Genomic DNA, 260,220 nt, shown 5'->3' with positions numbered 1-260,220 from the left:
CTATGAATTTTAACTGTATCTATGATTTAATTAGCTCATTCAAAGCACCTGCTATGTTAGAAGCTCTAAAAAGGCAAGACTTGTGCAACAAATTTCTTCAAAATGTTTTTATTTACTTTATTAGTTAGAATTTATTAATAGATTTAGAGTATGAGTAGAGTTATAGATGAATCCAAGCCTGCCTTGTCCACATTTTATGTTGTAAAATGTAATGTTGTTTCTGATCTGGCTCTAATCAAGAGCCCAGTATTCATGTTAGGATGATGCTGTGCCCAAACTAATACACTTCCATGCCACTTTGGTGAGCACCACTTTTCCACTGTTCTTCCATTAGCATTGAAAGTATGCATTCTGTATCAAAATGTTAACATATTAACATATTACTTTGCGGTGGCTCACTTATCAAATGGTTTGGCAGACTATCTGAAAGAACTGAGAAATGAAGATAAATACTTCACAACGGGATCTGAGGATAAGTGGATTTGCGGAGGACTATGCAGAAAAAACAAGCATCTGGTGAATTTACAGTCTTTTTGTAGCTAATTTTGGGCTTCTGAGACAAATGAGCTAATACACCTTGTAGAAAGCTCCCCTGTACTTATGCTCTTTGGGAAAATATTTGGTTTAGCCATATGTTGACTAGAGGCCACATGCAAACCCTGATAGGGAAATCAGTGTATTATAGGTATTATTTACTTTGATTTGAGAAACCATGAAACCATTAGAAATTCTCTTGGATGGATGGAATTCATATGGATGCTTCTATCTGCAATGAAGATAAATCTCTGAAATAATTCTGGCTTGATTAACGTCCTCAGCTTGTGTGACACAAGTCCAGGAGATATCAAAACATCAAATAATGGATAGGTACTTCCTAAATGAGCATTTTGTTTACTGGCCACATATAATCTAATGAAAATTTTCTGTTCATGCATCAGCAAAATACCAAATGTGGAAGAGCTTGTAGTCAGGGATTAGTAGGCTGTGCATAAGCCCTAAAGAGAAGGTTTTCTCAGTGTTCCAAGTTTGGTTTGCATGCAGATATGAAAAGAAAATTTCATCTGAGCGATAAATTTGCTGGCCACAGAGGTATTCTGAACAAAAAAAAAAATATTATGTTCTTGTAGCAGGATATGAGATCCTTTGGGAGACAAGGTGATTTGTATTCCTATCAATTGTGCAGAGAACAGTTTTTTGGTAAGAAAATTAAAGCTCATACTGATAAAGAGACAGCTCAGACTTTTCATAGCATTTACAATTTCCATTCAAAACCACAAAACTACTTTTATTGAACAAGAAGATTTTCTAAGAGGGCAGAATAGATTTGGTTTTCTTTGTTGCAGCAGAATGTAACACATGAATAGACCAGATATTTTGCCTGTTTCTAGTTTCTATATTGATAAGCTAAAAATGTTTTAAAAATTAAATTTTAACTGAAGAACTTAATAATTATTAAGAAGAAAAAGAAACATTTTCTCTTTTTATCTCGTTTAGAAGGCAAAGTTTAGAATACTTCAAAGCTTTTTGTGAATTGATCCAATCTCATTTCCCACTTTTAAAAGCCCTGATTTTAGTTTTGGATTTTTACAGTTCACTATTTCTTCAGGGTGCTCACTCTGAGAAATAATTCAGCATCACGTTACTAAGCCAGGGCAGGCCTTTTCAATTCCAGTACAAGAAGTACCAAGTCATCCTCAGAATATGGGTCCCCTAACAACATACTGTGAGATATGAATGCCAAGTGAGTTAGTTATTATACAACTACCCATCCAAACATTTTCACTTTTTGAAACTGCAAGGTAATTTTCTGGTGAAGGCCAGTAGGACTTCTCCATTACACTAGTTATTGTTACCTAAAATGTTGTAAATCATCATAGATTTCTTTACTGCAATTTGCTTACATTTGTTTGATATGTCCTTTTCTCTATTCTGTCAGTTGGTCTATCATTGAATCACACAGATTCACATAGTCAATTAGATTGGAAAAGACCTCTGATATCATTGGGTCCAATCTAATGCTGAACACTTACTTTCATGTCAGCTAGACCATGGTCCCAAGTGCCACATCCAGTTTTTCCCTAAACACCTCCAGGGACAGTGACTCCACCATCTCCCCAGGCAGCCTGTTCCAATGACTAATCACAATGACTAATCTGTGAAGAATTTTTTCCTAATGTCCAACTTAAACCTCCCCTGGTACAACTTAAGTCTGTGTCCTCTTCTCCAGTTGCTGGTTGCCTGTGAGAAGAGACCAACCCTCACCTGGCCACAGGCTCCTTTCAGACAGCTCTAGAGAGTGATGAGGTCACCCCTGAGCCTCCTTTTCTTTGGGCTACACAACCTCAGCTCCCTCAGTCACTCCTCACAGGGCTTGTGCTCCAGACTCTTCACCAGCCTTTTTGCTCTTCTCTGAACGTGCTCCAGCACCTCAGTGTCCTTCCTGAATTGAGAGCCCCGGAATTGAGCACAGGATTGGAGCTGTGGCCTCACCAGTGCCCAGTACAGGGGTACAATCCCTGTCCTGGCCCTGCTGGCCACACTACTGCCGGAACAGGCCAGGATGCCATTGGCCTTCTTGGCCACCTGGGCACATCTGGCTCATGTTCAGCCGCTGTCACCGGCACCCCCAGTTCCTTTTCTGCTGGGCCACTTTTCAGTCACTCTGTCCCCAGCCTGTGGCACTGCCTGGGGTTGTTGTTGCCAAAGAGCAGGACCCAGCTCTGGGCCTTGTTGAATGTTATGGCGCTGGTCTCGGCCCATCTCTCCAGCATTTCCAGCTCCCTCTGTAGAGCTTTTCTTCCCTCCAGCAGATCAACATTTCTGCCCAGTTTGGGGTCATTTGCAAATTTGCTAATGGTAGATTCAATATCCTCATCCAGATCATCAAGAAACATATTAAACAGGACGGGGCCCAACACAGACCCCTGTGGACACCCCTAGTGAGCAGCCACTGCTGGATGCAGCACCATTCTCCACTCTCTGGGCCCGGCCATGCAGCCAGTTCTTAACCCAGCACAGAGAGCTCCTGTCCAAGCTGTGAGCTGCCAGCTTTTACAGGAGTGTGCTGTGCCACACAGTGCCAAAGGCTTTGCTGAAATGCAGGTACACAACATCCACAGCCTTTCCTGCATCCACCAGCTGGGTCACCTGGTTGTAAAAGGAGATCAGACTGGTGAGGCTGGACCTCCCCTTCCTAAGCCCATTCTGGCTGGGTCTGATCCCTTGGTTGCCCTGTGTATTCCATGTGATCACTCTCAAGATGATCTGCTCCATAACCTTGCCAGGCAATGAGATCAGGCCAACAGGCATGTATGCGTCTATCCTGTCTATCTATCCGTCTATCACATGCCCTTGTATCTGTCCAAGATTTATGGCATATTTGCTTTATTTAACCAAGCATTTAAGGTAATTTCTAAGTAGTTCTCATATTTAATTAGATTCACAGTGCTTTATTCTCAATGCACTTGAGGGACAAGAAATAGTTAAGGCTTAAGCAGAGCAGTTACATTATTCTTATCACTTCAAGGAAGTCAAAGATGAAGCATGTGGCAAGTAGGCAACAGACTCTACAGAGCTGTCCAAAATCTTGACCTTTCAAATCAGATCACTCAATGCCTGGAGGTCACAAAAGACTTCATTAAAAAAGGGAAAAGTTGGCTGACAGCAATCAGTTGCTCCCCATGCCACCACGCATAATACGATGCATTTACAAACACTTTGTCATAGAGATGTTTTGCGTTCAGATTCCCTCTCACCAAATGCCTCGACTTCTTCCACGGAAGCAGCAATTCACCCTCTGGCAGTGGGAGTGGCTGTGCAGTGAATAGGAATGTAGGACAATCCCACGACTGCTTCAGGAGCTGCACATGGCCATTAATTCTATGATGTAAGACTATGCCGGAATTTCTTCATCTTTTCAACAACCACAGAACTTCCTTTTCTGTTGAGTTAATTTAATTTTGTTAGATGTGGGCAATGTGTCTTTTATGAACAGGGATAAGACCAAGAGTATTTCCTTGTCCTGGAGGTCATAAGATGGTATGAACAGCTGTGCTTTACGTGTTCTACAAATGTGTTCATGTATGATACCTGAAATGTGGGTGTTCTCTTAACACCTTATAAAAAATACTGAGTCCTAACTTGATATGAATTCCATTCTTTGCCAATGACATCTATGGGAAATCTTGGGTTTTACGCCTTCTGCATAATCACATTCACAAACATATATGTAAGGCTAGCAGAAATGAAAACAGTTGAAAAAGAAATTTTGCGGCTGTTGCTGGCACCAGCACTGATTTGAAAGACAGTTTGCTGACAATCTGAAGTCAACTGACATGGAGAAATAGAGAGTTCTCAAATGCCAAATGGAAGTGTCCCCAACACCCCTCACACACTTGGGAAACTCATAAGTTTTTCTCATTGACATTTTGACTGGGTCTTGAACATCCACTGGCTGTCCACTGCTAAAGGACCAGGTAGAGTTTTAGGCAGCTAATAAATGCTCCCCTATTCCTAACAAGAACCAACTAGCAATTCTTTTGTTTACTAATATTGTAAGGGCATCTTTGAAGAACTAGCTCAGAGAACTGTTAGATTGCTTAGACCTCAAAAAAAGATGTTTTTGCAGATACTTATACCTATATGAAGACACACTGAAGAGAAAAGTACATGTGGAGAATGAAAAAGAAAAAAAATAAAAACTTTGGGGTTTGATACTGTTTACAGACTAATGCATGTGGGCGATGTCTTACTGTAAACACAGATGGTTGTGAACCACACTAGGTCATGCTGAGAAGCCAAGCATATATTTGCAGGCTTTTTATTCCCCACTGAAGCAATGATTACTCAGCAAAAGGGCATATATTTGTAATCCTTAAAATAAAATCTTTTTGATTAGACAGTTTTGAGTTAAAATAAATTATAGATCCAGCTAGTTGAAGCTTAAGAATGGTGTGACAAATCATCTTTTGTTTACTGACTGCAAATAAGGCCTGCAGATTTAGGTTTTGAAATTTTCTTATAAAGATGGAATAGGAAATGCAATGTCATGTCTCAAGAATTTGCAAGATTTTACGCTTGCTTGAGCCAGTATGCAAGGTAATCCATAATGGAAAACAAGGTAGAGCGGTGTGGTGCAGCTACATAAAAGGGCAGATGGATAGGAAGGACTAGAGAGAAGATAGATAACTAGTATGAAGTTTGAGTAGCTAGTTCTACTGTGTCCAAGTACATACTGACTGGACGACATTATGCTGGCTGCCCAGGCTTTCCTGCCACTGTGCTACAACATGGGATAACAAGACTGGCCTGCATAAGCAGGTTTGATACTGTCCCAGGTATTTGCATAACCACATAAGACCGTATAATTACCTAGAATATATATACAGTACCTGCCGATAATAGGTCAGTGTACAGATAGCACAACCTCCAAAGGTCAATGGGCTTATCTCCAGATTAGTCTTGGCTTAAAACTACATATTCCTCTCACTGGGAGCTGTGGGAGGTGAGGAGACCACAGAGACTTGTGCTACTGACAGTTCTTCCCTGGTCAGTCAAACCACAGCTACAGCCTTACTAGCTAATAATAATCAAGTCTCTTAGGAAGCAGCAGAAGTACTTAAACCTACGTTTAACTTAAACCTAACTTAAAATGTGTGGTTCAAGTTCATGTTTCTGATATGGGGACGCCATAAACACCTAGGACAGCTGAGATGGCACCAATTCATTTACTTGTACTGGCTACAAAAGTGAGATCATATGAGGTTTCTGCAGCACAAAGTTGTTTTTTTCATCATGGAAAACACATGAGAATGCAGTGAAACAGTTGACCAAACAGTGGGGGTTTATTTGTTCCTTTCCCTTGCATTGCTGGGTTGGTCCATGGCACAGAGGATGATGTGGAGAGCACCATCAGTTAAGAAGTCCTGTATGACAGGAAAGCCAGCCAGCTGCTGTCCAGAGGGCACATTGCCACAGGGAATGCGGACAGCAGACATCCTGGGAACCACAGAAGCGGCAGTACAAATGCAGCCAAGGAGAAGAGTACTTTGAGGACCAAATTAGGGTCATTCTTTGAGAGCACAAACCATATGCAACCATGTTCCTGTTCATACTGCTTATCTCAGAGTGTCTAGTTATATACAGTAACTCTCAAAGAATTCAATAATTGAAATTGTCCATTTAACAGAATGCAGATTTATTAGCACAACAATAAGAGATAGTTATTAAATTTTATTAGTTGTAGAAACTCTTATTAATTGAAGCACCACAAAAGTCTCCAAATTACCATTGGTAAGAAATTGAAGCAACTTTTCAACACACTGTTTAATGTTCAAAAATTTTTGTAACATCTACAAAGCTTACCTGCATGATCAGTGAAAAGAGGGGCACAGAGAATGCTCTACTTGAATTCTTTGCCTAATAAGGCCTCCCCAGAGGCCTAACAGTGATTGAAAACTGCAGTCCTCCTTCTCATGCATTTGTCTTCTCTCCCTTTCATTGACAATAGTGCTGCTCTGATCACACAGTAAGATGAGCTCCATGTTCCAAGGAAAGAATGCAACAACAACAGCAACAAAACCCACAGGAATTAAAAACAGTTTTCAAATGGTTCAAATGCACTGCCATTTCAAGTTCCAGCTGTGCCATCTGGTCTCACAAAAGATCTGATTTCTTCCAAAATGCCAGGCAGCATTGCTTCTAGGGTAAAAATTAATTATAACAGCTTCCCTTTTTCCTTTGACCTCGTCTAAATCTCTTCTACTAGAAAGATTATTTCATTTTTCATCTGACATTCTTTATTTTAACAGGCTTTAGGCGACACTTCCTCCTCTGCCTCCTCGAGTTAATTTTTTTTTTCAACTTGAAATACTATGTGCCTTTGAAGTAAATATAAAACAGTATTAAACTTAGGCAGTCCGGATTTCAGCTACTGAATACTACTTTTTTCCCTAACAAAGAATCATTGTTAGATGTTAAAATAAAATATTTAACCTTCATATCCATGTGAAAAACTGCCATACTGTCCCTATTTTAGAATGTCTAAATCTAGAACACTTTTGCAATCGGTGACTAATCACTAATAATTATCATCACTGGCATCCAATAGATTTGTTTACAGGAATAGCTTCCAGTTTCTGATTGCAATGTACCTCCCTGAATTATGCCTGCACAATGAAAAATGTGTGTGATTATTGCCAGTCATGTCACTAACAACTGGGCTTTATTTAGTAGATTGGAAATTATTTTGCTGGCAATGGAGTGGGAAGCCTGTGTTGAAGGAGGTTACTGTGTATTTTGTTCAGAAGACATTAAGGTTTGCTTTTATACTACTCTAAAGGGGCAAATTAATTCGCTTGGCAGCACGAACAGTCTATCTGCCTCACACAGCTGATATTTTTAATAATGAAGTGGGATGTAGCTTTCATGTCATACCATAAGGAGAAGTGAGACAATCTCTCTAGTAACTTGAACCACAGCAAGATATGAAGAGGATGATTGGCATGATGGATTTAACACAGAATTCTAGAGAAAGCCAGAGATGAAACAAAACACATTGCAAGCAGGAAAAAAATCATAGAGTGCTTCAAAACTCACTTTTATGCTTGTGCTTTAACCCCAGCTGGCAACTGAGCACCACAAAGCCTCTTGCTCATTTCCCCACCAGCAGGACTGGGAGGAGAATCAGAATGGTAAAAGCTAGAAAACTCATGGGTTGAGATAAAAACAGTTTAATAGGTAAAGCAAAGCTGCACATGCAAACAAAGAAAAAAAAAAAGAATTTAATTCACCACTTTCAGCCATCCTCAGGAAAACAGGGCCCCATTGTGCATACTGGTTACCTGGGAAGATAAAAACCACCACTCCAAATACCTCCCACTTCCTGCTTCTTCCTCCCAGTTTATATAGTGAGCATGATACAATGCGTTCAGGAATATGCGCATGGCCAGCTGGGGTCAGCTGTCCCAGCTGTGTCCCCTCCCAACTTCCCAGGCATCCCCAGTCTTCTCACGGGCAGAGGAGTATGAAAAGGGGAAAAGGCCTTGGCTCTCAGTACTAACAAAAACATCTCAACACTGTTTCTGGCAGAAATCCAAAACACGGCTCCATACTAGCCACTGTGAAAAAAATTAACTGTATCCCAGCCCAAGTCAGTACATTCTTTAACCACAAGGTGTAAAAAAATCACTCAGTGAGGTTGTTATTTAACCAATTTATGAAAAAAAAAAATCAGCATGGAAAAACAGATGCAATGACACTGAAATTTACAGGAATGTAGATCCATTTGGAATCGCAACCTCATAGCTGAAATTTTTCTGCCTGGATTGTGATTGTCTGGATACTAAAATACTGAAAAGACTTATAGGGCAGTTGTTAATAATCAGGAGCAGAAGTCATAAGCTCTCAGCAGAACATGCTATGATGGGGATTTGTGTTCTCCTTGCCCCATCAACATTTCACTCTTTGCAGCAGCCACCTTCAACCAAAAAATTTTTACAAAAAATCTCACAATTTTAGGGTTACTTTTTATGCCAGAGGAAGAGCCAGTATACTGTAGAATGTTATTTGGCTATTGCTACCATTATAATCCATGTTGGCCTGACTTTTCAGAATACAAATGATTTTTCCCAAGCCCTCTAATTTTATACACTGTTTACTAGTGAGATAGAAAGCAGTTTTCTTGTGGACAGCACTGCTTCTTGGTAACTTGTCTCTATTTTGAGTTTTGGATATTATATAGGGTAGAATACTCCATCACATCTATTCAGCTACTCTAGACAAATCAGATTTTCTGGTCTAGATATAAGGATTAATATACCTGAATATACCTTAGCAGATGGATATAAGGGACAAAGACCATGAGTAGTGCAGCACAAAAAAACCAGCCTAAGAGGCTCAAAACACCTTTCTCTGTATGTCCCTTCAGGACCCAAGGCAATATATCTTTGCACAGGCAGGCTGGCTTGCCTTCATGTTGATAGCTAGGAAGCATCTCACTGACCTAACCAGAGAGCCTGACAGCTTCAGTGGAATTTACTAAACAAAACTATAACTATACACAAAAGGTGCTCTTACCTGAACTTGCTTGAAGCAGAATTCTTCCAGTCAGCTTTGTTATCTAAACAATGGTATGTTACTTTATATCTCCCTGCTCAGGATGTCTCAATGGTTGACACACAAGAAAAGAAAACACAGCATTGATCCACTTCAAAACAACTTCATCATAAGAGCATCAGGCACAAAGTAAGAAACAAAAGTGGTCCCCTGCAAAGCAAACTGAAAAATTTACACACAATTTATGCCAGATGCAGACACTTGTGACCAAAACACCGTACAGAATGTACTCTGTTCACTGATTCTTGGCAGGAGGAGAACAAATGTACATGAACAGACCCTGGCACTCATCCTGGCAAAATTTAACATTCGTTACTACTATTCTCAAGAAATGGCAACAGCCAATTTTCAACATGGAAATCATCACTTGGCATAATAGAAAGCCCTTTAAATTGCACAAAAATTGTTGCTAGGGGTAATCTATGGAGACGGTACAAAGGGTAAGATGGGGACAAGACCCTGAGGTGCCATCAAGAGCAATCATTGTCACACGTGAATAAGTCTGGAATATGGAGGAACTCTTCAGTAGGACATGACTACTGGCACTGTGGGCAGAACACTGTGTCACAGCTGTCTACTCAATAAACATGCACAATAGTCCTGTCCTCTTTTCTGTATTTGTTCTGTATACAGGACAAAATGAGGTCCTTGAGATGACTACAGCTCTTGGAGGAGAAAAACGTAATTATGAGGAAAAAAACAAAGAAGAAGTAATAGTTTGTTCCCTAATCAGATGAAGAAAATATCCTAAAGACCAAGAGAGTGTTCTATATTTAGATTTGAAAGACAGAAAAGCAGTAACTATAATATAATCTATAGACTACATCCATCTCCTTTAGTGGACACCTTAACCATAAAAGAATAACAAAATTTATGGTGTCACAATGCTTTTTGACTGGAGATATATATCTGTTAGTTCACCCTCTTCTTACTTAAAAAGGCTGAAAACATTCCAAACATTCACTTGGAGGTTTGTTTTTTTTTCAGTCAGCTTCTATTCAAAACCATTTCTTTCCTTTTCTTCCATTAATTTTTTTTATTATGCCAGAGTGGTCAGATGAATATCTGGTGACTCTAGCATAAAATAACTATAGAAATTACCCAGCTGGTGGATTGAAATACCTTTCTGAAGTCAAAGACAGAAGGATAGTATCTACTAAATTTCTAGGCTACTAAAATTTCAAGGCAAGTTAGTTGAAATTAGCTCATTTCTTTAGGTTTCATGGATAAACTATAACAGTTCAAAACAGAGTATTTTTTAGCTAGATAAAATCTTCTGTATTCCCAAGACAGTGAAATTTACACTGATATCACATGCATCTTGCTTTTCCTTGAAAGATAAACTTCTTTTTCCCAGCGAAATATTGAGAACTTCTGTAATCAGCCCTCCAAACCTGAAAAACAGAAATTAAGCCCTCCAGCAATGAATTATAGATTTGTGTGAGGAGGTTCCCTCCATAGTCTTCAAAGGAAAGTTCAGAACTGGAGGGGACAGTTACACATTGTGCAAATGAAAGATTTGCAAATGAGAGATTGTTACTGAGTCTTCAGCCAAAGGGAGAAGATGGATCGGGTAAGACATTTTTCAGAAGCTCAGCTATAGTCATGCTTGATGTCCCATAGAATCTTTGCATGCTTTGACTAGGAAATACTTCAACTAGAAGAGAAAAAGTGCCTGGAAGAAGTTTATAGTTCCTTTGGTCTTGTACAGGCCCACTGGTAGTAGACACTGGAAAAAGGCTAAGTAATTTTATTGTAGTGCAACTTTTCCCTGTAAATCTGTGCCTTTTCTGTACTATTTCACCTTCTTAGGTAAACTGGTATACAAAACAGTATTAGTAAACATTTTCTTAGTCTTTTGTTAGACATGTGACTTAGCTAGACTCACAAAAGATTCTTATGCCATAAACCCGTAGTTTGGCCTTAGAAAGTGAAGTCTTGTTGACTGTTATTGAGATTCAGATCAAATTTTCTGAAAAAAAGACCTAAACTTTTGGTGATGGAAAAATTTTGGCAGAAATTTCCTGGAAGAAAAATGTATATAATAAATGTATATGTATACATGTGTATGTATAGTGTGAACTTTGAAAAGATTCAAGGTGGATCAAGTATTTAATATATCATATATCTTACAAATTTTAAATTTAATTGTCCCTATTGGATCGCTTCATTGCTTATTCCAATAGTCTATCCAAATTCAGCTGCCAGAATAATGTGGTTCAGAAACATCTAAAAATGAAATCCCTGTTTGATTAGGTTTGGATTATATGCATATCTATCATCATCTTTCTCTGAAGCTTTTCTTCTTCAACTTTCATCTGTTTTAATGGTAGGCAAGAACAAACATTAGAGATAGATGAAAACTCTTGAGGGAAATAATTCTGACTACTCAACATTGATGAGATGAAAGCAACCTGTACTCATTTGATTCTCCATTAAGTTATGTAAGAGCAATATTCAGACACGAAAAAATCCAGAAATTACCATTCACATACGTTTCCTTCCTTTTTTGTTTTCATTTAGTTTGGGGCTTTTTAGTTGTTTCTGTTTACCTTGAGTGAGAGCAAAATGACATACTATATACTCTGGCAAAACAACATGCTACCCTTGGGAAGCGCTCTCATTTTTGAAAAGGGAATTGAATGAACCAAATGTGAACTGAACCAGAAGTGAGTTAAACATCTGTCTTCGGACAGAATTATATTTTAGTTACTCAGCTTTCAACTTGCCTGCAGTTTTTAATCTTTAAACAAAGATCCATGTAAAGCCATTATGACGGGTTACCATGCACTAATATTTTATTTAATTTATACAATAAAAAAATAAAGATATGTTTTGCCCCAACTATAGCTACATTTTAGAAATGCAACATTCTTGTTCAGGTAATAGTAAAAGATGCTATTGGCTGACTTTGAGAGTCTTTGATGCAAAGATTGTTATTTCCCTAGACTGCTCTTCATTGTCATGGGAATTTTGGAAGCTATGACAGGACAGATGTTTCCCAGCCTTCCCTTTTGTTCTCACTCCTCGTGGGAATAACTGTCCTGATGCAACCCTGTGTGAGATTATACTACAAACATTACAGCTTAGCACAGGCCAAGTTAAAAAATCCTTGCTCAGAAGTGTTTGGGGAGTGCTTTCAACTGGGTTTGATAGCTCTTTGGGTGCTGCTGTCCAGAAGTCAGCAGCGTCCCCAGAACAAAGGCCAGAAGTAGAGTGCATGACAAAGAAAAAACTGACAACTGCTGAACTTTCATCTCCCAAAATTATAGCCCTTTGCATAGTTCTCTAATTGCTGTGCTGACACAGTCAGTGCTTAAAAAACTGCGACAGTGTTCCTTGTCTGCCAAGGTACAATGAGGTACACAGAGTTCAATCTTGGTGTAACGAACAAGGTTGAAGCTAATTCTAAAATACTGAAAAAAATAATGTTTGACACCCTTTCACCAAAGGTATTTTTGGACTATCGAAAAACACTAAGTTTGTTAGTCATGATAACCCTGCTGGAGCTTAAGTGGTGATCATTGTGATTTTTCTGGATTGGAGTGGAAGCCCAGTAAATTCAGTGATGTGAGACAGGGCTGAAACTAGAATAAAATTTAGTTTATGATTAAGCCACAAAACTACCCTTTAATAAGCATTGCCATGTCATTATATTAAGGCTATGTCTGTTAGAGGAGGTACTATTCCATACTGCCATGGAATGTGATTAGATTCACAAAGATTTATACGCTTCTGGAGTTGTGTGAATCAAGAAAGGAATGAAGGGTATTTCTTGTGCTAAAAGACTAGCCTGGAACTCAGGGGTTTAGACTTTACCTTAGATTCACTGGGCCATTTAGGATTGGCTTTTCAAAGTTGCTATATATCCAGTGTTTACTGACTGTAACTGTAATTGTGATCATGGAAGCTCTGAAAATTAGTCTTTTAAACTCACAGGATAACACAGTACTACAAATTACAGGCTACCCGATTATTCTAGGAGCACATTAGTTAAAATTTTTCTTGATTCCTCTTGCAAGTACAGTACTTTTATTAGTTTGTTTTCCAGTTATCTTTTGTATTGTCTTCATTTCTCTATCTCAGTGTACTTTCAATGCTCTTTGGATCTCAGCACTTATTAAAGAGTTCAGCCTAATACCTGCAAAGTTTACAGTCCTCGAGTTGTTCATACATCCTTTATTGCTTTGTTGTGGAATTATTGAAGTCTTTCCAGCAGAGAAAAGTAAATACTTCTTGGAAACCTTGAAATGCCCATGTGCCTTATGCCTAGTATATAAAGGGCAGATTAATTCCAAGCTATAAAAATAAACAGCTCTCTTTGTTCTTAAGAGGATTTGGATTGAGTGGAGTGGCTTTATAAGTATATGATTGCTTAGTATTGAAGTTTGGAAACAAAACAGAAAACGTATTATCCATTCATGGTTAAAAATTACCAGCTTTGGTATTTTCAACTTAGCTATTCCTTGAGCTTCTTATTCAGTCTTCCTGCTTGAGGTCTGTGCACTTCACACGCTTGGATTTTTTTTAACTAACACAGATGAACTCCAAAATCAAATCCACCATGAGGAGAAGGAAGCAAGGCAGTGAGGGAAATTCATATATCTAACTGAAAAGCCCATGGGATTATTCCAAAAAGCATGAATAATTACAACACAGCAGCCTCTAGCTCCTTCCAAACCTTGCTCCCTTCCACAGTGCTGTGGTTAGCAGTGCTCACCCTTCTGCTGGGGAATTCTGTGATGTCATTTTCACATGGTCTTACAAAACAGAACCAGAAACAAACAAAACCTCCAAACAAACAAAAAACCAACCAACCAAAAAAACAACCACCCCCCCCCAAAAAAAAAACCAAAAAACCAAAACAAAACAAAACAAACAAAAAAAAACAACAAAAAAAAAAAACAAAAGAAAACAACCTAAAAGAAACCCCTGCCCACTGATTTCCACAGTGTTTGGTTTTCCAAGGAAGGTTATTTCTGGAATAGTAGGATTTAATCCTCCATCTCTTGGCTGAAATTCCTCCCATCTGTTTATGTCAACACAACACTTAGATCAGTACAGCCTGTCACTTCCACCCTACATGTGGCTACATCAGGTAAGTAATGGGGAGTTTTCAAATTTCAGGTAATGTTGCAAGTGCACAAAGGGAAAAGGTATTTTCATAAAATAAACAGAGCATAGGCAATCACAACAAACACATAACAAGATGGGCATGGCCTTGGAAACTGGAATGAAATTCCTCAGGGGATAACTCATAGGTTTCAGGGAGGATACAACAGGAAGTGAGGGCAACAGTCCTTAATCGAGAGCATCTTCCAGAGCTGAGGAGTGTCAAGAAGCACAAAGGTGATGGATGAAGAAAGCAGAGGGTGTAACTGAGGAAGGAAACAGAGACTGTCTATACTTACAGGAAAAATGACGCCTACCAAAACTTTCATAATGAGGCATAATAACTACAGTTAAGAGGCAGAGGTTAATGAGAGCTAATAAAATAATTCAGCATTGAAATGCAGTGCAAGTCTAAATATAACTGGGAGAAGTATAAGGGCTTTAGATTACATTGTTATTGCTAAGCAAAGCAAAATATGCTCTGGCTGAGGTTTCTTACATTCTTAAATCCTCCTAATATTACTTTGCTTTGTGAAACTAGCAGGCAAATCTCATAACCTTCTCTCAGCATTCTGCCCATTCCATACAGGATGCAAAAACTCAGTCTCCTTTCATGAACTGTTTCAGGTCTTATCTTCACCCCTTGCTTCAACACCATCAGAGAATACATCCCAGCATTATTTTTCTAATTAGAGAAGTAAGAGGAATAGCTGAGATAGCTGGAGGAGTTCATAGTTGTTCTCTATGGAGAAAAGAAGGCTTCAGGGAGACTTCACTATGGCCTTCCAATACCTCAAGGAGACTTATGAGAAGGATAAAGAGTTTTTATAAAGGCAAATAGTGGCAGACAAGAGGCAATGGTTTTAAAATGAAGGAAGGCAAGTTTAGATTAGATTTTAGGATGAAGTTCTTTACTGTGAGGGCTAGGCACTGGAGCAGGATGCCCAGAAAAGTTGTGGATGCTCCAACCCCAGCACTGTCCAAGACCAGGTGGGACCGGGCCTTGAGCAACCTGTTCTACTAGAAGGTATCCATGCTCACAGCAAGGAGGGCTGTGACTAGATGGTCGTTAACATCGAGTTACTACTCAAACCACTTTGAACTCAAACTATACTTTGATTCTCTGATTCCATTAATATTTTGTCTCAAAGCAAGTGCAAAGGCTGTGGTTCAATGGGTATGTACAACAGGTATATCAGGTTAGGGCAATCCAGATTTACTTCTGTCATCTTCCTTAACAGGTTGTGCTCATGTCAGCTTTGTCACACTACTTCAGGGGGAAATTCCCAGATGGTTAGCACCATTTTAAGTGTTAGTATGAGCAGCGTTAGTCAAGTATAAAGTTATGTATCTCATCAGCCATGTTCATTGTACCAATGCATTAAGTTTTCATTTGAGAGGAGAATAAGCATATTAAATGAGCTTGTAGCTGGGTGGGTGTCCTGGGGTACAATGCAAAAATGTGTATTCTATCACCATCTGTTGAAATGTGGGAGGGGTGGTGTTCCTTATCTCTGTGGGAGATATCCTCTGCTGATGTGCCATCTGATAAGATCGGGGGATGATCATCCTTATCTTTTCACAACCCATCCTTCCTCCAGAAGATATATTCCGTTAATGGGCCATTAAGTCCTATTGTGTGACTGATAAGATTACATCATCCCATTGGGAGATGCCCCAGCCAGGGGCAGGAGCCAAGCCTTTCCTACCTAGATAAAAAACTGGGTTTGGGAGGCAAAAGCAGCCCTTTCCACTGGATCCCAGAGGAAAGTCGGATCATTTCCACATCATCGCTGGATCTTCGGAGGAAAACTGCACCTTCTACAGGAGCACTGCTTCACCTGAACCACATCCGTCATCCAGGAGGACTGCAGCCACATATGGACTGCTACCAACACCCTGACTGACAGGGTGTCAGGTTGTATTCCGATTCTGTCGGTGGTTTTTCTTTTGTATTATTGCATGTATTTTATTTTTTCTCTTTTTTCCTATTAAATTGTATTACCGACTTGGAGTCTCGCACTGGTTTTGCTTTCAAGCCAACACAGTGGGGATTGGTATTTTTCCCCCGATAACAAGTGGCGGAATGAGAGGACAGTCTTAAGCTGTGCCAGATGAGGTCTAGGCTGGACATTAGAAAGAATTGGACGCTTTCTTGGTAGGACACAGAAAGGCTGACCAAGGAGGTGGTGCAGTCACTGTCTCTGAAGGTTTTTAAGGAAAGACTGAATGTGGCACTTAGATTTGGCAGTCTGGGTGACAAGGCTCGATCATAGGCTGGACTCAATGATCTCACAGGTCTTGTCCAACCTAGATTATGTGATTTTGTGTGAAAGTGTTTGTACTGCTCCAGAACAACAGATGTGGTGCTTTTCTTAATTAATTCAGAAACTATTTTTGGAGTGTTGTGCGTTTTGGTTTGGGTTTTTTTTGGTTTTTTTTTTGGTTGGGTTTTTTGTTTGTTTGTTGGTGTGTGCTTTTGGAACTGGAATTATTTTCCCCCTAGCAAACACCGCCCCGTCGCGCCCCGCAGTCGCTTCCGGGTCACGCGGCGTCGCTCAAGCCGCCCCGCCCGGCCCCGCCCGGCCCGGCCCCGCTGCCGCGCCTCCCGCCCGCCGCCCGTGACGGGCCCCGCGGACATGGCGGCGGACGCGGCGGCGGCGCCCGACTACGAGTCGGCGGAGCTGTACACGCGCGCGTTCCGCGTGGGCGCCCTGGGCCTCGGCTGGCGGCAGCAGCTGGGGCCGCCCGACCTCTCGCTGGCGGCGGAGGCGGAGGAAGCGGCGGAGGAGGCGGAGGAGGCGGACGCGGCCGTGGCGGCGGCGCTGGGCTGCGCGCCGGGCACGGCGGCCGAGCTGCGCGCCGTCTGCAGGTGGGGAAGCCCGGCTGTCTCCGGGCCTGGATTTACGGCTCCGGTGCGATGGAGATGGCAGTGGCCTCGCTCGGCGCTGGTGCGGGGGAGGTGGCTGGTACTGTCGCCTGACACCGCGGCCGCTCCTCAAGAGAGGCGGAAGGTGCTCGGGCGAAACCTCTTCAGAGCAGCCCCTTCCGGGCCTGTGGCACGCGTTTGTTTCTATTTCCCGAGTAAATACAGAATCATAGACATCAGGGGGTTGGAATGGACCTTAAGGCCATATAGCCCTATGCCATGTCCAGGGACACATTCCACTAGACCAGAAAGCATGTAGAGCTCCATCCAGCCTGGCCTTGAACATTGCCAGAATTCCACATCCACAACTTCTCTAGACAACCGGTTCCAGTGCCTCCCCACCCTCACTTCTTCCTAGTACCCAACCTAAATTTACCCCTTTTTCATTTGTACTGAATACTCCTTATCTTGTCGCACAGTTCCTTATGAAGAGGTGGTCACCAGCATCTCTGTAGGCCAAATATGCCATGAAGGCAAACAGTTTCTGGGGGGTAGTGCTCCAGTGGAAGAAACTGTGTAACATCCGTGAATCTGAACAAACAGTTTGGTGCTTAAAGTTAATTGGGTTAACATTTAGTAACGTAGTACTGGTTAAGTATTTACAGGTAGCTGAGCATCTTCATGGTTTTAGAAGACCCCAGTTGCACCATGAAACATATGTGAATAGATAAGCCAAGCATCTATTTGTATTAACAAAGACTTATAAAATCATAGAATGGCTTGGGTTGGAAGGGACTTTGAAGAGAATCTTGTTCCAATCCCCCTACCATGGACAGGGACACCTTTCATTAGGGCAGATTGTTCAAAGCCCATCCAGCCTGGCCTTGAACGCTCCAGGGATGGGCATCCACAGCTTCTCTGTGCAATCTTCTCTGGTTTTGGATTTATTGGGTTTTTTTGGTTGCTTTTTTGGAGGGCTTTTGTTTTGTTTTAATTTTTGTTTGTTTTGTTTGGTTGTTTTTATGGTTTATTTGTTGGTTCATTTTTGATGTTGTTTTACTTGTTTGGTTTTGTTTTATTATTATGTTATTGTATTTTCTTCCTGTAATACATTCCTGCAAACAGAATGCAGGAAAAAAATTGTGTCTTCACTCACTTGTATTTGACTCAGTAAGAATGCCTTGCATATGCTCAAGTTGTATGCTGATAATCATTTTAGAGATTGCTCTTGTTTTCATCAGATCTTAAACAGGTGTAAAATTGTGTCTTTATCTGGAAGGTTCCATCAGTAATTCTATCGGTAATTCTCTTAAATAACCAAGGTATCAAAGGAGTAAAATTCTAGGTATTGTTCAAATGCCTCAGGAGTCTGTGAGCAAAGAAGTTTACCTTGGTATTGGTGCTTGAGTGACTGAAGTCTTTGAATGTTGAAGATGATGAGTTTTGTTATTCTGTTTTGTCTTCTGTGTGATTTGTTGCGTGCATGTATAGGGCAGGCTAAACCTCAAATCACTGTGGGTTTTAGGTAGGTCAAGAGAGGTGAGGCTTGCAGGTACCTTATTCAACTTCAGCCCTAATTCACCTTCTAGTTTTATTAGAAGGGGTAGTTGTAAATATCTCTTGGGATGTGTTATAAAGCTGCATTAAGCTAGCATTAACGTCTTAACGTATTAGTATTTAGCGTCCTGTGGTATTAGTGTCTTAAAGGTGATGAAAGTACTACCTTTAAAATATGTGCAATATAAAGAGTGATATGAACACTCTGTATGCTTATTACAAAATATCAGGCCAAATGCTAAAATACCTTTTAATTTCTAAAAGAGAAAACTCATTGTGCTGCTAGAATATTCTGGGAAAAGTAAAATCACAGTGATTAAAGGCTTCACTGGTAGTCTGTTTCCAAGTCTGCATTTCCAGAGAGTTCGCTTCGGCCTTTTAATTTTTGATCATCTTAAAATATCTTTGTAGGGGATATAAATTCATATATCAATTTGCATTTGTCTTTTTTCAAGTAGCACTTTCAGCTGTTGTTTCTCATTACTGTCCTACACTTCACCCTGGTTTCCATTAAACAGCATGGCCAGTGTTTACCTCTCTATTGTAACTGTGTGCACAGAGTGAATTTGTCATGCATGCAGAGAATAGTCTCTGTGGGGACACAGTAGGATCCCAAGCTTATGGCAGTCAGGAGTGAGGTGTTCCTAGTGCAAACTCTGTATTGCATGCACTTCTGTGTCTTAGGTGTCAAACACTGACTTTAGCCTTAATTTCTGTAGGGATTGGTGTATACTTCCCCTTTGTAAAGCCTGGTTTCCTGAGGACCATGGAGCAAGTATTGCATATGTGTTTCTACTGGTACCAGTGGAGTTATACAGGGGAGCTTCAGCATGGCCTGTGTGTAAGGCCACCCAGCAAAGCCTTTCAAGGCTTCAGTGCATGTGATACAATGACATATGTAAGTAATTATTAGACTGATTTTTAATACTTAAAAAAGTGCTCTGCTTTTCCTTTAGAAATTGAGGGTTTCTGAATTTTCGGGAGTGAGAAGTGGCAGTACCATTGCTTGCAAGGTTCCATGAAACTTGTCAGTGGTTTAATGTCAGTATCCCTTTATACTAGCTAGCTTTGAGTCCTTACAAGGAAAGAGAGGAAGCAGTTTCAATGTCAATTATTTTACATAGTGTCTACTTCTAGCAGCTTTCCTGGGGATGTTCTTTTTTTCTCTGAAGCAAGCAATTAATGGTCATGGTGTGGATAGCACAGCCAGAGATTCCACCTAGGGCTATAGGAAGAAAGAAAAGCTCAAATATTTTTAGTAAGGTCTGACGTGTTGTTGGTGGATTCTGGCACAGAAGGGAAATGGGAAACTATCACCTTTGATGCAAGTGAAACTTCACAGTGGTAAGTAATAGACATTTACTATGTTATCCTGCACATCATATCTGCAGTATTATATTAAAGAACTGAATACAAAATAACTTCCTCAAAATGGTACATATTCAAGTGACTTGGGCTCTTTGGTGAATGGGATCATTGATCCATGTGCCAGAAGACTATGGATAAATAATTTGATTATGTTGTCAGTTTTACAGAAAGGGTCAGTTGTGATTTGATTTATCTGTCAGGGGAATATCCTTTACTTAATTATGTGGGCTGCTCATAACACAGCTCTATACTGCCTGGAGAACAGTCCCATCTAAAAGGCTAATAGTTGAACTATGTTCTCCAAAGTGCTGTTCTCCATCTTTCTGTTAATTAAATTGTTAGTTAATTGTCTCAGCTGTGTTTCAGTCTACATTTAACACCGGATTCACTTGGTTGTCTCTGCCTCCACTTCCTCAAGTGGGAATCTAAGTTAAGGTTCATTCTGTTTCTAGGAAGTTGTGGCTCATTACTGCAAAATTCCTTTTAAAATGGTGTTTCTGAAAGAATCCCATTTTCAACTTGAAAAAAATTATTTTCTGTTTGAGGTGAAAACTGTGAAACAGAAAGTTTAAAACTTTAAGTGTGTTGCTTAATGGTAAGTAACTAAACAATAGTATATTGGTATTATTGTCAATACAGAGTGACTTTATTGGCTTATCAGAACAAAGCCATCTGTCCACAATCAAAATTTTGTCTCTGAATTTTGCTTATTGTCAGCTGATAACAGTTGATTCCAGACTTCTATTTCTCGATTTTTTGTATTCCTATGCAGCTCTACTCCAAAACGTTATTCATTACTGTAGTGATGTTATTGTTGCCATGGGGAATATTATGAGATAATAATGAGAAAGAATATAATGAAATTATAAATGTTATTGAGGATAAATGGTACAGTCTGAAAGATTTTCCTGGACTTCACTGGTGGCAGTTTTGTCCCATAAAGAGATGGGTTTGTGAAAGAGTTTGGTGGGATTCAAACTGCAGGTGGACTTAGGCGCTGGAGTAAGCCCTACCTTTATATAGTCCGCAAAAGTGGAGAGACAAAAGCAGTTGAGTCTGATTCAAAGCATATTCTGTGTTTTAAATATTTTTTTCCTTCAGACTATTTTTAAGCTGGATAAAATTCTATTTGGATTAATGCAAAATGCTTCTGCGAAGGCCTGCAGAGGAAGGGATGTGCATATGATAATTCCTCTGTATCTGGTGTGCTGCAGTACATAACCTGAAATGGGAACTCATAAATGGGATCAGGTGGGGAAACCACCTCGAGGTTCCTGCCTCTCATACTTCTACACAGACTGTGGGAAATCACTGCTTGTCCAAAGAGGATAGCTCTAGATTTAGATTAGCTATCAGGAAGAAATTGTTTACTGTGTAGAGTGGTGAGGCACTGGAACAGGTTGCCTGGAGAATTTGTGGATGCTCCATCCATGAAAGTGTTCAAGACCAGGTTGGATGTGCCCATGAGCAGCCTGGTCCATTGAAAGGTGTCCCTGCCAATGCCTCTTGGGGGAGTGGAGCTAGATGATCTTTAAGGTCCTTTCCAACCCAAACTGTTCCATGATTCCATGATTTTATCTGTTATTTTTTTATTGTTCTAGCATTGATATGTTAATGTCTTCTGAAAAAGAAGAGGACCCAGATGTTATTCCTGAAGATAGCAGCCTGCTCACTCTTCGGTATGCTGTTACAGTGCTCTCATGTATTTGGGGAGGGGTGGAAAATCAGCATGGAAGTATAGCTGGCTGCTTCTTCCCTTTACAGACAATGCTTTCTGAAGCATGGCACAAAAATATCGTAAGGGTGCTGTCATTGTCTTCTGATTGAATGTTGCTTAGGAATTTTTAATCAAGATATACAGAATATGCCATCTTTCTTATTGGGAAAGGATTTCTGGACCTAGGTGCTTCTGGAGTAGTGCCTAAGTTCGGACTGTGCAGAGGCATTCTGATAATCCTGTGTGAGGTTCCTCCAAAAAAACCTGTCTCATACCTCTAGTAACTCTCAGTCACACTGTAACAGCCAGACTGTAAGTACTGATGTTGTATACAGATAAGCTCTTTATCTGAACCCACTATGCTTTGTTGAATTTTGTTTTGTTCATGCAAGTCATTGATAGTACTGGTGCATTTCAGAGGTTAACCAATATATGTAAGGTTTCTACCAGTTGTCAGACTTGGCCAGTTCAGGCCTTTGCTGTACTTTACATAGCACTAATGTAAAGAAATGTGTTTATTCTGTGATCACTGTTAAGCCTGATTGTTACTGAAAATCCTTGTGAATGTCTGGAGGATAAGTAAACTTGTCCTTGTTAAGGATTGGGTGTTCATGCAGTGGTTAAATACCTGTATTTTAGTAGATATTCTACTTACAATACTCTTTCTTCTAAAAATGATAATGAAGGTTTGATTTGGGGTTTTTCTAAAGTGTCTATGCTATGGGACTGAGAAAGAATATTTGTGGCTTGTTTTTTTCCTTGTGTTTTGCTTGAACATGAATTTAATTTTTTTGAAGCAGAAAGAATTGTTGAAAAGGCTTCCTCAAAGGTCACAAAGTGTTTTGTCCTAGGACAGCCTCTTCAGACAACATTTTGCTCTTTTTTATTGTGAGTGTAAAATTACTCACGAACAACCTGTCATTTGCACATAAGAGGGAAAAAGCCTACAAGCTGAAATCCACAAGCTGGCCTGTGCACTATCAGGTTTTATGAGTCAGAAGACGAGTATTTTAAGTTAGTCTGTCCCACTAAGACAGACAGGAGTCCTGCTCTTTGAAAGCTGCTCTGTAGTAGCTTGTGTCATTAAGAAATATGAAATTCTGCATGGAAATTGTTGAACATTTTGTGTTCTGTCCCTCAGAATTAGAAAGAAGGCCTTAGAAAGGAGAGAAGAAACAATTATTGTGGATCGAGCTTGCAGACAAGAGACTCTTGCCTATGAGATGGTAAGTTGCCTGTCATCTTATAGGCTCTCAAGACAGCCAAATAATACAACTTCTGGTTGCTTTTTTATTCACCAGTATGAAATGTACACTGTAAATGTTTGCAGATAAAAGTTTGCAGATAATAATTAAAGACATTTTGTAGAAAAATAGGATGTCTGTTCTTAACTGTCTGTTAATACTGGATGTAGATAAGAACTCCATTCCTTACCACTGTATGACTGCTTTTTTTAGGTGCTGTGAACTTACAGCTAGACATAGAGCTAGACAAAATGTGTAATGGTTTTGCTCCTGGAGTCCAGTGTTGGAAACTAAGCTTCAGTGTGTGAATGATTGTGAACTATTTTCAGTACGGCTGAAAGAAGAGAACAATAGAAGCACATTGGTGGTAAATTCCTAATTCTGAGCTTTGTAGCCCGAGTTTTTCAGCCATTCTGAACTGCCAGGAACCAAGAGTGTGGTCATCAGCCCCTCAAAAGCCTTATTTGAATTTTTAAACTATGCTTAATCGTTTTTTTAAAAAAATTATTTCTTCACAACCGTTGAAGTCCCAAATAGGAAAACCTCATTTCATAAATGTTCATAGAATCATTAAGGTTAAAAGACCTTAAGGATCATTGAGCCCAACCATTACCTTAACACTGCCAGATCCACCACTAAACCGTGTCCTTAAGCACCACATATACACATTCTTTGAACTCTTTCAGAGTTACTGAAGTGCTGGAGTCCATGGAGTCCATGGCTTGTTCAAAAATAATAAATTTCATTCTGTGTATATTTTCTAGGTTAGTGTTTCCCAAGTTAAGGGTTGCAATCCCCCTTTACATATGAAAGCATTCAAAGAACATTTCAAAGCATTAAGTGGTGAAAGTTGGTACCAGCTGGGTTCCATGAGGGCAGAATGACAGCAGCCTCTAATTCCTTTATGCAGGGCCTCTCAATAGCCAAGGAGCAGCCAACTCCTTGCAACAAAGCTGAGAAATGAATGAACTTGCTTGAAATCAGTAATTGGAACAGTTTCTCACCTTTCCACCTTGGAGGAAGTAGGCTGTTTTCAATTCAGAAGGCTATGTAATCAAAAATGAGTTAGTATTTCTCAGACTGTTACCCAAGGTTTATTATATATACCCAGGGTTTATTTTATATATATATTGTATATATGTGGTTGCCAATATAATATATATGTGCATGTGTGTGTGTATGTTTTTCCAGGAGTCACATGCAACTGGAAAGAGGCCAGACAATGCAACAGATCTAATTGAGGAGGGAGAACTACTTTTAACTCTGAACATCTTTTATCCTGTTATATTTCAGAAGGTTGGTGTGAAATTCTCTGCGTTGTATTCTGATTCTTTCCTATTCAGGTAATATCTTGCTCTCCCAAGCTGTTAAAATCACTGAGTCTCCTGAAGATGTGGTAAACTCTTCAACTCTGATTCAGTTAGTGGTTTACATAACAGAACTTTCACAATAATTCTGCAGTAGTTAATTTATTTTACAGGAAGCTCAAAACCTGAAACTAAATACAGAACTAAAGTACTTATTCTGGATTTGGCATAAGTGAGCTCAGACTTGCTGTCTTGTCTGCAGTTTCCAATGGAGAATGTTTTGATTTTCTGAATAGAACTATTAAGTGTCAGTCTTAGGAGAGACTGTGGCAAGATGCTGTTCAGAGAAGTGATGTTCCAGATGCTTCCAGTAATGACCTTAAGCTGTCAAATGAAGAGCAGTGCTAATGCTCTTATAAGTTATAATTTATCTGAAGTTTGTATGCTCTGTTCTTTGTAGCATAAAGATCACAAACCCTACCAAACAGTCCTTGTGCTGGGCAGCCAGAAGCTCACTGAGCTGAGAGACTCGATTTCCTGCGTCAGTGACCTCCAGATAGGTGGTGAGTTCAGCAGTCAGCCAGATCAAGCACCAGAGCACATCAGCAAGGTAAAACCTTCTATGTGGAACCTTCTGCATGTATAGGAATCCTGAAAACATAGAGACGGAGGCAGAGTTTTGTTTTGTTGTTTTTTCTTCAGCACTGAATTCAGCTGCATTATTTCTGCCTGTTGGTTGCACTGCAAGTAAATACTTCATAGCGGCATTACCAAGATGATCTTTTTCGTGCCGTAGCAAGAAAAACATCATGACTGCTACTGCTAGGAAATAGAAACACAAGCACTGAGTTTTGTGTAGATCTGTTCCTGTGGACTGATTTGATTCTGAGCTTTATTCTGAAACACCAGAGGTAATAGCTTAATCCTACTAATAATAATAAGCTAGACCATCCCACTCTGCTTTGTTGTTTGTAACTGGATGCTGATCAAATGTAGGGATGAAGATTATTCTTCTCTCTCAAAGTTGCTATATATTCTCTGGATATGGTCAAAGCAAGTAATCTAGTGAAAATACTGGAATTGAATCACTTTGATTGTGGTCGTTGTGACACACACAGAAAGATGAGAACAGACACGCACCTGACTCCAAGTTGGATGAACAGGAAAAGAGCCCTTTATTTACAGACATGACTATGGAAATCTAACAATGACCGTGGATTGGACAGTGACGAAGAGACCTCTGACTCCAACTGGCTCATCACAATGTCAGTCAATTCTCTCTTCCTCCAAAGAGGAATGCAAACAATCCACTGTTTAGCAGAAAGAGTATGAGAAAATATAAAAAGAATGTATCAACACTCAGAAGGCTAGAAACAGGTGCAACACTTTGATCATACATTTTATGACATATATGGTCATGTCATAGAATGGTTGAGGTTGAAAGGGACTTGTTGAGGTCATCTGGTCTACTCCCTCTGGTCAAGCAAGGCCACCTACGGCCGGTTGTCCATGACCATGTCCTGACGCTTTTTGTGGATCTCTAAGGAATGGAGTTTGCACAACATCCCTGGACAACCTATGTCAGTGTTGAGTCACCTGTGTCAGTAAAGAAGTATTTCTTGAGGTTCAGGGCAAATGTTTGTGTTTCAGTTTGTGCTAATTGACTCTGATCCTGTCACTCAGGATCACTAAAATGAGCCTGGCTCTGTCATCTTTGTACCCTCCTGAGAGTATTGGGTATGTTAACAAGATGCCCCTACCTGAGCTTTCTCTTCAGGGTTCTAACTCAGAGCTCCCTCAGTCACTCCTTTTAGGAGACATGCTACAGGCACTTCATCTTTATGGCCCTTGTAGGACTCAGTATGTCCATGTCTCTCATACTGAGCAGCCTTTAGGTTGAAGAGCTGAAGACAGGCTTTTAGGTATGGTCTCACTAGTGCTGAGGAGAGCTGAAGGATTGCCTCCCTTTACCTGCCAGTGGTATTTTATCTAATACAGCACAGGATCCCATCTCCTCCATCTGCTGTCTTTGCTGCAAGGACATTGTTGGCTCATGTTCAGTTTGGGATCTACCAGCATCCACAGGTCCTTTTTGCCTAGCTGCTCTCCAGGTGTGTGAGCCTCAGCATACAGTGGAGCATCAGCTTGTTTATCCCTAGTGGCAAGACCTTGCACTTCTTGCTCAACCTCACCAAGTTCTTGTTCGCCCATTTCTCTGGGCTGTTAAGATCCCTCTGGCTGGCAACAGGATCATCTGGTGTATCAGCCACTTATTCCAGCAGCAGAGAGGGTAACGGTAATCAGAAGTGAATCAAAGAATCTGAATGTAAAACACATTCCAACCACTCTGTCTTCATGCAGGTCATCTGAGAAGTCCTGTCTTTGGTCCTGATGTCTGCATTTTCTGTGTTTTGACAGCCTAGAGTTAATAACTCAAAGAGACCTCTGGGCACAAATGAGCATCCCCAGACTAGTCTGGTAATGGAAATTGCCTGGTTGTCCATGGTTTTCCCATTTAGAATAAAGAGGGAGGATCCTTACTGAGTCCTTTAAGAATGGCTGAGGGAGAAATGGAGGCTCAGGAGAGACATTATCATGCTCTTACAACTATCTGAAAGGAGGGTGAGGAGGGTGTAGCCAGATAGGGAGTCAGTTCACTGGGCAATGGGACAGGATGAGAGGAAATGGCCTCAAATTGCACCAAAGAAGGTTTAGATTGGATATTAGGAAACATTTCTTCACTGCAAAGGTGGTCAGACATTGGAACAGGCTACCCAGGGAAGTTGTGGAATCATCAGCCATGAAAGTGACACTTGTGTGAACGTGGTGGTGCTAGGTTAATAGTTGGACTTGATGATTTTAGAGGTCTTTTATAACCTTAATGATTTTATGATCCTATTCCAACCACTTCCTGGGGCCTCAGCATGCATAGTGGCTGCTTTGGAAGACAAATGCTTTCACCATGAATAGCCCCTTCCTCATTTCTTCCAACTCTTATTGCTCACCACAGCATCATGTGACATGGAATGTCCTTTGGGTCAGCTGTCCCAGCTACATTCCCTCTCAGCCTCTCACCCAGCCCCAGCCCACTGGTCTTGGGGAGACTTGGAGAGAGCGTTGAAGCTGTGCAAGTAGCTCAAATACTGCCCAGCAGTAGCCAAAACACTGGGGTATTATCAACTCCCCCTTGCCAAAAATACAGAGCATGCACAGGGGCTGCTGTGAGGAGACTTAACTCCATACCAAGTTAACTCTCTGTGTGTTTGATCAGAACACAAAATACTTCTTAATGAAATGACAGAGAATTACTGAAGCCTTGTCCCTTGCACACATGGATACACACATGCACAGCTACACATGAGAGCACTTTTTGGTCACATCTGTATAAACAAGTCACACAGACAATTCTGGAAGGTCCAATCACCTCACTTCTAGGGTCTCACAAGAAAATCTATCATCCTTCAAAATTCTTCCTTAATTACAGTTTGTCACATGTAGACAGTCTATTTGTAACATTCTTTTCTATCAAAAGATAATTAATAGTTTATGGCACTCATACCAGCAGTGCAAGAGTCACCAGATGCCAAATCAACTCCAGAAGCTGAGCTAAACATTAACGTGCTGTCACTATGTTCTCTGAACCATATCTTCAAATGCTACATTCATACACTTTTTCAGCATTCCCAGGGATGGTGATTTCACCACTTCCCTGAGCAGCTTATTCCAATGCCTGACCATCACTTGCTGATGGGAAATAAGGAAAAATCTTATTTTTTTTGCTTTGCTCCTGCATGCAACTTTTGCTTTTTCTCATTAAACTGCCTTTATCTGAACCCATGAGCTTGCCTGTCTCATTTTGTTTCCCCAGTCCTGTTAAGAAAGAGGAATGAGAGAGCAGCTGGATAGTTATCTGGTAGCCACCCAGAGTAAACACGCTGCATCTTGCTAATTTTTTAAAATACTATTATTTTTTAAAGTCAATGCGTTGCAATTACTGAATTAGTTCAGTAATGCCTATGTTCTTGTTCTGTGTTTTTATAGAAGTCCATAGCAGCTATGATGGGGACAGAAATAAGAGAAGAACATTAAAGTAACTTGTAATGGCTTGGGAGCAGTATCAGCAGAGTAGCTGGTAGTTGGCAATCATATGAGCCAAGTTGTCACATCAGCATCTACAATCAGAGCAGAACTTTCCTTAGACACCTGTAGAATGAGGTCTCTTAATATAATTTAGGTACCTAAAATGCTTGGATTTTTTGACATGTTCTTGTTTAAGGTGTTTATTCTCTCACAACACTAATGGAGACTTCTCTGTCTGTCTCTCAGGATCTCTACAAATCTGCCTTCTTCTACTTTGAAGGCATCTTCTATAATGATAAAAGATACCCAGAGTGCAGAGATCTGAGCAGGTATGGTATTTCTAGATGTTGGCTAAGGAAAACCTTATGGAACATAAAATTTGTTTCATTTTGCTTATGACTTGTGATGTTACAGATACTAGAATGTCTAGAGTATTAAGCTAGAATGGACTTATCCTACTTTTTTCCCATGATGATTTGGTTTTTACAGAGAAGTTTAACTTTACTTACTCTACTTATTCCTTCCATTTGCTTCCCTTTTGAAAAGAGTTTGAATCCATTTCTTTAGCCTGCAAATCCAGTATTCCTCTGTTGATATGGGATTTCTGTGTAAAGTGGCAGGTGGCATATTGTATTGGGTTTTTAAGTAGTTTCCCTACTTGGGATGGCAATCAAAAGACTTGCCCGTGAGGTGGAAGATGGGTCAGAAAGACATCAAGCTCAGCTGTGCAGTGGTTATCCTGCTCAGTCTTGAAAATGTGCTGAATGCCTTTATTGTAGAGTCAACATGGGGTCTCTGATCAGAAAAGAAATCTGATAATTTAAGGAAGTATGGTCTTGCTGTGGTGCACTGGTACACTAGTGAGATTTAGGAGACCAAAATGTTTAAAATGTCTGGTATGGAAGAGCTGACCCTGTTAGACCCTGTTGTTCTGCCAGCCTTTGTATGTGACTTCAGGGAAATTAATATTTTACTTCTTGTCTTTCTCTGTGAACAGCAGTGGTCTTCACAGAAGGGCTTGTCATAGCATACACAGAGTTGTAGAGTTAGATGCCTTGTGTATAGGAGTATGCCAAAAAGACAAAAAGAAATTTACACTAGCTGGTGCCCTTCCAGTGCTAAATTTTGGAAATGTAACTGCACTTGTCAGCTTTGTGTTTCTCCTTGACAAAAACAAAATTTTAAAAAAAACCTTTTAATACTTTAAAATGAAGTCATTGACCAAGGGGGCAAAATGACCTGCTAGTAACTTGAATTATTGGAAGACTTCCTACTTAAGAAGTATTGTGCTGCAAACAGTCTGACCTGGATGGGTGCCATCAGGAGCATACACTGACTAAAACTCCTCAGGAAGCTGCCTGGTGAGGACTGAAAGGCAGATGTTCCATAAGAGCAGTGAACTGTTCTATGGTGGTGTAATATTGCTGTGAAATCACCTTAAATTACTACAAAATGTTGTGAACTGTTCTGATTTCCATCATTTAACCATGTCTCAGTGAAGAGTTTTTCATGTCCCCAAGGCATCTTTTTCTCTGCATTCATGGATAATAGCTTTGCTATGGTGATGGCCTTTCTATTTTCAGAACAATTATAGAGTGGTCAGAATCTCATGACAGAGGCTATGAAAATCTTCAGTCTGTTAAGATGGAGGATTATGTATTTAATGATTTATCCCTCAAAATTGGCTTTCCATACCTTTACTGCCACCAAGGGAACTGTGAACACATCATTATAATCACAGATATAAGGTAAGTTACTGTTCTTTGGGAGTCTTTAGGCAAATGAAAGTAAGTCTTTTCTGGACAAACTTCAGACATTAAATGCTGAATGTTTGTTAGACTAACTTATTTGCTTTAAGATTATTCTGCTGCCTTCTGCCGAGCTTAAATTTTTCTTCCATATATATGGGAGTATCTCTGAAAGAAGGAGAATAATCTTCCTTGCTTTTTTCTTTTTAATTTGCATACAAGGACTGCTTTGTAATTAGTGTGCTGTAACTGCTGTATAACAGGAATGGCAACCACCAGTGTCGAGATCTTTCTATGTAGAGCTAATCTGTGGCAGATTTACATACTGTTTCTGGAGCACTAGGGAGCAGAATATTGTAGGCTGCAGCTGGACTCAACTGGACTATTGGTTTGAACTTGAAGCTAAGGGGCAGCAACTGAAAAGAGAATAGAGGAACAGAAATAGTGGGCTGAGTAATTGTCTGTTTGCAGGAGCCTGATTTATCAAAGTATTGATAATACATCATGCTTTCCAAAAGGAACATAATCCAGAGAAAAGCAGAGATGTTGAACATAGATGATCTGAAGATTCAGCTGACAATTGCTTTTTAGTCTGTATAGGAGATAAAGGCTTTAAAAAGACCCCAGGAAGAAGATGGTCTGAAGACTTCTGAGTTACTGCACAAACTGAATTTACTTGTGATCATAAAATTCACAGATGGTGCAACCAACCAGCAGTCTATCTCAAGATCTTAATCTGTATTAAGAAATGTTAAGCAGACATCTAATCATAGTTTACATGGGAATTTAAATCATACTTTATCTTCAATGTCCGTGCTTATGTTCAGATAAATTTCAATATGACAATATCTTTATTGTATGTGTTGTATCTGTTTATTTCCCTCAAGGCTTATCCATCATGATGACTGTCTGGATAGGAATCTGTATCCCTTACTAGTCAAGAAACATTGGCTATGTACCAGAAAATGCTTTGTGTGCAAGATGTATACAGCAAGGTATGCTACATTATTGATGCTATTGCCATCTTAATTAAGTCTTTCTAGGTGCTGCTACTAACTTAAAAAAAAATAGTAAAAATCAAAGCTCTGTATATGTTTTATAATAATAATCTTCACTCTTCAAGCAGTTGACCTCTCTAACCAGGAAAAGTCTTCCTGCAGGTAGTGTTCATTTAGAATTGATTCAGGAGTTTCAAAATAACTAAATGAGTAAGAGATTACTTATTTGGCTCATATTCTTTTGCATATTTAGAACTTGGCTATCTTATCAATTACTTTTGAAAATCCTGCTTTTGGGGGAAAATGCTGCATTTTCCTCCTTTGCAAGATGTGTTTCAAATACATTTACCAGAAGTCATACAGCACTTTTGTTTAATCTAGCATCTGCGGAGATACAGATCTGTCCAACTCTAATATAAGAAAACTTAGTGATTTTTAAAAGGCATTTAACTTTCACCACAGGAAACTCTTAACTTCTACTTGAAAACTGTGTGCTCTGCAGCTGTTCTTGAAGGAACTCTTTGTTATTTTCTGCACTTAAAAGAGCAGAATATGAATTTGGTGCTCTTTATATACTTTAGTGGTTTTAATTTACATAAGAGACAGACTTCCAATAAACAGTAGTAATTTCTCTAAAGACTAGGCTAGGCTCCCTGATTTTATAGATATAAATTATTTATTTGCAAAAACACTGGTTGCCTTTTTTTTCCCTCAGGACAGCTTATGCTCTCAGCCTCTCTTTGACACAGCAACTGTGTTTTCGTTGTCTTGCTTGTTTGGCTTCAGACTTCCCTGGAATCAGGCAAAAAGCCAATTCCCCTTGAGATGGGAGTCCGTCCTAGTGTTCCTAACAGAGTCCTGAGGATGCCTTCACAAGGGCCTATAATCTGTGAGGCATTTGGCCATAAGGAGAGGTGGAGCCAAAGGGTCAATATGGGGGAAAGATGGGGTGGGGAGGGCATTACCAGAGGTGATGTAAATGCATTAAATTAAAACCAGGATTAAGCACTAAGCTTAAGTGGGGACATGCTAAACCATAGAAAGCAGAGCTGCTTTGGCTGGCTACCAGTGTGTTCTAATCTGTGCAGATAGCATCTGTAATCACCAGAGGCCTTCAGCTGTCATGGCCTCTTGAGTGCTATCAAAAATTAATTACTCAGTGAACATGGCAGGCCCTCCTTATACCTGTTAACTTGTGTTCATGTTAACTTCAGTTCTTGCTGGAGTGTGCTGCAGTCCACACCTTGTCTTGTCTGCATCGTTTGGGTCCTGGTTTTAGAGTCTCAAATGGTTTTGATTATTCAGAAGAGCCTGGGTTAGTACATGTCTACTCCATTTCACAGTTTCTTGCACTATGGGAAAAAAAACCATTTATCTTTTATGACTTAGCCACAGGGTGGACAGAAATTTCCTGTTTTATATATTTTTTTTTATGCACTGTAACAGCTACACAGGTTTGAGGCATTTCTCAGGAAGTGCTTCTGTAGCTGCTGGGAATGGGTGTGCAGTTTAGAAATAAGCTGTATGCGTGGGATGGGAGATATGCAATATAGGTAGTACCTTGGGTATATAAAATTATTACTGATGTTTGTTGCTGCCATCCCCAGTCCTGAGTAAAATGTTGAGGTGTTTGCCAGAAGTGTGTTGCACTCACAAAAAACCACTTGTGTTTTGTAACCTGCAGGTGGGTAACCAACAGAGACAGTCTGGCACCCGAGGATCCTTGTTTCTTCTGTGATGTTTGTTTTCGGATGCTCCACTATGATGCAGAAGGCAATAAACTGGGGGAGTTTCTTGCATATCCTTATGTTGATCCTGGGATTTTCAATTGAAACTGACATGCGCCAGGATTAATTCAGTGAATGGCATTGTTGAATCTGTTGCTCTAGCTGCTAAAACCACTGGACAGCTTGAGATTTGAGCCTACTGCTGGGTTTCAGGTTAGGCATGTAATCCTTTCCTGTGAGCTAGAACGAGCCCTTTGCACTTGATGTCTATCTAGTGTGTTTTTCTGAGTAAGTATGATTTTACAGATAAGTTGGCATGGAAAAATATAATACACTTTTACAACATTACAGTTTGGATGCTACGGACTGTAAAATGTGGATTTGTGAGAATACCTGGCAAAAGAAACCATGATTTCGAGATGCTCTGTGCATCCAAGGCTCTGTAAACCCCTGAGGATGAGAACATGGTCTGTATATATCTTACCTTGAAAACTCAGGCAGTTGCCATATTTGAATAAGGGTGGATGGCACTGAATTTGAAGGGAGGAGAATGTTTGTGGGAGAGAAGCTCAGAATGCCGGTTAAACTCTTGGGTCTTTCCTACAAATGAAAGCTTGCATCTGAAGGCTTCTGCTGTCCTTGGCTTCTGACTCTGAGGACTGATTCTGTAAAGAGGAAACTACATTTCACCATTTTACTGAATTGTAGCCTGCCTTTTAAATAATTTTGTCAAGTGTTTACAGTGTATGCAATGTTCATTGTGCACGTTTTTTAGTATCATTCTGTTGTTGAAAGTAATGTTTTATTTTATTAAAATGTGATTTTATAGTTCCTAGTCTCTTGTTAAACTGAAACTCTGTCAAGGCGTACATTCTTTTTTTTTTAAAGTCTTCTGGAATTAAAAGGATATTAGCGGAGATCTTTGTTGTTTAGAGAAGTTAGCACTAGCTGCTTTTCTTTTGAAAACTTCAGCTAGTTCTGGTTGGGGGAAGACAGCCTACTCTGACAATCCACATACAGAAAAGTGACAAACTGAATCCTGTTCAGGTTCTGTGGCTGTAGATTCTGCCACTGCTGACTTGATTATCTTAGATGTCTTGAAACAAAGGTATCTGAAGCATTTGCAGGGCTCCATTGGTCACTCCCATATCTTACTGCTTTCTGGTGATGTATTAAGTCATGTTAACATAAATCCGTGATTTTTTTAGAAACAACAAAAAGAAGTGGGGGTTTTTTCCTGACTTGTAAACCAGCCAGCTGTTGGCCTGTGTATTTTAATGAACCAGCCACTTGTAAAAGCAGGTAGTGATAGTTCTCATATCCTTCAGGAATCTGCAGAAAAGGGAGTGCCCTGCCCATCTCAACTGTGACAAGTCCAACTGCTGGGGCTGGGCTGCTTTGTGGTGCTGCAGCAGCTGCTTTAAAGGTCCTCTACTATGCCACTGTGGTTGCAACTTCAGCATTTGCCTCACAAGTTGCTACTCCTTATCTTTCCCCTATCTCATCCTCCTTCAGCTGTCTCCCATAAATATACAGGCTTCCTAGTCCTCTTCAGTATTGGATTGGGGGTAATACAGAGAACAAGCTTGAGTTCTAAAGCAGCAATCAGTAGTCTTTTTGTGGGAGCATTTTTTTTTCTTTAGCTGTAGAGAGAAGGGAATGGCAAAATGTGAGTTTACTCTTTCATTAAATTAACTTGCCTCAAATATGCTGTCTCTCATTTATCTTCTTAATTAAAAGTTAAGGTCAAATATATTTCAAAATTGATGTCCCTGAAGATTAAGAAATTTTAGTGAGCCAGTCCCATACTTCTAGTAAGGTGGAGAGAAGCTAACCACAGTCTGGGTGTGGGAGTTGAGAGCATTCAATGCTTAACTACAAAACAGAGAAGAATTGTATTAGAAGCTTGCTGTTTGTATGACGTGGTCCTATTTCATGTTCAGTGATTTATCATAAATGACAAGTGGAACAACAAAGTTACACTAAGTCATATATTTTAAAGATCCCAGAAACTCTCTCAGGACAACTGGGTTTGGTCGTGATTTGATAAGTCTGTGTGAATGAGTCCTCTGAGTGAAATCCAGCATTGCATACAGTGCCCATTTGTAGCTAAATCTCTATGACACCAGCTGGATATTTGCTTTAGCAACTTATTAAATGCTGTAATTGTTTTGATGATGGAAACGTCCAAGCAGGTTCATCACATCATGACAAAAAAAAAAAGAAAAAAATGTTTTTAATAATCCCTTGTCTGTGTGTTGCTAGTTGAATCTCAAAAACATTAACCTGAATCTGTTGGCTTTTGGAGTTGGTGTTGTTTTATTAAGCACTCAGTGATTAGGCAGTATGATTGTTTACAAGTTATTTCAAACTTCCCAAATGTCTTGCAGATTCTCTCCCTAATGAAAGTTTTTGCCTTGCTGACAAGGTGATACAAAACTGTTTCTTGTATTGAGGAAGAGGGGAGGGCCCTCTGATTTTACTGTTAGTATGAAATTCCAAAGCAAAACATGATTCATATACAGTGCTATAGCACTTCCCACTGCTATCCAGGCCCTTGTAACATTACCACAAGAGTCCCATCCGTACTTGAATGATGAGCAACTCAACAGGGCTGCACAGTATTTTAAGCTGTAGTAAACTCCGTTCTTGAAATAGAGATGCTGTTGTTAAAGTTAACTCTGCTTTGAATTTTGTGCATAGCTGTGCTTTCTTTCTTAAGAAAGAACCAGCCTTATTCCTTGTGAGACTTTAAGTGACTGCCCAGTCAGTCGCAGCTCTTTCAAAAAACACAGTTCAGGATCACTCAGGCATCTTTGAAGGTGAGATGACCCTTTCTGCAGTCATGTCAGACTTCGTGAATTTAGGCTATTTCTGGTTAGTTAATGGGTGGTAAATTTAGGCAGCAAAAGCCAAGCGGCTATATGGACAGAGTGATTGCATTACAAATTCAGGATCTACATCTCTGCACCCAATCTCAATTAACTCTTTGAAGCAGTGGCACTGTGACCCATTATCACTGAAACAGTTGTGACAGATGAGTTAGCTTATCAATACTTGTGTGAAAACTAGGTGGATGTGGCAATTCAGCATCCTTGTCAAATACATAGTACCTTTTTTCCTTTTTTTTTTTTGGATAAGATTTGATAAAAAGGGATGGTCAAAATTGAGAAATGCTTTATGTGAGGATTTTCAGTAACATCTTTACAGAAATACTTTCAAGGGTAAAAGTGGAAGTTTGAGTTTCTTGAGGTTTCAATAAAGTACATCATAAGACTAGCTGGAATGTGGAACTCTGCAAAATCTAGCATATAGTAACCAACATCTATTTATAAGCTAAATGAGAATGTTGTTTATCTGTAAACAAGTTGTACAGCCATGTCAGTCATTCCCCTGAACATCAATCTGTTGTGAAGTGCTAGAGATTGCCAAAAGTCAAAGTCTGTGGAGGCCAATCATGGTCATCTGCCAAAGACAGTTTCAGACTGGAGCTGCCATGGTGATTGAACTTGCAGGTTTAACTTCACGTACTGTCTTCAAGATCTGAAAGCTATTCAAACACAGGAGCAGGCCACCTCAAAATGTCAGAAGCCAACCTGGCAAAGAAGGAGGTCGGGTTAGCTGAGTAGGGATATTTTTTTTGAGTCCAGGCAGACCAAGAAGGTGTGTGCTTGGTGAAGCAAGGACAGGGGACATGGAATAACAAAGATGGCGCTCCCCACTGTAGGGAGAACATTCATGTGGTCAAAGTTCAGCTGGTGTTGAAGTTCTCCAGCACTGTGGGCACAATAAAAACAGGTTGGGTTTTTTAATATATCAGTATCAAAAGGCAGTGCAGAAAAGACATTGGCCCTCACCTACAGGATCAGGATGGTCACTCACCAACAGGGACATAGACAAGTCAGAGATGTTAATGCTTCCTTTGCCTCTCTCTCCATGTGGGTTATGGGGCATGAGGGTCCCAGTGTCCTGAGCTGGAGGACCAGGACTGTGAGAATGGTCAACTCCTAGTGGACCCTGAACTTGTGCAGGATTTGCTGGATCCCTTTTAAGTCTTTGGGGCTTACGGGATTGATCCAAGAGTACTCAAAGGAGCTGTCTGATGTCACTGCAAAGTCTCTCAATGGTTTTTGAATGGTTTTGGGAATTTGGAGAGTTCCCAGTCAACTGAAATCTGGCTAACATTGTTCCAGTTTTCAAGAAGGCAAGAAGGATGATCCTGAAAACTACAGACCTAGCAGTCTCACTTCAGTGATTGGTAAAATTATGGAGATTATTCTCTGAGTTCTTGAAATCACCTGAAGGACAACGCAGGTTTCAGTCAGAGCCAGTAAAGCTTCATGATGGCTAAGTCCTGTTTATCAAACCTAGTTTCCTTTTATGAGAAAGCAACACACCTAGTTAATCAAGGGGAGACAGAACGTTTAATCTTTTTTGATTTCTAAAGGTTTCAATACTGTTTTTCACAGTATCCTCCTGGAAAAAACTGTCCAGTGCACAATGAAATAAATGCCTCAGGAACTGGGTGAGCAAGTCGGTCATGGGTGGGCACAGGGGCTTTCAGTGAATGGGATGACAACAGACTGGTCACTGCTGGGGTTCCACAGGGCTCTATCCTTGGCCCTGTGCCCTTCAACCTCTTTATTAACAACCTGGATGCAGGACTTGAAGGAATACTAAGTAAGTTTGCCAATTATTAAACTGGGAGGAGCTGTTGACTCCCTCAAGGGCAGGGAGTCCCTGCAGAGAGACCTTCATGAAGTGGGAAGGCTAGGCAATCACCAACCATATGAAGTTCCAACAAGAGAAAGTGCTGGATCCTGCACCAGGGATGGGACAACCCTGGATGTATGGACAGACTGGGGAATGGGATGCTGGAAAGCTGTGCCATGGAAAGGCACCTGGGGCTCCTGGTCTATGGCAAGCTGAACCTGAGCCAGCAGTGCCCTGGAGCCAGGAGGGCCAACCCTGTCCTGGGGGGCATCAGGCACAGCATCACAGCCAGGCAAGGGAGGGGATTGTCCTGCTGTGCTCTGAGCTGGGGCAGCCTCACCTGCAGTGCTGGGGGCTGGTCTGGGTGTCACAGTATGAGAAGGACATAAAGCTATCAGAGAGCATCCAAAGGAGGGTGACAAAGATGGTGAAGGGTCTTGAGAGGAAGCCGTGTGAGGAGCAGCTGAGGTCACTTGGCATGTTCAGCCTGGAGGGGGACAGAAGGGAGACCTCATCACAGTCCACAACTTACTCATGAGGGGAATAGGAGGGGGCAAGCACTGATCTTTTCTCTGTGATCAATGACAGAACCCGGGGGAATGGCCTGAAATTGTGTCAGGGGAGGTTTAGATTGGATATTCAGAAAAGGTTCTTCCCCCAGAGGGTGGCTGGGCACTGGGACAGCTCCCCAGGGAACTGGTCTCAGCAACAACTTGACAAGAGTTCAAGAAGCATTTGGACAGTGCTCTCAGGCACATGGTGACTCTTGAGGTGTCCTGTGCAAGGCCAGGAGTTGGGACTGATGATCCTTGTGGCTTCTCTTCAACTCAGCATGTTCTATGTGTATTATCAGGATTTTCAAACTAATTTCTAACCAGGCTGTCCTCTTTCAAATACCACATACAAGTTACTACAATATTGGACAAAGTCTGTGTTTCAAGAAACACTCTTCTGAGAGGTTTATACCTGTTCTATTCCCTTTCACACCCCCAGGAATTAAAACGCTTTACTGGTGTTTCTATTAAAATTCTAGTTAGAAGTCCCCAAGTTAATGCCAAAGCAGTAAAATCAAAATAGTACTAAAACCAGAGTCATGTTTTTCCTATGAATGGTTCTGTCTATACAAGGATGCCTTAATCAGTTTAAAATTCTTTAATTCCATAAATCATTCAAGACAGTGTTTTCCAGCCATTCTGCATCAACAGGTTCTGTGAGAACACCACACTTCTTTTCAGTATACTTACTATACCAAAAGCAAACTATAAAAGTCACATTGCAGTAAATTGGCACAACGCGCTTTGCAAGAACAGAACTAAACTTATTTTAAAAAAACCAAACAATGAAGTGTACTTATACATTAGACATTGTAACAGCTATAAAAATGCCGCTTTCAACTCCTACAAAACACAGTGAAAAGACATCCCCAACAAGAGTTGAAAAACTGCACAGAGGTCAGTATCATAGGAAGAGAGGAGGTTTTATACAAATAAAGCAACTGGAGAGTTAGAAGTATTTACACTTTTTCCTGCTATTAACTAGACAAACATACAGTAGTAAGTTAAAAATATACTACAACTCTAACTCCTGTAACATGTAAGCATTTTCTAACTGGGATTTTTAATCTTTTGAAATGTGTTACCTGTTAATACTGGATTTAACTATTGGCAGAAGTGTTTAAATACTTTTAAACCAAAATTAAAGGGGGTTTTATTCCACAAAATTTAACTTCAAAATACTATGCTTATAAAATTATTTAGAATTTCAGCAGTCTATAGATTTCAAATGCAAAACTTAACAATCTTCTTTAGTTTGTAATTAAAAAAAAAGACCAAACAAAACTCCAGTGGCGTCATTTGTTTTCAAAGGCAGAATCATCTGCTGGCTTTTCAAGTTCTCTCTCTTCACCACATGTCCTAGAAACAAAATGAAACAACGTTATTGACCACAAAGGCAGCAAGCAAGACTTATTCTAGGTGATTGTACAGTCTAGAGCAAACAATTCTGATCAACACTCCGCAGTACACGAAGTCTGCAGAACTGAGGCTGTTAGTGGTGCCAGCTGTATGTTACCTCAAAGCTCTCAAATCTGAAGCTAAGCTGGCAGTGAGAAGCATCATTATTGATGTACATGATGGGCTGTGAAGAGCAGTCATTCAGAGCTCCTTTTGTGTCTGTATTGTATGTCAGTTTAGGTAAAAGTACTCTAACTTAACATGCTTTACCTCCTGCTACTGAAATCCACTATGTCCTTGAACACTGAGGTAACCTCATGGAGCAGTATGTATTTTTACCATAAACAACCTGAAAAATGTTCTCTAAGTGCCAATCAGATCAGAAATTTTAAGTTAGAGAATTTTTTCCAAAATTTCTGAATTACATCTTCAGAAAGGTACAGACATGTCTTCCCTCTAGCAGAGGGAGAAATGTTCAGAACTGAATACAGTCTTGTGATTTAAGAGGTTTGTCAGCTCTTTGCTTGGAGTGAGCCACACAGGTGTTTTGGACATTATTTATTTTGTATACTTGTTTCTCACTTCTAGGAAACTAAGTATTACAAATAAAAATGTATAAAAAATACTGAATGAAAGGAAATTTGTATGCTGGGGAGTCTGGAGCTTGAATTCAGACATGTGGATGCCTTTCTCAACATCTGCTGTATTTGCAAAGGTTTAATTTAAAAATCTGGTTTGTTACTGTTAGCTAACAGTAAGTTCACAGACCCTGTGTCCGAGTAGCCATACAGTATTTTTTTTGAAAGAGGGTTTCTTTTATCAGAGTCTAAGATCATTGGAGTGCAGACTTCAAAGGCACAGCAAACACCACGCACACTTGACAGAAATGTTTATTTAATTTGTTTAAGCAGAGGGTTAGAATATAACCTCTCTGAGAACCTACACTTGTAACTCCACTATGTTCCTTTAGCATGCTGCTTGTCCAGACCAAGTGAGTGTTCAGCATAACTGAAAACTCCAAAATTGAAAACTCCAAATCCACTTCAGTACTTCTGAGGCTGCCTCATAGTAAATACCAGATAAATTTTCATCTTAAGGGTTTTTTGTTTTGTTGTATTTAAGTTTATCTTATTATAAATAACAGTCAATATTGCACTCTTTCGTATAATTTTAACTTGGCAGATAGACAAAAGAATGCCAGGCAGCTGCAGTTTCTCCTGTATGTGCATGAAGATAGTCTATAATCTAATCCAACAAATTTCCTCCCAAATTTGCCCTAAAACAGGATATGATGACAGGAGCTTGCTCCAATGCATACTGCTGAACAAAAAGAATCTCTGAGTGCAAGGTGCAGAGTGCCTGGATAAAACAAAGTGTACTTCAACAAAACAGTTTGACTCTAGGATAATTCTGGGCCTTTTCCACATTTGTTACTAAATTCTATAAAGTGTTTCTCTAAGAGATTCATTGCATTGTTGTTTCTGTTTACAAAACGAATTTTTAATTGAAACCAAGGTTTAAACACTTAATGCGAGACAAATTCAAGCATTCTTACGACTTTGTGTTTTAAATAGTAAGTGCATCCACCTCTGTAAAGCATTCAGACTTCTGGAATTTCACAGGTTTAAGTCCTAGCCAGCAGTTTACCCGCATCTGAGTGATTCTATAGCCAAACTGTAGAAATTATTTGAAGTGGCTTGTCTATTGATGACAATGTATTAACACATAAAAAAATTAATAAATCTCATTAGTTTCTGTAAGACTTGGTTCAGGCTTCCTTTGCTTCCAACTTAATAGTCTAAAACACAGGAAGAAGCTTTTACTTTGCCTTGGTCCACCACATGCTGATTCTCTCCAATAGCAGGACATCCTGTAATGTATTTTAAGTCTCCACGACAGCAGTGAGCAAAATAACGTTTAAAATATTCATTCAAAACTTTTAACAGAAGATTTGCACACTGTTGCTCTCTAAAGTTGAGAGCAAACTCTGTGAAGAAAGCAGTACCTCAACATGGTTAAGTAACTTCAACCTACTGCTGTTCTATTTTACATGATTAAGCTACAGCAGAACAGATAGATCCTCAGCTCAACAAGGTTACTAACTCACTTTTTCTTACTGCCAACTTCATGCCTATCTTTCTTTTCTTCAGCATTTTCTCCGTTGTGTTGTGACTGGTTGGTGTCCTGGGCTTCAGATCCTCCATTCAGAATCTTTGAACCTTTAAAATGAAAGAGCAGAAAAATGGTACTTGCAGGGAATAAAACTGTATTATAATAGCACCCAATAATTTCTTTACCTTAACCAAATAAAACATTATAAATATTTTCCCTTCATCTTGATATCCAGGCAACCGAAACAATTCAAAAGACACGAACTGATACAGCTTCAACTTCTGAACATTTCACGCAATGTGCCTCATCCTATGGTTTTAGCAATGGGAATTGAACAGTTTGCATTTTTCATGCACTTTCAAGTTCTTCCTGTGCTTGCTAGGGTCCAGATCATAGGCTAAATGCTTGTTTGTATTCTGAGTAGTGAGAGAATATACTTCAGTAGTAAGTTCTTTTACCACTCTAACCTGGTCAGATAATTTTTGGGGATTCTTGTTACTTTAACTGTAGAGTTAACAGTTCCATCACATCTCATTTACTCTTGATTCCAACAAATGACGTATAATCAAAATACAAGTTATATAAATATAGTGCTTTATGATAGCATGGATTTTTCAAGCAGGAGAACAGCACTAGCTAGAAGGCATATTTAATGAAGTCAGTGCAGAAATATTTAACATCTTACACAACTTCTATGACGACAACGTGTTTTGCTGTGGTATTATGAGCCAGTGAATTTTGTGTGAATTGTTAAGGAACATCACTCTGAACTGATAGTACGTTTTACTGAAGTTTTAGATTTATAAAAGAACTCCTCTATTAAACTATTGAGCTACAGTAAGAAAAAAATACAAGTTGTTATTCATCTGATTTTTCAGCTTATCTGTTTATACTTGCTCATAATCAGTTCTGAACTCAAAGGCCACAGGAGGAATTTGATAAAATTTCCCTTGTTACAAAGCAGATAATCTGATGGTTTACATGAAGTACCATCCGTTACAGCATCATTCTGTACTGAATATCATTGTGAAGTCAGGATTCAGCAATTCATTTTTTAAAAGGGCAAAGGAATGCATGTAATAATCAGATTTTCTTTTTGCAGAAAATAAAAAACTACTTCCATAAAATATCCCTCTGTTCTGATAGAACAACTTCCCCTTCTCTATGTGACTAGGCAACAATACGGTATTTCACTGTGTTTGCTGAAGTTTTGTTAACCTCAGCTGGAGTGGCCTCACTAGCCAGACCATGCCCAGGAAACCTCTCAGTGTAGCCTCCTTGTTAAAGTATCAGTTCTGCTGATCACTGGTTTGGGGAAAGATCTGTATGGAACCTCTACTTCATCATACAGTCTCTCATCAGAAACTGGTTGGATTTTAGAATCACCCTTGCTTTTTCAGCAATTACAAGTAAAGTGACATTCCTACTATAGTTAGTTGTGTTGAATCCTTGGCACCTCAGTTAAAATAGTTTGTTTAGTTACACCATCCACTTGATCTTGGTGGTGTGGCTTTTAAACGGTTTTCTAAAAAAAAAAAAAAAAATCCAGTTCTGCTCCCAGAATTCAATTTCAAAGTAAATGTAGTTTCTGTGAGGTGCTCGTGGAGATCAAGGATCTAAATAATTTGAATAAATGGGTAGAACTCCTACATTGCAACATACTTTTCCAGTGTGTCTGTCTCAGTTTGTTCGTCTATTTAAAAATGTATCTATTTTAATACTGATTTGAAGTTATTATTGAGCACACTTTTGATATTTGATATTTTAATATTTGCTTTTGATATTCTTCTGTACAGGTGCTAATGATTGATGTGGAACTGTACTGTTAAGAGCATAAATACATTCTTCTGCCATAAATGATTATTTCTTTACTGTTAGGCTGAACTACTAGTTGCAGCAGGGAAGTAACACAGAAGTGGTTGAAAGTTGCTGCTACACATGGTAGAGCTTGCATGATATAGAAAGAGGCTAAGGAAGGTAACTAAGCAGTTTCAAGTTCTCACTCAGTGGCACAAGCTTTGGTACCAAAAAGCTACTGGAGGAATTGTGTTGGTTGTGGCTGGGATAGAGTTAATTTTCTTCATGGTGGTAAGTATGTGTTAGAACATAGAAACCTGGGAGTTTCGAGCTTTCTGTGCTTTTTGACACTGACCCTCGGGAGAACACTGCTTTTGACTTGAGGCCTTGGAGAAGGTTTCCAAATTTGGGTGACGGAGTTAAAGAGTCATGGGTGTGTAGTCGGAATAGAAGTGTGTGATTTGACATGGTGAAGGGTTTTGAACTTGAAGCTCTTAGAATATAGTAATAGATATGGGACAAGATGGAGGATTTTGGGTGTTGTCTCTTTTCTGTCCTCTTCCTTCTTCATGATTTCAGGTAGTAGTTTCTGGTTGGATAGCTAGTGTTGCACTGTGGGTAACAGGAGTTTGGTTACTGGGTCAAAAGTATAAATAATAAAGGTGTTAATTCCCTATTAGACTGCTGAGCTTTAAAAGACCTTGTAACTAGCTAGATTCGCCTGCATTTTGCTTGCTTTTAGCTGGTAGCTAGCAGTGTTGCAGAACTCTCTGTACTTTAGACAAGATTTAATAATATCAAGTCTGAACGTGAGAAAATTCGTCTCCTTCATGTTTTTAATCCTGACTGAGTGAAGACAGAAGAAAATAAAGACAAGCCACTAATTAAGTGGTGCAGTTACCACCTTTCCAAATATGGGGCTGTGTTGTGGATTTGTGCTGAACACAAAGTTGCTAATACAGAGATGTTTTTCTTATTTCTGAGCAAGGCTTATACACAGCCAATACCTTTCCATGTTCCCACACGGGGGAAGAAGTGCATGAGAGGTGACACAGCCAGCACAGGTGACCCAAGCTGACCAAAGGGGACATTCCACACCATATGGCATCATGCTCAGTATGTGAAGTAGGGGGAAAGGACGGGGGAGTATATTTGAGTGATGGCGTTTGTTTTATGTGTGAGGGGGCCCTGCTGTCCTGGGGATGGCTGAACACCTGCCCACCCATGGGAAGTACTGAATTAATTCCTTGGTTTGCTTTTATCTGGACTGCTTTTGCTTTTCCCATTACACTCTCTTTATCTCAAACCGTAAGTTTTCTTCCTTTTACGGTTCTGATTCTCTCCCTGATCCTACTGGTGGAGGAGTGAGCAAGTGGCTCTGAGGGGCTTGGCTGCTGGGTGGGGTTAAAGTGAAACAAAAGCAGTAGATCATTCTACCTCACATTTAATGGTTTGGGTTTCTTAAAAATTCTATAACATTATCAAGTTAGATAATTTAGGGATGTTAACTTTGCAAGACTTAATTTTTGCAAAAGCCATTTCCTTTAGCCAATTGAGATAAAATGACCATGGTAAATTTACACTGAATTTAAAAGTTATTTGTAGCAGTATTGTCCTTGACAACTTCAGATATGAAAAGGTCTTCATAGACTGGTGAAACTTCTACATCAAGGATATTTTGAAGGTGGCTCAGAAATTAATGGAGACTAAAACTTTTATGTGACAAGAAAGTAAAACCACAGTGACTTACCTGTTTGGTCTTTTTCCTTTTCAGTTTTTTTGTTTGATCCTTTCTTCCCCTGTTCTTTGGTTTTATTAGCTTCTTCATGCTGCTTTTGCTCAGCAAGTGATTTATTTAGTACTTGGGAAAGAACAGAATCTCCTTCCCCAACAAGAAACATGGTCTTGAACTTGTTATATAGCATTGTAGATTTCTCCATGATAACTTGGCTGATTTTAAACTTCCGGATCTGAAATCAAAGTAATAAAACAGGCTCCACTTAGGTCCTTAAATCTGTGTAATTTCATTACATGCTAGCTTAAATTCTTTATTTAATCTTCAACAAAATAATAGGTTTTTGCACTTGAAGTGTCACAGAAACACAGAACTGCCAGCTGGGAGGGACTTCAAAAGATCTCCCAATGCCACCCTTCATGGAAAAGGGAGCCTCGATCCCATTATCAAGCACCCTTGATCCCATCACATTTTGAAAACCTCTAGTGATGGAACTCCACCACATCCCTGAGGAGATTGTTACAGTAAAATAACTGTTCTTACTGTTAAAAAAAAAAAGCTTTTTAGTATCAAAATAAAACCTTTTCCAGTGCAACCTGTATCCATTGCCCCACATCATCTCCATATGTTTTCTGGTGAAGACAAAACCTTGCCCCTCTTCTTGCAGCAACCCTTTAACTGCTGGAATAATGTGATGACTTTTCCAAGAAGGAAGGAACTAAACCCTTTAGTCTTTGGTTATAGGGCAGGTTCTCCAGCCCTCTGATCTTCTTCATGGCCCTCCTTTGGGCCCTCTCCAGTCTGCATCATTCTTGATCTGCAGGGATCCAGACTAGACAGAGTACTCCAAGAGTAAATAAAGCTGGTGTCAATTTAAAAAAAATATACACTTTACTTTAACCAACATTGAAAATCTCACCTTCTTGAGAGTTAAGATCATCTCTGTATGTTTCTGAGCTTGTTGCATTGTGACTTGAAGTGATGCAAGCTCATCAAGGGCCTCAATACACCTGTTCACATCCTGCATATAAACAAGAAATTAGTCTGATGACTTACATGTTAGCAATCTTTAATTAGCCACACTAATCTAATTTCTGTGCTCAGCGACACCTTCCTATAATATCCTTGACTACATACTTAATTTTAGAACAATTTATATAGTCAAACTTAGCAAAAAAAAATTTAACACTAGTTGTCTTTTAGCTTCTCCCATAAAAGGCAGATTATATTTGACTAAATTGTAACATTTAACAAGAATTTTATACTTTCAACATACATAAAGCAAGCTTTATGCTCCTTTCATGATTCTAGTATTTCTATGCTTGAAGCTGTTCACCACAGTCAGGCTTTACCATGCATAATTTTTCCCAAGTGATTAATTACCAAGAAGGCAGGAAAGCACCTTAAGTGGACTGTAGTTATACACTCGACTAGTGCATAGTTATACACAGAGAACTCATACACTCATGTCCTCATACACTTCCTGCTATGTCCTCTTTTTAAGTATGCTTTGACCTCTTTTTAAGTTTTCACAGATGCACCACCATCCTATCTGAGGGGCTCAGCCATGCTAGGCTGGAAGTGATTAAGTCTAGCACAAGGCAGTCCCCCTCCCCTCACGAACAGAACCTTGCCTCCAACACCAAGAACAACTCTGCGTTTCCCTAGCTGGAACAGTTTGCTGCTCCTCATGCTGCCATACTTCTTCACTCATGCTTATTTTCTTATCTGCGTATTTTTGCCAGACTGAAAACTCCCAGCTCTCTTGGCCTCCTCTTTTTCAATATATGCTCTCCAGCCCTTAATCCATCTTTGTGACCCTACACTGGGCACCCTAAAGTAATATCTCTATTGCTCTAGGGAGCCCAAAATACAGTCCAGTGTCTCATCAGTGCCAAGCAGAGGGCAACCACCACATTCCTTCCACGTTCTGGCAACTCTTTCACTAATGCAGCCCAGAAAGCTGTTGAGTATTTTAGCCACAGAACTGTATTGGTGGCTCATGCTAAGCTTGGGGTCCACCAATACCCCCAGGTAATCTTCTGACAAACTGCTATTCAGCCACTCAGTCTCCAGCCCATGCTGGAGGCACGTGGTTATCACTCCACAGGTGCAGTACTGGAATTGAAGTTGATGAAGTTCCTGTTGGCCCATTTCTCCAGCCTGTTCAAGTCTCTCTGGATGGCAACACTCCCATCAAACCTTTGATTTCAATTTTGTATCATTTGCAAACTTGCTATAGGTGTGGTTTGTATCATCATCCCAGTCTTTAATTACACATTTTAAAAGTATTGACTACTAGTGACTGGCCTGTAGCTGGACTCTGCCACCAATCAGATTTTTGTGCCCTGCTGTTCAGCTGGTTTTCAGTCCATCTTTCTATCTGCCTTTTTCAGTTCAGACTTCATAAGTTTGTTTTTGAAGCTGTCCTGAGAGACAGTGTCAAAAGCCTTTTTAATCTTAATAGAAACAATATCCACTCTTTCATCCACCAAGCTGATCATCTCACAAAAGGACATCATTTTAGTCAACCATAATTTCATCATCATCATCAACCCAGGCTGAAAACTCTCAGAGTTCTTACTCTACTTCATATCATTGGAAACAATTTCCAGGAGGATTTGTCCCATCATATTTCAAAGAATTGGTGTGACATTTGCTTTCTTCCAGTCCTTAGGAGCTAGCCCCTCATCACCATGACTTTTTAAAACCAAAATGGATCAGATGGACAATGACATCATCCATCTCCTCCAGCACTCTTCTGCTTATTCTGTATTGGGGCTCTGTCTAAATGTTCTCTAATTTTACCTTTGTCCTCTGAGCATCAATGTTTTCTTGTTTTAATCCTCTGCGTCTGAGGACCTAGGACTCCTGAACAGAATTGTACAAGCAAACTGAGGTCAAGATGACACTGGTTACCTTAGCCATCTCCTTTTTCACTAGAGTGCCTATCATCTTCTTATCTCAATCAGCAGCAGGCCCACATTTTCCTAGCCTTTAAGATGAATCAACCTTGAGAAGGAGGTAATCCCTAAAAGTGAGCCAGATGTCCTGTCTTCCCTCTAGCATGGTTTCTCAAGAGATTCTTCCAAGCAGATGCCTGTAGAGGTCAAAGTCTGCTCTCCTGAGTCCAGGGCTATGATCCTTTTCATCCAGCTCCCTTCTCCCTGAACTTCACTATCACAGTCACTACAGCTAACATTGCCCCGGACCTTCACATGCCTGACCTGATCTTTGCTGTCTGGAGGATCAGGTCTAACAGGGTGTCTTGCCTTATCAGCTCATTCATCATCTAAGTTAGGCAATTACCAAACTCCAGAAGCTTCCTGCATTGCTGTGTTACCCACATGTCCCTTCAGCAAGTACCAGGATGTTTTAAGCTTCCAGTTGGAATTGAAGGTGTCTCCTCATTGTCTTAAGATGACTTACTCTATTCTTATTCTTATTCTCTATTCTCCTTGATCCAGTGATCTGCAGCAGACATTCTCAGGATGTCACTCATTTTGGTTTGCCCATAAATCCTAACCCATAAGGTCCCAGTTGGTTTATCAGCGGCCCCAGTGCAAAGCTCCATACATTTCAACTCGTCTCTCACATGAAGTCATTCTTCATCTTGTCTTCCCAACACCCATCTTTCCTAAAGAGCCTGTAAACATAGCAAGGCTCACCTCACTTCTACCTGAATCTCTAACACTAATGAAACCACAGTCTTGCAACTGCAGAGAGATGTCCAGTTGCTCCTCACACTACACGTATTAGTGTACAGCCATCCCTAAGAGAAACACAGTTGTGAAGACATTCCAGAAAGGTTATGAGAGTTTTCCTCATTATACTGGGCTGCCAGCAGTTCCTCATTCAATGTGCTGATGATTGTGGTCATGTCACTTCATGTCCTGTTCTGCTAAGAAATTCTGTTGATTACAAGGTCAGTTTACATCACCCTGCTGACATGTGTTTACATCTGCTTGCCATCCTGCTCCACCATTTCCTCCTCTGCTACCATTCCTAGTCCTAGCTCTTTAACCAGGCTGGCCACCCCCGTGGTAGCACTTTTGGGTGGATCCTGCTTACCTCCTAGCACACCTATCCATTCCTTTGCGAGACATTTCCTCAATAAAGGGATCATCGCCTGGGTCCCTATACCTTTACCATTACTCTCAAGAGTCACACAGTCATGCCTGATACTTTCAAAGTGTCCCCTGACTGTATTACTGGCACCCAACCTGAAAACCTGCAGCACTAAACAAATGGTCATAAGGGCAGAAAGCCTCAAACATCTATCAGTAACATTTCAAATCCAAACCCCTAACAAGCAGCAGATTTCCACTGATAGTGAGTGGAGTCAGTGGATTGCAGCCCTAATCACTTGCATCCTACTACTGCATCCAATGTCCTGTTGTTTCCACATGGCTCAGCAAGCTGATTTGGCACCAGATGTTCTATCTGATGTAACTCTATCTGAATTTTTCTGGTAAATAATTTATTATGTAATATTTTCAAATAAAACAGATTTCATTTGCTGACATTCATCTTTCACTGCCCACAGTAACCACATTTAAGCAGCAGTTATCTTTCGTATGGAAAGAATTCCTGTCATTTTCAGAGTATTAATTAAAAACAAGAACACATGCCAAGTATTTCCTACTGGAATTTGAAATATGAATCAGTTAAAAAAAATATACTTACAAGGTTATCAATTTTCAGGGAATTCTTTATTTCTGCATGTATCCTTTGAAGCCTAGAATCCACTGAAGTTTCTGAGGATTAAAAATAATACTCATGAACATTTGTTATTCACATCAAGTTTGCTTTTGCAGAAATGATTCCACAAGTATAGACCTCATACAGAATGCAGAGCAAAACAGGAAGGCATCCTACATGCTGGTACACATAAATACAATCAGACAAAAGTACATAGGTTTTTAAAACTGAACATTATTGGCCACACACACAATTTTTTCCTTAGCAATTACAACTGAAAAGAATTTTATATTCCAAAACACAGCTGTCACCCTCTAACCGTAGGCCAGCTTAACAAGAAGTTTTAATAAACATTAAAAGTTACAAAGCTGGAAGACCTTCCATGACAGGACATCTGGATACTGATGGTTTGTTTTCAGTAAATTGGTCATGATTCAAGTTACAGTCCAAATCCATCCAAATAAAATGTTCCCAGTACACATGCTTCAGAAGTGTGAAAGATGAATGGACATGGCACTCCCTATTTCACATGCTGAATGCCTGCTTGGATTTGGTATGTACTCTGAAAAATAATGCAAGCAGTTTCCTTTAAGTCAAACCCATCTTGGATGGGTTTATATAGTTTCTATGCAAACTATACAGTTTCTATATGGGTTTGGATAGTTTCTATTTGCCCTCTTGCTCCAACATCCATGCCACTGGATCTGTACTATACTACAAATTACAGACAGTGGTTTGGATTGCCCTCAAAGATGGAAGTACTGAAAAAAGGAATTACTTATCCCTATGAAGGTCAGTCTGCAGGCATGGGTTAACAGATAAGACCACAGTACTCCGAATCTGAGCCTCCTACTGAGTGAGAAGTAAAACTAAATAGTTTCAAGAGGTCCCTCAGAGTATTGTGTTATGAGAAGATACAAGGGAAAAAATGATGAGAGTAAGTAAAGTGATTTATATCAAAGAATGAGAGCTTTTCTTCTCGTGTTCACAAACAGAAGAGAATGGGGTTTAAAAGCTCAAATGACAGTGAAGTCAGAATAGCAAAGACCTGTTCTACTGCACTGCAGAAAAAACATAGAAAGACAAAAATGCACCCTTTTACAGATGTAAAAGAAGAATCATGGATCAAACATCTCACACTCAGACCACATAGCCACTCTCAGCAGTACATTATCAACCACTCTCAGCAGAACATTATCCAGGAAGAAATGACATTCAAAATATAAAATGACCAAAAAGTACTGGTTCTTTAAACTAACCTCTCTTCTTCTCAATCTTCTTAACTTCTGCTTTCTTGCCTTCTTCTTTATTCTGCCTATCAAAAATGTTGAAATGTTTTTACAATGTTGTAAAGCCTACTTTTTTTCCCCCCGGTTTTTGGATGAGATACAGTATTTTGAGGTATTATCTCACTAAAACATTAGCATGCGAAAACCACAAAGGAGCCAAACCCTGGTTTTCAAGGACGAACAATTTAACAAAAATTAATTAGCTAGGATACGGCTGACAAATCCTCCATACTCAGAGCCATATTTTTCTAGAAGCTGCAAATTAAAGGATTTTAAAAACAAATAATTTCCAAACTGTATCTTGGTTCTTGTTGCATATTAACGTAACATATTAACTGGTAAAATGGCATCATACAGAACTAACTTATGGAGAAACAAAATATTTTAATTATCATGACAAAAGGAGTAAAATTATTTACCATTACCACAGGGAATTTGTAGAGAGATCAACTAATCATAATCAGTTCCTATATGACTATTTTCTCAAATAATTAATTGTAACAGTATACATATCTTACAACTGACCACAAATGTGTCAGTAATAATTTGAAAGCTCTTGAAGGAAGTAATAATACAGAAAAAAAAAATTATTACAAGTGCAGTAATAAACCTCCTTGATCTTTCCCCAGTTGTATCACTGAAAATAAAGCTGAGTCTCAAAAAAACCAACAAAAAAATTTGTTTCCATTTCAGTTATAGGATGAAGATAGGCAAAAATCTTTGAAACAAGCTTTTGAGCTCTTTACGCAGAGAAAATGATGAACTTCTGTTTAACAATCCCTCAGATTTGCCTGAGAGATTTAAAAGCTTACTTTTAGAATTTGCATATTTCAGCATATCATGACTAAATATCCTGTGGCTAGTTTTCTTCCTGTCATACTAATCTGCATACATAAAATATGTAGGTCTGCATGTCTTCCATGTTTCTTTCATAAAGAACAGAAAACGTGTCTGCTTCAACAGGCAGCACAATCTCAACAGTACAGATAAACTTTGCATATATACAGAATGGTGTACAAAGCACCTTAATTAAATAAATATGAATGAAGTAGCTACCAGAACATGGAAACTATGATGTTGAGCAAAATAATCAAAACACGTACCAGCCTATACTAATTTTACACTTTATCAATATTGAATTTTGTGGTATTAGTCATCAACTGTAATTAAATTTATTATGTAGTCCCTTTATCTTCCTGAAACAGAACTCTATCTACCCTCCAATGCATAAAATATGATAGCTATTTAAAAGCAGAAATTTGGTTATTATAACTAAATCAATATATGACAGATGGATTCCCAAAATCAAACTAACATGTGTTAAATAGTGATACATTAAAAGCTACTAAGATGCTAAGGCAATTTAGTATCTCTGAAACTGGAAATGCTTAAGTTTGCCACAAATAGGTAAAGCATTTTTGTTGGATCTCCAGAGGAGTGACAGGAAGGAGAGCAAAAAGTACTGAAGCATGAGAAAAGAAATACCTAAAAAACCTACATTTTTATTAATGAATGTGAAAAAGACAGATAAACTTTATTCTCCTCCTTTCCTCCAGATTTTTACCTGGTTCTCTCCCTTTCTTCTGCCCTCCCACCAATGGTGGGGATGAGAACATTAAGCTCTTGTGGTGCAGCTTTTTCACTCATTAGCAGAACAGTGAATGAGTCAGATTTCTTCCTACTGTCCTACTCTCCAAGTTCCTGGTGAGATCTTCTATCCTTATTCTTATTCTGCTCTTGGTCATTCAATTGGCTTTGCAATAGCAATTACTTTTTCCTTGTTCTGTCTGACAGCATGTGTTCCAACTGTCAGACAGAGAAGGAAATGCTTTCCTGATAACCTATGCTTTCCATACCTCACCAAAAATCTGTAACCACAGACTAATAGGACCTACCTATAAAATTTAAAAAATAGGTCCTATAAAATTTAACCTAAAAATTTTAAGAAAAATATATGGCTGTCCTGAACAGTTTTTCACATGGATATTCTTAAGTTAGTTCTAAAAAGAACACACAAGCTGTCCTCTGCCAGAGATTCTACATCACTGGAAAACTGAGATCACTTAATTTCTGTGTCCATTCTTCCTATTCTCCCACAACAGAACATTCTGGTTCAAGAAGCTTTTTACCCTCCCCTCAAACAGAAGTTAAGATAGAAAACCAAAAAGTGCAGGGAGAGAGAACAGTACAACACAGTGCAAACCACTTTGAAAGTTTTCCAGAAGTTTCACCTCCTATTAGCTTAAACATATTCCTACAACCGGCGGGCATCCCGTGTTAAAATACACTCACGATTCAGGTTCTGTCTGTTCCTCTTGCTTACGCTTTCTTTCCGTTACTTCTCTCTCATGCTGGCTTCTTACAGTGTTTCTTCTGTGAGCTGCTGGAAAGCTTCTTCCCCCTTTTTTCTTCTGCTTTCATTGGCATTTTATGATTGGAAAGAGAAAAGAAACATTATTAAATTATTGTTCTGTAAACAGATGAAACTAAGTATCTTTGAAACAACTCTACTCCATGGAGCAACCTGACAAACACCAGCTTTCCCTGAAGCTAAACACAATTCCATTAGTCCTTTCTCATTTTTTATTTCAATACTAAACACCAGAGGGCAATACTAAGCTCCAGAAAAATGAAGACATTACAAATTGTTGGCTAGAGACAGTACCTTTCAAAACTGTGATTTCAAGCCACATGTTCTTCAGATGCACACAAGGAAAACAACATCTGTCTTCCAAAGAAGATAGATTAAAAAAACCCCATAAGCCTCTTGACATTTAAATCCTTTGTTAAAAGGTATCTTAGAAAAGATGCTTTTCTTAGAAAATACTAGAAGTTCCTGAAATAATTATTTGAGAAAAATGTAGTTCTGAAACTTTTATTCTACATATCTGTACACCAGCCACACCAGACTCCTACCATCATTAAGATCTAGCATTAACTTGAAGAAAGATTGCCAGTGATACTACTTTCCTCTATAATAAATTTATCAGGAAAGTAAAATTATACCTTGTCCCCTTCTTGTTCTTCTCCTTCATCTTCAGAATCAGAAGCTGATGCAGAACCCACTTTTGCAATATTTTTCCTTTTTGGTTCAGTTTCTTTCTTTCCTTCCTTTTTATCAAATTCTTTCTTTGATTTCTCCTCTTCCTTCTGACTTTCCTCATCTTTTTTCCCTTGCTTTTTGGGCTTTTCTTCTGGTCCTTTTTTCTTTGCCTTCTCCTCCTCATTAACACTAGAACAAAAACAGTGTTTAGGCATCACATTCATTATCTACAGTGAATTAAAAGAACAACATTCTAACTCAGGAATCTGGGTTTTTTTTAACCACAGAACAGTAAAATGACTAAGTTAATTCACTTAAGGACTCTTCTAAAATAGTATTTTCTCTGAAATTAAAACCCACTACCTGTGGGGGGAAAAAATCTCCAGCAAATAAATATCAGTATGGAGGGCCTAGGTGCATAGATACTAACCTAAGAAATTAATTCTCAGTGGATTTTCCACACACAGATGGGTCTGTAGGACCCAGAGTGCATACACTGTAAACTAGGTTTATAAAGTATACTTAAGTTATTCCTATTCCAAAACCGTGTATCTGATAATTTATAGAAAACTAAACCTATGTTCAACTTTTCCTTGACTTACTAGAAGCACTAGACTTGACATAAGAACTGAAGACGGCAAAACCAAAAGGCAGGTAACTAGCAATTTCATCAAAAGTGATTTCTGAAACAAAAGTGTATGAAAAGGAAATTGCTCTTTTATTTTTGTTAGATGTTATATTTTCTCTTAATAAATATCTTTCCTCTTCACTCAGCATACCATCATATAAAGGATTTTTTACAGATTGGACAAGTTAGGAAGATGAAGATCTTCTCTCTCCTGTTTCAGAAATGTTCTTCGTTGAATTACTCTGTATCTTAAAACCATCTACACAAACATTAACTTATACCGAACACTAAAGCGGCAAAAACCTGTCAGAAGTAATAATTTTCAAGTCTTAACACAAGGAGCAACACAATTGACAATGAAGAAGCTTTATATTAAGAAAAAACTCACAAGTCACCCTCTGAAAGACATGATGGTTTCACCAACTTGGGTCTCCCTCTTGGTTTGGGGACTTTTACTTCAGAAGCTAGTAGTTATACAGAAATAACAGGTTAGTCCACAGCCACCATCTGTTCCTTGTCTATGTGTCAAGATACTTACTCAACAGATATAAACCACACTTAAATCAAAATATACAACCTAACTTTGTTGCTGTAGAGAATTAAAGGTAATTGAATACCAAACTTAATCAAGATATCTGAAAAGTTAGTGTTGGCAGTTTTTTTAGCTGACTGGTGAATTATAAACTTTGATGCTTTCTAGCCACAGGCTCTGTCTACTAATTCTTGTGCTTTTTGCAATCTATATACAGTTGTCATTTGTTTCATATGTTGTGTAACTAAAATGAGTCTCAAATCAGATAATGAGAAACCTGACATTAGAAGATGAAGAGCAGTCATTTATGCCTACATTTATACTGTTTGTTGTCCGCTAGTTTTACTCCTGTCTTAGGGTTCCCATCACTTTTCAGGCTAACAAACCACTGTAAAGAAGTTCTACCACCACACTACAGTGCTGATCAAACCTCTTCATTTCCTCAGATTCACTACATTGTTAGGAGTAAGACAGACTGCCTTCTTAGCACTTATGTACCTCAAATGCTTGTCCAGTACCACAGTGACTATGTTGTCAGGAAATCTAATATTCAGAGTTTAAACTGCTACTGGTCTTAGCACAGAGCACTTTTAAGCATCCTATCAACAACAGAAAAGGCTGCATAGTATATTTTCCAAAAAGATTTTTTATATAGAAGGCAAAAGCATCTCTTACAGATCCTTTCCTGCTCTTACTGACATTAGTTAGTAAAAATCACTAACTTTTTTTACCAAAGAATTGTAAAGATAAACCCACAAATATTAAAAATCCGTATTTAGTGCATGTAATGAAATGGCAGAAGGTGATGAATTAATACTTAATTTCCTCACTGCTTCCATGGCAGAAGTGATTAAAGTCTATTTCATTGTGGTTCTGCTGTTTTTATATTGACAGCAGATAGAAGACCACAAATTGTTTTCTTGACTAGGTGCTCATACAATGTACTGAACTGCTGCAAGAACTGTCTTTCAAAGCAGTAATTAGTGATCAAGAATATCTGCAAAAGCTTACCATTAAAGTGACAACAGATCACTGCTAATTTGAAAGGACAATATTATTACTAAATGGTTCTAACAAACCATTAAAAAAAAAAATCAGTTGTATTTTCTTTTTATTTGCCTATCAATCAATACAGACTACCTTAAACATCTGAACATGTCTCTTCAGCTCTTACTTTGTTTTTCTTGTCCTCTGAGCTCCAGAGCAACTACAGGCTCCTTGTTCCCCCAGTTCTCATCTTTGTTTTTATGGATCTTCTAACTTTTTTGAAGTATTTTACAGGGCTTTAATGAATACAAATCTTTATGCAGCAAACCCACCAGAGAGTCCAAACCAGCCACTCTTTAATTTAGAAGATTAAACATTAACACTAACAATTTAAATCCATTCATGTCCTGAACTCATCAATTTGAGATGTTTTCTCACTACGATCTATTAGCAAAATTTGCCTTTAGCATGCAAAAATACTCTGTAGTACTTGAGGGAAAGGAGATAATTCCTTGACTGATTCTACTAAAGTATTTCTGTTGTGAAAAAAATTAAATCATTCTTCTGAAGTTACCTGCTGGTCTTCCTCTTTTGGGGCTTACTTTTGGAGACACTGGCCCAGTAGTTGTTGCTGCCCCTGCTGCTACTTCTTCAGCTTCAGCTTGTTTTTCAGACTATTTTAAAGAATTAATTTCACCAGTGAAAAAACACACAGCACCAATATCTCAACTATTCTCTCAAACAAACACCTTTACACTTCTGGAAATATGTTATTATGTGATTTCTTGTACACACAAGAAATGTCTCTGAAGTAACAGTTTCACCCTCTCCAATCCCAAATGAGGAACACAGTCAAGAACTTCGTGTCCTGGATAAAGGACGACTGGAGTACAGACATAGCATGGTACTTTTCTGTGACAAACATACTAAGGTCACAAACACTTCATATACTCATCCCCCACCCCTGCTGTCATCTGTAAATTTGGAAGGTAAGGTTTCAAACACAAAATTAAGATCTGCCCTACTTAATTCTAGTTTTTAGTTGGGTCAGTGCCCTGATCCGGCCTGTTGTGTGACCGCAAGAACATTAAGGTTAGTGTATGCTGAGCAAGCAGCTGGAACTGTCTCTTTCAAAGTAACTCTGTATTCTCTCAGGTTGTAGAGACCACAGAAATCACACATTTGTGAAAAAGGGGAGTATTTCAGGTGTTAGTTAGACAAAGATGTTAAAAGAAATTTTTCAGAGCTCCAATGCAGGTTATTTTATTAGTAGTTTAGCAACAGTTTATGTCTTACTTTTTCTTATTTGCAAAGAGCTGTTTGGGAAAGACAGGACTCCATATTCCATATCAGGTTAAAAAACAGTTAAGAGTTGTAAAACACTCTGGGAAAACTTTAATTCCTGCAAATCCTTCAGACATTTGAAATGGGGGAGTGTGAAACACTTAAATTTATGCATAATCTGTCATGAAAGGAAATAACATCCAGTATTACCACATCCAAAAAATTCCAGTAACGTGAAGTAATTAAACATATTGTTACCTTTCTTTTTCTTCCTCTTCTAGCAACTTTAGGAATAGAAGCATCATTTGTTTTCACCACATCCTGTGAAGATTAAAAAATGTTCCTAAGAATCTCAATGAAACAAAGATATATATCATTTATTCTATTTTTTTTTTAACACAATAAAGCCTCTGGCACACAACTTAGACAAGATTCTTGTAATGTACATGAAGACACTGTGTGCTTTTAAAATTATTAAAATCTAAAATTATTAGACATTAGGAAGAAATTCTTTACTGTGAGAGTAGTGAGGCACTGGAACAAGTTGCCCGGAGAGGTTGTGTGCCCCATCCCTGGCAGTGTTCAAGGGGTGGCTGGATGTGGCTCCGAGCAACCTGCTCTAGGAAAAGATGTACCGGTCAATGACAAGGGGGTTGGAACTAAGTAATTTTTAAGGTCTGTTCCAAACCAAATCATTCTATGATTCTGTGATTATTTGATACTTAGGACCTTTTCCTGAGATATTAAAAAGAAATTAAGTACTAAAAAATATTCCGTTCTAAGTAAAGATGCTATGTAGTGATGTTTTAGTCTATCTAGACTATTTATCTCGTCTTTAAAAGAAGTACATTTGCAACATAGTAAGTGTAAGTGGTTGGTGATAAAATACACAGTCTTCCAACTGTTTTAATTGAACCTATAGACAAATCAGACTAGAAGTTTCCTCTCTAATGAAAACTTCAATTTCTGGGAGCTTGAGTGAGAGGTATGTGACTGAACACAGAGAAAGTTTTACATAATTAAACAGCTCCTGAAACTGCCACAGCAGTAATAACTGCAGTGTCTTAATGCTCAGTAACAGATTTACACCAATAAACATAATATGATGATATTCTCTGTTATGTAGAAAAAAAGCTCTCACATACTTCTTTACTGGTTTTGTCAGAAGGCAGATCATCTTCCTTTGAAGTATCCATCTCCTTTTCTTCTGTTTCAGCTTCTGTAGGTAAGTTATTATCCCCTTTCGGGGATAACTGCAAAGCAAGTCAACAGAGGATAAAAAATGCATTAGAAAGTACTTTAGAGTGAAAAGAGAACATGTTAATTACCATCAGGCTGCTCTTCACGTTAAGTTTAAGCACATTCATTTCTTAGGTACCCATTAAAAGTCTAATGGTACTGGACTACCAGGGAGCTGGGCCTGTCCAGCCTCAAAAAGAGATGACTGACAGGGGATCTCATCAATGTGCAGAAGTGTCTGGAGAGACAGTGCTGAGAGGATGGATCCAGGCTCTGCTCAGCAGTGCCAAGCAACAGCAGAAAAGGCAATGGGCACAAACTGATGCACTGAAGTTTCACCTCAACATGAGGAAGAACTTCTTTACTGTGCAATGACCAAGCACTGCAAAAGACTGCTAAGAGAGTTTGTAGAATCTCCCTCCTTGGAGATGTTCAAGAACAATCTGGGCACAGTCCTGCCCAAGGAACTCTGGGATGACTGCTTGAGCAGAAAGGTGAGCCAGACTAGGTTCCTTTCAGCCTGACCCATTCTTTGATTCTGTGTGAATAACCCTTCAGTCAGTTAAGGATACCTGTCGTGGCTGTGCTTCCTCACAGATTCTTGTGCACCTCCTCACTGACAGAGCACAGGTTTAGGGTAAACGCTACTTGGCAAAAACTAAAACATCAGTGTGTTATCAACATTTTTCTGATACTAAATCTAAAACACAGCACTGCATCAGCTACTAAGAAGAAAACCAAGCCTATTCTAGCTGAAACCAAATAAAAACAACAACAACAATAATAATAATGATAATAATAACGGCCAAATAAACCACAAAGTAAGTTGTTTCATCACTTGTAAGATTGCAATTTATGCACTTTTTCTTGTTTTGTTGGGTTTTTTAAAACCTTTAAAATACTAATTTTGGTTTTGGGAAAGCAGTTAAAACTTGAAAAATCAACAGTTTGTAATTATTTACTTGAAAATAATCAACACTTCCTTGCAGCTGATATATCTGCATGTCTTTAAATTATCAGTTCTCTCAATTTGAATACTATTGTCTTGTCCCACTTTCAAGCACCTTTTTTAAAATTCCATTTTTAAGTAGCTAACTTTTAAAATTTCAACACTAAACAAAGCAACTACCACACAACATATCTAATTACATGAAAATACATAACATCACTGAGTCTTTTTACAGAGTACAATTTTAAGACAGAAGAACTACTGGTTCACTAAAACCAAAGGAAACCAGAGTACAAGGACTGGTTAATGGAATGTTATAGCTGTATTAGCAAAAAAAAGAAAAAAAAAGGAATTTGCTCTGGATTTTGCCTTAAGATGATTCATTAGGCAAATCTATACAAAAGGACCGATTCATGATCTTCCATTCCATCTTTATATTTAAATGGCTCTATGTTTTCCTGTTTCTCTTACACTGTGCCAGCACTGAACAGCCTAAAAGCACTTTTGATGAGAAACATGAAGCTTAAGTCATTGGCATTCCCACTAGCATATGCTGCTTGAGGCGTAAATTCAGAATGAAGCAAACTGATTAATCAGTTTAAAAGAAGTTTCCCCCCTCACAGTAGCAAATGCTAAGAACAAATGCTTTTATAGGCAGCATGCACAGGCAAAAGCAGCACTGCTTTGCTAACACTGCCAGGAAATTACGTGTTTCAAACCACTGCTAAGGTATAACAAATCGCTCTCACATTCCACATTTGCAACTACTAAAAAAACGAACTCTAGGCAGTAAGAAGTTGGGAGAAATAATCAATCAAAAATTCTGCAGGCTCCAACACAACAAAACCATTCTCAACACCATTTATCAGTATCCTACCAGTAGACTAATTTTTTTTTCCCTCTCATCAAAGGACGTTTTTACTCCTGAATAACCAAGCTATTACAGCTACTGGACACTAATCCTATTTGTTATGTATCTGACACAATGCAAATTCTTCAGTTGCAATTGTGAATCAGTACTGAAGAAGAGCCAGCAACACTGACAGAAAAACTACATAAAATCTTGACAAATAATCAGAATGGAAACAGAGGTCAAGAATAAAGGCAAACCTACTCAAAATAGCCTGACATTTAAGGGCACTGCTTATCCTGTTGAGAAGTAATTTCCAAAAATGAGTTACAAATAAATGAGATACCATAAATGTCAATCTCACCTGCATGACAATTTTTGTCATTTCAGAATTATATTCTTAAAACCACTGAGAAGAGCTGGCAACACACAGTGTCTCTTCCATGCCGTGTGAGAAATATCCCCATATGAACAGAACATTCAAGAATAGAGAAAAGTTCAAAGCAGTGTACTACTGAATCATTAAATGTACAGTAAACTAGGAAGCTTTACCTCTTACAGTATTAACTATGTACTGCATCAGCAAATTGAAACAAAGATGTTTCAGACTGAAATTAATTTTGTTTTGAAAAGCTTCTAAGGTATGCACACATTTACAAAGCAAAGAAGATAAACTCTTTAAATTACTGCATGCTGATTCCTGGCTTAAGAGTTGAATTGATACAGCTATGAGAAACTCTATATGCAAAGTAGTTCATTCAGGGTATGGTCTAATTCAAGTTGATTCTTCTAAATCTTCTCTGGCAAACACACTTAAGCACCCTTTCACCCATGACAGACCCTAATGCTCTGTTCTGCTTTTCAGTATAAATGATCACAACTGAAAGTGAGTCATATCTGTCAATAATATGAAAAAGTCTTCAAAAACAGAAAGGAAAAAGTTAACCTAATTATTCTTGACAATAATTATAATTTCCAACTTCTCGTGCCTAGGAAGTACTGTATGAATTTTGTTTAAGTGTATTATGATACAGAAATACAGGCTGGTAAAGAAATTAGTTTTCAAAAAACATAGAGCACTGTAAAAGGAAAACAGAAGGACAAAAGCATTACTGTAAGTATACCTGAAAAGAAGCAAACACAGGCAAGTTACAACATTAAACCACTGTTAGTTTAAAACATTTAAGTAAAGACTTGGCAATATAGTTTTGACTTGAAAATATTTCTGGCAGAACAAAGCAGAAATTCAATCACTTACTTTTGGGACAGAACACTTTTTTCTCTTGGCTCCCACTTTTTCTTCACTCCCCTCAGCAGGCTCCTGACTGCTTTCTTCAACAGTTTCATTGATAGGAGTGTTAATGGCTGGATGGGGCTTCAATAAAAAAAAAACACCAAAAATGAGATTAAAATCCCCTCCTCACCTGAGGTATATTCTCCCATATATATTACTGAAGAAAGCATCATGTCAAGGAACCCCTTACTAGAAGGATAAGAATATTAAATACATCTTAATTCATTTGTTTCCACTGTTTTCAATTTAATTTGCAACTTCTTTATTAACCTTTCAAACTCTAACGCTGTAACAACTCATTTTCACATTACCATACTGCAATGTAAGTATTTTCTTATGTATAATATAATATCTTAACATATCTGAAAGATAAGAAATAATACAAAAACGTTCTTGGTCAAATATAACCTTCTGATGCTACTATAAAGAACTGCATTTTTAAATATGCTATAAATCCTAAGTAATTCAACTACTTGGTCCTGAAAATGTAAGAAGGAAAAGGATTACGGTAAGATAATGAATGAATTAAAAGTTAAAACCATAGTAACAAAGGAGACAAAGCCTAAATTACTCTTTTTTCTTCCATTACATTGTGCATGGCTTTCTCCCTCTTATGTACTAGCTACTTCAAATTAAGCTGGCAGAACTCCCCTCTTTTTTCCCCCACTGAGGAAGTGGGTTTGGGTTTAAGCCCAACCTACAATCTCCTTTCTGCCCTCCAACTCCCTTACTAGAAGTTACAAGCAACATCTGCAAAGTATCAATACTGCTCTTAGAACATTCCAGGTCTGGCAATGAATGGAAAATATGGCTCTCAGAAGGCCTTGCTGAAATAAAAAAATGCAATGGAGAACTGCTAGCAAACAACCCATTTTGCCACTGCTTGGGTCCTTCAGAGGGAATAGAAGCATTTACAAAGCAGGAGCAGACTGCAGCTTCTCAAACCTAAACTGCCAGCTGTACGAACTGTGACACCCAGATGCCATAATGCTCTGCAGCTGAAGATGTGGTGCAACAATGGGCTGTGACCATCCATGGCAGTGCCACTGCCAAGGACAGGGGTGTATCCCAGGAATGTAATGAACCTCGATACACGTGCCATTGTTATGGCCCCCACACTGCAGTGAAACTGCCAAGTCAGTGCCACTCAGCCAAGACAGAAATGAGTGGGTGGCAAGTCCCAGCAGAGCTCTGCCCACCAACAGAAGAAAGAAGGATCTTCACAGGATGCCACAGATTCCTGGTGGCAACTACCTTTCTCATTTTTTGTAATTCTTGGCTTTGCCCTACTTTTCTGTTTTCTTCCTTGCTCATCTCTTTGACATTGGAATAAAACTGAATTACCATTTTGATCACCATTACTTGACCTCTTGTCACTTAATCTTGCTGCTGGTATATTTGAATTTCCGCACCTCCATGTTAGGGTGGTGGACAGCTTAGGGAACACTCCCATACTGAGACGTATGTCCAGTAAAAGGACAAAAAAGAGGAAAAATATTTCAGGTGAATGACCCTATATTAAGAGCTCACAAGTCTGCCCCTTTAATATCATCTTGTATCCACATTAAAAGCTCAATTTTGCCTAAATCTTCATGTGATCGCATGATCACTCACTTCCCTCTGACTGTACCTGTTGCATGCCCAAACACAATATTTCCTACTCATCCTGAATTTTAAAGCTCTGACTCCTGAACTGTCTTCCCTGCTAGCTGTGTTTTTTAAGTGTGCAACTTATCTCCAAGAATCTTTAAAATCAAGGAGTTGTATGTAGTTAAAACATAGCAATCAAGGAATATCTTAAGACACGTTCATGTCCAAGACTGCAGCTAAAGAAATGTATCCATTCACCTGTGAACTAAACAGTGATTAGCAGGCCATAATACATTATTCCACTTTAAAATATTGTTGGGAGAACAGCTTATTTACTCATCAGTATCTACATTAGCTTTCCTCTCGGTTTTCATAAGCAACTACTTGCCTTCTCTTTTAAGATCCCTCACTGTCCATGCTCATCCCTCATGCTCACGGGCAAGTGCCAGTGACATGGGTGTAACCAAGTCCATCACTGCCCTTGCCCTGGCAAGGGGTGAACTGACCCACTTCAATAACCCACCTTACCTGAGAACAGATGGTGCCTTTACCCAAGTAGCAATGGGAGAAGGGGGAGAGGGGACAGGATAGTCATGCTAAGAACAAGATGCCTGCATAGGACACAAGGGGCTCTGAGACAAAAGAGATGGCCAAGGCAAGGAGGGACACTGAAAGAGGAGACACATAAGCCATTGCCCAAGTCAAGCTCCAGCCCAGAGGAGCTGCCTCATGCTGAGTACATTCAGTGAAGCTAGCTCACGTCATTGCAGTCTGAGTTGTGAATGGCAGGAGCTAGAGGCAAGAGATCTTGAAATTTGCATACAGAAGGCACGATAGCCCAGGTGAGTGGACACTCAGACACATCGGGAGCCAAGGACTCAACTGGAAGACCCCACAGTTGCCAAGCTTAGATTGTAAGGGTATATTGTAAGGGTCCAGGGCTTCCTTTGTCCAGGGTCCCTCCCAGGAAGCACCCAGCTCAAGCTGTTATTATGTGGTTGCATCATGATTAAATTACTTTATGGACCCAGTTGTCTGACACTACTAAACGAAACTCAGGGTCCAGCCATAAAGGAAACCTTGTCTCTGACTACGTGAGTGTAGTGTGTGCAGGGAGCCAGCAGGGCACCCAATGGGATCACTGGAGCAATCTGCTGCAAAGAGTGTCAGTCCCAGCTCAAGCTGTGGCGAGTGTGACTGTCACAGCAGCTCCTGGATGGTCAGACATGGAAGCTTTCTTAACACCAAGTACTGGCAGAGGGGAGACAGAAGGTACATGTCTGGATAGGGCTGCAGGCCATGGAGGAGCCCACATTGCACCACCCGAATAAGAAACAAGGAACAGCAAAAATAAAGCAACCACTTTACAAGTGACTGTCTCCTATACTACCAGTCTTACCCAGGGGACACACCGAAATGTGCAGAGAGGACACCTGGGACCAACAAAGCCAGAACAGAGGTGACTGAAGAGAAGCATGTTTCTCCAATTCTTTCTTTCATCCTTGTTTCTTTTCAACAGAACTATTAACAAAAATCATATCTTAACTGACTAAACTGCACCAAATTGAATGTTTTGTTGCCTATACTGTACCCCTTTTTAGCAAAGGTGGTGGAGCCTCAGAAATTGATTTCAAGCACTCTGCCACTCTTAAAACAAATACCAGCTTCCCCATAAACTCTCCAGTGGACCCAGATTCAGCTGAGATAGAGGTAATTCTCTTCTTCATAGCTGGTACAGTGCTGTGTTTTGGATTTAGTATGAGAATTATGTTCAAAACTCACAGATTTTTTTAGTTGTTGCTAAGTCGTGTTTATTCTAAATGAAGGAAAACACTAATTAGTAAAAACTAAAATAGTGTTATCAACAAGATTCTCTATACCAAATGCAAAACATAGCACTGCACCAGCTAGTAAGAAGGAAACTAACTCTATCCCAAGGGAAATCAGGACATTACACACTTAAACATCCATTCCTCCCCTGACTAAAATAGCCATAAGTCCTACTCCTCAAAAACACCATAGCTGTTATATACAGCCTTTTAGCAGATGTACTCTGTTAGCACCAACAAGGACCACCCACAAGTAAACACAAAAGCTGGCTAAAGGGCTTGATTTTCTCCAAGTAAAACTTGCTCTTAATAATGCCTAGCACAGAGAAGACTATCAAAAGGAAAGCTTTCTACAGTTAAATGACAAATTCAGAAGCAAATTTGCATGAATTTACTGCTTAACCTCATTCTTTCTGTAATTCAAACTGATCCAACCTTCCTGGCCAAGCAGGAAACCTACGCTGGCTGGACCATATTCATATGACTTCTAGGTACCTCCAAGAATGCAGACTCCACAACCTCATTGAGCAATCTGTAGCAGTGCTCAGTGACCCTCACAGGAAAAAAAAGAAAAAAAAGCTTCCTTACATTCATAGGGAACCTCCTGTGTTTCAGTTTGTGCTCTTTGCCTCTGGTCCTGCCACTGGAAACCCCCAAAAAGGGTCTGACCCAGTCTCTTTATACCCTTGCTTCACATACTTGTATAAATTGAGGAGATTCCATGTCAGTTCACCAGGACTGAGCAGTCCCAGTTGTCTGAGCCTCTCCTCACAGCAGAAGTGCTCCAGTCCGTTACATTCATGGCCTTCCATGGGTCTCTCTGTCAAATATATTCATGTTCCTCAATTTGTATTGAGTAGCCCACAACTGGATGCAGGACTCCAGTTAAAACATCCCTACTAAGAAAAGCTTCTTCTTCAGTAATTTTATGGCCCACTTAGAGGAACACAACTTAAATATGACCTGTGGGAAAAGAAACTTTCTTTTCAGTAGAGAAATAAGGAAAAAACTGCCAAGAACAACCCAATGGCTCTAGACAGAACCTGACCAAGAAAGTGTGAAAAGTGCTGCCGCTGAAGCTGAAGAATTTGAATGAAATTAAAAACATAAAGGAATTATCTTGTAGAGAAGTTGTTACACTAACAAAACAGGCTGCACCTATCTCTTGGCAACATGTTTTGTGTATTTTCACAATTAGAGATGTATCTAGGAATGTCTCAGATGCTACTGAAAGCACTGCTTAACAGAAGAGACCGATTTCTGCAGTGAAAAAATATATTAGACAAACTTTCTACTATTGATTATTTATATCCAGATTTTAACCTAGTTAGAATGGTATAGCTCACAACTACCTCAGGCATCCACAGAGCATCTCTTTTCAATTGCCACAATGAGGACAGTGAAAAGTTGTATCAATTTATATCTTACAGTAGCAGAAAGAATCTGTCTCTTATTACTACAGTCCTTCCCACTGGGATGCGGGGATTAATATCTCTCCACATTTCAAAGAAGAAAGTGTACATCTGTAATACATGACATTCTAACAATACTTCAGAAACTCCTTAAATCTTTATCCATATTCTCCTTCAAACTAGAAACACAGTAGCACAGGACATCTTATGAAGCAGGAATTAATTGGTGCTGAAATGGCAACCTGGCATTTTGTGCAAAATCAGGAAATAAAAACAGGAGACACCAATTTTTTTTATTATTTTTGCAACATTGCCTAGAAGGCCAAATGTAGCCAAGGTCAGTATTCATTCAGTGTACATAGCAAAACTAAAAGCTTACAGAATGTCTAGAGCAAGCAAAGACAAATTGAGCAAGAGAATTTATTTGTCTTCATATTAAATTTGGGTCCTTTTATGGGTAGCAAGGCATAAGTCTGGTTTAAGCTTAGAAGTCTTACAAAAAGAGCAAGAAAAGAGGAACTACTGATGGATAAAAAATTGAATCAAGCCACGTGAGAGGAGCTAAAAGGCAAACATCACATTGCTTCCAACTGCTAGAACGAAAATACTGCACACTAGGAGACCATGTACTGATATCTTACAAGGATACTTGTGGACATTGGTATTCGGTTTTGGAATACATAGGGCAGAGTGACTAAGACTCCAAGAAACATACCACTTTTCAAGCGCAGTTACAAAGGTATTTCAGGAACATACGTAGTTGTAGGTAAGTATTTATCTCCAGTTAAACAACCCCCATGTCTTCTTATGCTATCGATACTAGACACTAAAAATAAACTGTATTTAAAATACATGAAATTTTGTCTAACCTGCAATTCAACAGCAGCAGTAAGTCATTACCCTATGTCAGGAAAACACTTACTGTATTTTCCCTCCTACCCCCATAGCAACAAAGATTTGCAGAATCTGCATAGCTTACCTGCTGATGAGAGAATTTCACTTTGGGATTATTGTCGATTTCCCACAACCCTTCATTAAAACCCTTTCTTTTATTTGGCTTGCCATATTTATCTTTATTTTCTGAGTAAGGGAATATGTCCTTTGGCCCCAAAAATGCCCTTAAGGAAAGAGAGAACAAAATTCACATTTTAATTAGTCTTTTCAACAAAGTAAGCACCAAGCGTTATTAAATACCAAATTCATTAGTATTACAACAACTATTCTACTAGAGTTTTTAGTTTTCTAAATTTTGGCCTGCAACACTCCAAGGTTTCCATTACTACCACTACCACTTCCCTCTTTCTCAGAGCATTGCATATCTGGGCAAGAAATGCTCAACAGTGCATTTTAAAATTGCAGATAACAAGTCAACTAGCTACTGTGAACAGGATCAATTAAAAACGAAGTAGCTTACAAACAGAAAGAGCAATTACCTCCTTACAGAAGAAAATCCGGCTTAAATGTTAAGAATAAAGTATCCTTGAATATTTTTATTGCACTAGATGTGAAAAAGCACCACCTGAATATACTGACTGCCCATTTACTTTTAAGAATGCTATGTAAAAATGTAATTAATTCAGCATTAATTCAGTAGTTTTTCAGGGTCTGACAACAGGACCTCACAACTTGAATTATGAAATTTAAACAATAAAGACTTTCTTATTTTAAGCTTCTCCCCCAGACATTTTCTTGATGAAGTAAACAAGACAATTATTTTATTTTTAAGACATTCTTGTAACAGCCTTGATGTTGCCTGCATATCTTTTCCAGACAAACAAAAACCACTCCTATTCCCTACTGTAAACTGTCGAACTAAAGCTTTTACCTGTTAGCTTTTCTCACATGACAAAGTCACAGTATTCACTACTAGCCCCTCCAAGTTCAGACTTGGGAAAAGGAGGTACCATGCTACTGAGAATGGTTTATGCTGAAAAGCATCAAAGACTATTTCATTCCTGCTCTACCTTCATGGCCTTTTGAAGGTAGGATTTCACTGTACCAATCTACCTGCTGCTAAGAGAAAAATGTACGCTTTGGTAGTACGTTGTCTGTTTCAATCTATGCCTAGACTTTATGTTATTGCAATTATATTACATTCAACATTGAAAAGTTGCAGATACTTGCTTTCTTAAGTACTGGCTCATGGAGCTTAACTTTTAAGCTCCACCCCAGTATTTCCTTCATTATTCTTAAAAAAAGGCAGGAACTTCAGACTTACATCCCGCTAGGTGGAGAGAAAAAGGAAAAAACATAGAATCTCCTTAAAAGCTTAAGCATTTTCTACTCCGGCAGTAAACACTCATCTATGTGCACAAAGTATTAAGTAAGTCATTGTCAGCTTAGAATGCAAATACCCACCTCTTGGCAAGAGATAGTTAGAGAAGATTCAGCCAGTGTGAGAAACATGCACCTGCAAAGCTTATTTACCCAGACTAAAAAAGATGGGGAGGGAGACAGAGCAACTGGAAGAAACAAAAATAGGAAAAAAATCGCCTGTCTTCTTCCCTATTCTCTAAAAGTAAGCATTTTTGAAGTCTCTGAGCCTTTGCCCATATTGTCAGGCATAGAAAAACACCCGAGAACAGCTACTGTGAAAAAAGCTTTGAGGCTTACTAGGCTGCTGCAGTTTAAGCCTCATGTATCAATAAAGAAAAAGGAACAAGAAAAACTGAATGAAAAGAGATCATCCTAATAAAGAAAGTCCAGAAACTAGAGTTCAGTGTGACCTGTTTGCTTGTGACCAAACAAAGTTTGTACTGATATGATCTACTGCCACAACATATCCAATTAAAATATTTATTAAAATAGTATTAATTTTCTTACTCTCCCTAGGTAGTGACACATTTAGTTGAGGTCTTTTATGAAACTTAAGAGAAAACAAAAACCTGCAAAGTATACTTTAATACTTATTTACAGTAATTTCATAGACTCAAATAACATTATTTCTAGAAGTCAACTAAGAGTTATTCCCAAGCCAGTCTTGCTTTCCTTTCCCACCATGGTTCCTTTTCCTGCTGTAACCATCCATGCAGCCTGAAATCCTGCCATCCTTTATACAGGACTTTTTAGTACAATAAATTCATTATGTGGGTTTTCAGAGTTGCCACTACTTACAGTAAGACAGACTGTACATACACAGCCTACTAAAATGTTGAAGGTATTTAACTTTGCACAATGTGTAAATCTTAGCTGCAAAAAGCATAGCACAGAACAAGTTTACCAAATTTATTTTAATTCCCGTGAAAGAAGTAAAAGAAATTGTTAACTCTGCATAATTCCTGGTGGATCACTGAAGTCATTACCTACAGCTAAAAATCTAAATAAAATTACATGCCACAGAACATCAGTCTTCTCTGTAACCTGATCAGTTTCCTCCTATTGTAATTTATAGGTATCTGCTCTAAGGAGTAAGTGAGACCAAGAATTATAAAAGTTTCACCTATTATCATTCTGTAGATCGAAAGATAAGTAACATGCTTAACAAACACCAGGAGACAGCTGGGTCATGGAACACCCTGTACATTGCAATGTGTGTGGAACAGAGGCAAGAAGTTTCTCTGGTATTCTATGGACTTCTGAAATGTAGTAACCTGGAACCTAGAGCCTAACAAAACCCAGATGGCAGCAAAATTTTACTTTCTAACTACACCAGACTGAGGAACAAACATTTCAAATTACTCATGCAAACTAGAAAAAAACCCCCAGTCATCAAACCTTTCAAACCCAAACATGTCTTAAGAGCCCTAAGCTAAATCTGAAGTAGGATGTAAAACTTCTCAAAATTTGCACAGGTGATTTTAAAGCTTTAGATGAGTAGTTATTTCCGAAATATCTCCCTTCAACCTGCATTTCCAAACTTTAAACACAAAACCCCACTACAATCCAGAATGACACACACTTCACCAACAGCAGAACCCAAGTAGTATGGCGTTGCAGCTGCCAAAGAGAAAGTTTGGTTGTGTGAAAAAATTAAAGGCAAAAAAGGCAATCTAACACATTTAAAATTATAATTAAAGAAATGGACAAGACAAACCTTGTAACCTTGAATCAAATTCCAGGAACTCTTCTTTACCCACAAAGTTACACACACACAAAAACTCCAACCAAACTAAAAAAAACTTAGTTGTTAAAAAATTTGTTGAAAGATGAGATTAGCTACAAAAAATACATGGGCCTAGCATATAGGCATCTTTTTCATTACGGAAATCACTTTTCAGGAAAAGTAATAGCAAGTAATGCCAATGATAGGGGATGCTTACTCTTTAACTCAATTGAACAATGTATCTTGTCTTAGCAAGATACCTACTTGCTAATGCTAAATACAAAGTACCAGATTAAAGTAATTTCAATAGACTTAATAAGATGAAAAAAAGCAAGATCCTTCGACAAAATGCGAGAGATGGACAACTTCCACACACTACTTCAATCTGGCATTTTATTTAAAAAACCATTTAATTAGAATTAAAGGCACACCAATACAGATTGCTTGGGTTTCTTTTAGCAACTCAAACAACAAATGAAGCACTGAATCTGATGATGCCTTAAATCTACAATAACCCAACCAGTCATGCTAAAAAGCAACTCAGTAATTTTCAAGAACACCAAACTACCTAAACTCCAGAATACTTTCTATTAAATTCAGCAGTGGAAAATATACAGTCTCCCAAAGCAAATACTGTATCACCTCAAAACACTGCTCAAAGATCAGTATTTTGCAGGTTGATAGGTATGAAGCCAACTGCACTTCCTCATCTCTCTCCAGATCTCATAAAGATAACACCACCCACAACCAAAAACCTCATGAGCAAAAGCCAAAAAAATAAAAACAACCCCAGTACATGATTACCTGTCTTTTCTCAAATTTTGCCTATTTCACTTTCTTTGAGAATATAGTATTGAGAATTTTGAGGATATACAGGACTATGATTAAACTCATTACAGAAAAAAAAAGAAAAACCAATCAGCCACACCACTGCAGGTAAGTTTTTTCTTCTGAAAAAGTGTACATTTTACGGTTATGGTCTACCATTCATTTGAACAGCTTAAGTAAACGTTAGAGAAGCATGTCTTGAATAAAAGAGATCAATTTAGGAAGATGCGGTAATATACTACATTCAGAGAAGATAACTTTTTGTCACAGCATTTTAAAATGAAAAAATACATCCCTGAAATATAAAGGACTTACGTCTCATGGGTGCCAAAAAAGAAAATAGGCATTTTATTCATAGGAGGTTTTACTGCTCCATCAGGAACTTCATCCACCTAAGAAAAACACAGCCTATTATAATTCAAATCAAGTAACAGTCAAGAATAGTTTAGGAAGAAATATGTAAAAACTAAGCATTAAAATAGGAATAAAAAAACTACAGAGAAGTAAAGCAGGAACTCTTTCTAACAGTATGCCAAGAAAATATAGCAGAATCAAAACCAGTATTAACAACATCAGAAAGTTACATTACTTTCAGTTTACAGAGATACTTTCCACATGACTACTTTTAAAATGAGAGATGACATGTTACAAGCAAAAGCCACAATTTAATTTCATCCCCATACTGCCCATCCTTAAGGAAAAGCAATAGAAAGACTTCCTACCCTTGCGCTGACCTAGTAAGCTGTGGAAGCCCAAATGTGAAGTAATACCAAAAGGGTAATAAGCTTTAAAAGCACCCCAATTCCTAAGTCAGCATCTTAGCTAGATACCTTATTATCTTCATTCCCACATGCAACAAATGACCTATAGCAGTCCCGGAACTTCGCATGCCTTTTCCATGGGAGTACAGACAACACCAAAAACGACTGCATAACTTACCACATACACTTAACCTATTTAATAGAAAGCACAGTAAACAAACCCACTTAGGAGTAATCTTGCCTTATATAAATTCGTGGGGTTTTTTGCCAAGAGCAGTTATTTGGGGACATAATTTCTGTACAGCTCCAGGGGCTTGCACAAGCTCCAGTGTCACGCCATCCTGCAGCAGTCTTCATTCCGTAAAGCCGCGTTACACAAATTAGGACAACTAATGACTGCTTGAGAGGGCTACTTGTTACGGATCTGCAATGTGACTGCAAAGCCGGTTCTATCCCCGGGAACACAGCCGCGTCCTCCCTCACAGGAGGCGAAGCTGAGGGCGCTGCTCAGCACAGGTGTGTGAGCGCACCCCACAGAGAACGAGGCAAGGGGAGGAGGGGGAGCCTTACCCTGGCCGGCCAATGGGGGTAACCTTTCATCTTGGCGAAGATCAAGTCTCCGGGTTTGAAATCTCGGCTCATGTTTTCTCACCGACGTGACGCCCTATTGCCGCCAAGCGAGCCGGACTGACAGAAGGTAAGGCTCTGAGCCTCCGGCAACCACCGAGGCACTGCCAGCCACACGAGGTGCCACTCGCTGCCGGGATAAACACACGGGGCGGGGGAGCGAAGAGAAGGGCAACACAAGAAAGCACGTCAGCAAAGGCGGGCGGCCCCTGGCTGGGGCGCGCTGCGCCATGCCCGCCCTTCACTCATGCAAAGAGACCACCTGGGCGCTCCGCTACCCCGGTGCCCGCCCGCGGGCAGGGCCAGGCCTCCCCCGGCCAGGGTGGCCACCCGCCACCTTGTCCCGACCTCCCCCGTCGCCGACCAGCCCCCGGCCCCTCATGCTGGCACGATGGCGCGAGACCGCCGCTGGGGAGCAGGAAGGGAGAGGGAGGGGGCGCGCGGAAAAGAAACTCCGCCCGCCCGCCCACCCGCCCTCCTCTCCTCCATCCCTCCATCCATCCCTCCATCCCTTTTTTCCCCTCTCTCTCTCTCTTCTCCTTTTTTCTCTCTGTCTCTCTCTCTCTCTCCTCACCCCAGCTAGCTAGCTAGCTAGCTCGCCCGCCAGCCCGCTCGCCCGCTCGCCGCTTCACCAGCGGCGGTGCAGCTCCTCGCTACCAACCTCAACCGCGCTGGCGCCCGGCCCACCGCCCGCCGCGGGAAACACGGCCGCGCCGCCTCCTCCCGCCAGCGGGCCGATACCACCCGGCACGCCGCACCGGGGTGGCGGGGGAGCTCCGGAGAGCCGGCGGGAACTCGGCGAGCGCCCTGCCGTAAGACAGACGGCTCGGCTCCCGCCTCTACGCCTGGGAGAACGCGGGTAGTCACGAGAGGAAAGAGCCCGCCGGGCCCGGGGCAGGGCCGGAGAATGGAAAAGCCTCGTTCGCTCCCTCTCCCTGCAGCTGGAAAAGTGGTTCGTTCCTCCTCCGGTGGGGGCGGAGCGGCCGCGGCGCCGCTGGAGGGAGCGGAGGTGGACGAGGAGGAAGAAAAGAGGAGGAGAAGGAGGAGCCGGAGCTGCCGCCGCAGCAGCTGGCTGTGGGACCGCCCCCGGCCGCAGCGGCAGCCGAGCTGGGGCGAGCACACACACGGGCGAGTTGGCGCTGCTCAGCCGCTGACAGGCTGGCTTGGTTAATGAGCGCCATCCTCCTTCGCAAACCGGGCGAGTGCGACTGGCCCCGCGGGGCCCTTTGTGTCCCACTCCCCCTTGCCAGGCTTCTCATCTCTTTTTGCTGCCTGCCCCAAAGCTGCCCGTGTTGCCCAAGTACTCCCCAGGAACTTGCTTGATGACTTGACTCCCCCCAGCAGACAACAACCCGTGGTTGTTTATTTTAAGTCTGTAACAGAGTCCTTATCTGCTACTTAGTCACCATTAACTCCTGGGTTTGGTGGAGGTTTTCTTTGGTTTAGTTGACTGGTTAGGTTTTCCATCTAGGATTGCTACTAATTGAGACTATGTTAGTCCCCTTGTCCTCTCCTAGCTTGTTTACCAATCCACATCAAGCTTCCTTCTCACCAAGCATTTCAAGCCGCTGTGCCCTCCTCTCCTGTTTCTGTCAGCTGATGTCCTGAGTGCATCAGCCCCTGCTAGCCTCACCACAAATACCTTTCTTCGAACGGTTTTTTCTTCTCTTTCTTTGAAGATCTCAAAATCAGATATAAACCCACTACCTTCTTTCTTATGGCCTGCCCGTCCTGTTGTATTTAATTCTAGTTCTACATCAAAAATTAGCTTGCTTGTCAGCTCTTTGTGGCTTTAGTCCTATGTGATGGCCCCATACAGCACCACCCGCAAGTCATAGTATGTCTGAAAAAAGTATGAAAATATTACGGAGCTTTTTTTCTTTTTATCAAAACTTCAATTCGTACGTTGAAGGATATACCACTGACATAGTTACTGCAATTGTCCACTTTTCTAGGATATGGTGGGGTGGATTTTATTCACTCTGCTGCTGTTGTTTGACATCATATATGTTTACATCTCCGTCTTGAAATCTCTCAGTTGAAATGTTTCCAAGAACCTTTCCCTTTGCCAGTGAGGTGACCAGAAGGGGAATGATAACCTTGTTACCAGTCTCCCTCATCCACCCTGCTGTCATTTTTGTCCCGCGGTCTCTCAAAATCATTTACCTGTTTGTTTCTCTTGATAATCTGAGTGAAGAACGTGCTGCCTCGAATCTGAGGACATGCACACCTCAATCAGGCTCTCACGTCAGTCGGTAATCTTACATTTTTTGGAATTGCGGATGCCTAGGACGCGTGTGGGGCCGGCGGGCGCGCGGGCGGTGAGCGCGGGGCTGCGCGCGCCGCCGGACCGCCCGCTGGTGACGTTCCGCCGCGGCCGGAAGTTGCCGTTGGGAAGGGGCCGCGCGCCGGCCGCGTCCCTGCTGGCGGGACCTGGAAACGGCGCGGCGCTTCCCGGCGCTTCCCGGCGGCCCGGAGCGGCCTCAGGGTGCTGCTGCTGGAGCTCTGTTCTGACCTTGTTCCCTCAGCCCTTCCTACCAGGTAAAGCGCCAAAGCCGCCGCCGCGGCGTGCGCTCAGCCAGCGCCGCTCCGGGACCAGCGGAGCGAAGGGATGCTGCTAATTTGGTTAATGGCTTGCTTAAAATTTTTCATCCTGCGTTAGTGAAAAGCTAGTGGCTCGTCCAGTCGAAACTGGTGAGCTTTTATACCTTGCAGAACAGATGTGGTAGTTCCGCCTGGCTTTGTGTGTTTTAAATTAGCACATCTTGGTTGGATTTCATTTGCTGGAGGGATCTTAGAGATCCACCAGTTCCATTCCTTTGCCGTGGGCAAGGACACCTCCCACTAAACCAGGTTGGTCAGAGCCCCATCGAGCCTGGCCTTGAACACTTCCAGGGATGAGGCATCCGCAGCGTCTCTGGACAACCTGTTCCAGTGCCTCACCACCCTCACAATAAATTTCTTCCCCACATCTTGTCTAAATCAATGGCATTCTTAAAGTTAGTTAAGCATATTCAGAAGTTTTTGAGGAGAATATGACACAAGGTTTGTAGGTAACGTCCATCGAATATAATACCTCCTCAAGCAAAACCTTCTTAACTATCTTGTTTGACTGTGGGGCTCTTACGAACCCTCCATGCCCCTTGAATTTTTTTTCTTAATTGAAATAGCATTCTTTTGGAATGTATCCATTTGTGTGCTAGTTAACATCTTAGTAGAGAAATGTTGTATATTCAAAATCATTGGCATGCCCAGAAAACAGTCATTAGATATTCCATGTTTCCCTCTTCCCCCTCAAAGTAATGAAAAGACTTAAAAGTAATTCCAAAAGGTTCTAAAACTTCAAGATGGTGTGGATGTGTCAGAGGGGTTTTTGCTTATGTTTAGAGACAGTTTTGTTTTTTTTTCCCCTGCAATTATTTAGTTGCACCATTTTTTTTTTCTTTTTCTACTGTTCAGATTTTGGTATAAAACCAAATATATTTTTTTGGCAATAAATAATAGGAAAATGGTGGTATGAAAAACTAGTTTCTTAGTGTTCAGAGCTATGTCTTAATGTGAAAATTTGGCTCAATTGATAGACGTATAGTTTCCTGTACCAGGATACCTCGTTTTCTTTTTTATAGAGGTGATTAATCTTTGTGGAATACAGTTTCTACAAGTACTTTGTCAAGATTTTCTTCCCTCATGTAAAGTTTTCAGTGTGCAAGTCACCAATAATTTAATGGAACTTAATGTGTGCCTAGAAATTATACTACAGACTAGACTTCGAAAATGAGATTTTCAACTGTTTTCTCATTTGAGATAGAAAGAAAGCTATGTTGTTTTCTCTTGGAGTGTGAGTGACTATTGCGTGGCAGTTATTGTGTTTTGAGTCTTATGACCACATGCAGCAAGGTGAATTCTAATGTGTAGATGTAAAAAATCACAAGGGATACATCTAGCTATTCTATATGAATATGCTGTTCTTCGGTAAAAACAAAACAACCGAACAAAAAGCCCGAAAACAAAGACTCAGAGCTTTTAGAAATACGTTTATTTTTGCTGCATTTTCTGTTCAAATTATGGATTGAAGCAGACATGATTTTTTTTCTTCTCCTTATTTCTAGTGGAGCAACTGGAATGAATAAAATCAGTTTATATTAATATATTACACCAACTGCTGCCATTGGACACCATAATATAAAAAATAAATTCAATTATTAGAGAGCATTGAAAGGAGGGCCACAAGGTTGGTGAAAGCCTTATGAGGAGTGGCTGAGGTCACTTGGTCTGTTCAGCCTGCAGGGGACTGAGGGGAGACCTTTTGCAGTTACAACTTGCTCAAATGGGGAAGTGAAGGGGCAGACACTGATCCACAGGACCTGAGGGAATGGCCTGAAGCTGGGTCAGGGGAGGTTTAGGTTGGATATTCAGAAAAGTTTCTTCCCCCAGAGGATGAGTGGGCATTAGGACAGCTCCTCAGGGCAGTAGTCACAGCACCAGCCTGAGAGAGTTCAAGAAGCATTTGGACAGTGCTCTCAGGGACATGGTGTGACTCTTGGGGTGTCCTGTGCAGGGCCAGGAGTGTGACTTGATGATTCTAATGGATGCTTTCCAACTCAGCTTATTCTATGATTCTGTGAACATGTGACTGCAAGCCAGGGATGGTAAAGATGGAGTCCAGGCAAGTTTCCTGTTTTCCTGACTTTAATATGGATGTCCATCTGCTATCATGTTCAAAAACAAACCTTTATGGCTCATTAATATTGACTGTTGAATACAGCTTATGCTTCATGTTACCTTGCTTTAATTAATGAAAAGAGGTAATTTATGAGTTTGCTGTGCAACTTGATGTAAATAATGGATTTTTTTAAGGTCTGCATTATAAATGCATTGTCTATATTGATTTCTTTTTTATTTTAACACAAAATTAATGTTTTTTTCTAAAGGTGAGTGGAGTTACAGTTCAAAATAGTATTTCTCTTGTATAGTCCTAACTATTGCTGATTTATCAAATACAATAAAAATATCTTCAAATAGAAAATTCCAGGTTTGTAAAACACTTGGAAGACTTGCTGTGGTAAAGGTTGTTATCAGACAGCAAATGTAGTACATGCAATCGTGGTATACGTATTTATCTTCAATATAATTATTTTGAAGAGAAATGGAATTTGTAATATTGTTACGAGACAGAGGATCAATGTATGTGAACAAAATATTTTTTACTGATATTCTGAAAACCTTGACATGGGATATTCTACTATGTTACTATATATGTATATGTTAATCTATAGTATTTAAGCTTAGAGGATTAAAAGTATAATTCTCATAGTTGTCTAAAACAAAAATGATAGTTGGTTATTGTGTAGTAGTAACACTGTTTTCTAATTGCTTGTGAGTATTAAATTATTCTTTCATTATGTTATTGAATAAACTAAAGCATGTCTCTGTTACAGATTTTAATGTTTTTGTAATATGGAAGAATCATCTTGGAAGCTCATCAAGTAAATGTTTATACAGTCAACAATTGATTCTCCAGAGTTTATAGTTTGTGCAGCTTAAAAAGCTGCCTATTGGCCATCATGAGTTCATCCCCTCCAGTAAATTACTCTGTCACAGAAGCTAGAAGGTGAGCTTTATTTCTGTATTTTTAAGTCTAGTAATACACTTCCTGGTTTTCTAGGTTTTTTTTTCTAGATCCCTGAAATTATGTAATTCAGACTGAAAAAGAACCAGATACGGTGTGATATATGCCAGGTATGCCATGTCAATACAGTTATCAGATCTTAGAATTATGGAATGGCCAGACCTATGGCCAGGTCTATAGAACAGACCTCAAAAATCATTAAATTCCCTCTGCTCTGGACAGGGATACCTTTCACTAAATGAGATTGATCAGAGGCACCTTCACCTTGGCTTTGAGCCAACTGTCAGGAATGTGGCATCCATAGCTTCCTGGGCAACCTGTTCCAGTGACTTACCACCCTCACAGTAAAGGGTTTTTTTAATACCTAATCTAAACCTTCTCTCCTTCTGTTTAAAGCCATTCTCTTTTGTCCCTCACTACATGCTCCTTACAAGAGCCTCTCTCTATCTTTCTTACTGTCTTCAGGTACTGGAAGGTCACAATTCGGTCACCTTGAAGCATTATCTTTTCCAGGGTGAACAAACCAAATTCCCTCAGCTTTTCACCAATTCACCTCAGGAAAGCTGCTCTATCCCTCTAATTAACTTCTTGGGCCTCCTCTGAACATGCTCTGGCAGGTCCATGCCCTGGGACCCCAGGGCTGGATGCAGCCCTGCAGGTGGGGTCTCACAGAGCAGAGCAGAGGGGCAGAATCCCCTCCCTGCCCTGCTGCCCACACTGCTTTGGATGCAGCCCAGGACACGTTTGGCTTTCTGGGCCACCAGTGCTCATGGCTGGGTCATGTCCAGCCTCTCACCCACCAGCACCCCCAAGTCCTTCTGGGCCAGACAGCTCTGATCTCTTCATCCCCCAGTCTGTGCTGGTGCCGGGCATTGCCCCGACCCAGGTGCAGCACCTTGTACTCAGTCTTGGTAAGCCTCCTTACCATGGGCTCGCTTCTTGAGCTTGTCCAGGTCCCCCTGGATGGCAGCACATCTTTCAGGTGTGGCAACAGCATCACTCAGCTTGATGTCATCTGCAAACTTGTTCAGAGAGCAGTTGATCCCTTTGTCTGTGTTATTAATGAAGGTACTAAATAACCCTGGTCCCAGTATGGATCCTGAGGGACACCACTTGTCACTAATGTCCTTTGGGACTCTGAGCCATACATCACTGTCCTCTGGCTGCTACTGTCCAACTATTCTCATATCCACCAATGATGAGTCCATTCATCAAATCCATCTCTCCAATTTAGAGAGAATGATGGTGTGGAGGATTGTGTCAAAGGCTTTGCAGAAGCCCAGATAAATGCCATCTGTAGCCCTTCCTTTGTCCACCGATGTTGTCATGTTACCAGATGATCAATTGTCTACACCTGGTGAGCTAACACAATGCTTGTTCTCCTAAAACCATTGGCCTGTGGATCTGAACAATGCCCATTGTGTAAGAAGGAGAACTGGAAGTTCACCAGCCACAGTGCCCTGCCAGCTTGACTATGTCAGCTGTAACACTGGGGTCCCTGACCACTATGGACTGCCAGAGAGATCCTCAGGACAGAAGAATACATGCGTAAAGGAGAGGGGAAAATACTTAAATGATAGTGGGGAAGTGATTATCACATGTGTTTCTATTCTGGGACAATCAGTTAATATGTATGTAAAATATAGCATATAAACAGAAACTTACCTATACTCAGTGTGCAAGACCTCAGGAGGAGCTACCACCCTGTGCATCTGGCCGAATAAAGAATGCCTGCTTCTTAATGCTACATTGCTGCTAAGGAGTTTTTTATTTTATCACATTTTTGGTAGCAGTCACTCCATCATTGCAGGTGTGCTTTCCTGTGGCCATTTGATGTGCAAGAATTCTCACATCGTGGGCATAGGAGACATGACAGAGGTAGTTTCTGTCTCCATTTGGGAGTTCCAGAGTTTTCTGCAATAGCTGTGGGGGTAGAATTGTAAGTCTTGAACATGACTAATTTTTTTTAACCTGACACGTGTTTGATCTTTGGCACAATTAAAGTAAACTTTAATTCATTCTGTGTATCTTAAGATCTATTTGTCACTATTTAAAATCTGATTGTAAAAACCTGCCAGTTGTATAGAAATAGCAAAACTCAGTGAATAGGCACGTTGGTTCGAAAGTCAGGACCACTTCTTCAGCTACTGAGGTTTAACATAATTACACTGCCACATAGTAAATGAAAAAAAGTTTCTCTGATACAAGGTCACATTTTCAGCCAAATATGGAAGAAGAGCTAAGGAAAACTGTTTCTCTGTGATGTTCTTTGTTGGCTGTAATTAGCTGACTTGTGAAGTGAGGTGAATTGTTGAGCGTTCTGTGATGTAGGACTCAAAAGCTGTTCCCCCTGCTTATATGCTTTCCTAAAGAAACTTAAAGTATTACCAAAAATGGTGTCTAAGATAAAAGCTCTAGTAGCTGAAATATGTATTTTCATTCAAAACCAATGATCAATGAACTATTAAAATGTGAAAATGGAAGTGCATAGCAGTCTCTGAATTCCTCCTGGACTGCAAGTCATAAATGATTTGAAACTTTCCAGGGATTCTGCCTGATTTTGTGACTTAAGCTTCCAAGAACTTTATGCTTGTAACGCTTTTACTGGTAAATGAATATGAAAGGAAGACTCTTCTATCTTAGGTACGATGAAGCTTTCATAAAGTACTTACTGCATGTGTTGATGATGCTGTGAGGATTAAAGAAAATACCACAGAAATAAAGTGGCTAATTAAGGATAATTATTTGAAATGTTTAAGTAGACAAATAAAATAGTGAAGTGGTGACATAATAATATTCTGTCAGTTTTCTTGTCTTCATCTTTTAAGTTGCTGTTTTGATTCTATACTAAGAACAAAAATAGGCTTTTCTGCTTTATGTTTTTAAGTTCTTACTTGTAATGTCGTAAGTTTAGGAGCTGTGCATAAAAAGTTGTTTTTATTTTTTTTTCCCCAATGTTTACTGTTATGCTGTTTGTCTTCATGCTCTTATGCACATTTTTCATTTCTATAGTGTTCCTAATTTGTTATTACTTGAGGTATCATGTAACTTGTTTGTGGTGGTGTTTTTTTCCCACTACTTGTCCAGTTAAGCACGTAGTTAAATTTTTCTCTGAATAAGTTTTATTGTGCAGGTATCTGCAGTGTGCTCTTTTTTTCCCTTTTTAAAAAAATAATTAATAGAAGAGTTGAAAGGAAGAGCTTTATTTAAAGCTGATTGCCATAAAAACCAAGGCAATTTCCTTAAAGATTTAAAGGTGTTTCTTTTTAATTACTTTACAAAAAGTAGTTCATTCCATGTGCTCTCCTTGGAAGAGGTATTAAATATCATCAAGCTTAAGCAGAATGACCTCTCTGTTGTTCACAAACTATCAAAATGGTTACCCTTTTCTTAATCCTTGTTCTTTGGACATTAGTCATCCCTAACTTTCAGTTTGGATCCTGTTTTTCCCCCCATCCTGTGCTTTGTTAACCTTCGTGCCATCAGGTTTTTGGGCGTCTTTAGCTGAGACAATACTTATTGTATCATCTTTCAATAAGACAACCTGCCTTTCATCTCTGGCCAGCCACGGGAAAATAAAGGTCTACCAAACCTCTTATATGATGCCTGCAAACAATCTTTTGTGCAGTATACTGGTGCTCTTGATGCCCAACTGATTTTTGCCTTTTTTTTTTCTTTTTATATATTTTCTATATTCTTTGCACATATATTTGTAGCTCTGTAGCCTATCATAGTATTCATAGCTAGCATTTTATCTATTCTGTTAGACAGAAAAACAAAATAAATTCCCCAGTGGCTCCAAGCTGGAAGTCCAAGGTTAGATTTTTGGGGATGCCAAGGTTGAAACTAGCTCTCTGAGACGTATTTTCATAAACAAAGTTTGGTTCCTATCTAAAGGGGGGGAATTTGAAAAAGGTTGAACTAGGAGGAAATTACCATACCACTTACATCTTTAATTGAGGATTTTTGTCAGATATGCAATTTTTCTTAACATAAAAATTGTATGCATGTTATACTACGTGTGCACCTTCAAGGTTTTCCACCTGGCAAATTGTGCACCTAAGGATCCTTGTAAAGGTAACCCCTTTTTATCATCGAACTGTGTCTGGCTCATGATTTTAGGACGAGTGAAAAGGCATTACTTCTTCTTGCTTCCTTCATGACTTCACACCATATTTTCTTACTGCTAAAAGTTGCTTAAAGTAATGATAGGTGGTTTTACTTACGTGGTTACTGATTGTTTGCCCTTTGAGATATGTGGGTTCCTCTGGGTATGTAAATGCTGCAAGCTAATAATGTACCAGTGGTTTTTTGCAGTACAGATGGATTTTGATGATCCTTATCTCCTACATTTATTAAAAACGTAAAATGTACATGGCACCCTGTGGAACAATTACTGATGACACACAGATGAAGTCCATCTTGTTTTTAAATTAAGATTTGACAGAATTTATTAAATTATAATATATTTATAGGCTGCAGCTAAAAACCTGAAATTTCTCATTCGTTGTTACTAATGTTTTTAAAGGCTACATTTAATCTAGAATACTGTTGCCCTTGTTGTTGACATTTGTGTTAGTCTGCTTATGTGAGAAAACATACATGATCAGGTAAAGGTTTTAGTTGTGAAAAATGTTAATGGTGCCTGTGCATAAATCTAGAAGTAAAGGGATAATTTTTTTTATTTAGAAAAACCCAGTATACTGGAATTTATTAAACTGTTCTTTTTCTAATTAATACTTAAGACTTAATGTAGACCAAGGTAAGCTATTTTAGTGTTTTCAGCTCTGCATGAAATTATGCCAATATTTTGCTTAATTTAATCATGTTTCTATTTACAGTTTAATTCATATTTAGTGGCCCTGACAACTTTCACTTTTGTGTGGATCAACTGATTATTGCAGCCATGCTTACATGATTTTAATAATTTGAAAAACGACTTATATCAAATAATGTGAGCACTGAGTTTCAGCTCCTGAAATACTTTGAGTTGTCCACTTTAAAGTTATAATAATTGATTGTAAGATCATTAAGCTAGTTAATTAAACATATATTTTATACTAATTTTTCACTCTCTACATAAAAGCTTGTTTTGATTATTTTGATGCTCAGATATTCTGAAGGAATATGTATTTCACTTTCCACCTTCTTGCATTGAAATATCTTGAACTTGATTTTGATGCTCAGAGAAGAATCCCATTACCTGCCAAGCAGATTTTCTTTTGGCTGGAAAAGTAGTGGAAATAACAGTGTTTTAGTGAACTAGACCTTTAATTAGTGTTTTGTTTGTGATCAATCTGTTGTTTAGATGTACATATATTTGAAAACAAAATGTGAAAGAGTTTTATCCACATTTGTGCATTTGTTTTATGACAGTGATGTTTTTGAGACAGTAATCCATGTTAGAAAATGAGCTTTTCTGAAGAGACAAACAGAAACTTCCTAGTCATTTTAATGTATGTTATTGGAATGATGTTTTTAAGCATTCTGGAAGTTTATTGGATCAATAATAAAAATAATGAAAAATAATTAAAAGCATGCTTAAATTGACTCAGGGAAATGCAAAGTGCATATCTGATGTAAGTTCCTGCTTCTGCATGTCTCACAGTTTGCTTAATAAGCAACAGTAAGCATAGTTTTACTTTAATGAGCGTATATAGCTTTGGACCCACAATCTGATAATTGAAATAAGGGAGCATTAAAACTTAAAAGGAATGCTTTTTTTTTTTTTTTAAACAATATTTTGCAGCTTACATAATGAAGAATGTGAGTTACTACAGAAAAGCAATGAATCAGAATTGGACGCTGTTTTGGGTCTGAGATTGAAACTTCTTCAAGCTAAAAAAGAAAATTTGGATTTAACTATTCAACACAATCAAGAAGTAAGGATTTCTTTTTTTTTATTTGCCTTATTTTACTCCTGGAATAAATGTTATCTTGTTTCATTGAAATGATACTCTCACATGGTGCATCAAAAGCATAGTCAGCAACTGGAAAATATCATGAAAGGCAGCACCTCTCATACCTGTTCATAGATACTGTTAGCACCTCTACTCTCATTGTTAATTTTTAAAGGTGCGATAGGTAACTTGAGCACTTCTCAACAGAACAACGCAGAAGAATCTTGTGCACCCTGAGCTCAGTGTAAGAGAGTGTTTGTTTGTTTTTGTTCTAATCCAGATAGTTCCATGCGTCTATTTTTTGGAATCACACAACAGTTGATAAGCCAGTGGGAAAACAGCAATGTAACTGAAGCACAAGAGCAAGTCTTTGTGGGGGAAGCAGACATCTCTTAATTTGTGTACATACCCAGATGATAAACGTACATGGACAGGATTTATTGGCTGGATTTAGCCAAAACCACATGAATGAGCACTCACACCGACTGCTCCTGGCAGACTGCTTGGAGCAGAATTGCTGCCTATAGTAGTAATAATGCTTCTTCAGAGGCATAGTTTAAACCTGATTATCAACTACTAGATTGGCATTAACAAATATGGGAAGTGTGCCCAGCAGGAATTACTGAAACTGATTACAACTCAGCACCTCTGTTTGTTAGTGGGAAAACTGATATTCAAACTAAAGAAAAGATTGAGTATATTCTTAATGCTACTTCATTTCAATGCTACATGTACTGATTACATGTTTTATTGCAAACAACATCAAGGAAATCCTTTGTAGTGTGGGTTATTTCCCATGTATGAAGTTCTCATTAACAAAAATATTGCTACTTTGCAGATGTTCTGAAGGAATATGTATTTCACTTTCCACCTTCTTGTGTTGAAATATCTTGAATTTGATTTTCTGAATCCAGTTTTTGGCAGCCAAGATTGTTTCTCAGCCTGTATAAGATCTCTTTTGGAAGTGTTTTCTATTGTTAGTTGTGTGTTAGCATTAATGGCATCTGTTGACTACTGAGCATTATTGGACTGAATTTTATGCTTGTATGTGTATTTGTGAGTTACAAGAGGTCTGATAGTCTAGTATCCCAATATGACTGTTGTTCTAAATGTTACCAGAAAATCATCTGGAATATAATGTTTCTCTTGTGGCATTTTTTCCTCTAAGGTGCAGGAAGATGACAGTAATATATGATTATTTTTTTTAAGGTAGTATATTTTTTGAAAAATTGAGTGGTATGTTTAAGGTACATGATAGGAAAAGGATCAGTTCACAAAAACCTCTAAAGCGTCAAAATGTGCATAAACATGCAGTTGCAAGATTGTATTTCAAATTCAAGTGGAATCAGATCGCAGTTGTGAATGTGATTCAAAGTATCTTTAAAAAATATTCAGTAGGTGTGTTTCTGTAACGTGTTGCACTTTTTCAAGGGAACATTGTTAGCAGTTTGGTGAAATTTATTTTCTAGGTGTCTAACTATGAAAAACAGATAATCAAATTACGGTCAGAATTTGAGAGAGGAGAAGCCATTCGACAAAGTTTGGAGTATGAATTGGCAGTTGCCAGAAAAGGTGCCCATCTGAAAATGTGTACTGCAGAAGAAGAATTAAGTGATGCAAAAAACAAACTTGTGGAACTGCAAGGTAGGTTTCAAGGAAGTAAAGATGGAATGAAGGCTAAATCTGTTTCATGTCACTAAGGTAAGTCAGAAGCAGGGACTTAATTAAATTTTCTAGTTACTGCTGTTTTTCTTGAACCTGTTTTATCTTCCTGTCTCTTATCCATCTGCTTTTGAAAACTCCTAAGAGTTCACAAAACTCCTACTGTCTCACATGTGGATTAGAACTAACTGGCTAAACCTTCATATCCTTCTTTTCTCTTGCCCATCACCTTCTGTTATTTCTTCCTTCAGTGCTGTGTACAGAATTGTAATCATGGTGGCCATCTTCACATCCATGTTATCTGTGTGTCCAGTAGATCTTCCTTTTCCATTTCAGAGGGGAAAAAATTACAAGAAAAAAGAACAGAAAAAATTATTTCCCACTCATTTGTTTGCACTATTTCCAGCAGCTTTTTTCCAGAACTTCTCAGCATACCTCCATTTTCTTTCATTTTTTCTTTCATCTTTTCAAATATTTCAAGCTTTTCATTGTTCATGTCTGGTTTATTTTCTTCTCACAGTTTTTGTTTTGTTTTTCTTTTTTTTATAGTAATGTGTATTGTGACATGTGGAAGAGAAAGTTTTTACCTAGACTTTTTATTTCCTACTATTTTTGTATTCAAAAATAATAGGAAATAAAACTCAGATTTCCTTTATACTCCTCAAATAGAGAGATTTCTTACAAGGAAGTGAGGTGCATTTTTAGTTACCTAAACTAGTATATGTATTTAATCTAGTGCAGGAGATGTATCTCTGAATTTAATAAGCTGTTGGTATTCAGTGAAGAGTTTGAGTACTCCTTGAAGATTTTAACCTTCCAAGAACTGTAAGAGTAACTGGATCTTGAAAATACTTCAAGTAACAAGTATTTTTAAGGTACTTGGAAAGCTGAGCTTTCACTCCTTTGTAGAACACATGAATAATCAGAAATCTTAGGGATTGCAAACACATGAAAAATAATTAATCTTATGGATTGCAATCTGGAAGAAGTCATTTTTTCCCCTTTGGAAATTTCTCTGTGATTACAAATGGAAGATTTGAACTGCTAGTTTCTCACCTAGAGCAAAGTTATGTTTCTTTCCATGTGTACTAGTTTCCTTGCCAGTGTAGCCATGCAGGTATGGAGAGGCAGGACTCAAGAGAGACTGATGCTGATGGAACCACAGCACAGTGAACCCAGTCTACTGGGCTGCCTGTCACTTTCCTGAATGGACTGGGCTAACATGTGGTGAGGGGACTGGAGAACAAAAAGGGACTAGGAAGGGCTTTGCAGAGGCAAGGGAGATTTTCTTAAATGCTTGTGTGTGTTAGTTTCTTTCAATACCATAGTCAATAATTAGTAGTCTGTCAATTGATGATAAATTCCGTTGGTCAAAATTTCTCAAGCTTTTTATGTCTGTGACAAGTGCCAAAGAAAACAAATTATAATTTTGCTGCTTAATATTTTAGCAATTAGTAATTTTTTGCTTCTTTTCCTTTGCCGCCTGAAGCCTTTCTCACCTCACATGGTGCTTTAGTATGGCCCCAGCATATCGCCTCAGACAGAATGCTTAATTTGTGCCTTGTACCCTTCAGCGTTTGCTTCAGATTTTTTTCTACTGTTCTTATTCAGAGTTGATTTTCTGCCATCTGACAGTCCTTTCCTATCATTGTGTCCACTGATTCTCTGTGTTGTCTTAATGTGTTCTCTTAATTTCATTATTTTCTGCCTAGGAAGAAATGTCAGAAAACGGGGATGGATTTGAAATAAAATCCTGTTATGAAGTGGAAATGACTTAAATGCCAATGCAGCTAGTTGTATTTAGTAAAATGAAAAACTTTTGTAAAATATTTTCTTCTGTAAAGCTGCTTACAAGTTATGAAGGTTTTTGTGGCATTTAAGCTTTCGCAGAAGAGTGTATACAATGTTCCCCATCTCAGATCATTTGTGGGCTGAAGATTTAAATCTCTTGAGGAGCAGTTAAGTTTCCTTGGAAAAGCTAAATCTTTGCCTGGTAACCCAACCTGCCTTAGGTTTATCTACATGGAACAGGTGCCTGTTTTTACTGTCATTTAAACTGAGCTCAAATGTAATTGATACAGACTAATACCTATATCAGACATGACATTTGGAAATCAACTGGCAAAATGCAGAAATCTGAAAATTAGTCCTCCATTCTATAAAGATGTAATTTCACAGAATCACAGAATATGCTGATTCGGAAGAGACCAACAAAGAGTTATCTCAGGTGTTTATTCTTTTCCAAGAGAAAAAAGTGTTTTAATTTTTAAAAATGTCTCAAACATTCTTATGTTCTTGTGGGAAAGATTTGATAGGAGCACAAAATTTGCTAGTTTCTCCTTAGTAAAGATGATGCACAGGGTATCAAAATACATAGAAGAACTGATGATCATGATGTGTTGGTTTTTTTCTTCTAGATATGTTTTGCCATGCTGCTTCTACCTTTTTTCTTTCTCTTTTTCTGTAAACAATAGTATTCAATGAAAAACTTCAACAGAAAGTGACAGAGACTGAGAAAACGTTTCATGATGCTCAACAGAAGTGGGAAGAAGAACAGCAAAGACTTGAAAGGATGAAGGATGATATCAGCAGAATTTATAACCATGAATATGTATTCCTTCTTAAGGAAAGAAACGAAGTAGAAATTATTTTACTGGTATGGTGTATTAATGAACTGCTAAATAACTGTAATTAACTGCTGAATTAATATCTCAGCAGAAAGCTGCATGAGATAATGGCTGGAACTTTTTTCCCAAGTAGCTAAATGCTGCAGAGTATTTCTGAAGAATGTAGCCTTATTAATTTACGCTTGGTATGTCACAGTCTTTCTTGCTTTGATGAAATGTGTTATGGCTGATTTTGATGGTAAATGCCTAAATCAAGTTACCAGTGCACAGTCCATTTGCACTGTCATGCAATATTGAGTTAGTAAAATCAGGGACACCTAACACCCACTGATTCAATTTCCCCGTTACTTCCCCCAGTGTGGCATCAAATAGCCTGTGAATATGAAAATAGTTTGTATAGCATGAAGACCACATACTTTCAGGGTACCTGAACAGTGATGATGGAATTTCCAGCTGTGCAGTATGTGTGTTACTCACTCTATACCACATATGAAAAGTAAGCATTATTTATTGGAAATTCTGCCATTTGGTTAGATAAAAATCAACTAAGAGATGGCCTTATAATCTGTTTTAGAGTGTGGGTTTTTTTTCTTTAATAATGAATTTCGTCATATTTCCTGATTTTTATTAATATTTATATAACCTTTGAGTGTTAAATGTGTGAAAAGTAATAAAAGTACAAACTTGTTTTTACACCTTTTTTAGATAGTCAGGCTATTCAAAACTGAAATACGTTTAGAAGAAATCATATAGCATTGTGGTATAGAAGTGCTGAGTGAACATGCCAAACTTTTGCCTGGGGCACAAACAATTATACCACTAGACTTCAATTATATTTTTTCTTTTTAAATGACAAGTTGCATATGTTGTATCTTTGCTATGTAAGAATGCTATTTGATAGAAAACCGGAATGTATTCAGCTGTACTTATTCTTCATAAAAAGAAGTGTGTGCAGAGGCTCTGTTAAGGCTGATAGACATTTGCATTACATGATATATGCAGAGAACAGATTGCTTCTAAAAGATTAAATTTTTAATATATTTTCTTCCTTTATATAGTCCCTTCTAACAGACTTGTCTCAGTTGGGATGGGCATTGGTCAAGCAATAGAAAATTTTCTGGTTGCTTCCTTCCCTCCTGGTCAGCTCCAAGCCTGGGACAATACCAGTCTTCCCAAATGACACTAAACTTACCTGGAAGCTTGATTCTGACAAATCAAGCCAAATTCTGACATGTTGTGCTATGTCCTGTGTTATGGTGCTGTTGGTCAGATTCTATATGGCGCCTGTAGAAGCAGCTCACAAAACAAAACAGGCACAGATACTCCCTTAATTACATATATTTCAAAAGTACTGCTGTACTGACTCTTCAGCTGTTTGAAGGCAAGATCTAGAAGGAATGATGCAGTAATGACACCTGTAGTAGAAATCAAGTGGTGTGTGGATAAATAGTGTTTCTGTGCATAGACTGCAAAAGAAGTTGCATTGTGTTGTTTATTTTAATGACGAGGAGACCTGATGGGGGAAAAGGATCCCACCGATTTGAATTTTCTCTAAATGAAGGATAAAATGGAAATTACCTCATCCCCTCAGTAATTTTGTGGATATGTTGAGCAGTACTTTGAGAGACTAATTGGGAGAACTGTAAATGAATACTTTAAAAAAAAAGGGAAAGAGAAGGTTTCAGAGAAAAACGTGTGAGTTCTTTGATAGGTTATACCCTAAGGTCCTTCTCAAACCAACAGAAAGATGAGTCAGTTTTCATTCAAAGTCAGTGCTTAAAAAAACTAAGGCTAGGTTTAGGCTATGAGGAAACTTACTCTTAGACACAGTTTTCTTACTAAGTTGCCAGGCAAAGCAGGCTAAGAGTGGTGCTTTGGCTCTGTGTTCTGGCTAACAGTAGACTGAGTTAAGTAGAGGAGGTTTTATATATCTTTTATATAGTGTTAGGAAGTGTTTCTTGAGTGCATTTAATACTGTTGAAAAATAATGATGTTTTAAGAAGCATACTATGCTCTTAGAAGTGATGTTTATCCTCAGATTAAAACAAACAGTGGATTGCTTGGGTCACTGTGTTCTCTCGTTGATTCAGAAGTCAAAGGTGATTTGTAGAAGCAGGGGTTTAGTTGGAAGAGTGTTCTAATGCTTTATAACTTTTTGCGCCTAAAGTAAATGTGATTCACTACTAGGTGTCAACTATTAGTGTGCTTTGAATAGTAAAATTTTCCGGTTTAGTTCAATTGCAAGTAGTTCAGTTTTTCTGCTTTGTTTTTGTAGTGTTCCTTTGCCCATTACCCTAGTTATAGTTATAGTTATAAAATTCTGGGAAATAAAAAATATATACATAAATGTTAAATCAGGGCATGACTGTCTTAGTTGTTTCAAAGCTTAACTGATTTAACTTAGCAGATAAATATCAGATAGGTCTAGGTTTGTAAGCTAAAACTTCAAATGTGTTCTAGTCTTTTGTGTTGTGTATTTACAGTCCTGTTTTAAATAATTCATAGTTATTTTGAGTTACGAGATGGAAGCCAAATTAAGTGGTCTTGATATATACATAGGAAGAAGATTCTAAGCATGTATGGCAAATCCTGGTTCCAAACCTGCACTTTGTGAGTACAAGCCTGAACTTATCTATGAAAATGCTGAAGTAGGCATAGAAATGAAGTCAGTTTAATCTACAAAAATCTGTCTGTGATATGGAGTAAAAGTAATCCTCTCTGCTTTCTAACAGAGAAAGATTTGTGCTGTGCTATATTGAGTGTGCTTAGCCTAGGTTTTGGTACATGGTGAAAGATGTTGGAGTTCATTAGTAAGTGCGATAGCATCATCTTGTGGTGAGTCAGAATATAGTATTCCTTCACAGAAGCACTCAGTTTTTCCTTAGACTATTTGTGAAATTGTGTTGTTTATACACTCTTTAAACCAGCTGACCAGCCATGTTTTTCATAAGCAAATATGTACAGTGAGTGTGTATATGACATGCAGATACACATACATATATAAAGGTGTTTCTTTTTTAGCATGGTGAAGTATGTTTCTTTCTGAACCTTCCAAGTGCAGGTAACTGCTGGAACAGTCTGACGCAGTCATACCATGTCTAAAAAGTTCAGAGACTTCAAGATTCTGAAGTCATGTTGACTTGTTTAACAAGCTTGATTCCTGTCAGTTTTTGTCTGTTAGTGTTAACTACATTTCCAGCATAAAATATTTTGAAGTCTTGATGTAGTATTTTTCCAGGAAACTGTGTATTACTTACTTCATATGCACTTTTCACATCTCACTTCTATTAATATGTGGAAGATAAATCTAAAGAGGAATACTTCTGTATCTCGCCAATATGGAGAGAATGAGAGTAATTATAAATTTGAGTAAAAGTAAGTTTTTTTGCATGCTGATGGGAAGAAACCTCTTAATTATCTTGGTATTGAAGGCAAAGTTAGAGGATTACATTAAATTTAATCCATATCCAGGTAGACTGTTTTTGCAATATTTTGATTTACTGAGGTTCCTGTTTTTTAATAAACTTGTTTCACAGGCATGCTCCTTGTTACCTTTTCAGAGAATGCCAAAAAATTGTGCCATAGTGGCCCCACATGAAAAAAGAGAAAATTAATTAATTCTTTTCAGTTACTAGTTGGTAATAATGAAGTGGCATTAGGTGTTAAGAAGGGAGTAATGAATCCCTTCATGTCATGTTTAAGTGGCCAAAACTTTCTACCTTCAGTCATGAAGAACTTCTAAAATATGTTTTAAACTTTTGAAAAGACTTGTATTTCTTTGATCTTCATGTATAAACATGGTTCTGTCAAATTTAAGTCTTCCAAAGAATCATTCTTTATAAAGAATTAATTTTCTTTTTCTTCTCCTCCCTGCTCTGCAGATGCTTTATGATTAGTAATTTTGAGGAATAAGATTATGTGATGTAAGACTAATAGCAGAATTTGTAGACCAACTGGTTTATTTTCACAAAATGTCTCTTACCACAATAAACGATAGGAATAAATGAACAGGAGGACTTACGGTAATCTTTCTGTGTTTTGTGCAGAAAGTAATTGGCTCTCCAAAGGTCCTCCAGCTAAATCACTGGATTTGTAACTTATTTCTGATGCTACTTATGAAAGAGCTTACTCCTGTCCGCTGGACCAAAGCTATTCTTTTTTGAGGCTTTTGGAATCCCCAGCTTAAATATGCACTAGGCTACTGGGGGCTCATTATTTGGCTACTTTCCTCTGTGGCTGGTGTGGCATAAATGAGGATCTTGTAGTAGTGACTCTGCAGAGCTTCTGGGTCTAATAGTGTTAGTAATTATACCAACTTGTAGCTTGGTTCAATTTGTAAAAGCAGAAATTGTAGTGGGGAGCAGCTTAGTTATTTTGTCTTTCCAAGAGCTTCGTAGTTCATGTAGGTAACTTTAAAATTTCATTTCTAGACAGAAAAGTCGTCAGAATAGTAGAAATTAAGAATATTTAGTCTATGGGAGTAACTTTCAACAAATGTTTGAAAACTTAATTTGAAGTTCTAGCAGTTAAAATAATAACAAAGCAAAACTTCAGTCTATGTGTCGTTTCATCAAATGCACTTAACTGTTTCCCTCTCTACCATTGCCTTTGAGCTGCAAGAGAGAACAGATTGGAGGAGCAGCTTTGCATTTCTTTAGAGAAAGATTTCCTGAGGAATATTGGCTCTGATTTTAGTATTACTGCAGAAGGTTGTGTTTGTAGTGAGATGTGAGCCAGCATGTGATGTCTGGTGGAAGAACATGTTGGTTGTTGGGTAACTGGTTGACGTGTTCCAATGTATTAGATTTTAATAATCTGTTCTGATGCAGTCGTTCTTCTTTTGATTCCTATACTTTACCTTAGTAAAAGTAACTCTTAATGCCTTATTTCTTTTCTAGGAGCTGAATAATGAACTGCAAAATACACGCAAGAAATTGAGAGATGTGGAGATGGAACACAGTAGCTGTAATGAGATGCTGAGATGCCAGGCCAATGAACTTAAATGCAGCACTGAACGAGAGAATATACTTAAAAAGGAACTTGAAGTAAGGCTGTTCGACTGTTGCTATTAGTCTCAACAAGCACTGACACTGAGCAATTTAATTTTTGAGGGATGGAACCTTCCAGTTAGGCTGGAATTTTGTACTTGATGGACAAAATATTGAACATCTGTTTTGCAGAAAAGGCTGAACAGGTGAATGCTACTTTTGTTGTGAACCTGGTTTGGGACTTGTGTTTAAACAGCAGATAGGAAAAGGTTTATGTAAGTGTGAAAATGAGGCTAACTTTACTTTAGGAAAGCTAAAGTCTTAATTTATTTATCTTCTTATATTTTTGTTTTGTTGAATTTCTTGTGGAGAATCTGCTGGAGCTGCAAAAATTGCCAGATGTTATGCTAGGTGAGGGAATATAATATAGGAGGATCACAATGGTCATACAGCAGGGTCTTACAGAGGTCTTACTCCTCCTATCTAGAGTTGGTTACTGCAGGTTTAGTTTTCCTCTCTGTTGAGTGACATCCATGGTTGAGAAGTCTTTAATCTTTGAGAATAATACCTTGTAAATATGCTATTTACACTAAACAGCTAGTTTCCTCCTAAGTTTTAATATTTTATTTGTCCACTGATAGGCTTTGTAGTAATTATATTATCTGTCTGGACCAAGACTTTCTTAGTAGAATATTTGTTGTTGCAGAAAAGGTTAGTGAGTGGACAATTCTTTATCCTAATGTACGTTTTCTACCAAAGGCATCTCTATAAATATTTTCTGCAATGAATTTAAAAGAACTGTCATTTCTTAAGTATTGTGAAACCTTGAAGGAGCAAGTGACATAGTCTTCAGCTGTGATTTTTTTCTGTTGTTTTTCTCTTAAAGGCAAAATAAATGTTTTAAGCATTGATTTTTAGGTAGGTAGAGTCCTGCATTAAAGATGAAGCACAAAAGAAAATTCCTACAGGGAAGATCAAAGCTCATCAACTAAAAACACTGACTTATTGACCAACAAGGTAGACCTTTGTGCCCTCTAAGAATTCTACAGGAAATCTATTGTCATATATTTTGAGCTGCACTTACTGGCCTAGGTGGAATTGCCTTCAGTTGAAAAGTGTTGCATACTGTGAAGTTCCAATAGCCCTTTTAAAAAACACCAGGTTTTGTTTCCCCCTACTTGAATAAGGACTCTGCTTGTGACTTCATGGCTTTTTGTATACTAACAGAGAAGTCATGAGCTGAAAGGAGGAGGAGCAAGGCAGCAAATAATTTATCTTTTTAAATATTTTGATTGAATATACGCACGAGCTGTAAATTTAAAAAGAAAGGACACAGTTCCTTGAAATTGTACAATTGCTATACCGTAGTTATGGTCTTATCCACTGACCACAATCAGAAAAAATATTTCTTTGCTTCTAAATTTTTGTTAAACTATTTTAACGTTTTGAATATGTTAATAATGTAAAAACACATATTCTGTCTGCAGAAAAATGAGTCTCGTGGTACTTATTGATAAGGATAGCTATTTAACAGTGATTAAGGAAATGTACGTGATGAAACCTCTTGCATTTGAAAGTTAAGAAAATTAGCACAAGTCTTTGAATCAAAAATACCAAACTAGGTTAGACTTCAATACATATCCTGTTGGCAGCTTGCATTTCACTCTTACAAGTAAATTGCATATGTGTAATTACCTGAAAGAGCCTGCAATAACCTTGTAGATGGGGATTCTACCACTTGCCTGGGCAGCCCCCTCCTATGCTTTGCAGTCCTTGCCCTGAGAATTTTTTTCCTCATATCCAGTCTAGATTTCCACTGGTACAAGTTGAGGCTGTTTCCTCTCATTCTGTCACTTGTTGCCCGCAGAAAGAGACCGACCCTCACCTGGCCACAGGCTCCTTTCAGACAGCTCTAGAGAGTGATGAGGTCACCCCTGAGCCTCCTTTTCTTCGAGCTACACAACCTCAGCTCCCTCAGCCACTCCTCACAGGGCTTGTGCTCCAGACTCTTCACCAGCCTTTTTGCTCTTCTCTGAACGTGCTCCAGCACCTCAGTGTCCTTCCTGAATTGAGAGCCCCGGAATTGAGCACAGGATTGGAGCTGTGGCCTCACCAGTGCCCAGTACAGGGGTACAATCCCTGTCCTGGCCCTGCTGGCCACGCTATTGCTGGAACAGGCCAGGATGCCATTGGCCTTCTTGGCCACCCGGGCACAGCTGGCTCATGTTCAGCCGCTGTCACCGGCACCCCCAGTTCCTTTTCTGCTGGGCCACTTTTCAGTCACTCTGTCCCCAGCCTGTGGCACTGCCTGGGGTTGTTGTTGTCAAAGAGCAGGACCCAGCTCTGGGCCTTGTTGAATGTTATGGCGCTGGTCTCGGCCCATCTCTCCAGCATTTCCAGCTCCCTCTGCAGAGCTTTTCTTCCCTCCAGCAGATCAACATTTCTGCCCAGTTTGGGGTCATTTGCAAATGTAGGTGCATTCAGTCCCCTCATCCAGATTGCCAATAAAGATAGTAAACAAGACTGGCTCCAATAATGAGCTCTGGGGAGCATCATGGGTGCCAGCTGGATGTACCTCCATTCCCACCACTCTCGAGGCCTGGTCATCCAGCCAGTTCTTTACCTAGTAAATAGTGTACCCGTTCATACCATAAGCAGCAAGTTTCTCCAGGAGTATGCTATGGGAAATGGTGTCAAAGACTTTATTAAAGACTAGATGTATAACATCTAGAGCTTCCTTCATCCACTAAGTGCATGATGATAGCAGTATCCAAGCTGAATTTCTGCTCAGATATAGAAGCCTTAAAGTAGTATACCCCAGACAGAATGGTCTGCATTTCTTCATGAAGTAGATCTGTATTTTTTTTCTCTCTTTATAAAGTTTTTAGCTCACAGATCGAAGTTAATGGATATAGAATACATATCTTCAATTTCCATGCAGAGTAACTTGTGTTAATGATCATTTGGTTAGCAAATGTGTACTTAAGTTTTTGATGATAAGAAACTTCTTAAAGTGATTGTGTGAGAAGTAGTGTAATTCTACTTAAACCCCAATCTTAAAATATTTTATTATGTGCTACTTCTTGAAAAGTAATGAACATTTTCTGGAGTTCACAAATCTGTTCTTTTGCTACCCTCTGCTGGACATAAGGGAGAAAGCCATGGGAAAATACTTGGGTTTTGGTAATAGAAGGAAATGTTAAATGTAAATTTTTTTTTAGTACAATGATGCTTGTGTGAAAAACTACATACAACAGACTGTTATAAAGAAAGGAAAGTGCAAAATACCTGCCTGCCCCCCATTTTGGGTATTTTTCTTCTTTTTTGTTTCTTCAAATATAAGTCAGGTTTTATCCTTGAGTGATTACTCTGATCATGGTTGAAAACAGGAAATTTCTAGTTTCCAGAGTTACTTTCAGAAATTAAGAGAAAGAATAATGGTAAGTTTCTGTGGACTTTTCAGTTGAAAGATAGCTGTTGCTGCACTGTCTAACCTACTAGCTTTCCAGTTTGCAGTGATACCAGTATGTTGCCTAGATTTGTAGTGCTTCAGAAGTAGAAAATACACTGTGCCATAAAAATTGAGACTGAGAACCTCAGATTTCATTCTGCCTCTTTAACCTGAGAATCAATATCCAAATAAATTGATCTATCTACTGAATTCATCAAGATAATACTGTTTAAGATAATCAGTTTTCCAGAACCAGTGTCTTTTATTTTAGCCTTCAGCTCAAATGCTAATGAAGATTCTTGAAGTACTTGAAAAAGACAAGACAAGAAAACTTTTATATAAAAATAACATTTCTAGTGATGTATCCAGACAAAAAATGGGTGGGAAGGTGGTTTTGCAATAAGAATGTGGACTTTACCACAAGAAACAAAATTATTAGTTTATAAATATCAAACTCTTTGTCTTGTTCCTATAAACGTAATGATCTTCTGTTATTTTTTAATGTGTGTGAGACTGCCAGCTCTTAGTAAGCGGAAGCTCAAGGTCTCTCAGATTATTTAAGTCTTTCTTATGAGACCTGAAAAATGTTCCCTAACTTGGTCTGTTTAATGTCTGAGACTGAGTATATTGTTGTATTTCGGAGACTTATAGTTTCCATTTAAAGACTATTCCCTTAGCTTTCACATTGCCTTTTCTACTTCCCTTGCCTCCACTATGTATGTTGACATGCATGCTAAACATGTGTGCTTATATTAGCTTGGTAATGCTGCTAGGATGCAAAGAGGACTTGGGGAATGGTTAATTTCTGTACTTGTATGAGGTATATGTATGTACAGTACTTGAAGGCTGTGGGTTTATTTCTCACTCTCTTAAGTTATTGAAATATGAAATTTAGATTGCAACTGAAACCAAAACTAACCCCTCCCAAATCTGCAAACATACATTCTGGGGTTTTTTCTCTTTAGGAACTGCACTAACTGCACTCTGGTTCTCAGCAGAAGGACTTGCAAAAGCTCCAAGCAGTGCAAAAAAGGACACATTCTTCAGTCTATTAACTGTTAAACTGTTTGTCTTCTATGACTACACACTCCTTGACAGTTTACTCCTACTTAATCTGCTTTCTAGAGTCTCCAGAATGCCTGTCATCCAGGAATTCTAGCTACTGTGATTGTCCTGTATTAGTTACTATATGTTTGGTACATAGTATACTTATGTATATATATATGTATATATCTAAAGAGGTATACTTTCTCTAGATAAAAATATATAGTATCACATACTTAGGAGATTGTAAGTACTACAGGTTTTGTAATGGGAACTCTCTGGTGGCTCCAAAGTTATATTTCTTGAGTGACAAGCTCATTCAAGAGTACATAATGACTTCTGCAGAGCATTAGACAGTGCCTAATGTACAACATCCTCGTCTCAAAAATGGAGAGACATGGATTTGATGGTTGCAATACTTGGTACATAAGGAATTGGGTGGATGGTTGCCCTCAAAGGGTTATAATTGATGGTTTGATGTCCAAATGGAGAGCAGTCATCAACCAGAGATTGATACTGGGACCAGTGCTTTTTAACATCTTTGTTAGTGGTATCAAGTGTACCCACAGCAAGTTTGCTGACAACACTGAGCTATGTGGGGCAGTTGATATTCTGGAGGGTAGGGATGCCATTCAGGACCTTGACAGGTTTGAGGGGTGGGTCTATGCAAACCTCTTGAAGTTCAACAAGGCCAAGTACAGGGTTCTGCACCTGCCCCAGGGAAATCCCAATTACAGATAGAAGCTGGGCAGAGAATGGAGTGAGGCCTTTCCGGAGGGGAAAGACCTAGGTGGTGCTGATGGGGATGAGACCCGTCTGCATCTTGGGCTGCATCCAAAGCAGTGTGGCCAGCAGGGTGAGGGAGGGGATTCTGCTTCTGCTCTGCTCTGGTGAGACCCCACCTGCAGTGCTGCATCCAGGACTACAATCACAACATAAGCAGCCCATGGACTTGTTGGAGTGAATCCACAGGAGGGAGAGCCACAAAGATGATAAAGGAACTGGTGCAACTGTCCAGAAAAAGGACTGACTGAGAGAGTTGGGACTGTTCAGCCTGGGGGAGAGAAGGCTCCGGGGACACCTTATAGCAGCCTTCCAGTACCAAAAGGAGCCAGCAAAAAGCTGGAGAAAGACTTTTTACAAGGTCATGTAGTGATAGAACAAGGGGGAATGGCTTTAAACTGAGAGTTTAGGTTAGATATTACAAATAATTTCCCTACTATGAGGGTGGTGAAGCACTGGAACTAGTTGCCCGTAGAAGTTGTAGGTGCTCCATCCCTGGCAGATTTCAAGGCCAGGTTGGATAGGGCTTTGAGTGAGATGCCTTAGTGGAAGGCGATCTTTGGTGTTCTTTCTCACACAAACTATTTTATGATTCTATGCTAATGGAAGAGAGGAGCTTCCTCTTCATAATCTCCTGTGTCCTTGAAGTCTAGTTTGAAGACTGGTTAGTCTTATCTTTCTTTCAGACCAAAGTTGTTTCAATAGTGTTTTATGTAGCGCTTACAAGGTGTTAGCAACAAGTCACGGGAGTCTTGTGTATGAGCATGAGAGCCAAAAGAGACGTCTTCCCCCCACAAGGGACTTTAGAAAGGGAGTGCAGTTTAGATGGCTTCTCCAGCTGCAACTCAGTACCAGATTGAAATGGACTTGGATTTTAACCAAAGGCAGCCAAACGGTATCATTTTAGCAGTCCTAGTTGTTTTTACTCTTTCTTTAACCTGAAGTCAAGCATATGGCTTATCCTGTAGCTCCCATGCCAGTGTAATTGTTTATCCAGTGTCATGCAAGTCAAGCATGGCTATTCTGTCACTGACACATGTTTCTCTAGGCGTTAAGTACAGGAAATATGTACTTAATAAGTGAGGGTTATCCACATTGTCAGGCTGAAAGAACATTTACTTCAGTGGTTAAGAATTGTTTGTATTTAAGTAACTTTGTAGTTATTAAAGGTTGTTTATTTTCTGGACAGGAGATGGCTCCACCTTACCATGATCAAGAGGTATCAGTGTTTCTAACACTAGGTGGAAGTGGTCAGTACATCTCCCATAGAAGTGTTTAGACCCCCCTGGTTTGAGCTTTGAACCATAGGGAAATGCTTTTAAGTAGGAAAAAGATCTGAATTTGTATATGGAAACACACAGACAGAATGGTTGAATGTTGATCCAGGTATGAGGTACCTGTGTGTCCTCTTCACTTAAAACTGTCTTGGCTGACCATTTCATATAGTGGTTGGACCTAAGCCTTTGTTAAGTGTAAGTATCCTGATGACTGAAACATCTTGTAGAAGGGGTTTAAATAGAAGCAGAATAGAGAAAAGTTACTTTCATTACTGTATCTAACCTTAGTAAGTGTTGCAAATGTATATTTCTATTTTTTTCCTCCGCTGTTTGCTTGTCTGATAAACAGTATTTTTTGTAAATGTAAATGTCGAACTGCAAATGTGGTATTGTGCAATGTGTCATGTAGTCATACTAAATTAAGGCTTTCAGTTTGGAGTACACTGGTACTCTCAAATATTGCAGTACTTCAAGCAAGTGTTAGGGGCAAAAAAGTGGAAGCCACAAAGGACAGTATGCAAGATGGTATTGCAAACTGTAAGCATGCAGAAAATGTCTCCACATTAGTGTTGATATGCAATATGACACTGAAAAAAGTGACTGAACCTTAAGAGATTAAACATAAAGCATGTTTGCCCACAAGTTTGAATGCTGGCATTGAATTTTTTGTGTTCACTCTTTTATTTACTGTTTCTTAAAAGTCAAAATTCTCTTTGTGCTATCATGGAAACTGATCCCAGCTATCTTTGTTCTTTAAATTAAGGCTGAAATCAAAGAGCTTCAATATTTAAGGAAACCAGAAATTCCATGAGTTTGTGTCTGCTATCTTAAGTAATATGTCTGCCTTCATATGTCTTGTTAGGTGCACAGGAAAGTAACCAGTGACTGAAACTTTTTGAATAACTAGTGTTTTCTGTGTTGGATGAGCAAACGTTTTGTAATCAGTGGAGAACTCGCTTTTTGGTCCATCTTTGAGATGGGTTTGGACCTGGCAAGAAGCTTTCCATGTTAAACCAGTATGTATTCACATTTGATTCCCAGATGCAAGCCTATGACCTGGATATCTGCAAGGTTACTCTAGATAGTTTTCACACTGCTTCTTTTTTGTAGAAGGGCATTGTGTAAAATTTTCAGACATGTCATTCAGTAAGAATACTGATTCTCACCTTTAATTTGATTCAAAGAGGTTTGCATGTCTAACATGTTTCTGATGCCAGTGTCTTTCTGTTTGTCAGACATGAAAACAAAACTTTCTGTTTCTCTTTTTGGAACTTTTACCCTGGTTTTATGGGTTAGACTCATCCCTGACGTTTTTCTTCTGCTCACAGAATGTGTAAATAGATTGTTCTCACTGGTGGAGTACGCAGCTTCTCGCTGTGAAGGGAAGTGTGTATAAGTATCAGTAGAGCTGTTTGAGCCTTTATCAGCAAAATAGAACAGATTTTCTATATGGCATTTTGTTGCAGCTGTGTATGCTTCCCAACTGAGTCTTCAGACTCAGCTTCATATACAGGTGCAAGTTCTGTGGCTGATGTGCAGTTTGATACACTGAAATACCAAGATTCTTTTCCTTAGAGCAAATCTGAATTTCTTTCTATTAATAACTCTGTATTGATTAGCCATGCTTAAGCAGTAGTGGCTGGTATGATATATTTCATGAAGTTTGGGGTTTTTTTCTGACTAATTTCTCAATGATTTGCTGGCATCTGACTTGGTTTAAATTTGCTAGAGGTATGGTGAACCATAAGCTTTAGCAAGGTAGTCATAGAGCAGAGGAAAAAGAATATTCAGTGCTTCATAGTCCGCATCTACATGTCTTCCTCAATTCACATCTGTAGTTTTTCTGCAAGCTCTTTTAAGCATCCAATCTTCTGGGTATAGTATATAGACTGGTAAAATAAGATTAAGGTTTGCCTGAGTAATCTGAGACTTTTGGAAAGAACACAATTTACTCTTCATCTTTGTCTTCTAATAATACAAAAAATCAGTAGTAGTTCTATCAGATCTCTGACAATGACGTATTTTGAATGAAAAGATTTGTTTCTTTCCCTGGCTCTTTGTTTTTTTGAGTTACAGTGGACTAATTTAAACAAGATTGCAGAATCAAAATTGTAACAAACTTATGAGGCAAAGCTTTAAAGAATCAGACTCTAGAAGAAGAGGAACTTCAAAAGCAAGAATAGGGCAATGATGTGTTTAACTTTAGGAAGAAACACCAGTTTTGAAAAAGTCACATCTTTTCATGTCTTTATATAGGCAGATGATGTGTAAGATGATACTTAAGTGTCAAGGTTTGATTTTTTGTTTCTAATACAGTTTTTCTGTGTATACTATCTTGAATCTATTTGAATGCTTTACATTGGATACCTATCAGATACATCTGGCTCTTCTTTGGTTATGAAGATCATAACTCGTTTCCAGTAGTCTAGATACACTGTCTGTTTGTAAAAAGGAGCTGTTTCTTACTCCAGAGTTCATCAGAGATGTCTGTGGCTAAAATGCTAATTTTTGCCAGTGCTTCTTTTTATAGGCATGATAATTCTACAAGTTAATTCTTCAGTGACTTGTCGCAATGCAAGCAAAGGCAACATCAGCAAATATTACTGTTTAAATGGAATTGTTCGTACTTCACACATCAAAAGAGTGATATATTGGCACTTACGGATGTCTGCCTGCTCCTGCCTTCTTCACTTACTGTCCCAGGATTTTCTTAGGACTGAGGCTTCTATATTTCTGGGAGTTTGTGTTTCCTTTGGACCACATGGTTTGTCCTTGCATTTAGTGTCCATCATATTAGCTCAAGAAGACAGGCTTTTCTTTTAGAACTATACAAGAACTGATACTTCTATGTTCTGTTTCAGAGAATCTTATTGTTCCAGTTTTTAATTCTTGCAGATGTCATCACTCAAGCTATTAATTGTTATTTCAGGATTAATTTTTCATCTTGAGAGTGAAAAAAATCTAACAGTTTTAGGGACTTCCATTTGAGAGGATAAGTTAACCATATTGATTGTGTTTTGCATCTCTGGTTTCAGCTAGAGTGAGACTGGGATGAATGCATTCGTTAGGTGCTCAGGAAATAAAATAAGACTTAGAAGTCTAATTCAGTACAGAGCTTGTGAATTAATATGTTGTGCCTGAAAACTTTGCTCTCAGGATAATTTTTTTAATTTCAGTGTTTGCTGTAATAATAGACACTTAAACAAGCCAGCCAGCCAAAGACAGAAAAGTGTCTTTGCTCTTTAAGGTATGCAGTGAAATAGTCTCAGCTTTCATTTCTTAATTTTATTTTTTTTAAATTATATTTTCCACTCTGAATGTTGTGATAGATGCCTTCCTCACTGTTCGCTTTGTCTTCTGTCAAACTTAAAATAGAATTATTTTCAGGCAGACTTTTAAAATGTTTTAAAAAATAAGTGAAATCCACATCACTTGTATTTATTATTGACTTCTAATAGGCTGGCAGAAATTTTGAGTAAAACTATCCTATTAACAGATGTTCATCTGTGGGAGGATGCTAATGAGTCCTTCAAAACTGAAGCAGGATATGGTTTGCTAATTCTCTATTAAGGGCAAAGGGTATTAGGAGCTGATGTTTGGAAGGAATAATACCTAGAGAATATAGTGTCCTAATCAAGTATTTTTCACAGAGTAACAGAATGGGTAAGGTTGGAAGGGACCACAGTGAGGTCCCCTGCTCAAGCAGGGCCATCCCAGAGCACATAGCACTGTATCATGTCCAGTCAGTTCTTGAATGTCTTCAGTGAGTGAGATTCCACAGCTTCTGTTCCAGTGCTTGGTCACTGCATAGTGAAAAAGTTGTCCCTCGTGTTCAGGTGGACTTCCCTATGTGTCCGTTTGTGCTCATTGGTTTTTATGCTATTGCCTGGCACAGCTGAGCAGAGCCTGGATCCATCCACTGGCACCCTCCCCTCTGATACTCAGAGACATTGATGAGGTCCCCTCTCAGTCATCTCTGCTCAAGGCTGAACAGGCCCAGCTCCCTCAGCCTTTCCTCCCAAAAGAGATGCTCCTGTCCTCATCATCTTTGTCAACCTCAGCTGGACGCAGCACTCCAGCAGCTCTGTGTCTTTCTGAGGAGCCCAGAACTGGACACAGCACTCCAGAGGTGCCTCACCAGGGTGGAGTAGAGGGGCAGGATCACCAGGACACACTGCTGGCTCATGGACAGCTTGCTGTCCCCCAGGAACCCCAGGCCCTTCTCCTCAGAGCTGCCTCCCAGCAGGTCAGCCCCAGCCTGTGCTGGTACCTGGGGTTGTTCCTCCCCAGTGCAGGACCCTGCATTTGCCCTTGTTGAATTTCAGCCAGTTCCTCTCTGCCCATCTCCCCACCTGCCCAGGCCCTTCGGAAGGGCTGCCCGGCCCTCTGGGCTATGGCCACTGCTCCCAGCTCTGTGTCAGCCATGAACGGCCTGAGGAGGCACCTGCCCCTTCATCCACGTCACTGATGGAGAAGTTACACAATACCAGGCCCACAATTGAATCTGGGGGTCACCACTTGTGACAGGCCTCCAACCAGACCCTGTGCCACCCATAACAATCCTCTGGGATCTGCCATTCAGACAGTTCTCAGTCCACCTCACTGTGCCCTCATCCAGCCACACTTCCTGGGTTTGCCTGTGAGGTTGTTGTGGGAGACGATGTCGAAAGCCTTGCTGAAGTCCAGGTAGACAGTACCCACTGCTCTCCCCACATCCATCGGTAGTTGTCCCATTGTAGAAGGCAATCAGATTGTGTAGGCATGGTTTCCCTTTACTGAATCCATGCCGACTTCTCTGATCACTTTCTTGTTTTCCAAGTTGATAGAGATGGTATCCAGAAGGAGTCATTCCATCACTTTTCCAGGGATTGAGGTGAGGCCTGATTGGCCAGTAGTTCCCTGGGCCTTCTTACCTTTTTTGTAGACATTCTTAACTATGCAAATAATTTTAGCAATATGAAAGTATAGTGGCAGTGTCTGTGATTTTTTTAAAGTAAATATATTAAGCAGATAAATTTTTGAAGGATCTTCTCTATGCATCATGTTGATATGCAGAAAAGACTATAACTTGTGAGAAATGAGAGTTATAAAATAGGTATGCATTTTTTCAGCGCTGAGATGCATGGGGATAATTCCTCCCAAAGCATGCACCCTGAAACTTCAAACTACTGCTCTATTTATTCCCTAAAAGCCTAGGATTACACAAACCCCCTAATACATATTTATGTCCTAGCCCCGCCTAGTCCCGCCTACCCTCGTTTCATATTCAAATAAACCAAAGGTCCTTTTGCGCTAGCGCCTCCACAATTCAGGGATTCTGGGGGGTCTCTGAGAACTCTTCATTGCACTTGAACTTTTCAACTTGAACTTTGTCTCCAGAGCATGCGTTTTACCGCTTTGGGGACATTCCAGACCTTGAGATTAGTTCTTGTTGGTTTAGGGTTTTGGATTTATCACTTATCACTGGTAGCCTTGTACCCCTCACCCTGTTTGCAAGTTCTGGCTCCATTTATCACAAAGCAGTCTGCCTCTCCTCCCAGTTTTTGCAAGCATAGTAAATGTTAGGTATTCCTCATTGTCTTGGTTTTTGATGAACTATTCCTTACTCTTCAATTCCCTGTCTTAATGTCTCATTTATGAAATTGTAGATGCTCTATTGATACCTCAGTGTATTTCAGAACAGAGTATATACAGAGTATAGTTGTGTTGCCTCAAGTGAGCAAATAGTGAGGCAATAGGAAGAATATTTTTCTTGGTTTATTTGCTTTCTGACCGTAGCTAATTATAAAAAATGCAGCAGTAACAAAATGCTACATCAATTTACTTAACTAAACAGAAGATATTAATTTAATAATCTATATGTGTAAATCATGTTGTTATATGTGGTTCTCCCTATGAGTTGTCACAGTTCCAAAGTAGTTCAGATGTATCAGGTTGGTGTATGGAGTCCCAATATACTTAATGAGTTGAATAAAGTTGGTGTCATATTATCATCTCTCTGAACTTAAATATCCTCAAAATGTACTTTTAGGCAGCTGCAGCGAGAACAAAGAAACTTGAAGAAAACATTGAAGCCGAGAGAGCAGCACATTTAGCATCCAATTTCACTTCAGAGATCATCCAGGTAAACTTTTTGTTAAATATTTAATAAAAGTTTACAGTAAAACAGTTGAGGAAGTTATGAAGGTACAACACCAAAAATATGAGGAACACTTGCTCCAGTGAAAAACCTAAATAGATTTATTACAGTCAAAATCATAAAAACAAATACATAAAAGGGCAGAAGAGTATCTGCTTTTCAGGGAACTTTAAAGTTATTGGAATAAATAATAAGTTGTCACATTTGTAAGTTTGAGATTTCCCACTAGCATTTAAACAGTTAGGGAAAAGGAAATATTTCACACTATATTACTGTTTAAATATCCTGCCCTGTATCTTCTGAATGGCTTCTTAGAGCAATTTGGAGATACAGTGCAGCATCCAACTTGTCTAAGAGTGAGAGCCTAATGCATCCTGAAACTGCAGTTTCAAACACAGTTTCTCAAAGTACATTCCAGCTCCAAAATGATGATACTTGCAGTTACCAATAAAGATTGATTATATGATTAAATCTGGTATATATACTTGAACATTAAATTTTTGTGTTCTTAAACTGTATGATACAGAGCTGGACTCAGTAAAATAAGTATGGTTTATTAAAAAAAATTTTGAAAAAACAAAATGGCGATTGCTTAATAATATCAAATTAGATATTATTACAAATTACAAATTTACTGGACTTCTGAAAAACTAAGCAAAAAAAGAAGGAATTTGGTATCTTTTTTTCCCTGTTTTCTGGGTAACAAAAATAAACATTGCCATTCTTCTGTCAGTTATTTCCTAATTTTCATGATCTTCTGTATGTCCAGGCACTTATATTTTAAAAGTGATAATTAAACTAGTAGAAAAGATTTAGTTTGCTTGATTTCCTCTCTATTTCTGCAACATACAAAGGAAACGAGAGGATAACATTCCTTAAACTTAGTGACTTGAGTTTTATGGGTGAATAATTGATAAAGTCTTTTTCCTTGTTTATATACATGAGCAAGCTAGAACAAGCTTTGTTTTGAGAGAAACTGTGGCCTTTGTTGTTAGTCCCACACTACATGAGTCTATTTAAAAACTATAATTTGCCTAGAAGGCTTCAGTATTAATAAGAACTGAAAATGTTCAGACACCTCCAAATGAGAGCAGAAGGTACTTTTCATCATCATAACTATTTGTCTCTGGTTTGAACTTTATATATTCTTACATTTTTACATTTGTTGAATGCTTTTTACATATGTATGTACTTTTATACTGAATTAATAGAATAGACTCTACTGTAAAGCAGAACAGACCGTAGAACAGCACTAAAGGTCATGTTAGTGTTTCCTAATTTGCTTTAATTGCTTTTTTATCACTTGGTGTAGTTAAGAATTCGAGAACTTGAAGAAGCTGTGCATGTGGAAAAGGACAGACGAGAAGAAGCTCTTTCAGATTTAGAAATGATCAAGAAAGAGTTCAAAAGGTTAGAATGTGCATATGAGAGGGAAAAACACAATGCCCAAGAGAACTTGGAAAAACTCAATGTGTAAGTTTCCCTTTAAATTAATTGTAAAATGGCAGTAGACAGCTTGATTACCACTTACAGTTTACATTTATATAGTTTTCAGTCAGTATAAAGCGTAAGTATATTTCAAGAGTCACTACAGTTCTAAAATAACATCAGTTAATTAAACTGTAATCTCATCCCGCCTGGTTGTTTTTGCTGTGAGCATGGGTTCTCTGTCAGTAAATACATGATACTAACCTGATACTAAGTTCTTTACCTTTCCTTGATCTGGAGAAGGCCTAGACCATTGATTTGACATTTTATTTAGTTTTTATTGTTTTGTTTTAAGAAACCTCCTTTGTTTGCAAACCAGCCTTCTTTTGAGGAATGGCTGTTTGATCAGTAGTTTTGCATAACAGGCTACTTTGTACTGAGTTTTTCTTGTAACTTTTTATTCTTACAGAGCGTATGGACTATGGTTCTTTTTTTCATCTTGTTTTTCTTAGTTTTTAATTTGGTGTGGTGTTCCCTCTGGTAGGTTCCCATATTTGAGTGGTCCAGAAAATATGGAAAAATTCATGTTAGAAAAGTTTTCTTGACCTAGTGTTCTTCCAGTGTTGGTTCTTGGACCATTTCTTTACTTGTTGCAAGACCTAATATTCCATAGTTTGTCTTTGTATTGACATTAGAGCAGAGAAACTGATCGTCCACATCTCCTTAGGTATTTTCCTAATCATTAGAATTTTACCAGTTTTACCAGAAGTTTTAAGATTTTTAGATTACTTAATTTGGTTAAAAACATGAACATCTACAAGTAGTAGCTTTCCAGTTAAGTCTCTTGAGAAACTCTTAAAGATATTTTTCTCTATTAGATTATTTGGACGAATATAATGATAATGGTTAGATGTTGAATTGTACTGTGCATTCAGTTATGTTTTGTTCCTTGTGAGAATCTTTTATCTAGATTTATGAAGATATTTCTTCGAGAATTGGAGACATTTATGTCTAGGATAATTTTGATCCAGAAAAGTTGCATCTTTGAAAAATGTTATCATCAAAAAAGAAAAAGAAGAGGTTTTTTTAGAGAGTATATTTCTTTTTTTGGAATTACTGCAGGAAATACCTGAACAAGTCTATTTTTTGTAGTTAAGACTGTGAAATACAGTTTTTACAGATATGGTACCATTTGCCTTAGGAATTTAAATAGTAGTGCTTACAGAGAAGTAAATACTTGTGCTACTAAAATGCAAGATGAACCTTAAAAAGTCTTCCCTTTTTGCTCTAAACAATTAAGTTTAGTCTTTCTTTTTCAGGAAGGCAATTTGCCCTATCCTGTTTTTTTTGGGATAAAACAGAATTTATGCCTGCTTGAAGCCTCTGTTCTGTGTTAATTGAATATGAGAATAAATGTTGTCTAATATCCAAACAGTACTTTTCACTGCTTGCAATCGTGTTGATTCAGACAATTACTTCTAGCAGCTTCTGCCAGCTGAGTTCTTTGAAAGCAAATTGTCTTCTGTGATCTTAGAGAATGCAAACCTTTCCATGAAAGTTAAGATAGTTAAAACACAGTTAAAACGATTGGTAGTTTTGTTAAGAGACGTTGAAGAAACATGAACAGCCTATCATCACAATTTTGTTAGTCCAGACACCTAAATTTCCAGAACTCTATTAAGATAAGAAGCGAAGGTCAATCTTTTTCTGAGGTGGACATCAATCTACTCATCTCCTCAGTTCCCTTGAGGTAATTACATGGGGTGGGCCGGTACTGCCTCATGTGTTTCCTGTGCCCTTTTATTCTTTGAAGCATACAAGTGTCAGTAATATTGGTGAATATCAGTGATTGCTTTCACTGGACGCCTTCTGAGAGAATACAACAGCCTTTGATCTACTTACCTTTGAAGGGTCTGGTCCTTGGACTTCAGACAATGTCAGAGTCTTGGCTTTTTCTTTTAAGAGACATAGCTTGGCATCCAAACATATTTTCTTTTTTTCTGGAGGACTTGCATGAGTTTGTCTTTAAGCCTTAGCCAAATGAGAGTCTTAGAGACTTTCATTTGTTGTGCTAGAACACTTGTATGTCTCTTTAGCTGGACTTGATGTAGGTAAATAATGCCAGAGTTGGAAGCTATATAATGCTGTAAGAACTTGTTTTCTCAGAAAAAAACGTAGTTGTAATAACCAAAACCAAGCTAATAGGCTTTTCTGGGTTGCATAATTTATTAATTAGCTCTGAACCCAGAAGCACTATGTAAATTGGAAGCAACGTGGGATTTAGGTCTCTGTGTGAATTTACTTTTCTTGAAGAGTGAGAACATGACATAGAATAATTTGGAACTGCTTTTGCTGTGTTTCTGAAAGCTGTGAGAGTAGAAGCTACTTTGGGGGACTGAAACAGGCCGGTTTTGAAGAATAAGAAGTAAATATCTGTAGCTACAGCAAAAAAACAGCCAGGCTGATGCAGAAGCACATAGGTATTGGGAAGACTGCTGAGATAGTTCTTCAGTTAAAAAGATGCATTAATCTTTAACAAATGAATTAAAGTCAGAAAGTGACAATATTGATTCAAAAGTTTCAAAATTGGAAGAACTTTGAGCCCTTTGCACCACTTTCAGTTCTAGGGAGACAGGAATGCTAGGTGAAGAAACAAAGAGATTAGCAACACCTGGATGTTTCTGCTTCTGAGAGCTGCATCAAAGAATAGTTCAGATTGAAAGGAAAGCAGAAGATCTATAGTCCTACCTGCTGCTCAAACCAATATGAGGTATGAGATCAGGCTCTTCAGGGTTTTATCCAGCTAGGTCTTGAAAACGTAGAGAATGGAGATGGCACAAGCTGTCTGGGAACTTGTTCTGTAAAGTTGAAAAACATTTCTCGTTGTCTGAACCTCTCTGGATTCAGTACTTGTCTTGTAGACAAACGCTGCTGTGAAGTGATTGACTGCATTTCCTTGATAACCTCCTTTTAGATACTGGGAGGCCTGTTATACACTGTGGAGTTATCTCTTCTCCAGCTTGAACATACCAAGTTTCCTCAGTTCTTAAATGTAGCTCTGCTGCTGACCATGGTGACCCTTCCTTTAGCCCACCCCAACTGTTTTCCTGTGTTTTGAGGGATGTGTAGTTAAACGTGATCATTATCCTAGACGTGTTGTAATGACTGCCAAATAAAAAGTGATTAATCACTTCCCTTGATCTGGCTATGCAGCTGTTAATACAGCCCAGGATGCTGTTAGCTATCTCTGCTCATAAGCCACGCTGCTGACTTGTGGCTGTGTGTCATGGTTGCCAGGTTCTTTTTGAGCATAGCTTCTATCCAGCCAGTTATGAGCCACATCTCTTTAGGGTCGTCTTGCTTCCCAAATTCAGGTCTTTGCACATGTCATTGTTGAGTCTCAGAAGGTTCATTCTGGCCTGTTCTTTCTCCATGACTAGAGAATGGCAACTCTTCTGTTGAGTGTATCAACTGTATTGTGTCATGATCTACCCACACAAAGTTTACTGTTCACTGCAGGTATTGTGAGACTGGTTTATTCAGGTGATGAATGAAGCTGTTAAACAGATCTTGTACAGACCACTACAATATTACAGCCATTCCAGCTACTACCATCTGGGCTTTACTGTCAAACTGCTTTTATCAATGTTACAATTCACATATGTAGATTTAAGTTGTAACAGCTATAAAAATACTGTGTGAGAAAGTGCTAAAATCCTTGCTAAAATTAAGTCATGTCTGATCTACTCACCCCCTTTTTGTCCACAGCCCTGATCATTTTATCATGGAATATAACTGGGTTGGTCAGCTATGATTAAGCTTTGGTAAATCCTCCCTGAGTATTCCAAATCACCTTTGTCTCTTTCATGAGCCCAGAAAATTGTTATAGAAGAATTTGCTTTGTAACCTTCCAGGGCTGAAATGAAGCCCCGCAGTTTATAGTTCCTTGGCTTCTCCTTTTGACCTTTGGCAAATATGTGTGTCATTTTCCTTTCTTCATTTGCCAGGGACCTCCCCCAATTTTTGTTGACCGTTCATAATGGTAGTGAGCAATGTCACTTTGACATTGACCAGCTTTATCAGAACCGTTGAGTGTAGGTGAGCTGACCTCTTCAATTCTATGGTGTGAGTTCTCACAGGTTATCTCAGACTCAATCCTCACCTATTGCTAGGAATTATTCTTCTTTTTGTGTCCTTTTACTGACCATAGAGGCTTGGGAGTAGACCTTGTCAGGGAAGATGGACAAAAAGGCAAGGAGTATGGTGACCTTGTCTCTCTGCTGTTGATAAAACAGAAGTGTGTAGAAGTCTGTTCATGTTTTCTTTTCTACCATAACAGAGGTAAAATCCCCTCTGGTCTTTGTCATCTTCTGTGAATGTTAATTCAAGGTGGCTTTCCTGAGGCACCTCCTTTCCATCCCTATATACTTAGGCCAGTCCTTCAAAATTTTTCCTTGGCTTCCTTTTCCATGGCTGTGTCTTCTAATTGCTGTTGTTTGGCCTTGTAGTTTTCTAATGACCCGCCTTTTTATCCATGCCAGACTTTTTATATATTTGTTTTCTTGAATACTAGGAGGACTGATTTAGTACAAGAACTGTTTGAAATTTTGAATCATCTGCTATTGAAATCATGCCATTCTGAGTAGAATTGTCATGGATTAAGAATAGTATTCCCCAATTTAGTGTTCCTACAGAAACACTCCAAACCATGTGCTGCTTGATCATTCCCCCTCCTCTTCTTCCTCCTTTTCTGAAAGGCTGGAGAGGCGAATTGGAGTCATAAAAATTAAAGATCATGGCAACAATACTAATGACAGAGTGTACAAGGTAAAAAAAGTGATTGATTAATCTGTGATTGTACACTGTGGAAACCCTCCAACTATACCCAGTCCCTCTGCCACACTACTCACAAGGGAGCCTTTCCCCTCTCTCCAGCGGATGACATGTGGTGTACAATAACCTCTAGGTCCTAGCCATGCCCACTCCTGTCTACTGCAGAAATTAACCCTGTTTTGGCCAGAACCAGAGTAAGAATATAGTCAGATATGTGGAAATTCTAGGAGCAAGCTTTGTACTTGAAATTAGTGATGATGATGCAAGATGTGATACCTTTCTGAAGAGAACTAATGTGTTAATTAAAATATGATGACTTCTGTTTATTACATGTAATCTGGAGTCCATATCCAAATGATCAAATTCTTTTATGACTAGAAGTCTAGCACAAGCCTCAGTAATGGAAAAAACCATAACCATAACAGAAAAGTTTTTGTTAGAAGGAATATACAAGGAATATATAGAAGGAATATATAAGTTTCTTCACTTAAAAAAAAGGCAAGCAGCTTCATAAGTTATATGATATGCTAACATGATGTGATACCCAGATTGTCTTTTAAAAATATGTAGAATACTTGACATAAGTATCTTTCATTAAAATGTTCTAATGTTGAAAATTTCCAGATTAGAAAGAGAGTGTTTCTCCTCAAACAATCAAATGAAAGAAGTGATTGAAGAAAAGAAGAAGGTAATTATAGACCTCTCTGCGAGACTAGGGAATGCTGAAAAAAGCTGCAGAGAATTACAGAGTGAACTTGCAATGGTAAGACAAAAAGCCTATAGCACTTGTTTAGGTTTTTTAATCATACTCTGAACATAATCTGCATTTGCTGTGCTGAGCTATGGAATAAATGTGACTTTACATTACTCTGATTTTTATTTATATTACTTTGTTTTTTGAAACAGGAGTAAATATGGATAAAATATTGGAGAAGCTAATTCCAAAATGCATTTAAAATGTACACCAAATATTTAATTGAGGAGTTATTTGCGGAAAACAATTCTTTTAAAAGTATGGCTATGAGTCAAGAGTAACCAGCCTTTGCATTCTTAATAAAGAAGGCAATTTGTAGATATGTATTAGGATTTTGTGTGAAGAATGTTCCATCATACTATCCAAGCTTTTTTTCTCAGGCTTGATTAGTTGCCATTGTAGACTTGCTTAATTCTATTTCATATAATGTTTTTAGTGCAAGCATTTGACTGCAAAAATTTTTTGAAAATGTCTTCTTTGAAGGTGACAAACTTTTTAGTTGATTGGGTTTTTTTTTTTTTTTGTTCGGTGTGCATTTGTTGTATTTGATGTATTTTACCGGAATATTTTCTGAAATATTTTTCCTTTTGTATCACCAATTGGTGTCTTCCCACTGTCTCTACACAGTCCAACTTTGAATATCAATTTTGCCATCCTCTTTAACAGCAGGAGGGTCGAAGCAAAAAGTTTAGGATATCTTCATTTGCTGACGACATCAAGCTGAGTGGTGCGGTTGACACACCTGAAGGATAGGATACCATCCAGAAAGACCTGGACAAGCTGGAGAAGTAGGCTCATGAATATCTCGTGTTATTTACCAAGACCAATTGCAAGGTGCTGCATCTGGTTCAGGCTGGGAATGAGCAGATTGAGAGCAGCCTGGCCCCAGAAGGGCTTGGGGATGCTGGGGGATGAGAGACTGGACATGACTGCGCTGAAAGAAAAAAGCCAAATACGTCCTGGTCTGCATCCAAAGCAGTGTGGCCAGCAGGACAGGGAAGGGATTCTGCCCCTCTGCTCTGCTCTAGTGAGCACCTGCAGTGCTGCATCCACCAGCTCTAGAGTCCCCAGAGCACAGGACCTGTTAGAGAGAGTCTAGAGGAGGCCCCAGAGGAGCTCTGTTATGAGGCAGCCTGGAGAAGAGAAGGCTTTGGGGTGTCCTAATTGTGAGCTTCCAGTACCTGAAAGGAACTTAAAAGAAAGATGAATAGAAACTTTTCAGAAGGGCGTATAGTAACAGGACAAGGGGAATGGCTCCAAACTGAAAGAAGGCTTTCATCAGGTATAAGGAAAAATTCTTTATTGTGAGAGTTGTGAAACAAGTTGTTCTCATAACAGAGAAGTTGTGGATGCCCTATTCTTGGAAGAGTTCAAGGCTGGTTTGAATGGGGCTCTGAGCAACCTGGTCTAGCATTAGAACTAGATTAAGGTTGCTTCCAAACCAAGCTATTCTATGATCTAGAAAACCTCTCTCTTCATTGTGTTGTAGCATTTCCAGTATTTCTATGCTTAGCCATTTTTTTTTCTAAGCTTATAAATTTCTGTTCTTGCTTTCTCTTGGATCTATGAGTGTAGGAGATTACCATGATCTCTTACCTGCTACTGGCAGGCATTGTGCTATTCAGTATATAGGAGCAGAAATCTGCATCAGAGAGTCTTCAGATTTGTTGGTGTCTACTCTTCAGCTGATGGAATTAGTCCATCCATTGTCTTAGTGTTATCCACTTCCCAAGTATATTGGTAATTAATGAACTGAAGAAAAATAAAATTTTTAAAAAATTTAAAATAATTGAAAATTAATTAAAATTAAAATTTTCCTATGGGAGGACACAGCTTCTTCAATGTAGGCATTAAAGTATTAAAAGACATTTGCTGCCTTAGTCAACCTGAAAAAATAATTTTATCAGGCACAAAAAAAATACAAAGAAAAATTCCGTAGTAAAATGTATGTTATACCTGACAAAAAATCAGGACAAAATTCTATTAATGTTTAAGGTTTTTTTGGTAATGACAACAATATTAAATGGTGTCCTCAAAATGAATGTTGTGTTACTAGAAGTAAAAGAAAATAGATTGCCCCACTTGAAAGAACTTCCTTATTCATATAGCAGATTGTTTTAATTGTTTAACTGGAATGATTTCAAGCCACAAGACTGTCTTGAACAGGTAATAAAAATACTCATTTTCTGAAGAGTTGTACTAGTGGTCCCCTGTGAGATTAGATTTTTATCACCTTGGATGGCTTTGTATTTTTCCTGAAGACTTTTGTATTTGATTGGGAAGCAGGAGTGCCTGTGTGTGGTCTTATTTACTCATTATAGACAGGTTTTTTTGTTATTTTTCTTCCCAAAATCAAAAAGCAGAAGGCTATAGCAGAAACTAAGTATAAATAACATTCAATATGCTGTTATTAGGCTTCCCTTTACTTATACTAAAATAGTATGAAATTCTCAATGCATTCTCTTCCCTTTATTTCCACCTCCTGTTTTCTTGATCTGTTAACTACTTTCTTATAGTTTGTACTATTATTAGACAGCCTGAATACGTCTTTTCCACTTCAGTCTGGTAATCTTAAGTTGCTTTCTCACATATTGTTGTTTTTGTTTGTAAAGTATTTGTAAGATACACAAAGTACATTATTTTGAAACTTTATATGAAAAAGTGGGGTTTTTTTCCTTAATGGATCAGTTGAATGTACAGTAAAGTAGTTATTCTGCTTGTAATTTTAAATATCAGCATGTGGCAGAAATTTGCCAAAAACTTGCATGGGTCAAATGTAATAGGATCTGTTACTATCAAACAAAATTGCTTATGAATGCTCAGCATGAGAAAGCTCTCAATATTTACATTATGTTTACTTGAGCAAATTAGTCTCAAGCTTGTCATTATTTCTAACTAGAGTTTCTAGAAATTTTTAGTTTCAAGAATAGGAATTTAGAAGGATGGGCATTGTGATTTAACACTTGGTTTAAATTGAAACAACCCTTGCTGTACTTCTGCCCCATGGAAAGAATAAGAGGTATCTTTAGGAGTTTTAAGTTATTCAGGATATTTACACTTCTAGTACCTAGTAGTGGATGATCTTAGCATGGACAAGCAGGAGATGTTAAACCTTTATTTTATGAGAAATGCAAATTGAAATTTGGGAAACTTGACCGCTCACCAGAATGCATATTAGTGAAGTAATTAAAGTGAAATAATTAAAATATTCTATCTTAGAATAAATTCCTTTTATTTGGAAGATGTGTGTATCCATTTCCACCCCTTTTAATAGATTCTATCAGAAATAGCATAATTTGTATATAAATTATGTCATAGTTTGCACACAGCTTGTCTTTTTTCCCATGGCATGTAAGTTTTTCTCTTACAGCCATATCTGAAATCATACTCTGTTTGCGTCTCAGCTGTCCATAAAAGCCTTGTAGATTGTCATACACTGAGTGTCAGAATAGAAATGTTTGAGAATCTAGTTCCAGGGCATACATATTTAGCATTGTTCTTTAACAGAAGGTACTTAGAATTGACTGAACAGACAATGAAGCACCCTGAGGATATGATTCTGTTCTACATCTTCTGTGGAGTAGAAAAAGATACAGAATGGCAAAGATGTAAATTTAATGTGGACAGTTTCTTTCAGTTAAAAAAAAAAAATAAAAAATCCCGGTCCGGATACATACTCTTCATTAATTTTGTGCTAATGATTGTTAAGTGTTGTTTTAGCTTGTTTTTTTCTTGCCTTTACATAGGAGGAGAGTGTTTCTTCTCAGATGTTACTTCTATTATTGTCCTGAAGTAAGAAGACTGGTCAGTCTGAGGCATATGCTTAAATGATCGTCTGCAAAAAAAGCAATTCTGTAATTTATTTAGAAAGTGCAGAGGTCAGTCAAGCTGTGATGTTGAATGACAGGCGTCTAAAATTTAAAGTTGCAGTTCTCAAAAAATCTTCCCTGACTTGGAAAAAAAAAATAAACCCTAAAACCCAAGGAGATACTTCATAACATTCTCTCCCACCAAAAGTTGTTACAAATCTCTTTTTATGGGACAAGAATTGTTTCAATAAAACTTGAGCATTTTGATCGATTTGTAAGACTGAGGTACTAAATTTCTTGAGAGATTGTATTTAATTTACATGTGGCGAGACTCTTCTATAGGTTTTTGAATATTCGAGTTTATATAAGAAAATAAAAGAAGTATTCAATAGTTTGATAACTTGAGCAAAAATAAGTAGTAGCCCAAGGAGAGAGTTTGTCATTGATGGTTTTGTTTTGTTCTTTATAATTCAATTTATGCCTGTTTGCTGAAAGATTTGTGCCACTTTTCTGCTTTACAGAGCATCTCTTGAGTAAAACCCGTATTTTGTGATCTGTGGAGTAGTCTTTTGTATTTCTGTAAATACTTTGATTTGCTGCCCCCAAGGTCGTGCCTGGTAAACATTCTGATACTTTTGTAAAGAATTTACATAAGCACTTTTCAAAGAGTATCTGAACATGCTGCTCCTTGGTGGCTGTATGGATGGTTCTGCATTTGGCTCTTACTCTGCCATCACCAGTTGGAATTTGTACTGCAGCCTGAGTGGGTGAATTAGTCCATGTGAAAGAGAGCCGCCCCAGGACCCCCTTGTAACTGTAAACAAAGTATAGAAAGTTCCTCAGGAATTAAGTCAGTTCATTGTACAGCTGTACAAATCCCTGCATACTACTGCAGTGGTTTTGTTAAGGTAAGGCCTCAAAGTCCTGCCCACATGTTCATTTTTTAAAAGTTACTGAAGCTGAGATACAGATGCACATTTGGAACATCAGGTTCTGTGGGCTGTCCTGCAACAGTGCATAGAGTTTACATTTATTGTAGCCAACCATGGATTTTGCAAAATGCTGAAAAAACAATGGAACATCATTTCTATATGGAAACTGGAACAAAAATCAAATACTGGTAGTTAAGGAAAATATGTCAACAACCAAGATAGTAGGAACTTGTCCAGATAAATAAAAATACCCTTCTGGAAGATTAACACAAGTCTGACAGTAAGTGGAAGAATTTTATAGGCAGTTGGTTTTCCAAAGAGTTAAGTTTCATTTACATATAAGGATAGAAAGAATTTGGAGAAAATATTTTCTCCTCATTTGAGTCTACAGTGTTTTTAATGAAAAATGCTTGGCTTCTCTTTAATTTCTTTTAAAATTCCATTGTGTTTTGAAATTGGTGATTAAATAAACATATTGCCAAGCACGTTTTCTACTAAAAGGTTTTTGTCCTCAGGAGTTGGTTTATGATAATAGGAGCCTTTTTTAAGGATATGAAGTTTGTTTCAAGGAAGGATTTTATATGCATATATAGCATATGTTCTGGGTTGAGAAAGTATGATTTTTCTCCATGCTATTAGGTTTTTAGCCTTCAGTTTGGAATATATTGTGAAGAAGGGAATTGTCTTCAGAGAATATGGGAAATATTTCTAGTATATTTTGAGAATTCTAAATTCTCAAGTGTTCTTGGAAATTTCACTCATCTCAGGGACCTGGTATTCCCAAGGGCAGGTTCTTCCAGTGAAGACTAAGATGAAAAAAGCCATGAGAAAGCTTTTTCTCTTTCCTAGTCACCAGATCATTAGCAGTGGGCCCACATTTTGCCCAGTCCTTCTTTTGCAGGTGATGTAAAACCTGGAAAATCCAGTTCACTTCAGGTTGCTTCAGAAATCTTTTACTGTCGCTCTTCACATCCCATGCCAGGTTCAATTTAAGGTGGATTTTCACATTCCTAAATGTATCTCTCTAGGCTTTAACAATGTATATGTATTTTTCCAAGTTTACTATGTCTGATCAACCTTTTTTATGCTTCGTATTAATACTTGAATTTAGTCAGGAGTTCCTGCATATCCATACAGCCCTTGCCTTTGATTGTCAAGGTTGTTTTCAAGGATCACTGTCTAGGTCAGAATGGTCCATTCTGGTGTACAGGAAGTCAAGCAAAGTCAGCAGAAGACTTACTTTACAAATATTCTTCCACCTGTTTCTACTAATGCGGTCTGTGAAGCAAACTCTCTTTATGTAAAGGCATTAGCAATTTTGTCAACTGATTTCCCATTTGAAATAACCTAGGAAACATTTACACTTGTACTTCTCCAGTAGCTCTACAAAAATGGCAAAACATGTTGATGGATTGAGTCGTTGGGAAGGATTGTAATTGCATCTCCTGGAACAGTTGAATCTGTCAGCTGACAGATTCTATTTGACTCTATACTCGTGCAGTCCATTTTCCTTTTCAAAGTAAAGCATTATGCATACTCTCTGTGATTGTTCAGACCGAAGAAAACTAAGGAGATAATAGCTACTATTGTAAACTATCAAGTGGATGATTGTGGAGAAGATGGAGCTACATTCTTCTTAGATCTATGCATTAGAAATATAAGAGAAAACAGGAAAGTTGTAATTACCTGTAAGGGGAAAACAAAAAACTGCACAGTGCGGATTGTGAGATATTGTGAACAGGTTGCCTGGAGGGTCTGTTGAAATGTCATCTTTGAGGATACTCAAAACTTGACTGAACAAGGTTCAGAGCCGCCTAACCTGCCTTCGACCATACTGTGCTCTGAGTGGGGAGTGGGACCAGATGACCTCCACAGGTCCTGTCAGCTTAAATTCATGATTTTATCACTGTATACATTCTTATTAGATACCTGTCAGTGAGACATAAGAAATCAGATCAATAATAAATCCTTTTGGACTGTGCCTGGATTTTTAACAGTGTAATTTACAGTGCTTTTTTTCTTTCAATTTCTTATAATGGGGATGGTGATTGAAAACAGAAGTTAGAAAGTAAAGGTACTAAATATTTTGCAGTTCAAGTGTAGAGAGACTGGCTAGTCTAAGTAATTTCCTTTTGATCTTTATTGCTGTTGAAAAAGAGACTAAAATTGACTTAGGAAGTGTAGATTCAGTTAGCAAATAAAGCACAGAGCAGTGGTGAAGGCTGAATAAACTGGAACACACTGACTAAATTATGGTAAATTAACGAAACAAAATGGAAAAATTGAATGAGAAGATTGAAAAAAATTCTCACATTTTACTGTTCCATAGGAAAATGTTTTTCCTGGGAAGATTTGGTCTCACGTTCCCTGTGCTGGAGTACTTTATGTAAAAACAGTATTTACTTTATTGTGATGTTTTCATAGTATTATATTTTCTTATTTTTAATTTCTGAGGTCTTTGAGATTATGTCAGTACATGAGAGTAAATTACTTTAATGTGCTTGCATCCCATAAAATATTTTTAGTGGATCTCAACATTTACAAGTTCTATTTATATAGATAATTTTATGGAGTAGGAACTAAACCTTGGTTATTTTTCAATATATAGAAGTGATTTGGAAATTCTTTATGAAGTGTTGTACAAACTCTCACACAAGGAATAGAGTGTAAATGCTGCAGGGGACCTAACACTGAAATACACATATGAATAATATATTAGTTGATATACAGTACATATAATTAAAATTGAAAGAGTAAAGCAAATTTATAAAATATTTAAACTGAATGGTGAAGAAGACTGCAGAGAATTAAATGAATTTCTTGGTTTTTTTATCCTGACAGTTATATGCTACCAGTATGTGGCAGTTTTCCTGGGGAGGATGTTTCCCACACATAAGAAATTGCTGGGTTCTTTTACATGCAGTGAAGCATAACTAAAGCAACAGTTTCTAGATATGATAGGACACAGCAGAGTTTTACTCAGTAAAAAAGGTTAACTTTCCATTACCAAGTAGAAATGGAAATTACGCAAATCTGTGTTACCATTTAGAATGGAAATAAATTGAGCAGTTAGTAGTCCTGAGACATCTTAGATCATAACCTTTGTCATAAGAATATTGTGAAGTTACTTAAATGTAATTTCCTCTTGAGTTGGAGTGGTGGTTAGGGGTGGTTGGTTTTAATTTATTTTTCTTGCCTTTAAGTTTTCTAAATTTCTGAGAAAATACATTACTTTTTGTCAGACAGCAGCTAAATCATACATTTCCTTGAGAAGTCAAAACTACATATATACCTGAAAAAACCTTGGTCTTGTCTGGAATTATAGATGCATGTCTTTGAAAACTGCAAGTTATAATATCAGAAAGAAATTGAAAGAATGATTTAGTATAGTCTTTCTATTGTAGTGATTTAAAAAGTCTGCTGTAGAACTTTTCTGGCCTTGAAAAATTTAATGTCTTGATTTGAACAATAGACTGCACTTAAGGAACAGCTTTCTTTAAGAAAATTCAGTGATTGGTGCTAAGAATTCTGTAGCTTTATGTTCCATGCATAAGGATGAGTATTTGGTATTGAAGAAATCCCTATCTAACATGGAACATATTAACAATTGAAGAAGGCAGATTTGCAATGAGAATAGGTGTGGGATTTGACTGAGTGCCAAATCATGGATTTCTAGCCTGTCTGCCAGTAGTTTGGTGTCTTTCTGGATGCCCTTGTAGGGTGTAACAATAGATTTCACTGCTTCCATAGATGGACGGAATTTAATGTCCATTAAGATACTTCTAAAGCAGAAGATAAGGAGGACTGTTTTTGAACAACCATATTTTGTTTTGCTTTTGAAATCCTTTAGTTTTATTTTGTGTGTTACAGAGTTCTTACTTGTTATGTCATGTTAGGTCTCTTGGCTTGAGAAAAGACATAAAAAGAAATATAGCAGAATTTAAATTTAAAGAGGAACAAGTATATAATTGTGATGTGTATTTCTTCTGTTTACTTATTTTAATGTGTTCTTTCCCCCCTCCCCTTGTCTTGTCTGTTCCTCCTGTCAAATAAAGGCCAAGAAACACCAGGTCTTTCTAACAGAGACGTATGAAAACAACATGAGAGAGCTGGAGTTACTCTTGGACAGCTTTGCTATGTCAGGCCAGCGGACAGCAGGTTAGTTGAAGGTATAAAATGACAGATGCATCTGTCAATGTTCCAAAGTCACTACATTGTGGGAATTCTGCAGATGCCTCTTGCATTCCCTCTTCTCAACATGCTTTGATTTGATGACATGATAAGAGCAGTTCTCACAGCAGTCAAATGGCCTTGCTAGCTGAGAAAGGGTGACGGATTGTGGACCTGCTGTTGTCAGCCCGGAGCTTGATTTACAAATGCTGGGGTGTATATGATCGGTCAGAAAAGGGCTCACTTGCTGTGCTCTAAATCCAACTGAGAAAAAAGTCCTTACAGTATACCTGCAAAGGGAACAGATGTTTTGCCTGAACTGAGCCAAATTCTGAGGCAACCTTCAGCAACTTAAAGGTCATGTATTCAAAAAGGTTGTGTAGGACACATGATGCAACACAATACTTTTTACAGTTGATTGTGGACCAGTATTGTTGTATTCATTTAATCTGATGCAGAACAAATATTTCTCTGTTTTCATTAAAATTAATTGTAAGTCAGTGGTTGTCACTCTGCTACCTGGCTTTATATATAAATCATTGTATCAGACTTAACAAATTGCTGCCTGGTTAGACATTTGAAATAGTGGGTAACACAAACAAGCAGAACTTTAACATCAAGCTAGTGATTTTTTTTTTAATTGAAAATGGAACATGTTTTAAAATCTTAATTTAAAAGTGTAATTCCTGTTAGAAAAATTACATACTAGACACAATATGCTTCCAATTTACAGTGAAAGTAAACTGGAAGAAAACAAGTAAAATGTGGCGTACAGAGCAAATGGGTTTGTTTTATGTATATCGTGATATGTTTTTGCACTTCTTAGCAGCTAGAGACATAAATGGGTCTTTAAAACACTTTTAAAGGAAGATACCTTCTTTTGTATCTTCACAAAATGATTTTTTTTAGGGCCCCGTGCTGTTAAATTTCAATAAAAAAACAACTTATTGGGATTTCTCTTGTCCTTGAATGGCGAGCTTGAATTACGTGATGCATTGATCTCCTTGCATAGGCTATATGCTTATTTGTTTTGGAACTGGTATCAGTTTTATTCTGTAATTATAAATGTAATTACCATGATGATACCTGTAGGTTTACAGTTGAGAAGTTCTTTAAGACTGTATGTTTTCCACAGTTTTGCAAAGTTCCACATGCTTATAAGGACTTAAGTAACTCTGGGGAGAGCTGCATGCTGCTGCCAAAGTGCAGTTTCCAAAGCAGCAAGTCTTTTGGATGGTAAACCTTGCTCAGAACAACTTTGACTTATTTCTATAATATTAGAAATTCAATGACATTACCTTCAGTATTAATTTGCTTTGTTTAAGGGAAACTTTTAAACTAATTTAAATAGATGGGGTTTTTTTCAAGCTTTAGCGTCTCTGAAGAGGCTCTTGAGGCAGATAGTAGACTTGAGTTTTGCAGCAGATTGACTTTACAGCAGACTGAGTCTTTACACTCAATTACAGTCTTTTAATATTAAAATAGACATTGACTAAGACATTTGTTCTACATATTTGCTGTGCTTTTAAGTTTGAAACTTAATGCTTCTGCATTATTATATTATTTCTCTGGTGTGCTTAAAAATTTTTGTATCTAATAGTACTTACTCAAAAATTTTAAAAATATTGTTATTATATTTGAAATGGGAATGCCTAGGTGCCAATAAAAGTAAAAATCTTAAATAAATCTTTCTAGTATAATTACTAGATGAGGGACTACATGAGCCACAGCTGACGGGGAAGTCTTTCTTGTTCTTGTGAACTCAAGAGGTTGAGAGATCTACTTAAAAATCTATCAGTATTAAAGATCCAGCACTAAAGATCCAGTCCCTTAATTCAAGTGCTGATTAATCTGTGATTATTAAGCTGTACAGTAAAGAGAAGATAATACTATATTTTTAAGATTATGTCATAGGTTGATGCTGGGCTAGGCACCTATGAAAGCTGCTAACTCATGCAGCTGGACAGAGGAAAGAAAATTTAATGAAGGTTTCATGGGCTGTGGTTAGGACCAGGAGAGTTCACTCATTAAATACCATCACAGGCAAAACAGGCCCAATTTAGAGATATGAACTTACTACTAACAAAATAAGAGAAGCAAAACAAACCTTTAAAGAACCATCATCCCCCCGCCCCTCCCTCCTTGCCAGCTCTATACCACCTCCTACCCTGTTGGCACAAGGAGACAGAGAATGGGGATTACAGTCAGTTCATCATCTGTGGCTTCTCCTGCTGCTCAGGGAGAGGATTCCTTCCCCTGCTGCACCATAGGGTCCCTCCACAGGAGACAGTTCACTGGGAACTTCTCCAGCGTGGCTCCATCTCATGAACAATAGCTCCCTGAAAACTGCTGCAACGTGAGTCCATCCCACAGTCAACAGTCCTCCCCACATTGCTGCAGCCTGGGTCACTCTTCCATGGGGTGCAGTCCTTCAAGCACAGGCTGCTCCAGCCTGGCAGCAGAGGCCCTCTCTCCACAGGCCTCCCACAGATCACAGCCTCATCTCAGCCATCCACCTGCTCCAGTGCGGGGCTCCTCTGTGGGCTGTGGGTGGATCTCTGCATCCCTGTGAATCTCCATGGGCTGCAGGATCACAGCTGCCTCACCATTGCCAGCAGCACAGGCTGCAGGGGAATCTCAGCTCTGGTGCCTGGACCGCCTCCTGCCCTTCCTTCTGCACTGACCTTGGTGTCTGCAGGGTTGTTCCTCTCACCAATTCTCACTCTTGCTTCTCTGTAGTGATGATTAAAACTGCACCGCAACATTTGTTTTGATTTACTCTTAAACCTGTTATCACAGAATCGTTACCGCCATTTCTAAGTGGCCCAGCCTTGGCCAGTGGCACATCCATCTTTGGAGCTACCACAGATTGGCTCTGCTGGACATGGTGGATGCTTTCAGCAGCTTCTCACAGAAGCCACCCGTGAAGCTCCCCTCATTACCAAAAACCAGCCCATGCAAACCCAATACAGATTAAAATCACAATAATTTTAGAAAGCTTTTTTTTTTATTTATTCATGTCAAAATAACAAGCATAAATCCATGTCTTCTCCTTTTCCAGTGTCCTTTATAAATTTTCCAGAGCTTGTTTTCTTTTTGGTCCATTTGCATGAATTCACTGTGTATCTTTTCAGTTTATCGAATTTTGCAGTTATTCAGCAGTAGGGTGTGTTCTTAGGGATGTTTGTCTGCAGGAAAAAAGTAATTGTGGTTGTAGTAATCTGAAAAAAGGTGAAATGAGTGCGAAGTTCTAGGAGTGTTAGCTACTTTGAGTTACCATCACAATTTAATACAGGCCACCTCACTGTCTTGGTCAAAAATCTGAAACACAGCACCATGTGAGCTGCTATGAAGAAAATTAACTCTTTCCTACCCTGGCCCAGTACAGCTAGCAGAAGGTCTGAAACAGCAGGTTTAAGTGGTTATTCATATTTATTATGCTTCTGTAAGACTCCTATGGAACTTGGCATATTCCTAAAATTCTTCCATCAGACTCTTGGGCAATAGTCTTCAAGTACTGGGTTGGGTTTTGTGTCTCATTGCTGACATGGTGCTTCTGCCACAACAGAGTGCATTTAGATTATGTTGTCTGTCTCCTGCACAGTTGTATGAAGACAGACAACATTTGGGCACAATTAAAGCCATAGATTTGTTTTCAGCTAATGCAGGTAGGCTGAATCTAGTATTCCTATTGGCAAATGGAGCTGCCTAGAAATAGGGTTACAGCAAAGACAAGGAATGACAGCATGGAAAGTTTACTGGTAAAATTCTAATTTTGGAAAAAAGAATATTAATAACACCATTGCAGGTTTGGACTTAAAATATGAAAATACATTATTTAGACAGTTTGACAAAATCTATGGCATGGAAGATAACTCTTGGATTGACTTAATAGGTATTGTTTTAAACCGAATGAGAATTGTGTATTACTACTTTGCAAGAGCTGCACGTATGAAAAATAGTGTTTGTTTTTTTTGTGCAACAAGATCAATGCAGAATGTTCCTACAGTTGGTAGTAGTGTAAGGTTGATTGTGTAACTGAGAAGACTGGACTGGAGCTCTGTGCATAGCTATAGCTGTGGTTATGTGATAAAAGTTATAGTACAGTGACACTTGTCACTTTCTTCAATGTGAAATCTTAACTTCTCAAGAAAGGTCAGAATTTATGAATTCTTCTTAGATTGGTTTGAAGTGTAACACTGTTGGTTGGGATATCTCTAGGATCCACTGGGCTCTGAAGTGTCATTAAGAAACTTGCTTTTCCCTGACTCTATATAGACTTTTAGAAACTCTGGAAGGTAGGTAGAGTGGCTGATAAGACAGAGCAGGGATCTGTCACTGGGATGTGTATGCTGTAGAGCAGATTTTGCTCCTGTTACTGAAAGCAATCTTGCAAATATTTATTGCTTTGACTGTAACACCTAGCCCAGCCTGAGTAGCACTTCATACTTTCTGGTATTATCAAAAACTGGGAGAGGAGAGGCTAACAAATTGAAAGAATTTTCTGAATGGCAGTTGGCAATATGTTCTGGCTTTTGCAATTAAGTAAGTTTTACTGAGTTCTATTGATGCCTTATCTGCAGCCTACAGGAGAAAGTTCATCATCTTTGTACCATGCCTTAGTAGAATATTGTGCTTATTAGATGACACTAGTTATTGAATTCTTTAAAAACACCCTGCAAGTATGTAAGTGCACCTCCTCTAGCCAATAAAGTTTTACAGAGAGGCGAAGAAAAGGCTCAGACTTCAGTATCTGATTTGACTTTATGAGCTGCTCTGTGTAAATTGCTTAATGACACTGGTGATAAACACCTGTATCATTGTTTAGTTGTGATGGGAGTTATGATGCTTTAGCCTTCCTGTATTTAAAATGCCACAGATATTTTCACTTTTGCAAAATAAGGCTGCTATTAGAGTTGGTAAAGATAATTTTGCCTATGGAGCATGTCTATGATTTGCCACAAAGTAAGTGATAAATGCTTCTTAGGAGTATAAATAATGGTGAGAAGAATGGGCTGTAAATAATCTAGCATGACTGTGGTGTAACATCAGGGAAAAAAGAAAAGTTTGTTCTTGGAAACTGAGTATCAGCTGACATCTTGTGACCTCTCAATCCATACAGTGTTGTTTTCCTTCCTTGGCACATTGTTCTATGCACTTTGAAATGGTCAGACTTGTTCATATGTCCCTAATTATGGCAACAAGATCAGAAGTCTCAGTCTAAAGGTTTAATAAATATCTTTAGAATGTATGCAGTGAATATATCAGATTATAATTGAATTGTTATATAGGACTTTGCAGACAGATAATTTTTTTTTGTCATTTCCTTTAGAATAAAATTCAAGATCATTTCAAATGTTTTTTAGTCCTCTCCAAGCATATCAAAATCATGTGATCTTTGGCTTGGTAAGGCTTTAAGTAAATTAAGTACTGCATTACTATATGCATGCTTAGCCACAACAGCAAAATAATGTCAGGAAAAGTGTAACATTCTTAACTTTCAGACAACATATTTTTCAAAGTATATAATTGTGTGGTTTTGAAGTTGGCTTGTCTGACTGAATTACACAGCTTGACCACAGTAGAAATAATATGTGAGACTGCATACCAAATGCATTAGGTATAAATGTAATCCAGAATTTACAGTTCTGTACCTTGTATTAAAGCTTTTATACAAGTGTCTTTCATGTATATTTGCTGTGAAAGCATGGCTATGCAGCTGTATCTCTCATGGTAAACAAGGCTGCTCTTCAGTGGTCTTTATTGTCACTGAAGCCCTAACTAATTCTAATACCTCACATCCAGGGTGAGTAGTTTTCTCTCTGTGGCTTTAAGGCTTAATTTTCGTTCTGTATTTTCCTTCAGGCACTTGTGAGGACAAAGATAAACCTCTGAGCTGCTCTGTCATTGAGACTTTGAGGTGTACCTTGACAGCTTACCAGAACAAGCTGGAAGATATGTCTAATGAGGTAACACTTGCAATGTTTGGCTCTATATGTATTGCATTTGGCCTGCAGCAGTACATATACTTCGCTTGTAAAAAAATAGCAGAAGAGTGGGAATGTTGAGTTGACAGCTTCAAGTATGCCCAAAGAAAAAATCTCTGTCGCTACTACTTCTCTAAGCTTGCCCTACAGTGAAGTTTCACATTTGTGGGGACAGGGAGAACAGTCTTTTGTCTTTGTAGTTTAAAATGGTTTTCTTGTTCAATCCTTTGTGGTTATTCTCAAAAAACATTTAGGATAGCAAGCCGTTCATATATAGGATTTTAGTTAAAAGATAATGATCTAAGAGGGCGGCTGCATATACTGCAGTGTTCCTAAATACACAATGGCTGAGCCTCAGTAGTCACTACTATCGGTTATATAAATGATCATGCTCCCCTGTACTTATAAAACTCGTACAATTTTCTGAGGAGAGTGTGTTTTCAATAGGTTCTCTTTGGGATCTATTTTGCTATCATTTCAATTAAAATGAGACTGTTAGAATACTGTCTTTAAGTTATCTTAGAAAATAATAGGAATATTTTAATTTGGGCAATCTTACTCTTAAAAAAATCAGGTGCTTTCCATGCAGTCCTACTGTCCTTTTATATCACTGACTGAGAAGTTACAGTTTTGCATTTATTTTATTGTGTGTTTTGCTAGTCTGACTAAATTACTCCTCTTGGGTGTGAATGTTTTATTAATTTCTGGCTTTAAAGGCTGTAGAAAGAAGTTAACTCCACCACTAAAACTTTTTGTACAAACTTGTGATTAGTCTTTGAATAAAATCGGGAAATACAGAAAGGCAAGGTGTGGTAGGATTGTAAAGGTGCCAGCGCTATATTTCATTTCTATGTTTTGTCTTTTGTTTTGACAAATGCATAGTCTAGCTACCCACTCAACATGTTAAAAAAAATTAAAAAGTAAAAAAAACCAAAACAGTATATCAGCTTTGCCCCTTTTATTGGGAAAAGAATGGTCTCCCACAAGACCTTTGAGTTTGTTCAAGGGGCACAAAAATAAGTGACCATGGAAACAATTATACTTTTTAAACAGCAAGCACTGCTAAGTCTCTCCCAGCGAGATAAGAGAACTGATGTGTATAGTCATTATGAAACTCTTCTGAGACCCAAGTCTGGAAGCTGAAGAGTAACTAGGAACATATTACCCACAGCGAATTGTTATTTGGGAGGAGGAGCATCACGTGATAGGCAGCGCAGTTGAAAAGTCGACTCAGCAGGCTTTGGCTTAGTGATGTGCTTTGTTGTGAAACGGTGCCAGAGACAGCAGTGGGGAGACCAAGGGGGTGGCTTCTAAGAAAGCAAAGAGAGTGTTCTGACAGAAAGAAGAATGAACTGTCAAGGAAAATAAATCGCAAGCAGAGCAGGACCAACAGATGACCTGCCACAAGACTTCCCAGTAGGACTGTGTGTGACTGACCCTGAAGTTGTCATATGGAGCCAGAGATCACTGAGCACCTTCGTGGTGCACAGAAAGGGCAGTGCTCTGTCCTTCTTGATTACCCCTGCCCCCACAGAGAATGCTGCTTTTGGCTTTTTATGTGTGAGATATGTTTAATAATAAAACTTTTTAATAATACAGTAATGCACAAGGGGACTATGAAGGGCATTGTGCAATAAAACTAGGATATTTTAATACACAATAAGGAAGGCTTTTAGTAAGCGACATAACAGTAAGCAAATTTTAGTGGTTCTCTTTATAAAAAGATTTTCAACAAGATCCCACATATTGGTGAATTTTTTAATGTATGTGTACACCTGTATGTATATGTGAAATATGCTGGTAAACTTGTAATGTGTTATTTTAAACTTACTGTGTTAAACATTAGATTAAAAGATCGAGTTAGTTTGTGTGACTGAATGGTGTAGAAGTGTTTTGGGTTTTGTAGATAACTAGCTTCTGATTTTCTGTATAGTCCAGACACCAGAATATGTTTGAGGAAAGGGAAAGGATAAGTAAACCAATAAAAAAACTGGAAATATTCCAGTAGCATTCTTTAATTTACTGTAATTATTTCTAAGGGTTCTGCCAGGTTTCCTGACCTCAAAATATAAAAATAAACATTTTAATAAGTAATTAAGAAATTTTGTAAGTGAGGTGTTCTATTTCTGAGTTGCTCCTTAAATGTCAGGTGTTAGCAGTATCATCATATAAACACAGATACAGATTATTTTGATACATTGTTATCCTTTTTGGAAGTGGAAAGTGAAGCTAGTATACATGATGGTACCTCAGTACACACTAAGTAACCTCTGAGATGGTAGTTTTTAACCCTAGAGTAGTCACTGTGCCTCTTTGGAACATTGCTGCTTTTTCAGTATGTGAATACCATCCAGTGCTCAGTAAAGAACCACGCTTGTAGCTGGATAATTTCTGCAAATGGCCACTGACTGGAAAACTTGTTTTCTCAAACCATTCCACAGATCATTATCTGAATTTACTATGCTTTCAAGTGCATTTCAGAATCTGTGTTTTTGTCAGATATTTTGAGAGTTAATCGGATAGGTAAGAGTGGACTCCGTTTGGGATTTTGCCACTACTTTTTATTTTAAATCATTATAAAAGAGTTATTTAGTGTTTTTGTAATGTCATTTTTTTTTTGATTGTATGGAATACAAAAGCTCCTCGAGGAGTGGAAAGAAATTTTGGTTTTTTGCTTTCATATACAAAATTCTTCCTTTATACGATATTGAATAGATCATTGCAGCCTTTCTATAAAAAAGCCTGTTCGACTTTCACAGCTTTTTCACATATTTTTCACAGCTTGAGAAAACGAAGGCTTTGTGTAAAAAGGGGACAAAGGAACTTGAGATATCTGAGGAGAAAATGTGTGCTTTAAGACAAAACCTTAAGGTATGATTTAATGAATTTAGCATAAAATTTGAACGTTCTGCAAAAAGTGTCTTTCTGGATTAAAAGCATCTTTTTTTCTTATCAGAGTAAGTCTCTATATCATTGTATTCTGCTGAGCAAACTAGTTTACCTTGCAAGTTTGTGTGAAACCATGCCACTTTATTCTGGTTACCATTGTGAAGTAAATAATTTCAATGATTGCGCTTCTGAAATAGTTGAAATACATTTATAAATTTGCAACATATTGTTTTATATTGAAATCAGTAATCTTTTTTTAACTGTTTTTCTCAAGAAAAGGGAAAGAGAATTTATCTCTGGGCATATGAAGGTATGTTTTATTAAAGATTCATTCTTCTGAAAGATCCGTTCTTTTGTTAATTTTTTTTGTTTGTGTTTATGAGAAAGGCCAATGCAAGTGATTCATCAAGTTGTCTTTAACAGCTGTAAAGTGTGCAGCCTAAAATTTCTTGGAGTAAAAGTTGCCTAGGCTAAAAACACTCTCTCCTTCAGTTTTGGAACAATAATTTTTTTTTCTGTTTTTGGCTGACACCATTTTTGTAATGTCCTGTCTGGTTAAACCAATAGTCAAGGGAGTGAGCAAGTCCCGAGGTTGTGTTTTAACTTAATCATCCAACTAGCAGTGTATTGTATTACTGCCAAAATAGAATGTCTGTAAACCCAGCATTTTTCAGATTCTTTTGCTGAAGATATGCTGCTTTATGTTTTATGCAGTGTTTTTTGTGTAACTTTCATTGAATCTTCACATTAATGAATACTTGTACATAATGTATTGTCACCTGTTACAAACTTTGTTTACTAATTTATGTTCAAAAGATTTAGAGGGGTCTGCTTCTGTTACAGCACCTTTTAAAGTCATCTAAAAATTTTGCAACCCTTTCCAAGAGATCCTTCATACACAAACTGAGCTTGCTACACACACAGGATTTTATGGAGTATGCTGGTTTTCAATCTCTCTAAACTTTTGGTAATAATATTGTATAGATGATCAAAATCTAGATCCAGTCTGAAAGCATTTGTATTAGAAATTTACAGTTTCTTTAATATTTTAATGTTTTCATTTAGAAGAATAAAACGTCATTTTCTGATGAATTTGGTAATACCTTTTGTATGATTTTATGGTCTATGAAGCTGTGATTTTATGAAAAATAAACAATACTTTCAGTTTGACATTTTGCAAACTTTAGCAGTGCTGTAAATCCAGTGCAAGTGCACAATATTTTGGCTCAAAAAGGATAGTGTACTAAGTTCTGTGTTTACCTGGTGAGATTTTGGTGCTGGTAACGTAATCGTATTTATGACCATTTCTGAATATTACTTACTTCCCATGGTCAAGCCTCCAAAGAGAATACTCTTCTTTTTTTTTTTTTTTTATATTGTATGTAAAGAATACATGGGCAGAAGTAGCTGTGTTGCTTGCAGACTGAGCTCGAACAGATCAGGGATTCACTTTAGATAATAATGTATCTTTTGAATAGCTCTGAGAGCTTTGCACTCTGCAGAAGATAAGTTGAGTGCCTGTGTTCTGCATCTCATTTTTGGGGGTAAGAGGGGACTGTGAAGATCACTGCATCATGGAGCCTTTATCTGTCAGAGATGGATTTCCAATGCAAGCTGTGAAAGAGGCCTATTGTCAGTTTTGAAATTCTGTTCTTGAAAGATGAAGTCCACTTAGCCTGGAGTCTTGTGAATGCATGTGGTTATATGACTGTTTCTTTCCTCAGGTGATAAGCACTTGACTGAGGTACCATTTGATAGAGTAATGTTGATACCAGCCTTTCTGTTACATTCCTCTGTTTTCCAGGAAGCTCAGGATAACATGGCTGATGCCAATAAAGAGTTAAACCATCTGCACGCTAAGTGTGCAGACAGAGAGACTTTAATAGAAACTTTAAAAATTGAACTACAGGATGTTCAGCAATGCTGGGAGAAAGAACAAGTACGTGCCACAGAATCTGAAAATGAAATCCAGAAGCTTACCAGGGCTTACCAGAAGGATATGGAGGTATTACTAGAGACAAGATGACTGTCAAAGAGTCTTTATTTAATCTCAGCTTTATACATTTACATACATCAGGTGGTTACTCTTAGTCTTAACAGATTTATCCCTAAAATATGATTTTAAGATATGTATTTTGAAATATGTGTTTAATATTTACAGGATTTCAGGACATATTGATTCTCCTTTCTTCTGTATCAGAACTAACAGCTCAATCATTCCAGTATTTTGAATTTTTGAAAAACAGAATTTATTTTGAAAGCTATGTCTGACGAACAATTATTTCTTTCTTTCAAATTAAAAGTTAACAGAAATGTTTTGCAATTGAAACCTATAATACTGTCATTATCATGTGTTAATTACTGATCAACATGGCAATTGATAGATAGCAAATATGGAATTGAGATAGTTTTGCATACATACCACAAAACCTAGAAATTCTTACTTTTTATCTCTTAGCGGATTGTGGTGTGCTATATGTGGGAATGGGTCCACAATGTCTTATTTCAGAACTATTATCTCTCTCCTTACATGTATTAACAGATGTTAATTTTGTTGCTTTTTCCACCCAATAAAGTGGTTCTGTACTAGCAATGGCAATGATAACTTGTAGTTGTTGTGCATATTGAGCTCATTACTTCCACAAATTTGGACATGGATGCCAACTGAGTAAAAAGGAAACATTCTTTCCACCTCTTTTACAGTCTGGTATTTAAATAGGGTCCACATGAAGCAGCTGGAATTGTTACACGCATCAGATAATGATTAAACTGGAGGAAACTAGAAGTCTGGCTGTATTGTAAAGTCAGCATGTCTACAACCCTGTGGTTGCATTCAACATGTGTGAATTGATTTGGGGTCTTCGAATCCTGTTTCTCATGCCAAATGGATAATTATCATCCTAGTTTTATCACACCTCAAACAAAAATGTAATAATGATGGCACACTGGATTTTTCTTGGGGAATTTGTAGATGTTAGAAACAAAATTAAACTTAACTAAACTATTTATTTTTAACTAAAATTTATTTTTAATTGCCTGAAATACCAAATAATTGTGAGAAAATGTGCCTAAGTGTAATGGAAAGGGCTCAGAAAAACCCTAGTTTCCCATCTCAGCCATCCGTAATTTCTTAAGGTAAAACCTCAACCAAGGCCCCTGGAAAACAATGGGAACTTTTGCAATAGTTTATAGACTTTGTTCTTGTGACTTTTGAGGTACAGCTTGCTACTGTTGCCTTAATCAAAATCGTTAAGTTGCATATATGTACTACAACCATTAAGGCTGGAATTTATATGGCATTCTATTGTTGCTAAAGTTTATTTATAACTTGCATCAAATTATTGTATTACTGATTAAAATCAGTGTAAATGAATGAGGCATGGCTTGTGGAATTTTAACTGATGAAGCTGTAAGCCTATTTTGTCTGGCCATTTAGTCTCACATGTAATCCATACAAAAACAATTTTAAAAAGACTTTAGAGTGATGGTTGTATAAATGGTGTGTTGTGCTGCCAAGCCAATCAGAGAATTTTCTGCATGCTCTGCAGTTGTTGCAAATGGGTACAGTTTGAATATAACTGAAAGTTTTACCGTAAATAAATAAATTGTATGTATTAATAGCATGGGATTTTTTATCCGTATCTACCACTTTAGATAGTGGTTTTGATGACAGCCGGACTGTTCTGTATTTATAAAAGTTATTTATAGATCATGTCTGAATAGACACATTTTGTAAAAACTGTTTTTTACATTCACTTTAATATGTATGACTGCAAATATTAGCAATTGTGGAACTTTGAAAAAGGTTTGAGAATGAGCTCTTTGGGCTTTTTTTCACTTGCATGTAGCTCATATTACTGCCCATGTGACGCACGTCTTTCAATTCTAGCACTGTTCAGATACAACATGTAATTTTGCTTTTGTTTCAGGAGAAGCTAACCTTTCTTCATAGCTTATACCAGCATTTGATAGCAGGCTGTGTGCTTATAAAACAACCAGAAGGCATCCTAGATAGATTCTCTTGGCCTGAGCTTTGTGTAGTCTTGCAGGAGAATGTTGATGCCCTGATCTCAGACCTCAACAGGGCTAATGAGAAGGTAAGTGTCCTTAGGCACCAGCTACCTCTATTAAATTCAGTGACATTTGTCCACATCGTAGTATCATTAAAAAGGACTGACATTCATCTTATTTCAAAAAGAATTTGTACGTTAATAATTCAATACCATTAATTATGGCTTGTCTACAACTCAGTTTGATGCCATTGCTGTGGGCATGTAAATGTGACTGAAGTCTGTATGAAGTCTCAAAGCTCCACTTTCAGTGCAGGACATGCTAATAGTACTAGCCAATATTAGCCACAGGGACCTAATTAAAAGAAAATAAATTAATCTTACTGATGAAGCAATTCAAAGAACTTAGTCATTTACACTAATAAAGCAAGTCTTTATTTTACCATAAAACTGAAACAAAATGCACTTACTCAAGGAATATCATCGTTAAATTATATGTTTATTATTCAAAGGTACTGTTTGAAAGAATGACAGTGTATTTTTTTCATGTAATTGTAACTCATAGATTATAGAATTATATTAAAAAACACAGATGGAAAATACCTGTTTTTATAAAATATGTCAATATTTGCTGTAGGGAAGAGCTATACTTTTCAGGATGTAAGTAAGCTTATGTGGACTTTCTCTCCAGAAACCTCAGCATTTTTTGGAAAGAAAAGACCTCCTTTTAAATAAATTAAAACGACTCCACAGACTAACATATGACAGTCTTTACAATTTCAGTTCATTTTCTGGCCCCATTGATCAGGTCAGTCCTAAGACTAGTACAGCAACTCTGTAACTTGTCTGACATTTTTTGAGACATAATAAGGGAAAATCTTTGTTTGACATTTCTCATCTGCAGGAGTGACCACTATTCTGGGCTGAGTAAGATGCAGGGTTGGTTACAGTGAATTTTTTTAACTCTGCCCATCATTTAATAAATACCCCATCAGCCAGTTGGACCTACCCTTACTAAAGGGGTAGGATAAAATCTGGATTATGAATATTTGATGTACTTTTCTATTTTACTTTCAAAATAAAGGAGGAAAGGGAGTGGAAGAGAAGGGAGTGAACATTATTGGCAGTGTTTGGGGATGTTTTGTCATATTGTTTCTTGCTTTTTAATTTAGTATGGTTATTGATATTGACTGTGAGGTCTCTAGGGCTCTTTTCATGTACTTAGCAGCTTTTCAGGGATTTTGAACAGTATGTCACTTGTGTTGTACCCCCTTTCTTTCAAACAAATTTTTTCTCTTGCATTTTTTTGTGATGTATTTGAAAATTGCTGATACTTTCTAGTAATAAGGTATATTTTAAGATTATTGTTACCTTGATTCATTCCTCCATTTAGTTTGCATGGGAGTTATCCAAAGTTATCCACAGAGTGAATCCATTTGTGCTTATTGAAAACAACTTCTGTATACTAAAATGTCCTGAAATTCTTTCAATGCTTAATAATATCTGGAATGTTTTGGGTTTCCACTAAAACAAAAATTAAATTAATTCTTGCAAACTTCTAAGGGACTGGTATATTCAGATTGGTACTTAGCAACACAAGATTTAATGTACTTGTGTACAAAAAAAAAGATATATTGAAGTGTCCAGTTCAGTTTTTCAACAAAGAGAGCAACAAATATCTGCAGTATGGTACAACAATGGCAAAACCAAATCCAATTTTTTATTCATTTTGTTGCACACTCAAGCAAATAATCTGTCATGAAGGGCTTTTACTTGGTTTAATGAATATATTGAAGAAAGTACAGTTTAGATTTCATACTGGGGTTGCTTGTGGTTAAATTGATGTGCATGATAAAGTAAAAAGGTGTTTAGAGAAGTAAAAGATTTTCTTTTTAAATGCTTGTCACACAGGTATCTCACCTGGAATATGTTTGTAAAAACAAGTCCAATACTATGAAGGAGCTTCAGCAGAGCCAGGAAGATGCTTTTAACAAAATGGCTGAACAGATGAAAGCACAGGCAAGCTGTTGGCAGAATGAAAAAAAGTATCTGGAACAGCAGTACTCAGGTCTCCTTGGGGAAGTTCATGCAAGGGCACAGGTATGGTGCTATGAACTTCTGATTTTTTTTCTTGTAAATATTTAATGGATTATTTCAGTAGTTTGAACCCCTATCCAGTTTAAGGTTGTTTAAAATTAAAAAAACACTGCAAATTCCATGCTGGTATTAATTTAGAATAAGAAATAAATGTCTTTGTTAAAATATTCTAGAAGTGAATTGCCTAATTTTGCTTTCATTTGCAACTGATTTTTTTTTTTTTTTTGAGAATGCTAAGGCTGTAAGATTGAATTTGTTTGGTTTAAGAATTATATGGTGCAGCAGTGATTTTTTTTCAGTGACATGCTTTACAAAGACTGTATAGAGTTACAGTAAAATGGTGTCATTTGGGGATAAATTTAGGTATATACATTCTGACCCTAAAAACCAATTAGCAGTGGTAGATTTCAACGGTATTAGAGGATGCTGATACACAGATGATACGGTGAGCAGTGGGTCAAAAGTGTAAAACTGTTGGCACTGATTGTTAGATAAGTTATTTGCAATTAAAATGTTCACTATTATTCTACAACCACCATTCACCATCTTTTCAATAACACTTGTTTACATGTGTTTCAATTAAAAGTGTTGTGAAATTGTGGAAATAAGGTATGCCTTGTTACTTGTGACTGCCACTTGCAACTTACTGCATCTGAAGAAAGCTATATTTGACTCAGATTTTAGTCTTGGAAGTCTTTGTGTGCTGAAAAATACATTTATGAAGTATTCTTTTTACAGAGCAATTATGGTGAGTTCTTAGGATTGAGTAGTAAATTTTTAGATTTTTTTTGCTTGATATTTACATTTCACATTGGATATTGACAAGGCTAAAAACATCACCATGAGTGAAATAAGTGGCATCCAGATTTATATTAAATTTTCCCAACATCGTGTAGTTTCAGCTTACGGCTTTCATTTGCCAACAAAAAGAACAGTGGAATAAGGAAACTTTTTTTAAAAAATTATATTTCCTTCCTAAAGAAGAAGTGGAGTTACACAATTTAGATTTCTTCCTCCTATGGATGATGGGTCATGGCATTGAAAACTCTAGTGTTTTGTGAAAAAAAGGTGCTTTGCAGTACTGCAACATTCTTTGGGATGATGCTGAACTTCCCAGTCTCTGCAGCTGAATTGTATAGACAAGATACAAAACATGTACTGAAAATGTGGAGTGCATATTAGGCATGTCTTTTGGAAAAAACTTCACCTATCAGCTTGCTATGCAGGGTTAATGAATCACTAAAAGGAAAGTATTTCCCTTAGAAACATCTGGGCATATTTCTAACACGGGTTATGTAATATTGGAGTGCAAGCTGGTAGTTTTGTAATCTAGGTAGTGCAATGTCTGTGTACACTTAGATGATTCAATGATCTCTTTTCCATCTCATGTTCCAGTTTGTTTTCCTTACCATACAATGTCAAACTGCCAAAAAGACAGTCTAATTTCTTCTTGATTTCTAATTTGTGACTGACTTTCAATTTGCAAATACTAAATTAAGCCTTTCCTTTCCTTGCATCCATAGGGTCCATAAATGTCTACTGTTAGGGCTGTCCTAGTTCTGGTTGCCCATTTTTCCTGGCTTGACTGTATTTTACCTATTGCATTCTGAGCAAGTTAGCCATCCATATTTGTCTGCAAGATCAGTGCTTTGTTTGATCAGAGGTGTGCAGACAGACTAATATCATAGCCTTATTTCCAAAGGAAACAGGGAAAAATGTGCCACAAGTTACAGAACGTCTTCAAAGGATCTTTAAGATTTACCGACTGCCAGTGATTACATAAAGATGCAGAATGCAATATTTAAATTTAATTATTTTAGCAAGCTTTATTCATTAAATTTTATAGGAAGCATATAATCAGTGCAAGTGGAATATAATTTGCCAGTATTTCATTGTACATCTGAGGGTCTCCTCACTCTAGGACATTCTAGCACTGCAAGGAAACTGTAGCAATTTGCTACATTTTCCATCCAAAGATCTGAGTGTTAATTGCAAGCACTTTAGTGAAATAACCCCTTGTAGGGTTTAGTTCCAATCTGAAAAGGGAGGATGGGTGATTTTTGCTGTCCTGCACCAACCTAATGGTACATCATAGGATGCCTCCTTTTATTTGTAACTTTGTTTTCAACCAGTGTTCCATGACTACTTCTAGTATTTTCTCCTCAGAGGTCATGTGCTGAGATTTCTTTAGTTTTTCAAATTGTTGACGTGTGTGTGAAAGCAAACCATGAAGTGTCAATTCACACTCTCAAGAGTTAACAGAGAGCTCTAACTACACAGCAGTATAAGCAATATATCTTGAAAATTATTATTTTGGTTTATTAGAACTGCAGTAGAGAGTCAGAGCTTTTCAGAATGGTCTCCTTATAAATTAAAAGGCTGCAAAATCTGGAAGTTTTTTGTGGCAGTGATACCTTCTACTGCTTCTGTCCCCAGCCAGTACTGTTCAGAGTCCCTGGTTCCACAGTAGGTCAGATGGATGTGTAATCAGAAAGCAGTTTTACTGTTTTTCTATAGGACAGAAATTCCCAGAGTAGCCTTATCACGGATCAGCAATGAACAAGGCACTCTGTATATACCACTCTGTCTGTGGTCTCCATGTTTGGAGAATCATTGGAGCTTAAAATGCATATCCTTTTTCTTTGCCTTTTGCAGCACGAGTCCAGTCCTCTTGATTTGATAGTGTGCCATTTTGAAAATGTTACTATGCCTGTTCCTTTCCCTTACACAAATTATTTATTATTTATAGTCTCATAGGAAATGTCTTCTGAATTCTAGCTAACAGTTGTTGTTTGTTTATTATATAAACATTTATTAATTTGTCCCCATTTTTTTGTGGCAACTGCTTAAAATAGAAGGGTTTTGTTCTGATATGCAAAAACATATTGGGAGAGAAAAAATACTGTAACTACTTTTGAAATATCAATTTCAACAGAAAAAATAAATAGGAATAGGAAAAAGTCCCCCGGGGAGAAAGAAAAGGTGTTGGGTTTTTTTTTTCTTGGTTGGAGGCCTTTTACAGCAGGGCAGGTGAATTAGATAGAGGATGGGATATATGGCAATTACATGGAAAGTCACTACAATCAGTGCAAAGAGAGGAAGAAAAGTGTTTGTAACTGTACTGGTCCTGACCTACCAGGTGCCCTTGGTGGGCATATCTGGTCCATGTACTTAAAACACAGCAAAGAGAGGACAGAACTGTTGATGTTGGTTATAGGTATAGCTGTATATATATATGTGTGTGTATATATATATATATTTGGAAAAATAAAACAGCTGAACTACAGGAATCACTGACTCACAGAATCACAGAATGGGTTGGGGTGGAAGGGGCCACAGTGGGTCATCTGGTCCAACCTCCCTGCTCAAGGGGGTCATCCTAGGGAACCTTGCACAGAATTATGTCCAGATTGTTCTTAAATGTCCCCAGTGAGGGACCCTCTAGAACCTCTTGGCCAATCTGTGCCAGTACTTGGTCACTGCACAGAAAAGAAGTTCCTTCTTTTTTTCAGGTGGAACTTCCTGTGTGTCAGTTTATGCCCATTTCCTGTTGTCCATCCACTTGGATCCATTCACAGACACCCTTTAGATACTTGGAGACACTGATGAGAATCACAGAATCATAGAATTGTTAGGTTTGGAAGGGACCTCTGGAGATCATCTAGTCTAACCCCTCCTGCCAAGGCAAAGTCACCTAGGGAGGGTTACACAGGAATGCATCAAAGTTTATGAATGTCTCCAGAGAGGGAGACTCCATGATCTCCCTGGGGTAGCCTTTTCCAGTGCTCTGCCACCCTCAGTGTAAGGAAGTTTTTCCTCATGTTGAGGTAGAACTTAATGTGCTTTAGTTTTTGGCCATTGCTCCTCATCCAACATCAGTGCTGGCCACCACTGAAAAGAGTCTGGCACCATCCTGCTGACACCCACCTTTGAGATATTTCTGTGTATTGATGAGATCCCCTCTCAGTCTTCTCCAGACCAAACAGATCCAGCTGCCACAGTCTCTTCTCATAAAAGAGAAGCTCCAGACCCCTGATCATCCTTGTGGCTCTCCACTGGACCCTCTCCAGTAGCTCCTTGTCTCTCTTGTGCTGAGGAGCCCAGAACTGGACACAGCACTCCAGGTGTGGCCTCACTAGGGCTGAGTAGAGGGGCAGGATCACCTCCCTGCACCTGCTGGCCACACTCTTCCCAGTGCACCCCAGGACACTGCTGGCCCTCCTGGCCACAGGGGCACTGACAGCTCACAGAGAACTCATGATCCAGCAGGAGCCCCAGGTCCTTCTCCACAGAGCTGCTCTGCAGGAGGTCAGCCCCAGCCTGTGCTGGCACTTGGGGCCGCTCCTCCCCAGGTGCAGGACCCAGCACTTGTCCTTGTTGAGCCTCATTGGGTTTCTCTCTGCCCAACCCTCCAGCTGATCCAGGTCCCATGGAATGGCAGCAGAGCCTTCTGGATCAGCCACTGCTCCCAGTTTAGAGTCATTAGCAAACTTGCTGAAGGTGCATTCGATCTCTTCCTCTAGGTCATTGATAAACAAATTCAATGAGATTCAACCCTTGGGAGTATCACTGACTGCAGGGCTGCAGCTGGATTCTGGTCCACTGATCGCAACCCACTAAGCTCTGCAGTTGTCATTTCTTGATTCACCCCAGAGTCCATTCATCTAACCCACATTTCCTGAGCTTACCTACAAGGATGTTGTGGGAGATAATATATATGAGGTCCCCTCTCAGTCATTTCTTTCTGAGGCTGAACAGGCCCAGCTCCCTCATTCTATTGTAAGAAATATGCTCCAGTCCCTTTGTCACCTTCTGTTGGACCTGTGCCATGACCTCCATGTCTCTCTTGTAACGAGGAGCCCAGAACTGGAGAAAGCCTCAGATGTAACCTCACTAAGGCTGAGTAGAGGGGCAAGATCACCTCCCTTGTTGTCCTTGACATGCCTGTCCACATTTAATTCCAGATGCACCTTGACTTTCATTGTCTCATTTCTACTTACTCTGACCTCTATCTTCATTCCAAGTGGCCTGGCCCTGTTTCCATCTCCTGTGTATTTCCTGCCTGTGTAATGACAGTTCATTTGATCATGCGAGTCTGTTACCCTCTTTGCCTGACTTTTTGCACTTTGGTACGTGTTCTTGAGCCTGGAGGAACTTATCCTTGAATATCAGCCAACTCTCTTGCACCCCTCTTCCCTGCAGGGGCTCTTCCTGTGGAATTCTTCCAAGAAGATCCCCAAAGAGGCTAAAATTAGCTCTCCTGAAGTCCATGGTTGCCATTTTACTTACTGCTCTGCTTCTTCTTCCCTTGATGCTGAAGCCTCGAGCCTTCACATCCTCAACAAGGCCTTCCCTGTTAGTGTGAGGTCAAGCAGCGCAATATTCCTTGTGGGATCCTCCACTACCTGTGACAGCAAGTTGGCATCACTGCTTCTCAAGAACCTCCTGGGCTGTGTTTCATGGTACTGGTTCTGCAGCAGATGTCAGGGTAGTTAAAGTCCCGCACAAGAGCCAGTGTCTGTGACTCTGAGGCTGCTTTGTGCTGCCTGTAGAAGATGTCATCCACCTTCTCCTGCTGTTCAGGTAGCCTGTAGCAAACACCCATAAGTGCCACCCCTGCTGGTCTGCCTTTCTATTCTGACCCATAAGCTCTTGACTCACTCGTCATCCACCCCAAGAGAGAGATCTATACAATCCAGGTGTTGCCTCAAGAGAGGGTAACTCCACCACCTCACCTTCTTCCTAAATAGCCTTTCCCTTATTACAGCATTCCAGTCATATGATCTCTCCCACCACATCTCTAGTTAGTAAGGTCAGAGTCCTTTGACTGCACACAGATCTCTAGTTCCTGCTGTTTGTTCCCCATTCTGTGTGCACTGGTGTACACGCACTTCATGGAAGTATTTGATTGTGCTGATATCCCAGTGTGAGTGCATAGTCTGTCTTCTGGTTATGTCTTTGGATGCTTGTACACTCTGGAGGCATCCCCTCTTAAGCCTATTTTTGCTGCTTGGGTGGTCACTGTAATTTTCCCCTTCCCATACCTTTTCTCTGTTGAGCCTGGCCCTGTCCCTGTCCCCCTTTAAATATAGCTTAAAGCTCTTCAGTGAAACCTACCTATGATCCTTTTCTCTCTTTGAGGCAGGAGGATCTCATTTGTTATCAGCAAACTCAGTGTCATATAAACTGACCCATGATGACAATCCCACAAATTTTGATAGTAACACCACCCTTGAAGCCTTATGTTCCTCTGTGGGATTTTCCTGGGTTTTGCCCCATCATTCCCTGCAACTGGAAGGACAGAAGAGAGCACAGCTTGCCCTTGGCAAGGCCCTGGGGTCTCTCTTGACATTCACAGCCTTTTTATTGGGACTTTGTTGCTACTCACCTGGTAAACAGGTAATGGGTAGTGATCAGTTGGCTGTACCACTGGGAAGTTTCTTTGTGGTTTCTCTTATCTGGTCTGCGTGGAGGCAACATATTTCTGTATAGGTTAATTTTGGTCAGCATATTGGGTTCTCCATTTCTCTAAAAAGGGATCACCAGTTACTACTGCTGTTCTTTTTTTTCTTAATTGAGAAGGTCATGATGTAGGGTAGGCTGCCCTGTCCTAGGCAATTGGTTCAGTCTAGGTGGACTTTCATCCATGTTCTCATTTTCCTGATTCTGAGATTTCAGGGCCCCATAACTATTGTATAAGGACACCCGGGAAAGTGAAGTAGTTTGAAAGGGGATTCACCACAGCGAATCTACTCAGTCTACTGAGACTGAGACTCCACTACTCAGACTCCCTAATACTTCTTAGTCCTCAGGCTTTGTAAGTCATCCATCTGATCACAACTCACATAGCTGTTGTCTCTGCTGCCCTGAGAGCAGCGCCAGGCTCCATCATTTCCTGCAGCCTGAGACCTGGACTCTTGCATGGTTTCATGGGCACTCCATTTGTGCTGCCCCATCCTTTCTGGTGTGCACAGAGGAAGTAACTTTTGTCCAAACAAACACCACACCTGAGCTCTATCACTGAGAGTGAAGATCACCAACTGAGCTAAGGGCTTAAGTGCCTTGGTGCCCTTCCTGCTTGCCCTGCCTGTGTCATGGTGCCATGGCTCATGGGTCGTGCCCTGTTTGCCCTCTCTGTTCATCTCATTCCTGCTTGCTTGCCCTCCCTGGGGGCAATTTTAGTACATGCCCCTTCTACTGCTATCTATGCTCAGAGCTCCAAAAGAAAAACCTATGAAGTCTCTGTGTCATTATATTTCTAGTTTTCAGTTCTGTTTCCATGCCAGAATAAAGGGTAAGGGTGTTGTAAGAAGTAGGAAAGAATAGTTTTGCTAGTAGCACCTGCTTTTTTGTTAAGGGTTCTTGGAATTGATGAAGCTCTGCAACCCAGTGAGGTGCCCCTCAGAGCTCAAACACCAAAGGAAACTAGCTTGCCAAGGTTTAGGAAGAAAAGTCCATGTTTCTTTCAAGAACTGTGCTTTTAAGCTTTAAAGAAAACTCCAGAAACAGTGTCTGATATAGCAAAAGAAATTATTAGCCAGTAAAAGAAAGGTCTAGTTTCTTGCAAAACTTAAATTTCCAGAGGTTATCTTATTTACCTTTGCCTATTACCATATCACAAAAAGCATAAAAACCCCACTTTAATTAGCAAGAGCACTGAATGTTGGTATTGCTGTCCAACAGCCCTGTAGGGATCACAGTTTGTTTACATAGATATTGGCCTTTCACCTGTGATGGCCAGAAACCATTGGTTGTTTTCTAAATTTGGCTTACCTTTTCGGTTCCTTCCAGTCATGCTATCAGGGTTTTTATCTATAAAAATAAAACACTGTAAATAATGCAGTAGCATTGAAAGTATTGTCCATGTTCATACTTTATTTCAGCATAGTAAAGTGACATATGTGGCCTGTAAATTGCATTTTGAAATTAAATCTTTTAGTGGCCTACTCTATTTTTGTATTACTTGAAGTATTTTAATAGCGTTACAAATTCTTTCCCTTCCTAAAAAAGTATAAAATATTTATTTGGTCAAAGACATTTTGAATTGACTAGAGTACATCTCTATGCATGGAAGAATCTTCTATTTTCATTCTAGGGATAGCTGTGTATATTCTTTTTTCCTTTTTGTGCAGAATGGAGGAGGGAAAAGAAACTAGGGTGCCCTGCTCACCATTTGTTTGGGACCTGTACCAAATAGAACACAGGAGAATATGGCTGCGTGATAACATTTTGCTTCTTTTTAGACCACTGCTAACAGGAATAATGTCACTCCATGTTCAACAAAATTGTCTATAGCTCTAAGAGAGGTATCTGAAACTTAGCACAATCTTCAGTTTTCTTCGTCATATGGGCGTAATTCCATCCATGATTGCCTTTTTGTGACCATATATTGTAGCTGAAGCATTAGCATTTAACTTGAGCTTATACGTTCTTTGTCAACAGTGCCTAAAATTTATTATTTCCCTATACCAGTGGAGCCTGTTTAAATATAATCACTGTTTCAATCACAGCAGGCTCTCATGCATCAAGAACCCAGTTTAAGTCTCTGAGGTCACTTAGAGCTTCCAGCGCAGTGTCTTTATTCCAGTACTGCATCCTCTCACTGTAGTCCTGGCATTTCCTGATTTGTTACCATCCTCATTTCTCTATACGAGTTTGCTATTTTAAATCTCCCTCTTTCTCTATTTTAGGACATTTAGAGAAAAAAAATGCTCTGCAAGTTAAATAGATCTGTAATGGCACGGGGCAAAATAAAAATATCTATATTACCCTGTTCTTTTGAAAACTCAGTTCTGTATGAGACCTAATTAATCTGTGAATATATAAGTAGGGGGTTGATTACAAAGTAATTAAGAGATCACCTTTACTTCCCCTTTTCCAGCTGCTGCCAATCTGTCTATGTTTATGTTCCAGAGCCTTCTTTATTTTTTTCCTCTCCCTTATACTAACTTTATTTCTGCTTTGTAGAATGATGTTCTTTCTGAAATTGGAGCATGTAATTGCTTACTCTTAAGTCAACTCATAGAATTGTGGACAACCAGGTGCAGGCTATTGGAGTACTAAGGATTATCATCAGGAATCCCTTTGTAGCTAAAGACTGTGCAAACTTTACTAATGCTGTTTGTTTTCATATATCTGGTTTAACTCTTTATTAGGAGAGATACTTTCATCATCATTAGTAATTATATTTGTTCCTTTAGTGTGTTACTTGAATGTGAAGGAAAAGAAATGATTTTATTTTTGTCTAGGTAAAAATGATTTTGTTAAGTAAAAAGCTTGTTAATATTTCTTCTGGGGTTTTTTGTTTGTTTTTTTCCCCCTCTTATCCCAGGAATACCAAGAAACAGCAGAGAAAAATAAGGAAAAAATTTTTGTCCTTGAAAAAAGTCAAGAGAAATTGGCTCTGGAAAGCATCTCCGTGAAAAAGATGTTAACACAGTTTCAGAAGGAGCACTCCTCACTCCTGGCAGCCTGTGCACTATTGGCAGGTGCCCTGTATCCTCTGTATGGCCGATTGTGTGCTATGTCTTCCCAAAGAGACCTTCTTCAGGATCAGGTGAACATTTATGAATTAGTGAACCAGAAGATTAGGACCCTAGTTCATGCTCTCTCTGATGACAAGGAAAACAGTCAAGATGAAGCAAAACTAAAGAAAAGAAGATCCCAGAGCCTGATTTATGTATTCCGAAGAGCTGTAATTGCAGTTTTAGCAGCCAAGAGACTGAAAGTTTTAGCACAGTCTTCTAGTTCCCTCTTCACCTGGACAAATGGCTTAAAAGAAGGCATTGGAATTCCAGTTTGTGTAGGAGAATCCAAAGGCAAGCGTAATCTGTCAAGTAAGCTAATTTTTTTCTTCTTTGATAAGTGTTGTGTCAAATGACATAGTTAGTGAATAATATATAATAATATTATTTATAATAGTGTGTGAATACAAATTTAATGACATTTTGACAAATGACAAATTTTGACAAATTTCTGAATTTGTAATTTTTAGATAACTTGATAAATGTAATTTCCTATAAAAGGAAATGCTTAATCTGTTTTAGCCATGCCAATAAAGTTGCAACTACACACGTGAGCTCCCATTGTTTGATATCCTCAATATTTGCATTGTAGATTTCAGAACTAGATGCTACTGCATCTGCTGTATGTGATACGTTTCTTGAAATGTTCCTACGTATGTTGGTGTTACTACACCAACATATTTTTTGAAAAAGTATATTCTCTTCTTGTAGTACTTATTTCCTACTGAAAAATGCAAAAAATTTCTTACTAATTCAGGTAAAATACGAATGTAGGATTTTGGGATTTTCTTTAGAGGTTATTTAGTCTTCTTGTCCCTTTCTGTTACCAGACAAGCTCATGCATCCCCCTACAAGGAAAAATGGTCCAAAAATGCTTTCCAAACTAGAAGATTCATCTGTTTTTCTGGTTTAGTGCTTGTGGAAGCATATCTAATGCACTCTAAATTGTCCTGAAAATAGTCTGTGGCTTATGTACTTTTAGCTGTAGTCAATTTCTGAAAGAGGGAGTAGTGTGCCTCATCTAAGTTATTCAGTTATATTGGTAGCTACAATTCTATTCCACAGGTTGTGAAGAGGAGGAGCTTGACTGTGTGGAAGTGCTCAGCTGGTTTGCTAGTTCCAACCTCCTTGCTGCAATAATCAGTTCTGTCACTGAATTGCAGGATGTTGTTAACAAACCAGGTAATTTTAGAAGTATATTCTTATAGCTGAAGATTTAAAAAAACCCAGAATGGTTACATCATCTCCATTTTTAGGATTTATTTAAACTATTCTGGATCAAATCTCCTGAGAGCTGTATTGATGGAACAGATTGAATTTTCTTTAATTGATGATATGATACTTTATCCTTTTGTATATAGAGTCATGGGAACAGAAGGCTGGAGAGTGCTTTTAGAAAGCATATGTACTGGTTTGACTATTTGATTGTGAGATATTAAAAATAATCTACACCACACAAATAGATATTTGGCTAGCCTGTTTTAAAAAGCTTCCAATGCAGTAACTCTTTCCAAGGTTCCTAGCTATCTTGTTCCACTGGTCTAATATTCAAGAAGTGTTTTCCTGGAGCTCAACCTAATATTTTCCATAGAGAAAATCTATGTAATTTTGTTTTTATTTGATTTGTGTATTTCTTAAGTGCAGGCTCTAAAACTGGCACATCTTCGACTTGGGACATTACAGCTGCTGACTGAAAGGAAATAATTTCCTACTGTGTTTTATATGATATGAATTTAGTAGTTCCAAATCTGGAAAACAATGAATTTAATGGATAATATTTTCATGTGTTTTACTTGCTATCTTGCAGTTTTTGAGAGAGAAATAAAATGCTCTCAGTTTATACAATATATAGCAGTCCTTATTTTATGTCTCTACAATGTTCCCTCTCTAAGTTTATGCTTAATTAGGTTTGTGTCTAGATTTCCTAATTTTTTGGCCTCTGATTGTATAGAATTCTACTATGCCTGTGAAAAATTGTAGTATCAGTTTCTGGAAATGTTACCTCATGATTCCCAGCTCTTAAATATTTTTCTTAATTCATTTGCAGTGGGAACTGATGTAAGATTTTGCTTTGTTCATCAGCATTGCTGCCGTCCTTAGTTCTTTAGTAACTTTTAATTTTAAAATACCAACATTTCTGTCACAGAATAGAGGCTGTTTAAGGAGCAATAATTTATATGAATAAAAGGAAGTAGCAGGACAAGGATAAGATAATTAATTTCACAGAAGCTTAAATAGCAAACCCATACCAGAAGAGATTGAAACAAAAGTGTGTTGATTCAGTTTCAGAAGCTCTCTTCTTTGGTCATCCTGTTTTCAGTAACTTAAACTTACATCCTTACAAAGCAAATTTTGAACTGTATTTTGGAGTATTTACAGGGTTTATACTGCAAGTGTTCCTGTGTACAGAGTATTGTGTAGAAACAGCAAATTGAAGAAGAATTGAGAGAAATGCAGTAGCAGCATGGATGTACTGAAGTGACTGGTTATAATACCCTAAATGTCATGATGTTTTGCCAGTTTGAAGTATATGAAAATTCTTCTGGTCCGCATTTACTAGATGTCTCTGCACTTAACACGGACTTGATTTTGAGAATGAGGAACAACCATGCTGGGAATGTTACGGCCACAGTCAGTTTGGTGATGCTTTCATATCTTATCTCTGTTTTAAGTAATTTCCACAGAACCTCAAGGTCTAACTGCTCATGTATTACTTGGAATTCTCTTGCTCATGAGATCAAGTCTCTTAAGAATCTTTGGTTCAAAAAATAGTAATAAATAATTTAAAGTTTGACATGAAATTTCCAGAAGTATTGATGTAATTAGGCTCTGAAGGAATATATTTGAAAGCTTCCACATTTAGAAAATTACATTATGTTCTATAAGTAATAATTTAAATAGGACTTAAATCTTCAAATTTACTTCAATGATGTTGAATTTCTTAAACAATTGTAAGTAGACAGTCTTTTAATACCTTTTAATAATGGCAGTTCCAGATTAGATTATATGTCACAGGAGAGAGTACTACAAGAAGGTACTATCTGGATCATCAAGATGGAATGATTCAGTGTCTTAGAAATTATGTTTAAAGATGGCTAGGTTTTGGGGAACCATTTGAGGCAGCTGAAAAAAACCAAGTCCAGATCACTCAGATAATGCTGGAACATTTGGGTTTCTACGCTCTGATTAGCTATACCTTTCTTGATCTGTTAAATAAATGATTTTGTTTTGACGTTAATGATCATTTCCCTTCATAGTGTTTGTTAGTTTGGGTCTCATTCCACCATGTCTTGGAAGGATCTCTGTTCTTCAGTTTCAGTGCAAGTTTGTTGCAGTGTTGGAGGTTTTTGTTTGCTTTGGGTTTTTTTAAGGTTAGATTTTAGGTTTGTTTGGACAAATCTGTACTGTGATAAACCAGAGACTGTAACAGGCAATGTTTTCAATACAAATACCACCAACTGTTAAATATACAAAGCTTTAAAAGTTTGACATAAACATTTTAGTCTTGCCTAGTCCTGCTGACTTGGTGTTCAATTTCACCGAAAGAGAGTAAACAAGAATTGTTTTTTTCATCTTTCAACAAAGTAATATTTGGCACTTTTTAAAAAAATTTGCTTAATTGTACTTTGTTGTATACCTGTATTTTTGTTAATAATTTCTTAGACACATCATAATGTACATAATTTAATGCTTTTATTGTAATTCTTTCATTTTTCATGACAGGTACTTAAGACATATATACTTAAACAGTCTATTCTCTCAGCTATTATAGATACAGTTCCTTGTGGAGTTGATTTATGTTTTCATTTCATCTTTCAAAGCAATCAGTAACTTACTTCAAAATATTTCTGCCTATTTATTCAAAGCAACTCTTCATAAAAACAACGGAGAACATGACTATTTATCCCTATCCCAAGAAAATGCCTTAAGTTGTGGATGCTGAACTGTACTGGTTAAGGGGAGTGCTTGTTCTGAAGTGGAATGATCATTTGAAAATGCTACAACTCAATTGTCTAAATTATTATTTTAAATTTACTTTTGATACAGTTAAAAATGAGATTCTAGGCATAGAGAAAGGGGCTTCCATGCAAGGTACTGCATATATGGAAAAACACTGTTTTCTGGCAGGCAAACAATCTCACAAGCTAAGATAGCAAGTGGAAATACTGGGAAGAGTGAAGGAACAGTAGGTCGTTGAGGATATCCTTTTTTTGATATATACCAAAAATCATGGCAAAGGACAGTTTTTGAGAAGGTTTTGGCATCATCTTACATGGAAGGCCATAAAAATGTTCTAGTTTTAATTTTATATTAATTGAACTAAACAATCAACTAGGGAATGCATTCTTACTGGAGAAAAGAGAGGGTCTTTGAAGCTGAAAGACAAGTATGACAGGATAGTCTGTGATTAGAGTTAAATTGATTAAGGTAAATTTTTCTTTTATGTGATCAGTAATAGAGAACCAACAAAGGAAAAGAGAGGATTCTTTGCCAAAGGTGACAGAGCATTGTAATACCATTTTTTTCTGGGTATGAAAAGAATAATTTTTTTTTTATTGCAAAAGATGCTTAATTAGTTGAAGTGCAAGATGAAAATTCCTCATAAGATTTTTAACTTAAAAGATGCTAACTTAGTCATGAAGAAAAGGCAGATCTACTAGTCACTGAGGTTATGGAGAACATGTACTTGAAAGTGATGCTCCAGTAAAGCACTGGAATCACTGGAGTGGTGCTGTTTCAAAACCAACCAGGAAAATGGCTTTGAAAAGAAAATATTTTATTTTTATCATGTGCTTTTTTTGTTATTGCTTACAGATAAATCTCAACCTCACATGTAAATGATCTTCTTTACATTGAGAATTGTAATAAAAATGTATCAGTAATCATGTTATGTTTGCCTTGTACCTTTGGCTTTTTCCTTCACAGTCTATAAACAGAAATTCTTTAACTTAAAACATGATTATTTTTTTCTGTTTATACTCTTAAGTAAATATTTTAGTTCACTGCAGCAACAGGAGATCTGCTGTACTACTGAATGTAAATAAGCTCTTCCATGCTTGTCATCTTACACTGATAGTATCATAAGACAAGTAATGACAGATTAAGACCTGCCTAGCAGAGGGAAAACTAAATTACAAGACTTTTATTAAGGCATAAATAAACCTATTAACTGTTATCTGGAATACCAATTAGTGGAAGGAGCACTGACAATTTTATTTATCAACATTAAACACAATTATTAATTACAGACCTGACGAATCTAGCAGTAAGCAGGACATGTTGGGTGTGCTGGGGCCTTAAGTCCATTATATGAGAAGGATGATTACCAAAATCCTGTGGGGAAATACGTAATTGTAGCTGTAAAATTTTAATTGCCTTGGAATAAGGTAAATTATATTCTCTTGTCTTGGAATATAAATAGTATGGCATTAAGGTACCAAGCCTCACTAATTTTGAACAGCAAATGATTTAGACATCTGTAGAGGGGAGGGAAGAGAAATCAGGAAACCCTCAGAAATTTGCGTTGTAAATATTACAATAAATTGATTTACTATGTGCTATCACTTCTGACTTACTTTTCCTGACATCCATTTGCTTCCACCCATCTTGCATGTTCTCTGAATTACAGAATTAAAACACTAAAGAAAGTCTTTAGAAGTATGGTATTGGAGAACATGATGACAACTGGACAAGTCAAACATATCCTATTCTTTAGACTTTTACCCTACCCTCCCATTCATAAATTGACAGGAGTAGAATTTTCATTGCTAAATACGCACAATTTGTCTTAAAGTCTCTCTCTGAGATATTCCTTTGAACACAGTCTTTCAGTTTTTAATAGAAAATTTCTATTGAGTATCTTAAAGATGTTGTTTGTTGTGGTTTTTTTCCCTGAAAGAAACTGAAACTAATAACCTAGTTGATGTTTCTTCCTTGTGTTTTGGTTTGGGTTTTGTTGTTGTTGTGGGGTTCTTTATGTTTGATTATTTGTTTGGGAGTTTTGTTTGTCTTTGGTTTTTGTGGTTTTTTTTAAAGGTACAAAGTCCTGGCTTTCTGGAAAGTTACTTTTAAGTGCAGCCAGGAATTCATTTTCAAAACTTATGGACAATCTGAATGTTATAATGGAGACGGTTCCATTAGACCACAGCAAGTACATTACTTATCTGGAGAAAGACTCCTTGGTACAGAGCCTGGCTCATGGACTTAATAGAATAAATACTCATGCCTTGGAAGCTGGATTGTGTGACAGACTATCCAGTATGGTATGCATAATTATAGTCTTATTTCATGTAAGCAGTAGGTTCATGGCCTAAGTGTTAGGATGAAGTTCTCTTGATAGTACCATTAATTTTGTTTCAGCTTATAAGACTGCTACATTGAAGTCAACTATGTAGGCATCAAAAGTTGATTCCTAACACCCAGAAGCATTAGAGCGTGAATATATTTTTTCTTTTATGTCAAAGAATTTTAAGAAGAGATTTGAAGAGATCCAAGAAAAAGGGTTTTTTAAGGTTCTGTCAAAGTTGTATTTGCTTTGTAAGAACTAACTTGCTTTTGGCTTCAACTAAATATTATGGGGTTGGGTTTTTGTTGTGTTTTGTTTGTTTTTTTCTTCTTTTTTTTTTTTTCCTGTTTTCTCATGCTTTGTGTTCTACCTTTCAGTAAAGATAGCCTTCTTCCCTATAATCAGAGGGAAAGAAGAAACCTTCTGAAATAGTTGGTCTTTTATTGTCTTACATTAAAATGGTACTTCCTTGAAAACAGAGTTGTTAGTTACCCTCAAGAGTAGGTGAAACAGGTTCACTTTTTTGCACTCATGCATCTTAGAGATGATGGACAAAATGAGAGCTTTGTCTAATGTGCTTGGGTATTACATGTAACTCTTTTATTGCTAAAATAGTTCATATTAAAACACATAAATTTGTTTCTGATTATTAACAGAAAAACATAGAATCCTTGCAGAAGCAAATATTTGAATTTACACAAAGACTTCATACAGCAGAAGTGGAACGCCGCTCACTGCGCCTACAACTTGCAGAATTCAAATCGAATTTCAGTGAGTTGAAAAAAAAAGCAGACAAAGCACAGAGCCTGCAAGAGCAATTAGATATGCTTAAGCAAGTAAGTACATTTGATTTAGAGATGACTGCTTATGTGTTTTTCTGTGTTCTTTTGAAAAATAAGTATAAAATCATTCTAATATAAAAGAATTTTCCAGAAGATTTGCATTGCAAATGTCACTAAACTAGAAGTCAGATGTGTTTCGAAAGGCTTCACTTCCACAAGTTCCTTTTTGATTTGTAGAATGAGGTGTTCTTGTAACTTACATGTTTTGTCTTCAGCAACCAGGTTTTCTTCTGTATGTTGAAAATGTTGATGTGATTTATATACTCAAATAGCATTTATATATTTCACTTCAGCAAAGTAAAGATGGGTGCCATAAGGGTACAAAATAAGTATGTTCAGGAAGTAGAAACTCTGTGTGGATATTGCTGAATATTATGATAGATATTTTACTGTATCTTTGATACTGGGCTATGCCCTGAGCTAGTCACTTCAAATTCTTGTGTAGCTGTTCCCCTGAAGGACTAAGTTTATGGAAGAAGAAAAAAAGGTCCTTTTCTACATTCCTGATAGCATATTTGCACCAAATTCCTCTGACCTCTAGCTATCATTGATCAGTTTACTTAAACACTATGCATTTGATAACCTGTAAATAGCATTGTCCAACAGGAGCAAGAAGACACAATGAAAAGGTTCTTTAACTTCTTTAAACCTCAGTAGTGTGACTAATGGACATGGTATTTGAGGGGTTGATGCCATTTGGTAGGTTCTCAGTTAGACCCCTGTCATATGTACAGAACTATGTCTTCAGTCCTTGGAGGGGAAGAAACTTGTCTTGCTTTAACATGCTAGAGGTTCACTTAGCACATTTCCTACTCTGCATATTTCTTGTAGGTTGCATTCAGAATTGAACATATGTTTGAACTATTTGAGATAGTGAATAGTTAAGAATTCTTACACACGCTCAACAGGTACACAGTACAACTAAAACAGTTGTGGCCCAGAAAAGTCAGTGTTTTCTGTAGCTGTGAACAACACTGATACTGAAGCCTAGCTGGTAGACTTGTCAGTATGTCCCAAATGAGACAATTCCAGGCAGAGACTATTTAAAAGATGGTGTCAAATCCATTATTTTTCCTGTTCCTAGCTGGTAAAATATTGGTTTTTTTTACTCAAACAGACAAAATTATATGTGTTCATCTTCAGTTTTGCTCATACTGGATTTTATTGCTTACAGCTGTGGGAAAATTGGAAGAAATTACCACAGATTATATTGCCATTCAAATGTAGACAAGGATTTTACTTGAAGAACTATTTTATCTTTCAGGAACACTTTTGGAAAGGTAGAAGGAGTTCAGGAAGATGTTTACAATGGTTAACAGATATGCACTAGAATGTGGGACACTGATCTGCATATTTTCTTCTAAATATTGGTTCTTTGCAATCTAGGGTGTTAATTTGAATAGAATAGCAAATGCATACTGTTTACAGTAGCTTGAGTGCTGTTTTGAAAAAATATGGGGAATAAAGTTGTCTGGCTGGTTTATTGCTTGGTGGTCTGTCTTTGAGTTAAAAAATCTAAATAAATAATAACCTTTAGCATGCTTTTGTTTTAGAATTTAATACGTTCACATGTGGAATTTTGGAAGTCAAGTATGTAAACAGGTAAGTATAGTTACATAATCAAACATAATTTATTTCTCTTATCAGAAATTATTCACCCATGAGAGGTTCGAAAGTGTATGTGAAGAATTAAATAATGCATTACATCGGGAGCATCAGGCACAATTGCTTTTGAATGAACAAGCACAACAGCTACAGGAGTTAAATAATAAACTAGAATTGCAATCCAGTGAAGAAGCAGATAAAACTCAAGTCTTAAGTGAATCTGTAAAGGTAAGACAATTATTACTCTTAATTAGACCCCTGAAATTTATTCTTTGGTGAACAAGCCAAATGTCATAGTTCTTGTGCAAATAAAATGTAAATGCATACATACTACATAGCCCATTGAAATTTGAGGGTACTCAGAAACACTTTCAAGATTTGTCAAGGTATAACATCACTTCTCTGCTCTTTGAACTGGGTGGTGTACACTAATATATGTGAAGTGTCTGAAATTTATAGGGGACATAAGTGACAGCAGATCTAGCTATCACAAGGTATTTGCAATTTATAGAAAAAAATAAAAAATACGGGATACTTTGATTTTTGATAGAGGTCACAATAATATTTTAAAACCTGGATTGCCTGTTTCCTGAATATAATCTTAGGATGGAGAATATATTTGTCAATTTGGAATATGCGAGGTAACAATAGACAGAAATCCTTTTCCATCAGAATTTAGACTTTTATGTAGACATGAGTAATGAGGGAAAAGATGATGTTATCAGAATCTCTGATAACAAAGCAACAGAGAGAGTATTAGAGGTTTGAAACCAGGTGGATATCTAACATGAGAAGAGAGGAAACTTTGTGATGGCAAGCCAGTAATGGGTGGTGACTTGATCTCTGCAGCCTTTATTTATTTTCTATTTAAAGTAAGCTTTGCTGCTTGTGCTGCTCTTCAACCCTACTACTATCTTTTCATCTCCCAGTATTCTTCTGTGAATTGACTACTGAGCAAGAGACTGCTTCATCAGTATTTTGAGAAATAGAAGTACTTGTAATTCTGAGAGAAGAAGTGTCAAGCAGGAGGAGAACCAAAATGATTCGAGTTACAAAACTAGTAGAAATGTCAGAAATATTGAAAATATAACAATGAAAGTAGGAGGATGAGTTGCAGCAGAGTAGAGACTTGAAGTGGTTGTGTAGTGGAGGATACTGAAGGATGTTGTTAAATTTATTAAGGAGGGTTTTTTCACTTGTGATATTATTTACTAAAAATGCCTTACCTCACTAAGGGTAAAAGACAGTGACATTTTCAATTTACCTTGGTTTTTGTGGGGATTTTTTCTCCCTCACAATTCCCTAGTTTAAAAAGTTTATTTAAATGGAAGAATAAACTTGATAGTGTTTTGAGTCAGGTTGCTTGTTACTACTGTTGCTGTTTTCTTTCTAATATAACTGCAGTGTATATATAAGCTGTTAGTCTTGTGTTTGATTTCTTTGAGAAATGCTTGATTTCTTTGAGAAATGCTTGATTCAAGAGTTTTAAATGGCTATTAGGAATATAAAGAAGGGAAGGACTAGAAGACAAATCATATATAAAATCTTTATTTCTGTCTACTTTTTATAAATTTATACATGTTTTTTCCCCATGTTTTGCTTTGTCTAAAACATGCCTTTTCATTTATTCAGAGAAAATTAAGAAAAAGGTCAATTTTAGGCAACTAAAATATAGGAGGAACTTTTAAACAAATGTTACATAGATTATTCGATACTGAATTTCACTTCACAGGTTCTGTTTTTTATTAATTGAAGGCTACATACCATTTTTTTGAGACAGTCACAATCCTAAAACGCATCCTAATTCTGTAGTCTTTAACAGTCGTTTGCTATTGGAACAACTTCATTTAGTGTAAAATGCTTGGTTATTGCTGAAAGCTTTAAAGATACAATGCAATGTAATAATATAGGTGATAGAATGGAGGCAAAAAATATTTACAAAATAAACCTTAGGGCTGAAGTTCACTACTTACAGGTATGCTGATTTGGTTTATTACTTTGTAAGTCTCAATCCTTCCTACTGCAGAGTTTTAAACCAAATTTAAGTTGTAGGCTACAAAAGGTAGCACAAAGTTGGATTTTGGTTGTGAGAGCGTGCATCTGTGACTGTATCAAAAAAGGAGACAAGAACAGTTGTGGTAACTTGTTAGCACATGTTAATGATCTAGTGTTCCTTATTTTTTTTAGTCATGCAGATACAGTTTTATAATGTATGCATCCTAAATCGTCATTTCACCTTCACCTTTTATCATTGTTTTTACAGTTCCAAACCTGTGTAGAATAAGTACTTTCGAAATTCAAGTGGCAGTCTAACATAATGCTTTGATACCAAGGAGTATAAGTGCTCCTTAAATTTTAAGCCCTATATGCGGCTTTTAAAAATTGGCTTTTAAAATTTAAGAAAAAGTCTCTTTTGTCTCCCACAGTTAACCACAATCCAACCTTGTTCATGCCTTTGTTCACAACAGGAAGAAATGGTCTCTGCTTTTGCCCTGGCATCTTAATTGACAGACCCTTTTCTTTAGCTTAATTGGATTTTGTGACTTAAAATGTTTGGGGGTTTTGTGGGGCTTTTTGTAGCTCTCATTTTGCAGTACAGTGAAACAATCTCGTCTTTGTAATAATCAACCTTGCCCTTGTGAAACAGTGTTTTTACAATTATATAGGTTTTTAAGTGCTTGAATAGTACAGAAAAAAAATAATTTTAACTGTTGCACTGTAAAAAATAAAATAGAAAAACTATGCCTCCATCTTCATCTTAAGATACAAAGTAATATTACTTGTAAAGACTTAAGTGTATATAAAAATTTGGTGAGTGTGTTGGCATAAAAGGTCAGTTAGAGTAGAGTGACATGGAGTAAAAAAAATAGACATGCTTTGAATTCTTTATTCATAATTTTTAAACAGGTAAGAAGAAGAAAGTTAAAATATTTGATACTTCTGAGAGCTTATTTTTAAACTTATTCACAGTTAACAGCAATCAGTAAAGCTATATTTTGGTATTCACGTACTTTCATAAAGTAGGCTTATTAAAGGAGTAAACTTAATTTCTTAGCTTTATCAGTTCAGATTTTAATCCTGTATATTTTTATCTTCTTAGTGGCATATACCATAGAGACATCCAAAGTAGCCAATTATGTTCAAGGTCAGCTGGAACTAAGCAAGTCTTTAACAACAGTTCTTTTTATTAAATGAGGTGAATCATTTGCTCTGATTCCTTATTCTTTGAAGATAAACTTTTACACAAATTCTAAACAGGTATCAATAACAGACATACTTTTAATTCCTGATACCAGCTGGTCTTAATCAAGTAAAGTATTTTTCTTTCTTATTGATATGCACAGTCTATATATTTACTTCCTTTTAGGTATGTTTGTGCCTGTGTATTTTTAAGGTTCTATTTATGGAATAAGTTCTATAAATTGTTAGTTAATAGCTCCTGTGCAATAGATGTTAAATCATATAACTTGATATTGATATGCCTCAACACAGACTTCAGTAATTGTTTTAGAAGAAGGTACCGTGAATTTTGGTTTTTTTTTAAATCTGCTGAGTTTAGTGAAGCTGCCATTAATTTATGACAGAGTAAGTGAGGAAAAAAGAATTCATCCAAATGCTTTGATAACATTCAAAAAAGATGTTTTCTGGTGGGGAGATTTGGAATGTTTATTTTTAATACCTATGTCGTTCAGATCATACATATATATATATTCTCTGTCCAGAGTATTCTTCATGAAACAGGCATATCTTAATTCATTAGATTTAGTTGAAGATTGGGATTTCTCTGTTTGTTAGAAGTGGATGTTCTCCCTTAGCAGACTCTCAGTTCTTGGATGAATCTGAGGTGAAGGTGATACACAATTTTCTGCTTTTCATTTCTTTGCCTCTTCATATATTTATAGCCACATATTTGCTCTGAAAGACCATTTCAAATATTTACACAATTTCTTTTACTAATACCACTGTACATACTTTGTGAGTGAGTTTTACAGTTATTTCTGAAAATACTGCAGTATTCTAACTTGGAGAAAGGTTGAAAGACTTCACTTACATGAGGAACACCAAGTGATTTTCATGCTTCTCGGAAAGATTGCAGTAACAGGAAGAACACTTACGGTTCTAAATAGGATTTGTTCTAGAAATAGGATTTGAGGATTTTTTCCTCTGACATCTTAAGTTGAAAAGATTGCAGGAATTTTGATGCACTGAGAGTTACTGTTGATGCTAAAAACTTGTCTCTTTGTCAAGAAACTGCATTTCTGTGCATTGCCTGATTAAAGGTAATGCCATTCCTTAAAGAAAGCAGTATAGCCGATTACTGCGAGCATCTAACTTAACAGAGAATTTGTGTCAATAAGTTTAGCATGTTAAAGAGAAGCAAGCTCTCTTCTGAATAGGTAAGAAACTAAAATTCATAATTCATTAATTAAATGTGGGGGAGTTGTTGGAGTTTTCTTTTAGTTTCCATACTGTCTATGTTCTGAACACCTAAATAATGTAGGAAGTAGCTAAGTTTGGATTAGTATTGTCATCTGCTCTGTTCTTAGTCGAAAGAGGTAATGTGTTTTCTTAGTACAATAAGTTCCAGGTTAAAGAGATTTGTCAGGTATTTCAATTTGTGTTAGCACTATTTGTAAAATAAGTAGAACTGTTCATTCTACTCTACTGCATAACTTCCACTACTGCTAACTTCTTAGTCTTCAAAGATTCAGGTTAGCTAGAAAGTTGTCATAGAGCTAGTTCTTTGTGCTTTTTTCTTTGTCGGTTGCAATGCTTTGTATGTGGAATTCAGGTTTATGGGAAGGGATAGTCTTCCTTCTAGGAGCTGCTGTCTCTGCATAATAGGAACTCACATAGATAGCACACAGTTGTGGGCTAGACCCAAGAGTTCTTTTTCACAAAAGAAAAGAGAACACAACCTAGATAAAGTTCTACATTCTATTACTATTAGTGAATCTGTCTGGAGTTAGATTCGTTGAATCATAGGAAATCCTGAGTTGGAGAAGACGCACACTGATCATCAAGTCCAACTCTTGGCTCTGCACAAGAGTCCCAAGAGTCACACCATGTGCCTAAGAGCATTGTCCAAATGCTTCTTGGACTCTATGAGGTTGTTTTTGTGACTAGTTCCCTGAGAAGCTGTTCCATTGCCCAACAACCCTCTGAGTGAAGAACTTGTTCCTAGACAGGTTTTTAAATCTGTGTATTTCCTTTGTTCTGTGTGTAGAACATTCAACAGTATTAGCATTAGTCTGGAGGGACTGAAGTTAGCATATGGCTTTTAGATGTGTTTTTGTGTGGTAGTCATCAATGAAGCAGCCAAGCAACTATCAACCAAGTTGCTTAAGGTCTACCTTAATTTTTCTGAGTCAAGCTTTCTGGAAAATATAAATAAAAAAAAGGAAAATATAAGTAATGACTAGAATAGAATAGGAGGAGGAATAAAATTAAAATTTGTGATTATGAATTCATTATATGTTTGCATTAACATGAAGGTCAATGCAACAATGCAAAATATAAGTCACAACCATAATTTAATTGGAAGCTCTTATTTTGAAAGGATATCATCATTACTGTTGTGTTTCTATTTAATTTCTCTGCATTTCCTCTTTTGTCCAGTTTTACAGGTTGAATGTCAGTAACAGTTAATTTTTGAGCAATTTTAAGGTTTTACGTTGGAATTTGAACATGTATTTACACAAGGTGAACTTTTTTCCCCTTAAATTATGCCACTATACAATATTTTGTTGGTTAGTATTAAGAATATTATTCAAGTATATTATTTACTACCTTTATATAGCAGGAAAATGATAAAAATTTATCCACATAGCTGCTGCTTTACATTGGAAGAAGAATTAAAGTAATTGGCAATTTATTACATTTATGTTCAATCTAATCAGATGTAAACATTATTTATTTAATAAATAAGAAAAAGCATCCCTAAGTAAGAAAAATTCATATTTTGTTTTTAACTTGCTGAAGAGTTTAAGATAACTCTGCTTTCGCCATTAAATCAATTTATATGTAACTTAGACACTGAGATTGAACACTGGAATATAAATCATGATTATGTAACAATGCTTTAGTTAATCTTTGAAAGCTAATTATGACTAGGAGTTGAGTTCAGGTAAGAATAGGTTTACCCTTCTCCAGAAAATTATGGAGTAAGTTTGCTCATGCTAGTCTGATTCAGTGGTCACATTGTGACACTTTGTAGTCATGCACTTAGGTGCCTTTCTGGTGGTTTGTGGAAGAAGCCGAGTAACCAAGACACAGAGGTTGGTGCCTGGGAATAATGAAATTGTGGAAACAAAAGTCCACAAATTTGGACTGCAAGTTACTTCTCGACAGATGGCTGAGACCTTGGGATTTTTGGTCCAATGTATGATTGACTGGTGCACAGTGAAATCCAGAGTGCTTTAATGTTAATAGTAGTAGCAACGTCTAATAGTAGTAACAATGTTAACAATGTCTATTTCAGAGAATACTTTTGATCCTGAGTCTGTGTGGTGCACTGTAGAAAAAGATAAATCTGACATTCTGTCAAAGTTTAGAAAAAGAGAAAAGATAACTGAAACAAAGTAACTGTATGAACCAGCACATTTTTAGTCTTTTAAAAGTAGCGTCCAATATTTTCTGGGTATTCCATTTGTAGGAACTATTCACCTCCCCCTTGGGGAAAGGAGAGAATAAATGGAACAATATCGGGATCTAAAAGCTTAATGGTTTTATTTCTGCATTGTAATTATACTAATAAATACCTCTGTCCATGACCTTGGAATTTATAGTGCAGTGAGAAAGATTTATTGACAAGTAATTTGGAAGAAAAATGGGATTATTGTGTAATTACAGCATGTGGTTATTAAGCATGTATACTTCCATATCATTTATCCCTGTTATTTCAAGACCTTCAGCTATCTTTCAGTTTTCACTCAAAAATACCGAAAGGCTTCTTGGTAAATCCAGTGCCTGGGAGATCTTTGTTATATTATTGGATCAACTACAAAGTAACTGTGTTACCTTGAGATGTGCAGAGGGGATCAATAGATCTTTAAAACAGCATGTGACTTTTTAAAGAAGGTATTCTATACCTTATTTTTCCTGGTAGTATAGATATCAATGTGTAGGACTTTCTACTATACACATTCTGTATCTTCTTGATATAGAAGCCCTTTATATGTAGATATGCTTTTTGCTGCTGTTTTTCTAGGATATCTCCAGGGCCTCATAATTTTTCACCTTTGTCATGTTTTCCCATGTTCTCCCTTTCTCTTTGTGTGCAAATAATTCTGTAAATATCTTTTTATCTTCATGTCAAACCATAAGTAAAATTTTCAAATAGCTATTGAAATATAATTAAACTGTTGGAATGTAATTAAGTATGTATCTAACTGGCATAAGACTAAAACAAGAGATGCGTTCCTTTGCACCTGTATTCCCTTGGCTGCATGCTATGACAGCAGCCAGGCCTATCCTTCATATAATTTGATATTTTAATTTAATTTGATACTCCATTAGGTATTCAATGATTTTCAAGGGCAGGGTTTTTCAAAATTTGTACCGATTTCAGCTTCCAAAATCTGTACCTGTCCTAATCTCATTTAGAAGTTCTTCAAGATTATAGCAGGGCAACAAACTCAAAACAGAAATTATATTTTATGCTGCCTAATTTTTTGAGTTGTCTTTTAAAATATGTATTTATGAAAAATCCAGTGAAGTTCTTGTTGCTACAGATTTTTGGTTCTCAGTTAAAAAGACTTTAAAATGTTTCCAATTCTTTCTAGTTAAAGTAGAACCACCTTAAGTGTTGTTCTATTTTGGGGTTTTGTTTGTTAGTATTTTGTTCTGTTTTGTTTGTCTGTGGACTTTTCAATAAGAAATTGAGTGATTTTAGAATTATGACACTAAGATTATCAGTTATAAGCAGCAGTCCCAATATTTCATATTTCATATATCATTTATAAATACTACTTCATTGTTATACAGGAAAAAAATTCTTGGGTGTGAGAATGAAAATATAGGTGTTCTTAGAAAAAATTAATCATAATTTACTAAAATAATTGATTGTGTGGTATCACCTACTGATAGGCATATTTGTTACTGTTATTTTGTCATTTCCATAGGTGATTGAAGTAGGTAGCTTTCCAAATTTTATACCATCATGGTGCCATTTTGTCTTATATATATGAAAAAGAGAAAAATAGACATAGTAATTCAGTTTTACAGTTGCAGTGATGTATCGCTGTCACTGTTTAACTTCCCTGTTTCAGAATGTGTATTTGCCATGCTCAGGGAAACTTACTCCTTTGTGTTCTCATTTGGCACTTGGTATGGCTCAAAGCATAACCAGAAGGAAGTGAGACATCTAATCAATATGTCTTTATAGCACTTTGATCTCCTTACTGAATATTGGGATGTAATATATCTTTGATGCTTTTTCAATAGAATGATTTAAAAGTTGCCTTTTATGTAAGTTGAAATTTGTTTTACTGTCTTTTTTTTTCTGCTAAGATGACTACTGTCCAGTTTTTAATGAATGGAAGGATGGGGGTGACCTGCATTGAAGAACAGACCTTTTAATATAAAATTACATATTTATCAATTATTTCTTATTTTATTGAGGTTTGAAAAGTAAAAGGGATAATCAAGTATGTGTGTTTTCTCCCTGCAGGTCTGTCATGCAGGATCTGGCTGGCCTGATATTCAAATAAAACATTAATGCACTAAATAACATTTGGGCCTCTGTAGAAACACACATACCTTTCTCGTATGGCTTGGTCAGAACTCTTCTGAAGGGGAATGCAGTACTTGAATGCAAACTATATATAAAGTGATAAATCTTGCAAAGTCCACATTAATGTTAGTGCCATGCTAAAAAAAGATATTTGCCTAATTAATTAATTAAAGGAAATCAAAAACTCTTTATGAAGCAAGATCAAGCCTTTGTGTGGCACTAATTGACATTCTTGGCATTGCCCTAACTCCTCAATGTGACGGTTCACATTAATGCACTAATGTCTGGTGGAATTGTGCAGCAGCCTCTTCTAAGAAGGAGCTGAAGAATGACCTGCAGCAGTAAAAATAGTTGGGGCCACCAATATATTGAGGTTATGGACAGTATATTTTTGTACTCAGAACTGAACCGTAAGTTCTATTCAGAAATTTCCTCGAAACTGTTCTGAAGACTCCTAGTATTACCATTTTATGAACCAGTGTCTGAAGAGAAGACAGAGACAGGATACCATAATATTTGTTACTCACATTTAGTTCTGAAGCAGAATGCTATGCCATTTAACCTGACTCAGATAACTTTTTCAAGTCATGTGTCAAGATTCCCCCTAACTTCAGATTGTATTCCTTTTAAAATAAACAATGGTAATTAAATTGTTGTTACTTTGTAAATAAATTGTTGTCATTATTATTATTTTATTGCTATTATTTCTTCTTTCTGAATTGTTTTAACTGACTGTTACCATTCAGAAATATTCTACGCAAATTTCTTAGATGCAAATCTAAGGAAGAGTATTTCTTGAGAGCTTAAAATAGTCTCTTCCAGGGCTTAGAAATGGCACTGGTAATGCCAGATCATTGAGACCAGTAGGACATGATCAGAGACAGATGGTTTGAGGCTGTGACAAATGAAATGCAAGAAGTTGGTGCAATATGTTGTGTCCTTATAGATACACAACCAAATATTTTTATGTATGTACATGTGATAGATTATCACTTTCAAAGGGAAGATGAAATCTTAGTGTTGGTTGTGTTTTTTGTTTTGCATAGTGTGTGCTAATGTGCACAAGTAGATAATGTGTAGCAAAATTAACAGCATTGCAGAGAGCAGTGCTACAGAGCAGCTTCAGAGTTTGCTTGTAATATTAGTGCCTTATTTACAGATACATGGCAGTTATGAAAAGTCATCTTTTGCAATGTAATCCAGATATAAACCATCTTTTTGAAACCTTGCAACTGTACCAACTATAAGGCTGAGGGTAAGGCTAGCAGGGTAAAAAGTGTAACAGTGAGAAACCCCAAGATTATTCCTTTTTGGTGGCACTTAAGTATCTGATTTAGACGCATGACACTGCCAAAGTACAGAAAATCTGCTACATATGCAGGGCTGGGTCTTTTCTAGTCTGTGACTGAAGAGGGCTGAATGTTGTGGTGGGAGAGAAATTTACATTTCTAAGGAGAAAAAATAAACATCTGTCACACAGGTAGTGTGTCAGAAATTGAATAAAGAGTGAATGATCATGTACTCATGCCACTAGGCATGTAATTCCAAAAATTTATTCTCACTTTACTTCAAGGATTATTCTTAAAACTCATAGTGGTAAAGCCTGAGTTTTTATAAAATTATATTTGTTGTGTTAAGTGGTGTAATCCCTCTCTGCAGCTTTCCGGTAATACTAACGTAATTCACTTAGCTTAGAAGATTATTAAAATTTCAAAATTATAATGTGCGTACATTTTTTCATGTACTTTATCGTCTTCCAAAACATAGTTTAAAAGTAGGTCTCAATTATTCTCTGTTTGGATTAGTGTATGTCTGAAAGGCCCAATGCATCTTCTTATTCAAAACGATCTCCCTCAACAGTCCATGAGGATTTAGGCTATGTGTGAGCAGTTTATATTTTGTAATTACTTGATTTTGAAAGTTTTTACTTTGAAGCTGAATGAGCCTATGATGTGTCTCGTGGAAGAGATTTTACTGTGTGAAATTATTCAGAAAAAGCTACTTTATTTAAATTTCTAAGCTCTTTTAATTCACAATAACTTTAAGACATATACAACTCAATGACTTCACAAAGCATTTTCAGTCATACTTTGTTAAACATCTTGAGCTAATGCAGTTAAAACATAGATTCCTTTCTTGTTGATCAGAATAGATTTTCTATTGAGAAATGTTTACACTATACCAAAGAGATATTAAATGTAGCTTTAAATGTAAGTGTTTGGGGCACTGTAATCCAGCCTAAATCACTGCAGGTGGGATGTTTGAGGTACCTAAAATTGCTTGAATGTCTAAGGGCCATGTTTCTGCCAATAAATGAACTGTTGTCTACACATATGTAGGTAACGAATGTCATTTACTTTCATGACATGAGTGCCTTATATTTCAAGTGACTTTTGTAAGAAAATTCTCTTGCAAAATGTAAATGTGTGCATTTTCCCTGCTCCATCTATTGATTGACTCTCAAATAAAATTTCATTTCAATGTTTCTGAATACTCAGGCTCTAGATCTTGTACAGTAGCTGTATATCACAACGTTTTTAGAGCTACATGTATTGTCATTTAACTCATATCGTCTTTAGATGTTTGCTTGACAGTTTTGGTACTGATTTGGATAAACCATAGTTTGTACTCCAATATTATGAGGGTTTTCCATATAAAACAATCACAAGCAATTGTATCTGACATTGTGTTAGAAATGTGAAAATGTGCCTGCAAGTATCTCGTCATTCACCAGTATTTTGCTGGTTATTTATTAAAATGATTGTGCTAGTTGTTATTTCTTTTGCCTAGTAGACCCACTCATGCTCTGTGACCTCGTTACACAAGGCTCTGGCAAAGACATGAAGAGCATTTTGTACCTTGTAAGATACACTGAGATCTGTAAACTATTTTTAGCTGTTTTCATGCTGTATCATATACTTCAGAGATGAGTCATAAGGTATGTTCTTTCTCTCAATACCAGCATATGAAAAGATCATTGTCAGGATGAAGGTCCAGTAGCAAAGAGGTTGAAAAAATCACTGTTTTTTAAATGCAATGCAGATACAGCTCATTCATGTGTCCTTTTGAGCGCTCATATTCTTTTTTCCTAACAAAATTTAAAGGGCATAGGAAAGCATTTGTTTTTAAAGGGATGTCATGGGTGCCTCAGTTCTGCTTTGCAAGAGCAGATCAGTCACATGGAGTTCATCTCAAACTGTTCTAAGACACTACTGCAGACACTGAAACACATAGTGAATCCAGATACAGTATCTTGATAGTTTCTGAGAAGTGTAAATCCATCTTGTTTCTTGACATAGGTCTTAATGTACTTCTTAGATGTATTTGATTTTTTTAAGTATTGATGAGAAATCTCAGTTATTAATTTTTTGGTACAGAACATTTTTCCCTAAGATTTTTAATCCACTCTTTTGATAGAAGTAGCATCATTTTTATTTCTTCTTGAGAAAGATTCTTTTCAAAAAATGTCCTGTGGAATTTCAGCTGTATAGTTTGAGCTGATGTATTTGGTTTGCATTGCAGTGGTGTACACTAAAAACGTCGTAAACATTAAATATTAATGTAGCTTGTTGTACCTGTTGGATTTGAACCATTTGAAACTGCAGACTTCTCTAGGTTACTTGTAGACTTCTGAGGGGCACTCAGAGGTCATTATGTTTGCCAACAAGGATAATGGGAGATGTATTTAAACTGATGAAGGAATGGATGCTGACTAAATTTTCTATAACTTTTTTCATTGTGAAATTTTATTAGTTGTGGGTGTATTTTTTAAAAGTAATATTCTGCATCTAAATAGAGAATATGCATATAAAACTTCATCTGAAAGAGAAAATCTTCAATTTCACAAATTAGTTCATTATACACATACTGAAGTGCATTTGCATATTTTCTACTGCTGTGTTGTGTCTGTGTAATTGAAATCTAATTTACTAAGCAGTTTGATCTAGCTTTAGTTGATCTTGGAAAATACAGTCTCAGTATAAATGTGTCACACATGCTTTGCATGAATTGAAACTGTATGACTGTTCATCTAGAGTGATTGTCCATCTGTTATCTTTTGAATAGTCTTTTTTATGTGTAAAGAATGACAATATTAAACTTTGACTTCTTTTTGTAATGGGTTTTGAATAAAAAGATTGCAAAACCTAAACTTGTTAAAGGAAGCTTGTGGAAGGACAAACCAACAGACAGCCGATGAGATTTTTCTTCAGTGCTATCAGTTTCTTGCTGTTTTCTCCAACAAATGTTTTTTCAAGCTTAATTTGGGAGAGAAAAAACGTCTAAATTTCTCTAAAGGAAACTCCTAAAGAATCTTATATAAACTCAACTGATCTATGAGATTCTGGCAGACTGGAGAGGAAGGAGTGCAGTGATGTCTGAGTTAGCACCTGAATGCCTAAAGACCTCAGAAAGACAGATAAATGGCATTTTACAGAATGCTAATAAATTGAAGTTAGCTTCTAAGTTGTTTCAGAATCATTTGTACTTGAAAGTGAAAGCTCAGCATCTTCACAGAACTATGTGCAAACACACTAGGTTTTTAAAACCTTTATTCTTCTTATCATAGTTAGCCTCAACTTTCTAACAGTTGTAATTGTCCACAGAAAACATTTCAAGATAAATGCATTATCAGGTTTTGAAATTTTCTTATTTTTGTAAATACTAAGACCTGGGGGGCAAAATAAGGGCTATATTGTGGATTAAGTGAAATATCTCAAGGCTGTGCTTTTCTGATAACTGAACCTGAAGTGACCTTTCTCAGACACAATTACAGAGCTGTATGTTTTTCCTTTAATTTCATCAGGGGTTTAATTAGTATACAAATAAAACTTCCCTTATCTTCCTTTCTACCTAATTGGCTTGTCTTTGCTTATATATGAAGAATGTGAAAATGGGCTGTAATTAGGGTGACCGTGTTAACCTTTTTTTCTCAAATGTACTGTTGCCTAAAGGCCTCAAAGCCTAAAACCAGTGCTTTGGATTATTGCTTTGCAATCACTATGGCTCTCCCATAGGTTTTCTCATGAGCAGAAGGGCTTTGGGTGCTGCAGGTTCCCACTGCTTAACGGGATCTTCATTCTTCTCCCCACTAAATGTTTATTGATTATCTCACTGCTCCACACTCAGCCTCCAACAACTTAATATCAGGTGACAGTCAGGAGAGTTCTCCAAGTAATTAGAGTGGAGCATTGAGGGAACAATTAGGAGCAGAGTTATTAAACTTGATTTATCCTATTCTCTCCTGAACACTTTCTTGGATATCAGAACATCACACTTTCACAATCTACCCTAGCTGAGAAATTAGTGGCTAACCTGCTGCTTATCATTGTTGCCTTGCTGCCTTGAGGCACACCCTCTTGGTTTCAGTCACTCAGCTGGAAATATTAGAGTCCATAAAGTTTATCAAGGGTTTTAATTAGATCAATCTGAAGAAGCAAAAAAAGGGGCTTACGAGCCATTATTTTATAATACACCACACTGTATTTGAACATTTCCAAGGCTTGACTTTAATCCACAGTAGCAAGAAGCTTCAAGTAATTGTTCAAACTGTTTTTGGAGTGCTAAAATCAGATTCCATTTTGCTTACATATTGCTATATTACTAGTAGATAAAGTCTGAATCCTTTAGAGATTTCTGTAAATAATGGGGTTCTTTTTGAATATAATAGAGCAGCTCTTCAGTGAGATACTTAATTTAACCATTTCTATATTGTTTCATCACCAGCTAGTGTGGATTGCTGACCATGCCCCTTAAAACAGTTAGGCCCTGCTATTGCCTCATTAATAGGCGTGTGCTTGTAATGAGTAACCTAGATTAGTTAGCAGCTCACAGAAGATTTTGACTAGTGGGTCTTTTCACTGTTTGTGGTCAGTAATGAAAGATTTATGTGGGAACTGACAACACTTCAACCCCTGCAGATGGATAGCTATAATAAAAATGAAATAAATTTGCATAATATTCCTATTATCCTGTCTTTCTCTACTCTTTTAGACTGCTAGGGCTTTGGGGCCAAAATCCATTCAACAGTGTCTACATCAAAAATTTCTTGCATCAAAATAATAGCAGAAACTACTTAAAACCAGGTTTTTCAGTGAAGTGGGAAACTGGGTTGGACCAAACATTGGTAACAGAGACCTTGTTCTGTGTTCAAATATAGTCTTTTTGTCAAAGGTGGGAATATGGGTGGGGGGTTACCTGACTTGGTTTTCAAAATGCTTTCCTCAAAGCTAAAAGCAAAAAGTAAACACAATAATTGAAAGAAGATAATACTCTTTGGTTTTGAATTAGAGATGGATCCTTTTATGCATGCTAATTGACATTTGGGTTCTTGGAAATAAAATTTCTGAAAATCTGATAATTCAAGTCATCTGTTTAGACAGGGCTTTGATAGCTGCCAGTGGCTTTAGGGTAGAATTTTTGAAAGCAAGACTTCTGGTTTTGTATATCCTTGTGCAGTGGATGAATGCTATCTGTATGTTTATCTTATCTTTCCTTAGGGGAAGTATATCAATTGTTTATTGAAAATAAGAAAATAAGATTCAAAATAGAATTATTCAACCTGCAGTCATTTGAACAAGAATAATATTAACTTTTCTGGTTTAGCGTTTCTTAAATAAATTTCAGGTTTTTTTCTTACAGTTGTGATTAATTTCAGCCTAGATTTTGTAAATTCCTGAACAAGAGTTCAAGTAATGGTGCTGTACCTTCAAAATACACTACCATTGATGTAACTGTTTGTCTTTTCAGGAATGTTAAAAGAAGATTTATGCCAGTCCATAGATTACAGTTTATTTTGCAGGACTGTGCAAAACTTTGCTGTAGATTGCTATTTTATAGAAATTTTCTCTATCATAATGCTTTTTGAAGTGCCTCTGACCCTTAAAGAGGTCTGAAGCTTCTTCAGATTTGTTGAGTTTTCAGTGCCCTCCAATTTTTATCAGCATTTTGTATATACTGTTCCTCATACTCATTCACAGCATAGTACATCTCCATGTTCCACAGTCCAGAACAAGTACTGAGTACAAATTATGCCAAGCATTCTTAGAATTTAAGAGGAAAATATACCCCTAAATTTTGAAAAAAAGGTGTGAAAGAGCTCAGTCTTGCAACTATGCATCCTTCTTTATTTTACAATCTATCAGGAAATACACTACGTATAAAAGAGTTTTTATAATCACCTATTATAATTTCTTTCTAAAAAGGTAATTAACAGCTGTAAGTAAAATGTAACATGTAACAAATTATGAAATCAAATTATTAATACTCCAATCTATAAATGTATTGATTTATCCCAGCAGAAAGGAGTAGCAACCAGCCAGGTTCTGTATTAATTAGTCCTGTGTGCTATTTTTCATCTATTGGATTAATCTGAATTGATTAAAGCATGTTGTGTTAATTCTAAGCCAGAGAGAAATGTTTAAAAATACACATACTATTTTGCATATTGGGAAACTAATGCTAAAATAGTGAAAGCACCATAAAAATGGTTGTACTTGATACACTTACAGAGAATATGAGATTATTTATTCTACTGAAATTTCTGAACAGTGTAGAATATTTAAATAAATGCTTATGTGTTATTCCCTTTCTTTGTGAATTCCTTTCTTTAATGTTTATTTTTAACTAAGTTTTGAGATTATTCTGTGTTTTTTAAAGCTGTACTCTTGATTATTTCCTTTGTGTTTAGATCTGGTGTTTGTAAATACAGTACTTGTAGCATAGTGTATGTCCCTGCTTGATCAAAAAATCATTTTATTTTGTAAATATATTTGTACACAGTCAATAGACTGAAAACTGGGGGGTTCTGAATTGGTAATTTTTTTGCTAGAGAATTCATAAAACCTTAGTATGCAATGGTCCAAATCTACTACACAGTCAGTCTGTTTTCCACTTTGTTTAATAGCCTATGGCATAAACTGAAGTTAATTATTTGGGCTGACAAGTAACTCTGCTTTCTGTCTGCTTGCAGAGTCTCTCCGAGGCAACGATGGAGCTGAGAAGAAGAGATCGATTTCTGCGTCAGCAAAATAGACTTCTTACCCAGCTGGAGCAGGACAAGCGTCGGCTGAGCGAGAGCATCCGTGATGCAGAGAGTGCCCTCTGCACGGCAGCGAAGTGAGCACTGGGACCTTGGGGAGATCACTTAAAACGGACAAAAGATCAATTCTTACTTTCATGCACAGGGTTTTAGCCTTGGCTAATGTAATGCTAGAAAACAAAAGTACATCTGCCTCTCTTTGAAATTCAGCGATAGACTTCTAAAAAGAAAACAGTTAGTTCAAGATACTACATGTTACATTTTCTGTAGTTATCCCATAATAGTGCTACAAATTCTTGGTCCAAAATGCATAAGCAGTTTGTCTGCCAATTACCTTACTGATTTGACAACATCTCTTTGGTAGATCCTTCACATTTTGTTTGTTTAAGAAATGATTGTTTGTTCCTAAAGGGGCTGAAACCCATTTTAGACCTAGGCTTATCTGTGGAATAGTATAGATACTTTTGCTGATTTCAGAGTTTTAGATTTAGATATAAGCCCCATGCCTTTTTATACTGTAACTTGAAGAGTGGAAGGAAATATTTAGGGACCATTTTTGAAAGTATTGTTAGTCAAAAGCTGTTCCATTGACTTGAATGAGATTATTACTAACCTCTTAGAGTTATATAGTCAGATAAAGTTATAAATCCTTTCAGACTTCATTATCTATTACTCTTACAGTAGTATGCACTTTAAATATTATTGGTCCATGGCCAAGATTTAAAAAAAGTTCAATTTAAAATTAAAATTTCTCATTATACCTGGGGTAGATTTGACCTCTGAAGAACAATAGCTTAGAAGTTTTAAGGGGCTTATACACCAGCAAAATAATGTAATTAATATAGTTATCAGTGATATAACAAGCTAATTAAAATGACAAATATTATTAGGTATAAGTGTATCAAAGCAGATTATGACCCAAAGAAGGAGTTGTTCTCAAAAGCCTTTTCCTTTTCTCTCTGCCCCAAACTATTTTATGCACTCCTGTAAGAATCATTCTCTATTGCCATTCTTATATTCAGAAAAGGTTTTTTTAATGTGAAAATTCCCAGACCAGTCATTGTTCTACCAACTCTTCATAATAATTGCAAATGTCTTTTTCTTCCTTTGGAACATGTAAGCAAAGTAGGTAAATAGACTGGTCTTATCTGGAAACTCTTATTTTAATATCTATTCCATCATCTAGTGATTGTAGGCAAAGCATGGATGTCTTTCAATTTCTTCCCTAAATTTTTATAAAGCTGTATAGGACATCAAGATGTCTAGCTTGTTCTGAGAATGGCTGTCTTGATTTTCTTTTAGTGGTGGCTAGCACTTCTTTCCACTTTCCTCCTGAGTAAGAAGCAATATTAATAAAAGAGACTGAAACAGTGAATCTGACTAAAATCCAGTAGCCTTTTGGTAATTTCTCTGTGTTGTGGGTTAACCCCATCCAGCAACCAGGTACCCTGTCAATGTAATCCAAAGAAAGGCAGGATTCTGGAAAAAGAAAAGGCTATGTGGCTTTATTAGGAATGTAAAAGCCAATTCTACTCTTTTGACCACCTTCCTGTATTTTCTGTTAAGATAGTATGAATCAAGAAATGTGAAAGCAGCCATCATTACATAGGGAAGAATGCTGTGATTTTTGGCTGGAGATAAAGAGGCTAAGGGAAGACCTTATTGTTCTCTATAGCTACCTGAAAGGAGGTTGTAGTGAAGTGGGGCTTGGTCCGTTCTCCCAAATAACAAGTATTAGGACAAGAGGGAATGGCACTTTGTGCCAAGAGAGTTTTATATTGGATATTAGGAAAAGATACTCTGCTGAAATGGTTGTCAAGCACTTGAACAGGCTACCCAGGGAAGCTTTAGAGTCTCGAGGTATTTAAATGATATATAGATGTAGCCCTTGGGAACACGCTTTAGTGGTGGGCTGGGCGATCTTGAGGGTCTTTTCCAACGTAAATCATAGTGATTCTGTGGCTTCTGGTTTAGGTATTGTAAAGGCTCAAACAAAATATACATATAGCTGGCAAAAATTAGAGACCATCCTGGAATATTGAGGTGCATTAGCTTTTTTCTGGCATGAATTCCATTTTACTTCCTATAGTGGTTTTTTTTTTGTCATGCTGTCCTTTCTCCTTAGTCATATGGTATTATGCAACTTCAATTCTATTTCTGTCAATAATGAGTTGAGGCCAAGGTTCTTCATGACAGCATAGCTGATGAGAGTTATCTTTCTTACTGAAGCCCTGATCTACAAAAAGGCATTAGAGACTTGTTTCATTCTTCAAACCTCCCTATTGTATGGGTAGGATCCTTGGCTGGACTTCTTTTGGAAATGTACGTGAATGTATTCTCTTCCTGTTGGAAGACTCCATTCAATGTGCCTTTTACATCTAAAACTCTCCAAGAAAATGATAGTTGTTCATTAATATGCCCATAATTGCAGCTATGTTTGATAGTCCACAACGAAGCAAATTTCATATGGAAATATGCCAAATAGTGGTACATTAACTATTTTTTAAGGTTTACATTGGGCATATAAAAAGAAGAGACAAAAACATAATACTTTGAGTTATCAACAATTATTTGAAATTACATGATAGTTAAAAAGTAGCAGAAAATTAATTTCTAAATCTGGCGAGTTTCAGTTCTATGATCTACTTCCTTTTTTTTGTCTTGTAATAGAGACAGAGAATTGGTCATTAGTCATATGAAAGCTGTGGAAGACACTCTTCATAAGGTAAGAACTTAAAATGATTCCTCTGATTTGTATTTCTAAACATAGCAAAGGTTTACCACTGCTTTTGCTCAGGGAAAGAGAAGAGTAGAAATTGAAAGATTGCTTCCTTTACTTAGAGTTTATTTCCATCTTCAACTTCTTTTATCTTAAAAAACTGTTCATTTTTTGTGAAATAAAACAGTTTTCTAGTACACAAACTTCTTATTTCTTACTACAAAGCTTACTACAAAATCCACTTTCCTTCCCTTAATCACTGAGAGCACTATTTCTGGTTACCAAGTGAAGACTATTGAACATCCAAACAGCTGACAATTTCTGTGGAGATAAGTCTGTGCCATGTGAGTTAGAGGTCATTTGGTGATGTCACATGCATGGTGGCCATAAAACATATGACTATGTGCATGCTACTTTAGTCTTTGATACATGATAAAACATAAAGAAAAGACAGTAAGTTGTAACCTGTAGTCAGACACTTTCATGATATTTTAGGACATTTTTAAAATTGAGTAGTAATCTAAAATAGTCTCTTCAACTTGCACAGTTTTGCCCTGGTATAGCATTATTTGAAAGTCCAACAAAGCTTGTTTATTAATTATTTAGGCAAAAGGACTGTTTTTAACTTTAGCTGTAGTTGTTGATTGTTTCATTACTGTTTTTAGTCTTGAGCAACACAGAGCAAAATAGTGTTTTTATTACCTTGGAGTGTTAATTTCCCTTATCACATCTTGAATTCAAGCAACATGGGAATCTATTCTTCATTTTAGTTCCTATGTTCACCAAAACTAATTTAATTTTCAGATACTTTTTTCAGGTCTTTCTTTCCTTTAATATTCAAGAAAGTGACAGAACCTAAAAACTATGTGTTTTAGCTGCAGCAAACTGTTGGTAGAGACTGTTTTGCTTTCTGCCCCCACCGTTTTCATACGGGCTTCTTTTAAGGTTAAAAATTCATCTCATGCAGAAAGTGTTGTGTTTTTTCAGTAAGAGATACATGTAGTGTCCTTGGCATTCAGAATTTATTGTTCTGGATTGCAAGGTTATATTTTGGTTTTGGAAACCATGCCATTATATGAACAAGATTTGCACTGTTTGGGGAAAGGCTATAGAGAAGGTCACATACTTAGTACTGATTAACCTGATGCAGTGAATTGATTAAGAAACAGCCTTTTTTTAAAAATTTTTTTTTAGTTACCATATTGCTTCTTAATTCTTAATGTACATAATTGTTAGGCTCACATAGCATATTAGTGATAAAAATAATTTATCCTTTCTGGTTTGTCAACCAAAAGAATGAGGAAAACATAAGAATCAGAAATGTCAGGATGCCCCTTTTAGCAGGAACTAAAAAAATTGATTGTAAATCATTCAAAATTTGACATACTATTTCTCCTAGAAGAACAAAAGGAAATTACTGATTTTGTTTGGGAAATATCTGAAATGTAAACCCTACATCATAATGGTAACTAATTACCTAGCATTAGTGAACATGGCATATGTGTAAACAAAAGTTTACACTGTTGTTCTTAAAGGGTTTCTCACACAGTTAAAAAACAGAACATGAAGAAATGGATTGAGTACCAGTAAAGGAACCATAAGCCTCTCTTTCTCCACTAGAAATTCTGGAAATCACTTTTGTTTTAAGAAAAGAAATCAAAAGAAAATGGGTAAAGTTCAGAATCAACTAAACTTGAACAAGTACTACTATTAACTGCAGCTTTACTTACTAGAGTTTGAAATTGAAGGTTTTGATGTTTCTATGTTGATGTATTCATGAGCAAGTATCCACAAAATTCCACTGCATCACTTCAGGATCTGTATTATTAATGCATAATGCTAAACTTTTACCTATAGATCTCAAGAGGGATTTTACAGACATCCTTAGTAATCTTAGTTAGACTCAGGATAAGACAGTATACTCTGATCCATTAAAGTGGCCTCATTCCTCTCCATATAGTATCCCTAAAAGAATTCCAAAAGTTAGCAATGTAGGTACTAGATCATCTGCCTTTGGATATACCGGTCTGCAAACAAAAGTAAGAGAAATCTGAGCCAAGGGAAACAATCTCTCTGCATGCTTCTAATGTACCACTAGACCAGGGATCATTTACACCACTTTCTGCCTTGCACTGTGACTGGATGAAACATCTAGTATCATACATTTGACTTTGCCAAAAAGTGCTTGGCCATGCTTGTGCCCAGAGTGATTGTTTCAAGACCATTCTGGAGCTACCTTTTTAATCTTCATTAATATTTATGAAGCATAGCTGTTGAAGAACTTGAGCACTGGATATGCTAAGAGAGAAAATATTTTTAGCAACTAGTTTCATGTCCTTCCTAATTTACAAAATGTTCTTTAGAAGGTTATTTTTTGTCTTACCCTGGATCTTGTCACATTAGCTATCTTTATCCTACTCCTGGAGCTGAATTATTTCCACAGAAGTTACTTATAAAATAAGAGATCTTTCTTCATCTTAAACCATCTAAATATTATGGACAAATACCTAAATGCAAAGTGGATGTTTCAACAAATTTTAAAAATCAAAACAGAATATCATCAAGCATAAATAGAGACATCAAGAGGATTATGGTTTGGTTCAGTTTTATTCTCAAAATACTAAAGATGACCAAAAGGTAATAGCAAAATGATAACAGAAATAAGTAAAATTTTACTGAAAGAGTGATGAAAGGAGATTCCATCTACTTGAAGTTCAAATATAAAGAGTTTTCTTTAAAAATCTTCTAATAAAATGAAAAATAATTTAAGAACTTGTCTTATTTTAAAACTCATGGGCAGTCTTTTTTATGTATGAAAAATAAGTTATTTCTTGAAACACTTTCCCCTCAAAAAGTTGATGCTATTTTTGTTATAAATAAACCCTTGTTATGCTTGCTGCTAAACTGTATTCCATTATTAATTTCTTTTTTATTTCATAATATTCTGGTTGTATAAACAGTGTAAGAGACATTAGATCTATTCATTTTTCATAATTGGATTCTTTAATATGTAGTTGATCATCTATTAGTTATGGTAATAATGCCAAGGTTGTGGGTTCAATCCCTGTATAGGTCAGTCATTTAAGAGCAGACTTCGTGATCTTCATGGGTCCCTTCCAGCTCAGAATGTTCTGTTATTCTGTGATCCTGTAATCCCATCAGAAGAAGAAATGATTTTACACTATCTCTGCTAAAATCTTCGGCCTTCCCTTTGTATTGCTCCTCAGTTTGAGTCCTTTTTTTTTTTTTAGCCTTGGCCAGCAGACAGATGCCCAACCAGATGCTCTCTCAGTCCTCTTCAAGAGGACAGGGGGGACAAAACAGTATGAGAATGCTCATGTGTTGAGATCTAGATAGAGACATTGCATAGTAGTTATCATCGTAGGTAAAAAAGCTGGCTTGGGGAATTATTTTAATTTATTTCTTGAATTGGATTTGGAGAGTTAGAAACAATTAAAAAATTAGCATTACTCTGCCTTTTAATCAAAGCTTCACTTGTGACTGCTCTGCTCATGTCATGAGGCATAGGGGTTTGCAGTCAGTCCACAGCAACTCCTCCCTGCTGCTCCTAACTCCTCATGCTGTTTCCCTGCATCATAGTGGGTTCTCCGTGTGGGTTACCATCTTTCAAGAATATCTGCTTCAGCATGGACTCTCCATGGATTTAATTCCTTTGAGAACTATCCTAAAGGATTTCCTGGACCTGCTCTAGCATGGGATCCTTCATGGAATATGGTGTGGATATATGCTCCAGCATAGTCTCCTCTCTGTGCTATGGGGAAATACTTAATCCAGTGCCTTAAGTGTTTCTGCCCCACTTCTCTGGCTCTGATATTCAGTCTTTTTCTTCCCTCCTTCTCTCCCGCGTGGTCCGTTTTTCTTGTTCTTAAATTCTTTTTCACAGAGGGGCTGGCAGCAGGGCTGTGGGGCTTAGCTGTGACCTGTGGTGGGTCTGGAACCAAAGGTGTCTGGTGTAACCAACTTTGTCCTGCACTCATCTGTCCTCACAGAGGCTTCACCTGGTACACTGCTATAGCTGCTTCCTTTTCAGCCTGCCTAAGTCCCTGTTCTCTATGTTTAGCCTGTGCTACACACCACCACGGGAAGTCATTCTAGCAAGCCAGCCTTCACAGTGACAAAAAATTGTTAGTTTCTCCTTGTACTTTTAACTATCAAAATCCTGACAAGCTTAGTCTATCATAGTTTTCAGCCTGTCTTGGTTGCTTAGGATTTGGTTGTTTTAGCAGCTTAATAAAATACAACATTCTTACTGTTTTTCCCAATACCAGTTAGCAATCTACTCATTCTGACACTTTGGGACACATCAGGGATCAAAGCAGCTATCCAGTGTGCTCTTTTCCTTCTGGCACTTGGTCAGAAAAATTATTCTTCATCCACTTTTGTAGTGCGCTTCATTTCTGCTGATTGAAAACTTCATATGCTTGCTAGCAGAACAACTTCCATGCAGACCTGTCAGCAGTCATGCCTTGAAATCCTTCCACTGTTGTGTTTCATTGCCTCACTGCTATCCCTTTTGTCTCCTCTGAAATGCCCCTAAACTGTCTGTTTACAAGAACTGGGTTACATGATTCTATCAACAGAAAAAAAATATGAACACTGTATCATCCATCCCATCATATATTTGTAAAAAATACAAGGACAGTAAAATCTTTATCTAATTTAATGGTTTGGGTTTTTACAATACAGCACATATAATACAGTTTTATAATACAGCTGGAGATGGGGTGGAGCCATTAGAATAGTTGAGAATTAGTAAGGTTGTAGCAGTGGATAGTTATATCTGATGTGGTCCATAGCAATCAAATGCATTTCCTTATAATGACAGTTTTATGGCCTACAAGGAATTAATTTACAATAGGTTTAAGTCCATATACAAGTGACTGCATCGGTAAAAACACTCAGTGTAAGTGGCAATAATTGTTAGTTGCAACAAGGAGACCACAAATTGATCAGGTCCTGGAAGAGAACAGTTATGAGACTTAAGTTAGCTGTCTCAGTCAGACTCCAGTAGATATGACCAGGCACATTCAAATATACTGATCAGTCACATTTCTCTCAGTTACCTGGGATCTATAGTCCATCACATTATTTAGTTACCTCAATAATGATTTGAAAGCTCTTGTTTTAGAGATCTCAATGTTTTTTTACCTAACTGAATGGAACTCCCAAGATTATTTTTCTGTGTGTTAGACACATTGATATTAAGAATGAAGCCTGCTTGCATGTGTGCTCAAGGTTCTGTCCATCACTGTGGTTCTGGGTTGTTCTCAACTGGCCCTATCACAAGCCCCTTGAACAGTGAGTATGTGTGCATGCAAAAAAATCACAAAGAAAGCCTAATTAGATTAAAATTTTAAATAACTCTTGTAAGAAGTTTACAATACGAAACCAGCTATTATTTCTCTATCAGAAAAAAATGCAGTAAAAATATTACTTTTTCTCCTCCATCTCAAATGAGTGCTTCTTAATTTCAGTGTTTGATGAATGACTTTTGTTTCCCCTCCTAGCAATCTGACTTTCTTGATCCGTGTTCCTAAAGATCAGTTGTGCAGGACATACAGGTGTTAGCACAGCTGGCTTGCTGATGACAACTCTGTCCATATAGCTGTCTAGTGTGTCATCACTCATATTGTTCAGTGTCATTCTGACCTAGCCAAGCTAAAAATGGTACTCCAGCTCAAGAGGGATTTAAAAACCTTCACAAAGTAAGATAAGACATTGCTGAATGTCATGTCCGTGTGTTTAACTGTTTTCATTTTGGACATATCTAAATAATTAATTTCAGGATGCATTTGTCTTTATCTTTTGGGGTTTTTTGTTTGTTTTGGGGTGGTTTATTAGTTTGTATTTGGGGAGGAGTTTTGTTTGTTTGTTTTGGGCGGTTGAGGTGAGGTTTTTGTAGTTTTTTTAGTTTTTTGGTTTTTATTAAAGGCTGAATACTTGTGTATAGTTTGCCTTCAGTAAGGAGAAATTCTTATTTGGAGAATTGTGGAATTACTGAATACTTTAACTGTTATTTTCTCCAGATATAAGTTCATTTTCAGCTCAAGGTCACTGAAATATTTTCATAGGGGATGTATTATAATGCACATCTTGCAGCTACAGAGAAGCTTAGGTGCTGTGGTCAACATTTGCAAAAAAACTCTGGATCAAATTAATATCTTATTCAACAGACCATGAGGTGTGTGTATGTAGTAATCTGAGAAAGCTTGAATTAATCTTAGAGGTAAGTCTGGGATGATACTGTGCTCTGAAAATTAATTTCCATAATCTTGACTAGTCCTGAAGGAGGAAGAAAAAAAGCCAAAAAAAAAAAAAAAAAGCAAAGCACACCCAAAACATCAGTTTTATGAGATATGTCTCCTTACACAAACACTGTTATGTAGTAATTAATGCTCTCTTAGAAACCACCTGTGAAATGGCATGTTTTGTAATTAAATACAGATTTGTATGGCAGTAATCAGAAATGATAGTCACTGAATCAGTATGCTAATACGGAATTTTTCAGTAGTTACTCTATTGAGGTAAATATTTGCTAAAACTAATTGTGATAATTTATGGCCACCTACACTAAGGTATGTCAAAATGCTATTTAAACATCCACTATCAACACAAGTCAGACCTTTGGATTTGACGATGTATTTCTTCTTTTGATGAATGAGCATGCAAAGAACTGATGGCTTTTGATGACTTCTCAAGCCTAACTGTGATGGCCAGGTAACAAGTATCTGTTCAACAGTGTCCCTCCTATAAGACCCTCTTGTCTAAGCAAAATACATTGTGATTTGGTGTAGTTTGGTTTTTACCTGTCTTGGGGGAAAAAAGAAAAAGGTTTGATGGGGTGTTTTTGCAGTTCAATTGACTAATTTGGTTCCAAATACCATTCCTCACCTCATTTTCTCTCTAATTGAGTCTGTAATTTTCCAGTTTTTAGGTGCTTGATTTAAAGTGCCTTCAGTTTAAGATACACAGCTTTTTCACAGGCAGCCTCTTTACTTCGAGAGTGATCCTTGATGCTGAAATATCCTGAAGGAAAATATTGTATCTGAAATTATATAGGTCCTTATTCAATAAGATGAATATACCATATTACTACTTTTTGTAGTAATTTCTTTACTTTCAGAGCAGGCTCAGACTGGTGTTACGAGGAACCAATATTAACAGATTTACTCCATGATCTGACAGGGTGCTATGGGATGTACTTGTTTGGATATTGCTTGTGCCAAATCCTGCAGCAAATAATTTGGGATCTGTATTCCCTTAAATGAATAACACTTAGGTTGATCACTGTTTTCTAGAGACCTCAAAGTGTATGAATGTATCATAAGGAAAATAATCTGTATTGTTAACTTACAATGTATATAATTTTTTATTATTCTTCTTAGTTCTGTGATCATTTGTATAACACTATAACAAAGACTTGACCATTCAAAGCGGTTACTATGTAACTTATTTCTGTTAAAATGCTTCCCATAGCAAAGAACTATGTCCGGTAGACGTTCATGTTCTTGACCTGTGTTATATGGCCCCCACTCTGCATGCTGCCCTGGAGTTATGGACACTATGCAGCTAAATCAGCCAAATACTTGCAAGACTGTGGTTAAGACTAAGATTTGCATTCAAACTGCTTTCTTCTACTTTAAAAAGTTCTAAACTCATTTTTGTCTGTTGTATGTCACATGCAGAACATACAGCAGTGTGGTAGAAACCATTTTGCTTGTACTCTTTTAGAATAATTTGCAGTTTCTGTTATATCAGCAATATGGTCATCTCAAAGACAAACAGATTAAATCACTGTTTTCCATTCACTTATCACCAAATCACTGTAGATCTTGTTCTGCTCTGTAAACTGCAGATGATATGCTATTTAAAAAATAATAGGAAATTAAAGAAAAATACACCCAAAAATAAGTTGTTGGGTTTTTTTAATATAGAGTTGGTGAACTTTGAACTTATAAAATGTTCTTATATATAGCTTACATTGTGAAGTTTATATCCATAACTTTCTTTTCACCATAAGGAATCACTGAATTGGGAATAAAGTAAAAACTAAAATCTCAGGTTTGTTGTACGCATCATATTGCAACTGGGAAAAGACATTAGGAAGGGCTGAGCACATTCTAATGCCATTTAGAACTTGCTAGCATTTAGTATCATGTCTCTGTTGGCATAACTGGATATACCACATCAAACTGTGCATAGAAAAAACAGAGTGAACACTGGAGTGGACTGTAGACAAAACTGTTATTATCTTGAGCAGCAGAAAATTTTAAGTTCAATTTTGGACATGTAGAATTAGCCCATCAAATTCTACACCTTGGTTCAGTCAATAGCGTAACTTCAGTTTATTATTCTGTTTCAGCTTTGATCTGAATTAATGAGTACTTTATTGATTTTAAATTGAGTGAGTATAGGGTTGTCTTCTTTGTTGCTCTCCTAATTAATTAAAAAGTTAAACACTGTCATAAGTCACTCTTCTCCTTTATTGTAAAATGCTATGAGTATTTAGAGTGTGGACCCATTTGTGATTTTGCCTGTTTTCAGATAGTATGTCTGAACTGAAAAATGTAATGATCATATTTAGAATCATGCTGTCATGACACTTAACTACGCTCTGTATAAAATCACTCTTGAAACCTTTCACAGTCTCAACTAAAATTATATTTACTAACATCAGAAATGGCCAAAACCTTCACTAACATTGGATAAATATAAACTTACCGAATTTTTCTCTATAATAATTTTAGAATATAGGGAAGTGAAACTGGTTTTAGACATTTTTAATTATTACAATAAGCCTGATTAGCTGATTAGGTGTTTTAGATTTTAATATAAAGCTCTCTAGCTTTGGGAGACCTTTCAGACAAAATGATCTTGCTTTAGATTTCATATGGAGGAAAAAAAAGTCATTAAATACAAAAAAGCTCTGAAAATTGAATTTTAAAGCTTAACTGCATAGGATCGATCTTCTGCCTGTTGAACTTCCAAAAAACCCCTCTATTTTAAAAAAGAAATGAAATTACCCATTTTATCTTTGCCTCGTGGTTCTGGAATGTAAGTTTGTATGTATGTATTTTTTTTACTGCATTAGAAAACAAGGAAATAAATACAGTTTCCCAATTCCTGTTGTTTTGTTTCTGGATCTCAAAAAGCCAATAGACAGAAGTTATTAAATTAGTTCTTTACTAAGATTTTGTACAGATCTGGTCTCTCCAACATGATTCCATGCGGACATGGCCATTATAGCTTTCCAGTTCTTGAATAGGTAGGCAACTTGGAATGTTTTCACTTCTAGTAAAACGATATAGTGATATTTGTACAGCATACACCCAGTCTTTTGTTCTTACAATTTTTCCTGAACCCTCATGAGTATTTTTCAGAGGAAAAGTCTGTCTTAATTTTCAGTTTCTCAGTATGCATACTGATAATGAGATGTACTCTCTACACTCTAAGTATTTACAAACACAAAAAAGTGTTTGGTTTGTTTTTTTAGTTGTGAATCCTCATATCAAAAATCATACTCTTTAAGAAGCTAATACATACTTTTCTGCAGTAGTATTAATGGCATTTGTTTATCACAGTGCAGCCATTTAAAAAATGGGGTTTATATTTTATTGTTCAGTGAGTGTCAGACCCCAATACTGAGAGTTTGAAATTAATAGGGTTAAAAGGACTTCTACTGTCTGTATTGTGTATATATTATACCTACATTGCTTATACATTGTTTTTTTCCCCCTAGTATTAGCAATCTGCTTTTGTACTTTGACATAGGGATTTCCCTTGTGAATTTTGTCACAGAAAAAAGAGAATCATCAATATCGCAGTTAAACTTGACTTTCAAAGCTAATAGTATCTCATTTGGGGGCTGAAATTTAATAAATTTTCTTTGATTCTGTTTGAGTTTTTAAACATCAAACAATGAATTGGCCAGGGTGCAGTAAAATATTTAGATCTATTGACTACGGTTCAGAAGGGTAGAAGGCAAAACACTGGTGGTTTGATGTTGATAAATTCTTAGTACCTTAATCCACATTAATGTTTCCTTTTATCTGTGTGCATACTGGCAGCAAAGACGCTGAAAAGTTGGTGTATATATAAGCTATAAAAATGTAAATCAAGTGTGTGCGCGTGTGTGCGTGCATGCGTGCATGTGTGTGTATTAAAAGCAATGTATTTTGTTATATTCAGCAAGGTTAACGTCTGACCAGAATTACACATGCTGACAGAACACTCTAGAGAGTATGTTTGTTCCATAGGATTGTATATCCTGAACCTAGTGCACTATGTGTGCAAAAAATGCGTAGAGGACCTTTCCTGTTATAAAAATTGCATCATAGTGCATATGTTTGGCAGCCACAGGTATTGACAGGAATTCTTTAGGTCAACTTGGGAAATGTAGGGCTCCCTATTCCCACAGAACAGAGGAACGAGTGAAATAAAATCTCTTCTTCTTTGTATCAGTAGATTTGCACACATGCTTCTTTCAGTCAGAGCAGATTTCAAAGGCTTTGCTATTATTTGAAATCTGTTCACTCATAATCAACATTTTACAAGAACCTAATTTTGTAAGTGGTTACAGAAAAGTAATCTGGGATTTAAAATGAATAGACTTATGTTTTAATTCATGTTCGGTACCTTCTTGTGGGAAAGGCAGCCTCTAACAAAAACTGAAATTTATTAAATACTACTTAGTAAATAGTATATTTGCTGATTTATATGTATTTAGAATATATCCAGTATATGTTTTAGTATATATTCAGTATATGCTTTTGTATTAGATTGTGTATTAGGTAATTAAAACAGTAAATTAATTTTGCAGTACTCACTATTGCTACTCGACAGATGCAGTGTGTGCCAAATAAATGGATTTAATCTATTCGTTTGTACTAACATATATTCGAATGTGTGTCTATCCATCTGTATTAGAATATAATCTGACTACTGGGATCTCTTGGAGATGGACGTTGTAAATTTCGCATTAAATAGCAGGAAGAATGGGTGTGTGGCACCATAGCGTGTGTGAAGGCGAGCGGTGCGGAAGGTGCAGCGGCGCGACACGGTGCGATGCGCAGGGCACGCGGCGCCGGCGGGAGCGGCCCGCGCGGGGTCCGCGCTTCCCGCCGTGCCGCGCCGTGCCCGAGGACAAAAGCGCGGGCGGCGCTGCCGCGCGCGGCCGGCAGGTGGCACTGCGACACCAAGGGCGCGCGGGCCGGCGGGCGGCTCGGGCCGAGCGCGCGCGGCTGGCCGGCGGCGGCGGAGCGCGCGCCGTGCGAATCGCGGCCTGCGCGCTCCGCGGAACTGCGCGGCCAAACTCCCTTAACACCGCTCAGTGCCCTACGGCTCGCTCCGAGCCCGCAGAAATAGAGCATTTCGTTCTTCCTCCCGTTCTTACCCCCCCCTTACCCGTCGGAAAGCTACAGGTTAGTTAGTTTGCTGTATTTGTGGATTACTCATTTTATTCTGACTTTGGACTGAGTTGTTTCTAAATGAACCTTATTCTGGAGGACCGATACCAGAGTACACAGAATTCACGTGCCAGCTTCTCACTGATGTGATCACATGAACTTCTTAATTTCGTGGCTAGTGTTTGTTTCATTTAGAAGTACAATTACTGTTTCTTACGAGGTTTTCACAGGCGACAGATCTGTGAAATGTATATGCCAGCTGGGCTACAAAGCCCTTAGTGTCTTTTCTTCTCATTTCAGACCAAGGGAAGGTGCTTTTTCTTCTTAACATTCTCTCCCAGCACTCTGAATTAGAGATTTATTTGCAACGAAAAATCAATTAGTCCTAAATTTATTCATGGATTTCAGGTCCAGCGATCAATGCAAGTCCACTCAGTGGGCTCAAGGGGACCCAGTTCATCCCAGTTAATGTGTCTGAAGGGGAATTACCATTGATGCTGTTTTTTTCCCTTTAGGTCAGAGATCAGGCCTTGCTGCCGTGTGCTGCAGCAGCCACGAATGACTTCACCCTGGAGCTACCCAAACTGCACCTGGAGACCTTTTCAGAGGAAGGGCTGAAGGGCAGGCCAGAGGCTGCAGCATTTCAGGTTAGAGTCTAAAATAATCCTGTTTCTTGTTTTCATTTTTTGCAACTGAGAACAAGAAGCTAGACTGCTCTGAATGTGTGGAGAAGAAAATACTTCAAAACTATTGTAGTCAACAGTTGAAAGAGAAGTAATTTTCATATATACTGTTGGATGTGGTATTTCAGAGATGATGTGAACTTTTAATTGTGCAGGTATTGTGTTTAATAACTGACAAGGATATGACCACGGAAGAACACAAATTCTCTATTTGTAAATTAATATCACTCTATCCCACTCCCGTTTCCTCTGCTTAATTTAAGCAAGACAAATAGAAATTTTAGATGGGAGGGAAAAAGACAAGATTTTTATACTGCTTTGGTCAGTATATTTTATACTTTGATCAGTATCAGATTTGTTCGCATTTCTGTTTTAGAATTAACAATGATCTTTAGCTCTCATAATTTGAAAGAAACTGCTATTTGGAATACTTTATTATAGGAGCTATTTTGTTTATGAAGGTTTAAACACTTATTTGTTTCAAAATGCTAATTTTATTAGGAGGAAGCTGGGGAAAATAAATGAACTGAAAATGTACATGTCTTCAGCTGTGAAAATGGATTCTGTGCAATGCCTCCTTATTATTTCTAAGTTAGTTGTGTCTTCTTCTATACAAACTATGCCTTAGTCTTTATAGCTGTGCAGAATGCATTATTATTAGAATATTTTGTTTTCCCAATGAGAGAACAAAAGGCAGAGTGAGTACATACTTCTTTCATTGTGTTCTTCTATCTGAATCAGGTAGATTAAAGGTAGTCAAGTAAAGTGCAATGATGTTAGGAAATGCAAATATTGCATAATATGTATACTTTTCTGTAGTAACCTTCTTAAATTTATTGTAGATTTTCAGTTCTAGATGCAGTATATAATCGCAGGAACAGTGTCACGAAACCAAATAGTCAAGAAAGGCAGATTCTAAACTGAAAATTTCTCATTGTTGCCCTTTTGCATTCATGTCTTTCAATATGAAAAATATTTAAATTATGTGTGTATTATCATGTTTCTATAATAAAGTAGTAATATGTAACACCGTGAGATTCCCAAGCACCTTAGTAAGCACATCTGTACGTCTCTGGCAGAGGGTAGCTTACAAATGCTTCCCCATGCAGTGATGATCACTTTTAAAGCTGTGCAAAAAGCTCCACAGGTGCATTTTTTTCTAAGAAGCTGTCATAGATATCACCAGCTTTTAAATACTACTCTTCTAATTCAAGAGCCTGTTCGGGTACCTGCTTCTGGTTTTTTGTCTCATGCCAACTTCCATTCTTTTTTAACCTTCCAGTGATTGCAGAAGCATTTCCAATTCCTTCACCATTTCTAAGAATGGAAACAGTAGTAAAAAAAGTTGCATTTCACATTTGAAGAGAGTACTTACTCATGCTATACCTAACCCAGAGTAATGTATGTGCTGCACTGGTAGTGCAGTGATGTAAACCTACTTTTTGTTTACCTCACAGCTTCAGTTACACTTGGTTACTCTGTGCGTATACAAACAGCTCCAATGGTTCAGTTTGTATCACTGTGAAGTTCCTTTCCTCCTTCCCTTTCTCCTTTTCCCTTCTGCTTCTCTTCCTTCCCCTTCTCTACCTCTTCCTCTCCCTATATCTAGTTACATAGTCCTTTTTCGATAACTTTCTAAGCACATTGGAGGTATTTTCTTATAAAATTTTCCTTTTATATCTTGGAGTCAGCTAATTGATGTCAATTTCATGCAAAACTACATTAAGAGCAATCTGGTAATCTTGAATGAGGTAAACTGTGAGTAATCGCTTTATGGACACTTCTCTTTAAAACCAGTGTAATTGTTTGCCTGCATGTTCTCTAGAGCTGCTATAGTAAATCTGTGATAAGTACAACTCAGTTAAAGGTCTTATTATCTGCAAGTGTTAGACATCAGGAGTTTTTTCCTCAAGTCTAAATTTATTGGTGTTTGATGGTATATTTTTTTAAAATTGCATGAAAAATTAATATCTTAAATTAGACTGTGTGATAAGGATGAAGCACTGGCTATCAGAACTGTTGAGTACTGCCAGAACATTACATTGTTTTGTTTTTATTATTCATGCATCTAGTTTGTAGTAGGTGGCTGAGATCAGTAATTAATTATATATCCATTGGTGTCTGATTGTATCACTTCTTCATTGTATGGAAGTGGTATGCATCTTTTAAAGAATTGTGCCCTCTAGTTTTGACCTTTAGGTAATGAAATGAAATATTTGGACATACCATCAAAGAAGATACACACCATTCTGTATATCTTCTCCAAAGCCTGCACTTCATGAAATGGTTCCAAATTGCAAAGTTATGTAGTAGGTTGAAATGTTAAGGTATTCAACAAGCATATCTTTGCACTAAGCATCTTCTAAAGCCCCATGCAAGTAGTGAAAGTATGACTTAATTTGTAGGTATTTGTTAAAAATTCTTGAGGACTGCAGCAAAATTACTGCAGTAGTTTGAAATAAATAATGAAAAAAGTGTAATATTTCTAAGATTATTATAAAATATGATTGCTATAGCTTTGAAAAAGTCTCACGTGATATGCAATTGAATTGAAGAATGTTATGTCACAAAATTGTGCTGTTTGCTACCTAAGTTTGAAAGTGGAAAATTATATAATTGTTTTCAAGCACCTGGAAGGCAATGAACACAGCATTTAAGGTGTGCTGTTCTGGCCATGCTCTAATGTTCCTACTGGAGACAAAAAGTGGAACCATATGTGAAACCTCCTATGAATACAGGATATAGCGTTCAATAGGCAACTAAAATGACATAGTATTACCAGTTCTAGTAGTCTTGCTTGGCAGATGACTATTTAAATTAAGCAGTCAAGGTTATCAGCTGTTTATGAAATACAAAGTTCAATTCTGTTACATCTTTAGAATGAGGGTAAGGTTACTCAATAATCTTAACAGCCTTCTGAAATAGTTTTTTGGCTCACAGAAAAGGTGGGCATTCAGAAAATTAATTCTGAATTGTTCAAGTACTTTTACATCAAGTATGTAATTGATAGTAATGCCAAGTATTTTTACCTAAAGACAATTCATAAAGCCCTCAAAAAAATCCGATGAGATTTAAATGTTTATGTATAAATAATTGAGCATTGGTATATTACCAATTTAGGTTTCTTCTATTTGGAGACATAGACACAGAAGGGTAGGAAATGAAAGAAACTTCTTGAAGCACATTTAAATACTTCAGACACATACGTTAATACTATGTTTTAAAGGAGTTATACTTGATTTATGCTAAAATTACTTCTAAATATTTATCGGCATGATCCAACCTATCTGAGGACATGACTCTAGATACTAGTTGAACACAGAAAAGCAACCAGAAAAGGATCTGGGAGTGCTGGTTGACAGCAGCTTGACATCGTGGCCTGTATCAGCAATAGTGTGCCCAGCAGAACCAGGGCAGTGATTGAGTAATTGTTCCCGGTATTCAGCACTGGTGAGGCCACACCTCAAGTGCTGTGTCCGGTTCTGGGCCCCTCCCTCAATCACTACAGGACAGACATTGAGAGGTTGGAATATATCCAGAGAAGGGCAACAGAGCTGGGGAAGGTGCGAAGCATAAGTCCTGTGAGGAGCAGCTGAAGGAGTTGGTGTTGTTTAGTTTGGGGAAAAGGAAGCTCAGGGGACACCTGTCCTGGTTTAAAGAACAAATGTTTGCCAAGGAAGGTGAGAACCTCCCTTGGAATGGAAAATATAACCTCCTTCCCTCCAAATTACTGTAACTTTAAAATTACAGGGCTTTCAGTCAAAGATGGGAAAAGGAATGACAGTTCTTTATTACTGTATATGTATATGTATAACAAGGCAAACAAACAACAACAAGTGCAGCATTAACCACAGCCCGAGCAGGAGCCCCGTGACCCTTCTGTGCCGCGGCCATTGCCCTTGGTGCAGTTCCGGGCACGGCCAGCACGGGGCGCTGCTGCTGCCCGGGCAGGGCGGGGGCGGTGACTCCCCCGCGCCGGCAGGGGGCGCTCTGGCGCCTCCCTCAGGTGGGTAATGGCGGGCCGGCGGAAGGCATGGGAAGGGGCTTCATTTGCAAGCCCCCAGTGGCAGCTGAGCCTCATGACCCTCGAGATGGCGAAATGGACTGCAGCAGGAACCTCGGAGCAGCGAGCTGGAACAGCAGAGGCGGGCACACCCAGGGTGGCCAACAAAGGGTAGCAAAGCTCCAGTGCTGTGCCAGGAGCCAGGGGAGTCTGGGCAGGATTCGGGTGTCAGGTTAAAGTGTAGCAAAAAACCCGAAGCAGCGGCAGAAAACAGCTGGTCTGGGCAGCGGTAGGTGGGTTGCCAGGGAGCTGCCGCAAGCAGCCAGGAGAATCTCCCTCCAGGAAAGGATCGGGGGGTCAGAGTCCCTTTCCCAGTAGGTCAGGTGTTGGAAAGCTCCCAGTTAAACAGTTCTTGCGAGCAGATGCTCACCCATGATGAGGAGACACAGTGAAGGACAAAAGATCTGCAGTGGCAGTGAATCCTCTGGCCTCAACAGTCTGGTACCAAAACCACACCTGTGCATTCGGATCCCAGGAGAGAGTGAGCGAGAGCGAGGCATGGGTCCAGCCCCTCACCCCCAGCCCAAATCTCAGTGCCTCTGCACTTCCCAAGAGAAAGCCCCTCAGCCAAGAGACAGCAAATTGCACTCTTCCTCTCCTCCTCCTCCCAGCCACATCCTTTGTCTCCCAGGTATCATCATTACCATCTCTTAGGCAACAAATGGGAGAAAATTTCCTAAGAGAAAGGGAAAAACTAAAAATCCTAACCTCCAACAACACCTCATTGCTCTTTACTACTACCTGAAAGGAGGTTGTAGTCAGGCTGTAGTCAGTGTCTTCTCTTGGGCAATTAGCCCAGGACGAGAGGGCATAGGCTCAACAGTTGGACATCAGAAAGGTGTTAAGGCATGGGAATGGACTTACCATTCACCATTACATCAGTAATATGGTGGAGTCACTCACCATCCTTGGAAGTGTTCAAGGAACAACTGGATGTGGCACTTAGTGCTATGGTTTGCTGGTGTAGTAGTGTTTGGTCAAGGGTTGAGGATCTTGGAGGTCTTTTCCAACAATTAAGATTCTGTGATTCTCTGCTCCAGGCAGGTTTGAGGTGGTTAAGTTTCCACTTTGTCTTGCCTGTCTCTGCCTCCCTTCTGTCTCTCTCTACCACACGCTCTCGTGCTCTGGTGCCTGCCTGTGTGTCCTCTCTGCACACTCTCTGCTGCACGGGTGCTCTCCTGGCTGCACACTTGCTGCTGTGTGCACACTGACCACGTGCACCCGCTCTCTGGTGCTCTTGCTTTCCCATTCCCTGGGTGCCTGCTCTCTGCCCTACGTACTCATGAGCCTTCCTTCAGTCAGTCTCTGCCTACTACTCTGCTTGAGTCTTGCTCTCTCTTCTGCTTCCTGTGCCTCTTTTCTCGTTCTGTCTTGCTTGCTCTGAATCAGTCTTTCTGTCCCTGCTGTCCCTCTGTCTCTCCCTTCCACCTGTCCCATCTTGCTCCCTCTGTCTTCAGCATGTATCCATCCATTCATACAGGTTTACGAAGTCCACATGGGATTTTTGTGTACTTCTTTGCCTTTCCTGGGTGTTTTGAAGTAATTTAAAATGAAAAGTGAAGTAATAAAATGAAGACGTAGTAGTAAAATAGTCAAGTACTGATGTATCTTCAGTGTTAGCCTATAATCATTATAAATTTACGAAGAAGTAGATTCTTACCATTTATGCATTCATGCGTGATTTGGTCATGCATTATCTAATTGTGCTGTAGGTCCATTTTTTCTAATTAATTGGACAAACATAAATGTAGTTTTAGGACGTTCCTAATTTGTATTTATTTCCACTTGTTTATTAATTTTAGATTTATGCTTGATAGATTAGATGGTGAAAGATATGCATAATTCTGCTGATAATTTTCCTCAAAATAATAAACACTTTTTCATTTCTGTTCACTTGTCAATAAAAAAGTTCTTACCAAATTGAGGAAGCAAGTGATTTCAAAGGTAACATTATAATTCTGTCATCAGATCTTATCCTCTGCACAGGGCTTGTCTTTCAAACATAAGTCAGTTCTGGTAAGAAGATTTAATGAGATGAATTAATCGTGGAGCAGCTGCTTGAAAATCTTATTACTAGTATTTTAAATCTTCTACTTCTGTTTTAAAGCTTTTTCCTTTTATTAACAGGGCTGTTAAAAAAATATTTTTTTCCTCTTAATACTTCAGAAAGAAGTGTTTTTTAGCGAGTCTTAAAGATGCATCATGCACACTCTTGTTGTGTTTCATTTTTACTTGCATTGTTTCATCAGAGAAGGAACTATTATAGAGGCCAGAATGCTGCCTCCTCTGGAATCAGATTGCTGTTTCTTGTCAGGTAAAACTGGATCTTCATTATCCAGGACTTCAGCAGCTGCTATCAACAGCAGCTGGGCTGCCCTCCCACCTCCAAAAGGACTGATTTCTTCTGCTCTCTGAAAGGACTACTTTCTTACCTAGTGTCAAAATGTGGTGCTTCTGGACTTGATACAAGTCTGTCTAAAGTATACTGTTTAAAGAGAAAAGCGATTCTTTATTATTCTACTGCTCCTTTATACTTGCGTTTTGAGTTGAAATACTCATAAATAAGTAAATGTTTCAAAAGCATTAGAGTGGGGCAACACCTCTTGCAAACCTGACATTTTGCAAACTTCAGTCTATCAAAATATAAAGTTGGCGTAGGATTTAAGCTGAAGAATTGTAAAGTGGAGAACTCTTCTGGAAAGTGTTCAGCTGGTATCTGGAGTCATATCTCCAGATATGTTGTATCATGCTACTAAATATAATTACTTTAAAACATAAGATTAATGTATATTAGGAAGACATTGTTTAAAATGTTAAAAAATTGCGACATCTTCTAAATGCCATTGATGTTGGAAATTTTCCTTCTGTAATGTGAATTTCACACTGCTTCTCCTTTCTGCCACTTAACTGCTCAACTTCCTTTCCTCTTCATAGCATTTCTGTTAGCAGTCTTTCTCCCTCTCCCCAAGGGCCCTCTCCTTTCCTCATTTCTCTGCTCCTTATCATTACCCTCTTTCCCTCACTTTTTCAGCCACCCTTGCACTTCTTTATTTCTTCACTTGCCTTTCTTCATCCTACTAAATTAGCAGAGATTATATGAAGAACTTTTTCAGAAGGTGTTATAGTTAACTGGGACATTCTTGCACTCCAGCCATGCTCTCTTGGCCTTATGGACCATAAATATCAAAGTCAGTGTCTGTAATCACCAATTAATCAATTACTGAAAGCTCTCTTTGTGCCCGTGACACTACTAACACTTGTCCAGCCCGTTAGTAAACACTGTCAGTTTTGTAAAAGCTTTTCACCTAAGATGATGATTATCTTGATAATCTTGACTGCCAAAGTTAGTCCCTATTTATTCTTTCAACAACCTTTCTCAATGGAAAGTTTTCCTTTTTGGCCCTATCAGGCAGTCATGTAACTACCCATCTTTGTCCACTTACACTTTTTCATACATTTGTATCTGTTGCATGTGGCTGATGTCTTAGGAATTACCTGTATGCAATAAAGTTCTTTAAGAACTGTGTAAAATATTATCTTAATTCACTAAGTTTATTGATTTAGTTTTGCTTCTGCTTGTAATCCTGTGGTTTTTGTTTTTTTTTTTTCCACCTGTTACAGGTTACATATAGCAACTGTGTAAATTTATGACTTTTTTTTTTTTTTGAGACTGTGCAATGTGTACCATTGTAGCACAGACAAGTCCATTAAGAAGCGTAGACATTTAATTGCTGGTAATCATGTGGTTACAAATTAAATTCATGAAGTGAAAACCATGAAAGATTGGAAGTGTCTGGAGTCTCACATTTCTTGTACTGGATCTTTTAATTTCAAAAACTAAAAAAAATGCTGAACAAGTGAAACTAAGCAATAGAAGTTAATAAGGCAATAGACTTTTTTACAGAACTGTTTACGTAGCAGAAACAGAATCAGGCCATTTTGAATTCTTATATTAAACAAAAACCAACAAACCTTCTTCAAATGCTGAAACTTTTTTTAGTTTTTTTTTTTTGTTTAACTGCTTAGTAGTCCATTATAAAACATGTCTCCTCCTTTTTTTTACCAATTGTTTACAGAGGAAGAAAAAAATTATTAAATATTGCACTATATTAGTACAAGAATTTTGTAATGGAATCGAGGAATACATTTCTGCCCAGATACTGCATTTGGGGCCTTGTACTTAAAGACCTGGAAGAGGAAGGGTTATCTACAATTTGAGCAAGTTTATTATGGCTTAGTGATTTGCTGATTGATTTCATTTGCTGTCAGTTAAGGCTCTCTTAATGTCAGGCTTTCTTTGCATAATGTCTTGAAATAAAGACTGATGAAGATTTTGCAGATTGATGCTGCTTATATAAACTGACCCTGATTTGCCCTTCTGCATGACAATATAAGTGACAGCACTTAGCCAAAAATATAGCAATGAATATGCAACTTAAGGATTAAGAAAAATACAGTAAACCTTTCAGAATATAAAACTAGGCATAAAAAACAGGCTGTTCTCGTATTTCCACACTTACCATGTAGTGAAGAATTAGACTGGGACAGCATCCCAAATGCTATACTACTGAGGTGAAATTCAAAGAAGATAAGTTTTGAAAGGATTAAAAGTTAAACTGTTTTGAGTTACCAGATTCTATCAATTGGTCATTAATTCATTTTGGTGGGGGGGGTTTTTGGTGGTGTTTTGTTGTTAGTGGGGTTATTTGGGGTTTTTTTTTTTGGTGGAAAGGGTTGTATAAATTTTGGCATATAAATACATATGTTATTACCTGCAAATTTTATTTTTTACGTTGTTATTTTGCAGGAATCATAGCAAGCTGTTTTGAAGCTGTTGTGTTGATTTTTCATTTGTTCAATTGATTCCTTGTCTAGTGACATGTGTTGCCAGTGTCCTAGGATCACAAATTCCAACATTATATTGGACTCTGAAAAGTACAAATTCATGTGATTCATAAAATCTTTGCTATAGGTGTCCCAGGACTAATATGCTTTAAATAGGTCACTCAGTACTTGTCCATTGCAGTACCCAAGTTCATTATACTGTGTTGGGGGTTGTTTTTTCCTTTCCTCTCTGCCTGTGGAATGTTTCCCCATTGACATGCTAAGGGACACTGATGGCTCAAGGCTAGGTCCTTGAGACCTTGAGATGGGGGAAGGAGAGCCTCCCTGCTTTTTTTGGAGTTTCTCTCGGAGGGCAGGGGGAAGGGAGGTTTAAAAGATTAGAAGCAGGTAAAGGAGGGTGGGAGACAGTTGCTGGCTCTCTTGCTTTTAACTTCAGAGGAGAAAGGTCATTGCTACACCCCCCACCATCTCAACACCAGGAGCTACCTCTTGTGTTGCTGGACCCAGCATCCCTGCTTGGACGTCCTCCTGCTTCAGCTTGCTGTTTTCCAGGCATCCTGCCTCTGCCCTATCTCTTCCCATCTGGGACACAGCCCCATGACCTCCAGCACACCTGCAGATGCGGGGGATCATCCCATTTGCCCCTGTCCACTGGGAGCCTGCCAGAGCTCACTGCCAACGGTGACGGTAACTGCACCACAGGGGAAAGGTGTCCACAACCAAAAGAACTGTTACTGGGTTCCTGTTCTGTTTGTTGTTAACTTCATAGTTGTTGTTTTGTTTTGCTTTGTTGTATATATTAGTAAAGAACTGTTGTTCCTATCCCCATATCTTTGACCGACAGACCCTTAATTTCAAAATTATACTAATTGAGAGGGAGGGATTTTACTTTTTCCATTTCAAGGGAAGGCCTTGTTTTTTCCCTAGCACACACCTGTCCTTTGAAACCAGGACAACTATTTTAGAACTCTCCCTTCATTATGGTCTCTTCTCATTTTTGATCTCTCCCTGTTAAATGCAAAAATGTGGTAAGAAATTAGGAAGAGAGGAGAGAATGGAGACAGCTGGAGAGTGCTCTAATTAATGGAAATAGGATGAATGTGGAACTGTTGTGTAAACCTGAATAATAAGGATACACCGCCTGCATGTTGGCAAGTGTACATGCAAAGGATTGGATCTTCTATGGCTTTTAAGAAGATAATATCCATGGAATGACAAACATTCGGGATGTTTTTTGATAAAAGAGCAGTTCTAAAGTAAAGATCAGGAGGGAAGAGTAATCCCTTCCACCTTCGTGGGCAAACCTATGATGTACATTTAATGACTGAAGACTGTATTTTAGTTCTGAATTTTATCTGTTAAGAAGCAGATTTAGTTATTTTCCAGTAACAGCACCTGTTGGTGTATCCCCCTCTTTCTGCTTAATCTTAATCGACAAATACTAAAGGAAGAGATCAGAGAGCAAAGCCTCCTGCCATTGCCACAATATATAGTCCCAGACTTTCCCTCCATCGAGTTTTCCAAACTCAGATATTTTTGGTTTTTGGTTAATATTGTGCAAGTGAAAAATTACAAGCTGAAGTTTAAATTCCCAAGCAGAAAGTCATGTCTTTCAAAGTATTATCTAGAAGGCTTATCTGGTAGCAACATATCTTTGAATCGTTGGTCTGAGTGAGGAGACCAAGAGTTCTGCCATCAGAAAAGTGTCTTCTCTGTTAAGGAAACTTCCCAGTCTGGTCATTCATAAAACACTCTGGCAGTGACATTCCCAAAGTCAGAGACTTTCACTGTTGGGAGTGAAGCCCCTTCGCAGTGGGTGACTCCAGTGCCCTGCTTGACTCCTCACACAGCCCACACTCACATGCAGTCAGACCAGGTTCCCTTACAGGTTCGACCCCAGGTTTCCCTTAGTGGTGTCTCAGATGTCTCAGTCCATAAAGCCATTTATTCACAGTGCAGTAATACAGAAACAGCTTGAGCTGGTGCCTCTGAGCAGGACTCCAGCAAGGGAACCCTGTATCTTTTACATCCTCAGTCTCCCTGCATACAAGTCTTCAGCTTCTGTCCCCACTTTCTGTGTCCATCCACCTAGATGGTGTCACCAGTCTTCATCTCTTTCGTTATCCAAAAGGTAGGCAGTTCTTAGCTTCTGATGGTCTCAGTGTCCATTCACCTGGCTGCTGTCACCCATCTTCATGCCCCTTGATATCCTAAAGTTTGGCAGTTCACAGCCTCTTGTCTCAGGTTGCCACCCAGAGCTCAGACTACATCTCAATCTGTAGCTTTCCTGTCCAGCTACGGGGACCAGGTGTATTACTCAACTCTTTCAACCTGTTGTTCCAGGTGAACAGCATTCTCACTTACCTTCTTGGCCTCTTGCACAGAAGAGGCCAGACTTTAGTATAGTGGAGTTTCACTCGTCCATCAATTTTTAGCTTGCATTGGTTTGGATTTGTACCTTTCTGAGATGAGCTGATCTCTCAGATATGACAAATGCCAAAAAGACAGACTAACACAGTCATTTTCCCAACAAGAGTTTTCTTCAGCTATAAATTCATTGTTGTAGAACTAAATATTCAGAGATGATAGGAATAATTTTATTTGATCTTCCTCAGATTCTGATGGTTAAAAGCAAACTTTGTAAAAAATAAGTTATTTATATAATACTGACCTTTAAGGATAGCAAATTGTCAAGCTCGATGATGCCACTTCTGTAAGAATTTGTTTTGGAAAGAGGGATGCTAATATACGTGCTCATTGTGAGATTTGGTATTAGGTGTACTGTGTTCTTTAAATTTCCTTCTCATCTTTTGGAACAAAAGCTGTTGTCACTAAAATTTCTCATAAAACATTTTCATGGCATAAATTAAGTCTTGAAAGCAAGTCTGATTGAAAATTTAGCCATCTGCATGTTGTTTTTTAAAATGTTGTTTAAGAATGTATGAAGCAAATTGGTTATTTCGTTAACATCTAAGTTTAGGCAGAATGAAGGGATGACAACTGTCCACCCTATATGCGGCAGTTACCATTAGATTAAGGGTGTTTCAATGAATTTGAGGAATGCAGTTCAGCTTTTCTTGATAATTATGTTCTCTAAAGTAATTCACTACTGCTTTTCCCCTATACTGGCATCATGAATTTGTGTAATTAATTGGAAGCCAAAGTGAAAAAATTAATTTGTGATCCAACCAACAGGTGTACTTCAGAATTTCCTTGAAAACTACAAAATATTGCGCTATGTAGGATTAAATACTTACATTGAATTAAAATGCAGTGCTACCATGAGCATTCTTAAGAAAAAGCAAGTGTTTCACAAAATTTTGCACAATTTGCCAGCCCCTAGGCTCTTTTGACTTGAGCATTCCCCTAAAATCTGGTACAAGGATTAGGACTCACTCGTGAGTATTAATGTGTGAGCCACACAATCGCAGTTGTCATATTGATTAACCTGCCAGAAGAGACCTTTGTCTCTCTTAGTAAATGGCAACTAGAGCATAGACTATGCTCAGCTTTTTGTGTGGAAAATAAAAAGTGGACGCATTTCCCCCTTCTATCCATAGGTAAAATATTTAATTCAGTTTGAAAATGTTTTAATATACAATTAAAAATCTGCTTCTTGTGGGCAAAAGGGAATGATCTATACCCCTTCAGAGGTCTAGTCAAAATATTTAAGAAAATGTTTATAGTGAGCCTAAATTTTGTGGGGTGGTAATTTTTTTTCTCTTGGAGTCAATGACAGACTTCTACAGCAGTTAAAACTAAGTATTTTTTTCATGAGTAGAGCATATATCTTTTGAAATTGGTCTTAGTTAAGAGAGCACTATTTAAAACCAATGAAAAATAATATTCCAATTTTTAGTAAACTACTATGCTGGAAAATAGTTGAATTAGTTACTTATGTTGGACAGCTTGTGGACAGCATTTCAAAGAGAGCAGAAGAGTTTTTCAGATCTCACATTTACCTCACATTTACATTCCATGTGAAGTTGCTTTAGATTTTTCTACTTAGTAATCTGACAGATTAATATCTGCTTCTCTCTCCTCCTTAAGTTGTTCTTCTACACATTCACCTATAGTAAATCAATATTTTAGGCAACTAAGACAGTGTTTAGGTAGCATTTATTTATAAAAATTGTTTTGTTTATATAAGATATTTGTATGTAAGATATAAGGAATAATATCTCATTTTAAGGAATTAGAAAATGACAAAGATTGTGCTTTTTAAAATTTATTTTAGTAACATATATTTGGTTGTGGAAAACAGAATTCTATTCTTGTTTTTTTCTGGTTCCAAGATGTCACTTCAGTAGGTCAAAGGTAATATCATCAAGATTCAGACAACTTGTATTTCACTTGGCATTTCACCTGAATTTTGATGAGAAGTTTTGCTCTCTTCTTTCTCCTCAAGACTGAATGGGTAATGGAATACTATCATGTTTTGTAGTAAGACTGCGTCCTGACTTTTCTGTAGTGACTGCTGCTGTTTGGTTCTTCTCATCAGTGATAATGCATTATGCTTGTATTAGGCAGATTTTCACATGCACTTAAATGTAGGCTTTATAGTAGTGCCAGTGACCACCCTTCTCTGTCTTTTGTCCCTGTCTAGAATATAAACTGCAAAAGAAGCTGATATACACCGAAGACAGGATACCAGCCTGAAACTTCTTTCAGTTTACATTTCTTTCTCACTAAAATCACTTACTTGAAAAATTCTAACCCTTCCTTACAAACTTAAATATTAATTTTAAATCAAGACTGTGTAAGAGGATGGGAAGTGTACAATGTAGTGGTAACATTTTCCCCATTTGTACCTGAAACTATAGATTCTTTGGAACAGGAATTGTTTCTCGTTTACGTTTTGTATGCAGCTGTGCTTGGTGTTGTGCAGTAGACAGTGAGAATGGTCTCGCATAAAAACATTAATGGCCTATAAAAACCTGTATTTCCTCAATTTTGTTGAGTGACAATTTTCTTGCATAGTCCAGAGATCTTTCTAAATAGTCAAGGCTGAAGGTAGCTAGTTCCTTTGCTATAAAATTCTCAGGATTCTTTCTGCCAGGTCATACCAACTAAACACATTTGTCTTAATTTATCAGTTTCTAAAAGATTGAGGTAATTTCTGAAAGTCTTATACTTTGTAATAATTTTCATGAGAATTGTTGTTATGCCCATCCACAGTGGTTTCCAGTAGAAGCACTTTCTCTTCCGTCGCTGTCAATTTCAATGCTCCCTTTTCAATTTTCTTGTAGGAAGTCATGTCATTACCTCTTGCAGAGAATCTAGCCTTTTATTTAGAGCTTCATTCCCTTGGGCTATCTGCTGAGACCTACAGGGTAAAGTAATTGTTATTGAAGCGAAGGGGATAGAGTTAGGCCCCGTGTGTGGCACTGAGTCAGCTTTCGTTGGGGGAAAAAAAAAGTTGTAACAAAACTGACCTGCTTTTTGGCACATTTAAATTGTGCATGCCACGCTTGAATGGAACTGAACAAAAAGTTTAGTGTTGAAATGAGATACAAGGAGAATAGATCATTAAAGAAGTGCCAAACAGCTGCAAAAGTGCAATTTCGCTGAATGCGGTTTCCCTTGAGGTTTTTTCCCAGATGCCAGAGAAGCTGCAGTATTTATATCCTTCACTGATGCCACTAGACATTTTGGACTATGGGTGAAGGCAGCCAGGATGGGTTTTCAAATGGCCAGATGTATGGGGGGAAATGAATTGTAATGATTTCTTCTTCAAATATAGCCCTTTTAAAGATATAGTCATTATCCTGAAATCTTTTATTTCTAAAAACAAAAAGTAATTGATGTTTGTTTTGTTTTCTGGACTCATTGTAATGAATCTTATTTATGTTAGTTCAGAGCAAGGCAGTAATGACAGGCATACAGAACTCCACTCCATGGAGTTTTGCTTTCACACCACTTGCTTTTGCCTGAATTCCACTTCAGCCAAACTCTGTACCATGAATGAAAGTCTCAGTCTTTCCATATTCTTATGTAAGCATTTTGTTAATTCAGTTAACCAGTGTTAATCTTTAATTCTTCTGAAGTTCATTCATTATTCAATCTCTTGTTCTTTTTTATCTTTTTGTATGTATAGTTCTGGGGTAATTTGCTGTGTGCTAACACTGTGTTTATTTGAAGAATTCCTGAAGGAAGAACCAAGCAAACATGAATTTTAACTTTTCTGTACATTTTTGGTTTTTAAAGTATGTTGTGTAAAGTAGATGATTTTGTTATTTTGACTACTTCATCTGATGTTACAAAGTCAATGCTTATATTGTCAGGCTGTTAGTCTTTCTGACACCTTTTAGAAAGCATTATTTCAGCATAAGGTCTCCTTCCTTTAGGTTTATTGCCTCCAAACTTGAGATGCAGTTCTATGATAACAGCGGGCCAAATAAGTCCTAAGATAAAGTAATAACATTGATATAAAAATAAATAAACTGATTTTTAATAGTTTGGTATTTCATTTGTAACTTTAGAATAGTGTAAAACTTTAGATGGAAATTGCCATTCACTACAATTTGTAGCTCATAATCCAAATAATTTTTTCAAACTGTGTTCTCAATGGCCAAACACTAAGGACAAGGGAGGCAACCTGTATAGTGTTTTAAGTGGGAATTTAAAAGGCTTTTTTTATAATGTATGATAAATACATTAACACTTTGATGAGAGGTCTTCTACTAATTTGCATATGCTGATCTGGGTATTTATTGTATGTTTCTACAGTAACTTCAATGAGAACAGCTCAAGTGTGAATAACCTTTGAATTTCATAAATTAATTTTTTAAAAATATTGTTTTTCTTTTTGTATTTCTAATTCCTTGAAGATTGTTATGTAATTTGTCAGTATTAGCAATTTTTCCCTTTAAATAAAGTACTCCTGCAGACTGAAGTCGTTCAGTCTTGTAAATTTACAGGCAGCAATACATGGAAATGCAGTTTTATGGCATCTCTAGCACTATCTACCTGAAAATTACTGTTTCTAGAAATGGTGTACAGAACACGACAATGACTGGTTATTCAAAAGTGCATGAAATGTTAGAAAAAAATGGGTTTACATGTCCCCTGGAGAACTGTCCTAAGCTTAAGTGTTCTCAGTCCTTTTAAAGATTAATATTGAGAAAGAAAGCATGGTTTAAATGTTGCTCTTTTGCTCTGATGTTCACTGGTTTGTAGTTTATAAACAGCATCAACTTAGTTCATTTTATTTTTACTCTCAACTTTGGTTTCTCATCTTCACCGCCCTGGAGCCAAAGCCAAAACTTTTTATATATACCCTCATATTGTAGATGAAACGTCTCTGAAGAGGTCATAAAGGCCTTCTTCCACTCAAAAATCTTCAGATTCCATTTTTCTAATTGAATAAAGATCTAAAGTTCAAAATACTTAGTTCCCTTATGGTATGACTAACACCTGATTTTTTTAAAAAAATCTGATTTTGCTCAGACTGGTAAAGTGCTCTTAGGGGTTTTCTAGATAGGGATAGGGATACTGTTTTAAATGTTCAGTAGCTGTAAAAAAGAAATTGTTAGAAGTATTTAGGCTTAAAATAATCTGTCCATTGAAAGTTGTATTTGAAAATAGAATTTGGGCACTCTTTTTACATGTCAACTGTAAGAATATAGTTTTATGTTGTGAGTTGTAGCCAGTTATCATGCATCTGAAGTTTTCATGAAGCTGCCTGTGTCATATCTTAGTGCTGGAGCAGGGGTTTTCTCTCACAGACTCTTTTGGATTAAAATCACTGCTACCATACTCCTACCAGCACTCCTACTATTAAAAGCACTCCAGCCATAGTACGTGATGTAGGATATTGATGTCATAAATAATAGTGACATCCTTTATACATTAAAGCATTGTGTAGACTGAAAAGGAAAGAGATTGCTGTAAAAAAACAAACATACAGCATCTGATCATTTCTTCTTTTAGTTTTTTGGGGTTTTTTTTAATGTGGAGCAATTGCTTACAATTTTTGCTCTTAAGATTGACAATCCTAGGTAAATTTCAACCACTGGATTTCTGTTCCATCCCAACGATGACTTTGTAATCACTGAATTAGGTTGAGGTTGGAAGGGACCTCTGACGGTCCTTCGGTCCATGCCCCTTGCACAAGCAGGGAGTAACACCTAGAGCCACTAATGTTTAAAATCAGTATTCTTCAAATCCAGTTTTTCTGTGGCCTCCTTGATTAAGTCTTCTCCCCACTAACTTTCCTACAACACTCATCTGCCTAAAATGTTGTAGACTTTTGAAATGAGTTGCAATAATATAGGTTCCTGTAAGGTTTGGGGATCACTACCCCAAACTACTACTTGCCTTTCTGAACAGAAGTCAATTTCTGGTGTGTATTCTTGAAACATTTTGCGTGTAACTGAAGACAAATTTTTATTGTTTTATGGTCTGCTCCCAGTTTTAATGTCACACTATTACCAGCACATTCAAAACAAGAAGTGCTTGCTTAACTGCAGACCATGCAGATGTATATAAATGCCAAATTTTATGTTATAAAAATTTATCAGGAGTATTTCTGGAACATCTTATTGTTATGTGTACTTAAAAGCTATATATATGTAGTTATCATCTTAATGCTATTACTGTACTTACTGGATCTTACTGTACTTCACAAGAAAGCACTCAGTAGTAGGAGTGGAAAAAAATTTTGCAGAGCTAGACTTGCATTCTTGGAAAATTCTGTCAACTGACTTTCTTGACCTCAGAACAGTTTCCAGAGCTGCAGGTTTATTTGTATCTATAATGTTCAAATAGGGATCTAAATTGAGGTTTTGAACTTCTTTAAAGATGCATTTAATCATTAGGTAACAGAGAATATAACTTGCAAGTGGCCATGTTCTATGCCCATTCCATGTGTATCAGGCTTTCCAGTAAGGGCAATTTTTGTATTGTTGAAGACAGATCCATCATTCAATCTCGTGACTGACATAAGTTTCTTAAAATTTTTTGTGCTTTCTAGTGGCATATCTAAAAACCCAATATATTTTCCCTTCCCCAGATGTCATTTAGAATAAGTATTCTTCATGCTCATGCCACCTCCTGGAAGACCCAAAAATAATGTTTGTCCTAACCTATTCCTGAGCAAGAGAGACCTAAACTAATCCCAACTCTTTGCTAGGAAGTTGGGATATACTGGAAGGAATTTGCACATATGGGTACATAAATGCCACCTTCCACATTCGTAAGGAACGATTACTACATGCAAATCTACTTTCTTTTGGACTAAATAGAAATCTAAGTTATTTCAAAAAATAATTGCTATGTGTGAAAATAAAAGTTCATGAATACATTTTTCCTAGATTTAAAATTTTCAAATCTTTTGAATGAGAAAACAAATTAAATATCTGAGCAGGTCAGCAAGGAATTAGAAAATACTGTTTCAGATAACTTCATGGTAGTGGCTTCACTGGCTTTGTAGTAGTAGAGGTAAAAGGTTATGGAAATGTCTCTTTAAATTCTAATTCAGCGAAACCTTTAAATATCATGTGTGAAGTAATTAAAGGAACACATGAGATTTTTTCAGTGAGATTTGAGACACAGCTTGCTATGCAATGGTATAATCCTTGTTTATGGGTCACAGGCCCAGGTAATAGTCCTATTTCAACATGTCTCATTTTAAACATGTGGGCTGTTGCTGTTTGAAGACTGTCAGGCAGTATTATGTGGCGTATAAGATATATCCCCATTCCTGCTTGGTATTGTTTCTGAATAGATGCAGCATTTTAGTTGTGTTGAATGTGAAATAAAAACATTTAAAAGCAGGATTAGAGCTGATGGTGGCAGGCTTACAGAACTACGTGAATATACTGTTTGGATTAGCACTATAGTATTTAAAACATTTCAGATATTTTTTCTTATAAAAAAAGATACGTTGGTGTTGATTTGCCATGGCAGTTTTCTACACTTCACAATAAAATAATCTGATTGATTTCAGTGATGTTACCTTTATTCTGAAAAGCAGCAGTATGTTTGAGAACAAAGAAAGGAAAAGTTAAAGCCTTAGTAAATGCCTGTTTGTGGTATTATAGTTTTTAAATCTGTTCTACAGACATATTCAGAAAGACCAATTTCGATTACCTGTAATATGTTCTTACAGTTGCAGCTTGCTACAGCTCATTTTAAAGGGGAAAACTGTAACTTCACATATAAAAGGTAATTAGCCAGTTGTAAAGAAGACCAATAATCTCAAAAAGTGTTAGACTATTTGAGACAAAGTTACCACTGTCAAATCATTTGTTCTCTCTTGTGCTGCTAAGATTTATTATCCATCTGTTTGATATTATACGACTTGGATATTCTTACACTATAGACATGAAAACAATTCTATTTTTCCAGCTATACTATAATCAGATTATTTAATTCCAGAGATCTGTAGCTTTACCATATTTCTTTTGTTTCTGGCAAATTAATTTTCTTAACATGAAGTGGGAAGACCAATTTTGAAAGTAGTAAAATTCACCTAAAACTGTGCAGTGATTCTTTATAAACATAAATTGAATGTGCAGAGTTTTGTAGTTAAATAAAATAAAAAATAGTATCAACTGTTCAATGGAGTATTGTATGTTTGAAAACAGCTCACTTTTCAATTGGGATGCACAGTCATTTGCTTTTCCTTGAAGCTATCAATATTTCAGATTTTTGAAGAAGTACAAAATCTTATGTTAGACCTTTGGTTAAGACCTTACAACCTAAGTGCCTGGTTTACAACTTTTGTTTGATCTTTCCGATTAATAAAAATGAGATCTTCTGTGATGATGTATGCTACTTGGCATTTAAGTATAGCTTGTCTGGCACTGATGATTTACTTTACTTTTTAAAGGCTGTGATTCGAAGTTTCATGGAAGTCTACCAACTTGTAGTTTCCAGAGTTGAAATATTAGTGAGAGAAACAGAATCTCTTCAGCTTCACACTGCTGCCCTAAAGTCCAGGCTCCAAACAGCTAACCTTCATGAAAGTGACCTTACAAATGGTAAGTCTGCTTTTGAAGTAATTTTTGTCATTTGAATGTGGTTTCTTAGCCAGCATGTCCCTTTATACTGTATAGTTTCTGTAGGGAAATACAATAATATTTATCTATAAATGTAATAGAGCAATAAAACCAGTGTCAACAGAAACTTTTTCTGAAAAGGAATGGTAAAAGTTAACGCAGGGTTTAATTTTTACTACTGTATCTTCTACAAGGACCTGTTCATTGCTGCTGGAAAAGAATACATTGTGAATATTTTAGTTTTACCAGTACAGTAAATAGCTGAACTTTGGACCTGAAGAAGCATTGTATGTTAAAACAGAATGTTATTAGCTTCATATAAACAAAGTGGTTTTCAGGAGATCTGAATTATTTTTAGATTATTGTGGTTATGAATAATCCTTATCAGTAAACTTACAAGGTTAAAGTTCAGTTTATATTTTCTTTAATATTTATTTATATTTTCTATTCAGGAATATAATTTTTGGTCTAAAAATATTGTTGCCCACAAAGGTACATGGATTTGTTTAGGGGAAGGTAATAAGGTGAGCCTTCAGATTTGAGATCTCTTTCTAGGGAAATTACTAAATGCAGATTTATTTGTGTCATAAATATGTAGCCAAGTAGCACTAGAAATGTAAGGGAAATTTCCTTAGAAAGAGACTGTGTAGGATGTGCAACTTGCATACACTCAGTGTATTTCTCCCCAGCTCTTCTTACTTTTCCACAGAGAATAAAGGAGAAAGGTTTGGAGTTCATTTTATTGGTGGTGGTGGTTCTTGTTGTTATTGTTGTTCTTCCCTTCCTACTGTCTTTTCTTTCAGCCTTGTGTAGTAAAAAAGAAAATTAGTATTGCTTGTCTTTCTTTTTGAAAAAGAAGATTTGTAAGAAGAGAGCTGTCACAATGCAAACGATATAAACATACTAGTAAACATATATTTAAAGGCTGTGACTATGGGTTTGGCTTTGGTTGTTTCCAACAGAATTACATTAATTTCTTATCTTGCTTCTAACAGCACAATGGGAAATTAGTGTGAATACAAACTATATTAATCAGTGCTAAATTTGAGTTTTAACGTCTTGAAGTGACAATTGTTGAATGAAAACTTTGTTTTATTTGTGATTACACAACCTTTCTAAGAAATGAAATTACTTCACTGAAACTGCTTTTTTCCTCCTCCTCTTTTGATATCTTCTGCTATGTTTATGTGTGTCCTGCTGAGCCTATGCCCGATGTAATTGGACTGCTCCTTTGCCTGTTATGATTGTTTTGTTGTTTAAATCACTTGTTTACTAAAGGTTGGGAAGTCTGCCAAACTTGCAGCAAGGTTTGCTTTCATTTGAATTGAAAGAGTTTTTAGCAAATATTATGCTAGTTCTGTCTGTGAAGGTCTATGCAATGGCCTGATACATTACAGTGAAAACCAGCTCTCCTATGTTTGTGTTTAAATGCTGTGTTTTTAAAGTAGTTTGTATCTGTGTGTCATTTTAATGCAAAGATGATACTATTTGCATTGTGGAAGGATCTCTTAGCCCTCTGGGAAGAACAGCAGTTCTTTTTTTAGATGAAGTTTTATTTGAAATTAGGCCTAAGCATTACTATGAAGTATTTAAAAATTTTTATGTAAAAATGAAAGCATTCAGAATGAGAGTCTCAAGTTGCCATGAAACAGTGATAATGGTATATTTTGTAGTATTTGGGTTTTCTGTAAATTCATCCCTCATATTTGTAAAAGTTGTATTAAGCATGAATTTTAATAACTTTAGGCATCACAGCTTTGCAGCGTGACTTAGATTTTAACATTCTAGTTGATACTGTTTTGGTTTGATTTTGAGGAGGAAGTTCTGCTCTGAATTGCTTTCTCGAGTAAAAAGAATAAAACAGATTTTTTTTTGCTTATTTTAAATGAAAGGGAGCAATGACTACTTGAATACGTATTTGGTTTGAAAATTAGCTTTTTTAGTTTTGTTAGTTTTAATTCACTGTCTTCAATAATATATCCCTTGCAGACAAAATTTTACATGGAGCCGACAAACACAGCGCTTGGACTGTATCAGTTGCAGGCCTTCATATGACATATGTTTGTGTTTCCTGAACAGTAACTACTGCTCAGTGCTGAAATACATTTTTTAAGTGTTCCAGTTGTGTATCACATGTGGACTCTTACTATATAAAATTGGGTTTTATCTCACAATGTTGTGGCTGTTTCTTAATGTCTTTTATCCTAGTTGCTTAAGGACCTTGCCCTGCCAACAGCCCATTACATGCAAGTTTGGGCCATTCATCAGTATCGGTATTTTCTATGTTTAGATGGTACTGCTTTCCTAATTGACATGTTTCTACTGAAATTGCATAGCCATGTCACCTTTCTTTCTATTTACACCACTTTCTTCTGCTGCTTTGGGTTTTATTAATAATTGTAAAAACAAAATTGATGTCATGAGGCAAAATTGAGGATTCTAACTCCTCATCTTTTATCTCAGACTGAATTGATATCTGCATCCTCCAGTCTATTTCTAGTCCAAGCACTTTCCTTCTAGTCAATAGAGTTTAGATTCTGAGTGTGCTATATGTGGTCATGCTAATGCCAACAGAGAGGAACATGAAGGGATATGATTATGATGGACAGAGGTGAGATGAACACTGGAGCCACTGCTTATAGAGAAGAGGATTATGTGGGGAGCAGTGAAGTCAGTGGCAGAATGTCTCTGTAGTCTTCATTAGTGCCCAGCTATCTATGTCATACTTTTCTCTGGTGATTCTTACTTTGTGGAGAGAAAGGTCCTGTGCGTTTTTAATTCTTGCAACTCTTTAAAATTCAATATGGCTGAAAACCAGCTTAGGTTTCCTACCTGTCTTCTTTTCTTCTTCCTTCCTTCTTTCTGCTCCCCCTCCCTTTCTCCCTGCCCCTCCCCTTTCTATTGTTCTCTATTCCTGTATCTCTCTTCTGTTGGTTGGTAGGGTTCCTGGTTGACTGGTTTCAGTTTTTTTAACTTCTTCTGTTTCTTTGTTTTTTACCAACGGCTTCTGAAATTTCCCTTATATTTCTAACATACCTTTTCTTTTTTTTCTACTATTAGGAGACTATCAGCATTTTGTAGTAGTCCTTCCTATTTCTTGTTCAGCAACATCCAGTAATATAAACATCATTAATTGGACTGTGCTGAATTTTGCCGCTTTTATTAATTTTTATTCTTCTTCAGATGTATTAATTTCTTATTATACTTGCACGTTCATTCAGAGCTGCAGTAATAAGTATACCTTGAACTGAGAGCTTAGAAGTGCTGTATTGTGCAGTAGTGTAGTCATAAGCAGTTTCTTTGTGGGTGCTGCAGGGCAATATTTAGTCACATGGCAAGTATGTGAATTCCTGGTGTCCAAGAGATTGGGTGTCTGAATCCCTGGTTTTTGCTGTAAGTGCAGTGTTTCAGAGTGCGCAGTGACACTCTGTTTTCCAGTGTGACACATAGGAGAAATAGTGAACAGAACTCAATTGCTTATAAAATATTTTCAGAAAGTCTTCTTGTAGCTTCCAACCCTAAGATTTTATACCTGATGTCAGTACCGCTGTCAGAAGTTTAAGATTGTAAAATAAGCTGTTATCAGTCCTGGCAAACAAAAGGAGCCACTTTTTTACAAGTGCTTCTTGTCAGGTGCTTCTCTGAACCTGCATGTGTGCTGATCTGGTGATACTCCTTTTTTCTGTTTTCACCTCAGAATCAAAAGAGAATAAAAAATGAAGAGGGAAATACAGTAATTTCTAAAGATTATGAAGAAATAAAAGCTTTGTGTGTACTGGAGAAATGGAAATTGGGGGACCCAAAAGGACAGCTTCACCTGAAAGGGAGGGGGGGAAAGTGAGTTTCAGATGGATGAGGTGAAGTAAAGGGGTCTGTAAATGTAGCAGAATTCTCAAACTGTGAAAACAGCTGTTGTATTTTGATGCTTCTCTTAGCTGAGGTGAAAGTAAAGTTACTCATTGGTTTATGTGGCTGTCTTATCTTTTTCACCACAATTGTGCCTGTGTCTGTCTTTTGTCTGGAAATGTCTAGTGATATTGCCGTAAGTATTGAACATACCGAAATGGTGGGTTTTGTTGAGGTGAGAGAAGCAAGTAGAATGATCTTTTGCATGAAAATTATGTGTTTGTTCTTGAGATCCTAGTGATTGACATATAGTCTCATACTTCTGTGTTGAAAATCTGCATTAAGCAAAATGTACACTTTTCTCTCTACTCAAAGCAGTCAGCTTTCAGTTCTCATGATCTACATGAACCCTGTTCATAGGGGGTAGAGAGAAAAGAAATATTTAAAATTCAAACTTATCAGTTAACTATTTCCCTGAAATTTTCTTCCTACTTAACCAGGCTGATCAGGGCAGCCTGATCAGGGCAGTGGTTTTACATATCTTTTCCCCATATACTTTCTTTCCTTGTCACCAGTTCAATCTGTGTTTTATGGCAAAGACCTGCATCTAACAGGGATGCGTTGTCATAAATTTACAATTATGAGGATGGAAGTAGAGATAAACAAAACATCCTAACTATTTTCCTGTTCTCTTGCTTCATAAGGGAAAGGCATTTATTGGTGTCATGTTAAATGTCAGAGAGTGTCTTTCATGGGCCAGAGCCATATCTCTGATGTAGCTGGAGGAATTCTTCCCAGATGTTGCAAAAAGCAGGTATGTCCTGAATGAAAGCTCTCTGTCGTGATTTGACACTGGCCAAACACCAGGCACCCATGAAAGTCACTCACTCACCTTCCCCTACCGCGGCTGGGTAGAGCAGAGAAAAATTTCATGAAGGCTTCATGAGTTAAGATAAGGACTGGAATAAAACACTCCAAGGGCAAAACATGCTCAATTTAAAAGTAAAATGTGAATTTATTACTGACAGAGTCAGAGGAGGATAATGAGAAGTAAAATAAGCCCGTAAAAACACATTTTCTTCCCCCAGCCCCTCCCTCATTTCCATTGACAGCACAGGGAGAGAGGACATGGGGTTTTGGTCAGTTCATCACCCGAGATTTTCTTCCACTGCTTAGGGAGAGGAGTCCTTCCCTGTGAGGCTGTGGGTCCCTCCCATGGGACACAATTCTCCATGAACTTCTCCAGCGTGGATCCAATCTCATGAGCAGCAGTCCCACCAAAGCTGCTGCAATATGAGTCCCTCCCCCAGGAACACAGTCCTCCCACACTGCTGTGGCTTGGGTCATTCTTCCACAGGGGACAGTGCTCCAAGGACAGGCTGCTCCAGCCTGGAAGCAAGGGATTCTCTCTCCTCTCGGTCTCCCACTGGATCACAGCCTCCTCCAGGCATCCTCCCCCATGGGTTGTGGGTGGATCTCTGCATCCCCTGTGGATCCCCATGGATCCCCATGGGCTGTGGGTGGATCTCTGCATCCCCTGTGGATCCCCATGGATCCCCATGGACTGTGGGTAGATCTCTGCATCCCCTGTGGATCCTCGTTGGCTGCAGAGCACAGCTGATTCACCATGGTCTCACCACAGCCTGCAGAGGAATCTTTGCTCCAGCACCTGGAGCAGCTCCTGCCTCTCCTTCTCCACTGACCCTGGTGTCTCTATGTTCTCATCTCCTCTTCTTCTCTAGCTGAAATTAACAGTGCCCCACTTAGTTTTGATTTTCTTCCTAAATATGTTATCACAGAGGCATTACCAGCCTCTCTCATTGGCCCAGCTTTGGCCAGCAGCATGTCCATCTTCAGAGCCATCAGGGCTTGGGTCTGCCAGACGTGGTGGAAGTTTCAGCAGCTTCTCAACAGAAGCCACCTCTGTGGCCCCTCCACTACCAAAAACCAGGCTGTGCAAAACCAAAACACTCCTCTTGGCTTTTTCACTTCTCCACGTAGTCTTAAGCATATTTGAATTTGTTTTGTGAAAGATTTGGAGATACTGGTTCTTAAATTGCTTTGCAAAAAGCAATTAGACTTCTATTTTTATTGTTAGTCTCTGTCTTGATGTGTTTTCCTGGAAATAGTCTTGGGCAGAATTCAGTAAATATGGACCTTAATAATCCAAACTTCACTCTGTATTGTTGCTTACCAGTGTTTAGTTGTTGTGGAACATGTGAATGTTCCTGAAGTGATAGTAAATAAAAAAAAAACTCTGACAAGCCCACAAGGAAAATTACCCAACTATTCAGAGGATCATAGACATGAAAGTGTGGAAATATCAGACAAATGAAAATAGAAAACTCTATTCAAGTTCAATGTCTCTGTAAGACTGAGTCCACCAAGCAGTAATATCTCCCCGAAATTATGTTTTTGTTGAAATATTTGCATTTCTTTCCTGACTTTAAGTAATTGGGCATCACTTGTCAGCCTTACTGTATAGCCAAGGAATGCACATATCCTAATGCAAATGATCACTTGGTCACATGGTATTGCTTACACAAGTAATAGTTGTAACCAAACAGTATAAATCATGTAGTTTAGAATAATACTAATGCTACTACTACTAAAAACAACAACAACAACTTATATTATAAATCACATTCTGCAACTTACGGTACTGTTGTAAAAAGTAGTTACAGTAATCTGGCAACACATTTGCTGTTTTGTGAAGAATGCTTCTTTTTCTATGCAAAATTTTTTTTGATACTCAATATTCTAGGTATGTGAACTTTAAACTTGTCAGACTGTTGTAACATATTTGAAAATTATAGTAATTTGATTAAAATGTTGCCTATAAGGCAAAAGGTTCAGTTAATAGAATCCATATGTAATTAAAGTGCAGAACAAAATGTAATCAGACCCCAGTGACTGGTGCCTTCATATTGATAGTTTTAAAGTGGCCTGTGGGGTTGAAAGTTTATGTTAAAGTTACCAATGTAGCTGTGCTCCAGAAAAAAAGCAAGACAATGTAGCTGCTGAAGCAGGTATGACAATGTCCCAAACTGATAATCATAAAACAAAAGTAGTTGATAATCTGAATTTTGGGGCTGTCTTCCACTTGGCAGGTGGAAGAAGCACAAGACTGTTGTATTGTACTAGTCAGAGAAGTTGCATTTTGCAGCAGCATTTCTATATAAACATTCCTAAATGAGGGAAGTACGCCACATGAGAGCAAGTAACAGTGTATTTTTTTAATAATATAGTTGCTTGATTTGTGTGAATTCATGTTTGAATCATCTGAAAGTTACAGACACAACACTATGTACCAAGCCACAAAAGAAGTTTAAAAAAATTTCCTGAACTTTAAAAAAAAAATAAAATATTTTCTCTGGACAGTTTTAAGAGTTGACATCCTGTGTTAGAGTTCTCTAATCATCACCAGCACAATTTACAATCAGAACACACAGAGAGCCAGTTCAGACCAGCTCATCTGTTGACTTTGGCAGAAGCCCTTAATCTCACTGTGTGTAGCTGCCACTTGAGAACTGGGGACTCGGCAGAGAGCCAAAGGAGGGTGGGATGCAGGGTTGGTCAAGGCATGAACACATAGGCCTGCTTCATTTCAACAGCCATACACTGCTTTTTTTTATACTCTTTTCATTTTACAGCCTTATTTTTTTTTAACTTGAAATTAAATGAGGACCTCTCATGAGCCACTACGCTCCAGGCATAAGAAATTGTAATGTCTGGCTTCCAGAAACTGTCCCGTCAAAATGTGCTTCTGATTAGGTGGCTTAATTACAGCTGTGAAAACAATGTTGATTTAGGCCTCAAGATTCCAGTGCATGTCAGCCGTTATTAGCTAGCCTTGGACTGAAGCCACCATTTTAAGACTCCGTACCACTAAAGTCACACACTGCCTGACAACTTTTTATTTAGGCAGAAATGTTGCCAGAAGCAACACATTTTATGCAAAATATTTTTCATTGCACAAATTTCAAATGTGACACAGTTGATGGACATAAAATGGGTAGTTATGGGTGGACCTCACCAAGTCCAAAACCTAACTTTTGCAAAAGAAGCCGTACCCCAACACATCCCCCTCCCCCACTTCAAATAGTTTTTTCTAAAGTTTGACTGACATAATGCTTAATTTTAATTCCTTTAATTCAGTTTTATTCCAAATCCAGCATGTTGGTTTAACCACCCAATTTTATTGCATCTAAATTTTCCTGACAGTTTCATTTGCTGTTGGGAAATAAAATTGCCATTTTTGCAACATGGGAAATAATGGCTAGTTTCAAAACCAATATGTTTGAAACTTCCTTTGCCTGAAGCAGGTTAAGGCACACACTCAATTTACTTTAGGGGAAAAAAGCTCATTAAATAGTTTTTAATATTTTAATATAATTTAAGTAACTGCTTTCACAGTGGGAAGGCTTATTAGGCCCATGTATTTACACCTGCAGAGAGGTAAATGTTTGGGTAATTAGGTGGTTTCCAATAATTCAGTTTTTCAGTCGCAGGGTTAATGCTGTAAACACTGTAGATGGACAGAAAAAGTGCTGCATTGAAACATTACATTTCCACTTTTAGCATTTTGCTTTCAAGTGCTTAAGAAAGAGGCTTAAGTGGGGTTGGTTTGGGTTTTGTGGAATTTTTTTTTTTGTTTTGGTTTGTTTTGGTTTTTTTTGTTTTTTCTTTGTTTGTTCTGTTCTTCAGCTCTCCTTAAAGACATGAATTGGGCTAAGTAAGGAATGTGAGAGAATGTGTGTGGGTGTTAACTCTCAGCAGAGGAAAAGTAAGATCTACATTCTCACTTCACTGTTGCTATGAAATTCCAAATGTCCATGCTGTGTGGTTTAATGGAAACCATGAAGTTCCTAAATGACCGCAAGTTTGTTCCGCTGTTAAGCGCAAAACAAATCTTTCAAGTCATTGGCTAAGTCACAAAAAAGGAGGGTCATGTTTTCAGGAAGGTAATCTCCTTTCCTTTTTTTTCCTTCATGGTTTGCATTTCTATGGCATTAGAAATGTGTTTCTAGTGAGGTACTGGAACTACTAGCTCACAAACAAGGATCCTTAGTTCCCAGGACTGAAAACAAGACACTTGGAAGCTAAAACTGTATTCATCTCTTACCCTAAATGCAGGCCAGTGCAACAATTGTACCTTCAGGAGCAACTAATTGGAAATGGATTTTGAGAAACTAATGATTTGGATAAGGAAGCAAGTCTAAAGTGTAGGTTCAAGTTTGTCCTGTGGAAAATCACCATGCATTCATTCTCTGCCTGCAGTAGATTAGTGGAGAGCAAGGCAGTGGATGCCTATGCTTTATTTTGTTCAGTTTTCAAAGGAGGAATACTGGAATGAGCTAGTCTTCTATTTTCTTTGCATATACTAGGTGGGGTTTCCTGAAAAAGAGTGTTTCAGAAAGGCCCTAGTTGCTGTGGGGGGCAACTGTAAGTCAGTAGACAGCCATGTGATGGCTTTTTCCTTATTAGACACCTTTGCACTAGTCTTTTGAAATGTGTTTCATTGGTCATACACAATGAGTGTTATCCATCAGTCACATCCATTTGCCTCCTGTTGGATACGCATTGCTGTTTCTTTTGCTTTCTTCCCACACCTGTTAAAGGAGCATTTCCAGGACATCAAATTAAAAGAAACATTAATATATTACATATATTGTTAATGCTGCAATAGAAATGAAAGTGTTGGGAGTGCTAGACAGGCTGTTATTTCGAGAGCTGGATATTATAGACCAGGACATTTAACCCTGGAAAAAAGTTTATACAGAAGAACAGAGCCAAGGACACAATTTTACTGTCTTTATAGAAGAAAAGGAATATTCTCTACAAAGGCAGACAAATACACTTCTTTCCAGACTCAAGGACTTTTACTCAGGCCAGAAGGTGCTTCCTCCTCCCTTTTGAACAAGTTATTTCAAGAAAGAGAGCTGGGAAGCTTCTATTATTCCCTGCTAAACTATGGGTTAAACATAAAGGGAATATCTGTTTGTTCTGAGACTCTGAATTTGCTGAGAAATTTTTGGAGGGGATTAAAGCATAGCTGTGCCTGAATGAGTCTAGCAGAGATGCTTAAATGGTGGGTGAATCCATGCAATCCAGTCTGTCATCTTCCTGATGTTTTCTTGACATTTTAAATTTAGATCTTGAAAGTTATACTGTTGTGAATAATTATTTTCTTGTTTTCACATCTGTTTGGTTTTATGTTTCAAGCTAAGTATGTAAAGCAATGTGTATAAGGAGAAAATTCAGTTCTGATCTTCAGATACTAACTTTGTGTAGATGCACCCTGTGAATTGCAGTTCACTTGATCAGGATGATAGATAATAGACAATTTTTGTTGTTGTTTTTGCTGCTCTTGTTTACTTTATACTACTAGCTCACTGCCTAGATCACAGGGGAAAAAAATTATTAAAGTATGACCTAGGGCAATGTTGCCAGGAGCCTGTCTCTTTCTCAGCTAGCCTAGAAATATGTGTATGCGCAGCATGCACTTTTATTATAGCATGGCTAATATTACATGCACCCATTAAGAAATATAATAATTTAAAAAAACCCAAACATATATATATATACACACACACTTTAAGTTTTGTAAAGCAAAATCCTGCATTAGGAGGTTTGTATTTGCCTCTGGATGGCAGAGAGGCAGTCATAGCCTCATCACCAGATCATTCAGTGCCAGCTAGCAGTCAACCTTCCCTCCACAGGAGACAACAGTCTCTGATGCTCCTTCTCCTCCTAGTTTCTGCTTCTGGTGCACAGACTGGGAAGGTGATGGGAGCAGAAGGCTGGGTATTGTCTCTATCCTAGCTCCCCCAGCAGGTTTTACTATCAGAACTAACCTCACTAGTCCACACAGGAGGAGGTGGATCTTCTTCAGGCTAAAGGGAGATAGTGAGCACAGTAAAGAGGGGTAGCTGCAAACCAGTCAATTTTATTTTGCGCCTTTCTAGAATTTATGAAATCAGATTGTTTTCCTGTTGGCTTGTTAATACCCTTTTCCTCTGCCTTCTCCTATAATTGTGCATGTTTCCATCCTTTTCAACTGTGGAAAAAAAAACCTTTGTGTTCCTTTCTGTGACATGTTTGCAGCAGAGTAACATATTTCTTGTAAAAATAGATATATTTGCCTACTTCCATTTGCTTGCATTTTGTACTTTAAGCACAAAAGTTAATGTGAGAAATGAAGGAAAACCAAACCTTTCAAATATATTAGAGTATGACTTGCAGAGACAGAAATACAGGAAATTCAATTAGTGCACAAGGCATAATATTATTCTTAACACATAATTTTTATTCCTGTAATGTTAGCATAATTTAAGGGAATACAGAGACAGCAAGTTACATCTTCATCTTAATTTTTGTTGGGTCTTACATACTTATGACACACTGGTTAACATTTACACATTGGGTAATGTTTTATTATTTATTTATTGTTTCTAACTTAGGTATAAAAACTTTAACTGATTTCTGTGATAGCCACATTATGTAGAAAAGGCACAGTATTTCTAGTTGATCACAGCGAGAACCTGTTTTATCCAGAGACCGAACTCTGAGGCTGCTTGGACTCCTTTGTAGATGGGACCAGATGTGAAGAATGTGCTCTACTCTGCAGCCGGGAGCCATGGTTTGTCCTGGAGCCTGTGGCAGAAGGTGCCTGATGAGACTCGAGGCTGACCATTAGGATTTTGGAGTTGGAACTACAGAGGATCTGAAGCTAACTACACCCCAACAGAGAAGGAAATCTTGGCTGCCTACAAAGGAGTCCAAGCAGCCTCAGAGGTGATTGGCACAGAACCACAACTCCTTCTGGCACCCCGACTACCAGTGCTGGGGTGGATGTTCAGAGGAAAGGTTCCCTCCACCCACCATGCCACCAGTGCTACATGGAGCGAGCAAGTGGATTGCCCTCATCACACAGCGCACCCGGATTGGAAAACTGAATCGCCCTGGGATTTTGGAAGTAATTACAAATTGGCCCGAAGGTGAAAGTTTTGGTATCACAGATGAGGAACAAGAACTAGTGACAAGGGCTGAAGAAGCTCCACCATATAACCAACTGCCAGCAGGGGAAACACGTTGCCCTCTATTCACTGACGGTTCCTGCTGCATTGTAGGGATGAATTGGAGGTGGAAAGCAGCCGTATGGAGCCCCACACGATGGGTCACAGAGGCCACTGAAGGAGAGGGTGGATCCAGTCAACTTGCTGAACTCAAAGCGGTTCAACTGGCCTTAGACATTGCAGAAAGAGAGAAGTGGCCAAAGCTTTATCACTGATTCATGGATGGTAGCCAATGCTCTGTAGGGGTGGCTGGAGAGATGGAAAGAGGCTAACTGGAAGTGTAGAGGAAAACCAATTTGGGCTGCTGAAGAGTGGAAAGACATCGCTACCCGGTTAGAGAAATTACCTGTGAAGGTTCGCCATGTAGATGCCCATGTCCCCAAAAGTAGAGCTAATGAAGAGCAGCAAAACAATCAGCAGGTAGATCAGGCTGCAAATATAGGGGTGTCGAGGATAGACCTTGCTTGGGAGCACAAGGGAGAGTTGTTCCTAGCACGATGGGCCCATGATGCCTCAGGCCACCAGGGCAGAGATGCCACCTATAAGTGGGCACGAGACCGAGGGGTGGATCTAACCATGGACAGTATTTCTCAGGTTATCCATGACTGTGAGACATGCGCTGCCATCAAGCAGGCCAAGCGGGTGAAGCCCCTCTGGTATGGGGGGCGATGGTCCAAGTACAAGTATGGGAAGGCCTGGCAGATTGGTTACATCACACTGCCCCAGACACACCAAGGCAAGCTCTATGTACTGACCATGGTAGAAGCCACCACTGGATGGTTGGAAACCTACCCTGTGTCTCACGCTACAGCCCGTAACACCCTCCTGGGCCTTGAAAAGCAGGTCCTTTGGAGGCATGGCACCCCTCAGAGGATTGAGTCAGACAATGGGACTCATTTCAAGAACAGCCTTATAAACACCTGGGCTAGGGAACATGGCATTGAGTGGGTGTACCATATCCCCTACCATGCACCAGCTGCAGGGAAAGTGGAGAGGTACAATGGATTGTTAAAAACCACCTTGAAAGCGTTGGGTGGGGGATCTTTCAAAAACTGGGAGAAGCATTTAGCAAAGGCCACCTGGTTAGTTAACAGCCAAGGTTCCACCAACCGAGCGGGCCCTGCCCAGTCTGAGTCCCTGAATATAGTAGATGTAGACAAAGTCCCAGTGGCACATGACAGAGGTTTGTTAGGGAAGGCAGTTTGGATCAATTCTGCCTCGAGTACAGACAAACCCATTTGTGGGATTGTCTTTGCTCAAGGACCAGGTTGTGCATGGTGGATAATGCAGAGAGATGGAACAACACAATGTATACCTCACGGAGATCTGATTGTGGGGTGAGGCTCATATGCAAATATCATTGTTTGCTGGATGTTACTACCATTGTCTGTACATTAGATCACACAGACATGAGAGAGAAGGAAATGTGTAGGTGTTGAAGGTTTGAGCAAGTGAGATAGAAGGCAATGTGTTTGAGTAAATGAAAGATGGAAGTTTTTACTTGTTGAAGTTTTTACATGCTGTTTAGTATGTTCACAATATGGAGATAAGGAGTGGAATGTCCTAGGGTGACATTATGGTGCTTGTATCTCCAATCGTGTGTTCTGTTTGTGATTGGTATTAATGTCCTGTGCTTCCAGGACTGACTCTGAAAGTGAAGGTTTGTTGTGTCTTGTTATCAGCCGGCTCACCTCCCCCATATCTGTGTTTAGGGGAGGCTGGCAGGTTTTGCTTGCTTTTGGCTTGCTTGCTTGCTCTCTTGCTTCTGCTTCTTTTTCCTTTCTTTGCTTTGCCCTTGCTTTTGCTTATTAGTTAGTTCAGCTAGGCAGTCCAGTTTTTTCCCTGGCCTGTTTTTTTTCCCCTCTCCCTTTCTTGGATACCATCTGAACCTGTTCTGGACAGGACCTAGGAAACACCAAGAAACACCGGGAGTCTGCATTCTGTGACCTGCAGCAGTCATTCCCCAGCGCCAGAGACTGATAACTGGGTGACCACTCGCAGGAGAGACTTTCTGAGTTTGTCATCCATTCAGAGCAGTGAAAGAGTTCTTTGTCATCTGGTGTTGTTTTTTGTGCTGGGGAGTGTTTTGCTTGTTAAATAAAAAGGTTTTTTTTTCCACTCCTCTCTGAGGAAATTCGTCCCGAACCCGGTGGTGGGGGGAGGAGTCGTGGGGGTTTGCTGTCTCGGGGCTCCTTCCAGAAGTTTTCCCCCAAAATTTGCCCTAAACCAGGACAAGCAGTTTGACCTGTGGAATAAACTAATCATTGTACAAATTTTTAAAATGGGAAATAGGCACTCCATAGGGTAAAGAACTTTGCTGTCAGTTTAAAGGATGTTATTATGATAATGATATTGATTATTCAAATAACATTTGTTTCTTCAGTTTGTTTTACAGTTCAGTTAAAGAACGGGATTTATAATAAAATGTGCTTCTTAAACTGTAATTTCACTTCCCTATTTTATAAGAATTTTTTGACTTGTTTTAGAAATACCACCTTTTGGAAAGATAGGAGCCTCTTTCTCAAGCAATCAGTTCACCCCCTTTTTTTAAGTTCCTTGTGGTGGAAGAGAGGGTACTTTTAAAATGAACAGTGAGTAATAAAATTTACTAAAAATATGGTCACAAATAGTGTGGTTAATCACCAGCAGAGTTTCCCTGATGCATGTGATGATATTAGGAAAGCAGTGACATTATGAAGATGCAGTGATTCCATTTCATCCTTTTCAGATGGTGTAACTCCAAAGGAATTCTGATTTTCAGAGAGACACCTGTTGAATTCTTAAAGCCACACTGATTTAAGACATCACACCTTTGGATCTGGGTCTCAACTGAAATTGGCCCATGAACTCATAGTTGACTCAGTAAATGTTGCCACAAAGCTGGCATTAAAATACTTGTCTTTTAAATTTATATATTCACCAGTATTTTGAAAGGCTTTTATACTATCTAGGTGATGCAGATGATTTGACACACACAGTTTCTGAAGGCCAGAACCACAATAATGAAATAATTCATTAATTTTTCAGCTTTTGTTAGTACTGGGGGTCTCCTTTGATCAAAGAAGGATCATCTTGAATGGTGCTTTTATGCTTATGGTCAGGAGCCTGTTATTCTTTCAAAGCCTGTGTGACATCAAGTTTCTTTTCACAAAGTCTATTAAATCCATTGCATTCTTTTGGGAGTCTGAGCATTAAACATTGTAACTTAACTAGGACTTTGCCAAGTTTCCTGACAGATCAAGTCATACCGTTTAATTTTAATTTGTATATGTCAAAACATCCTATTGCTTTTAGCATTTTGAGTTTAGTTTACTAACTTACTGAAGTTTGCTTAAAATGAGATGTTTTAGAAGACTGTGATCTCAATGGGAGCTCTGAGTATAGGAATTTAAAGTATAATTCTGGAATGTACAAGGTACACCAAATTACTGAAACATTCTTGTTTGGGGGTTTTGGTTGGGTTGTTTTAGAAAACCTAATTTTTTAAACTTGTATTACACCTTTCTGGTTTTACAAACCGCAAATGGCTGAAAAACATTTTCCCAAATCTTCCTCTATATTCTTCATGACTTTTCTGATAGAAATTTTGCATACCTGATGAAAGTTTGGAGTGTTGTATGTGTTGGTGGTTTCTGGGTTTTCAGCTGTTTTTATTTGTTTGTTTGTAGTATGTAGTTGTGGTGTCTGGTTTTGTTTGTTTGTGGGTTTTTTGTCGTTTTTAACTTTGCTTTTAGAACACACAGTTGGCTTAAATATAAATGAAAGTATGAAATTCCATTAGGATTTTTTTTTTAATATTTATTCATCTAAAATATGATTGGTATGCAGGAAATATTAGTTCCATTTGCGTAGTGGACTCACTTGAATGGCATATTCAGCCTTGCAGAAAGAGATGATGTAGTATCTGAGCTAAGAACAATTCTTGGAGGCTATGCTCAGTAATCTAGTAAGTATGAAAAGTTCTGTTCAAGTAATTATTAGAATTTTTTATTTAATTTCAGCCTGAAATATAATTTTGTATATAGATTTGGCCAAAACCAGACAGTAAACCTAGCTCACCCACACTCAAGTTGTTTATAACTGATAAGCTTAATTCCTTGCCCAGTTAATGTAATTTGGATCTTGAATTTACAGAAGACCTACAATTAGCCATCAACTGAAACAAAGCCTAAAATATTTTTCCTAGGCTATTCAGATATCAAGTGATATTTCATAGGCAATATTGCTGGAAAGCCTACTGTTTTCCCTGACCATTACTGTTGTAAAACTGCCCTTTAGAACTCTGTCAAAGATACACTGCTTTAGATATTGCATGTAATTTGTAGAAGGAATAATTCCCCCCTGAAGTTACTTCAGCTAAGTTTTACTGGAGATCAATGAACATTAAAGTACTTGCCTTGAATAAGCAAACAAAACTTAGAAAACTATACTAAACCTACTGGGAGCCAAATGTACTTCTTCCTGGTGCATCTTTCTGTAATCTAATTTATGGTGGAGTAGGATGGAGCCTTTATCAGGATTTAGGCTAGTAGGTAGAAGCCTACACATCTGCAGTGGGCTGTCCAGAAAATCTACATGCACTGGCCAGTGCTAAAAGGATAGAACCCTTTGTTATTCTTATACCTTGATGATTTTAATAATAAGCCTTCATTTTGAGAAAATTAAATTGGCAGTAACACTAGTTCACTTCTAAACATGTGGTATGTCAGTCATTCTTTACTCTGTCACTAGAGGATCTTCTTAAAGAGACTACTCAGTTTAATAAGGTTATTTAGATTAACTGAAATTCGTATAAGCCTGTACACTAATGCAACTGTGCAGGTGTTCTGACTCAAAATGCAAGTGTTTGTATTTTGTATATGAGATTCTGTTTTTCAGAAAGGTGCAGATAAATGATTGCATAAACCGTGTCTGTTTCCAGTTTCTGTTCCTAGTTCCATTGTCTCCAAAGAGTGAACTTCAGTCTACTCCTTGGTAGTGAATAGTAAAAGCTGTCAAAACTTGACATCAGCATTTCCCTTATCATTTCAGGATTATGAACAACATCAGATTATAATCTCAATACCTAGTGAACCAAAGTACCATTTGTACACTTACAATATCTACAGTAATATTATTCACTGTGAGGCCATGCATGTCCCTGACACTTCGTTTTAATTCTGAGTAATGCCATTTTCCTGCATGGAATCTGAGTGAGGTGTTCACTTTATTTTTTTCATTGCTGCAAAACTATCCACTTCTGCATAAGCAGCAGCTTCCAGAGGTATGTGAGTTCCGATTCCATATGATTTGCTGCTTTTCACCACCTTTCATAAAAACAAGTTGGTTCTATGTTCTTCCCATAACTTCCTGTCATGAGAAGAGTGTGCTTTACATCTTAATCAATGTATTTCCCTTCTTGTTTTCTTTACTTCATGCCCAGGACTTCTCTTGAGCTTCTACTTTCTACAGTCTCAATGTCTCCTTCTCTTTGTAAAAATAAAATTTCTTGTGTGGAAAAAATGCCCTTTCAAAGAGAACCACAAGGGGACTTTTCCCTATAGGTGTGCTTGGAAAGAAAATAGATTACATAACCTATGTGAGCTTGCTGTAGTTTAGCAAACCAGAATCTTCGGGCTATGTGGATAGTCTTTTGAGCCCTGTCTTGTTGGAATTGTGGTAGTTAAAACCCATAAAGCCACTAGAAGGTATTTGCTATAGTGGCTTTCATAATTTCACTGTCCATTGCTCAATCCATCTTCTTAAGCAAAGAGCACTTGAGCGTCACCAGTACTTATTACATACATATCAACTTTTTAAGGGACTTTTCTGACCTACTCTGTATATTTATATAGAAATATACTTCAGAGAACTAGTGAGCAAATGGAAGTATTCTCAAGGCATCTGTCAGCAAACAGTGAGTTGCATGTTTGGCTTTACTTTTCCATAAGCTATAAAGTGATTCCTAAAATGTTGATTTCCATATTTTTAATAGATCATTTGTTTTATCAGCTACACAGATCCATATTTCTAAAAATATTCCTAAAAATTATTATGTATTTGACAGAAATGCATAGGAAGAATTAATCTTCTGAATACCTAAAGATTTTTTAATGCAAGAAAACTGAGTCATAAAGACACTTGCATTGTTTGCAGACCTTCCTCCACTATGTTGTTAAGTGCTTCTGTTGTAAATAAATAACTTTTTCTCTTCTTTCCCCTTGACACCAAATTGCTGTTACAGGATATTTTTGTTAAGTATAAAGTGATTTAAGTATTTTACCGAATCAGTGTAATTTTTTTTCCCAAAATTGCTGTTATTATTAGCTCTAGGATAGTTTTTGGTAAGAGATAAATAAATGCACAGCTGGCAAAGGTCCACTGTCCTTGTTCCATTTAGTAGCAGAATGCCTAAATTGTAGTTGCGCCGGTTCGTCGCAAACAGACAAAAAGGAAGGTAGCATTTTGCTGTGCGTGAGCAGTTTGAGGGCAAGCAGACACCGTGCACCTTGACCACCTATTATGAAGCTTTTTGCTGCAATGTCAAGTGAAAGCGAGTTAATTGGGTGAAGCTGTAGAGCATGTTAGGGGCATGGTAAAGAGTTGCTGTCTGACAGCTGAATGTCAGCAGAAGCTAGTGAAGTGTGGCTGAGAGACAGAGACCTGTCACAAAGTTCATGTGGACTGTAGCACAGTTAGGGAGATGAAACGTGGTTCTGTCTCACTTTCTCCCTCATTGCATTCAAGCACCTTAAGATTTCACACTGTATGTGTCAACCCTTGTTCTCTAAGCTGTTTTCTCCTAACACTTCTGCATTCAAATGATTGGACAGAAGATGCTAATGTTTGGCAAAATGAATGTAAATATACTTCTTTCCTTTTTCTGCTAGAGCAGCAGTATATGTGCAACTCAGATGAAACTTTGAAGACTTACGTCAGACAGTCACACTGGATAGGCATTTGGATGATGGCTGAATACATATCTCACGAGAATATGAAGTTTGACGCTTTAGCTAGTGGAATAGGGACTGTATTCCCAGAAGAAAAGGCTAAGTAGCGGGGGACTATTTTGTGAGATGGTGCTGCCTTAGCATGGCGTTGTGAGTCTTTTAGTCTCTTATTGTAGTCCTCTGCTCCCCTTCTTGCTAGAAAGAAATGGAGTGCCAAGAGGGAACCACGAATGACATACTGATCTAAGGCAATGAGAAGCTGGGGGAGAAGCCATATAGTAGGAAAGCCTTCCTTGGAAGCAAGAGAGGTATCAGTTAAAGGCAGGGATGATCTTACACGCTGCTGTGAAGCATAAATTGGTGTCATAATAGTAAGTGTAATGTACCTTTCAGTGTATTTTGCATCATATAACACAAAGTAAAGCAATAGTCATTTGGGCTGGCCACCCAGATTCAAAATAAATAAATAAATAAAAGTTGTTCCATTCTTGAGAAAGTGAAAAGACAGTGGTAGGTATCATGGACTAAAATAAAGTTCTAAAGTACTAAAAGTTCTAAAAGTACTAAGTACTTAAGAATTTGGAAACTTGGATTGAAATCAAAACAGACCAATCATTTCACCATGAAAAAAAGAGCACAGCTTTGTTTGTCTAGTATTTTGGTGTTAACAGTACAGTGCAGAGAATTTGACCTAAAAATGGGAAACTTCCCCATGTATTCCAATGAAGCATCTGGAACAAAGGCTTATGGTATAGGCTGTGTGTGGAATTTGGCCAAAACTTTTAGAAAACATCAAAATTAGCCATGGAGAACAAGGTGATTGTCTTAAAGCCAACAAAACATTGAAGATAAAGTGTTCATCTGGTGTGATAATCCATCTAGTCCTGTGCGTTCTTCAAACATATCAGGTTTAAGAGCATTTGAATGAAACAGAATTTTCTTTTAGAAAAACAAATACAATATATAATGAAATCTTTCTCTTAATTGCTTTTAATTGAGCCTCCAGAGTGTGAGTTCACACTGAATGAATTAAATGCTAGAGCATTAGGAAGGTAAGAAAAAATTTTTATTTCCCGATATTATAGACTCATATTTGTTTAAAAGCTCCTGAAACTGGAAGAGGGAATTCTTGATAATGAAAAAAGCCATTAGTATTGTTGGCTAGCAGCACCCAAAGTGTTTTGTGTGTCTACCTTTCTGACTTAATATGGAATGAGTTGGCAGCCCATTGAATTATTCTCTGATAGCAAATTGCTTGCACAATCCAGGCAGGAGTGCTGACAATTAAAATTTATACCAAATGTTACTGTTTTCTTACATTGTGTCAGAGCACCAATTTAGTCCTACTGCCTCAGCATACAGAATTGCAAGATCACTGACATGGGAAGCAAACTTTCTGGTTTCGGTCATACAATGCCTGCTTTTGAAAAAGTTTGTAACTAGCACTGTATTGCACTGACATCCATCCACAAGTAATACTTTCCATTTTAAATACCAGTTTGTAGCATTTTACTTTATTATTTCACTGAAAGTAAGAAATGGCTCTTGGAGCTACTTTTAACAGAAAAAAAAACCCCAAATGAAACCCAAACCAACCCCCCCCAGAAAAAAAAAAAAAAAAAACAAAAAAAACCCACCCCCCCAAAAAACGCAAACAAACAAACAAAAAAAAGCCCAACAACAAAAAAAAAGAGCAGCATACAAGAAGTCCCTTGGCATTGTCAGGCAAAAGGTAGCTCAGTTTTGGAAATAGCAGGCTGAGTAGGAGGTTATGAATGATCTGACAATGTACATCTTTTTCTATAGGGATATAGAGTTTCCATATAAGTGCTGCAAAATGGTTATTGAAGACAGTGGTTCTTTTTTTAACACTTACTGGAATTGATACTGCAGCAGTGAAATGATGCACGCTACAAGGATAGCATAGGTGGGAGAAGCTGAAAACAATATTATTGGCCATTTGATTTACTGTCTACTGGTATTACTGTGTATTTGTATGTTCTGGAGTTGGGCAGAGAGGAGTGAGTATCAGAAATCAATTGTGGAGAAATATTATTGACTGTTTCTCACTTTCCCCCCATCATTCTCTGCATCTGTGCTTAACTTAAAATTATTCTTACTCTTGAGAAACTGCTACTGCCTTTCCAGAGATTTTAGGAGTCGCTAGAATTCTGTAGAAACTACAGCTTATTCCTCCCTCTGTATTATCTGTTTACTTGTAGGCACCTAAGTTTCCTGAATTCTAGGGAATTATCACATTTTGGCATTTGTCTATTATTTGGTCTCTTCGGATTCTAAGCAGTTTCCTGGCTTTTTTACCTCAGTTGAAGCCAGTTGTTATTGCATGCATAACCCAGGAGCCTTAATGCACAAAAATCTTACCAGTATTTGTTATTCTGATTTTCTAATAATATATTTTTAATAAGGTAGCATGCTACATGTCAGAAGAAAGCAGAAGATAAGTTTGGGATATTGTGTTTTGAAATTGAGTATTTGAAAGCAGTTTGAGGTGACAAAAAATAGTGATGGGAAACCTGAAAAGTGGAAGAAGTTTTTGTAATAACATACATAACTGAAGGAAATTGAAAAGCTTGAAAATTGTCCAGTAAAATAACCTTTGTGTAGATTTTGAACGCTGAAACTGTTCTGACTAATTTGCAGCTTCAGGTGTAGATTTTTCTCCTACAATTGAAGATAAACAATATACTTGTAACAGCTTATTTCATAACAAGTATTTTGTAACAGGTAATTATCTGCAGCACTGTCATAACACATGCATAGTCTTCTAATTTCAAGTGTCCAACTGTGCATATTATTCCACAAATATGGATATACAAAAGCAAAATAGGCATCTTTGATCACAACATGATGCTTTTGGGTAGGCTGACATTGCAATAAAAACATAATATAAGGATATAATAAATGATGGTATGAAAATATTCTATCACGAATTGGTAAAACAGTTTGTATATCATGAGACAGCCTTTAAACTAGAGCTTAAATTTGACTGTAGGTTAGTCACAGAGCAACCACAGAGAAGAACTGTTGTAGAAATATTTTTCATGTCTAATAAAAAATTGCTTGAGTTAGCTAAGGCTTAGAAAGCAATTATTCCATAATATAGACTAACTTTTCATATTTTGTCTTTGAGAAAACATGTTTTGTAAAGTTAGACAATCAAACTTTGAAAAATGTGCACAGGACATGACCAATTATTATATTACATAAATGTTTTCAAAGCATGTTTTTGCTAGATGTATTTGTCCTAGATATCTATTTACTTGATGAAGTGTAACAGTTCAGGTACACTAATGTATGGCTTACAGGGTAAATAAAAGTCCTGTGCTAAAGATTTACCTGAACAGACACCTTATTTCAGATAAATAATTCCTCTTTTAAAAACTACCTAAATGCATATTTATATGATGGATTATCACCACAGCTCTGGCATAGTCATTTAAGTTCGTCAATTTAGAACATATTTTAGAAAGGTGTCTAAATACCATAATAATGAAAGAGGTCTGTTGGGAAAATTATAATAAAATTGCTCTGTAAAGGTATGTATTCAGAAAATGAATATTATAACAGTTCTGAATATTTTTTCTTCTAACATATAGAATACTATTTTTTTATTCATCATCAGGGTATATAAAGATATTTGATCAAAACAGTTCGTAGGAATAAGAGCCAAAAATTGTTTTTTATATCGATCACATTGCTATTAAATCTGATTTCCCTTCTGTTCAATGACTAATATTCAGAATACTAGAAGTACAGCACAGACTCTAGATAACTAAACCAGAGCTTTTTTTTTTCCCAACAGTGAAGCTTTTACTGTAACATAGTCTATTGACTTGCTGCCAATCATTAAGTTTCATACATTTTTTTTGCAACTCTCAAAGGAAATCTTATTTCATATCTCTTTACTGGGATTTTGATGCCATATTCAAAAAAAAAAACTCACTACAGCTTGGAAAAGAGTAATACATGAGTGTAATCCTACCATGAGATTTTTCATTTATTGTGGTATGCTGATTGAGGTGTTGAAAGCAGTACAAACCAATATGTTTAAATTTGTCTCAATATTTGTTTTCCATAGTGAAACCCATTTGTAGCTTGCAGTTTATTGATTTAATTTTTTTTGCACGTGGAAGTTTTTTAGAACATCACAAGCTGTTTGCATATTTCAATACTGTTGTAATGGTTTTAATGGATGATTATTGTTTTAGAGAGAATTTTGTGTGTGGTCAGCTGATTAAAAAACAGCTGTATAAAGAACAGGCTGTTAATTGGTGTATTTGCCTTTACTGAGATCTCATTTCAGGTCTGCTGGTACACTGACATCTTATTTGTGCATTGGCTTTATAGTGGTTCTCATTTGGTAGAGAGTTGAGCACAGAAGGACTGAAAAACTAAAGTGTTACAGCTCTTACTTGCTAGCCCTGCTGGTTATCTCATCCTCGACAGGCCTATAATTTAGAGAAACTCAGGGCACTACCTCATTTTAACTATGTACTTGAGACAGTCATCTAAATTTGCTACTGTATGAGTTCTTAATGAAGGTCTAACATAACCTACTAGTTTACAGTGGCTGCAGTATAGCTTGTGATGAATCAGGAAATCAAGAGAGTCCATAACAAAGAGAACTGTTGAAGTAGGTTTTAGAGGCAACAATTGATTTTTTTCTTCATCAATGGTAACAGAGGAAAGGGGAATCATTCATGAATGTGTCTTTATACATATGACTGAGACTGGATTTGTTGAAATATGAATATACACACACCCTTCAGCCTCTCTCCAGATACATATTAGTTCGTGTGTCTGTATGTATGGGTTTATGCCTCAATATGTATGTGTTTATATATGCATGTATACTCTTCCTTAAATGCTGAAGAGAGAGTGCTCTAAACCTCAAAGATATTGTAATGGTCATTTAGTGTGTTAATTTTTTTATTCCATAACTATACGTTGCTTGTGATGTTTTCACATATTGTAAGACCTGATGAAATTTTTGTTATTTTCACACCGTGTAGAGCATTGGTAAAGGGCAGAAGACCAACACGGTATTGAGCTTTCTTTTATTTGTTTAGGGGAATACAAAATGAATTTTTTTACCATTTTTTAAAGAATTATTAGTACTGATATACTGATATTATCCATAATCTTTCAAAGTACAATGCCTGATGGTTTGGTGCTGGACGTTCTTTAATGTTGAATTTTAACTAGTTTAATCTTTATATCTGTTTGACTGAATATTGAAATATGAGTCATTGAAATATGAATCATGTTCCCATCAATGTACATTTAGTATATATTTTCTGGACATTTTCTTACAGGCTACCATTTGAAGAGTACTAAGTGCTTAATTTAAATTGATGATAAAATATACTTAAAAATAAACAAATACTTTCCATAGTTAGCACGGCATGTGTTTTCTAGTAACAGTGACAGGAAGACTGTGGAAAAAGTTTGTTTATTTGATAGAAAAGAAATCTGGTAATTGTAATGAAGAGGGGGTAAAAGTTCTCTGTAAGTACTTGTAGCACTTCAAATAGAGTAGGTTATTTTTTTCTCACACTCATGCAGAATACCTGAGAAAACATCTGTTGTTTCTTTTTATTAAATATGACTATTGGTTCTCAGGTACCAATGTAAGTGTTTAAAACAAGAAGCATAGACTTGCAACTACTTCATATACATACCTTTGTGAAAGGAATTTAACAGTAAATGTAGATTCTCTTTTTGCTATGTTTTTTTTACACTTTATTTATCATTACAGGAAGCAAGAGGTAGTTCAAACATCAGTGTGGCTCCAGCTTAGAAATTCAGCCTGACCAGAGTTCTATCCCCGACTTTTTGGCATTGCAAGCTGAACCTGACACATCCTACAGTGTTATGCAAAACAGAGACAGTTCTCTGTCTTCAATCTGTTTCTTCAGCCTGGATGTCACATCCAATCCCAGAAGAACAATGGAAAATGGATTTTCAGATTCTTAGTATCAATAATCTTCTAGAAGGGAAAAATTATATTAATGTAAAATGATGAAATTAAAGTGTAAATTTTTTGCTATCTTTGAATTGTAGTTCAGTGTTTGTATTTTTTGACATTAATTTTATGGTTTTATGAAAATGTGCATTTGTATATTCACATTTCTGCACTTGTCAGTTTTGCATACTGAAGCAGTTATTTCTTTAAACTTTTATTTATTGCAGTTGTTCATTTTTTATGTAGTATATTTTTAAATGTTAAAGAATGACACATTTTGGGTAATTTTCCTCAGACTTAAAAAAAAATCAATAAGCCATTTTAGTCTCTATCTATCAAAGTTGTTTCATACTTGTCTATTTTAAAGCAGGACTGCAATACTTTAATAGGATTGAGAGAGCTATTTGAAATGTATGCCAATGATTCCTGTCATTTCATGGCAGCCCTGCCATGGTTCACTGAGCCCCCTCTTTTCTCTTGTCAGCTCAACTGAAGACAAGCATTTAGTTGCAAACTTTAAGCAGGTTGTGCAAAACAGAAATGATGTGACTGCTTCTCTTCCTGCACAATAATGTCACTGCTGGTCAATGTGAGAAGGTCAGGTTGCTCCTTGTAAAGCTACATGATACCACTTGCCTATTTGAACAAGTTAAGTTAACCACTGAATCTGGTCCCTGCAGGCGCTGAAAACTCACCCTTTTATCAAGTCTGCATTTCATAAGAAAGAAGAACAATTGTGGAGGGAGGATTTCTGATGATATGTTTATATACTTTATAAGGACAGTTCCCAAACCAGTGTTGCAGTTAATGTATTTGGTTTAAACTGAAAGACTAAAAAGTAATGGCTGTCTTGACCTTCAAATAGACTCCTTTTTTGTTGTTGTTGGTAGGACCCAAGAGTGACGCCCATCTTTGATGCTGACAGAATTTAAAGCAAGGCCATTGCCCTGCATTTTCTGCCTTGTAGCACACAAAAGTAAAATTGTATGTCAGGCCGAGATGTCGGGGAGCTGACAAGATGCCCCAGTGACATTTCAGCTGGAAAGAGCAAGTGTCTTGCAACCAAGTGGTCAAATATCAAATAATAGGTCAAGCAGGAAGGAGCTGAGTTCTAACCACAAAGAGGTTTCTGGTAACTTACTTGACAAGCTTTTGGGTGCTTTGTGGCTTGACAAAGTGATGTTCTGTTGGGTATCGCTAGACAGACTGTTCTTTATCGCCTTCAGAAGATCAGACATTGACATTGATTAAACTCTTTAACCCTTAAAGGTTAAATCCTAGCATTTTCATCATTGTGAATGAAAAGCAAAAGAAATTTTTTAATACACCATTTGTTTTCATATTAATCACAGAACTCCCTAGTGCTATTAACTTTTGATGTGCTATGTAGTTTTTGACAAAAAAATTGAATGCAAAATCTGTATAATAGATTGTTTCCCAGTATGGGCCAGTGATACATTACAAAAATAATATTATGCATTATGGAATTTGTAATTTCTTCTAGTACGTCAAATGTAGGATTTGATTTTAAAGCTTCATGACTACTACTTTCCATCCATTCCATTTTGGATGGAAAAGAGTATTTGCATAAATGATGTATCATTTAAAATTAACAAATATTCCAACTACCTTTATTTTCAGGTACTCTAGAATCATAGAATATCCTGAGTTGGAAGACACCCACAATGACCATCAAGTCCAAATCCTAGCCCTGCACAGGTCAATCCCAGGAGTCACACCATGTGCCTGAGAGCACTGTCCAAACGCTTTTTGAACTCTGTCATGCTGGTGCTGGGATTGCTTCCCAGGGGAACCTGTTCAAGTTCCCAATCACCCTCTGGGTGAAAATCCTTTCCTTCATATCCAACCTAAACCTCTCCTGACACAACTTCAGGCCATTCCCTCAGGTCATGTCACTGGTCACCACAGAGCAGAGATCGGTGCCTGCTCCTTGTCTTTCCCTCTTGAGGAAGTTAGAGACTACAATGAGGTCTCCTTTCAGTCTTCTCTTCTCCAGGCTGAACAAACCAAGCCACTCCTAACACACCTTTAAATTTTCAACAGCAGACCTTTTATATAAGGTAGCTTCAAATTTTCAGGTATTGTCTGTTGTGCAGTCCGTTGCTCACAGCCTTGATGTGCATGTGTGTGTATAATAATACAGAGCCATGAAACGCCAAATAATAAATCCTGAAGGACTCCTACATGTAAGAGTCAGCTGACAGAGGAAGAACATTCCTTTTCTATATGTATTTAGTCTTGAATACTAAAGAAGTTTTGGTTTTTGTATGTGTCTTGGCTCCACTCTTTCAGGACAGTGACTGTTCTTAAAGGCATCACAAGTACTGTATTCTGCTTTTCCAAATTTAATGTCAAAGATCTATAATATTAATATGAAGAATGAAAGAATATATCTCCCTCATTATTTTCCTCTCTACTGTGTATAGATGCATTTAAGCACTTTTTAAAGTATATTCTCATGGTACTCTATAGTTTGAGAAAAAAGTGCCTGTTTTTTGCTATGTGGTCTCAAATTGCTGAAGATTTGCAGTTTACTTGTCCCTTTCCCATCATTGCTAGTCTATGTGGCATGTAGAGACAGAAAAAGGATTTATTTCTGAAATCTGTATCTTACTGAGAGTAGGAGCATCTCCTCCAGTTAGTCCAGTTACAGCTCCAAGCATGGGTTTTTGTGATTTCACAGAGACTATAATAATGGTAAACTGAGTGTAGTTAATAGGAATGATCTAAAAAGCTATCATTTCTCACAAGAACTAGTTTGTAAGTTTCATTGAAGGAGAATATCTACCCCATTCACTCTAATTGAAATACTGACTAACTGTGAGTTACATGCTATTTTTTAGAAGCTATCCACTAGGAAGGCACTTTGAAATATCTTGTATTTGGCTGTCACATGTCCAATTTGTAATCAAATATCTTTCTTACATTGTGAAGAAGCTGAGAGTAGTAAACTGGATTATCTAGTGTGATACTCCTGAGTTGCTTTCCCTTGCATTTGATAGAGTGAAATTTGAGTTAAATTCTACATAAGTAGAAGATCCCTGTTAGTAGTTTACAAATGTACTTTGTAGCTTATCAAAGCATATTTTTCCCTATCTTTTGGGGACACATAAAAGTCATGCTTGTGTAGAATATGGCAAGACAGTACAGTAACAGTAGCTCTCAAAAGAGCATCATGTTTTATACCATTTACTCTGCCTTGCTTTGAAAATTACAGAGCTTGAGACCTTGATCCGTACTTTCGAAGTTTTTCATTTTTAGAGCCTGGCATTTGAAGAGGACTAGTTCCACTTATGGAACTAGTGTAATCTCAGCTTCATCTCAGCACTCCTCCGGAAGAACAACTAGGTTCCTTAGAAGAAAGATCATATTTAGTGGGGCTAAAATACTCTCTATTGTTTTTGAAGGTTGTGCAACAAATGACTGGCTTTCTGGTCAGTCTCAAAATTACTATTTATTTATTTACCCACCAAACAACATATCTGAAAGGAGACTGTGTAATATATTTTTTCCCCTGCAGTAGGTTTTATAGCTGTTAGTACAAGTTGTGTTTGTGCCTGTGTGCACACATATGTATATCTTTCTCAGAAAAGATTTTGGTTATTGGACTGACTGTATTATCACTCCACATACTGTACGCTGTACTCCACATACTGTAATTCCTACTACACTAGTAGTACAGAGAGGTTTTTGGCTCCTGTCTCCCACAACTATTTGCAAATTCAGCAGAATTCACTGCCTTTCAAATTAGACATTTATGGGAGTATCCTCCATTATAAAAGAGCTTGAATGCCTTTGCAAAATTAAACGGAGGGAGCTGAGGTGTGAGGTAATGAAGATCATCTATTCTAGCACCCTTGCTTAGAATACAGTCAGCTACAACAGGTTGCTGAACATTGCCTTTTGTCCTGTTGCTAGGCACTACAGAGGATAGTACGGCTCCATATTCTTTACAGGTATTTACACAAGTTGGTAAGATCTCCCTCAGCCTTCTCTTCTACATGCTAAAAAAATCACAGCTCCCCTCAGCCTTTTCTCTTATGAAAAGAGATTATGTTTCAGTCATTTTGTTAGTCATCTTTTTGGTCCTTCACTCCCTCGTGCTAGGGAGCTCTGGACTGGAGCCATTACTCCAGATACAGAGTCACCAATTCTGGATAGAGGGGAAAGATTGCCTCCCTTGACTTGCTGGCACCTTTCTTCCTGATGCAGCCCAAAGAGGCCTGTTGGCCTGCTTTGCTGCCAGGGCACATTTTTGCCTCATGGTAAACAGGAAGACCAAGAACCTCCAGGTACTTTTCTGCCAAACTGCTCCCCAGACAGCTGGTCTCTAGTCAGTCTCCGGTCCCTGTCCTCTCCTGGTGGCAGAGGTAGTTCTCCCCAGGCAGAGCAACCTTCTCTTTACTTGAATGTCACCAGGTTCTTATCAGCCCTTCCCCAGTCTGTCAAAAGTCCCTCTGCAAATCTTTCTGATTTGTCAACTACTTCTCCCTTAGTATCAACTTAGTATCAACTACTTAGTATCATCTGCAAACTTGCAGATTTTACACTGGGTCCCATCATCCAGGCCATTAACAATGTTAAGTCCTTGTATTGACCCCTGGGGTACACCAATAGTGACTGGCCTCCAGGTGGACTTTGTGCCACTGATCACCATCCTTTGAGCTCACCAGTTCAGGCAGTTTTGCAGCTGACCTATTGTCCATGTATCTAGTCCATAATTCCTTACTCAACAAATGGGACATTTTATTTTATAAAGGGCTCTCCAAGTTTCCAAACACTGCTAAAGCCCTGGATTAAGTAAAAGGCAATATTTTATATAACCTCTTTGTCAATTAGGTCAGTCTGATCATTTAATCACTTATAAGAGCGTCTGATCATTCTGCTGTCATTCTGTACTTGAAAGATTTTCCAATGCTTTAAATTTAAGATAAATTCACATGTGCTATAACTAAGCTCCTGAAAAATATTTAAACTCTCTTCTGATATACAAAATTGCTTTAGTAGCATTTTTCTCCTGATGTTTTTTGTAGTTCTTTGATTATTCTCCAGTGAATAAACCCCAAAAAGCCCCTGGCAACTACAGAGTTTGGATGAAATCTATATGTGAAGAGCACCTCTCCTACTGCTGGTGATGGAACACCAAGCTTACTCAGCATTTCTCTCTCCATTCTGTTGTTGCTTGGCCTTGAAATCCAAACAAAGGAATCTATTAGGACATTATTTCCTATCTTTTAATCTTGCCCAGTAATTTCCTACTAGATTTTGTCTAACTTCACTTCACTTTTGCCTTTGTAATCTGATCATTTTTGGACAATCATTTTGCATCATACTCTCTGTATGGCCTAAAAATGTACCTCAGTATTTACTCAGAAAATGTTTAAGTGTCTTCATTCCTCTTTGCTGAGTATTCAGCTAAACCAGTGGAACGTACAGTGATTTTTGCATAAATTATTTAACATCTTTATGTACAAAGTTTAAACTGGAAAAATTACATTTTCTGATAAGTACTCTGACTCTACTATGACTTCAGTTTTACAGATTTAGACGTGACTTTCAATTAGGTCTCTGCAAATTGTCCTTCAATGGGAGATGGAAGGTGACATGCTCTTTGTCATGCTAACATGGATCTGATCGCTGTCAGGGGGAGCATCATGTACGAATTTTGGGCAATTTATATAATTTTATGTATTGCAGTTCAGTGCTTTACAAATCAGCCATTCAGCAATGCATATGAAACTGAGTCTTTGTCTGCTATTCTGGTGTCCAGTGACTGATGAATAAAATTGAACAAGGACAAAGCAAAATATGAGGAAGTGTCTGAAAACTAAATTGTTTCCAAGGAATGCTCAGCAGGAGGTAGGGAGATCCACTGAATAATTTTTCTTCAGTTCTTTATTTACCACCTCTACTATACCATGTTTCCTGTCTCTTTATAAGCTAATAGTACTAATAATTATTTGTGATACCAGATTGCCTTCTCATGTCTCTGCTGGGCCCAGTTAAAGCTTCATAAGTGGCTGGACTTCTTTTTGACTAATTCCATGAAAGTCAGTAATTAAAAAATAGAAAACGTTAGATTTAAAGATTTTAAGCACAAGTATTTTTACCATTATTGTACAAGTATCCTTTCTTTTTCTTGGTAAACAATTTTTTTAATCTTCCACCGCATGACAGTAACAAGGAGATTGTTCAAAAATAAAGCAATACTAATTATGCTTAAATAATTACATTTCATTTTGTGTGATATACAGCTAACCCACACAGCAGCCCCACTAGCTGTTGATTTGTAGATATCTGAATAGTTTAGTCCACACTAATGGTGTGGTCCTAAAAGTTGTGGAAACAAGCATCATAGATGCTGTACTTGTGAGCAATGTAGTTAAGAAAGGCATGTACCTTCTACATGTTACAGGAAAAACTCTTAGGCTTAAAAATCTGGCACATGTGCATAGCAAAATAAGTGGGGGCAACTTTTGTGTGAATCAGGAGAGAGTTTCAGTAACTATCAGTGTATGCTGTGATGACTTGCCATCAGAATTTCATACATAAAGTCCTTAAATGCATGGGATTCTCCTGGCACATATGGGGAGGAACCCAAAGCTACACTCCATCCTGTGACATTCATATATATAGCATTTGAGATTTTTGCTGACTAAAGACCTTTTGAAAATAATTTTTAAACCTTTTTCCACAAGGTATTTATCAAAACAAAAGCAAGAGAATTAAATATTAAATCCTTTCCTATCTCAACGCCATGTGAAGGTTAATAAAATTTGTTCCCATAAACAATAGCAAGGGAGAAATCTTATTTGTAATGTTTGCAGTAGTAGATAAATCCCAGTTTCAGGCTTCATTCTCAATTGGCTTACTGAAACAAATTTATGTCAGACATTTGGGGTGGGAAGCTGTATATATTAAGGCACTGACCTTAACAAAAGTCATGCAGCTAAAATCCTGCACTGTTCTCTTAAAATGTCAGGGGTTAATGTTATTTAAATGCAGTATTTGGTGGTTTAATTGAGTCATGCTTCGTTGTCTTTTACTGCACATTAATGCCAATGAAACACTGATTGTTGACAGAAAGTTCTCTTCAGCAAAGTATACACTGACATATCATACTGCTATAGAAAAAACAGTGTGCAAGACAGAACAGTCATACTCTGCTGGAATAGGAACCCTGTTCTGTCTAAATGGTGGCAATATCCATTATACACTGACAGGAAATGTGAACTAGGCTTGCTTTTGCTTTGTATGTGTTTTGTTTTGCTTTGTATATGTTTTTAGACTGCCTCTTGAGAGAACTGGTGAGACTTAATTATCGAGTCTTTAGACAAATAAATTAATTTCAAGGGGTTTTTTTTTGTTGAGTATGTCACACAAGTTAGTAAATGTACCTTGAAAAATACAAACCAAACTCCTGAAGAGAGTTTTGTTATCGAAGTCCTTTCTGACAGCTTTTGTAATCTGGCCTTAGGACACACCAATGGCTTTTCATCTTGACTTTGTCTTAGTTTGGAAAAAGTAAGTTCATGCTATTTCTCTGAATACTTCTCAGTGTTAACTCTTCCTGCCAGCTTAAAAAGAGGTAATAGATGCTGGCTTGGCAATTGAGATATAGAAAATCGTGTAAATTGTGAACTCAAAAGCTTTTGAAGAGGAATACAGGTAGGAACAAACGTCAGTGACTTTACAAGAGCTTGTGTTTGCACTGGATAGGATATATTAGGTTGTGTGCTTTTGCACGATGGAATAACAATTCCAAAGTAACTGTCATCATATAGACAGCTGCTTTATACTTCCTTATTTTGCCTGGAGAAGTTTGCATGCTGTTTGTCTAGTCCTGTAGGACTTTGTTACATTTTTGGACCCTGAGCTTTCCAGGATTTTTCTCATGACTGCAGGGTGGTTTCTGGAAGTCATTAGCATTCTGTCTTGGAAATTAGTTTTCAAATGCTCATGAGTTACAGCTTTTAGAATTTTTTTTCCAAGCCAGTGTCATTTTCCAAGCTGATATCCGCCAGCCTGGTTGAAGCTTGCAACTGCAAATGGACCTAACTTGTGTAAAACTTTCGATGCATTTGGGGAACTTCCTGGTCCTTTTACTAGCCTATTAGGTGGCATTGGTACATCATACTTGGCCTTCTAAGGGAATAAAAAAGCGTTTGAATCTCGTGTGAATAGTAAATCACAAGGAATGATTTTGTGGAAAGTCATATTAGTCAGCTTTTTAGTAACAGCATTTAAGCATATTTATGGACCTGCCTTAATGTGTTTAGCTAAATATACTTAGTTTTCTCCTCACGTCTAAGATATTATGAAAGTGTCTGGAAGCAGATTAACTGCTTCTGAGAATGACTGGTGACATTGCAGATATGTGTCTTCTTCCAAGATCTGCACTGGGTCTGGTTGTACTGGTTGTATACTATGAAGAGCTGTTATAGTTCAGCAGGCAAGACCAATAGAGTTCTGACCTGTGGGGACCTAATTCTCTGTACCACTGGCTCAAGGGCAAAAAGTAGATCTTTCTAGCTTCCAGAAACTCACAGCTATGCTGAGCAACACAGACCTGTGAAGCCATAAGGAGACTTGTGTAAACCTCCTGGAGTTCAAAGTCTAATTATCCATGCAATTCATTTGTATATGAACATCTGAGTTGGTGTCGGCTTTTATAACGCGTTAATGCTATATTTTACTTAATGTATTTTTAGCATTTTGTTGTGTATGTGCACATACTGTGTGCCTTTACCCTTAACTACTTATTTTTCCCAGAAGCACTTGTAGCAGTCAGAACCAGCTGTTGCCTGGCCCCCATCAAGACATAATGTGTTAAATTACTATTTAAAAAAATAAAGGAAACTCAAAAATTAACAGCAAAATGTGATGAATTTATTGTTTGGCATTGTAAATAAAGCCCTTCTTAAAGGACTGAGCCAAATATACTCAGGTAAACTACAATGCAGAGCTTTTGCCAAAAAGCTCCAAGAAGAAGGTAAGTAAAACTTACCAATTAGAAAAATTGTCTTAATATTTTCCTAATGGATCCTGTAATTTAGGAAAATAGTTTATAACAGGAGAGAATATCTAGAGCAGCTTTAATTGTGAAGGATCAGAAAGAAAAGAAAACCAGTGGATCTCTGATTAGGTTCAGAGGACATCTATAGTCTTGTTCAGGCTCTGATTATTTTTAAAGAAGAGGCTCCTGTGTTTTATCAGTAAATTAGGATTTGGACACCAAATGCTGCTGTGGCTACCTATAAGACAAAGAGAAAAAAATACTTTATCTTTCATGTCAACTGCTACATGTAAAACCAAAACAAACCAACAAAAAAATCCCAAACAATGACGACAATCAAACAAAAAAGAAACAAACAAACAAAACCCCTCCCAGTTTACCCTTTGAGATGGAATCCCTTTGACCAGGAGTTCGACTGTAATTTCTCATTGACTAAATTTCTACCAATTTTACTCCAGTACCATAAAAAAATGTTTTCATTCTCAGATGAAAAAATGCTATCGATCTGCAACATCTGTTCATTGTTGTATCTACTGTATGAATGTCCTGCAGCCTGTAAATATATCTTAATTTACTGAAAATGCAAATTTCCTCCAGTGTGAAACACCTTTTCAGCTGTCATACATAGAAAGTTTTCATTAGGTATTTTTGGAATACTTGTTTGTGTTGCACTGTTGTGACTGTATGAGTGGCTGAGCACTGCATAGGGAATGGTAGGGAAATCAATGACTGTTACCACTGAGATATTGGATTTGCTAGAATTTCAAACAAATTGCTTAAAACCTAGCAGAAGACAGCCTGATTGAACTGACTCTGGAGTAATAGTAAATTTAAAAGGAAGTGATAAAGAGGATCTTGTATGAATGGCTCAGGCTTGTTTTTCTGTTAGCTAAACTTAGCCCCTGTTGCTTTTCTACTTAGGAAAAACTTAATATCTTTGTTAATGGATATAGTGTCCATTTGCCTACCTTGGTCCCCTGTGATCACAGGTTCTAACTAGACTGACTACAAAAGGATGAAGATTCACAAGCCATATAATGCCACTCTCTGCAAAGGAAATCTACATTGCTTCCCCTGTAAGAATTGGGTAGTTTTACAGTAGGTTGAGGAGAAGCATATCATTCTTCTTATTTCAGCAAAAATGTTTCTATCTCACGTACACACACAGCTTGACTTCTGAAAGGGTACAGATTAAACAGTTGGGGTTATTTGAAAAGTGTCTGAAGTTCTCTTCCTAGCCATAAAGAATTGCACTATAAAGATTTATAATTCGAAAGGGAGGAGTTTCCTCTTTTCTGCTGCTGCACAAAAAGACTTGGTTTCTTTTAATAACTGAAATGGTTTCTACCTCTGTCTGAGTCTACAAGAACCTCTTAGAAAGTTCACAGAACAGTTACAGTTCACCATGTGAGCTAGTCAAATGCAAACTTATTTCTTTGAGCAAGCACTAGTCATCTTTTCCATTAAACCAGTTGTCTAATGCATATCCAGTTTAGATACTATAATTTTTACAGATGACGGCGAGGACCTCAGGAAAATATGAAGCTTAGGGACATGAAAAAGTGTGTAGAGCTACTTGGGTTGACTTTAGACAGGAATTTGGACTGTAGTCCTAAAAAAAGGCTTATGATAGAAATTTCTCTATGGCTTCCACAGGCTTTTTTTTTCCTCTAATTTCCTGTTCTCCTGTATGTCTGCTTTGCTGCTTCTATTGTGTATATAAATACATATATATATAAATATATTTATTTCACAATTAAGATTCTTCCTTTGCCAGATTGAAGAAGTACTCTGTGAGAATGAATGAAGGAAGAAAGTAGATCCAGGTAGTACAACTTTGAATGTTTCTATAATTCTCCTATATTAGAGCAGTGTTTAAACATCCTATCAGAAATACAGTGTTAATCAACTGGGTTGTAAACCTAATAATCCAGTTTTCATATTTTGACCATCAACATAAGTAAATTCTAAGTAATATTTTAATGCATTGTCTTTGCCCCAGTTATTCATATTGTGAGAGTTTTATCTTAAATCAGGTGTCATTTCTCCAAAGATAGCATTATTTTACCATTATTACATGAACTCAGATGCTTTTCTTAGAAGAATCTATGTAATCATACACATATTACATAGAATCACCAAATCAGAGAATATGCTGAGTTGGAAGGGACACAAAATTATTATCAAGTCCAGCTCCTGGCCTTGCACAGCACTACCCCCAGGAGTCACACATGTGCCTTAGGACATTGTCCAAACACTTCTTGAGCTCTGTCCGGCTGATGTTGCAACCTCTGCCTTGGGAAGCTGTTCCAGTGCCCAGCCACCCTCTGGAGGAAGAACCTTTTCCTTATATCCCACCTAAACCTCCCCTGACTCAGCTTCAGGCCATTCCCTCGGGCCTGTGGTCAACCCAGAGAAGAGAATAGTTCCCGCTCCTTCTGTTCCCCACAGAAGGAAATTGTAGATTGCAATGAGATCTCCCCTCGGCTTCCTCTTCTCCAGGCTGAACAAACCAAGTTAAACAAACAAACCAACCAACAAACCTCAGCTGCTCCACACACAGCTTCCCCTCAAGGCCCTTGAACCATCCTCGTTGCCCTCCTTTGGATACTCTCTAATAGTTTAGTATTTTTCTTATATTGCAGTGTTGCAGAGCCCAGGCCAGCCCCCAGCACTGGAGGTGAGGCTGCCCCAGCTCAGAGCACAGCAGGACAATCCCCTCCCTTGCCTGGCTGTGATGCTGTGCCTGATGCCCCCCAGGACAGGGTTGGCCCTCCTGGCTCCAGGGCACTGCTGGCTCAGGTTCAGCTTGCCATAGACCAGGAGCCCCAGGTGCCTTTCCATGGCACAGCTTTCCAGCATCCCATTCCCCAGTCTGTCCATACATCCAGGGTTGCCCCATCCCTGGTGCAGAATCCAGCACTTTCTCTTGTTGAACTTCACATGGTTGGTGATTGCTGTGACCCCTGATTTGTCATGGCCTCTCTGCAGGACCTCCCTGCCTCCCTCCATCAACTCCTCCCTGGGGACTTGCTTATTATCACTTCCAGTCCTGCATCCAAGTCACTTATGAAGATGTTGAAGAGCAGAGGGCCAAGGATGGAGCCCTGTGGAACCCCACTAATGACAGGTCCCCAGTCTGATCTCACCCCATTCACTGTAACCCCTTGTGCCTGACCCATGAGCCACTTGCTCATCCCTCACATGATGTGTGTATCCAGCTGTGGGCTGGACATTTTGTCCAGAAGAATCCTGTGAAAGACAGCATCAAAAGCTTTGCTGAAGCCTAAAAAGATTACACCGTCTCTCCTTGATCAACTTGTTACCTTGTCATAAAAGGAAATTAGGTTTGATAAGCAGGTATTTCCTCCCATGAAGCCATGCTGGCTATGACCAAACACTCTGTTTTAGGTGTTTTTAATAGCTCCCAGAATAACATGCTCCATAACTTTACCAGTTATGATATATATAGAAGGGGATGTTTAAGAAGTGACCAGCACTGATGGACCTAAGCACCTGAAAATATATTTTCCCAGGGGACATTACACACTAATTTCCTCAACAGCCTGAAGTCTGCTTACCTGATATCTGAATTGTTGCCAGCACTTCTCCTGCTGTCAACTGAGATTTTTAAGCTTGATCTCTCTGTGGTCAAGACAAATGCCAGTGTCCACTTTGATCCATGAGATTCTCTCTGTTGACAAGCAGGAGATCTAGAAGAGCATCTTGCTGAGTCAGCTCCCTTAGGACTTATTCCATAAAATTGTCATCCAGGTTTTTTAAGACTCTTCTGACCCAGACTGTTTCTGGCAAGTTGAAGTCCCCCATAAAAACAAGGGCAGTTGACTTGGAAGTGTCCTTTAGTTCCTCAAAGAATAATTTGTCAGCATCATTGTAGTGGCTGGGAGGTCTATAGTAGAGTCCCACAATAACATCCACATTTGTTTGTCCCTTGATTCTTATCTAGAGGCTTTCAACCATGCCATTGCCAACTGTGAGCTCCATACATTTTATCCTTTTCATTACATACAATGCCACTCTCCAGCCTCTTCTGCCCTGCTGTTCCATCTGAAGAGCCTGTAACTGTCCAGCAGGGCACTCTAGTCACAGGACTTAATCCATCAGATTTCATTTATGCCTGTTATGTCAAAGCTCTGGGACAGGGCCAGGCTTCCAGCTCATCTTTGTTCCTCATGGAATATGCCTTAGTGTGGAAGCATTTCAGGTGTGCTACGCTGTAGTCAATGAAGCTGATTGAAGGATTCTATTAGTGCTTGTTTCCTTAAGTTTTGTCACACCATCCTATTGCTCACCAATAGCGAGGCTGGTTTGGTCCCTTTTCCCCTTCCAAGCTAGTTTAAAGCTCTATCAACAACCCCTGCCAGCTCCTGTGCTAGAATTCTTCTTCACCTCTGAGGAAGGTTAATCTCTTCAGGTGTCAGTAGACTTGATGTTGAGTAAAACATGGTCAAAACCCCCAATTTTTTTCCAATTACTCCAGCCTAAGAGCCACATGTTGACCTGATGGATCTGCCTATTCCTATTAATAATATTCATTGTTACCAGAAGGATCAAGGAAATCACAACCTGTGCCCCTGATCCTTCTACCAGTCTTCTCAAAGCACTGATTTTGATTATCCACAGACTTCTCTTTATTATTTCATCATTGCCCCATTGAACGACCAAGAAAGGATAGTAATCACAAGGCCTTAGTATACTGGGGAGTCTTCCAATAATGTCTCTTGTCCATGCCCCTGTGAGCTGGGTCCAGTCTGCATGTCAGCCCCTCTGTTCCCGTTAGAAGGGAGTCTCCTATTACAACTACCCTCCTTTTCCTCTTAACAGCAGGTTGTGATGCGGGGTAGAGATGGTGTTGTATTAGGAGGCCACTTGAGCACAGAAAGACCTTTACCCACCTCATCAGTTGTCTGGACTTCTTACTTCCAGAGCCTTACACATGCCATAGAAGGTGCCAGTCCCACTTGCCAGATTCTGAGAAGGAGGAGGAACCTTCCTCCTGGTACCTGCTGTGATGTGCTTCCTGACTTCGTCTTGACTGACCCTGGACTAACAGACCCTGGGCTAATTACTGTGCAGGGTTCTGAGTCCATCTGCTCCTCCACTGCAATGTAAGTTAGTGACTACCAAGAACCTTGAGACTGAAATATAATCTTCAGCCCCTTCCTCGTGTGCTCAAATACTGCATAGCCTGTTCACTTTTTCCTGTAGTTGCCTCTTCTGGTGACAAAGCTCCTCAACCACAGCACATCTTCTGCAAAATAAGTGCTTGTCAGCCCTAGCCTTGCAGAAAGGCACTCCTGGCAGCCTGTGACCTGGAGAGCTCCATCTCCCATCAGCAGGTCTGTCTGTCTGGAGGCCTCTGACATGGCTGGTTCAGTGACTCCTGCAGCAACATGTGATTGAGCTTGGTGTGGAAATGCATGAGCTGAGGAAGCTCGAACTAGTATGCTGAAAAGATTGGGGCGAAAAGATGCTCTTCCTTACCAGCCATCCAGCCTGTTTGCTGCCTCTGTTGGCTGCTCCCAGATGGTCAGAGTTTGCCCTGCTTGTGCCAGTTGCCATGCAAAGTGCTGTGCCACGCCCTTACTGCCATGCCACACCCCTGGTTTTTTTCCATGCTTCATGGAGCTATTTAAATCTCCTGTGAATGGAACTCCCCCTGATCTAAACCTCACTCCCAGAGTTCTCTCAGTCACTGGTGCCTTGCTGATTGACCATATTAATGAAAACATTTCAAGATGGGAACTTAGAGAAGAGCAAAAGTGACATAAAAACTAAGATTGTTAAAAATGGATCCATTCACTTGACACAGATATGAAAAACATTGTGTATAACACACAATAATGATTTGACACAGCAATACACATATGAATGGCTGTCAGTCTAATAAAAGATTGGAGGGGAAACTTCATTATTTTGAAACCTGAAGTTTGTATCCACAGCAAATGAGAGAATGAGCATATCCTAAGGTGCCATAGTTCATTCCCTCTCTCTGTAGCTTACAGTACCCAAGAGCATTTGGTTTGTTTTGGCAATGCTCCTGTTTTACAATAATTACTTCATCTATTGCATGATACCACTAGATGAGTGATGTGACCATTCATGAATCACAGAAGTGACCAAATTCATAAATTTTTGCAGTGTATAACTGTAAACAAGCCATTGGCTTACAAATTACAGAATTGCAGAATGGCTGACGTTGGATAAGACCTCTAAAATCTAGTTCCAAATTCCTGCTCAGAGCAGGATCAGCTAAAGCAGGTTTCCTGGACTGTTTCAGTTGGTCTTTGAATATCTATCTCCAAGGAAACAGACTTCAGAATCCTCTAGACAATCTGTGTCACCCTCACAGTGAAAAAGTGTTTCCTGATGTTCCAAGAGAACCTCCAGTATTTCGGTTTGTGCCCATTGCCTCTGGTGTCCATCACCGAGCACCACAGAGGGGAGTCTGGCTCCCTCATCTTTCTTCTGTGCTGTTGGGTATTTACACATGTGCACAAGGTCTGCCCTGGGCTGGCCTTTCTTTGGGCTGAACGAGCCCAGCTCTCTCAGCCTCTCCTTGTATGAAAGGTAGTATAGTACATAAAATATATTTGTTGCCCTGCAACAAAGTATGTTCCAGTATATCCACGTCTCTTTTTTACTGGAGAACCCAGATCTGGCCACGATATGGCTACACATGGCCTCACCAGTGCTGAACAGAGTGGAAGGTTCATCTTCCTCAACCTGCTTACCATTCTTTGCACGAAGCAGCCCATGATACTCTTGACCTTTTATGCTGTGAGAATGCATTGCTGCCTCATGGTCAGCTTGCTGTTGGTTGAAACCCCAAACCCTTTGCTGAAAAACTGATCTCCATTTGGGTAGCCAGCATATACTTGTGCCTGGGGTTATTCCTCCTCAGTTAAGGGATTTTCAGTTTCTCCTTGTTGAACTTTTGGAGTTGTCTCTTGTGGACACACTTCTGATTGTCAGCGAAATGCCCTGGTGTATCAGTCACACTGCCCAGTTCTGTATCATCTGTCAACCTGATGAGAATGCATTGTATCCCATCCTCAAGGCCATTAGTGGAGATGCTGAGCTTGATTATTCAGCCACTTTTTAATTCAACGTTCATTTATTTAACCTGTGCTTTTTTGGCTTGTCTGTGATGATGTTATGGGAGTCAGTGTCAGAGATGCTGCCAAAGTCAATGTAAAAACCATCCACTGTTCTTCATCCACCAAGCTAGTTGTCACATTCTAGAAGGCTTGGAAAGAATTTCCAGGAGCAGCTGTTCATTGCTTTCCTAGAGACTGAGGACCTGTTCTCAAATTGTTTAATTTTCTTTTGTTTTCTGTTCTTGGCGTGGTATTTCTCTGTTTCAGTCCTTGGGAACCTCTTGTTTGATTGGTCATCATGATCATTCAAAGACAACTGAAAGTGGCCTCACAGTGACATCACAGGTCGCTTAGCACTTTTGAGCTTATATCTAAGCTGCTTATTTTCTCCCTATCCCAGCTCATCATCACAAAGTCAGTCTTCCTTGCTCCAAATCTCTCTGGTCTACAGTGGCCTAGGATTCCTAATAGCAGATTGTTTTGGCAAGGACTGAGAAAAAGAAGGCATCAAAGAAGACATCCTTCTCTATGTCAGTTGTTACCAGTTTCCCTGCTCCATTCAGCACAGGGCTCACATTTTCCTTTTACTTTTCTTCTACTTGTAGAATATTTCCCTGTTGTCCTTCACATTCCTCGCCAGATTCAACTCCAGAGGAGTTTTAGCTTTTCTAAGTCTGTCCCTGCACAACTGGACAGCGATACCATACTCTTCCTGGGTCACTTGAGTCTACTCTCACCTGTGGCCAACTTTTGTTCTATGTTTGAGTTCAGTTGCATAAAAAAAATGAAATGAGAGGCCAGTGGAAGTGGCTGTAGCTATTATTTTGTTGATTAAAAGAGAGGGAGACAAATATGAAGACATATCAGCTGCCACTGTGTGCTGCATGTGACCAATGATCAGCAGAAATATGTCTGCTTTTTAGTTGGCTATAACTGACAGAGCTTTAAACATTTACGTAGGCTTAATTGCCTCCTAGAATTCCTTAGGTTAAAATGTTCGACTAGATCCAAAAATAAACATTTTAGTTGTATTTGTATCAGGGAAAATTACTATGTTTTCCTCATATACCCCATATTTTAGGTTTTGTAGATAGATGTGAAATTATATCTACAACTGAAGTTTATTCTTATTTCTTTTCTACATCAAATGAGAAAAATCTGAGAATATAGAGAAAAGAGTATAAAATAACTGTTTTGTAATCCTGTTTAATAGAATCTCTGCAGTTTTAAAGAAGAATACTTCAGAAACAAGTGGTGAATAAGAATGGGTAATATAACACATGGATGAAAGTGGATTTTATGGAAACTGCTGATGTTCAGAAAATGAAAGAGCTGGTAATAGCAATTAATGATTGTGAAGTCTGCTACTCTGTTCTGTGAGATGTTAAAACCATGTCTGTAAAGGGAAGAAGATTAAAATACATATTGATTGGCTGATGGGCAAAAGGTAAGGTTTAAAAGCAAAGAATTGACCAATATGTGTGGTATTAATTAAATTCCTCTCATCATTGTGAATAAACAAGGTCTGATAACCCGTATCTGTAAATTCCTGAATTGATTCCAGATTGAGTGTACTTCAAAGGTCTATGCCATGTAAACCAGAAATCACCTTCAGAAGGATCTTTTACCACAGCTCAGGGGAACTGCAAGACACGATCTTTTCTGCTTCATGGTTTTCATTCTGAGTTTTCCTACTGATTTTGTAGGAAGTACATAGTGGGTGGATGGTAAGTGGGTTGATAATACAGGCCCCAAAGTGCACACGTTTGCCAGAAATACCTATGTCTTCCATGAGGACAGATGACACAGAAAAAGTAAGTGTTGTCAATTTGATCAGCTGTTGATAACCAGGTATGGCCAGTTGTAAAATTTGGACTAAACCTGCAAATGTGGAGACACCAGAAAAGACTGTAATGTTAGTGCTTTGGAGGTAGGACTGAAAAACAAGCATTAAGGTGAGATCCTCCTGTGGGAAATCCTGACCCCATTGAAGTGAATAGGAACTTCGGCCTTTTATTCACCAAGACCATTACACTCAAGCTGGATTACTTGCTTTCTGGGATACACAATGCTTTAAGGAATGTAATTCAGGCAGTATGTGCTTCTCTGTGTTTCTCCTGCTTTGGGTGGAGATCTTTTTGTTAGGAGAAATAATAACAATACTAAGCACTTCTTTTCTCTGAGACTGAAAGCATTTTGTGAAGTGCTGTTAGCTCATTTTAAGACTTCTCTAACTATGGACTAAAAGAGTTTTAAAGTCTAAACTAAAACACTCCCTCACTCTGAGACAAATAGAACCTAATATCCTGACACCTTATCTTAATGTGGGTCCCATTTCCTTTTTCTTTGGTATTCTTAGATTTTGCTGTCTCACATTTAAAAACTTGAAATAAAATTTAAAAAGTAGAAGAATGAAGTCTGGGTTAGAGGGGTTCAGTGAAGAGGAAAAAGTGGCTGCCTCATGACTACTTGGTGTCTCCAGTTTATTATATATAGCAGAGGTTATATATACTTTTCCCCATTTTCCTTTCTATGTCTTTTCAAATTTTTTTTTGTTTTATTGACACTAAAGACCATTCCATCATAGTTTTGCACAAATAGCAAAGAAATACAGTAGAAGAAAGTGAGTCACAGCTGAGATCACAGTATTTCTACAGTTGAGCCAAGTCCTTAAGAAAAAAGGTTTAATTTAAATACAAGCTGAGTAAGTAAGGTTGACTCAGCTCTGTGTACTAGCTAATTTGGGTAGTTATTTTTTTAATTTAAGCAACATTTAGGTTTCCCAGAACGTCAGAAACCCAGCGTGGCCATCTCCATAGCACAGGTGCAGAGAGGGCTGCAGGGCTGTCTTTGTTGATGCAGCAACTGCTTCACCCAGAGAGCTGTCCCTGATCACTGAGTGGTCTCTGCAAGCATTGATGGACAATTGTGACAGCTATTTGCTAAAACTATCCCTTCTTAAATCAGTCACTTTTTCAGTCAAGCCTTGATGCATTTCTGCATTTGGGGATCCTTGCAGGTAGGAGGCTGTGGCTGTCTTGGCTGGGCAATCATCTCTGAAGGGCTGGCTGTCCCATATGGTGTCATACTGTTCTAGCATTCCTGAGACCCAAAGGCACTGAAACTATTGTGAACTGCTTGCTGCTTTTTGCATTTCCACCGCATATTCTGACATTAGTGTGTTGTTATTTACAATCTTTTTCACCTGCTCCCTTTCAGTCATATCTGATGCCCTTATAAGTGTTTTCTGTTGATTTCTGCAGTTGCATCATCCGGCCAACACTGGCCAGTACAAGTTTTAAGCGCCCTGGCTGCTCCCTGTTGCCTATAAAGTGTTCTGTATTCCCTGCTCTTTGTTTTCATAAAACATTCAGTGCAGTTTCTGGCAAAGCCAATTATCTCAATAGAAAAATTGCAGTGGTAGCATAACTATGAGGACTTCTCTCTATTTCTTTTGTCCAAGTTCCTTAAGAAACTGAGAAAGTCGATTATCACACTGTTTTCAGTACTTAGCACTGCTCCATATTATGCCAATATGTATGAGGGAGGGGAGCTTCATGCTGACAGTGCTCAGGCATGTCTTTCCAAATGAGCAAATTAGCAATTCTGTCTCATGAGAAAATTGAACAAGTTTTCTGTATTTTTGCTATCATAACAACGTGGCTAACTAGTGCTTTTAATCTAGAGAGTCTACTAGTGCATTAGAGCCAGTGGAATATCAAAATCTGTCATTTGGAAAAGTAAGCTGAGGGAGAGAGTTATTAAATGACTGGCCCAAATACTATTCAAGAGTAAATTTTAACATAGACTTATTGGATCCATGTTCTAAGCCTCCTTTCATGACACCAGATTTCACTAAGGCTTTTGTGTTGTTAATTAATTTTCTTTCCACTCATTCCAAAATGCAACAAATTCAGTCATAATCTATGGTCAAGACCTATGACAACCAAGAAAATTTACTGACAACTAAGAAAAATTACTATTTTCTTCACAGTTATTTTCAGTCAAAATTGAATTGTAGCTGGTTTAAAGACAGCCCTAGAAGAAAAATGAAAGATTAAACCTAGCCCCAGCAATCTTTTAATGAAAATGGTACCTTTGTCTTCAGTGTTTCAGAGAACCAGATTCTTCATACAGCCATATTATACTTTGTTAGACATGTTAATTCTCCTTTTCTTTTTTAAAAGTGTAGTTGTATAAAGCAGGGAAATAGGATTTTTCCTGTTGTGTGTTTTCCGAGTGCTTCAATTTGGTTATTTAGATTCTTGTGAGGACCACCAGGAGGTATGAGTGGAAAACCTGTGTGTAATATCACTTTTACAATAAACTGCCTGAAAATGATGAGTGAATAAATATTTTTGAATGGAGCAAAGTGCATTTTCTTGCCCTTTAAATCCACTTTAAAAATTGGCACCAGTCTCATCTTTCTTTGGTTTTCTTATTCTGTCAGGTTAAGAAGTGGCCTGTGATCCTCGTGTCTGGCAAACTGCATCTCATACACACTGCAGCTTGTCCCACTGGAGATATGTACGGGCATATTGTATTTAAATGCCTGATGTTCACCAGGCTAATGCAAGGAATAATTAGGAGTAATTATGATAAAATCTATCAAATTACTAAAACCTGAGAGGAAATGTTCTTTAAAAAAAAATTATTCACAACTGATTTATTTCTTTACTGGGCATCACAGAGACCTTTGGACTAAATTGTCCTTTTATGACAAGGTAACACATCCAGTTGATCAAGGGGAGATGGTGTAATCTTTTTAGGCTTCAGCAAAGCTTTTGATGCTGTCTCTCACAGGATTCTTCTGGACAAAATGTCCAGCCCACAGCTGGATACACACATCATGTGAGGGATGAGCAAGTGGCTCATGGGTCAGGCACAAGGGGTTACAGTGAATGGGGTGAGATCAGACTGGGGACCTGTCATTAGTGGGGTTCCACAGGGCTCCATCCTTGGCCCTCTGCTCTTCAACATCTTCATAAGTGACTTGGATGCAGGACTGGAAGTGATAATAAGCAAGTCCCCAGGGAGGAGTTGATGGAGGGAGGCAGGGAGGTCCTGCAGAGAGGCCATGACAAATCAGGGGTCACAGCAATCACCAACCATGTGAAGTTCAACAAGAGAAAGTGCTGGATTCTGCACCAGGGATGGGGCAACCCTGGATGTATGGACAGACTGGGGAATGGGATGCTGGAAAGCTGTGCCATGGAAAGGCACCTGGGGCTCCTGGTCTGTGGCAAGCTGAACCTGAGCCAGCAGTGCCCTGGAGCCAGGAGGGCCAACCCTGTCCTGGGGGGCATCAGGCACAGCATCACAGCCAGGCAAGGGAGGGGATTGTCCTGCTGTGCTCTGAGCTGGGGCAGCCTCACCTCCAGTGCTGGGGGCTGGCCTGGGTGTCACAGTATAAAAAAAGACATTAAGCTCTTAGACAGCATCCAAAGGAGGACCATGAGGATGGTGAAGAGCCTTGAGGGGAATCTCTTCTCTGTGCTGTCCACTGACAGGACCCAAGGGAATGGCCTGATGCTGTATGAGAGGAGGTTTAGGTTGGGTATTAGGAAATGTTTTTCATCCCAGAGGGTGGTTGAACACTGGAACATCTCCCCAGGGAGGTGGTCACAGCACCAGCCTGACAAGTTCAGGAAATATTTGGACAACTACTTTCCAAGGCAGGTGGTGTGATTATTTGGGTGTCCTGTGCTGAGCCAGGCGTTTGCCATGATGAACCTTGTGGATCCCTTCCAACTCAGGATATTTTATGATTCTATGAAATTTTCTAGTGGTGCTTCAGAGTAGAGAAAAAGGGAGAAGACATGCAGGCAAAGCTCATGGGCATTCTATCTCCTTGAAAAGATGCCATACATCTCATTGTCTGTCTGAATATGTGACTCAAAGATACAGATGTACTTTCACCTTTCAATGCCAGGCCCTCAGTCCAGCCTGTACCCATCTTCCAGGGTTTGGAAGGTGCTTTTTCTGACTTGTTAGGCCCACACAAGAACCAGTCCTACCAGTGGTCATACCTTGAGGGCATTCAAAGTTTGTTGTTTTTTGCACCAGAATGCATGGACTGCCAGGCTGTGTGCAGGCGAAAATATACTGAATGGAAGCTAGGCACTAATGAGACACTAGTGCTTTCATTTAGTGCAAGAATGAGGTGGTGCTGTAGAAGAAAGTGTTTTACTGCAAGGGAAAATCACTAGCTATAGGTTTCTAAAACTGTGTTTAGCCAGCCCAGCAGTCTCTTTGACCTATGGCAGTTGGATTTCTGTGGCCCTAGAACACAGCCAACTATCTGTTTGCATACACAAGGTGTTGACGCCCACAGTGCCTGGCAGGATTCTGCTAACAGGATTTTTTACACCCACTTCTCTTACAATAGAAAACAAAGCAGATGTTTTCAACTGTACAACTTTTTTCTCTTTTATTCTTTCTGATCATGTACATCTAGGTCTTGGTTGCTGTAAAGGCTCTTGTGCCTTTCAACTATCATGTAAGAAATAGCCTATTTAGCTGGGCTATTCCTGTGTGTTACTTTGTCTGTGTTTTTCGTAAATATTCTGATTTAATGGCTGTTCTTACATGGGCTAGGAGACCCCTAAGTGGTGTGAAGTCACTCAAATGCAACTATCAACTGAAAGAGGAGGTAAAGATTGGAAAGTTATTCATCTGAATTTACAAAAAGGTATAAATATATGAAGCTGTACTGTCTTTCAACATGTTACTTCTCTCTTAGCAGTGCTTTCCGGAAGAGTCACACTTCTAGAAAAATAGAGTATTTTCAGATGCCCCAAATTACACCAGAAAGAGGAAGAATTAACCAAAATATTCAGTTTTCCCAGGGAAGTGGGATGTAGTATGTCCAAGAGGCAGCAAAGCTGTTCCCAGTCTTCCCAGAAAGAGGGGTCATTTTGTCATGACAGGGCTGCTTGGAGCACTGTCAATCCCAGCCTGTTTAGAGAAGCAGATTCCCCTAATGTTGTGTGTTCAGTCATAGGTTGGAGTGGAAATCTGCTGCAGCTTAGAATTATTGTGGAAGTCCGTGCTATGGCAATTCAGTGTTTCTCCACACTAAATTTTAAACAGGCTGAAGCTGTCTCTATTAGTAACTCTGCGGAATCTAGCTGATAATGCTGGTGCCAAGGTTTTTACTATGCTTCAGGAGCTCAGCTTTTTGTCAGAATGTTGCAAACCCACAGATCGGTTAATTAGTGACTAAAAGCTGAAAAAATGCTTTAAACTGCAAATATGTCATGGCACAGATCTTTTAAAAAATGTTTCAAATAAAAGCACAGACATTAATTCCTGTGAGCTGCACATGACTTGGAACATAGACGGAAGTGTAAGGTAGGTGGGAATACATCCCAGCGCACTCTGATAACCAAGTGTGAAAGTGTGCAGTTGTCACTGCAAATTCACACACTGCTGTGTATAAGAGAACCAGCTCAGAGCACTAAACCAAGCCGGTTTGGAGACTTCCTCTGGTTGGAAGCTGCAGTGAGCACAGTGGCAGATTGGCAGGCTGTGTCGTGCTGCCCAGGCAGGCAGAAGGATGGCTTGGTGGCCCCGGCGCCTGGGAATCCCACGCCGGGCTCTGCCGCCGGTCCCGCCGGAGCGCAGCGTGGCGAGCCTGGCGGTCCTGTGTAAACAGATGTCCATGGGATGATTCACAAAAATCTAATTACGCACAATAGTGCAAATGTTTAATTAATCAGGTCTCATGTCCTTATTATCCCCTCACTGGCTTTCACTAATAATGACCCAGAGGAAAATTCTGTGCCTTCTGTGAATTATATTTTATTTACAAGGGTTTAATTTCTTAGATGATTTTTCTCTTTCATTCCTGGTTAGCACTACCAATAAGAAAATATAATACTGATGTCCTTTACAAGTAAAACTTGTGACTAGCCTAAAGTGAAAAATTAGAGAAGGCTTTGTGCTAGCTCATATGGTTCCTTTAGCTGAATAAATTAGAATAACTTAGCACTTAATACATCTCTTGCTTCACATTCAAAGGATGCATAAATATTTGGCAGTAATCCTATGACTAAAGTTGAGAGGAAAAGAGAAGAGGTCTTGAAGGAGAAGCTGTTCTGTTTGAGCAGAGAAATTCCTTCCAAGCTGGTTTTTAATCTGTATGAAACGTTAAATCGCAGAACGGTGTCTGGAGCCAAGAATGGAGTTTCAGCCGCCTTCCCTGAAGATGCCTCTGCCACCCCCAAAAGTCAGCCACTGGAAAGAAAGTGTTAAAAAGGATATTGTTTGCATTAAGGGGCCGAATTTTCCACTGGGTAATCATCAGTGAAACCTAGTCAAGGGCAAATGAGGATGGCAGGCCTGATTAATTAATATGCTATGGTGCTAAGAACAAGATTTATGCTATTGGTTTTACAAGAGCTGTTGATATTAATACTAGTAGTAAAAATTTTGTACTGCTGTTTACTGTTTCCCCTTTTCACTGCAAATACGGTATTAAACCTACAAATTACCCTTGTGGAATGTAACATTGTAGCTTTGCTCTCCAAATGCTACTCCTGCTCTACAGAATAGCTGTTGCAGAGCTGCTATTAGATGAACACTTGCATTATTTCCTTTGTAATCTACAAATTTGGAGGCTTTTAACTCTGATTAAAAAAATTTACTTTGGATTTAAATCAACTTTGCAAAGTTGATCTCTATCCAAGATATATGTTCCTACTCATGTAAATGTGAGTGCACTCCCACTTGTACAGAATTTTACATGTAGTTTTCTGAAAAATGGAAAAATAGCTGTCTATGCAAATAGGTACACAAGCCTGAAAAAGACAAGTGTCATTACAAAGCATGGAGTAGAACAAAATAACGTTTTGGGGACAACAAGGGCTACTGTATAGATGCATTCCTCTAACAAAAAAAAAGGCTTATGTGAAGTTGTTGAGTATTTTCACTCCTTTCAGGTTGATATACAGCACATCCAGAAGTATACAGCACATCTATTTCGTAATATGTTAGTAGCTTAGGAGCTGAATACCCTTGCACTATAAACACTGTTTCAGAATGTGCTCATAAGCAGTTCTGCTTTTGTTCATTAATATGCCATGGGAAATACAGCAGTAAATTCTGAAGTGTGGGGTGTGGATTCTATCTTGGGGTGGAAAGATGGGATTGTCTGTTGCAAATAATCTTACATGAACTTGAGTGGCAACCAACCAGGTCAGTGTCAGTTCAACTTGTTTTCCTGATAATACACTCAAGTATTTACTTTTCCCTTTCCAGTAACATGGAACATTTTTGGAACATTTTGTTGGAATTATGCCTCTTCCTCTGGGGTTATTTTTTTTCCTTTCTTGACAAGAAACTCTCAGTAGTCATGTATAGCTTAGTAAATCCTTAGACTTCACGGTAACTTTCCAAGGTCTCAGGGCTGAGGCATGCTTGCCAGGCTTTGTGGGGGGTCTTTTCGGTCTGCCTGGAGCTTTGGTTTAGTTAATTCAGCTGTAACAATTCTTTCAATGATCAGGCGACTAATTCGTTTTATTTTTGTTTATATTTGTACAGTCACAGAATAGCTTTATATTTTATAGTATAAAAGTTCCTCCATGGTACCTCTTGTCTCAGAGACCCCAAAACCGTGCACATGATTTGTGGTGCACCTGTACCAAGTAGAGGGGGACAATCTGTGCCCTGGACCACTGGCCACACTATTGCTGATAAAGCCAGGATGCTGTTGCCTTCTTGGCCACCTGCTGACAGCACGCCCAAGTCCTTTTCTGTCAGACAGTTTTCCAGCCACTCCGGGCACAGCTTGTGGCACTACCTGGGGTTGTTGTAACCCCAGTGCAGGACGTGGCACTTGGCTTTGTTGAACCTCATGCCATGGGCCTCAGCCCACAGATCCAGCCTGTCCAGATCCCTCTGCAGAGCCTTCTCACCCTCTGGCAGATCAACACTCCCACCCAATTTTATGTTGTCTGCCAGCTGACTGAGGGGTCGCTTGATCCCCTTGTCCAAATCATCAATAAAAAAATTAAACAAGACTGGCCCCAGTACCAAGCTGTTATACTATGTATTTCAAAATATTGAGTAGGCTAAGATAGTAACCTCATAGAAGTGTCTCCCTTGATTTAAAATGAAAAAGTTGATGAGGATCTCAGAAAAAACTGAATCTTCAATCAAGCTCAGCTGCTGTAAGCACATGCCTGATGATGGAGCATTGCACAGTGGTTCTGAAGTTATTGGGTCCCAATATCTTCACTGGCCCCTGCAGCCTCCTCACTCCACAGTTTCCTGCAGAGCTCTGTGTTGAGCAAAGACTCACTGATGCCACTGGCAGGGTAACCTGTGGTCTTTCCAAACTCTCGCCTAGGGTCGTGCCTTCGTTTGTTATGTGAGCCATATGTGCTCGCTTGTCAACACCTATGGGTACAGGATGCCTGGTGCTAAACCAAAAAGTCACTCTGGGAGGGAAACTAGCCTGAAACCCAGCTTGGCAATGGTGCTAGCACACCAGAACTGTCTTACAGTGATGACAGCTGTTTTTTGTGGCAGGAGAAACGAGGTGCATCAAAGCATCTGGTGAGTGCAAGCCCCTCCTAATGATAGGGCACCTCTGATGATTGATTACCTCCAATGTGTGCAGGAGGAATTTCATCTCCCTTGGACCTTGATTTGTCTGTCTGGGACTACTAGGTCACTAATGAAGCTTTGCCTTTGTCATTTCCTCTTGTGAAACACAAAAAAAGTTTCAACAAAATGGTGACCTTGCCTGCCTGTAAATTAATGCAATCATTTTCATGCACCAGGACATAATTTTCAGTTTGTATGGGTATGGCATTCCTGCCTGAAGTCAGTTCACCATTGACAGTACATCAGTGGATAGAAGCATGATTGCTGAGTTCAAGTATTTGGAAGACCTCGGTGCATTGTAATTCTTGTTGTCATGGGCTTAATTCCTTGAAAAGGTTTTGTACAAATTAGGTTTCTCACTTCTGCAGAGCAGTTCATTCAGGTGTATGGCCATCAAGCACTGGGGAATTCCAGACCACTGAGATCACTCACAGGTGTGGATTTGTTACAAGTGATAGGCTGTCTCTTTATCTACTCTGTTTATGGTAGGCATCAAATATGCTACAAACTAAGAACCTTGCTAACAAGCTGCTAAGTAACGTTAAATTAGCTGACACTTTGACTTGAAAATTGTTTTTTGGTTTTATATGGCACATAAATGTGGACTGAAGGGTCGCACCTGCATGTTACATCTGTTGTGTCAATTGCAACCCAGACTTGCTATTCAGCTCTCAAGGAATCAGTCCTAGTGTGTTGACAGTTTTGCATGACACTGTGATAAAATAATTTAATTTCTCTGTATCTTTTGATTGATGAGGTTTTCCTCATTTTCTCAGGAAAAAAAAAGTGAAAAAAGTAAAACAATCTTACATAGCTTTCCTACAATTATACAATTCCATGACTAAAAATTTGACAAGAACTTCTATGTTTTCTAAGGAGCTCTTTTCAAAGAGCCTTGCATGTACGAGCTTGGAATATTTTTTGATTTTTTTTCTGAGTGTCTGAAGAGTGTTAAAGATATTTGCATCTTAGAACACATGAACAAATTTGGTCAGGTAAACAATGCTGTTAGGTAAAACTTTCAAGAATGTTTCAGACTGAACTGTCCTGTTGAAAAACATTGCTTTGCGAAGTTTAGAATAATACCTTACTTCTTTTCTGTTTTGTTAGTTTTCCTTCATTTTTAAAGCTGCCTATATTCTGCAGCTACCATCCCACTGCCCTAGCACTTAGTGAATGACACATGTCACCCCTAACTGCCTAGGAATTTGAAAATGTTATTATTGTTGTTCTTGTTGTTTCTTAAATATTAAGCATAGAGTTGAAAATATTTTTTTCCTAAGATATAAAAATTTTTAGAGAAATAGAAAATAGCACTGATGTATGTGAGTTAAAAGGTGAGAAAAACAGAAAATTGGTGAGGGGAAACAAAAGTTTGCAGAGATGTCTATGGAAAAATC

At 38.0% G+C, this 260,220-nt stretch overlaps 3 protein-coding genes across 9 annotated transcripts; 2 read left to right on the top strand and 1 right to left on the bottom strand.

Moving 5' to 3' along the window:
- Window positions 1-16,850: 16,850 nt before the first annotated feature.
- SNAPC3 (small nuclear RNA activating complex polypeptide 3) lies at window positions 16,851-33,676 on the top strand. The gene is made up of 9 exons (XM_014873615.2): window positions 16,851-17,098; window positions 21,622-21,699; window positions 22,879-22,963; window positions 24,173-24,277; window positions 24,749-24,898; window positions 28,615-28,697; window positions 29,952-30,116; window positions 31,004-31,111; window positions 32,799-33,676. The coding sequence occupies exons 1-9, from the start codon at window positions 16,866-16,868 to the stop codon at window positions 32,944-32,946; spliced, it is 1,155 nt and encodes a 384-aa protein (XP_014729101.2). The 5' UTR covers window positions 16,851-16,865; the 3' UTR covers window positions 32,947-33,676.
- Window positions 33,677-38,691: 5,015 nt separating this feature from the next.
- PSIP1 (PC4 and SRSF1 interacting protein 1) lies at window positions 38,692-73,778 on the bottom strand. 4 transcript variants are annotated; one of them, XM_088156562.1, is made up of 17 exons: window positions 73,697-73,778; window positions 72,979-73,165; window positions 71,963-72,039; window positions 67,757-67,895; window positions 61,911-62,027; window positions 58,760-58,867; window positions 57,873-57,935; window positions 56,905-57,004; window positions 55,200-55,275; window positions 54,147-54,372; window positions 53,433-53,554; window positions 51,111-51,166; window positions 49,837-49,907; window positions 46,070-46,171; window positions 45,166-45,385; window positions 41,614-41,725; window positions 38,692-39,467 (listed from the first exon to the last, which is right to left on the bottom strand). In XM_088156562.1, exons 2-17 carry the CDS (start codon window positions 73,048-73,050, stop codon window positions 39,404-39,406), a joined length of 1,725 nt encoding a protein of 574 aa, XP_088012688.1. In that variant the 5' UTR covers window positions 73,051-73,165; window positions 73,697-73,778; the 3' UTR covers window positions 38,692-39,403. The 4 variants fall into 4 exon arrangements, with proteins under 4 accessions (XP_088012688.1, XP_088012690.1, XP_088012689.1 ...); XM_088156564.1 differs by having other exon boundaries at window positions 53,433-53,551; XM_088156563.1 differs by having other exon boundaries at window positions 73,610-73,708.
- A 1,664-nt stretch (window positions 73,779-75,442) lies between these two features.
- CCDC171 (coiled-coil domain containing 171) lies at window positions 75,443-232,148 on the top strand. Of its 4 annotated transcripts, none has more exons than XM_014873186.2 (25): window positions 75,443-75,576; window positions 78,474-78,646; window positions 84,414-84,546; window positions 86,034-86,208; window positions 88,701-88,882; window positions 93,752-93,898; window positions 106,428-106,520; window positions 107,848-107,945; window positions 113,421-113,559; window positions 122,347-122,449; window positions 128,327-128,430; window positions 131,230-131,319; window positions 133,142-133,342; window positions 135,267-135,434; window positions 137,259-137,447; window positions 146,776-147,280; window positions 148,034-148,150; window positions 153,005-153,231; window positions 153,911-154,090; window positions 155,744-155,929; window positions 172,405-172,550; window positions 175,144-175,198; window positions 187,134-187,265; window positions 207,044-207,194; window positions 231,845-232,148. In XM_014873186.2, exons 2-25 carry the CDS (start codon window positions 78,600-78,602, stop codon window positions 231,856-231,858), a joined length of 3,582 nt encoding a protein of 1,193 aa, XP_014728672.1. In that variant the 5' UTR covers window positions 75,443-75,576; window positions 78,474-78,599; the 3' UTR covers window positions 231,859-232,148. The 4 variants fall into 4 exon arrangements, with proteins under 4 accessions (XP_014728672.1, XP_014728590.1, XP_088012023.1 ...); XM_014873104.2 differs by having other exon boundaries at window positions 107,848-108,008; XM_088155897.1 differs by having other exon boundaries at window positions 107,848-108,008; window positions 133,142-133,276; window positions 231,845-231,995.
- Window positions 232,149-260,220: the final 28,072 nt, after the last annotated feature.

The sequence above is a fragment of the Sturnus vulgaris genome, chromosome Z (assembly GCF_052056855.1).
Source record: "Sturnus vulgaris isolate bStuVul1 chromosome Z, bStuVul1.hap1, whole genome shotgun sequence".
NCBI classification, from domain to species: Eukaryota; Metazoa; Chordata; class Aves; order Passeriformes; family Sturnidae; genus Sturnus; species Sturnus vulgaris.
Note: the sequence above shows the minus strand (reverse complement) of the source record. Positions and strands in the feature narration are given on the sequence as shown.

Excerpts from the sequence above, each read along its gene's own strand:
- SNAPC3 (XM_014873615.2), top strand. The coding sequence starts at position 16,866 with ATGGCGGCGGACGCGGCGGCGGCGCCCGACTACGAGTCGGCGGAGCTG. Across the intron at positions 22,964-24,172 it reads AGACTCTTGCCTATGAGATG|GAGTCACATGCAACTGGAAA; the intron begins GTAAGTTGCCTG and ends ATGTTTTTCCAG. Across the intron at positions 24,899-28,614 it reads CACCAGAGCACATCAGCAAG|GATCTCTACAAATCTGCCTT; the intron begins GTAAAACCTTCT and ends TCTGTCTCTCAG.
- PSIP1 (XM_088156562.1), bottom strand. The coding sequence starts at position 73,050 with ATGAGCCGAGATTTCAAACCCGGAGACTTGATCTTCGCCAAGATGAAA. Across the intron at positions 67,896-71,962 it reads TTTTTTGGCACCCATGAGAC|GGCATTTTTGGGGCCAAAGG; the intron begins GTAAGTCCTTTA and ends TCTTTCCTTAAG. Across the intron at positions 49,908-51,110 it reads GAAGATTGAGAAGAAGAGAG|AAACTTCAGTGGATTCTAGG; the intron begins GTTAGTTTAAAG and ends TTTAATCCTCAG.
- CCDC171 (XM_014873104.2), top strand. The coding sequence starts at position 78,600 with ATGAGTTCATCCCCTCCAGTAAATTACTCTGTCACAGAAGCTAGAAG. Across the intron at positions 106,521-107,847 it reads TCACTTCAGAGATCATCCAG|TTAAGAATTCGAGAACTTGA; the intron begins GTAAACTTTTTG and ends CACTTGGTGTAG. Across the intron at positions 155,930-172,404 it reads TCTTAAGTGAATCTGTAAAG|AGTCTCTCCGAGGCAACGAT; the intron begins GTAAGACAATTA and ends GTCTGCTTGCAG.